At 42.7% G+C, this 212,500-nt stretch overlaps 16 protein-coding genes across 23 annotated transcripts in view; 10 read left to right on the forward strand and 6 right to left on the reverse strand.

The window, feature by feature from the left end:
* Positions 1-5,871, forward strand: part of LOC139913682 (gap junction alpha-8 protein-like) — a 15,578-nt gene extending 9,707 nt beyond the window's left edge. The window contains 5 exon segments of the mRNA XM_078285885.1: positions 3,429-3,515; positions 3,672-3,977; positions 4,733-4,856; positions 5,103-5,133; positions 5,355-5,871. Coding sequence (XP_078142011.1) covers positions 3,429-3,515; positions 3,672-3,977; positions 4,733-4,856; positions 5,103-5,133; positions 5,355-5,456 — 650 coding nt within the window. The 3' untranslated portion in view covers positions 5,457-5,871.
* Positions 5,872-6,912: 1,041 nt separating this feature from the next.
* Positions 6,913-18,518, reverse strand: LOC139918154 (nectin-3-like protein). The gene is made up of 9 exons (XM_078285886.1): positions 18,099-18,518; positions 17,365-17,695; positions 14,225-14,563; positions 13,803-14,108; positions 12,477-12,570; positions 11,869-12,023; positions 10,886-10,988; positions 10,681-10,796; positions 6,913-10,421 (listed from the first exon to the last, which is right to left on the reverse strand). Coding segments are annotated over exons 2-9 (1,170 nt in total). The 5' UTR covers positions 17,420-17,695; positions 18,099-18,518; the 3' UTR covers positions 6,913-10,419.
* A 14,722-nt stretch (positions 18,519-33,240) lies between these two features.
* LOC139918156 (follistatin-related protein 1) lies at positions 33,241-52,947 on the forward strand. Its single transcript, XM_071907440.2, has 11 exons — positions 33,241-33,355; positions 33,517-33,573; positions 44,868-44,969; positions 45,288-45,417; positions 46,125-46,157; positions 46,466-46,596; positions 48,085-48,203; positions 48,733-48,845; positions 49,851-49,961; positions 50,067-50,161; positions 51,698-52,947. The coding sequence occupies exons 1-11, from the start codon at positions 33,353-33,355 to the stop codon at positions 51,737-51,739; spliced, it is 936 nt and encodes a 311-aa protein (XP_071763541.1). The 5' UTR covers positions 33,241-33,352; the 3' UTR covers positions 51,740-52,947.
* Positions 52,948-53,869: 922 nt separating this feature from the next.
* Positions 53,870-63,138, forward strand: LOC139918158 (leucine-rich repeat-containing protein 58). The gene is made up of 4 exons (XM_071907442.1): positions 53,870-54,610; positions 59,867-59,995; positions 60,627-60,904; positions 61,262-63,138. The coding sequence occupies exons 1-4, from the start codon at positions 54,153-54,155 to the stop codon at positions 61,453-61,455; spliced, it is 1,059 nt and encodes a 352-aa protein (XP_071763543.1). The 5' UTR covers positions 53,870-54,152; the 3' UTR covers positions 61,456-63,138.
* A 4,722-nt stretch (positions 63,139-67,860) lies between these two features.
* On the forward strand, positions 67,861-82,205 carry gpr156 (G protein-coupled receptor 156). The gene is made up of 10 exons (XM_071907443.2): positions 67,861-68,038; positions 70,993-71,145; positions 74,451-74,578; positions 74,674-74,809; positions 74,965-75,075; positions 75,835-75,960; positions 76,331-76,426; positions 77,122-77,358; positions 78,422-78,580; positions 79,447-82,205. Exons 2-10 carry the CDS (start codon positions 71,029-71,031, stop codon positions 80,791-80,793), a joined length of 2,457 nt encoding a protein of 818 aa, XP_071763544.1. The 5' UTR covers positions 67,861-68,038; positions 70,993-71,028; the 3' UTR covers positions 80,794-82,205.
* On the forward strand, positions 72,405-74,066 carry LOC139918157 (E3 ubiquitin-protein ligase TRIM21-like). The gene has a single exon (XM_071907441.2). The coding sequence runs from the start codon at positions 72,405-72,407 to the stop codon at positions 74,064-74,066; it is 1,662 nt and encodes a 553-aa protein (XP_071763542.1).
* A 2,494-nt stretch (positions 82,206-84,699) lies between the features above and the next one.
* gsk3ba (glycogen synthase kinase 3 beta, genome duplicate a) lies at positions 84,700-114,097 on the forward strand. Of its 2 annotated transcripts, none has more exons than XM_071907435.2 (11): positions 84,700-84,917; positions 93,264-93,457; positions 99,334-99,417; positions 103,706-103,816; positions 105,293-105,423; positions 106,100-106,206; positions 106,392-106,489; positions 106,657-106,764; positions 108,394-108,580; positions 109,685-109,783; positions 110,394-114,097. In XM_071907435.2, the coding sequence occupies exons 1-11, from the start codon at positions 84,830-84,832 to the stop codon at positions 110,462-110,464; spliced, it is 1,278 nt and encodes a 425-aa protein (XP_071763536.1). In that variant the 5' UTR covers positions 84,700-84,829; the 3' UTR covers positions 110,465-114,097. The 2 variants fall into 2 exon arrangements, with proteins under 2 accessions (XP_071763536.1, XP_071763537.1); XM_071907436.2 differs by having other exon boundaries at positions 106,657-106,752.
* On the reverse strand, positions 113,882-127,353 carry nr1i2 (nuclear receptor subfamily 1, group I, member 2). Of its 4 annotated transcripts, none has more exons than XM_078285941.1 (10): positions 127,250-127,346; positions 121,082-121,149; positions 120,776-120,951; positions 119,405-119,535; positions 118,623-118,792; positions 118,239-118,540; positions 117,984-118,129; positions 115,399-115,515; positions 114,936-115,041; positions 113,882-114,836 (listed from the first exon to the last, which is right to left on the reverse strand). In XM_078285941.1, the coding sequence occupies exons 3-10, from the start codon at positions 120,943-120,945 to the stop codon at positions 114,692-114,694; spliced, it is 1,287 nt and encodes a 428-aa protein (XP_078142067.1). In that variant the 5' UTR covers positions 120,946-120,951; positions 121,082-121,149; positions 127,250-127,346; the 3' UTR covers positions 113,882-114,691. The 4 variants fall into 4 exon arrangements, with proteins under 4 accessions (XP_078142067.1, XP_078142068.1, XP_078142069.1 ...); XM_078285942.1 differs by lacking the exon at positions 121,082-121,149 and adding an exon at positions 123,260-123,339 and having other exon boundaries at positions 127,250-127,331; XM_078285943.1 differs by having other exon boundaries at positions 121,082-121,169; positions 127,250-127,325.
* A 584-nt stretch (positions 127,354-127,937) lies between these two features.
* On the reverse strand, positions 127,938-133,249 carry cfap91 (cilia and flagella associated protein 91). The gene is made up of 17 exons (XM_071905257.2): positions 133,116-133,249; positions 132,925-133,001; positions 132,216-132,373; positions 132,024-132,104; positions 131,721-131,777; positions 131,450-131,628; positions 131,076-131,253; positions 130,476-130,633; positions 130,157-130,339; positions 129,923-130,056; positions 129,722-129,835; positions 129,537-129,608; positions 129,245-129,391; positions 128,932-129,153; positions 128,672-128,820; positions 128,419-128,510; positions 127,938-128,256 (listed from the first exon to the last, which is right to left on the reverse strand). Exons 1-17 carry the CDS (start codon positions 133,201-133,203, stop codon positions 128,021-128,023), a joined length of 2,325 nt encoding a protein of 774 aa, XP_071761358.2. The 5' UTR covers positions 133,204-133,249; the 3' UTR covers positions 127,938-128,020.
* Positions 133,250-135,720: 2,471 nt separating this feature from the next.
* Positions 135,721-139,848, forward strand: LOC139916403 (cell surface glycoprotein CD200 receptor 1-A). Of its 2 annotated transcripts, XM_071905263.2 has the most exons (7): positions 135,721-136,094; positions 137,477-137,542; positions 138,358-138,663; positions 138,791-139,069; positions 139,298-139,400; positions 139,502-139,550; positions 139,653-139,848. In XM_071905263.2, exons 1-7 carry the CDS (start codon positions 136,022-136,024, stop codon positions 139,740-139,742), a joined length of 966 nt encoding a protein of 321 aa, XP_071761364.1. In that variant the 5' UTR covers positions 135,721-136,021; the 3' UTR covers positions 139,743-139,848. The 2 variants fall into 2 exon arrangements, with proteins under 2 accessions (XP_071761364.1, XP_078142402.1); XM_078286276.1 differs by lacking the exon at positions 137,477-137,542.
* Positions 139,849-141,285: 1,437 nt separating this feature from the next.
* On the reverse strand, positions 141,286-144,915 carry LOC139916404 (uncharacterized). The gene is made up of 4 exons (XM_071905264.2): positions 144,766-144,915; positions 143,886-143,905; positions 143,745-143,791; positions 141,286-143,304 (listed from the first exon to the last, which is right to left on the reverse strand). Exons 1-4 carry the CDS (start codon positions 144,792-144,794, stop codon positions 143,104-143,106), a joined length of 297 nt encoding a protein of 98 aa, XP_071761365.1. The 5' UTR covers positions 144,795-144,915; the 3' UTR covers positions 141,286-143,103.
* A 2,642-nt stretch (positions 144,916-147,557) lies between these two features.
* LOC139916399 (B- and T-lymphocyte attenuator-like) lies at positions 147,558-150,757 on the forward strand. The gene is made up of 6 exons (XM_071905258.2): positions 147,558-147,665; positions 148,295-148,639; positions 148,769-148,810; positions 148,897-149,031; positions 149,143-149,174; positions 149,307-150,757. The coding sequence occupies exons 1-6, from the start codon at positions 147,590-147,592 to the stop codon at positions 149,604-149,606; spliced, it is 930 nt and encodes a 309-aa protein (XP_071761359.2). The 5' UTR covers positions 147,558-147,589; the 3' UTR covers positions 149,607-150,757.
* Positions 150,758-152,838: 2,081 nt separating this feature from the next.
* Positions 152,839-163,988, reverse strand: LOC139916401 (OX-2 membrane glycoprotein). Of its 2 annotated transcripts, none has more exons than XM_071905259.2 (7): positions 163,876-163,988; positions 163,137-163,212; positions 162,709-163,029; positions 160,494-160,823; positions 157,464-157,748; positions 156,724-156,825; positions 152,839-154,242 (listed from the first exon to the last, which is right to left on the reverse strand). In XM_071905259.2, the coding sequence occupies exons 2-7, from the start codon at positions 163,210-163,212 to the stop codon at positions 154,226-154,228; spliced, it is 1,131 nt and encodes a 376-aa protein (XP_071761360.1). In that variant the 5' UTR covers positions 163,876-163,988; the 3' UTR covers positions 152,839-154,225. The 2 variants fall into 2 exon arrangements, with proteins under 2 accessions (XP_071761360.1, XP_071761361.1); XM_071905260.2 differs by having other exon boundaries at positions 152,839-154,258.
* Positions 163,989-165,290: 1,302 nt separating this feature from the next.
* LOC139916393 (Golgi pH regulator) lies at positions 165,291-171,360 on the forward strand. Of its 2 annotated transcripts, XM_071905249.2 has the most exons (14): positions 165,291-165,515; positions 166,110-166,169; positions 166,402-166,505; positions 166,605-166,711; positions 166,837-166,938; positions 167,096-167,216; positions 167,384-167,464; positions 167,548-167,657; positions 167,787-167,875; positions 169,258-169,350; positions 169,572-169,667; positions 170,003-170,092; positions 170,273-170,338; positions 170,457-171,360. In XM_071905249.2, exons 1-14 carry the CDS (start codon positions 165,474-165,476, stop codon positions 170,661-170,663), a joined length of 1,368 nt encoding a protein of 455 aa, XP_071761350.1. In that variant the 5' UTR covers positions 165,291-165,473; the 3' UTR covers positions 170,664-171,360. The 2 variants fall into 2 exon arrangements, with proteins under 2 accessions (XP_071761350.1, XP_071761351.1); XM_071905250.2 differs by lacking the exons at positions 165,291-165,515; positions 166,110-166,169; positions 166,402-166,505 and having other exon boundaries at positions 166,638-166,711; positions 166,810-166,938.
* Positions 171,361-171,562: 202 nt separating this feature from the next.
* Positions 171,563-182,034, reverse strand: pdzk1 (PDZ domain containing 1). The gene is made up of 8 exons (XM_071905261.2): positions 181,959-182,034; positions 174,518-174,727; positions 174,170-174,383; positions 173,606-173,938; positions 172,904-173,100; positions 172,595-172,819; positions 172,164-172,490; positions 171,563-172,002 (listed from the first exon to the last, which is right to left on the reverse strand). Exons 2-8 carry the CDS (start codon positions 174,722-174,724, stop codon positions 171,949-171,951), a joined length of 1,557 nt encoding a protein of 518 aa, XP_071761362.1. The 5' UTR covers positions 174,725-174,727; positions 181,959-182,034; the 3' UTR covers positions 171,563-171,948.
* A 475-nt stretch (positions 182,035-182,509) lies between these two features.
* cckbrb (cholecystokinin B receptor b) lies at positions 182,510-198,180 on the forward strand. Its single transcript, XM_071905253.2, has 5 exons — positions 182,510-182,672; positions 191,897-192,148; positions 193,728-193,989; positions 194,721-194,848; positions 196,451-198,180. Exons 1-5 carry the CDS (start codon positions 182,510-182,512, stop codon positions 196,987-196,989), a joined length of 1,344 nt encoding a protein of 447 aa, XP_071761354.2. The 3' UTR covers positions 196,990-198,180.
* Positions 198,181-212,500: the final 14,320 nt, after the last annotated feature.

Consider the following 212,500-nt stretch of genomic DNA (forward strand, 5'->3'; position numbering starts at 1 on the left):
CTAATTAATTGTTCTGCATAAAAACACCCCACACTGAAACAATGCTCATTTACTAATGTGCACATACACATTTCTCTTTTCTGTAGTGCTTTGGAACCAGGCCTTTAGGATCCTATTACAGTCCATCAGGATTGAGAATCCAATAAAATTCAAGCAGGAGGGTTCACAATCCGTTTGATTGTATGAATACCCATAATAACAACATGAATCCTCTTATAGGACTCTCACAATCCAACCAGATGATTCAACTGTATCCAAAAAGTTTGGTTCCAAAATATGATAGGGACCCCGTCATATTCTAGAACATATGATTTATTATTGGATTCCTAAAGGACATTTTAATTAGGGTTATGATTGCATCACAAATTCATATTGAACATGAGGAATATTTGAATATATACTGTGTACCTTCCACCACTAAGGGGCAGTATTGTTAAAGACATTTTGAATCTTGGGTCCAGCCTTTCTTTCTTTGTTTTGAGAAATGTTTCTGGTTGGACGGGACTTGGTCAACCCAGAAAATGGTCAGATCACAGGGGCAAAAAAAGCTCCAAGCCATCGTCTATTAGAGTGAGTGAATTAATTTGATATTAGTGTACAGTTTATAATTTGGGGAAATATGGCATCAATCCTTAAGATTTAAAAAGAGTTATCCCTATTCAAAAATCTCTGATCAGCTATTATTTATCCTCCTGTCTGTGGAGCAAGAAGGAGCAACAACAGCCTCACTGTATTCGAGCATATTCGACTTCTTGGACTGAGTCCTTGTGCTGCCGCTACTTTTAGCACAAGGCTGCTGTTCAGACTGCTGATGGGAAAGACCTTGATGCTGCACCAAGGCCACCAGAGGCTTCAGTCTTGGTCTCAAGCCAGGAATCTTTTAACAAGTAGAAATTAAATGCAAACAGCATGGACACCATTCTGCTCACAAGTTGTTGTGCCACACTGTTAGTTATAATAGTGGCTTAAAAATGTATTCACCCAGGAAAGGGTTAGGTTTATATACTGCGGATGTATGCTCTTTTTCAGTAACTTCATACTTATGCTCATTCAGTTCCAGACATTCATACTTTTTATGACCTTCAATAATATACTTCCAGGTCAGGTGGCCACGGATAGAACCATAGCATGGAGTCAATAATGAATAAAACCACGAGACTTGGAATCTATAACGAATAAACCAGAATAATGAATCTATAATGAGTAAACAACAATAATGAGTCTATAATGAATGAACCAGTTACACACAGATGATTAGACTGGAATAGCAATTGAATAATAAATCAAAATGGAGTAACAATCATTTATTCAGAGCACACAAGGACTAATGGGAATAAACACACAAGGGTTCAACATATGTTTATCACAGTTATCACAGAGTTATTGTTGCTATAGATAATAAACAGGGATCAGGAGATGTTGCTAAACATGAAGAAACTATTCTTCACACTATCCTGAGAATAAAACCCTAAGTGGACTATTACACCATGTAACGTGACACGTGTGTGTTGTGATCTAAGGCCTACAGCTCTCCCTTACACTCAGTAGATCCTATGAGTAGAATGGTACAATATCAAGAACACATCACTAATAAAATATTGTTTGTAGAGACCACAATAGCAAGTTAGGGCAGCGTGGGGTCTGCACTATTGCTACAGACTGTCAGTGACAAACAACAAGGTAAAAGCTCACAACATGCGCCTCAACCTCAAGAGAAATGTCACAAAGCGCACCACCCGAGCCAAGCCACCCACCTAGCTCAGCTCAAAATCAACTTCCTGTATACCAGACCATTTCTGGTTTCTGCATGGGCTAAGGCGGATGGCTTGGGCAGGTTGAAATGTTACATCTAACACTTCATTCTCATGCGTTTCAACTACAGTATCATACATATAGATGCACTATAGCGGTAAGCTTTTTCATTGTTTTGTATTTTTTAGATATATTTTTATTAATGTTCTCCATGCTGTACCCTCAGTCAAGTTGGACTAGAATGTTGGAATTTTTCATCTAACACTTCATTCACATGCGTGTCAACTACAGTAGTAGTAGTAGTTATTGTTAGGATTTTACATATTTTTTACATATTTTAAAATTTTCTCCATGCTGTTGCCCCAGTAACGTTGGACTGCATCATTGGCTGCGTGTTCAGGAACTTACCTATCTGAAGCAGATAGACAGTGCGGTAAGTGGCTATATTTATTACATCAATAATTGGGTCAAATGGTATGGAAAAAGGTTAGTGCCTGCAGAGATTGTATTTGAATTGCATAAATCTGATTTTTTTCATACTCATAGTGAACTGTTGAATTCAAATAATGGATTTGTTGAATAAATAAATTCCAAAATTGAATATGTAAGGAACAATTTGAAACTGAATGCAGCAAATTGAATGTGATTATTACATTTTTAGACATCATTTCGAATTCAGTTTTCTTAATTCAGATTCAGCTTTCTTGATACAAAAATCTGGGCACAAAGGACTTTTCTTTCCTAAATGTTGACTGGAAGGCAGCTGCTGCTCCTATAACACTCTTCACTTAGCCAACCACAAGCCCTGTGGCACTGTGCTGTATTCATCTCAACAGCCAATGATCGAGCCTTATTCTCTCCACTTGGTGAAAGAGTTGAAAATTGTCTCCTACCTGCTACTACTATGCATAGAAGGCACACCAGTTTGCTACATTACAGACAGCTGTATTGTTTAACAGCTATAGCTGTTTTCAGCGTTGTCATATTTGGATATTTAGCACTGGTAGTATAGAATACTGCTGAAGTACTGTATGTTGCATGCATAATTACTACAGCGAGGGATACAACCCAGATTTTTTTAGAAAGGAATTATATAAATGATCACTTTTTTCAAACATTTGTCTGCCCAGCATTCTAGTTAGCCTGTAGCCCCTACCTAGCCAACAGCTAGCAGCTGTTAGCAGGGGCCAGATGTTCACATGCTTTTAGACAACTGTTTTTTTTAGCTTGATAAATCACGTTATGATGTTCACTAACCTATAACAAATGACAAGTTTTGGAGAGGTGGCTGCCTTCCAGTCAACGGTCCCATGTGTCCATGTGTGTCTCAGGAGGCTGAATCTGAATTAAGAAATCTGAATTTGAATTGGGAAAACTGACTGAGGCGAACTGTGCCTTATAAATTACATTTTTATATTCATTTATTCAACAATACCAAAACATTTAACAATATGTTAAATGCTCAAATGTTCAGATGGTTCAACATGAGCATCACAAATTTAAATTTAAACAATTCAAATACAGTATATCTCTGCTGGCACTAATCTCTTTCCATACAAATGCCAATCACACATTCCAAAAACTGTGTATTGCCTGAATTTAACACACTATATCAACTCGCATAAACATGATGTTCCAAACAAAACTCAACTGTCTTTGTTTCAATAATGCTGAAGGTGGAATGGAGGACTTTTCTAGAGATTCGGTCATGAACAGGACATTGTCTCTGATATGGTGCATAAGCTGGATTTTCTCACCAACAGGTAAAATACATTTATGAATTTTAATATGCTCTTATTTTTCTCACCACCTGTAAGAGCTAGCAGGGAGCATATACAGTCTGATGAAGCTTAACATAATATTGACAGGGTTTAGGGGACATTAAATCTATCACATGAGATTTCCGTTTTCCCTCTCAGATGGAAACACCATCTCACAGCAAGCTGGCAGCACAGTGATCCTGCCATGCAGAAACCAATCTCTGAGTAAGTTCCTTCAGCTGACATGGAAGAAGGATGGGGGTCAACTGTTCACCTACAGTTCAGAGAGACGCATACACAGCTTTCCTGAAGCCGCCAGCCTCAAATTAAACATGTCTCGCACAGACAGCGAACTCTATGCATTGATCATCAGAGCAGCACAAGTGTCTCATGCAGGCAACTATACCTGTGAGACTGCCACCACTGATGGAGACTGGGAGCAGAAATGGGAGCTTCTCATTACAGGTGTGCTAATCTTTACATTAGCTGACACTTTAATAACCCCCATGATAAATTGGGTCATTGCAGCAGCAGCAGATAAGGAAAAAAAAGGGAAGGCTATACATAAGAATAGAGCAAATGCGGGATGGTTAAAGATAACACAACTGACAGTTACCTCTCACTAGTGCACACACATGAATGAAAAAATCCTACTCTGCCTGTTACTACCTGCACAGTGCAAACAATGTTCAGTGCACACCTGGTGAACCCGCACAGTGTAGACAATATTTAATCACCTGCTGCAAACACTCCTCGGTCCCCTAGAAACAACAAGAACTGCAGCTATGCCTTTAGGGTTAAAACAACACTGCACTGGCACATGTACAGGTAATGTCTAAAGATGTTTGAAACGCTGCACTAAGACCCCACAGTGGCTGACTGCTTCACACCTCATGTTGCACTCTACTGTAACGAGTATAGTCTCAAGGGAGCTTCAAGATTACTGTACTTCATGCCACATCAGAATGTTAAGGCTGGCTTGAGAGAGCACAGGACCTGAGAGCTGCATGCCTGCATCACAGGATGGCTGTGGTCTCTTTCTGCTTCCTTGTTGAAACAATGACCTCCCAAACCACAGCTGCATGATGTTCATTTAGATTTACATTTACAGTTTACAAAGACAAGTCAGTATTTACATGGTGTATTTTGAGCTTCCATCTATACCGCATATTACTGCTTTAGTGAGTTAGTTGGTTGATTTATACACATTCTTCTTACAGATGGAGCAGCAACTGAAACAAGTGGGACACTGATGATTGTGATAGGAGCTGTTGCTGTATTTGTGATCTGTTTGATCTTTGTGGTTTCCTGGATCAGTCTAAGAGCCTGCAAAGTACCGGTGGGGTAGGTCTGGTTTGCCTCTGGTCATTCATTAACTCAGGAGGACTTCCTACCTCAGTTTAGTTTCTTGAATTATTGTGTGCAATTGTTGGCATTATACAAAAAACACTATATCCTTCCATGCTAATAAAGACAGGTGACAAGGATATATACAGTATAAGGATATAAATAAGATAGATGGAATGATCATCTAAATTTCAGGATTGTGCAAATGTAACCATGCCCCAACATCAATCTCTCTTTTTACAGAAGTGGCATTCCACCTCCCACTACAGAAATGGTAAATATTGTAATTATTACAATTAATGACATTTTAGAAAGTATAAACAATGTATAGAATTATAAGGAATGGAGTTCATTTTAGCAAACTTAAGTAAAACAATTCCCAATTACTTGTCAATAGACAGATTGATTTGTTAAGACAATTTGCTCTCCACAGAGACTGAAATCAAATTATGTAAACTGAGACATTCATTCTTGTTCTATCCATCCTTTTTCAAGGTGCAGGAAGAAGATGTTTATGAAAACTGCCTGGTAACTGTTGCTACTAGTCAACTAGAGTCCCGTAGTCAGTGTTTTCATCGCAATGATATGGCTCACTGATATGAAGCTGGAAAACATATAAAAGGGAGGGAGATTGCAGAGAGGATGGGAGTGTTGGGTGGTTAGAAGTGATGTAACTCACCACAGCATTCATAACATTGTAAATAAACACCCAAAACACCAATCTTATCTGGGATACCAATGCTCTCATTTAGTTTTGTTTACTCCATATCTTTTATCCTACATACTACATACAAAGGTGTTTGATGAAGTTTACAAGCTCTTCTTAACTCAGTAATGCATTTCATTTGTGTTCTCACAGAGGCAAATCGGGTTCATCCTGTGTCTTATAGTGTGAAACTCAACAGTTGCAAAGGGAATCCCAAAACATTGGCTGTTTGTTGCTAGGATGCTGCATGTCACGGGTCCATGGAACAAAGAGTAGACATAAAACTCACTGATGGCAATGAAAGTGAATAGTGGTAGAGGCTCAAGATTATGGCAGTGTGGTGAGAAAACCTTACCCTTGCTATACATTTAGTTTGTAACACCATCTGAATGAAGAATTTACCACCAGGTGGAGCTACTGGAGTAGAGCACATTGTGGGTTACTATTATCGTCTTCCTAAGACCTTTGTTTACAACACAGTTATGTTTTGGTTATGTTGGTTGAGGACAGAATCCCTGTGTTTCTGAAATATTTACTTTTGGGTATTTTGGGTAGCCATTTCTTTTCCAAAATATATATATTGCGTCTGGGAATGAACCCCTTCAATTATGAAATGTCAAAAACTACATACAGAATATGTTGCTAAGCCTCTGATGAGCAACTCAGGTCAGTTAGTGAAGTGAAGTGAAACGACATGAAGTGTAGTGAAGTGAAGTGAAGTGAAACGACATGAAGTGAAGTGAAATGAAGTGAATACAGATAACCATTAACAAAGCTGAAGGACATCACAACGACACCACAAAGCAACAGAGAAGTTTGGAAGAACACCAGCTGAAGTTCATGACTTGTACATGTTTTCAGTTCAACTCAAATTTGTTGCAAATTTTTGCAAATAATGGTAATTAGTCTTAATTAAAAGACTGCTCCTAAACAAGTACTTCAAACTCTCTCTTCTTCAGTGGAACTAGTCTTGTTCTGTCAAATATGTGGGATTTAATTCCTTTAAAAAAAGAAAAAGAACAACCCTCCCATTCTCTAACCACTAAGATTCCCATGACATTGGGACTTTCCCATCACAGCTGCTGCTTTCTTTCCACTTGTTGTATGTAGTCACAACAAAAACGTTGTTTAAGAACCGTCTGTGAGGGTGATAAAGCGTGATGCTGATTCTGATTCTGCTTATGAATGGTTAAATCTTAGGGTTACTGGATACATTTGGTGAGTCAGGCAAATGTACTTCCCTGGAATCTGTTGCTCTTTCACTGTAATCCCAGCAGGCTCAACATGGAGCATCTGCTTTATCAAGCTTTATCTTCAGTTGTCAACAGGGGGAAGAACAGGCAGGGGTGGCCACTGAGAACAATGCTTTACTTATTAACAAAATCAAGCATACAAAAAAACGCTGAAAACAGTTAAAAATGAGAAGGCACATGAGTAACATGAATAAGCAAATGCAAGCCAAACTTCAAACTACTAGTCTACTGCGCTATTCACAAACATGCTCTCTTCTCTAATCCTAACCAACAGCTGGAAAAGAGTCAAAATAACATGAAATAATAATTGTAGAATAATGTAACAGTAAAGCAGGCATAAAAACATCGTACCCTATTACTGAAATGCTATGACTCCCTGCAACCTCTCTGCACACTACAAAAACACACAGTTAAAATTAACTTAAACACACAGTATGTAATTTCTGCCGCTAGGGGTCTCTCAGTCAAAACAATAACAAAAGACGTAGTTTGATGACGTCGTGAAGTAGTGTGGGATTATGGGATTTTTTTTACGGGGACAGCTTCGGCGACAGAACGCGCAGCAAACGGGAATTAATAATCGTGATCCATCACGAGTGAGCAATAAAAACAATAGAATGAAAAAAACAACAGAGTGGCTAGCTAGCTAGTTCTGACTTCCTTCCTCTGTCTCTGACGTATCATCTGGTGTTTCCCGTGTTTCCCCGGAAGTTAGGGGGACATCATTTGTATTTAGTTTGATGAAGATTCATCAAACTATCTTGAATATATCACATTGTCAATTTATCAAACTATTTGCAGCTGCACATTTCCATCTACTGTGCGCTCAGTTTTCAAGATGTCATTATAATTTTTGGGCTGTTTACTAATTAAAGTATGGCGATTTCAAAAATCATGTTTTTTTTCTGTGGAATGTATGTTTCTGTGGAATGTAAGTTTTTCCCACAGGAGGACAACACTGTGGGACACAGTCAGTTTTTGCTATAAACAGAGGGGGGCGACGTCAGAATCGGGGGTAGATACCAGTGTACGAAAGATTTATCTCACTTCAGCCGACATGTCCTGACTTTTTGCATTTGTAGCGCCCACTAGTGGTACAGCTCAAAATGCTTTTGTGGGTATGTTCAGCAACACTTCTCAACATGTGTTTCAAATTTTGGCTTGATTAGATGAATGGTTAATGAGTTATGGCCAATTTAGTGTTATGGCGTGTTTCGTTAAAAGTTTATTGGTCGATAAAAGCCAAACCATTTGACCTATCATTAACCTTTATACAACTTTGAAAGAGGACGGTCCGAAGATTCTCCACACCAAGTTTCATGTGAATTGGATGAATGGCCTAGGAGGAGTTGCGAAAAAAGTGTTTCTTAAATAATTCAAAATGGCGGACAATGCAATATGGTGGACATTGAAAGTGATATATATGGGTTGGACTCGGCCCATTCCAAAGAATCTAGGGACACAAGAATTTTCAGTCTACGACACACGGTTCAGAAGTTATTGGCCAAAACGTAAAGTTGCTTGTTATAGCGCCACCATCTGGCCAATGTGCATGGGCTGCCTTGCCTGAGTAGTGGTGGGCCGTAGGAGCCCACCTGCCAAATATGGCTGCTGTAGGACTTACGGTTTCTGAGCTGCAGATACTTTTAGCAGAGAAAAAGAAAGAAAGAAAGAAGCAGAATAATTACAGCAAATACAATAGCGTTCCAGCACTATGTGCTTGGACCCCTAATTAAATAACTCAAAATACAACATGTTGATAACACTGGTAAACATAAAGCGTGTTCAGCAGGGTTCTACCAGCAATATTATTACAAACGTTTGTAACGACATAAGGCACATGCACTTCAGTAGAACAGAAGTACTTCATCTGAACAAAACACATTTTTAACCTTTGACCAACTGCTTAACATTCACACACAATGCAAGTAGACCAGGTTACAACACAATGTTCAAATTTTCTATGAACCATGACCCATGTAAATTAGCAGGCAAACCTCATGCCAGTTAATTAAAAAACATTACTAGTCAACTCAACCAATTTTATTTTAGTGCATATTTTGTGGGGTCCTTTGGGGCCTCTGTAAAGGGTAGTACCACTGGCAGTTATAACCGTTACTGGTTACAGCTGCAAAACCCACATGTCAAACTGATAAATGCATCCTGGTTTAACTGGTTTGCCTTTCAGTGCCAAGTTTTATTTAATAGAGGCCCAAAAGAAGGAAGGAAACACAAAAGCAGTATGAAGCCTGGAAAGCTGATATGGGAGTGGCAGACCCATTTTAAAAGGAGCATCTTCCAACATGCAGAGATACAGCAAAATGACCCAGTTAACCTAAACAGGTGCGGATAGAACACCTGCTGCTCTGCATGTCAAGTCAAGTTTCAAATCAAGTGAAGCTCATTTATATAGCAAATCATGTTTCAAAAGGACTTTACAGCAACAATCATCAAAATGAGGCAATACAGTGTTGTTGTTGTTGTTACTATTATTAGCATCTAGCCTAGCCTACTTGGCAGCACCAACCTTAGAGCCTCAGTGAATACAAGGAAAACTCCCAAGAAAAACCTTGTAAGGAAAAAAAAAAATGGAAGAAACCTTGGGTGGGCCAATTCAAAGGGAGATCCCCCACCGGGACGGCTGAGCGTGCAATAGGTCCCAGGACAAAACAATAAAATGGACAGTAACATGGACAATGGCAATGAGGTAAGAAATTAAATAAGACGAAGAGAAACGTGATGAGGCAAAGAGATGGGACTTCGGGCAGCTAGGGCAGCGCCTGTGTTCACTGCCAGGTGAAGTCACTGTGTGCGACAGGTGAAAGACAGGAAAGACAGACAGACAGCCACACACACATGCAGCTGTACTGAGCATGACCCACACACTCTGAGCACACATGCAGAGTGTAATGATCCATATTAATGCTGTCTAGGGCTAACGATTATTATCTAATGATTATTTTCATTATCGATAAATCTATCTATTATTTTTTTGAATAATCGATTAATCATTTTGTCTATAAAATGTCAAAAATAATGACAAATGGCCTTCACAAGTTACCAGAGCCCAAAGTGATTCTTAAAATGGCTTACTTAGTCTGACCAGCAGAAAAACTCAAGTATTCATCTTATAATGATATGAAACAGAGAAAAGTAGCAAATCTTAGCATTTGTGAAGCTGTAACCAGCAAATGTTTGGTATTTTAACTTGATTAAACGACTAAAACGATTAATCAATTATCAAAATTATAATAGATTCATCTTCGGTCGATCAACTAATCGTTTCAGCAGGAGAATGTATCGGTTCTGAACTGGACAGGGCTAGGGGTTGTTCGTATGACAGTAAGAATAGAAATGTTTTCAGTGTGGATTTGAACATTTCGAAACAATTTGCTTCCTTAATCGCAAGCGGAAGTTGGTTCCAAAGACAGGCAGCTTGGTAGGAACGCTCTGGTGCCTGCTGATTTCTTCCTGTTTCTGGGGACAAGCATCTGTCCACCGACCAACTGAGGCAGGACTGAGCAGATATGAGGGTCAAGCCAGGAATGTCTGCGCTACACAACTGCTGTGCATACCGTCGCCTCCATGGTCATCCAGAGGTCTCTAAGGGAGACAAATGTTTCATTAATACAGCAATTCATTTTATATGAAAGTGTCTGTAAAGATTTCCACGGTATCTGCAGGTTTCATAAAACCAAAACTGAAGACATTTTTAATGCTACCTGGAACTGAATTTAGGCTCAATCTAAAAACCAAAATAAAGGCACTGTCAAAAACAAACATAAAACATATAACACATATTAACTTTTGGGGAAAATAAAACACACAACAAAGCGACCAAACAAATAAGAAAATAGTTTACATGTTTGTCCTTCTTCTTCTCCTTCTTCTTCTTCTCCTCCTTCTCCTTCTTCTATTCTCCGATCTGATTGCGATGATAGGGGATGGCGTTGCTCCGCTGGTTTCCCTTCTTCTCTCCTGCTTTATGAACCACCAATTAATGTAAAAAAAACAAAGACTTAAATTTATAGATATTTCAAATAGAAATGTAAAATACTAATAGATACCTTGGCAAATATTTGTATTTATGCCAGAACCACATGGCAATACCAGCACCAACACCAATCAGGATTAAAATGATAAATAAGGTCCAACAGACGGTGCAGGCTCCTATAGGGAGACAGGACAGAGATAAGAAGAGTAGAAAAACAGGATTTAGAATGACTTGGTGGGATATATCTTATTACACACCCTGAGGTCATATCACCTTTTAGTTTGCAGGAAACTCAAAAGACTGAAGACGTCACCGCACACATAAGGCAGAGGCTGAGGCAAATTCTTAAGACCAACTCCTACTCATTGCTCAGAGGGAGAGACACTTGATAGCTAACCGCTAACTTTTAGCTCCTACTCTTGAGCACTCTCAGTAAATTTGGTCACAGTCACACTTTTAAGGAGAGGCGTAACTCTGAGACTGAGAGACTAATATTGCTCATCCGTAACAGATAGACTCTCAACCCCATGCTCCCATTTCCTTGGCTGTTTTCTTCACTTAACATTGTTCATTTGATGTGTCTAAATGTGTATGTTTACTGTGTGTTCTACATTTTCTCTATATTTTGTCTATTGTGAGTATGAATTTTATGCCTTGCTGCGCCCAAATTTCCCATTTAGGACAAATAAAGTCTGGAACTTGAAGACATAAGATTTCAATGTCCAATGCTGGGTCGTCTCTATCTTAAGTCTTTTCCTGGAATCAAGAAACATAAAATATACCGATAACTGACTGACTACTAGCACTGTATTTAATTGTATGTCGATGTGTTTCCCAGAGACAGCCTTCATAGAGATAGCATGTAATTTGAAATGTAATCTACCATTACCAGGAAGCAAGCTTTCACAGTCACAGATACATCTCAGATGCAACTGCCATTTTGAAACCATGAGATAATCACAAGATAGAGAGAGAGAGAGAGAGAGAGAGAGAGAGAGAGAGAGAGAGAGAGAGAGAGAGAGAGAGAGAGAGAGAGAGAGAGAAGACATATCTCGCCTGAAGTCAGGTGCACATAGATGTAACCAAATGTTCTTCCGTATGGGTTGGATGCCTCACAGCGGTAGAGGCCACTCAGGTCAGCGGTGAGGCTGATGAGCTGTAGTTTTCCACCCTCTGCTCTGACAGCAGACTGAGGCACCGGCTGACTGACTCTGAAACAGGAAAACAACAAGGCTCAGCATGAGTTGATCGATGTTCATAGGGCACAGAAATGCTGTCATTCTGTAATGTGTTCATTTAGGCATTGTTGTGTCTGTGGTTAGATATATAAATATGGACAAAGATATAAAGATGTGAAGCTCATTGAAGGTCTACCTAGTGTCGCTCCACACAGAAACACATCAACGGAGCAGTGGATGTATGGAGAATGGATGTATGGAGAATGGATGAGAATGAATTGTGCTGTGAAACACCCTGGTTGTTTCTCAACTCAGCTTTGCCTGTGTGCATACATTTTCATCACACAATCTGCTATAACTGGAACAGATAACAAGGCCTGTGAGAACAGCTAACCACACAAAGCCACAAGATGAATATTCGTCATAAAAAATGAATGTGTTTCTATGTTAAGAGCATTTACATTGAAACCGGTTCATTCAAACTACCTGCTCCAGGTGTAGCTCGCATTAGGATTGCCATCAGAAACGCATTCAAGCACATCTTTGGATACTTCACTAATATTCACTGACATGGGTGAGACTGCAAGGAAGAAGAAGAGATGGACAGCCATGTTATTGCAGTAACTGAGCAATATAAATGACATCAGAATGATAATAGAGTGACACCCAAGCTCTGAACTCGAGATCCCAGCATCCATAATGATAACGCTACCGCATAATGATAACTGAATACGAGGAGCCCAGAGAACAGGTTCATACTTGGTTCTACTGTAGATGATACGATGCTTTTGTTTGAGTTTGCAAATGCTGTTTGTCTTCTGACCAGTTTGTGTAGTTTGATAGATGACTCTGCACTGGGCAGTAGTTTCTTTCTAGTTTCCATGAGGGCATTGTAGGGCATGGTTACATGTCAGACAGGAATGTTTCCTCAAACAAAACACAAAGAGGAGACTACAGACAGAGGTGATATACACGTTTTTTCACTGTGGGACTTGCAGACAGTGAACTGATTGGCTCAGCATTATACCAGACAATGGCCTATAGTGTTAAGGTTGGTTGAGACAGTTGTGCTGTGTTCAGCTGGTAATGTGGTCTGTTATGAGAACTGACTCATAACAGACTCACAACAGTTTATCCTGTAGTGCACAAGAACATGATACAAAAAAAAAAAAAACTTAATTTAATTTAACGGTTTCATTTGAGGGTTTCCTTCTAAAACATTTGTCACAACCTGGCTCGTAAGGCCATGACAAGAGTGGGAGACACACCGTTTTCAAAGGTTTAAACAAAGTAATTTATTTTAACAAACTGAAATCAACTAAGCTCATACAAAAACATATGGAGTGTGGAAGTCAGTGGAGTCAGTAGTGTAGGGTGTGCATGAGTGCAAGTAGTGTGTGAGTGTTGAAAGGTGCATTTAAACAAAATAAAAGAAAGAACTAAAGAGGAAACCAAAACGGCCACAGCCAAACGGGAGCCTGCAAGGGGAAAAAAGAGAGAGAGTGAGAGAGACCAACAAATATATATACACTGGAGACACCGGGCCCAGGTGTTCCCAGTTGATGCTGACGATCCCCTGCCCCTCCCACCAGGTATCTGAAACACAAATATTCAAGACAGATGGCAGGAAAGGGCAGGGGTCGTCACACAGTAAATATCCATTTTGGAAAAATATTGCCATCTAAAATTGATTGATCATACCAACAATCATTTTATACGAGCATGCAGCATTTTTTTTTTCAAATGATAAAATGATGATTTCAAATGAACAAGAATGATAAACCTGACGTACAGCAGTAAGAGTGTACCCACAATAAACCTCTATGGTGAAAGGCAGGGTTTCCTCTGTTGTCAGGGCGACATGGGTGACCACACACTGGACCAAGTGATGGTTGACCTCTCTGGTTGGTACTCCAACCAGACTGCTGACTGTGGTGGTGGTGCCGTTGGCATGTTGGGTGGAGTTGGTCACCGTCCTCACCGATTCTGCTAGAGACCCGGTGTGCCAGCTCACCTGTGCAGGAGGCTTGGCACCAGCAGCCACGCAGCTTGCAAAGGTGACCTCCTTGACCCCCAAAACAGGACGATCTTCAACCTCCAGGCTTGTGTCTGGAGGAACTAAGAGAGATACAGTACACAAACAAACTAGTCAACAGGTAGAAAAGTAAAAACAACAGACTATTCTCTCTCAATCACAACCCAGAACATTCATTTAATACAAAGCTTCATTATACCATGCACTGTCAGATTTATCCCCGTCTTGTGGGCTCCGCTGGGGAACAAAGTGAAGATGCAGGTATAGATGCCTTCATCCAACAATCTGACATGGGATAACTGGAGAGATCCATTGTTGTCTTTTATGCTCCCAATAAAACTGAATCGATCAGATCCATTCACATGACGTGGGCCATCCTTAGGTGAAATGATGAAGAAGTTGTGGTTCACAGGATTTTCTCTAGTCTTCTTCTGCCAGGAAATCTGAGAGAGGTCCTCCACTGTCTCAGTCAGTCTGCAGGGCAAGGAAACGCTCTGTCCCTGCACCGCAGTCCTGTCTCCTCCAATCACCTTGATAGCTGCAAGGTGCATAAGATCTCAGGATATCAGGCAATCAGAAACATCCTATCATATCAGTTGCAGAAGACACACAAACTTGCACACACACACATTTTCAGGGAACACAGTGAGCTCCATAAGTATTTAGAATGGAGTTGTGGCTCCATTTTCAAGCCTTATTTTTGGGAATCAAGGTGCACGTGCAGGCAAGTTCACGGCACTAGCACACTTGGGCATAACCAGCAGATTTTTGGTTGATTGATTTCGTGTCCAGAGGCTACTGCAGCAGTGGCGTCTCTCGTTGGTATATTAGGGGGAATAAATTATCAGTAGGTGTAAGGCATGGCGTCTATCATGGTCAATCAAATCAACTCCTGTCATTCACTTTTAAAGCAGTGTGCTCCCTGTCATGGCGCACTGACAGTTTTGCAATGGATGACGCAAGTCCAGCCCGGCTGCGCCAAAAAAGGAGGAACCTGATGTGAAGGACATCATGTCCTTGTTCGGGAGTCAAAAGGCACGAATATACAGCCCCCCAAACTATACCGCCAAGGGCAGATGATGTCCTATTTATGGAGAATTCACATCTCTGGAGATACTGAAATCCCTGTCGCCATGTTTTCCGTGTGTAATGATGTAAATCGACAGTTTCATGCTAGAAGTTAATGATTCACAGAATAGCCACATATGCAGGTGTTTAAGACATGAACTGAGAAGGCGGAGGGGTAAGCAGAATTTACATACCAAAATTGCACTGCTCCACCCGATTTGTACTAACATTCCCCTCTAATGCGCTCCCGCAACCATTTAATCTGACGGTATTTTCAGCTACATTGTGTCAATTCTCTAAGATCTACAGCCCTGAACACAGGTAAACATGGCAAGCCGCTTTAACATAAAATGGTTGTGCTTGACTATCCATAATTATAGATATTTACAAATGCAATTTGACTAGTCATAATTATAATGTGACCAGTCAGAATCTGTAATTACAATTTGACTAGTAAGAGTGATAATTATCAGGCTTCGCAGTGGATATTGGTCTTGCAAACTAAGCCATAAACTAGTACAAGATTAAATTATTTCCAGTCTGAAAAGAAATACTTAACCTCTTTTCAACAGCAAACAAAATTGTTTATTGGTTGTTGTTATGCTCATGTTCTGTGCATGTTTCTCTTCAATAATTACTCCACTTTTTGGAATGAAGGGTGCGCTTATTTTGCTGTATGGATTGTCTGACATGAAAATGACACATCTTTCCGATATCTACAATTGCATTTTGACTTGTCAGAATGATAATTCAAGATATCTCCAAAATAAGATTTATCTAGTCAAAATTCCTTTCAAGATATCCATAACTTGTTTGTAGATATCTTTAAAGGACTTTTGACTAGTAAGAATTCTAATTTGAGATATCTCCACTTTAGTTTCGACTAGTCATAACTCCAGTTCAAGATATCTACAATTGTATTTTGACAAGCCATGTCTTAGTTTCAGATATCAAAAAAGATAATTTACATATCTTTAATTATGAGGAATTATAGATATATTTATTTGAAATTATGACTAGTCAGAACTACAGTGAAGATATCTTGAATTTTACATACAACTAGGCATAATTTCAATGGGAATTCACATTTCAGATAGTCAAAACTGAATTGTATAGATATCTTTAATTGGATTAAAGATAATGGGATTTTGCATGAATTAAGGGGTGAACTCATGTAAATGAATGAAAATGTAAGGTTATTTTAAGGGATCACTGGTTCGTAGAGGGTCGCTGCCTCACCACCCCTGGAACTGACTGCAACCCCACTACTGTTAATGTTAAATCCATCCTATTTATTATTACCCAGAGTTGTTTGCACAGTCTTGTACAACTCATAATATCTGCATAATACCTGAGTATTTGTACCCTGTACCACTAAAGCCACATCAATTATGTTCATGCTCCACAATGATCCATCAAACTCACTACAATCATATCATGATTTGTTGTGCCAGTGCACTGCTGGACTCTCAGCATTCCTCTCTACAGCTGCAGTCATGCATGGCCACATATTCCCTGAATGCATCAAATATATTTTGAAGATACATTTACATCCGCCAACGGAGTTTGACATGGGTTATGTTTTCACCCCATTCCATCTGTTTGTCTGTTTGTTTGTTTCTTAGCAAAAGTCTCTCAAAAAGTTATCATTGGATCTGCATGAAACTTTGTGGAAAGATTGGCCATGACTCGAGTCAAGGACTGATACCAACTGGCCAAAGGGGGCGTGATGGTGCGCGTGGAGAGAGTTTACAGTTTAGACATAAACATGCAGCCTTTATAGTTAAAAATGCCACACATTATGCTACAATTATGGTATTATTTTTATGACATAAAATATTAATCTGTGCATTCACTTATTAGGTGTGACAATTAAATACAAATAGACTAAAGGGCAGAAGGTTAGTGGATTCGATCAGTGGCAGAGAACAGAGTGAAAGAGATACAGTACACTGAGAACAGGCAACGCAAAAGTAGACCTTGAACACACATGCACACCGCACTATTGTCTTGAGCCAAGTGGTGTATTGTTATGTAGCCTATTGTTAAGAATATGATAAATTACTAGGCTACCATTAGCCTAGGCCTATATATTAAAGGAAAAATGAGTTATGTTGTTAGACTGTGATGCTCAGAGATACTGTCTGTCCCTGCATGCTGGAAAGTCCCTGAAAGGATCAAAACGACAAAAATAAATTGTGTAAATGTTTTTACTTCCACGGGATCAGCTTGCTTAAAAATAGCAGGAACAAAGTAAAGGCCAATGCATACCGTCAATATCTGTGGACACCATCACAGCAATCAGCAGCCACATGCAAGGCGACATTGTATTGTGCAGCGCTCAGTTCAGAGAAGTGAATTAATGAAGAACGGTCCCACAGATTCCGTAGGCCTACTGTTGAAAAGCAGTAGCCAAGCTGCCACGACCGAACTCCGTATAATCGCTGACGGCAGTCTGCTCCGGTTCGGTCCTCAAAGTGGATCTTTGACGCCCACGCCATCACCCGGACATCCAGTCCGCCTTCCTCTGACTTCTTTCCCTCAGTAAAGCCTGCCGAGCACAGCCTGATCTCCTGAACTTCCGTGAAATAAGCACGGACTCCTAAAATACAAATACATTTTTTTTTCACACCAAAGCCTCATTCTATAACAGCATCCCCATTACTTCTGCCTTTCTATATCTGGCAGACTAGAGGCTGGCAGCTGCACTGCTGCCATCCACCGTTCATTTTAGGCCAGGCATCACACATTATTCTTGGGTCTATCCTCGATCAGATGAAGACCAGAGAAAATGTTACCTAACTTTTTCAGGGCACTTTTGGCCACAAAATGTAATTTTCTTAATCAGCCATAAGTGTTAGTCTACCGACCCGAAGGAGGTGTTCCCAGCTCGGTCAGCTCCTTTAGAAAAACAACAGTCCTCTACCTGTTCCTCTGTCTGCACACAGCTCCGTCTGGATGTTTCCCTATCAGGACCAGGCTACTTCAAGCCGCAGAGTCCTTACCGTGCCAATTTCACAGCATATTGCGTCTCTCCTGCTGTCCAGCTTTTTCTTTTCCTTCCTGATGCTTGAGTTTCAGCTCGCCTCGAAAATAGGCGAGAGCAACGGAATGCAGTCGGAGGAAAGTCCTGCATACGTTGCTGCTGACGAGACAGGCTGTAGGCTACGTGCAATTGACATCCCTCTTAACAAGACACGGTTGTTGATTAATGAGGCACGAGCAAAGTGTGTTTCACGGAATATAATGCAGCAATATTCCCAACTTCATGAGCATGGAATTCGGCTGTACAGATTTACTGTTGCAACTTGCAACTTGCAGATAATGTCAAGCTATGATTGCTTTGTAATTGCTTAACTCACGGGAATATTCTTCTCTTACATGTATTACACCTAGGGATGGGAATTGATAAGATTTTATTGATACCAATGCCATTATCGATCCTGCTTATCGGTCCGGTTCTTTATCGATTCCCATATTGATTCCCGATCAATTTTCTGTGTGGAAAAAAAAGTAGGCCTACACAGGTTTTCAGCGTCAACGCAGCTGTTTTATTATCTCTTGAGTCTGAACACAGTGTAGAATGTCTGCCTGATAAAAAAAAATAAAAAAGCGCTCCAGGCAGCTTTAATTTTACAGACGTTACAAGTAGCACTGTTGTCATATTTCTTCGTGAAATGAAGCCACGCTTTGGACCGTTTCTTCCTCTCTGCCATGACTCCTTCTTGTTGCAAGTTTCCAGCAGCGTAGACGCAGAGTTTGACATCATGACGCATGAGTTTTTGAAATGCGCATGCGCAACTGTCAGAAAAACATGCTGGCATCGATAAAAGGAATTGATAACGTCGGAGGCATACGATTCCGATGGATCAGACAATTTGGAACCGTTCTCAACTGGAACCGGTTCTCGATTCCCATCCCTAATTACACCTATGTAGAAATAGGAAATTCCCCAATACAATTTAGTAGAAATGTAGCATAGTTCTATATCATAGTTAGGATGTGTTGTTTTATTTTATTTTTTTTAATTTATTTAACATGCATTTCGATGTAGAAGATTGCATTTAGTGTGAAAAGCAGACATGTAATTGGATGGGATATTAAAATAGGGCTGAATATAGTAGGCTATGTATGGTTGGTTTACAAGATTATTCACAGTTTGGTCCCTTCCCCTCTGAAGGACTTTATGAAGCTCCACTCAGATAACATCAGTAAACTACAAGGTCCTCAGTTATGAGTGACTGTTCTCCACCAAAGGTCTACATCATATGTTCATCAGCTTTCTCCATGAAGGCAACTAAAAAATGAAACTCCCTGCCTTCTCATATCAAAACTGCCTGAGATCTACACACTTTCTCAGTGATGCTAAAAATATGGTTAAAACAAAGTCATGCACACATTAGCCTATGTGTTACCATTTCATATGAATTTTAAACTTAACATAAATTGACTTAAACTTAAAAAAAAAAAAAAAAAAGATCATTCTAACACATCACTGCTATACAAGTAATCCCATTGGCTACATAATGTGGCCTCCAATACTATCTGCCAGAGGTTTCAAATTATGCATGGATTAACCACCTCTCTTACAAAAACATCCTCTAGTGAAATTGTGGCACCTCGCAAGATAAGTGCTTTTTCCCCACCTGGCCAAATTTCACCAAGCCTCTATCACCATCTGCTGGGCAATTAACAGATGTACAGTTTATTATCTCCATGCACAGAAATATTTGATTCATTCTCAATTTAAACTAAAAACTCAACAAAATGGCCTTTACATTTTTTTTAACTTAAATAAAATTCACACACACACACACACACGCACGCACATTTACACACCCATGTTAACTTCTGGCTTCTAATACATTTTTTCAAGATCTTCATATCCCATCTCAGCACTCATTTGAACTACATTCTTGTTGCCTCAGATGTGTCCATAGATTGAATTGACTCTGTACTGAATCCTCAAGTTGTGGTTTCTCCTGCCGTCTGTGCAGCCATCATGTTGAGCCAGAACCTCGTAGGGATAGAAGGTGAAAGACAAATTTAATATTTTGTCCATAGAAAGAAAGAAGATGAGAGAAGAGGAGGGATTCCTGAAATGTCTTAGGAGGAGCAGACGTGAAAACATAAGAAGGGCCGTGTTCTACTGACCTCTCCTCCTGACTCCCTGTGAACAGGAGCCTGGTCTTGACTCAGGGTCCTGGTCCTGGTTCTGACTGGATCCTGGTTTGAGGTCCTGAGTTTTCTGCAGATACAGAATCATGACCAATCATCACACACCATTCCATCTGAGTAAGCATAATAAAAAAAAGTAGTTCCAAATAGGTTCAGGGATATTTTTTATAAGATTTTGGATATGCAGGGGCAGTGGAGGGTAAACCCACCTACTCAGGTTCCCCACCTTTTTATTTGTAGAATACAGTTTACCCACCTTTTTATTTGTAGAATACAGTTTACCCACCTTTTTAGGCCGTCATGAGTCCACGATGTAAATTCACAGAATACATCATAGCAAGCGGTATCAAACTGGTGTAAGTTATGTGAGGATAGGGTGTTTAAGGACAAAGCAGAATTTTATGCTTTTGAAAATAAGGTTGATTTTGTGCTGGGCCAGCAGGTGGCAGCAGATACAGCTGGTGATCACACCAAGAGGTCTAGAGTTTGTCCAACATGTTGAACAAACTTTAGACTAATCTTCTCTGAATGGAAGATAGTCACTCCCTATCTCTTCCATTGTTTCTTCAGAAATGGGTGTTTACGAGCGCCCCTACTACCAGTAAACACAAACAAGCTCTAAAATGACTGGGCGAGATAGGGCTACATGGCTAAAATCATACTTTATGTGACTCTACAGCATGTGACCTTTTAATTTTTGAGGTTCTGGAATGAGCTGAGTGCAAATATTCCCAAATTCCATTATTCACATCACATGACCACTTGCGCTGATTGATGTCAGGTGAATGAGTTTCACACTGACGTCACTCATGGGATAAGAACATAAAGTGCATTTTTTTCAAAAATTATAGTTTGGTATTAAGCAATGGTTTGTGATATTGTGAAATTATTGTGCTGGTGGTAGTCTGACAACTATAAATGTAAGTGGACAATATTTATTTCACTAACATGGCTCATATGTAATAAATTATTAACACTGTTGGTGCATTTACAACAACTTTTTTGATGTTGAGAATTCACCCTTACAAAAAAGTCACATGTGAAAACCCACTTGTGAATTCAAAGCACATATGCTTTCTGGACACACAATTTTTGTCATGTTGTATTCTGATTCTATTATGTATTATGATGTAAAAATGGTGTTTTTTTCCACATGTGAACTTTTTTTTTCACATGTTCACCTGCCATTAGATACAGTATGTCAATTTGTTTCCCAAGTGAAAACTAAATATCACATGCAACAATTTGCAGGTGAAAATGTCAATGGGAAATCTCACGTTCACATATGAAAAAAAACCAAAAAGCACATGTGCTTTGAATTCACAGTTTTTTTTTACATGTGACTTTTTTGTAAGGGCACATACTGTAAGGCTGTATGGGGCCTGTTAGCTTGTTAGCCTACTTGTATTGATTTAGCATAGACGTTAGCGACTACCTCACTAGCGTTTGTTATAGTAGTTCACTATAGCTGCTAGGGTTGTAAACAAATATGTCAGAATAAATATAGACCTATTGTTAACTGTACATCTTTAATGCCCTACAACAATAATGGTGTACATCTTTCACCCAGGGACTGATGAGGAGCAGCATTACACAAAACAGTAAGCATTATTTAACCAGGAATTGATAGCAATGACATGCCAAATGTGTTAGGTGTTGAAGTCCGGTTTTTACTAGTTAAATGATGCCAAAATAATGAAGACTTTAAATAGTATAAGAAATATTTTATAAAATTTAAAAACATTGTCATTCATCACAGAGTGTTGTTGCTTGATGACAGATTAGAATGCAATAAATTTGTTCACATTCAAAGTCTAAATAATCCAATGTCATAAGGGAAACGTGAGTGGATTTTTGGATGTTTTTTTTTCATTTCCCCTTTAGGTTGACTTTTGTTGATCTCTCCAAATAAGTAATACTAAAGGGTTAACAAGTACACTGCCCATTTGGGGACACACATTTTTCTTTATTTTTTTTAGAATAATAGTAAAGACATCAAAACTATGAAATAACAGTTGCAGTGGCCAAAAACAAATCAAAACTATCTTATATTTTAGATTCTTTAAAGTAGCCACCCTTTGCCTTGATGGAAAGGCAAAGGCTTTGGAAAGAAATTCATACATAGGCATCAACTTCACTATTTTCCAGCATTGAAGCATAAGCCTTTAGATCAAAATGGCTTTATGATAATGAAAAACATAGTAGCCTATACATTCAATGAGATGTCCCCAAACCTTTGATGGCAGTGTATATCCCGCTCACTGTTTCAAATGAGCTAACAGGAGCTATAATACCAATAAGTAGGAATATCAGGAATGATCATGAGCAGAATATCAAGCAGTCATAAAAAACTATACTCACCTACAGAGCCAGACAGCTGAACAAGTGATGCCACTTAGAACCAATCCAATTACCAGAGGAAATATGTATAGAAAAGACCTTGACTGACTGGTTTCTGCACAAAATCAGATGTGGATTAAAGTTTGAGCTTTGACTTTTACTCGGTAAACAGTTGTCCTAAAGTTATTGGTGTTGAAATGATTACTCCTGATATGTGCTCTACTTGCCTTTGGGTTTCTCAGACACAGTTAAATTCCACTCAGTAGTCCTTTCACCTCTCCCATCAGTGACAGTACAACAGTAGACCCCTGCATCATCTTGTTGAGCGTTAGAAATATTCAACTCTGTAGGACTGATTGGGTCAGTGTTCATTCTGTGAGAGGTGAAACTGCTCTGAGTCTTATTATTTGACAAACTATGAACAAAGATTGAAAAGCTGTCTTTAACCCAGTTGATTTGTGTTGCATTCACCTCAGATATGTTGCAGCTGAGAATAACAAAATCTCCCATGGACACCACTTTATTTCTGTAGTTGATTGCTGGACGAAACTCTAATATGGAAGAAAATAATCAATGTGAATGAAAAAAACATCTGTATTTAAAGCCGCACAAATGCGTGAATCACAAACACTAATACACACACAAATCTTCACTGTACCTGCAAAGTGGCTGAGCATTAGGATGACCATAAAGAGCAGTTGCCTGGCGAGTAGAGCTGACTTGACTAGGCTGAACATGGCTGTCAGAGAGAGAGAGAGAGACAGAGTGGCGCCTTACTGTCACTGTCTTTAACACATTTATGGAAGATTAAGAAAGAGGGGGAAGTGGTCACATCACAGTGGGTTAGTTACCATGGCTCAGATCAAAGCTAAGATGTGCCACACTTCATGCTCACTTCTCTGCATTCTCGAGCATTGTCCTAAAACTTCAAATAGTCTTTTCTTGACTGGTTAGATTCATGATTTTATCAGATTTTCTATGAGGGCAAAAGATTTTGTCAGAATTGTAGTACTGACATTTCTGCTCAAGATTGGCTCTTGAATGAATGAATTTTTGTAGGTGGGGAAATTGATCACATTCATTATGCCATGGAATTAATATTCAAAACACAGAATGCAAACACTAATCAAACATCAAACATACCGTTTAATTAATATACAATACATTTATTACATATATTAATGCAGAAAAAGCATATATGCAAAGTTCAATGCTGAACCCTTTGTCTTCCAAAGTTATACTGTATGCCATACAGCAAAAGTTCTCTTAACAAACATTTCCATTCTCTTTGATCTACAGTTACCCTGTAGATCAAGTCAGGGCATGACATATTAGACTTTCTGTATAAGAATGGAAACCTTTCGACCTGTAGGTGGTCTCTCATTTCCTTTATCTCTATCACCTACACAAAGAGGCTGCAAAAGCATCTGACAAAAGGTGTGAGAACAGGAAACTCACACTGTTGAAGAATGTACAGGTAAACAGGCAACAGATAGATTACGAACAGCATAGTTCAAATTGTTACATTAATCATGGGGTTTGTACTGCCACTAGATGGATCACAAATATGAGTATGTATAGGCTAAAATAGACTTCAAGTGTCGGTTAATCACAATATCTGCCATCATGCTGTGCTATAGGAGGCACAGAGAAAAAGACAGAACTGAGAGACAGCGGTGAAGGAGAGAGACAGGCTTATACAACAGGCTTTTTAACATGGCTCATATGTCATAGATTATTATTAAAACACTGATGGTGCATTTACAAGAACTTTTTTGATGTTGAGAATACATAAGGCTGTATGGGGCCTGTTAGCTTGTTAGCCTACTTAGCATAGACGTTAGCGACTACCTCACTAGCATTTTTTTTATTTTTTATGATTTGTATTTTATTGAGTTTTCTAATTTTATAACATACATACAGAGAGACAAATAGTGAGGAATATAATAAAAAAAGAAAAAACAAATTTATACATACATACACATACATATATACACACATATATATACACATATACATACATACATACATATACATACACATATACATACACATACATATACACATACACATACACATACATACAAATACATATACATACATACACATACATACACACACACGCACACACACACACACACACATTAAAGCAACATAATAATGATATTGATAATAATAAAAAATAAAAAAATAACTAAAACTAAAATAAACAACATTCTCTCTCGTTCACATCCAGCATCAATACAGTAATGTAGCATTTTTCATGTCATGAAGTTCACATGGAAAAAGTATTCTCACACCTTGTGGCTCAGAATTTGCATATACGATGCCGTTCACATATTTTTAACTATAAATATACTTAAGATGCCCCATTTTAATATATATTGTTCTGTCCTGTCCCTTAATCAATAAGACACCTGTTCATATGCAGCTACTCTAGCAAGTTCTGTGAACCAGTCGTTAAAGGAAGGACCTCTTTGTGATTTCCACCCTCTCAGTATTATCTGTCTCCCAACCATGATACTAGTCTGAATCCATTCTGAGGCACCGGATGGGGCCATTTCCTTCGAATCTCAGAGTATATACTGTACATCCATGGGCAAAAATCAAAATGAACATTTGTAATCTCCTGAACCCTATCATGGATCTGGTTCTCAAGCCAGATAGCATTTGTTATAGTTGTTCACTGTAGCTGCTAGGGTTGAAGTTGTAAACAAATATGTCAACAACAATAATGGTGTACATTTTTCATCCAGGGACCGATGAGGAGCAGCATTATGCAAAACTGGAAAAATTATTTAACCAGGAATTCATAGCAATGACATACCACATGTGTTAAGCGTTGATCATTACAATTTAGGCTAGTCAAATGTAGCCAAAATAATGAAGACTTTAAATATTATAATAAATATTTTATAGAATTTTAAAACATTGTCCATTAACCATAGAACCAGAATGGACCAGCCACCACCAGGCACACCTAGTCTTTATATTGGTGGTTGATTCCTTCATGATGATCACCAACTGGAGGTCATAGTTTACCCATATGGTCATATATTTTACATGTATAAAAGATAATAACTTCTCTATAACATTAAAGGGAAAACAGCCCTTAAAAAGAATTCATGTGTGTTAATCAAATTATGCTGTACAGTGTAATTTGTAATACAAAGTTTCTGAAAATTAGAGACATCTGTGATGTCATCCCAGGACATTTTCAGTAGTTCTGAATTGGTACATTGACAGTGAATGTGGGCAGATATAATATCTGAGTGAGCTTTTACACTCAAATCAGCCCCAGTTCCCAGTAGTGCTAACTGTTCTGCACCTGAAAAAGTTCAGCTCCAGAGAACGTTGTTGCTTGATGACAGATTAGAGTGAAAGAAATTTGTTCACGTTCCTAATCTAAACTAAATCATCCAATGTCCCAAGATCATCATGAGTGGATTCTGTTTTAGAATCATTTGTTTTCCTTTAGTTAGGTTGCTCTTTGTTGATATCTCCAAATAATTAATGCTAAAGGGTTAACCTAAGTATATCTCACTCACAGGCACCAAGAAGTAGGACCAGGAATCAACATGAGAATAGTTACTAAAAACTATACTCACCTACAGAGCCAGGAAGCTGAATAAGTGATGCCACTTAGAAGCAATCCAATTACCAGAGGAAGTATGTATAGAAAAGACCTTGACTGACCGGATTCTGCACAAAATCAGATGTGAATTAAGTTAAGTATCTTGCAGTTTGTGCTTTGAACTTTAGTCTTGAAATTCTTGACACTTAAGTAAACAGTTAACCTAAAGTCATTGGTGTGGAAATGATTACTCCTGATATGTGCTCTACTTGCCTTTGGGTTTCTCAGACACAGTTAAATTCCACTCAGTAGTCCTTTCACCTCTCCCATCAGTGACAGTACAACAGTAGACCCCTGCATCATCTTGTTGAGCGTTAGAAATATTCAACTCTGTAGGACTGATTGGTCAATGTTCATTCGGTGAGAGGTGAAACTGCTCTGAACAAAGATTGAAAAGCTGTCTTTAACCCAGTCGATTTGTGTGTAGGTTTTTGTACTGAAGAGTCAAAGTGAAAGCATGTATTCAGTGGGTTGTAATGCCCTTGTATTTCATTGCCAGGAAGCCTTTCATCTTTAATGTATCACCCAAAGGAAGTTAAGTTAAAGGCATCAGTGGTCTAGTTGTGCTTACTCTAAATGCTTTCTCTTGAAATTACCTGGTTTGAAATTGAAAGATTTTATGAACTGATCATAGGTTTGTATGCTAAACCTATTCTATCAAAGTATCTGATAAGTGCACCTGTTTGCGGTGGATTACAAAAGTAGGATATCTACTTTAATATAAAGTGTAGTAAAAGTGCAGGGTTCCCTTCCTTTATTACCATCTCTGTATTCAAGTCATAGCAAATAACACCTTGAAAAAAGTAGAACAATTTGGGGAAATTTAAAGAGATACTCCTCTGCTCTTTGTCTCAAACAGATTTTTTTTTTTGCTTGTGGTGTGCTTTTTTTCCATTATCATTTACTAGAATCACTTTATCTTTTCACAAATTGTGAATTACATTCACAATGTTGATGCATTGATATGTGCTTCTATTATTTATGTACTGTAAGTGTATCAGGACAAATTGATCATAATCCTGTCATTAACAAAATACCCTGGCTTCATTATAAGCAGAAACTATTAAAACCATTGGGACCAAAAAACCATAAACCATGGGGACTTGATGGGGACTTGATGGGGACTGCCTGAAGCGGTCTATACAAGATAGATTTGACATTTCTGTAAGTTGTTGGAAATTTAATTGCCTTAGCGCCAATTAATTATTATCAAAGCAATTTTTGAACCACTGTAGTGAATCCAAATATTGAACAATATTTAACTAATTAAAATATGTTATTAAAAACACTTTGGGGGAACAATAATGCTGATGTGCATTTTTAATAGACTGTTGCTTTAAAGTCCTTACTATTCGCCCTTTAGTGGCTCAAAGGTAAGAAAGTCATATATGGAGAGGTGGGTGCTGTAGTTGAAGAATAAAACACAAGATGTATCAAATGTGAAATTCTGTGATCTTTGGCCTATCCTGAATAAGGTCATGAATAAGGCAATGGTCGAAGGCGTGACAATGTAAGTGTGAGATCGTGGCTTCACATCCGGCCCAGGACCATTGTCGTATGTCATCCCCTCTCTCTCTTCAAGTCTTTCCTGTCTCTCTCTACTATTACTCATTCAAGCAAAAGTTCTCAAACATCTTCATCAACATCAACATGTTCAGTTACCCTGCAGATCAAATCAGGGACCTATCAGACTTCTTGTATAACAATAGAAACCTTTCTACCTGTAGGTTGATGAATATTTGAATAAAAAACAAAGAAAGAAATATGAGCATAAATTGTAGTATATGCAACTTAGTTGACAAGCATGCATGCACAAACAAAGGATGGCACATCTATGTGCGCGTGTGCATGCACACACACACATACACACACACACACACACATATACATCCAGCCATCTACACACATGTACACACTAAGCAGCACCATACTAGTTCTTGCCAATCTGATTGGACTCTCATTTCCTTTATCTCTATCACATGGGCTGCAAAAGCATCTGACAAAAAGGTGTGAGAACAGGAAACTCACACTGTTTGTTAAAGAAGTTAGAGGCAAATGGGCAACAGATAAATTATGAATACGGTTCAAATTGTTTCATTTATCACTGGATGGATCACAAATTGGGGTATGTCTCTATACTCAGAAAAGAAAACATACGTATAGCCTAAAATAGACTTCAAGTGTTGATCGGTTAATCACAATATCTGCCATCATGCTGTGCTATAGGAGGTACAGAGAAAAAGACAGCACTGAGAGACAGCGGTGAAGGAGAGAGACAGGCTTATACAACAGGCTTTTTAACATGGCTATCTGTTCAAGACATGCTATGCAGGCCATGCACTTTCCCTTCAACTTAAAATATTCCAGTCTTTTCAAGAGTTGATCAAGGGCAGAGGGAGACAGAGGTGGAGTCAGTAAAAGAGTCAAAGCTGAGGTCAGAGCAGTGAATGGTGAGGTGGATAATTGTGCTCTGCACCAGCAGGGGCTGCTGTAATAGCCTTTTTTTTTTTAAATTCCTGACTCCTGACAACAGAAAAGCAGTAGGTCAGCACATCGTCTCTGTTGGGTGAAAACCTCGTAACTCCAATTTGGGGGATTTTCATGTTTTAACTTCAGTTTAAGGATCACATGGTCCTCTATAGGACGAGAAAATTCTACAACCCTTGGGCCTTTTACAAAAAAAAGAAACTTTTTCAAAGCTATTTCATAAACTCACAAAGGCATGGCCATCAAGCTAAATGCAAGGCTGATTTTCTTACTATGTGAAAAGTTGACATTTTGTAGATATGAGGTTTCCACCCGACAGCAGCGAAATGCGAAGGGTGTGTGTGTGTGTGTGTGTGTGTGTGTGTGTGTGTGTGTGATTGCATTTTGGCAGATGGAGTTATAATGACATTAGCATTGCTAAAGATGCATTGAGTTCTGTCAAGCAGGCAATAAAGTCAATTAATGGAACTTGGGACACTCTTCCCTCTGGTTCCACAAAGGCCATGTAGGTGTCCAGCTGCCAAGTTACATGCCTCTCTGCCCATATTGTAGGTACCCCCCCTCTGTCTCTCTCTCTCTCTCTCATAATGCAGGGCTGATGGAGCAGAATTTGATTATGGGCTGAAGATCTATTTAGAGGATACAGGTTGACAAAGCCTCTGCAGAGGGCTGGGACTGCCAAGAGTTCAAAGAAAAAAAGGAAAAAAAAAAGCAACTTCAATTGGCTTGATGGTTGGGAGAAACACCTTCTAAGTGTGTTTGATGCGCGTGAGTGTCTGTATCTGGTGTGTGTGTGCACGCACTTGTGCATGCACTTGTGTGCCGCCCGGCGTGTGTGAATCATCAGTGCTTTGTAGATGTCATATGTCTGATGTATAACTCTAAGCAATACACGCCCTTGTTCATGGTCATACCCCCTCCCACTCTCCCTGCCCTGTTATGTGTGTGTGTGTGTGTGTGTGTGTGTGTGTGTCTCTGTGTATGTGTGTATGTGTGTATGTGTGTGTGTGTGTGTGTTTGTGTATGTGCTCAACTGTGTGTGTGTGCTAATGTTGTGATACTGGAGGGTTTTTTTGTCCGAATGCCAGGTTAATGAATGAGTGTCTTCAGTAATGGCAGCCAGCAGGCGGCCTTGGCCGTATTCACCAGAGACTGAGTGAGGAGAGGCCCAGCTAACAAGCAAGGGAAGAGAACGCTGCTTTTCACCCAACCTGAAATGTTCATTTCTACCAAACAATGTCTGAATCTCCTCAGTATCAACCCATGCCCATCAAGGAAACAAAACTCTCTCCGCCCCCTATCTTAATGCTGTCAGGATTGGCTGCCCTTTCAGGCATAGATTAGTTGTTTGGATTAGAATAGATATGCAAATGTGGATGGATTCGCTTGCATTCATTATCTTCCCCTTCCTGCTCTATTATTTTTGCAGCTGGGAAATTAGGCGGGCACAACAAAATGCGAAAATTAGTGTGAAACAGGGTCCTTAAGCGTCATCATATTATCAGCTCCTGCAAGGCCCCCCTAAAAAACACAAACACACACATTCACGCCCGACCACACACATTCACACACACACATGCGTGCACGCTCATGCCCACTCACGCATACTGTACACACATCCACGAGTTATCAAGCACACATCTCTTGTCAGGTTCCTAGGAGGCCCTGAGGTGCAGACACACACACAGGCTGCCTCAGCCTCCTCAGTCTGTTTACCTCTGAATCAGACTCTCACGCTTCTTATGCAGGCCTAAGAGAAAGAGATGAAACAGAACCTTGATGAAAGAAAACAACAGGAACAAAAAAGGAACAAATTGAGTGTGTGGGCTGTGTGGGTGTGTTTCTGCGTCTGTGCGTCTGTGTGTGTTTCTGCGAGATCGTGGCTAGTCGTTGACCCTTTCAGGCATTGATGGATGCTTGTGAATATCTGAGATGCCTGTTGGAGAGCCTCTGGCAGAACACAGAAAGACATCAGAGGAGCTAATACCACCGCTCCCCATCCTGAATACTGCACGATTTGTTCCTACTTACACAGCGCTCGAATTCTAATCAATAGTAGCAGGAACCTATATACATGTTTTGACACTGATAGCTTGGGAGAACGAATGTGTATTCTTATTGGACATAGCAGCAGTGGCTGATACACACCGAGCTCTTGAAGAGATTATGCACTTTGTCTGATAAAGTATTCATCTTCCCCCGGCTGCGTGCAGAACATGGTGAAAACAAATCTGCTGTAAATGTGTGTCTGTCTTTTTGAGTTGTTTATAGAATGGGTTTTTAATTTTTCATGCATGCTGTGTGTGTGCATGTGTGCGCGTGTGTGTACAGGCAAAGAAGAAGAAGAAGAAAGCTAAACAGGTGGCCAGAATTTGCTCTGTTTCAGCTGTTAATGGCAGTTAAGAAGAAGGATGAGGAGGAGGGGAAGCTATGAAATCTTACATCCCATGTCAATCAAGCAGCTCCTGGAAATGTCCTGATTGCATCTTTATTGTTTGTGTCCCATTTCTTGTATGATGTGGACATAAATTAATTATTAAAATGTGTGTTCACGAACTGGAGCAGTGAAGAAGGGGTTGCTGAGGGGTTTTGATCTGTGGAACAGGGATGTCTACTGTTTGCGTTTGCCACTACTTTAATAATTAACCTTCCTCTTAAAAAGGCGTATTGTGGTGAAAATTCCCCTGCTGCCTACAAGAACTGAGATTTAACCCGGAAAGTGGAGCGACAATAATGCAGTAATTTCACCAACTTTCTAAATCAAGTAATTTTCAGCAGCATTGTTGACTTGTTTCACGGTTGAAGGTTTCATTGTTGTTTGTTCTCCCATGGGACGCAAAAATAAAATCTGTGCTATTAAGTGCTTCCTTGTCCCCCCCCCCCCCCTCCCCCCCCATTCGCACAGCTTCCTGCATGCCAGCGAACGCAGTGAGGCAAACAAAGGTCATTGAATGAGTAGGAGAACGTGGAAAAATGGGGGAGGAAAAAAATCTAGAAAATAATAGAAAGCAAGTATGACAAATGTTGATATGCACGAGGCCATTTGAAAACACAATATGGAAAAATGGGGGAAAAAACAGAATATAGCAAATTATAGAAAGCAAATAAGAGAATTGCTAATGTGCATGAGGCCATTAACCAAGTAAAACAAACCAAAGCAGCTATAAAAAGCAAATACTTGATTGACGATACTTGTTATCGTGTGCATTTGGGTTTTCTTTGTACTTCAGTGGAGCAATGCAGGCAGAATGAGAATCACTCTTAGCGTGCGCACACACACACACACACACACACATATACACAAAGAGCCTTGAGGGACAGAGTAGTCACAGCATCTATTTAAACAGGTAGATTCCCTCAGAGGGGATAAAATCATATATAATTGATGACTTACAGTGGGAGAAATTCATTCATCCTCTCATTTCTATTCAAAATGCAGTGTGCAGTGGTGTTCAGTGTCTGAGGGAGGCAGTGAAGATTGCCCTTCCTAGTCACTATTTAATTACTCTCAGCTGAAGCGCACACACCAGTGGGAATTGGTTATCCTGGAATACTTAAAGCATAGGAACTTAACATAAACATAAATCTTTCAGCAGGGGATGGGGTCTCTATAAGGCTATGGAAGAAGACTGCATGAAAGGCACATACTGTATGAAACTTCAATGGTCTCGTATACCACAAGAATTGGCTCTTCAAGGTGTAAAAAACACAGAAAAAATAGAAGAATAAGAAATAAGAATAAGAACTTTGCTGGAAGCCACAAGTCTAATCACCATAACCCTTTTGTTTTCACATTAACATAACATTTTCAGGCCTGTTGTGTGAAAAAACTACATTAGGGTTAATATTAGTCAATTTATCATGGCTGCTGTCAAATCTTAAACTGTATTAGAATTTTTAAGGTCTACTTTTATCCACTTTTCACTTACTGATCCTTATGCAACAGAACTATAGTATCCAATACATTTTAGAAGGAAATGTCACAGCATGAATATTACATGAATATGATAGAAGCACCACAGAAGATAGAATATATAGGCTACTATAATATATAAAGTGGGCCTACTATAAGATGACTATAAACTTCACCACTGAGAACCACAGACACACTCCAAGTCCCTTTAGGAATACTGTGGGAATATTACAATTGATTTTTTTTTTTAATTAGGGGAAAGATAAATCCTTAAGCAGCCCACAGTTATGTGATAGGTGCTAAATGACAGTGCGGGCAGAGTGGATGATGTGGTAGCAGTGGACCAGTTTTACAGCTGGAAGCAAACTGTGACATTGGTGTATTGACTGTATGGGTGGTGGCGAGGGTCGGAGGGGGGGTGGGGGTCTTCGGGCACGCCGGGTACCCCCCACCTCCCCGGTTCCTCCTACTCCGGTTGTGAATTTTCTGTCGGTTAACGTCCTCCAAGGGGCTCCAGACATTTTCATTGGCCACGTCAGTAAGGGAGAGGAGGGGGGTGGGACGGGGTGGGGGGAGAAACTGACGAGCACGAATTCCTCAGCGCTCCTCAAATTTCCTGAAATCACGGACCTTCAGTTCGCCTTTGTACCGACAAACATCCAGCTCCCTCCTCCCAGCAGCGTACCGAGCGGAGCAGCTTTTCCAAAATGGTAACAGTCATTTGAATCTTTTCTCAGATAAAGTAAGATATTCCACACGTTTTCTTAGCCGTATACGGAATGCCTCAGTAAATGGGTGTAAATGTTGAACTTCTATTATCTTTTTCTTCCCCCAACCCTGACTTGTTCTCTTTTTTTTTTTCTATGTCCAGATGTTCCGAAGGGTCCCCGTGCTCCTTGTGCTGGCCGTCGCGCTCTGTAACGCGGAGGTAAGTTTGGTTCACGCGGCTTTCTTTTCTATTCCGCCTTTAAAATGATTGCTTAAAGCTTTTAAAACGTGTAATAAATGTTTATGCCCGTATAAAAACCTCCGTGACCGATTGGTAATCGCTCCGTACGAAACTGTCCGGGTGGAGGAATGCACGGCAGCTTTGTTTAAAAAGCTAGACTATAACACATCTGGAGAAGTCGGAGTCTGTCTAGTCCTAATGCTGTTCTGTGGTGAAAATGAACCATTTTCGGCTGGGTTTTCAAGGTTATGTTGAGCCAATATGGTCTTTATCTTCAAGGGGGAAAGCAATTATGACATTATCCCAGGCACCCTGCGCATTATGAGGCTTCATTATGGAGACAATTAGCCCCACAGTTCAATTAAACTGCCTCGGGGACCGTTTGTTTTAATGGGGCCATCATTCCCATTCCTTAATGTACAAAATCACTGTAAGGCACTTGATATGCATGCGTATGTGTTTTTTCTTTGAAATGGAACAAACATTCACAATGTGCATCCTGCTAGACCACACACACACACACACACATACACACACACACACACACAGAAACACACACCTCTTCTTCATAAAATAGTGGAGTTAACAGGAAAGGCTACAGTAAGCGGACACACAGGAGTGACAGACAGCTGTGAAAGCCAAAGACAGAGGAAGGAGGGGAATGTTTGTGTATAACGCACTGGGTAGAGATTAGCATAATTAGCATGCCGGGGGTTCGATTCCCTCCACATGACTGCACTCATGGTACTGTAAGATGCTTTGGAATAAAAGCCTCCACCAAATGGCAGCTGCTTTAATGGCGTACAAGGGCAGTGTTTGGGTGGTCAGTCTGAGTGTGTGTGTTTGTCTGTGTACAAGGGGGGAGGTGAATGCACTCAAGGGTTGTGAGAACACTCGCCTTATTGGTCTCACACACTGTGGTGCTAAGTAGTGTAACCACTGAGTAAACACAGGGCTAATGTGATGTTAGATTAGCTGGTTGATGGTGCAGGGGGATGATCGCCTCGTGACAAACACAGTCACCAGGAAAATAAAGTTTCAGGACTTGTACAATGATGACCAGGTGACAGAGTTATAAAGGGCTGTGTGTGCATTGTTGTCCACCCAAGGAATGGAAACACATGCACATGCACACAAACACACACACTCACACCAGGTGGTGGCTAAGGGCCTTACCTCACCGGAGGCAGCTGTTGAACACCTGGTTTTGTGTTGACTTCTCTGTTGACCTGCACAACAGTTCAAAGACTGAGGGAATAAACAGGGGATTGAGTCCCTAAATTTAGCGAACGTGCTTCAGACTAGCTTTAGTTAGGGCATCAATTTTTCAAACCCTTGCGTGAAATGTGAAAGACAAGATAAAACGACTGTCTGCCGCCCGCACTATCTTGATGGCTTCAGTCAGATGGCCATTAGTGTCTCTATCACCACAACATTACTCCCCCCTCCCTTCTCCCGACCTTCCAGTGCTGTCCCCACCTTTGCCTGCTGGAAAATGTCCCATTGTGTGCGTTTTTATTGGATCCGTGACCTCTCTCATCTGTGAGGTATGGCTTGGTGAAAACAGAGCACACAGCAGAGTCTGTTGAGTGTACCCATGAAGTCAATGGGGAGGCATTAGAAAGGCATCTATTCTCCAAAGGTAATTACCCTGATAATGTATGGCCTGTTGACTGGCCGTGGGAAGGGCCTGAACTGGCATACCAGTGTGCTGTTTAAAGGAGGTCAGCGAGTCGTAGCAGGAATGGATCTGATGAGCAGACGGGGTGTCTGTGACATTTGGGTTATGTTGAGGTGATAGGAGAATAATAAACTGACAAATATATGCATAAAATAGCTGGAGAGATTAATGAAAACGGTAGTCTGCCTGTTTGAAAGTGTCTGTCTGTGTGTGTGTGTGTGTGTGTGTGTGTGGGTGGGTGCGTGCGTGCGCGTGGCCACGTCGATGCTCTATGTTTTTTGTTTGTTTTCTGGCATGAGCGTAGGTTATTAAATTGTGGACACTGGCTCCTGATTTATTATGAAGGAGAATGCCTGCGTGCTTCCTGAGGCGAGAAATTGCAGTGTTTGGAGATAAGCGGCTCAGAGATAGTGCGCCGGGGCTGGGGTCGAGACTCAGGAAAAACACTCTCTGTGGTGGCTGGCGAGAGATATGCATCTGGTGAATAAGATGTTGATGTTTTACTTAAACGCGCTGTGAGCTTGATATGCAAAGGCGGTGGAGATGCGCGCATTGTGAAAGTCACAAGAGTTTGTGGCCTCAGGGGACACACACACACATACGCAGACGCACATAAACACAGAGAGCAATGTTTGTATATCCTTTTTTATGGCATGCAGCGTTATTGTGTTAGCCTGCATTATCCATGGTGGCGGGGTGGAATGACATAGTGGATAATTTAGTTTAGAAACACGGTTGGATCTGGCTCGGAAAAATATAGACATCAGGAGGAAATCAGAACCCAGCAGCTGAACAGGCAATCAGACAAGCTCTCCACTCCTGCATAGTTCAATTGACAGTCCGAGAGTCTGAGAGGATTAAAGAGTACAGTTCCCCTAGCAGGTTACATTCCCAGCAGGGGAGCTGCTTCCTTGGCTGAGTCCCTGGATCTGTAGTGGTGGGCTGACTAGTAGACACTGATAGAGCTGCTGCCTTTCAGGCACCACACTGTGTTGCCGTGTTGATGCCTGTTCTGTCTCATTCAAAGGTGGGCTAAAAATATCTGCCCAGGTGGAGAGAACATGAGCATGAGGGGACGCTGTGTCCTCTGTCTGTATCAGCCCGCTCTAATTACTGTAGCTCAACATCCAGTCATGGATCCTGCACAGGGATCGGGGGGGAAGGGAGAAGGAGAGGAGAGATAAAGTGATGTAAAACAGACGGGAGATTAAGCCAGAGTCATGCAATTAGAAGGAGGGAGATTGGGGTGAGGTAAGACTTGGCTGTGTGGTGTCATGGAGTGAGGGGAAAGAGAAAGAAAGAGAGGGGGCTGCACTGTGTTTTATGTCCCAGTAGTGTGTTCTCTTCACTCTTGGCTAGGCTTAAAAGGAGTCCTCATTTAGCTTACCAGCTGTACTGGTGTCTTATCATTACCGGCACTCTGCACTCAAAGGCACAACACACATATATACACAAATTAACACACACACACACACACGCACACACACATACGCACAAATGACAAACACAAGCATTTTAATCTACTTGTATCAAAGGGTTTGTGACTCAGAGTTAATGAATATGTAACATAGTCACACACACCAAAAGTAGGGGGTTCCAAAAAGCTTTTTGTAGGTGTCATTGCTCTGACTCTTTTCATCTCAGGAACTCCTTTGTGAAAAGAGGGCTTAGAGGTGGCGTCTGAAGGCAAAAGGTTAGAAAGGGTATAATTTCCCATTGTTTTCTTTTCTTCTTTTTCGACTCACAGCCAGAAGCAGTGAATGAGCATCATTAGTATACAGTAATAAAAATGTTTGTTTCATTTCCATGGATGTTCTGTTTTACTTTCGCAGTTCAAAGTGATCCAAATGTGTCACAGAGTCATCTCAGGAGCTACATTGTTATCGAAAAGCCCCATAGGAAAATGTTCTGTTCATCAACATATGGATACAAGTGATACTGCCACTGTCATGAGAAAATTATCTAGTGCAAAACATCCTGTGTGACCCAGTTGGTCCTAGGCCCACATCCAAAGTAGAACAATTATACAATTGATCATATGACAATGTCATCAGTAGTTACAGTGAGGTCTGTTTATGAACTTGATTATTGCATGCATTTGCACCTGGCTTATTTTTAATTGTTTATCTTGTGCATATTTGTTCTCGGTTGAACAAAAACTCTCACAAACAGGCTCTCTGTTACAAAAGATTCTGTAATGGGAGCAAAGAGGAAGCAAATGTGCCAAATTAGAGTCTAGGCTTGGTCTGTATCCCAAATGAAGTTCCATGGGTGTATCGTCACTGTGACGATACACCCATGGAACTTCATTTGGCTGAGCTGATAAACATTGTGGTCACCGGCATGCTCACAGACTGCAGACTCCAAGATGGCTGCACATACTACACATTCTGCAGACAGAGGAGGTCTGTAAACAGGCCGTTTCCTTCTCCGAACATGTTCCAGCCATTAGCCCCAATACTGGCCCCAAAGCAGGAGCGGAGACTAGGGCAGGGAATCTACTCGCTCCCCTGGCCTGGGCCCGGGCCGCCCTCCCTCCCTCTCTCCCCGGCACTGGAATAGTGCCCAGAACAGAGGAGGGGAGGGAGAAAGGGAGAAAACAGGGCAAAGTGGATAGAGAGGGAGAAGGATTAGAGGAAAATGAGGCGAGGTTATCGGGTCAAGAAGGAGAGAGGCGAACATCTAGAGCACAAAGAGCTGATGCTAAGTCGAAAGAGATGACAAAATCAATACTTTATGAATAGAGGAGGATAATGGATGGATGGCGAGAGAGCAATGTAAAGTAGAGGACACTCGAGGAGACGGATAGAACAGGCGGGACAGCTCCTCTATATGGGATTGATCTGGGTCAGGTGGTGGGGACAGGGGACGGTGCGACAACAGGGTCCACAGGGGAGAGGAGGACGGGGGTGGAGCCGTGTTTATAGGATTTTATTTTCTCTGGTGACGTTTTAACTGCTAGCAGATGTGGCTCTGCCCAGACCGTGACTTATTTCCTGCCTTTCTTAGTCTCTCTCTCTCTCTCTCTCCCTCTCCCTCTCTCTCTCTCTCTCTCTCTCTCTCTCACACACTATGTGTGTCTGTTTCTTATTCTCTCTCATTCTTTCTTTGTTTCTTTATTTCTTTGTTTCTTTCTTTCTGTCTTTCTGTCTTTCTCTCCTTATTCTCTCTGTCAGGGCAGGGTCTAATTTGCATTCTGGTTATTGAATTTCAGCCGTTGAACACGGGGCTTGTGGGTGTAGAATTAGAGTCGTCGGATCGGAGTGACATCATCCTATCCGCTGAAGCATTCCTTTCACACTGAATAAAAAACACAGAGAAAAATAACAGGCAGATCAATTTAGACTAGTCGTTACCCAGGCTCCTTTGTTTCTGCAGGCTTAATCTCCAACCTGCCCCCCCTGAGAGTGTTCCAGTTGTAGCCCGACCACCCGTAGAGTTTTTACAAAGAGCTCATATCTTTATAACGTGGACTCATATCAGCCTCACTTTGGCCTCATTATACCAAGGACACATTCCGCCAATTCTGCTATCATCTCAATGCAATATAAATGCATGGAATATTAACCAGGCACTTCAGCTCAAAGGAAACTCTGATAGAGCATGTCAGTAGAGTCTGTGATTTTGGGGTTTGTACATGTAAAAGTCATTTCCGAACTTCTCCACTGCCTGCTCAGCTGGGGCTTTAAGTCTAAGCTCAAGAGACTGAAAAGTACAGAAGAACTGAGACTAAACCTGATCTGATATGTATGAAGATACAGATTCTGAAAGGAAAAAAGATGCTAGAGGTTTGAGAATGGTGGCACTTGCATTATTAAGGGCTAATGTTACATTTTCCTTTAATGACTAGAAACAGGATCTGCCAATGATAGTCATTCTCTATGAAGTTAGTCCCCTGTGCTTTGGAATGAGCTATACGCTTGCACAAATTCCTCAAAGGAGGAAACTGGTTCACAGTTACTGTGCGTGGTTTAAGAGTGGTACTCATTCCTCTTTCTAGCTGTGCCCCACTTCTCTTCTTGCCCACTCTGGCCTGGTTAGGGCCGACGCTGTTGGGAAGAGAAGTGAGAGAGAGAGAGGGGTCATTATGGGCAAAAGGAGACAGACGCTTGTTTGGTTTGAGCCCTCCCTGTCCCCCTCTCTCCCTCCTGGCCTGAGTCCACGTCTCAGGGAGCTGAGTAGCGTTGGACAATCATAGCCAGGCCTAGAGCTGGAAAGACAACAGGGGGAAGAGCGGGAAACAGGAGAGACGGAGAGGGGGAGAGCAGCCGGGCACCTCTCTGACCTAGATACTGATGAGATTTTGGCTCAAGACAAACCCTGTCGGACCCCAGCTGAGGCACAACATAGCTAAGGAATGTTCCCCCCTACTTTCTCATTCTCCTCAGTCTGTCTCTCTCTCTCTCTTTCTCTCTCTCTCTCTCTCTCCTCACTGCTCTCCTCTCTTTTTCCCCCCCTTCCATTACTGAATCTCACTGTAATTGGAAACATGCTTGTAAGGCACAGGGTTGCATTTTCGAGGCATCGAGTGTGAAGTCGCCCTGCTGTGTGTTCATTTGTCTGTCCATCTGTCAGTCCGAGTGTCTCTCTGGTGAGGCACATAATGTAGAGGAGATGGCGTTATCCTTGGTAACAAACAAAGAATGTTAGTGATCCATTTTCAGTCATGTGATGTTTCATACACACAGCTGCCTCTCGAAAATCGAAGGATGTTCAGACGTACTGTGGACTGACACATGAGTTAATGCTTATTAGTGTATTCTGATTGTTAAGTATGCAGTAAGATATACCATTCTCTATTAAATATGAAATCTACAAATGTCTGGTGATTTTAAAATGTCATTGTAAATTACACTATGCTGTAGTCGCAGAGATATTAGAAGCTTCTCTAGATGGAGGCAGATTGATGCATACAAGCCACAGTTGGCAGCTTTAATGGCGATCTTTAATTGACTGCCTCATGTGCCAGTGCCTGTATTACCAGTGCTGGGCACAAATCATTACTCCCTATGAGTTCTGGAATAATATTTCTTTAATGAGTCACTACGTTTGGGGTAAACTAATGTTTGGGGGAACAGTTGCCAAATAAAATGGCTGAGTAATGTGTTGTAAAGTGGAGAGTTTTTATGTTTTAAAGGAACACACCTGTTTTTCAATTATTGTAATCAGTTACCTTTTATTTTTCTCAAAAAAGAAGCCATCACTTTTACAGTATTTTATTCCCCAGTAATATAAAGTATATTAATACCCCAAAGGTGACAAGCTTCAATGCAGATATGGCACAGGCAAATCTTTTTGGAAAACATGGAGATGCTAATCACATTGTGCGATCAGTGTTGGAGCTTATATCATCTTGCAAAGGTGAAACAACGTTATTTTTTTTTCTATTTCCATCCTCCTGGGACTTTCTCTTTCATTTAACTTAATCTTTTCATTATGGAAACACACAGAACTTTGAATTACCTCAGTGGAAAGAGGAAACATTTTCTCAGAAGTTTCATCTGCATTACTAAACTGATGGATGATCATATTTTGAGTTTTTGTGAGAGTAAATATAACTTGTAATGTAACCTCCTCCTCTCCACAAAAAGTCATATTGTTATATAACTCATCGCATTAATTAAAAGGTTATATACAGTATGTAATGTTTTCATGTAACTTCCCTTTCACTGAATATCACTGTAGGCATTGCCATGTCAGGTTGTTTGTTTACGATCACTAAATCAATGTTCTCTATTAGAGGTCGACCGATAGTGGATTTTTAAAGGCCGATATAATAACGATAGTTTGGAGCAGGAAAAAGCCGATAGCCGATTAATCGGTTGACCTCTATTCTCTATGCTAATGAGTGGTGTGATGCATTGTGGGAATGGACCCATGATGGTTGTTAAGTGACACCCTCAGCAGCATCGATTGGCCTGCTGAATCAATGGAGCATCACTGATATGCGGGCGCATACACAAACACACAGGCACAAAGCATGCACATATGCAGGTGGACAGGCTCTGTTACTCATACATACCCCATTTACTGCACAACACACCACCTAGTGTGCTGTGTGTGTGTGTGTGTGTGTGTGTGTGTGTGTGTGTGTGTGCGAGAGAGGCAGAGGCAGAAGGGCAGAGAGAGAGGGATAGAGATTCTAATGTGTTTTTATTTGTTGGTGGGTGACAGATATAGCCCTGCTGCTGTTACACTGACCGAGCCCTTATCAGCAGAGGAAAATGAAAGAGGCATTTTTGGGGGAAAACGGAAGCGAGAATGCACTGCCCTTTAACTCCAATCTGCTTCAGCATGGGGCCAATCAACCTCTGGCAGGAGAGAAATTGACTTCAACCCTCCTCCCTCCCCTCCTACCTCCACCATCTCCCTGTTCCTATTAGTTTGACTCTCTTCATAGCTTCCTCCTCATATTTTTCCTCTCCTCGCTCTCTCGTTTCCTCTTCTGGCTTCCTGGCAGCTCTGCAAGACTGGTCTCAGTTCACTGGGACATCTCCTGCAGCCATAAAAGGGCATGGCACAGGGAATAAAATGACAAGATAGAGAGAATTACAGCAGGGGAGAGATTAAAATATAGTGGACGTGAATTGAGAGGCACGGAGACTGAAAGATGAAAGTCATGTGCAGGAGTTGGGAGAAAACATCCTTAAATCTTTTAATCTTCTTAAAACCTTTCAATTTTAGCTTCCAGTCAAATGGAGAGGAAAGAGGGATAGGGAGAGAAAAGGAAGGGAGAGGGGGGAAAAGGGATATATGTAATATATATGTATGATATGTATGTAAGTGTAAAGCTCCCTTGAATGTTAATTAGCCAATCAATGAACAGTCACAAGCAAATCACTAATCTTATTCAGACAGACAGGCCTTGTGTGATGGGCTCGTTATGTTTCACCAATCACTTAACACAGACAGGTCTGGCTGCTGTGATTGGTTCAGATGGGAGAGATGGGAAATGAGTTCGCATTTGTTGACTACAATTCATTTTAGTAGGACACCTACTCCTTATTGTGTGTGCGTGCATGCGGGCGTGTGTGTGTGTGTGTGTGTGTGTGTGAGTGTGTGTGTGTGTGTGTGTGTGTGTGTGTGTGTGAGCATGTGTGTGTGTGTGCTAAGGGGCTACAACTGGCCTTGGTTTTTGAATCCAACGCCCATGTCCTGGGAGATTGCTCTCTACTGGCTGCCTGCATAACAGCTTGAAACACCCACCTCAAAATATATCGATGACCATGGCCCATATTCTATGTGACATATATTAAGTCAGTTTGTTCTACAAGTTATAATCTGAGTAGCTTATTTCATTTTCTTGAATTCTCCTTCTTTAATTCTCCTTTTATATGGCGATAAAAAAAAAAGTGCTATTAGGAAGATATCTGCAATCTTGACAATGACACTACCTCCGGGCTACATGCAGGATTGATTTATGACCATATAAGGCATGTGGGCAACTGCACAAACTATGGCTCCGAAATACAATCCCATTCCCCGGCTAGCAGAAAGTGAAAGGGTGACATCACAGTCACTTTGCCCATTACTTTCTACAGTCAATAGTGTGTGTGCACGTGTGTCTGTGTGTGTGTGTGTGTGTGTATGTGTGTGTGCGTGCACGCGTGTGTGTGTGTGTGTGTGTGTGTGTGTTTGTGAACATACATTCAGGCTGTTCTGAGCAACAAGTTCTGCTCTGATCTCATAATGGGCCTCAATTCCATTTGCTCCCTGTGATTGACAGCTCTGTGATCTAACCAGTACAGGAGCCTGTACTTGCTATCACCATAGCAACACCCCATTTGAATCAGGTGAAACAAGGACCGGTGCCTCTGAATCCATTAGCTAAATGTCAGGGATCCTCTCTTGGTTCTATTTGGAGAGAGAGAGAAAGAGAGAGCGAGAGAGAGAGAGAGATGTATATACTAGATTCAGCTAAGAAGCCCATCCATTATTCAAGTGCTTATTGGAGGTTTCTACAGGTTTCAACAGGCTATAGCTTTCTCGCCCGCTCCCTTTGGCCCATCTGTGTCTAACAGGCTGAATAGTCCATCCCACTCAAGGCCTCAGGGATTGCTTTGAAGCCACTCCATGACCTCAACTTTGGAGTGCGTGTGTGTGCGTGTGTGTATGTGTCTTTGAATCATGCATAGGAATAAACAGAAAGCCTAACCTCGTATTCGCTACAGAATCACCCTCCCTATCTCTCTCTCTCTCTCTCTCTCTCTCTCTCTCTCGCTCTCTACCAGTTAAGGGTTAAGGCTTCTACAGTGTAAATCTCTCATGTGACCCCCCGCCCCATGGCAAGTTATCCAGTCATTAGTGTCTTGAACCAGACAAGAACCCACCTTCATTTTAACCTACATTCCAATCCCTGACACACAAACACCCACACACACACACACACCAGCTTGGCAGCCAGCTCACTTGCACGCACATACAGTACGCCAACATTCTGTCTCGCACATACAGGAAACAGGGGCTTAGGGAGGAGGGGAGTCTAGCAAGAGAGGGAGGAGTAAAGATTTCACAGAGCATGGGAATAGGCCCAAAGGAAAACACAGCTCAGACTCCAGATGTGGAAACACCCTGTACACACACGCACACACACACACACACACACATATACACACACAGTCAGGGAAAGGAGGAGGTAATGAGGGTCATAAAGCAGCTCTTGCAGCTCCGCTTGGCAGTTTGTGATTGGTTGGTTTGCAGCTCATGTGAACTCAGTTTGGCAAGTCCACCGGCCTTGGTCTACAAGAGACTAACACAGCGAGAGACAAAGACACAAAGGGATGGAGGTGACAGCGAGAGAGAAAGAGAGAGGCAGGGACTGAATGTAAAGGAAAAGAAAGTTGTACCGAGAGAAAAGCGAGAGAGAGAGAGATATTGGAATTAAGCTGAGGATTGTTAAGCAGATGTTTTTGTTTTGTTCTCGTGAAGTCATCTCCTGCCCGCCTGTACAGTGCTCATTCTGTCTCCTTTCTTTGTTCCGCACACACACACACACACACACACACACACAGAAAGAATGTTTCAAACACAGACAGACTGTTGTCATTTAACATTCCAGATGTTTTATTCTGCCGTACTGTCTTGCTTTATCTAGGCTGAAGCCATTTCCCGAGGCTGGCTCCGCTGTTTCAATTCTCCTCAAAGTCTAGTACTATTAAAAACCTGTCACCTCTTGAGCGGAGTCTGACCATAGTTGGCATGGTAACTTGTGACAAACATAAGTGGTTCTCCAGAAACCTTGACAAACACTAAGAGACACTAAGAGATAAAATGGGCGATGGGGATCAGAGATAAAGACAGGAGAAAGGGAAGTGGGGTGTCAGGAGTAGAGAGCCTTTACTTTGGGTCTACTCAGGGAGAAAAATTACATTGTCAAGGCAGTGAAAGGGAAACTATCCCTCAGGGTCTGTGCTAGTGGGTTATGTGAAGGTATGACATTTATGTGGATCTCACACCACAATTGTGTTTGTGTGTATGTGTGTGTCTATTAGTATGTTGCAACACTCTCTAATGGGCCTGTTAAAAGTGCAACAGCGCCACCATGTGTGTGAAGCCCACAGTGCCAATGATGTGTGTTTCCTCTCTCTCTCAGGAGGTCCAGAGCAAGAGCAAAGTGTGCGCCAACGTGTTCTGTGGGGCAGGCAGAGAGTGTGCTGTCACCGAGAAGGGGGAGCCCAGCTGTCTGTGTATAGAGGTGAGTGGTGTGTATGTGGCTCTGCAGCTTCTTTGAGACCCTTCCACTCATCAAGGAATGGAAGAAAATAAAATACAATGACTTTTAAAATGTAAAATTGTAGTTTTCCACTATTTTCAGTTCTTTCCCCCTCTCTCTCTCTCTCTCTCTCTCTCTTTCCAGAGCTCACTACAAAAAATATTCATAAAATACTTATGCTAACTAGGCAAAGTTAAAAGAAGGGATTACAGAGTTTCTGAGATTATTCTTAGATTGTTATTATTATTTTTTCATAGATTTCTTATCTCTATTTCTCTCACTCTCTCGCTTTCTTTCCAGAGCTGTAAGCCCCACAAGAGATCAGTGTGTGGCAGCAATGGGAAAACCTACAGGAATCACTGTGAGCTCCATAGAGATGCCTGTCTGACTGGCTTGAAGATCCAGGTGGCCCATGACGGACACTGCCAGGGTGGGAGTCGCAGTACACAGCACCACATCACAAGACTGAAAACAAATGAATAAATAAATAAATAACCACCCTCACATTTACAATCCCAGAACACTAGACCTCACTTAGTCTGGTTAGGACCAGAATTGATTTAATTATCTAGAATCTGAGCTGGTCAGGAGCAGCTGAGTGTACTGATCGTAGATTATTAATATGACTGATCAATATTCTATATATATCTATATTCTTTGAGCTGATATGACACACCAAGGTCACAATGATATCGCCAGTCCTCTCTCTCTCTCTCCTCCTCCTCTTGCTTTCAGTTAACTGGGGTGACCCGGTTGAAAGCCAACCATATATGGCTATCCTTACATCACTGATCTCAGCCAATCTGCTATACAATTTCATTCCTGGCCTTGGCTTATCTATGAATGCATCTAATATTAGTGCATATTATCTCAAGTGAACTTTCACTGCTCGCAGTTGGTGATGTCTTGCTGACTGTATGCCTTGGCTGGCCTGAACATTGATCTGACTTGTGGAAAAAAAGGTAGTCAGGGACCATAGTTATGTCATTCTGTTATCCTCTGGTTCAGACCTTTGGCCAAGTACTCTGTGACAGCAATGTTGAGCTCAATTAATTTGAACACAAGTCAAAAGTGTTGAAGTGATTAACTCATTAATTCCTTGCCTCATAAATCCTTTCTCTTTTTTGTCACCTTTAGAGAAGAAAACAGAGCAGGCAGCTGCCAGCCCAGGTGAGTGTGTGTGTGTGTGTGTGTGTGTGTGTGTGTGTGTGTGTGCGCGCGTGCGTATGTATGTATGTATGCACAAGTGTTTAAATGCATGCATGCATGTGCATGCATGTGTGTGTGTGAGTGTGCATTAGCTGCAGTTTATGGTCTATTGGAAAGGACATAGTGAGCTTGGAAATACTGACGCATGCACAAGGACAGGGGTCAACCCTGAAACAGCTGGCAAGATAACTTCCAAATAGCAGATAGATTTTTATGCTTTGTGAATATTTAGTAATGTTGTTGACCTAAATGTACCGACTCCTCTGCAGTGGTGTGCTATGTTGCGGACCGCAACGAGCTGAGGAGTCGTGTGATCCAGTGGCTGCAGACTGAGGTGGTCCCAGACGGCTGGTTTGTCAAGGGATCCAACTTTTCTGACATCCTGCTCAGATACTTCAAGGTGGGCACTGAGAGAGAAGATCCATGAACCCTGATCTCTACTTCTGCTCTTGGCATTGCTCCTTCAACATTCTCCATCTTCTTCTACCAAATGTCCCAGTTTTCTACACCACATAGGTTGACAGCGTGCAGCACTAACAGAACCTCTGTGTGTGCACCTTGCACAGCCCCTCTGTCTCCTTCCACCCCCCAAATCCTCAAAGCTGCCTCTGACTGTGTCTGATTATTCATGTGACAGACTTTTCAGGCATGTCAGCTGACAGTTATAATTCAGTTTAATGAAGGCCCCTCTCCTGTAGAGAAGGCCCCCTGCCACTCTCCTGTTGGCTGACGGGTAATATCTTAAAGGAGAAGAGCAGATGGTTCTTCAAACAATTTGTTTGATCCACATTATTTATATGCGTGGTCCTCCCCATTCCAAATAATGTGTGTGTGTAAATTGTGAGAGTATTCATGTCATTGTCTTTTTATGGTATCTCATGAATCTCTTAGAGTACTTCTGTCTTCCACATTCACACCACACAGTCATATAATGGGGTCTTTGATCGGCAGAAAGCTCCTCCACCTCTGCTGTCGCACCGGTTCAGGCCGTTACTACGGCTCCCTTCAGGGAGAGGATTACAGAGCCTATAGGTTACCAAGCAACAGCTCTCTGCATCCAAACCCCCCAATCCCCTTTACTGGCAGGATTATAATGTCTCTCTTTATCATTGTACTGTTGATAGATACTGATTCACATTCACATCATTTACAGATGTATACTTAAAAAAGTGAAAACAATTCAGTGCCATTTAATTTTAATTCTGCTACACCACCATTTAAAATGTTAAAAAAATAACAATGGTTGCACACAGGGCCAAAAATTGAGGTGCCCATGCCAAACCGTGGTATTCAAATCTCTTTCTCATGCCTACTAAACATGATGATCGTCATAGTAACAGTTTTTCGCATTTTTGGTGGCATTGATTGCTTATTTACTGGCAGGCTGAACTGACCTGTCAATCAGCAACCCCATTGATTTCTCTCACAGAGACATGCATACAGTACACGCATGCGCACGCACACACACACACAAACCAATTAAAAAAAAAAAGTCTGAGCCCCTTGCGGTGTACATCTAGTTGTGATGCACAATGCTGAGTAAGCATTGACCATGACACACAGGGCTAAAGATAGAGGGAAACATGTAAAGTGGTAATCTAGGAGGGAGGGTATACCCTACACCCAGGGAATTCTCAGCTGTATTGATAAGATATCACAGAGAACGTGGTATGTGTGTGAAGGGGTTGGGATGGGAGGGTGGTCATCAGATATGTGCCAAACTGAGGTATGTTAGCAACTGACTGATGACCACTTGTGGTTACGTCATCAGACAGTCTCAAAGTTCATTATGGAAGATTAGTCTTACTGTTCATTGCCTACTGTTTTATCAGGCGAGGTGAGACGAGGCCTAACTGTGCCCCTCCCATGTCTGTCCTTGTTTCTGCAGAATTATGACAATGGTGACTCCCAGCTGGACTCCTCGGAGCTGCTCAAATTCATCCAGCACAATGACTCGGCTGTGGACATGCAGTCCTACGCAGACCAGGAGAGCAACAAGCTGCTGAGGTCAGTGTGTGTGTGTGTGTGTGTGTGCGCGCGTGTGTGTGTGTGCACGCCTCTGTGTTTGCTTTCTTGTTTTTCTCGTGTAACTGTTTCACTTCCCTTCAAACTATGCGAACATTTCCTTCTATGGCAACTTCGGTACACACAAGCCTACATGTAGCCCCACAGACTGTGTAAATATCCATATCCATGTGCTGTGCTGCTATTTTAAGTTCTGCACAGTCAGTCATTGAACCCTATCTGGGCCAGAGTAAACGGCCTCCTGTGGGAGCCTGTGCTGACATAAACACCTGTGCTGTATGGGATAAAACCCTCTAAATGGATTGCATTTCTAGAGTGGGCTTCTTTTTTTCCACAATGTTCCCTTGCTTTTATATAACACAGCCAATATTTTACCCCTGTGTGTGCGTGTGTGTGTGGGTGTGGGTGTGGGTGTCTGTGTGTGTGTGTGTGTGTGTGGGTGTCTGTGTGTGTGTGTGGGTGTCTGTGTGTGTGTGTGGGTGTCTGTGTGTGTGTGTGTGTGTGTTCCCAGGAGCCTGTGTGTTGATGCTCTCATTGAGCTCTCTGATGAGAATGCTGACTGGAAGCTGAGCTTTGATGAGTTCCTCAACTGCCTGAAGCCTGGCTTCAATCCACCAGAGAAGAGTAAGCTCAAGATACCTTACGCTCATGTTCAGTAACATAAACACATCACCAGGCCTAATATGCTATAAAGGGCCATTCTGCCAACAATTATGAACAGGAGAATATTTTCATCATACTTTGATTCATTACAGCCTCTTATGTCATCCACATTGATTTTGTCCCATTTGTCAAAACTGCCTCAAATTGTTACTTATTTCTGATCAGTTATACACACCAGACATCAGGCTGATTCTGTGCTGTTCACATGGGTCAGTTGATGTAGTTATATCTGGGGGAAAGTTCACAGGAGGAGCCATGGCTCTGTTACAAGGAAAACATTCCCTTAGAACACTGAACCCTGGTGCTTCACCAGACTCAAGGACACACACACACACACACACGTGCACACACACACACACACACACACACACACACACACACACACACACACACGCACACACACACAGCTGGCCCACTATATACAGGGTTTCTCATGGAAATCTTCATGGATCTTCAAATCATATTTTTCAAGCCTGGAAAAGTTAAGAGAATGTTACATAACCAAAAGTTTTGGAAAATATTTTTCTTTTCATCATCTTTTTTGCAATCACTCAAGTATTTAACATCAAGCTTGATTTGGCTGTTGGTAGATTTGGTCAGTTTTGATTAATAATCCAAATAACCAATTTCCTTATGTCCCATGTGATAGTTGTAGCTAGCCAAATCAAGCCCTGTGACATTAAAATCAGCAACGGAATAAATAATGTAGCATTTGAACATAAACGCTGACAGATCTTGGTCATGGAAATTCAACTGTATGTCATGAAATAGTCATGGCAAATCATAGAATAATATGTGGGAACCCTGCAAATATACAGTAAGTTAAAATGTCTCTTAGTTGTGCATTTGGCTGTTTCTGAAAAACATAATCTATGATCTTTTCTTGAATGGTCTTTCACGCTCTGTGTGTGTGTGTGTGTGTGTGTGTGTGTGTGTGTGTGTGTGTGTGTGTGTGTCTTTCTGCAGAGTGTGCCTTGGAGGATGAGACATATGAGGATGGGGCAGAGACCCAGGTGGAGTGCAACCGCTGTGTTTGTGCATGCGGCAACTGGGTGTGCACTGCTATGACCTGCACTGGTAAGGGAAATACTCAGGATGAACTTTATTCTGTTTTTGCTTTTAGTGAACTCAAACATCTCAAAACAAACTACACCTGTTCATGTTGTCTATCTATCTGTCCAGACAAGACAGCCGTTGTGGATGAGTCAGCAGATGCTGGGGCAGAGATGACTGAGGAGGAGTGGAACCGCCGTGTGGCTGAGCTCAATAAGCACCAGGTTAGTCTTGCTCAGAGTCAACGGTCATTGCAATCAGAAAACCCTTTAAACTTCACATGAATCTAGAACCACGGACAGACCTAATAGTTCTAGAACTGCCCCGGACAGAAAGAACAGTTCCAGAATATCTCCATGGTAACATAAATATTACCAAAACTTGTTTTTACATCACCTCGCAAAGTCAAAAAAATAAAAGTGTACATCACAGCTGCATTACTGTCCACTGCTCACAGGGTCCCACTTGGTTTGAAACTCCATGAAATATCACTCTGGCATACTCATCAGTTAGAAGCCATAATTGATTCTGTGAATTTAGAGGTGTCTGCTTTTAGTTTCCTCGTCCTCTTCAGGAAATAACTTTGATTACTTACAGCGAGTTCCTGGTCAAGGAGTATTTGAATCAAACTGCTCAGCCAGAACAATGTAGTTCAAAATGAAATTGGTTGCTGTAAACTTTTCTTTGACCTGTCTTGTATACCAAGCTAGCTCTGCTCAGTGAGCCAGAGTACTGGCAGCTTTATGGCCCCTGGCTTGAAAAGGGAAATGCTGAATCAAAAGATGTGAAATAAAGCAATGTTACCCCTAAATTAGGAACAACCAAACTACAAAATGGCCTATGGATGGTGTGAAGTAAAGGGCAGATGAAGGAAATGAGCCAAATGATCACAAATATTTTCCATTAAGATAATAGTTGTGCTTATGTGCTTAACAACCTCAGAACTTCTCCACACAGTCACTACAGTTCTAGAACCTCTTCAGACAGTAAATACAGTTCTAGAACCTCGCCAGAGGGACAATACAGTACTAGAGCACGACCAGACAGTCAATACAGTTCTAGAAACTCTTCAGACAAACAGGGCCATTCATGAACCTCACCAGACAGCCAATACAACAATCAATGCAGTTCTATAACCTCTCCAGACAGAGAATAAAGTCTTACAACCTCTCAAACAGGCCAACAGGACAGATGTAGAACCTCTTAAGGCAGACCAAGGCTGATGCAAGCAATTGTCTTAAGATGAAGTTGCCAGTTTGGAGGGAGTGAGAGAAAGTGCTTTGTCACAATCTCAATAAAGCATTTCGCTGATCTTGTGGAGCAAAGAGTGACTAAGTATTTTGTGGCGTGTCCTTGTGCGTGCATGTTTGCTTATGTGTGCATATACGTGCACGAGGCTCATGAGGTAGCACTGGGGCTCTGGCTTGAGGCCATGGCTGAGTCAGCGAGGTCATGTACTCTGCACTCCAGTAGGACAGCTTATAATGCCATTGTAAACAAAAACAAATGTAGCCCTGTGGGTACAGGTGCTGTGCCTTTTGATAAACTCTGAATTCAGCCGTGAAGACCTTGCTTTAAAATAGAATGCTGCTTCCAAACAGGAAAGCATTCAAATGATGTGCACTTTCAAGAATGTCAAATTCAGAAATAAATAGTCGCTTATACTGACATAGATTTGCATCTTAATTTATGTTGTATGCTGTACAATACACTATATCTCATATTTTCCTCTCAACCCTTTTTCATTCTTTTAAATACAGGAAACAGTTGAGAAGATGAAGACCAGCACAAAGGAGGCCTAAATAAGGAAGCAATGAAGGAGAGGACGCCATCACCCTTCCTCCATACTTGATTTACCTTGTGGCCCTGTGTCGTTACTAAATTGACTTATTCATGTTTCTCTCTTATGTTAATTATTATACCTTTTTTACATTGTTTATGTGTTTGTGTTGATGTTTGTTAGATTCAGGGGCTATCAAAGTATTATAGGATTCACTTGTGTTCAGTACTGTCATGTTGTTTGATTGTATTACTGGACCCCTACACTAGGAATGGGGCAATTTTTACTACAATCCTTATATTTTTACAGTTACTATGAGAAAAAAATGTCAAGTGGTCACTGTTTTGGAAAACGAAAGTCACTGTAGGAGAAGAGTAAAGAGAAAATCGTTGTTTCTCCACACCCTCATAGGTTTTACACTTAGCATGTTGGTTGAACAGGTGTTCAGTCCAGTGGGATAGGAGAGTAAAACTACTATTGATTTAGATTTGGTTGGCTTTCAGAACTGCCACAATAGGCTACTACTTGACCGATGCACTTCTCTCTCTCTAGTCTAGTTTTGTTAGGCTTTAGTTTATCACCAGCCCAAAATTAGTTTGTATCTTACAGCTAATGCAATCATTATTTTTGCTGCAAAAATGTTTGCTTTTATGTACAGAATGTTATTTGCTTGAGACGGAAATCACATTGCTCCCATGTTATACTCAGTCAGTCTCTCTGGTGCTTTTAATTTAAACATTTTTGTCACTTAGTCTGTGTCTTACAACTGTTTTTGAGCAAAAGTAATGCGACTCAAAACGTAGTGGTGCAGCCTGTCAGTGCTGAGTAATACCACTGCACCCAGGTGAGACCTGATCTGAATATAGGATGGAGAGAACTGAAACCAAAGCCTGTTGATGAGAATGTCTGAATGATGTACAAACCCCTCCAGGTAAAACATTACTCTGGACCCAGCAACAACACTATACCTGTGCTTTCAAAATCACTCTAACAGAAGGACTAGCCTCACTGTCAGCTGAAGTAGCTTAGATGCATCAATAGCTGGGTGCTTAAAAACTCAGTGTGTGTGTGAGTGTGTGTGTGTGTGCGCGCGCGCGTGCGTGTGTGTGTGTGTGCTATTCGTGTGTGATATTGAGAGTAGTTTGGTTTTGTCTATCGTGTTTATTTGTTAAAATCCTGTGTCTAAATTTGGAGAATTGACAATAAAAATGAGTGCCTTAGACCTGCAAACTATAGGTCTCTCTGCCTTTGCCTGCACGTACTATACCACATGTGATATAGCAAGAATGAGTGTGCTTTGCAGAAGTTTAGCAGTAAACTAGTGCTTTGTGACTCAATCCTTGTTAAATGTTTGTGTGAGTGTTGCATAACTAGGTTCAAGCTAAATCTTTTATATTCCACTGAAAGTGCAGAGACTGTAAGGAATATGTATGTATGCCAATAAACCCCATGATAAACTACAAAACAGTTTTGTAATTTTATGTGTGTGTGTGTGTGTGCGAGCGTGAGTGTGTTTGTGTGTGTTGGGGGGCCACATTTAATTCTAAGTGCTCTGACCTAATTTTAAATGAGACTGAAAAGAGACATCTTCCCGTTGGAGAAGAGTAAAAATGATGAAGCATAATATAAAACTGTTTTAATTTAAAACAATTTAAGGTAATTTGAGAGCCAACTGGATTTCCCCGCGACAAGATTTCACAAGTTCACCAGACATGGAGCAGGATAGAGTTGTGACAGTCAAATGGATGAATGTGAATCCAGTGGGAGTGATACAATTATCCCGAGCCTATTTCTCATTCTGCACGCATAAGTCAGAAGAGAGTCTTGCATAATGTAACAGCAGAGGGGTGTTGCATAATAGCAAAGGGAACTTAGCCACCCCGAGTCGATATGGTGGATCATCGGCCACCATTTCCCCGTTAATTAATCTCTTAAAACTTTATTACTGGAATTAAAGACTGCAACAAGACGCGGTGGCAAGGGAAAACGTCGATAAACGTGGTGCAAATCCCTTCATTAATACCCTGTTGCAATATGACGGAGCGTCATACTAACCAATGAACGGGTGGTAGTAGGGCGGGGCTTGTCTCTCTCCAGCCAATCCCTAAACGTGAATCGCAAATAACTCTGCAAAGAACGGCTGCATTGTTAAGTGTAACAGGCAGGCTCTGGCAAACTACATAGCACTCAGTATAGTTACAGTAGTTTGACCAAGTCCTAAATTACTGACCTAGATTTGTATTAGCGAGATGCGGTTAAATGTTGCGAGTGGATGTATAGAGACATTTTGGTTCTCCACGTTTAAAACAGACGACAAGTCCTGGAGCTACAGTGTATAACGTTAACTCGTGGTTTGCGGAGGCGTTTAGCCTACAGTAGGATTCCCACTAACTGACAACTTTGTTCTGAGTTTAAATTCACCCTAAAACTGCGAAATGGAGATTCACGAAGGTGCAGCAGGACCAGGCGAGGGTGTGCTTGATTTTTCTCGATTGAGTCTGAACAGTTTGAGCGTTGACAGTATCAGCGAGGAGAGAAAAAGGGACACCAAACAGCTCTACCTGAATTACAACCGACTGGCCTCCCTCCCCTCTACAGTCTGCCTTTTCTCCAACCTTGAGTTTTTGGACATCAGCAACAACGGACTGTCGGTCATCTGTGAAGACGTAACACGGCTGACCAAGTTGAAAACGCTGATAGCCAAGAACAACCGCCTGGACGAGTTTTCGCTGCCCAAGGAGTTCGGCTCTATGCAGCTGGAGGTGTTGAACTTTAGTGGGAACCGATTTGAGGAGATCCCACTTCAATGTGTGAAGCTGCATCGCCTGCAATCACTCTCACTCGGTGGAAACCGACTGAAAAGCATACCTGCAGAGATAGAAAACGTAACCAGGTAGGTTCTAGAGAGGGGGATACCACAAACACACCTCACAACCTTGTCACAACTTTGTTATAAATCGATATTGTTGCATAAAAGGCATAAATGGCAAGGCCAGGATCCAACACGGCCAGGGGTCAGTGTCATGCCAAGGCCCCCCAAATAGTTACACCGAGGCCATGGGTCCCTATTTGAGAAGATTTTGTGTCAGGTAAGGCGCTTTTATAGTTAGAAATGACATATTTATATATCTGTCTATACTGCAGTAACAACAGTGGCGAGAGGGAAATCTGTCATCCAGACAGTCATCATTTACATTCTCTCATTGTGTTGACTTCTACTCAGTGAAATAATAGGCCTAGTGAAATGTAAGCATTCCACATTTTGCTGGTAAAGTAGTACCAGTAACGTAAAACGTGGAATATTTTAATTTCATTATTATTATATTATCAATCAAGTATCAAGTCAATAGCACAATGACAGACTATATAATGTACTGTTACTTATCTCCCCATCAACAGTAATGCCTACTGTTGATGGGGAGATAAGTAACAGTACATGTCTGCTCTAGATAATATCCAACAACAATCTTTGAGGAACAATGTCCCTGGCCTGATGTAGGCCTACTGTATATGTAAGAGATTCCACATATTAAAAAGTTTGTAAACAAGTGCTTGGGGGTGGCAGCACCTGGAGCACCATCTGTTGTTTGTATTGAAAAGGCTAGAATTCCTTATAATCATGAATGTAGTGGAGGGTAAACCCACCTAAACTCACTTGCCCACCTTTTTATTTGGGTAATAAGAGTTTACTAACCTACGGTATTTGGGTTGGCAAAAATCTTAATGACATAAATTCACAGGATCCATAATAGTTAGTCACACTGATGGTAGCTCATTTGAAGGAAAAAGAGGCATAAGGTAATACAGAATTTCTGAAAATATGATTGAAATATAGGCTAATTGACTTTTCTGTATAGGGTTGTTTGCCTTATGATCACTGACTGGAGGTCATAGTTAACCTACCTTTTTATTTAACCTATATTACTGTTTGTAATGAGACAAGACGGAAGCTGGGCCTATCTGTGTGCAATGTCAGTAATTCCAGTCAGGAGTCCAGTACACAGCAATTTACACAGCAATATGAATCATAACTGTGTCCCGTAGCTGTTGTTCTGATTGCTATCCTGGATTGGTGTCAGGGAGGGGGGGCATTGCTGTACTAACTTAGTTACTCATGGCAGGAAATGAGTAGACAACATACTTGGTCTTTACTGCAGATACATCCCCACAACCATACACACACACACATAAGGCACTCACTTAAAAACAACTAAAGTTTGTGTGTTTAGCAGCAGCAGCAGCAGTCTGGTTTAAAACTAGTGGAGGCTGGTTACATGCAGTTTTCCTTACAGTGGGTGAAACTGGCAGGAAAAGGAGGCCAGCTTTAAAGAGTGAGTTTATTTCTCTCCTTATCATCAGTTCCTGGGTTTAACAGTAGCAAGTCACAGTGACCCACAAGTCAGACCAAAGATCAAACATCAGGGCCTCATACTGAAACAGGTTTTTCCTCTACACTCTCTCTCTCTCTCTCTCTCTCTCTCTCTCTCTCTCCCTCTCTCTCTCTCTCTCTCTCTCTCTCTCTCTCTCTCTCTCTCCTCTCTCCCTCTCTCCCTCTCTCTCATTAGTGGGGAACTGGGGCCCCTTTGGTCAGTAATTAATAACGTGAATAAGGAGCAGAGGATGCAAAGGGCTACTGGACTTGTAATTGCCTGTAGCCAGTCCCTATGATCTTGAGGGCATCTTGCTGTAGTTGACCTTTCAGATTGCTTACTTCTCTGCACTGTGAACTTTCTGTAATCTGTCCTCTGAACCAGCTCCAACCTCTCTCTCACTCTTACAGATACCCATAACCCATATTTCAACCCCTTCTCTCCTTCCCTTCCTCTGCCAGCATTGACTTCATTCCCTCCTTTGCTTGCCACACTCACATAAATACAATGCAGTAGTGAGTTATAGTGCAATATAATTGCATAATTGCACATGTGCAGGTTTATTGCCTGTGTGGGATTTATACAAGTAGCCTAGCTTTAGTCTTTCATAAAAATGTAATGTGCTTGAATACAGGGATGATACACAATGTTGCGACCATAAAGGGTTGACTCTTACTTGTCAGAAACCATGATTAACGTTAACCTTGAACACGGGAAACAATGAACTTTATGCTTGTTCAAGTAAGACTGTAGACTCCCTAGATCACTGGGTTCAACCATTGGGCCAATTTGTGGATGTGCACTAGCCCATGTACAGTATTTGTTACAGCATGCCAAAGTGGCATAGAGGCATGGAAATAATACAATGTAGCCTATTGCACAACATTTGTTGTGCAATGCTTCTAATGCTTACATATTTAAGAACTGTCCAAATAAGATTACTATAGGCTAATTAGTAGGGGTGCAATATGGTATCAGGTCACTGGTTAAAAGTTTGTCATGATTTGCCGTCACAGGGAGATTGTGGGCATTGTGATATGTTTTAGTAGCCAGCACTTCATGCATAATTTCCACATTTACATTCACTGCTTCCACCCAGCCTTTACTGTAACCTTCCTACTCATCCATCCCTCACAAACACATTCAATGGTGTCATTCATGCTAGTCATTTACTATGATTGGCGTTACCTTTTTTCCCACCGTTGGAAAGCACAAAGTACAACCACAACATGCATGACATTTGTTTAGCGTGCTACTTTTGTAAACATACAACTGCATTTGTTACAAAAAAGGCTCCATTTCTGTTATCTGTAGCTGTTTTGGATTTGCTAAGATAAGATGAAACTTTAATGATCCCTGTGGGAAATTTGGTCATTGTAGCAGCAAATAGTAACAGGATACAGAAAAATAGAAGATAAATAAGAATATAGCAAATGGGGGTTATATAAACATACACAACCAAAAATTTTAACACTAGAACATGTTAAGTAGAGATGTATGAATGAATGAAAAGTATGAAAAAAGTATGGATTACAGCATAGCATTAGCAGCAGAGGGTGTGCAAAACAGCATCAGTATGGCTTACTGAGATAACTTGCCACATACACTGCTCAAAGCACCATCATGTAAAATTTTAAATAAAATTGGTTCAACAGGGTATAAAACAACAAACCTGTTTAGCCATCTACAAATGAAGCACTGAACACATGCTGAAGGCTGAACACTGCATGATTCAACATCTCATTTGATTGCATCATCGAGTACAGCCAAAGGACTGACCTATGGTGCCTTTAGGTGCTGTTGGAAATTTGGTTATTACAAGTTTTGAACCCATAAACGACCCAACAGTGGTAAATATGGCTGGGAAAGAGAAAGAGTTTTCTATGAAACCCGAAATTCTGAGATGTGACATTTAGTCAGGGGAGAGCATGGAAACCATGTCAACCAGTATCCAAAATTAGCTTTTTGGCTCTCCTGCCAAGGTCAGGTAAACTAAAAAATATTAGCTGCCAAGAATAATTTTTAATGGCCAAAATAATAGTATACGTTTTTCATATAAGTATGTTTCCCTAACGATTTTCAATGCTATTTAATGTATAGAATCCAATATTCAATAGAGACAAGAGCAGGTTTAGAGGTTTAATTTAAAAGTTGCTCACTCGCTTATACAATGGATATTTTTTTGTCTTGATCTCCGTTTATTCTTCTTAGTGGCCTAACACCTGCTACATTTCATCACATGAGAATAACGCCAAGTTTCCGTTAATGTTAGGCTATTTAACCATCCAGGCAACGGAGAAAAAGGAGGGAAAGTTTGCAGAAGTTTTGACGTGACCACTTTGTGTAGAGCCAGCGTAACAGGCAGCCAATCAGGAACCTGTTTGATGTGGAGACATCGTTTTCTTTGATTTGATTTGCACACGGTCAGAAAGAGTGCATGTGGTTAGCTTGACGACTGGCAAAGACCAAAGATTGTATATAGAGACATTCAAGTGTTATCATCTCATAAAGTTGTGTGAGTCTTACTGATTTATCCGCTAAAGATATTTTTACCAGAATTTGGCTTTTGGTATGTGTTAATTTCAGACCCTGGTGTCAACAATGGTAAAAGTGAGATATTATATTATCATATGGTATTGTTTGACATTCTATGTAAATAATTTGTATTGTATGTTTTTATTTTCACTTTTGGTTACCTTGGCCCGATGTCACTGAAGAAAATAAGGCTCAGGTTTTGCTTACTTCTGAAGATGGTGAACTCTGTGTACTGTGGCTGATAAACACCTTAACCTGAACACACGTCAATGCGCTCTCTTTTCCTCTCTCTCTCTCTCTCTGGTGGCTGATTTGTGCCACTATGCTGGTTAAGGCATTGAGAGGACCCTGAATGGCTCCTTTCCCCCGACAGAGGGGGCTTGCTCAGGCACCAAGGACAGTATAATGGCCTCCTGTCTCCCAGTCGCTGTGTCATCAGTTCCACTAGGCAGACAGCCTGACAGCTTGCTTTCTTTGACCAGCCATCCATCGCTCTCTCTCTCTCTCTCTCTGCCTGTCTGTCTGTCTCCCTATCTCCTCTGTGTACTCTATATCTCTATTAACTCACCATTTTCCTTTATTTCCCCAGAGCTCAATACTGCACACAACATGCACATATCCATTTTGTTGTGTCTACTAATCTCAGTAGCTATAGAGTAGTCACACTGTCGTGTATAGTTTCGCATAATCTAGTCGAAATTCATATACTTGGAGATGTCCTGCTGATCTGTGAATATTTGGGACTTTTCGCAATATTTCTCCTCTCTCGGCTTTTGGAGCATTTGTGTAAGCATAGCCCTGCAGACACAGATAGACACACACACATGCACACAAAACATTTAAGCTAGAACCCATGCATTTTCAGCACCCCCATGTGGTATGTGTTCGGAGAGTGTTCCTCTGGTGTCTGCTTTCAGACGCTTTTAGTTCAGCTGCCCAGAGCAATTTCTTTTGTAACATCTTCACCCTTCAACGATAAACATAGCTGCCATGTCTTTGATGCTGTTCTTATAAATGGCTTGTATGTCCTTGTGATATACAGCAGCAATGTAAATACAATCTGCAGAGGCTGAGTAGTACCGATGTATTGAAAGGTGCACTCTATCCTCTGAAAACCATACATTAGCAAACTGTGGCTACGTTTTTGTCTGAAAGAACACAGGTTTTATACACTATTTTGTACTATTTTTCAGTACTTGCTGAGAATATAAAGGGATTCAAAATTAATTATTTTTCTCTACCAGTCTGGAGCTGCTGTATCTGGGTGGTAACCTCATCACAGCCATTCCTCCGGAGCTGGCCAACCTGCCCTACCTCAGCTACCTGGTCCTGTGTGACAACCGCATCCAAAGTGTTCCCCCACAGCTCACCAGGTAACCGCAGCACACACCAACAACATCTAGCTAGTCTTGCCTGTAGTATACAATGTTCTGAGAGATGAGACGAGAGCGGGAATGTTCAGATTACGCTGAAAATTATCATGCGGCCCCAGGGCTGCAACTACTACCACCTTTTATTTTCATTATGGATTAATCTATCAATGATTTTTTTGATTAATCATTTTGTCTATAAAATGCCAAAAATAATGACAAATGCCCATCACAGAGCCCAAAGTGATTCTTAAAATTGCTTAGTTAGTCAGACCAGCAACCAAAAAAACCCCCCAAAGTATTCATTTTATAATGATATGAAATGGAGAAAAGTAAGTAAATCTTAGCATTTGTGAAGCTGTAACCAACAAATATTTGGTATTTTTACTTGATAAATGATGAAAATGATTAATCGATTGTCAAAATTATAATCAGTACATTTTCTGTCGATCAGCTAATTGTTTCAGCTCTATGCGGCACCATTTCTCATTGTAAATTCACATGTACAACAAACAGACCACAATTACAAACACAGACATGATGTACATCATTGATCTACAAGGATCTGTTAATTGCGCTTCCCTGATGACATTTTTGCCAAATACAGTAGAGGAAAATGTGTCTCTCCCCCCAGGCTCCACTCGCTGCGGTCCCTAAGTCTCCACAACAACCTGCTGACCTACCTGCCCAGGGAGATCCTCAGCCTGGTGCACCTGCAGGAGCTCAGTCTCCGTGGCAACCCGCTGGTGGTGCGCTTCGTCAAGGAGATGACCTACGACCCCCCCTCGCTGCTGGAGCTGGCGGGCCGGACCATCAAGAGCCGAAATGTTCCTTACTTCCCCTGCGACCTGCCCTCACACCTGCTGCACTACCTGAATCTGGCCAGCAAGTGCCCCAACCCCAAGTGTGCTGGTAAGACACTTTTATTTTTACCAGTGTTTGAGGAAAATGGCTGGATGGATGAATGGATGGATTGTTAGAAGGATGGACAGGACCTTGATGCTGTTCAATTATGAAGGAATGTGATTTTTCTTTTTTGTACATATTACCATTCTCCCACTCTTCTCCCATGTGATAAGATATCGTATTTTCCTGTTTTCTCCCTGTTATTTCCTGCCTATTTGTTAGTAGTCCTGATTACATCCTCGTTTATGACAGCGGTGAATGATGTATCATGTATCACGTCATACAGAACAATACAAGTAATCACTGACCTCATGCCCAGCTGAACCTGACTTTGTTTCCCCTCTCCCTCTCGTCTTTCTGCAGGCGTGTACTTTGATTCGTGCGTGCGCCACATCAAGTTTGTGGACTTCTGTGGGAAGTACCGGCTGCCCCTCATGCACTACCTGTGCTCCCCAGAATGCACCTCTCCCTGCAGCTCCAACCCCCAGAGCGACGCGGAGTCGGAGGACGAGAGCAGCGTGCCCGCCGACCGCCTGCAGAGGGTGCTTCTGGGATAGGAGGCAGCGGAGGAGCCTTACGAACCTCAGGGCCGGCCCAGTCCTGCCGGTCTCTCGCTGTGTTCAGACTGCTGTGTTCAGACCTTTCTACAGAGACGAACTTGATGCTAGACTTTATAACACGCACACCCGCATGCATGCATAAACTCACATACACACACACACACATACAAGGACACACGTATACACTCTCTTTACACACACCCGCGTAAGCACTCACACATACACACACAATTTAAAGCACAGAATGTAGTCCTTTCTACTGTGGCCCTGAAAAATACATGAACATCATTTCATACATTTTGGCTGAGATGTTTCCGTTTCCTCTTTCACTACACCTCAGGCGGCATGACTGAAGGAAATCTCTAATTTCCCATTCAGACTCACAGACTTGTGTCGCTCTTGACGCCATCAGAGTGTCAGTCTCACGGTCGAGCATAGGAGGGCAGTAGTACTCTTGGTTGGACTGCGAGTGTGAGGGAGCGACAGAACCCTTTTCCTTTTCAGGGCAGTTCACTTTGCCTTTTACAAGACTTGATGTTTTATTAGCTGCAGCACATTATTCTGCTTTTCCTGAAAGTCAGGATATGAACAATGTGGGTTTTCTCCCAAGTGCCTGAAAACACAAAGTCTGTGCTGCTGTGTTCATCAGAAGGCTTGGTTTCCCTGAGGGTGGACACAGCAAGATTTCTTGTAAATTTCTCACCCTAAAAGAAAAAGCACCAAAGCTGCCATCCCAGATAAGTATTAAAAATCAGTGCGCTCTCAAAAGGATGTCAGGCGAATTGTTAGAACTATGACATGAGTTTTTCACTGCAGTCCTCTACATTGATCAATGAGTACACCGTAGTCATGCTAACTATGGCCCAGCTAAGACTTTTGTTCAGTTAGGCCGCCCTGCACATATTTAAAAGATCAAGGTGGAAATCCTTTATCAGTGTTTTTGTCAGCACTATTATTATTGCACCCCAATCTTGAAAAATTGGGCCATGATGACATACTTCTTTTAAATTAGTTCAAGAAATCTCTAAGAAATCTTGTAGTGTCAGTCCAGCCTTACTCATAGGAAGTGGATGTGGGGTGGAGCAGGGTAAACCTCGCCCTGTGCGCTGTACACCTCCGTTCACTGGGAAACAATAGCTAGCCAGGAAAACACAATGGCAGCCACTTATGTGTTTATGTGCAGGCCTGTTGGTTTTCTCTGGGCATAAACATATAGACACATGCAAATGGAGCTCATGGCCTGAGATGTGATCTTTTAGGCTTTTTCAGGATTTCATCGGTCGGCTTCACATTAGACCTTAATGTTTAGATAATGAAAGAGCGCTCCTTTATGTTACAATAACACTTATAGTACAGCAGCGTTTTGTATTTGCTAAGTGCCTTACTGATGGTGATTTCTAACACGAAGAAATAGAGTACGAAGAAATGTGATATGCGCACCCTGAAATGTGACAAGATTAACCATTATGAAATGAATGAGTCTTTTTTTTTTAAAAGTGATTTTTGCATTCATGAGCTTAACCGCAATGAGGTGAAAATGAAGCGACCTCTTGTAACAAAATGTACTGCTTTTATACAAATCCGATTTTCCATTGTCAAGCACACTACATAGTTAACACCGATACTAAAGCAATATGTTTATTGATGACGACTTGCTGAATAGATGGCACTCATACTGGAAATTATATGTTTATTGTATATTAATTCTATGTACTTTTAATTCTACTCATATCATGTAAGTAGACTGTACAGTATATAATAACAATAATAAAGATTGATTTTAATGTCTTATAAATGTGTACGTATTGTGACTAAACCCTTGGTGTGAGAATATCTATTTATTGTACAACAGCCTGAAGAATGTACAAACTTATTCATTATACTGTATTATCCTTCTGTGTGGAGTTTGGGTCACAGTTTCCCATCATATTGAAATTTTGATGCCACTTCTTAAAAAGATACATAAGATATCCATACATAAGATTTCAAAGAGATTTTGTAGCATTTTTACCCAAAAGAGATACACCACAAGTGTTGGGCAGTGTGTGTGTGTGTGTGTGTTTATTTACAGAAACCAATCCAACCATTTTGCTGGTTTGAATGTGTCCGGGTTTGATTTGCATATGAAGGTGACTTCATTCCGGAGGCTCAATGCAGAGAGACCTCTTCTTTAAAGCAGAACTAAAGGATGGCAGGGCGAGTGCATTCTGCCTCTCGCAATCTGCTAATCCCTTTACATCACCTGCCAAGGGCCACTAACTGCTTTTTTCTCTTCTCTCTTCCCTTTTCAAAGGTTCTCTCCCTATCTCAGCGTCTTATTCAGTTTCTCCTTTTTGCCTCCCTGTTTCTCTCAGCTTAGCAGGCTGGCAAGCGTGATGCTTTTGAGTTGCACGTTTTGTTTGTCGTCAATGGTCTGTTTGACCCGAGTCGCAGCTCAAAGCTGTGTTCCTGTTTGTTGCAGTGTGTCTTCACTCATTTTCACTCTCCTCCAAACACGTGTGCACACACTATACTTGTACCAACAGCAGGCATCCAGAGACGTCTCCGGTACATTACATAAACCATGTGTGTGTCGAATTATGTTACACCTGGATTTTGTGTGCACATATGGCAGGCTTTGTATGACAGAGCAGGAGGATGCTGTCAGCTGCAACCTGAGATGCAACACTTGACGCGAACATGGTGAATTGGAGCCGGCAGTGAGTTGTGACTGACAGACGAGGAGAGCAGTCTGTCACCAGTCAGGAGTCAAAACGCCATGCTGGACGTTACGCTCACAAGCCACAACTCATCTCTCAGCATTTAGAAAATAAAACAAATAACTGCTGAAGTTGGGCCTTGGAACCAAGGATCCATCTGCTGGAGCGGGTTTAGACTCAAGGTAAATGCTGTATCTCCAGAGTGATTGTTGTGTGAGCCCTCTACAACTGCCCATGCAAGTTAAAAGTGTAAGTGTGTGTGTGGTGTGTAACCCTAACCCTTCCTCAAATATATCTACTACATATGTCTCCATATATCTCCACTACATTTGAGGATTAATTCCATCTGAATGATTTTTTGTCTGCTGAATTTTATGGGCCACCATTCTCTGACCTCGGCAGTAATTGTGAACAATAAATATTGCAGGAGATCAGTGGATCAAAGAGCAGAGTGCTTTGACATAAGGCTTGTTTGATACTGCAAGCCTCTTATCGCCCTGAGTCAGAGGCATTTAGCCATACCGGCTCACCCTATAGCCCGTGTGTGTTAACATGCATAGCGGACCCCACACATGACAAGCTTCAAACTTACACTCACTCGCTCAACTCAGCCTTCACACACGACAGCCACACACTCCGGACCCTCTCACAACAATCAGACGTTGTCCTCAGAGTAAGACTGCTAATCTGCCCAGGAGTAACTCTGGGGAAGGAGGTGGGGAGGGGAGGGGGGGACAGGGAAAGGAAAAGAAGTGGTGGTACAGTAGTGGGACAATAATCAGCTACTGTTATGTAACTGTGTTCGATTGCTATGGTGAAGATCTTGGTGGGACCCAACTTTCTGAAACTTCTCTCCATCTTCTAATTTTCTCTCATTTCTCATTCCTATCTTTCTACTGTCATTCAGACTCTTCATCCTACATCATCCCCTTCCTCATTCAGCTCTTCAGTACGGATGAGTATTAGGGCCATTGTAGGTGATTTTTTTTTTTTTTACCGCAGCCGGGGGGAGGGGGGTAATATTCTGAGAAAAAAACTCCACAATTTCTGAGATTAAAGACAGAAATTTGCAAGAAAAAAGAATTTCTGAGTTTCTTTTCTCGCAGATTTCTGACTTTTTCTCCACAAATTTCTGAGTTTTTTCTCTGAGTATTACCCCCCTCCCCCTAGCTGTGGTAAAAAAAACAAAAAAAACACCTACAATGGCCCCAATACTCTTCCGTACTTAAAGTGGAAATTAATTTATGATTATAAACCAGTAGGCTGATGCTTTGCGACTACACTGATCGTAATCAGCGCCTTCCCAGACTCAGCCTTCAGCAGAAACACCATGACTGGAGCCCACTGGGGAGCCTTCATACACCATTGCTAATCCAGGTCCATAGCAACACTAGTGGAGGAGTTGCAGCGTTCCAGAGAGGGATTTAGGATTGTGTTAACGGGCAAACCTGGGCATGTCATAGGGGAGGGTCCAGGCTCCGGCAAGGACAAGGTGGAGCAAGAGGCCGGGGGTGGAAAGGGTTGATGATGCTTCACGTACAGAGCAATCCATTTCCACCCACAGAAACCCATAGATTAGGAAATGGTGAGACTCGCTGGCACCCTGGTCTGCTGTCGAATCACAGCTGCACCGGAAATTATGCTTCCATGTCAGGAAACGGTGCTTCTGCATTTCAGTAGTGGTTCAATAGAAAATGGTGAGTCAGTGACTTGGAAGCTTTGTCTGATAATTATTTTGGTGGACTTTTGCATCCAGGTGATACATGTTGATACAGTGAAAGCTCTGGAGTCCACTGCTATCATTACAGAGTTGGCCAAAGTTTCCAATGTTTTCGCCGCTCTTTGTTTGTACTAGAACAACTTGGTGAGTGTTAGTGACACCTGCATTAGCTCATTTTACCATCTTATTGGTCAGCGTTGATCCCTGGTAACCTCAGCAGAACGACACGTGTCCCGTTTCATTCTACCCACCCTCCTTTCCAGCTTCTCCTCTTTGACTCCAGCTCTTCAAGTGACCACCCTCTGTCCCGGGATGAAATATTCACGCTCCTGGTAATCTGAGCGCCGGTGCGTTCCACCTGCCGTTGGTGCAATCTAACTTGAACCTGATCTTGGGGGAAACATGATAGTGATCGCCACGCTTTGGGTGTAACAGAGCTGGCAACACTGTTTCAGCGCTTCAATGGGGTGCTAACATGGTGGCATTTGATCTGAGCTCACAAGTTAAAATGTTGAGTTTACAGGCTATTGTCCCATATTCTGCTTGGGTTCACTTGCTGCGCGTCACAGTTTTGCCTCTTTGATATGTTGATTAAGGTATTGCTTATCGCGTTTTAGTGTTTTTTATGACCTGAGGACATGGTTATGTTATAGTTAACAGAAGAAACAGTCCATACATTCTTCTCATCATGCTTCTAGTGAAAACCTAGATGCCCCTCTAGGTAGTTGATATTGACTTATGGGAACCCAATTGCAAACGTCACAGCTTCTCTCAGGACCTGACTTGATTTGTTTAACAGTGCCACCCTTTGTTGTTCAGAAATAACAGCAGGGCTTCTGCCAGCATGCAAACATTTCCAAACCATGCTGAGAAACCACATGAAAAACCACAGCGATGCAGAATAAAACTTCCAGTTAACTGAGTGTGGACACAGATTCCCCACCATCCCAAACACAAACACACTCTAGAACCAACATGAGGGTTTATATGTGTGTGTATGTGTGTGTAAGGGGGTGTCTGGGGGTCTGATGACCGGATGAATGAATATCCATATATTCTTCTGTTCTCTAATCATGTGTGCCTGTGTCTCGCTGCCTCTCTCTCCCCACATACAGCTGTCAGTAGCGGTGACACTCCCTCGTCAGGAATGACCCTGTGTGTAGGCTCACACTGTAAATCTCTGTGACGTCTTAATAACACCTTTATGCCTCCTGTGGCTGACGGAACAAACGCAAAGATATTTGTGCCTGCTCACTATACATAGGGAGTAGCTCTCTTTGTCTTTTTACATTATTTAGTTTTGCCTTCTCCGAACCTGCAGTTTTTTCTGATATCGGAAAACAAAAAAAACTGACGTGTGTTTCTCTTTCCACTAAAACAAGTGCTGTTATTCAGTGCTGTTTATTTGCACTGTGAGGGCAGACGCCCCTCATGTGCCACCCTGTCCCACACGCCACCCTGTCCCCTGGGGCCCCTGCTGTCCACACACACTGTCATAACCCAGCCAGATGACAAGCCCCTGCACCACACTGCTGCTGAGAAGGATTTGTGTCTGTATTTTGCCACAGGAGACAGTGCTGGCCCGATAGTGACTGCTCCCTTTCCTTCACTTAGTTCTTTGTTCATCCGAGAGAGAGAGAGAGAGAGAGAGAGAGAGAGAGAGAGAGAGAGAGAGAGAGAGAGAGAGAGAGAGAGAGAGGTGTTAATGTATTGCAGCATTATCCTCTATGGAACCACCACCTATTAGTGTGTACCCACGAATTTGCTAAAAAAAAAAAAAAGGCAAATGTCTACACACGCACACGCACACACCCACACACACACACACGCACGCACGCACGCACGCACACACACACACACACACACACACACACACACACACACCTCCCTTGAATGACACACACGCCTCCCTCCTCCTGTAGCTCCCTCCACGCTCACATGAAAACTCCGGCAGTCTGGTAAACTTTTCCTGAGTGACAGGATCTGCTCGGTCCGTGGGCAGACAGTTTCACGAACAGATCTACTCGATGGATTAACTGCAAGTGTGCAGCTATGGGACCCGTGTAGCTATGGCAGATAATAAAAAACTTCCTGAGATTTGCGCGATGGAGCCAGCAGCAGGACGAGGCGTTGGGACCCTCCATGCGCCTTGGAGACCGAGGTTTGCTCTTTTAGACTTTCTTTTTTTTTTTTTTTAATTCGCTTTTCTTCATCATACTGTTTGTAAGCGGTTTGATTTAGTGCGATCTTTTACCGCCAGATCGATGAGACTGATATCAATAAGTGAGACGCAGGCGGTGGTGCAGTTGTGAGCACATGTATTTGCGCATCTCTTTCACCAAATAGGATTGTCTATATTAACCGATGATAAACCCGCTGGTAATGGAGATTAAGACGAGTATCACGCATTTATATAGATCTCACACAGACGCAAGATTATATTGTGCATCTTAACATTAATAAGCCTAAAATATTACCAACATTTTCAGTTGTGATCTTCCCTCACGAAAAATCACTATATTTTTACATATACAGTGTGCCTGTGGTAGGCCTATTGAGTTTATAGTGACTTTATGGTATTTGTTTTATTTCCTATGATATCACTATAATATTCCTATAACATTCCCATGGGCATTTTATTGTATTCTAAAATTATAGGCTTACTAGTTCTTTTTCGTAAGGGGGTTTCATTTAGCCTATTTGATTTTTGTTATGGCACATGATTTAGCACTGATGCAGGTTTATGAGTTAAGATCAAATAGATCCTTTGAAGAAAATCAACGAAGGCAGGTGATAATTTAGAGCTAGTCAGCACCATGCGGTCAGAAATGATTTTGTGCTTTTTGGCTTGAAGCGGCATTGCTGTGCCAATAATTGCATTCTAACTCTTGATCAGCTTATAGAATAAACTGCTAAACGGATTACTGGCTGAGGAGGAATGTTTCAATATTGGGCATGAACCGGGTCTCACTTTGCATTTGCGTTGAGCAAACCGGCGTTACCGCTCTAATCTTGAAAGAGGGACAGCGAGATTGACAGGACAATGAATGGACTTAACTCCATTTTTTCATGAAAGAAGTATTGTAAAGGCCATGTAAGACTTGAGTCTGGCTCTCTAAGCCTTGAGGCCTGACAGTAATGGCTACTATAGAGCTACTCATAATGTTTAAATAAATTAAAGTAAAATGAGACTCAGTTAAAGAGAGGCCCAAGGGCAAACGAGCAAGTGAAAGCTAAACTGAGCAGGTTGCAGGCCCGCCTTAGATTTAAGTAAGACATTTGCCTTGTTCCAAGGCCACAGGTAGCTCAGGAATGACTTGCGGTTTAGCCTTCAGGACTTCAAAAGACAGAGACACTCCTCATGACTATTCTGAACTGTCAAAACATGTCCGTAAAACCAAGTCAGGCCCAGGAATGGGCCTTGTTCTTGATGCTTACACAGTGACCCCCATGGCTGGATGTTGACCGACCTTTGTTGACCTCTGCAGGGTGGCGGGCTTTTCTGCCAAGTTGTAACCTATGGAGACAGGATTTTGAAAAACTGCCGGAAATGCCTCCCTCCACCGGTTTTTCCTGTGGGAAGCAGCAGAACTGTGATCTAAACTTGGAAAGTGACGAAAGGACATGAAGCAGGAACTCCAGACATTTCCCAGATATTCTGCCCAGGGGGCCTCATTGTTCTGTTGACACCATTAGACTATACATTTTTTTGGAAATGGGTCACTGTGCGCTTTGCTACATAACCTACAACTATAAGGCCATTCAAATAACTTATGTGCTGAATGATTTATGGGGCTTAGAGAACATCTTCGTAGAGACAGGCTCTGTCTCATGTCAAGTGGATTATGCTTCCTTGCAATATCCAAATCCAATTTTATTTCTTGATTTGTTTTGACTGACCTAATTCCGACACAGTTGGATTCCCACACTGTTTTGCTGGAATCCCATCATCCACCCATCCCAAAGCCCTAAAGGTGTCTTAGTCACTCCACAGACAATGACGAGGCATGTGATACCCAGTAACACGCTACTCATGTAAACACACACCTGTCTGAAAACTGTACCGAAATGCACGGGCTACACTCATGTAGGCCTTACATGCTCTCAACATGTGACTGAGTCAGCAGAGAGTACACAGAGTGTGCGGACCCTCGGGTCTGTAGAAGTCACAGCTCAGACTGTCAGGTGATACCATGGTTTATAGCCAAAACTGTAACATGTCAGTGCAGTGCGGGCATCCTCATAAAAATGCCTCAGGTGTCTGCGGCAAGAGTGACAAGTATTGTTTAGTGATACTTTTATAAGTTTATGTCTTGAGTCTCGATGACGTACATAACACGGCTGGTTGCAGATCCTAAGGCCTTCAGTGGAATTACAAATGATAGCTTTAGTATTGCAACACTCTCTCTCTCTCTCTCTCTCTCTCTCTCTCTCTCTCTCTCTCTCTCTCTCTCTCTCCCTCTCTCTCTCTCTCTCCAGAGTGTGATCCTGTGTTGGGTGGTTCACCTCTGTGATGTCATGCTAGTGGAAATTGAGGATAAGCAGAAACACACAGGCTTCCTGTCACACAGGCACACAAGTCCTGGCTGCTCATTGTGTTTTGTGGTGAGGCTTACTTGACGCTATATATTAGATTGATCGGGGCAGTTTGTTAGGAAGTTATCATGTCATTTTAACCTTGGTGTCTATTGTGTATTTCTGGAATGTGTCATTTTTTTATTAGTCATGTAAAGTTTTTATGTTCTTTTCCTGTTTGTTCCACCCCCTGTCTGATAGCACTGCAGTGCAAAATCCCATCCGCGCTTCCATCACTCCTCCACACAGGGACATTTGTGAGAGCACCACACTGTGGTGGCTATCAGTCTTGCATGTAAAACTATTAAGTGAATGGTAGACCTGGAAATAGTAGCAGGACTTCAAATGAAACGGATTCCCCAAGTCTTCTGTTCCTTCTGTTTTGGAGTTCAGTCTCATTACTGAGAAGTATAAAGGTGCATTGATCAAACTGCGGATAAGGGATTTATGGGTTTGTCCTCTGAATGGATGAATGTGACTACTTCCACAAAGAGCAGTGTGTTTCATTTTCATATGCTTGTTCATTTATTTGTTCCTCAGGATGTGCGTGTGAAAGCAGGCAGACCGGGGCTGATCATGGAGTCTGAGCTGAACTGCAGCTCCCAGTGTGACTCCCAACTCTGCTTCATCCACTCAGGAGTCAACAAGCTGGAGGGCCTGGACATACTGCAGAGACTATGCACTCTCAGCACGGTAAACTGTCACACACACAAAGACACAGACACACACACACACACACACACACACACCTGCTCTTCATGATGAGCTTCAATTATAGCAGGTACCAAACATGATATGTTCACACTCCTACATACACACACATTGGCAAACACATTTTATGAAAAAAAAAATCTCTTACAGCGTGGCTGCCCAACACGAGGCTGGGGCCCCACCACAAAATATTTTTGGCCTTCCAAAAGGTTAGATGGTGAGATGATATTCTATATGGTCTAGACTATATGGTCTAGCTATTTAAATTAATATCTGTCTGATCTGTTATTTTGAAACTGCTTGTTACAAGGCGTATCAACAAGCACCTTGATGATACAAGACTGAATCACATTCACTTCTTACATATACAAATAAACAATAGCAGTGTTTGTCCACCTGTCTGCCGCCCTTGTGAAACTTTGGCCTACAGTGCCAAAAAGCTTGGCATATCTGTCTTATATCACCAAAAACAACAACGCAAAATACACCAAATAACAGCATAGAAACATGTGATTTACCACTTGAGGAGTCAATTGAACAGTAGAGATCGGGAAAGGTTATGGGGAAGGGCTAGTGAAGCTATGTATAGTACCAGCACAGTTCCCTTTAAGAACAGAGAGCAGAGAGCCAAGCAACATGAGGCAGGGGCAAGCAGTCTAATGTGACTTTGTAAATAGAAACTAAAGTAGTAGAGAATCCAATACTGTGTGAGGGAACACAAACACTGTTTCCCACAGAACTCTTCACTGTACTTACTGTATTTCTCCAAGCTACACCACGGATCAATCAAGGTGAGTTGAGTCTTTATTTCTGTCTTGTTGTTCAGTGTTTGTTTATGCATCCACACCTCTCAAAGTCCAGATATACTGTAGGGGAACGGAACAGTAGGGGAACACTGTGTTTCAAATTATGTGCTAATTATTATTATTTGCTTATTACATGCTAATGCATTATATGGCAAGACTATATTGTAATGTAATTTCACAGCCCCTCGTTATTATTCGTCTATTGAACTTGGTTAGCGGACATGAAAACGCCTCATCGTTTGCTAAAATGAAATATCCTTTGATGAAATGTAACACCATACATTTGTTGCTATTTGTGGAAGCAGACAGCTCACTAGGCACAACTGTTCCTAAGCCTAATGGTCTACTGGAAAGGAAAAAAATGCAGTTTAGGGACAGGAGCCAACTTAATCCATAAAATCCCATCTGCTTTTATTTCTGGATGTGTTCCCAGATATGGCTTCCGCTGGCAGTCTGCTGTCTGAGGAGCAGTTTCTTTGCCCCATCTGTCTGGATGTGTTCACCCAACCGGTCTCCACTCCTTGTGGGCACAACTTCTGCAGGGACTGCATACAAGGATACTGGCAGAGCGCTAAACTGTCGCAGTGCCCCGTGTGCAAGCAGAAGTTCTACAGGAGACCTGAGCTCAAAGTCAACACCTTCATATCAGAGGTGGCCGCTCAGTTTAAGAAGTCTGTGGAAATTAAAGATGAAAATGGAACAGCTTCTAGTACTGTGGACCAGCCCTCGGTGCAGTATGGAGAAGTTTCATGTGATGTGTGCAACGGGAAGAGGGTCAAGGCTCTGAAATCCTGTCTGGACTGTTTGGCCTCCTACTGTGAGACTCACCTGGAGCCCCACCAGGTCCTAGGCACCTTTAAGAAACACCGCCTGATCAACCCGTTGATGAACATGCAAGACAGAGTGTGTAAGAAGCACGAGAAGCTGCTGAACTTGTTCTGTAACACTGACCAGCTGTTTGTGTGTCAGATCTGCATTAAGAAGGACCACAAGGGCCACCGCACTGTTCCTATAGAGGAGGAGAGCCGAGAGAGGAGAGCTCAGATGGGGAGGATAGGGGCAGAGGTGCAACAGATGATCCAGGACCGCCTGCAGAAAGTCAGCGATACCAAACACGCGGTGCAGCTCAGCAGAGGGAACACAGAGAGAGAGATTGAGGACAGCTTGCAGGTCTTCACTAAGCTGCTTCACTCCATCCAGAGAGGCCAGGCTGAGGTGCTGGAGGTCATCGAGGGGAGGCAGAGGGATGCGGAGAGGAGGGCCGGGGGAGTCATCGCGGAGCTGGAGCAGGAGATCGACGAGCTGAGGAGGAGGAGCGCCGAGCTGGAGCGGCTCTCGCACACCGAGGACCACCTCTACCTCCTCCAGAGCTTCTCGTCTTTCTCCGCACCGCCGGCCGCCAAGGACTGGTCTGAGGCCGGCGTAGAGAGCGTTGTATACGTGGGCACAGTGAGGCGAGCAGCCAGGAGAGCGGCATCTCAGCTGGAGGAGACACTAAAGGCCGAGGTGAAGAGGCTGTGCGAGACAGAATTTCAGAGGGTCCAGCGGTGCGCCGTGGACGTGACTCTGGACCCCGACACCGCTCACCCCAAACTGGTGCTGTCTGACAACAAGAAGCAGGTCCATCACGGCGACGTAGCGCTGAGCCTCCCTGACAACCCAGAGAGGTTCTACCCCGGCATTAGCGTTTTGGGGAAGGAGGGTTTCTCCTCCGGCAGGTTCTACTACGAGGTCCAGGTGAAGGGGAAGACGGAGTGGGATATCGGAGTGGGACGGGAATCGGTCAGCAGGAAAGGAGGGAACATGCTGAACCCTGAAGGAGGCTACTGGACCCTGGGGCTGAGGAACAGCAAGGACTACTGGGCCCTCACCAGCCCTCCTACCCCCCTGCCGCTGGTAGAGAAGCCCCAGAGAGTCGGGGTGTATGTTGACCTGGAGTGGGGGCAGGTCTCATTTTACAACGTGGAGTCTGGCTCTCATATCTACTCCTTCACCGGATACTCATTCGATGAAAGACTCTTCCCCTACTTTAACCCCCGGCGAAATCACGGCGGGGTCAACTCAGCCCCTCTCATCATCGCCCCTGTCAACATCTGACATCTCGACTACTTCATGAATCCTTTCAGTTATTTTTTGTTTTTGTTCAGTGTTTTTCACATAACAATGAGCAAAATTCTTTCTTTCTGTGATGTTCGTTGCTGTGTTTGCCTCAATAAAGTTTTGCTTGCTTTGATGAAGCTTGTTTACTCTTCTTCCCCTCATAACTGCTTTTACTTCTATCATTCACAAAAGGCTATATAACAAGAAAAGAAATTCAAAATTCTTGCACAATTGAAAGAGAATCACTAGGACAGAAAAGAGTTTACAATAGATATTAATTACATCAAGCTATGTGGGTGTATACAAACTATCTCTATCATATTTTGTGATCATTAAAGCGTGTGTGTGTGTGTGTGTGTGTGTGTGTGTGTGTGTGTACAGATGGCAGTGGAGCTCCCAAGGCGGTCTCTCTCCCCAGTGCTGTGTGCGGTGGTCTGGACGCTGCTCTCCTGTGGCATCCTGCTGGCTTTCTGCTTCCTCCTCTTCACCCTGCGCTTCAAAAACAACAGGTGGAGTGCACAGAGAAACATATACATCTGACACACACATACACACACACTGACAAAAATAAACTGATTCTTTGTGTGTATATGTTCTATATCAGGATAGTGAAGATGTCCAGTCCCAACCTGAATGTGCTGACTCTGTTTGGAAGTGTCCTCACCTACAGCAGTGGCTTCCTCTTTGCTATTGATGAACGAACACACTCGCAAGGTGGAGCGTCTGGAGCTGTGCTACAGGTGAACACCCCCGCCTCCCTCCATCCGCCATCATGTTGTTTGTTAAATCACTGTTGTCTTAAGTCTAAGGATCCTGATGCACTGGTTTCACTTCACTGGTTGCTTAATAACCAGTTATGTCATTTTAAAGATAATTTTGCATTGGTGTCTCCCAGGCTCGGATGTGGACTCTGTGTATTGGCAGCACCCTGGTGTTTGGACCTATTCTGGGGAAGACATGGAGACTCTACAGAGTGTTTACTCAGCGGGTTCCCGACAAGAGAGTGGTAAGCATGCTGCTCTGGCCTCCTGGTGGCAGTGTGTGTTTCCAGCAGGCACACAAGATGCTTACTTTTGTCATCCAGTCACTTTCTTATCAGTGGGCAGGCTCACATTGTGGGTGGTATTCTGTAATAGTCTGGACGCAATCCAGCCACAATGCACGTATGAGCAAAGTGGAGAGATGAGTAAGGAGAGTGAGATAAAGTATTGGAGACTCAGATTTAAATAAATACAGCAACAGCAGATGCATAACAGAATTTTCAGGCCAAGAAGCGCAGATCTGTATATATTTCTGTTTATTATTTTTTCTATGACTGACTTCCATAGGTTCCTATCATTGTAATCAGTCATGTTCCAACAGAGGAAAATGTGCATACTGTATAGAAAGAAGCCTATTTCCTAAATTTCTATTTACTTACTGTATATACCACTGTCTTTTATGTACTACTTTTTGAAGAGACCTATTCCCTAAATGTATACTATAATTTTTCTTTTAAATCCTAGTTTTATAAATTTTTGTCTTATGTTTAATGTGACTATACTCAAGCAACCCACCAAGTCAAATTCATTGTATGTCCAAATTTAACTTGGCCAATAAACCTAATTCAGATTAGGATTCAGATTCTGATTCTGACAGAAATGCACTCTCATTATATCAGACCTTTATGATCAGATCTCAAAACCTGTATTGAAATGACAGGAGTGTGACTGCAGGTGGGTGAACATACTGCATGAATGAAATGTGTAAATGTGTTGTGTTTCAGATCATCAGGGACATCCAGCTGATGGGCATGGTGGCTCTGCTGATCCTGGTGGACATGCTGGTCCTCACTGCCTGGAACCTCACAGACCCCATCAGGTGTTCCCGGTCTGTTGGAGCTGTCGTCAAGGTAATCTGCTGGTGATTTTGTGGTGTTTTATATACGTATATATGATATTTTGTTGTAGCTTTTCTGAAAATTGCATAGTTGCATTGTTTATTTACAGAGCAAAGTGTGAGGATTGGCAAAAAAGGAGGACAGATTTGTAATTATGTGCTTATTGACAAATTATTTGATCAGAATATGTATTGCTGTGAAATTGTGATGATTTGGGAACGAGGATGTCCTGGTGACTGGTTAAAATTTCAAGGACTTGTGCTGTTAGGCAGGAACTCTGCATTAGTGTAGAACGAATTATAGACATGGGTCTGTGTTGGTGCTGTTTCCAAAGATGATCGGGTTTCTTCTCACTGATGATGTGTGGTTCCTACTGGTCTAGGTGGTGGAGAAAGAGATTTCCTATTCTTTGTCTCAGCTGGACTCCTGTTCCTCTGTTTACTCAGATCTGTGGGTTATCATTATCGCCATGCAGAAAGTAAGTAATCTACGCTTTGTTCAAATGTAAATATAAAATGGTAATTTGGAGTTCTTTGATTGTTGATATGACACGTTTCATATATTCCATGTTGTTTGGTGTGCTCAATGTGCTGTATATATAAAACATGAAATTATCTTTTTCCAGTGCAGACATTAATAAAGTCTGAGTGTCAAATTGAGTACTTAAAGAGACGTTCCACCCTAAAACAGAATTTACAAGGATTTGAGATGGTTAAGTCAATATTTGTGACGTCAACTGCTGTATCCCAAAGATACCAAACAAAACAACCTAACAACAGACTCAAATCTGAGATGTCAAGTGACTCACTGGAATTGCTCCACTGACAATGGATGAAGGTTTTCAGGTCATACAACAAAATGCATTTTTTATTTTATAGTAGTGCTTACAGTTCTGAACCAGAGAATGTGTCTATATTCACAGAAAATTGCCCTGGGCATTGGCACAGTTTGTCCATGAAATCAGTCTCTCATCCATTGTCAAAAGAGTATCTCCAGAAAGAGTCTCTTGTTGACCTAGGACTACAAATTAACATCTTGGCTAACCTGTTTCCATTTTCAGGGAAGACATAGAACTCTACATTTAATGAAAACGATGTTCATTTTTTTTTACAGTGTAGTTTTTGCTTTAAAGATTCCTTTTCATCTTGACTTTGTCCCTCCATCTCTCTCTAGGGTTGTCTTCTGCTTTATGGGACCTATCTGGCTGGGCTGACCAGCAACGTCAGCCACCCTCCAGTCAACCAGTCTCCCACCATCATAACAGCGGTCAGTTTGGTCACCCTGTCCTCGGCTGTGGCTGTCCCCGTGTCTGTCTTCCTGCAGGCCTGGCCCAACCTGGTGTACAGCACGGTGGCTGGAGCCATCTTCATCTGCACACTGGCCACCAACTGCCTGCTGTTTGTGCCTCAGGTGAGAGAGACAGCTTTGGCCTGTGTCAATATGAAAATTTCATAGTACCTTGACTAAAATTATCTTGATATACAGTATTATCTTGATAATTATTAATAACATGAAAACCTTAAAAACAGGACTGTAATATGCTACTATGCTATTACTATGGACCCTATTACTTTGCTATTACTATGCTATTACTTAAAAACTATCATATCAATCACAAGACATCACTTTTGGCTCTCTCTTTTGGGGAAAATAAAACATCAATGACAGACGAGCGCCACCGTTATCGCGGTGGTCATGGTAATAAAAATTAGGGGCGGTGTCATAACCGTTATGGGCTTTTACTGCGATATATAGTAATACCGGTTGTTGTCCCATCCCTACCGCTGACATCTCCTTGTGTCTAGTGATGACAGTGGAACACTTTTGTGTAACGTCCCAGAAAAAGTTTGGGAGGGGGATTTTATTTCTGAGGCAGAACTCTCACGCATCTCTCATTCTGAGTGTGAGACAGAGATGCTTCTGTTTAAACCACATGCCAACACATTGAATGGATAATATGTCTGGCCACCAGCATTCCAAAAACAGACATCCAGTCAGTCGGTCAGACAGACAGACAGAAACCATAGATAGACAGACGTATGACAGATACACAGACATATGATTTTCCCTTTTTGTTTTGACAAGCCTAGTAACCCATATGACTGATTGTGGTGCCCACACCTCGGTTCCATGTGCGTGTTAGTTTCCCATATCTAATAGTGGAGTGTGACTCATACATAAGTTGTTCATGAGTCAACACAATGTAGGCTGTGCCAACAGCTTTATGACTCTGTAAGTGGCTGGCAGTGGGCTTATGTTACGATAAAGGAATGCGTCTTCAGTGGAAAGGAAGGAAATGTTTTAACAATGAGCAATACGCTCAAACACACACCTGGTGATATAGTCCGAGGCCATGGTCCTGGAAACCTCCATTATTATAGATTATATTTACAGTATATCTGCAATGTAGTGTAACCTACTATACATTTTTTCACCTCCCCCAATCTACCCACACATACACACACACACACAGCTGACCCAGTGGCGGCAGTTTGAAGAGGAACACAACAATCCCAGTCAGATGGCCAAGTATTTCAGCAGTCCCAGTAAGAGCCAGCCCTCTGTCTACAGCCAGGATGAGGTCTACTACCTGCTGGGGGAGAACAGCTCCATGAAGAAGCTCATCAACGAGGTACTGCAGAGCTCTGTCACCACAGTGTCTGCCCTTCAACAGGAACATCTCAAAATAGAATTCATATGTGCTGCTCTTATGACCCTAGAATTTATGTATGTTGATCCTAGGATAGGTTTGTGCCAATCATCTAGGTCGCCCCTGTCTTTTAAATTATTCCTGTCAGTGTAGTGGGAGATATGAGGGTTTGTTTTCCTGCCATTCATTTAACTTCCACAGACTTGAAGATTGCCCAAGCTAAATGATCCATCACAGTAAACATGAAGCCTTAATTTGGTCTTGTCAAAGTTTCTGTTTAACGTTATGTCATTGTGCCCGACTTGAGTGTTCATATCAGTGTGCGCATTACGCTTACACTCTGCTTACTGTCAATCACCTGACACCCACAGGAAGAAATGGAAGTCTCCACTAGGAAATAGTCATTACTCAAATTATGTCGCCTTACAGACTTTATTGTCACATCCATGTCTTTTTATTTAGGGCGTCTTTGTTAGCCGGGACAGGATTTAATTTCAAGCTAGGTTTGACACCTTAAAGTTTGTATTTTAAAATGCAAGAAAACAAGTAAATAAAAAAAATAAAAAAACTAATTACATACAGCATGCATTGCAAATTGATTAGGGGAAATTTAAAGTAGACAGAAGTAAATGGGCTATAACTCTAAATGACAGCAGTATTTAATAATACATTGACATGAACAACTTTCTCCCAAAGCATGACTACACTTTCTAGCTTTGGGACAGATTTGTTCATGTCAGCTAAATTGAGGCTGAACCATCCAAAGTAAAGGGACTAACATTATGCAAATTTTGTTTTCCTGTGTATCCCCAAATGTTCAAGCTCGTGTTTGTCATTCAATTTTTCAGAAGAACGCCGTGATCGACAGTCTGCAGGAGCAGGTGAACAACGCCAAGGATAAACTGCTGCGCCTCATGTCTGCCAGCCAGTCCCACGAGGACCGGGAGACGGACTCCTCCTCCACCAACCTCAACTCCTCCTCCACTCAGACCACAGTGGTTCATTCCGAGTGCCCCTCCTCTCCCCTACCTCGGAGAGACACCCAGTCCCTCCTCTCGTCCTCCCGTCTCTCCCCCTCTCCCGCTGCTACTACTGATTCATCTACCGCTCCACCTCCCCCTGCTCCTCTCTCCACGACCCCCATCACTGCTTCCTCTCCTCTCCCGGCCGATGTGTGCGCGGGTGTGACTCAGAGTAGCGTCTTCCAGGCTGGCAGTGAGGCAGCGGAGGATCTCACACAGCCTGTGTCCCCACAATCCTGTGGCTTACCCAGGATAGGGACCAGGACAGCAGGGGAGACCATGCCCGTATCTCCACCCAGCTACGTCACTTCCCCGCGTTCCCTCGGAGGCTTGAGCCCTTCTCAGGCGGAAACTTCAGGCTGTCACGGTGACCCGACATCGCAGATGGGGTCGGTTGTCAGGCCGACGGGGTTCGTCAGCAGTGAGCAGCTGCAGGAGATTCTCCAGGAGTTGAGCGTGGATGCAGTCATGGAAATCGCCCTCCGCTCTCCTTCTCAACCAAACTTTACCGAAGCCTCCCCCATTTCCCCTCTCTCCCTGCCGCGCTCCCCTCATCCTCCTGTCGTCTTCCGCTACCCCAGCATCTCCCCTTACGCAATGAGGAAACGCCGGCCTCCCTTCCACTCCCCCCGAGGAGGTTTGTCCCCTCCCTGCTTCTACCCAGGTTCGGAGCCTCCTGGTTGGGGGAAGAGGCGGGGCAGACCCCAGAAACCTAGCAAACACCCCTCCAAAACAGCTCCGCACCCTGACGGGGTCACTGTGGACACCGCTGCCCTCCGCCTTGACAACAGTGACCTAGAGGAGGAGGAGGAGGAGGAGGAGGCGGAGGGGCGTGGAGCGATAAGAAGGTGCAGGAGGTGCGTTTCAAGGCCTCACAGATGTCCGGGACAAGGCCGCGCGGCTCCGGCAGACGTGGAAGCCGGCGGCGAGGACGGGCAGCTCCGGAGACACGTCAGAGACTCCTGTGGGTACTGGGACTCGGACTCGAGCAGCTCAACGGACTACTGCTACTACCACCGGCCCTTCTGCGACTCCTGTCTGCAGCGGGGCTCGCTCGTGTCCTCGGACAGCTCCTCGGACTCCTCGGACAGCGAGTACGGAGGCTACGCCGGCCTCTACCGCTCCCCGCACCCCGTGGTGTTCAAAGAAGACCTCAAACCCACCTTTGTATGAACGGAGGTTGTGCAATTCTAAAGGCCCAGGGGTCAAATCATTCATGAATTCACTTAGTTCTTCAGTAAGTGCACTTTACATTTGCGTCAGTTGAGTTCATGTTCTGAAAAACAGCGGAACACTGTACAGAATTGGCTTCCAGGCTAAGACAGGCACAAAATTCATTATGCATGATGCTAATATGCATCCATCATGGCAGTCTGGAGGGTAAATTGACTTTAACTTTCAATAGTAATGTGTTTCACATTCTATATGAAGAGAGTTTTTACTGTTCGCTAAAAGGGCTGATAGTCTTGAATCTTTTTCAGTGCACCATAAGCAAAATGGGATGGAGCAGGCCTTTTACTCATGACAGGATTGTGAAAACCAATCTAGCTCAAACGCACACAATGCTGTTTACTTTTTTTCCACATAAATATTACGGCATTACATGTTGTATATTTCTGCTGTCAGATGAAAATCTCACATGTCCAAAAAACGTATGTCTAGAATTATGAAAAGTAATACATTTTGCAATTCGCATCAAAGCATTTTTGAAATTACAGGATGTATTTTGAAGGGATTTTGTGGGTACAAAGGGTAATGAAACTTACTTTATTCTGAGATGATAAGGTACATTTTCAATTTAAGTAATAAAATGAGAAACCCAGAAAGCAAAGTTACAAGGTTTTCACACAACAGTAGAAATACGCACCATAACAGCTACTATGCACATATTTATTTGAATATTTATTTGTAAATGTTTTAGTGTATATTACTTAATTTTCTCCTTTTTATTATCATACATGGTCACACACATTCCTTAAAATCTTGCTATGCCAGTTTGTTCTATGATCTGTGGTTTGTAATTCGATTGAATTTAATTTGGTTGTTTTATAACTTACTGATCTCACCACCATAGCCTTTACAGAAATGCAAAACAGGACATTTTGTATTATGTAGTAATGAGTAAACAAGCGCTGGATTTATTGTTACATACTTACCACCTGCAGTGTAACTGGTTTGTGGAACATTATGCCTACACTGTCAGAGCATGTCTACATTTGGTGATGACAGGTCACTTTTAACGTCTCTGTACACTTGATTATATTCCCAGTATTATCATTATGCCTCAATAACAGTATTTATTGTGCTACTACTTTTTTGCTGTGTGAGTCGGGGGAGAGGGGGGTATTTTCAGTGTTTCTCCTTATTGTGTTATTCCTCAGATGTTGGACTGGTCATGACCTTCAGGCCCTCACCCATCCTCTTTCAAAACAGGAGGGATCACACATCAAGTTCATCCCATAGATGTTTCTGAAAGTATCTTGTTTGCACCACAGCATGGCCAGCTAAACAGAAACTATCTAACCCATGGGCTTGGTGTAAATACAAAACCTGACTTTGCCTTTCCGATAGCTTCTCAGAATAAGAATATGGACCATTCACCATGCTATGTGACCATATACAGTTAATCATGACTAAACCAAGATAGCTCATGAACACAAATTCAGGAGTTTTCATGATGTTTCATATTCCTGCAACACTGACACAAAATGGAACATCTCTCTCTCTCTCCCTATCTTTTCCCTATTTCTCTTCCATGTCTTGCCCTTCTCTCTCTCCATCTCACTATCTCCACTCCGCCTCTATCTCTCTATATCTGTTTTTTTTTTTTTTTTTGGCTAATGGCAAAATATGTGTTTGCCGGGGGAGGTGTTGCTATGAAGGGAAAACAGTGTCTTGCATTACTTCCGCTCTGCTGCCTGTTTTTGAGATGCTGCTGCTCTTTATTCTGCATCAGAGCCATTGAAGGGCAGCCTGGGAGAAACTCCTTTTGATATAGAGCATAACAGACAGAGTAAAAATAAACAACACAAAAGACGCACTACCAGCATCATTGTGTGGGAGAAAGACTTTCCTACCAAGCTGAGATGAGAGAACCAGCATTCTGTTTCATTTATCATCAGATTACAGAATTGTGTAATAAAAATCATAGCAGCCAACATCGATTGGCAACAGTGAATTCACCAAACATGACACAATATTCTTTATAAATGTGTTATTACACTTACAATGATGTTCACATTGGTGCAGGAGCTGTTGGTGCTCAGGCCCTTTGTCTGGCATTTAGGTTTTACAGCCATATAATAACATGGTTGTCCACTGCATCCTTGAATGTTTATTCCTTGTTCTCCATGTCCCCATCCTGGCAGGATAAGCGCCCGCGTCTCTCTAAATGAATAATGGATGGAGATTAGTGCTGAAAGACCTCACCTCTAAAGCCCAACCGTGAGGTGCAGTTAGGCTAGTGTGAAGAGCATAAAGGATAAGGATGCAAAGGGAAAGAGACCTGGGGAGAGCCCTAATAATGACAAGGCAGCTATGTTATCCAAAACACACCCCTCTCCCCCCCTCTCACAAGCACACACACACAAAATTACTAAACACAGACATGGGGCCATGCCATGTGGCTGACTGGCGGGATGAACTGCAGCCAGGCCTAGCTGCTTAACAAGGAAGAATCAGAAGTATAAAATATTTTACCTGGATCATTACTGTTGTAGCTTTTTAACTTTGAATGAACTCTGCTACCATTTCAAGCACAAACTCACACAGTACCCACTGTCCCACACACACTCTTCATTGCCAGCTTTATGTTCAACTTTCCCCTCTCTCTCTCGCTCTCTCTCTCTCTCTGTGTGTGTGTGTGCGTGTGTGTGTGAAATCTCAATATCTCATATTAAGTGTCGCTTTCCCTATGGCTTTGGCCTTGCATTAAAAGTATGAGAGAGAGAGAGAGAGAGAGAGGGAGAGAGAGAGAGACAGTGGACGGGTTACTGGAACTAACATAGCAACAGTGCTGCATGACCACCGGTGCTCTGTGACAGCTGCGTCCATTTGAACTGGCAGTATGACTCGGAGCTCTATTGGCCAACAAAGTCATCAATCCCGGGACTAATCCGCCCATTGCCCCTGTCGCTGCATGGAAAAAGCCTTTGAAGTACTGGGGGCGGTGCCAAGCAAATTATGCCATGTGTTCTGCAAGAACAGCGTCCTCATTGGTCAACAGGAACGGAGCCTACGCCCATCTCTGAAGGATACCCTCTCTGATTGGCTAAATCGGCCACCCCAGATTCACCCTTGCGCGTTCACAGTTTTCCTATTCTCCACCCCGGAGTAGTTCAGCGGCGTAAACCTCGTCGATGAGAACGTAGCGATCCTTTAACCGCTTACGCAAACAGCGTGGCAAACGTGCGTAGTGACAAAGACAGCGAGCCCGAAACCTATGGGGAAGGAATAAAAAAAGAAATTCAGTATCGTCGCACTCCGTACCTAAAGACCATCATTTTTGGAAGAGCTCACTGGCCCCGGGGCCCCGGTAGAGACACCGGATTTTGACGGCGGTGAGGGCGGATTTTGAGTCAGCGCAGAGCCGTTGAAATCGTTCGGCGTTTAAGAAGACTGGGGCAACTGGCAGATTTTCCGTTGGACCGTCGGCAGGCTAGGGTATAGCGAGGGAGCCGCCATGGCAGTCGGATCATTGAGCCTCCACATCGGGATATGAAGAGGAACTGCATGTGTCGTTAAGAATACCCTGCATTTATCTTTGATCCACACCGGATCAGTTGTGCTAATATCTGATCTCACCCTTGTGTTCATCTTTGTGACACTATCCGCATCCAGAAGGAAATCGCAAGCGGTTTTAATCGGGGGGGCCACAGGGAGAGGCCAGATTCATGACTATTTTAGTCGAAGACGTGTCTCCAAAGGCCTGTTGAAAGAAAACGAGGAATATAAGGAAGAAATTATGCTCTGATTGACTGTTGGTGGGAAAGAAAGGGTAGTTTATTAGGTGATACGAACTAGTGTGAAGGATCGTGGGAAAAGGAGTCGCTTTCTTTCTTTCTTTCCTTCTTTCTTTCTTTCTTCCCTGTGAATTATATTGTTATTCAATCACTGTCATCCTTTTGGATGAGAAGGTTTGGTAAATCGATCAGCCCTGCCATTTAGCAAGTCACAGTCTCTAAGTCGAGAGAATCAAGGGGATTGGATCATGTCGGGTCGGCCAAGGACCACATCCTTCGCGGAGAGCTGCAAACCAGTGCCGCAGCCTTCGGCTTTCGGCAGCATGAAAGTCAGCAGTAAGTACATCCCTGTAATTCTGGAGTAGCCTACCTTCTGCATGCACCAGGCCCAGTGGGCTACATATCCCCGCTAAATGAACATGTCCTCTCACTAACCACGTTGAAAGCCTGTCAGGCGAGCACAGCTCCAGATAGCAAAGGCTTGTCATATCTGTGTCACCGACTGAGATTGGCCGGCGCAGAGTGACAGACAGCACTGCTCTCTGTGAGGAGGGACCGCTGCGCTCTGACGCGCCGTCCCGGGGCTGGTCAGCCTGGCCAGGGTTAGCAGGCCGCGCCGGGCCGGGCCGGGCCGGGCTGGCACCGGCCCAACTCCACATGCTAGCCTTCCTCTACCGCACATCCGGTCCGATTACTGCTTTTTTCAATCTGTAGAGCATCACGGATACTGTAGCGACATTACCCTTTAGCATAGACTGTAGGCGTAATGGAATTAAAGCGACAGGGTCGGTCTATTACGCAACTGTCAAAGCGGAAGGTGCGCCCATGCTCTGAACATGGACCCTCCTGGAGAGAGGGGCGGCTCGCTGATCCTATTTTCTGTGGGCCGTCTCGAAATCAGACGTCGCGACGACTGGAGGGACAGTGTGTCACAATGTATCATGTTCAGAGAGCCACAGTGTGACCGTCCTGGAGGGTTGGCAGGAGGAGGCTGCAGCAGAGACGGGGCCATGCCATGCGGCTGACTGGCTGGCATGAACTGCAGCCAGGCCTACCTGCTTAACCAGAGGCTGTCAGTAGACACGCACACACACCACGTGAGCTAGAAGTTTAAATTTGTGACTGTAACCATTCCTATCCTAGCTTTTTACTCCTGCTTCATATTACCTCTGCTACCATTTCAAGGCACATCACAGACACGCACACACTTCTCTACTGCCAGCTTTATGTCCATTCTGCCTTTTGCAAACTGGCAGTTTATAGCCTTATTACTCTGGTGTGTGTAGGTGTGTGTAATAGATGTTAGATACCATTCCAGTCAAAGTGCCCCCTATGCCTTGGCTTCAGCTGGAATAGCTGAGACACCCAGCTGCACCTCTTTCTTATCTTTGCACGTGGCCACACAGTCACCAGCTTGGGTGTGTGCGAGGGTGAATGAGGCTGTAAAAGAATTGTGATGACCATAATGAATTTAGGAGTGTGATTCTGATGTGTGTTAGTGGGGCGAGGCCTGAAGCTCAGGCTCTCCTCTGGGCCTCAGCAACTACTCACTGGATTAGGACACACACACACACACACACACACACAGATACATACCCCCCCACCACCAAAACTTCTCTTGCCCCAGATATGTGTGTTGAAGCGTTTGTGTGTGCCTGTCAGTGTGGTTTATTCATGGTTATGGTACCGCTTAAAGGATAATACTCCTCAGTTTAAGAAATCTCATGCTAGTTTAGTGTTGTTGAGCATGAACAAGTCTGCCATATTTAAAAAAAAATTGGCAGACTGGAGAACTGTGAGTCTTAATTGTTGCGCAGACATAAGCTAGTGAATTGGCAGCGAATGTGAGGCTGACCGTGTGGACTTTTGTGAACTTCACATTGAATGAGCTTTACATCAGTGTGTCGCTTTGGTTTCCCAACCAGAAAATGTTTTATTCCTAGAGAGACTTGTCTAGGACCCTGGATACCCATTAGGCTACATCATCAGTCATAACCGGCTGAAGCTGAAGTGGTCTGACTAATTGGTCGCTAAATAATTAGGTTTCTTCAGTAGCTGTTGGTGTCCAGTCCCCCTGGAGGAAGCTGGAGTCCTTGGTTGCTCAAATGTCACCTGTGACATCAATGTGTGAACCATGTCACATGGTGAGCTCTCCACCCGTGGTTGTGTGGGGTACATTGGAGGAAATGGGAGGGTAAGAAGAAGGCAAGAAGTCGGTTAAACTCAAGAAACTGTAAATGCTTGAAGGTTAATCCCGGTTATTTTCAACCTGGACCTTATTTTCCTACATTATACCATCGTCATAATTGATTGTGTTCAGAATTTTGTCACTTACTTCACTGTTCAGCTTTACGGACCTCCAGGTCACAAGCGTTGCTCTCCAACACACACCCAGAGGGCCAATGCAGTCTCCAACAGTCGAACTCAAAAAGCGATTAAAACACAATAACACTCACATCTTCAAATAGCTGTGATTGAACAATTATCACAATTTTTTAGTTAGTTCTAATAGTCCATTTGATACTTTTTTCTGCTGTGTTCACATCATATCAGAAGAATGGGATTTCGTTGCTTCAGCTTGAAAGCGTTCTAACCTGTATATTACTCATTGAAACGGCGTCATCCAAAGTCATTTGTATGTATGAATGTAAAATTCATGATACTAGGTGGGAGATAGATAATGGATACTTGGAATTTGGATGTAGCAAGGTCCCATTGCAGTGTGGGTGTTATTGTGTTTATGTGTGTTTTAATCACTTTTTGGGTTCGACTGTTGGAGCTTGCTTTGGCCCTGTGGGTGTGTATTGGAGACCAGCGCTCCCGGCGGACTGGAGGTATGTAACTCTACAGTGAAGTAGTTTATTGATGAAATTTTGAACACAGTCAATCACAGCTGGTGGGGAAAAAGTAGTAAATCCTGGTTGAAAATAACCGTAATTATCCATTAATCTTTTATCCAAGGAGAAAGCTTTTGAATTGGCTTCATTGGCCAGTGTGACTGTTGACCATGCTGGCAGGCACACATCCTGTGGGCTTGTGACTGGATAGATGCCCAGATAAGAAGCCACCATACTTGCTGTCTTAAGTGACACCTGTAGTGTAAGGATTAGGCTACTTGTGTCAAAATAGTGATGTTCCCCTCTAAACAAGTGGCTACAGCAACCTACATGGAGTAAAACATCAGGGATTTCAGCAGGAGCTTATCGAAGGTTAGTTGGATATGTAAAGTCATGTTCTTTTTTTGTTGTTAGTTTTTTTTTCCCCCCAGCATCAGTTTTGTCACTCAGAGCTACACGATTTGGCCTTTTGTAATAGCAGCTGTGTCATGAATGTGCCTTGGATTGTGATAATGAAGCTATTCCTTTGCAGACACATAACACCGTGGCACACTTTTTGGTATCTACCTAGAAATCCATTTGACTAGCTTTCACATCTTCTGCTCCATGTCACCTACTATTACCCTGACCCCCACCGTCCCAACACACATGCATGCATGCACACACACACACAGGCGCACGCACACGTGTACCAGTGTGTGAATAACTTGGCCGATGATCTGAAGCAGCTGTAGCCAATGTGTATGATCCTAGAGTGAACGGTGCTGCCCCTCCTACACAGGCAGACAGACAGAAACACACACACACATACACACACACACACACACACACACACACACACATATTCACACACCCACATGGACACTCTTAGTTTTGTTTTTTGGGTGAGGCAGCTGGCCAAGAACAATGAGCGGCTTGTTTAGCATTTCAAAGCTCCCGCTCTCTCTCCCTCCCTCTCTCTCTCTCTCTCTCCCCCCCTCTTTCCCCCATTTCTCCCCATTTCTTTCTCTCCCTCTCTCACTTTTTGCCAGTGACGCTGGGAACAAAATGAACCAATTATACATACTCTTTGATTCCAAATGAAACAGAATGAGTTGCAGGGCTAGAGAGGAGCCAACAGAATCACCCACCAATAGAAAGAGAGCCAGGTTTAGAGAGAGAGAGGGAACTGAGAGGATGATCAATCTCGATGGCCGTCCATTGGGACTGGGATCACTGGCTCTAGTAGGAATAGTGACATGACTGGGCAGCCGTGGCTCTGCAGGCTGCACGCCACTCTCATTATGTCTAACATCTATGGACTCCCATTGTCTGGTCAACCAGCTACTGATACCGAGATGTCTGGATCCAAGTGCTGCTTGGCCAAACGTCTGTCTCTCTGTCGGCGGTGACATTCCTGTGACTGGATGTTCCAGTAATGTAGCACATTTATATCATCCGCCTCTCAACAGTGGTGGAACACTGTGTGTGTGTGTGTGTGTGTGTGTGTGTGTGTGTGTGCGTGTGCGTGTGTGTGCGTGTGTGTGTGCACGCATTCACACAGTGCGTGCACGTGTTTGCTTGTGGTAGAGTGCCTTTTGTTGTCAGTATCTTCAGTAATTCAGCAACTCTCTCCATACATTCCTCTCATAGTCCAGTCTGCCCTGCGGTCCACAACCACCTTGTACCGAAACCCATTTTATCTACATTCTGCCCATTGTCTGTTGTGAGAGCTATTGATTTCCCCCAGTGTAATAACACTGTCATAACTCAAGTAACAATGCAATATTGACTGTTTGAAATGATGAAAAGGGTTTGTAATGGCAGTGTAATCAGCCTCAGTGTTTGATTCTGTGTGTGTGAGATTACCATTCAACTGTGAAAGCCAAACACTTAATATACACTATTTGCATATGATTGTATGCATTTACTTGCAGAGGAAGGAACACAAGGATACTTTGGCAGATGCACTCTTCATTTAATTTACCTATGGTTGTACAAGGAGAATGGTATGAAAATGATCCCTCGTCTTGCAGTGGCTTGGTGTTTATGTGAATAATGTCAGCACTATAACTTGCAGGGTGTAGAGTCCCATAATGATGAAAAGTGAAGATTTATACCCCCTAGCAACTCCAGAGCTGGGCGGCTCATCATGTCTGGTGATACAAGTACAAACTCGTCAGTCAATTTCTTTATTTTGACTCTTTGTCACACAAAGTGGATTACACTGTTTGGATCTACATCACTAATACTAGGACGCTGTTTTCAGCTGAAGGAGAAAAAAAAATATTGTACCCAGAGGACAAATAAGTGGTTTCTTGTCCAAAACACTTCCTAATTCAAGTGTGACTTTAAAACCACCGTGATCATTTTAAAATATTCTTTTCATAGCTAATAAATCCACAGGGTATAGAGTTTCTGAGCTGCTACAAACTCTTATCCTCACGTTTGAGAGATCCTGTGCTGTGCTGTGGGCTATATACTTCAAGTCAGCGTGTTAACATAATTGGCTTGCACACCATATCAAACTCAATAGTACTGGTAGAATATTTTGGTCCAAGACATGGAACAATGGGAATATATGCCAAAATGTCAGTGTGTTGCTTTTAGTTTAACAACGTGTGTGTGAGGGAGGGAAAGAGGAATCAATGTTATGAAAGCATTCTCTATTATCTGGCATTTCCTTGTGTGTGTGTGTGTGTGTGTGTGTGTGTGTCAGTCAGAGGTCGATATCAAGGTCCGGGGTGGGGGTGGGGGTGGTCATCCTCATGGACATGGGAACACCATCAGCGCATTTGACTACCGTCATAAATCCGGGGCAGGGAATTCACACACTCTTTGTATTTGCACTTCGGTTACACGCATATCCTGTAGCTGCTCAATAGTAGTGTTGTTTGGGCCACATGATTCAGTATGCGCGGGCCACAGTCAGCTGTAGTGGCCTGAGCTAGCCCGGTGACCTGAATCAGCTGCTGCCGCCTCCAGCAAAAAGTTCCAACAGCTGTCTCTCCCATTTAATTTAGTAGCTGAATAATGCAGCATGCGTACAGGAAGTCATGGTCCTGTGATATGTCCCACTAGTTATGCTCCTGTGCAACGTTGTGACAAGTTGTGTGTCGCTGTCTGATTGATGATACAGTCGCCATGGCAATGCAACAAGCACATGTAAAAAGGAGGTTGTGCTAAGGTCAGGTTCAATAGTTTCATTGTGAGGCTCTGATTTCGATTTTTTTTGGGGGGATGCAAATCACTGATAATTCTAAATGGATATCTGTTTTTTAATGCTTAATTTTCTTATGGTTTACAGGGGGGATGCTGTCTTTTCATAGAAAGCTGCTTCCACCAACAAAATCCTGATTTTATGTTTGAGTAATTAAATAATATTCTGCACTAGTAGTTGGTTGTGAACATGACAGTAGAAAATGGAAGGTAATCTAACAGACTGCATGATGATTGACAGTTGATGCAAAGGGGTTTTCGTCTTCACCACATTTGTGTGAAAAATCACGTTTCACGTCGGCCTCCAATCAATCATTTAAAATGAAAATCGTCCCATTTCAATTGCAGTCCGATCATTTGGGCCTTCCCTCCCTGCATCTGTGTGAGATCAGATCCCACTGTGAGTAGTGTGTGTGTGTGTGTGCACGCACATGGACTTTTCTCACGGTTTGAGGAAGTGCAGAGGCGTCATAGAAACGATCCTGTTGGAATATGTGGGCAGAGTCCTATTTCTCTCTCTTGCCTGTGCACATTTCCTCTTGCTCTCTCTCTCTCTCTCTCTCTCTCTCTCTCTCTCTCTCTCTCTCTCTCTCTCTCTCTCTCTCTCTCTCTCTCTCTCTCTCTCTCGTGCTCTCTCTCTCTCTCATGCTCTCTCTTTCTTTTTGTCTTGGAAAGTCTATTTCTGTCACCATTGTAGAATCAGTCTCCCGCTCCTTTTTCTGGGCTCCATCCTGGAGACTGAAGGCCTGTTGGGTTCTGGGACCCTCTCCCCCTCCCTCGCTCTTTCATTCTTTGATCATAATCACATCTTCAGTAATTGGACCACTCACTGGTCACACAGTGGCAAGTGGAACCCTGCGCACACACACACACACACATCAAATGATTATCTGATGTGTGGGCTGGACCCTGGAGGGTAGTTTTTTTGCTTGTGTGTGAGAGTGCGTGTGTGTGCCTACGCAGGGTGGGCAAACACACGCAGTGACACAATTTGCGCCGAAATCAATAGCCTTGCTGGAAAATCAGCCCAGCCAGCCAGTGAGTATGAAAATGGACAACAAGGCCAGTGAAGCGCTCCGCCGCGTCTGTCCCGCTCAGTGAAAATGTTGCCTTTTTGGGATTAAGACGACTTAAGCCGAGTGATTAACCTGATTACTTTGTTCTTTTAAAACACACACAGACTAGTTACAGGCTGGTGCATAGTGTGCCAGGTCAGCATGAGATGATCAGCTCCTCCCCCGGATAGATGGGGGCACTACGGCCTGTCCTCCACATGGCAGTGGTCCATTACTACAGCACTGCACACAAAGTCTCTGTGTAGTAACACCGTGATCTGTGCAACCACGCTTATTGAGTAACACCCATCAACATTATTTTGGACCCACTGTGAGCTGACTGTGTTTTGCAACTGATAACTTAATGGCTGATTTAGAGTTTAACCTAGATATTTGGACCAATGCAGTTGCAGGTTATTTTGGCTAATATTTAACCCAGTTCTGCTGCAGCCAGTGTAATGAGGAATATAGTAGTTGGAAAGAGAAATGGGGGGTTAGAACTGATAAGGTGGGGAAGGTAGTCATGTCAGGGGAGCAGGTATTGTGGCAGGATGGATTTGTAGGGTGGGTGGTGTAAGGTGGGAGTTTTGGGGTTGGAGTTATGGAGGCAGCACACGCTTGTGGCACGCGTCACACTCAACCAGTCTGTTATCCTTTAACTAGCAGCTAACATGAACTTTAGCCTCTGAGACGGTACAATGCTTTCTAATTTGAGACATTAATTTGGATAAAAGCACCCATCCTTCCGTATATAAAAATGTCATGTAGTCGATACAAAATTGAAGTTTCAAACGTTAAGATAATTGTCACATTTTAGGGGTTGACAGTTGTCCTGTAGATGTAAAGGGACGGTGTTCTCTGGCCATAAATAATCTCCCCAAAAAATCAGCTAGAACCTTGTAGCTCTCCTAAGGAAACTATTTAAAAATCTCCTCAAAGTGCTTGACATTGGTGTTTGTCTGTCTATCAATCCCTGCCCCTGTGTTTTATGTTTAACATCCTGTCCCTTGATAGTGAGATTGGTCCAGACACTACAAAGAACATATCTCAAGGTTTCTTTTGTCAGCACATTTTTCCCTACGTTTTTTTAGCCTTTATTTATCCAGGGAAGATTTGCTGAGCATTTATGCTCTTTTCAGCACCGCTCTGCTTCCCTGGATTCAAACTAGCAACCCTTCGATCACACATTTGCTTCTCTAAATTTTCGGCTCAAATAAGAGATTCCAGATCCTGCTCCCTTTCATTCTAACATGAAAATGAATTGGGGCATAAAATGATTGCCCTTAACTACGTCCAACGCTACTAGTCTATTTATTTGTTGATGGGTTTTGAAGCAGCAATGAAAACAAAAATGCTAGCCATAGCCTCATTTGTGAAACGAGGATAACGCAACATCCGCACCATGGTTGTTAGCAAAATATTTTTATGCATGTTGCATGTCATCTTTCCCGCTCTCCTCCCTTTGTCTGTCTCTTCCTCTCTCAAAACTGCCCACACTCTTCCTGGATGTACAGTGCTAAATCTGAATGCATCAGTACATTGTGCTAAGGATTTGTCTCTCTCCCTCCCCCTCTCTCTCTCTCTCTCTGTAGGGGATAAGGACGGCAGCAAGGTAACGACGGTGGTTGCCACTCCAGGCCAAGGCCCCGACCGGCCACAGGAGGTCAGCTACACCGACACCAAGGTCATCGGCAACGGCTCCTTCGGCGTGGTCTACCAGGCCAAGCTGTGTGACTCTGGAGAGCTGGTGGCCATCAAGAAGGTCCTGCAGGACAAGAGGTTTAAGGTGAGGGACACACACACACTCACACACACACACAAGTTCTAAATGTTGACCTTGTACTTTTTGCATTTTGAGCAGAAATCGGGTTTAGAAGGTTATTTTCGTATCACATTTTCTCAAGCACTGGTGGCCCACTACTGCTAAATGAATCTAGGGGAATCACTGTAGTGTGTACACACACACACGCGCACACACACACACACACACACTATATCACCACGCTGACAGCAACTTGCACATGCACATAGTCGTATAGCCTACTCAACTTTCTCACCCATCCACAAAAGGCAAGAGAAAGGCAGTGTTTAAAGGATGATGCTTATGCACACAAACACACACTCACACTCTCTTTCTCTCAGTCATTCTTTAGAACAATGAAGCCAAGGAAGATTTGCGAGATGAATGAATGTGAGTAACTGTGAAAGAGACATGAATGGGATGATCTTTCACAAGAACAGTGAGATCAGAGAAACCGTGAAAAGAGAGAGAAAACACAAAGCAAAAACCTCGAAAGTGTTGTGCCTTTGACATGTCTCTGCTAACGTGTGTGTGTTCTTTCTTAGTGTGTGAAGTGTAGGAGGGGTGGGGGTGGGGGGTGGTCTTCCCTCCTAATCTGCCACACAAACAAACTTGAACCCATTAACGCTCAGTCATCTGTCAAGTTTAGTTCAGTTGTCACTATGGAAATGTCATATTTTCTCCCAAGCAGAGCTTTGTTGGAGTCCTGCTCCACTGCTTTGAATAGATTTGACTGATGGCTTGTTGTTCCTTGGCTGGGGAGACATTGTCTCCGCTCCCTTTGCTGTGATGACAGCTCTGTTGGTTGGGGGGCCCAGTGTCCCCAGTGCCAGCTCACAGCTCGCTCATAAAAGACCTGGGACTGCCAAGCCCGCAGGACAGCTGTTTAGATTCTCATTAGCTTTGGGATTGTCATCAGAGTTGAGTTAGGGTCATTGAAACGTCCCGTGGTCTTAGCCATTACATCGCATTTTTACATTTAAAGGCATGTGATGCTCATATTCACCGCGGCTTACATTGAGTGTGCAAGTAGGGGCTCTATGTCTCGCTCAAGGACACTTCAACAGGACACACTGACTGCTCTGAGGACTGAACCGGTGGTAGTCCCTCTACCCACTAACCAACATTCACCTTCAGTCTCAGAACCAGGTCAAATTAACCAGGACCGCCCAAGCTAACTGGAAGAGCAAAATGGTGACGAAGACCTTTGGCTGCCAAACTTGAACAGCAGCTGTTCAGATTCATATACATTGTGTGAGATAGTCATTGGGGTTTAGAGCTGCAACGATTAATCAATTAATCGATTAGTTGTCAACTATTAAATTAATCGCCAACTATTTTGATAATCGATTCATCGGTTTGAGTAATTTTTTAAGAAAAATAAGTCAAAATTCTCTGATTCCAGCTTCTTAAATGTGAATATTTTCTGGTTTCTTTACTCCTCTATGACAGTAAACTGAATATCTTTGGGTTGTGGACAAAACAAGACATTTGAGGACATCATCTTGGGCTTTGGGAAACACTGATCGACATTTTTCACCATTTTCTGACATTTTATAGACCAAACAATCGACAGATTAATCAACAATGAAAATAATCGTTAGTTGCAGCCCTATTGGGGTTCAAGTCAGATGCTTTTGCCTAGAGAAGTTTGGCCCTGGGACTGTCGTTCTGAGCTAACCGGTTTAGCTACTTGGCCAGCTCAACTTAGATTGGTTTAAGCTCTTGAGGCTCTATACAATTTGCTCAACAGCTGATTTTAAACATTATTAACTTAGTCAATTGTGACGGCAGAATCAAAAAGTTATTGCGCTTTGAGAAACAACAAAGTCCTTCTGTTTGGAGACAAAGTGGGTGAAAACCAGGTTGGATTTGAGCACCCGCAATTTCCCCCCTGCTTTTGCCTGGCCATCTGTTACACAATGCAGTCCAGACGTGACATTAACAAAACGTTTGTTAGTGGGACAGAGGGCTGATGTGTCCGTCTAGCCCCCCCCCCCCCCCCCCACACACACACACACACACACACACACATAACACCATTTGTGGCTCTGCGTGATGACAATGATGAACTCATATCCTGCTCTTTCTGCTAGCCTGTGGTTAGCCTGCGGTTAGCCTGTGGTTAGCGTGACATGCTAGCAGGTGAACTACCGTCTCTCAAGGTAACAGGCACAGCGGTGACATGGTGAAGCTGAACGCCACAAACATTCTTCTTCTGTTGGTCTCTCTCTCTCTCTCTCTCTCTCTCTCTCTCTCTCTCTCTCTCTCTCTCTCTCTCTCTCTCTCTCTCTCTGTTTCTCTCCTTCGTACTTGCTTGGTCTGTCTTTCCCTGTGAACGGCTTGTTACGAAAAATGAGGTGAATGAGTGCTAAGTCTCCTCACATGACTGCCAAGCACGCGCCGTCCAATGGTGTACACCCCCCCCACACACACACACACACGCACACACACACACACAAACACCTGCGTTCTATTTTCTCTTTACTCCTCCTCCTCCACCATAGCCTTTTCTCTGTTTTTCCTCTCCAATTTGGCACTCGTGGTGTCTGTGAAGTGAGCCTGGATCTTTTTGAGCCGAACCACACTACTTCAACATGTTTGAATGTCTCTTCCTCTCACACACACGCACACACACACCACACACACACACACACACACACACACACACACACACACACACACACACAACCGTCAGAATAATCATGTGAGTAGGCTCTGCATTATAGAGTGCAGCTGACTGCAGTATGCATGTGTGAGAGCATCTTTTGGTGGGCTTACAAGCTGCTCCTGGTGCATTATGGGATAGGTCCCCCTCCACTCCCATCTGAGGGATCACATATCAGCCCATTGGAAAATGGATGCTCACATCAGAACAGATACACACACAAACACACACACAAAGCGAGAGCATGTCTGGTGGTAGCGGTGCTCACACATCATTGTTAGGTTTTAGCCACTTTGTATTCAATATTATCCATAATCTATTATCTAAGCAGAACAATGAGACAGGCTCATTCTGTTATAGGGAGTACTGGTAAAGAACTCAATTGTAATTGCTTGTGTGTGTGTGTGCACTGATCTGCTTCCTCATGATGAATCCCCATCAGCTTTTTAACATGCTACTTCAGTTTCATCTTTGCCTCATTTCAAATAATGGAATTTCCTTGACTCATTAGGGAATTAGTTGGTGTGTTATGTATGTGTGTGTGTGTGTGTGTGTGTGTGTGTGGCGTGGTGTACTCTCACTCTATGCTCTACTTCCTTATGGAAACTGGATGTGGCCAGGTTTTGTACTACAGTATAGTACATCAGTGATATGAGGTGCTCAGGTTTAGCACCTCTAGCAGCCTTGAACAGATCTCTCTCTCTCTCTCTCTCTCTCTCTCTCTCTCTCTCTCTCTCTCTCTCTCTCTCTCTCTCTCTCGCTCTCTCGCTCTCTCGCTCTCTCTCTCGCTCTCTCGCTCTCTCTGCTCTCTCTGCTCTCTCTGCTCTCTCTCTCTCTCTCTCTCTCTCTCTCTCTCTCTCTCTCTCTCTCTCTCTCTCTCTCTGCTGACACACTGGAGGATGACAGGTCAGCAGGAATGACTGCAGTATAACTGGAGCTGGGCTTTACTGAACAGCCTGTCTGCTCCTCCTCCATATGGTACCATCTCTCTCACACATAGAGAAAAGCACTCGCGCACACACACACACTCGCGCACACACACTCTCATTAAGCCACTGCAAGGAAGACGAGGGCGTTGCCTGCGGTGCATGATGGTGCGATGGCTGGTCTGTCTGTGACCCACGCACATGCACGCGCGCACACACACACACACACACACCACAGTGCAAGATGATGTCACTTTATGGTGTGAGGGGGAAGGGGGGGAGGTGTGGGGGTGGACTGTGGGAACCATTTGTGTCTGCCTATAAGTGAATTAGCCTGGTGGGATTGTCCATAGCAGGCTGCTTGGCCTACATGCTGTGCTGCTGCTGCGATGATGAGGTCTTATTTAGTGGACAGACAGCTCAGTCTGCTCTGCTGAAAAATGAATGAAAGGGGATTAAATCCTTATGAAGTGGCAGAACACTGTGGAAGGACAGCAGCGTATCTCCCTCCGCCAGCCAGCGCGGCCCTGACCCACATAGCAGAGGGCATCTCATTACCCACCCAGTCAGTCAGTTAGTCAACTAGGAAATCAGACAGCCAGCTTTTCACCATTTAGTCAACTAGTCTGCCACTGACCCCGCACTCAGCCAGTCAGTCAGTCAGTCAGTTAATCATTCAGACGATTAGTAATGTAGTTTGTCAGTCAGCTAGTCAACTATTCAGCTACCCGCCCCAAAACTAAGTGATGCCCACCTGCTGCACCCTCTGGTCCAAATGAGCAGAATGGTCAACTCTGACAGCAAGTTATGATTTCTATTTTCCATTTGCAGGCTTTTTGATTTAGTCAGTCATTGGAAGAACTGTAGAGGCTTCAAATATTCGTTATTTCACAAGAATAAGGCACGTGTCACAAAAAATTGAACGCATAATGAATTTGTGCATTCAAGATATTTTTTCACATTCCATAAATCATCTCATCATCATTTAGCCAGCTAGTCATTCGCTAGTCATTCAGCTCGTCAGTCATTCTAGACTGTCTAGACTATTTGTCAGTGAGTCAGTAAGCCAGTTAGTCAGTCAGACAATTACCTATTTACCCAGTCATTTAGTCAATCAACTAGTTTGCTAATCGGTCTGTCAACTAGACAATTAGTCAGCTAGTTAGTCAGCTAGTCAGTGACTTTGCCAGTCAGCCAGATAGTGGATTAGACTTCATACAAGATGATCACAAGTTGAGTACTGTCATGTCATCATCCTGATCATCACAACCACTTGCACACTATAAACTAAAGTGCTGCGATTTCTCAGTGTGTGTGTTCTATGCAGGCATTGCACCCATACCAATAAATAGTACAAACCCCATATTCTCCTAGTCAAGCTGCACATGATGTTTATAACAAAGGCCAGATTATGTAATTACAATTCTGCCATAATCTTATTTTTCCTTTTGTCCTTGGATGCTGCTTTCACTTTTGTTCTCTGAATCCTGGCCATTTTCCATCCACTCTGTACAGTGGAGTATGGACCCTCCGACTGTTACACAAGCACTTTGGACCAAGTCAACACAAAGCGCTATGGTTCTTAAGAGGGGGAGGGAAGCAGAGGGAAGAGAATATGGACTATAATGGAGCCGTTAAAGCTTTATGTAATGCTTGAATTCCTGCCCGCCCCTGAGAACGTTCAAGCACACATACACAACCCTTCTCTGCATACACATGTATGCATATAGAATGCTATAGAGACAAATAACGCTCACACACTTATATGTAAGTGGAGCAGTACCAACGGTAAAATACCTGTACAGACACACACTTTGTGCACACACACGTTTAGCTCTCAAGGGTGTTATGTTGTGTGATATGTCCGTGTGTATGTATGTGTGTGTGTGTGTGTGTGTGTGTGCGTGTGTGTGTTTGTGAAATGAAAGTATGGTCTCACAATGTAGAGCAGAGGGATGTTCTAGTAGTTACTAGTTAGTGGTTTGTTATTAGGATTTTAGTGTAGATTTGCCTAACTGATGTTAGGTGTGGTGTGAAAACAACAGTGGGGACACGAAGATGTGATCAAAATAGAAATTCACTCATTTTCTAATGGCACTAACTTCTAGTCAGTTAAATAATAGTGAAATTAAGCTATTACTCGTTGTGGTGGGGACCCAGTGGAAAGCCCTCAAGGTCACCTGAAGGCCCCTAGACCCACTTTGGGAACCACGAGCCAAATGTCTAAAATGTAAATGTAACATGTCGTTCATGTCTTGTTTGTTCAGAACCGTGAGCTGCAGATCATGAGGAAGTTGGACCACTGCAACATCGTCCGCCTGCGCTACTTCTTCTACTCCAGCGGAGATAAGGTCAGTTGGTTGATGTCTGTCTGTTGTCTGTCTGTCTTAGGACAGGTGCTCGGACTTAGAACACTTGCTGTAGTTGAAAATAGTCAGGATAAGATCCCTAAAGTGTAGTGAAATAATCTTGTCTCTCAAATATTTGAGACTAGTAATTGTGGTTATTAATCATAATCGCAATATCTATCAAAGTAATTGAGATGAACATTTTAGCCATTATTGTGCAGCCCTAGTCTGTCTGTGTTGTGTTTCCCTTTTTGATGTTTTCTATAGTGTCTGTTGCATTGCCATGACTGCCTGTGCCTGTCGGCTGCGCCGCCTCCGATCGTCTGCCTGCCTACTTGCCTGTTTGTGTATGTCTCTGTCTGTCTGGCCTTACTACATACATTACTAAAGGGAAGTGCCGCTCTGTGGATGTGGCCTAGCCCAGTTAGGCCTTTTATATCTCTCTCCATATCTCTCTCCATCGACCACTGGAAGTCCCCCTGGAGACTACAAGGCTGGACTATGTCATTCAGCTAGCTGACAAACAGTCAGAGGGTCTATATGTCAAATATAGACACGCGGATGCAGGGGCGCACACACTGTCGCGACCATATCCATGACTCTGCAGTTAGGAATGCTTCCACCATGCACACCTACCAAGGCCAAGGAAAGCCGTGTGGGATCATAGGAGGGGAAATGGTGAAGGCCGGTAGGACAGGAGCAGGGCTGGGAGGCGGGGTGGGTGGGGGGTCTTTTAGCCTGTCCAGAGGGCGTCAGCTAATTATAGATGTGGCTGTCATGCCTCACCCCTCCCCTCCACACTCAACGCTCCACCCCCTCCCCCCCTCCCTGGGCCCCACCCACCCCTCGCCTCTCACCGCGTGCTGGCCGACCTCTTGGAATCACAGCTGATTCTCGGTATACTGACACACTGAGAGAGGTGACTTATCACAGGAACGACCCCGCACTTTCCACTTTTCCACTAGACTTTCGGAGCCAGAGGATTTGTAATTTGACCAACCCTCTCCTCCCTTTTTCTGTATCTCCTACACTCTCACCTTTACCCCATAAAATTCTTCCCCCCTGTCTCTCTCCTTCCCTTCCTCTCTGTGCCCCCCCCCCCCCCCCTTTCATGCCCCATATCCATTTCCTCTCCCCCCCCCCCCCCACCAAACCCCCCCCTGTCTCTGTCTCACCCTGGTCTAATTGTAGAGACTGGCATGGTGTGATTGGTATGGGGATTTACAACCCCTGGAGCCCAGAGTGACAGAACAGACAGGAGAGGGAAAGAGAGAAGCGGTGTGTGGAGAGAGAGAGATGGAGGGAGAGAAATAAGGGGAAGAGCTAGTGAAGCAGAAAAAGGTAATGCCGCCTGCATAGGAGGGCCAGCGTATGGATGGATAGTTACGGAGAGATAGATGGGTGGCTGTACAGATAGAAGGATGGATGAAAGTGTGACAGAAGGAGAGTGTGTGTGTGTGTGTGAGAGAGAGGGACAGACGGACAGACAGAGATTAGGTGAGGTCATGTCAGGTGTGAGTAGATGATGCGTGTGTCCTGATGTGAGGGTTCATGCTGAGTGCAGCTGGGAGCCGGGCTACTGTAGCTGTTAGCATGCGTACAGGTAGCCTTATGTAACCGCTGGCATCTGGAGCGCTCGACACACACGCCATGCTATTGCGTGTGTGTAATTTACTCTTTAACCGCTTGCACAATACTGCTCAAACAGAAGGCTACCGGCCCACACTCAGTGGGCAAATACCTGTTTGACCCTCACTTTTTCAAATATACAGTATATAGTTATTGTTTAGCTGACACAGAGATGCCACCTGCTGTCGTCACCCCTCGAAATCAACTCTGCATACACACAGACACCCACCTGCTTTCGCTAACTCGCTCACTCTCACTCACTCTCACATAAATACATGCATACAGTACATTCATAGACATATGTACACGTGTCCTAAAGTGTAACTAGTGCAGGCTGTGGTTGGACAGGGCAAGCCTCTGGGTGCGGGTAATGAGCTGGGTCTGGTGTGTCGTCGCTTGCGCTGCCAGAGGCTTCGCCAAGGGACTGAGAGAGAGAGAGAGAGAGAGAGAGAGAGAGACTGTGGCACAGGACAGTGCCAATGCCTTACATGTCTCTGACAGCATCCAGTGGTTGTGGCCCCTGCATGTATTTATAGACTTATTCCTAGATGTTTGTGTCGTTAAGATATTTCTTTGCATGCTCTCTCTGTCGTTCTTCCCTGCTTTCACAAATGCACACACACTGACTGGTGTGCAAATTCCCCAAATTATGTGGAGTTATGTATGTATTATGTAAAGTGCTGACTTATGTAATGTGCAGAGTGTGAGTGCCCCGAGGGGCAGAAAGTCAGCCAGGAACTACACACATGTATACTCACACTCACACTCTCACACACACACACACACACACACACTCTCACACTCACACTCCTATCAGTTACACCTGCACAAATACGAATGCACATAGTACATACACATTCCGTCAAGCCCCCTCTCACACACAGCTCAATATGGTGAGATGCAGGCATGGTCATTATTGTCGTTAGATAGTCGAGCCAGTCACTCAGGTGCAGGCGGTTTTCTCAGCCAATTAGGCGGCATATTATTCAGCCGGGAGTGAGTGAGGAACCAATCAGCTCCCTGCCTGGCTAACCATCTGGGAGCGAGCCAAGGAAGTGGCTTTGTAGTGAGGCAGGAAGTGAGTCATCGCTGTTGCTAGGCTAAATATAGCCTCGGTGGTGCTAGCAAGAGGCGGAGGAGGCTCTCTGTTCACATCCAAATGTTATCAATGAGACATGTGCTAAAGACGGGGGATTGGGGGGTCAGGTGACAGAAGGAGGGAGAGAGTGAGAGGGAGGGAGGGAGGGAGAGTGATGGCAATGACAGAGAGAGGTGTAAAATGTCCATGTGAGCTGTTAAGGGAAATGCTTCTTGGCGTACTGGTGTGTGCATGTGTGTGTATGCGCCTGTCTCCCCGTCCCTCTTTTTCAGTCAGTTGCTGTGTGCGTTTCTATTCGTCTGTGCATGAGAGGGCGAGACCAGTCAGTACAAAGCAGGGCATTGAGCTGACAGAAGTGTACCACGCAGTCTGTCTGGGAGCTCTTTACGAGCCCGGCTCGCTCACTGAGCTATACAGACCTGCAGGGAGCCAGCTCTGTCTACTGCCTGGACTGCATGCTGGGCAGGCTGCTTACTTTGCTAACAGATGGGGGAGAGGAGGCAAAAGGATATGGACGCTCATTCACCAAGTAGATAGGAGAGAGAGAGAGAGAGAGATGTGCATCGGAGAAAAGAGAAGAACAGCAGAGAAGAGGGTTGGGACGGGTCCCTAAGTCCCCTATGGCTTACCGGCCCATGTCTGATGGTTGGACACTTGTTAAGAGTGATTGAAAAGATTATATGTGGCATTGTGTAGCTTAATGGATGGAACATGGCACTAACACTGCTAGGGTTACGTGTTCATTTCCCACTGGGACTATAGTGCTGTAAAATATTTTGGAGAAAAGTGTCCACCAAGTGTGTTATACTACTAGTATGTTTCCATGAGCCTGGGACGCATCTAAATTAATTAATATCCTTGGTGAAAAGAAGTTCATAGAACCTTTACACTCCAGATAATCAAAGGAAGAGGAAGTCCTAGAATAATATAGGGCTGGGTGGGGAAGGGGAAGGGGTGGGTACGGCATTCTGTAAGGGTCAGCATGCCCCGGATCAGTACTTGCACAGCCCAGCCCTCCGTCACTGGCCCCGTCCGACCAGGAAATGAGGAAATGATATCATTGTCTGCGGCCTCTGTGTTGGAGTATGGGCCGGGATGATGCAGGACGGGTTTCCTGCCCCCGGGGGGGAATCCTATACAATGGATCCCAGTTAAGACGGTGAAGACAGACACCGGTGACATCAGCTCACAGACAGCTTGTGTCACCAGGGCAAGACGCATCACAGCTGAGGAGGGAATCTACAGAGACAAAGAGAGAGGAGGAAGGGATGGAAATAAGAGAGGATTGATGGATTAAGGCTCTAAAGAATAAACAAATTGACAGGATGTGTCATGGGTGGCTGGTATGTGCATGCATGTGTGCATTTTTGTGTCATGGATGTGATTTTGCAGGGTGTATTGGTTGGGAATTGCAGGGATTCTGTAGTCACACTTGTAAGGACAACAGTCTCCCTTGACACCATTATTCAAATTTTTTATTTTATGCTATCCTGACCACTTTATGTGTGTGTGCACGTGCATACAAGAATGTGTATAACCTCTGTTTTTCCTTCTGTCCAACAGAAAGATGAGGTGTATCTGAATTTGGTTCTGGACTATGTTCCTGAGACTGTCTACAGAGTGGCCAGACACTACAGCCGAGCCAAACAGACCCTGCCCATGGTCTTTGTCAAGGTAGGTGTGTGTGTGTGTGTGTGTGTGTGTGTGCACTCTCTTTTTAGTTTGTGTCTTTTTTCCACCCATGTTCTTTCAGAACCTTTTTTCAGAACATGCAGAACCGGTGCATCCCGCTTCATCAACAAGCTATCTCACTGACTTTTATAGACTGACCTGCAGGTGCGCTCACTGACTGCTGGAGCTCCTACAGGCCTCTATATCCTATCTGGTCGACTGCCTTTTTACAACCAGACAGTTTAAGTTCAGTTTATGTAAGAGCAAGAATGACAGCAACCAGACAGGAGCAGATGTGGGACTGGTCAGTGGTGAATATGATAATCTACGTCTAAGCTAAAGACTCACTGCTTACTTGGTAGACTGCTGGGAGTGTGCTTTTATGCACAGAATCGTTACCTCGAATCTTACTTCTCTGATCCACACTGTGTGGGCATGTGCTGCACACAGATCAGTTGTTACACTTCAAATAGTTGCCCGTACACTTCCTGGCTGTGCCAGATGTGTGAAATCAATGTGAGAATAATATGTGAAGGCAGAAAACTGTTTGCGCATTGCTTGTCTGTTCAATCCAAATGATTTTCCTATCTCACTGCAATAATTGCAACACCTACAATTAGTCAGTCCCACAGAGAGGGAGCAGCACTCATAGTTACCTTTAACCACACTCCCCACTATAAATACGCATGGAAATATGGGATGATAAGACTTGGCACACCCTGGCTCCCCGTTGCTGTTAAGACAAAGAATCCATTTTTTCTTCTGGCAAATAAATGGATGACCTTACTTATGCTTAGTTGCTTAGTTAAGTTTAACTGAATGAATGAATGAAATATAAAACGATAATGTCTCCTGCCCATTCAGTACATTCTCTGTTGGATAAAAAAATCAAAAAAGATGCCTAAATATGTAAATATAGAACAAGTGACACAATTTTATGCAGAAGCTCTTACAAGTGTGTGTATTCTAAAGAAATAGAAAGAAAGAAATAGCCTAATATTGTACGAAGAATTTAAGAATCACCTTTCCTATGTATACTCTGTGGCACTCTGCGAGAATGACCATGGGAAGAGTGCAACTTTACCAAGCTGGCCCTGGTGACGCCCTGTTTCGCCTCAAATTCATTTTATCAGCAAGCTGGGGGTGGACTCAGCAAGAGCATTACCAGCACTGCTAGATGGAACAAAATTTAAGCAATTACATTAGAACTAATTATAAATTATAACATGTTCCCCACAAAAAGTCTAATCTTAATGTTTAGAAAGTATCAGAGTAAGAACATTTTTCATTGTTACAACCTGCACTGGAACCAAAAGTAGGACCCTAAATAGGGACAGACGTCAAATCAAAACCAAAATGACTCCTAATTACCACTGCTACAAAAAAGATTACAGGGGAAACACTGCTGTGCACATGTCTGAAAACTGTATGTGCAATTGTAACGTTTGTGTGTGTGTGTGTGTGTATGTCAATGTGTAGTTGTACATGTACCAGCTGTTCAGGAGCCTGGCCTACATCCATTCGTTTGGTATCTGCCATCGGGACATCAAGCCCCAGAATCTGCTGCTGGATCCAGAGACCGCTGTGCTCAAACTCTGTGACTTTGGCAGGTGAGAGCAGCGCAGTAGCCAGTCACATCAGGCCCAGTTATCAGGTTTCAGGGCTTTCCCTGGTTTTTATAGGGGCTTTGGTCCGAACGCTGGGATCACGCACTTATTCCGTAATGCTCTATTGCTTAATTTATCTTGCTGCAGTCGGTAGAGTTCTACCCAAGGATCCTATGGATTAAACATATTGAGATTAATACCATCTCCATCAGGCAGGGTGAGGCAGGTTTCATTGCAGGTTTTACAGACTGCTATCCCTCTGGTTGGTAAAATACTTCCACACCACATTGAAATAACTTCTCTGGTCAGCCATCTGATATAAAAAATAATGATTATAATAAATCTGTATTCACTAGCTGTGGTCAGGGACAAACCATTGTGCACCCAGCAACAGGAATTATTGGAATTAATTCAGAATCTGTATACATATTTTATTTGAGGTGGTTAGACTTAGTTGGGCAGCCTAAGAGTTTAATGTGCAGGAATATTGAGTGAGCAGGTAGCAGCTCAGTGTGTTGCTCATTGGCACTTTGGTAGGATAAAGGGCAAAAACTCTACTGTTACACAAAAGTTTTTCCTTGTGTGTCCATATGTTCCCCCTTTTTGCTCAAAATGCAGCAGAGGGTGTGATGATGATGATGATGATGATGATGATGATTTGCTCTCATCTTGTGTGCAGTGCTAAGCAGCTGGTCCGTGGAGAGCCTAATGTGTCCTATATCTGCTCTCGCTACTATCGAGCCCCAGAGCTCATCTTCGGTGCCACCGACTACACTTCCAGCATAGGTAGGGTGACTCCGGCCGGTATAATCAACATTTACACTACGCTAAACCCCCAGCCAGTTTAAAAATCACCCTCAGCAGGTGAATGCTTAACCGTAGTGGATTGTCTTCATTGGTGTCAAAATGTGGTCCTTTGTTGCTTGTATTCTCACTTCCTTTTCTTTTCCGTGACCCGCCTTTCCCCTCAGATGTGTGGTCAGCCGGCTGCGTGCTGGCAGAGCTGTTGCTAGGACAACCAATCTTCCCTGGCGACAGTGGAGTGGATCAATTGGTTGAAATTATCAAGGTACTGACTGGGGCGGCCTATCGGCAGGGTCTGTTCCTCTGTCAAAAGTGTATAGTAATTAAAGAAACATAAACTTTCATGATGTCCTCTGAGTCACTCTGTCTCTATTTCCCATCCTCCCTTGATTCTGACTTTCCCCTGCTTTCTGTCCTGCCTCTGTGCTCCAGGTTCTTGGCACCCCGACTCGAGAGCAGATCCGAGAGATGAACCCCAACTACACTGAGTTCAAATTTCCCCAGATCAAGGCACATCCTTGGACTAAGGTGAGTCAACAGGTACAGGAACCCTTTTACTTCTTTAAGACCCACCCCTCCGGCATTTACCCGTGCTTGCATTGCATGCCTCCCTCCCTCCTGCCTGCCTGCCTGCCTGTATGTCTGTCTGTCTGTCTGTCTGTCTGTGTGTCTGTCTGTCTGTCTGTCCACATTCATCCAGCCTCATCACATCCACCCAGCAGTGCTGCGTTGGGCCTTAATAGCCCTGCACCTGCCTCTGAGATGCCCCTCAGCCCTTCAGACCCTATGAAGATAGACTGATGTGGGGAAGGGAAATGAACTCTCTCTTAGTAATGGCATTGGTTTTTCCCATTGCACATGAGGCGTTCTTGCCTTTCCATGTTGGATGGTAAATCAGCTGATCAGTGATTACCAACCCATGCAAAACAGTTAGTTTTCGTCCTTGTCAAAAGGCTTTTTGCCCTTGTGTGGGTAGTGTTGAGTGTGCATGGGTGACACCTACTATGTTACATTTACATTATGCTACATGTACATTTTTGACATTGAGCTGACACTAGAGTGATTGTCAATGAGTGAGCAGATAAGGGTCAATGTCTTGCTCAAGGACACTTTGACATGGCTGTTTGACACTGCTGAGGCTGTCTAACCTGTGTCATTTCAGCTACAGCACAGTCTCTCTGACCACTAGCTACCCTGCCGCCCCTACTAGACCCTCTGGATGCTAAAGTGAACCAAACTGACTTAACAGTCCATCCTGCTCAGTCAGTGCAAGAGGGTAGTATGTCCTTCCTCTGCCCTGCTTTATAGTCCTGCTGTCAGTCAGATTGACAGTTTAACCTAGCAACAACAGACAGACGATACTTCTCCATTTCATGCTCTCATCTTAGTGCATGTATTAAGTTATATGGAACTTCAAACAGGCGGTAAACGGTGGTTTCCCTGTTGTAGGCTTTAAATGGAACATTCTCTCTTCCTGAATGCCCCTCAGCAGTCCCGCCCACTGCTCTAGCATTGGATAGCGGCGTAATCCAATCAGCAGGCAGCAGGCCCTCGTGGTAGCCTCTCAGGCGCCCCGCTGTGGTCGTTCTGTGCAACGGCACTCAGTCAGAGCTCTTAATTCACTCATATGCCTTCGCCAGTGGTGACCAATCATGTGCCAAGAAGTACGCAGATTTTCCCTTCAGCCAATCACTACAGCAGCTGATTTCACTGATTAGTTCCTCTTCTGGTTGAAGGTGTGCTAATCAGTGAAATCAGCTGTTCTGGTGTTTGGCTGGAAGGAAAACCTGCAGACTTCTGGCCTTCCATGAGTACAGTAGGTTTCATTTGATACATTGAAGACCATTCCTTCATCTTCTATTCCTTTTGAGGACACAAGTTCATTTCATGTCTGTGTGAGTAATACTGGAATGTAGCGTGTCTTCTGTCTGGCTGCTCTAGGGTAGTGGTTCTCAATCCTGGTCCTCAGCACCCAGAGTCCTGCTGGTTTTCATTCTAGCATCTAATCAGGGACTGATTTACACCTGGGACACCGGGTGAACTAGCTGGTAGGATAGAAAACCAGCAGTACTCTGGGCCCTGAGGACCAGGGTTGAGAACCACTGCTCAATGGAATAGACTTTATAAGGTCACTGCTGACTTCTGACATTGGGTCCAACTGGTTTTTAGGTGTTCCGGCCGCGCACGCCCCCGGAGGCCATCGCCCTGTGCTCTCGCCTGCTGGAGTACACGCCCACGGCCCGCCTCACCCCGCTGGAGGCCTGTGCACACTCCTTCTTTGACGAGCTGCGCGACCCCAATGTCAAACTGCCCAACGGGAGAGAGAAGCCCTCCCTCTTCAACTTCACCACCCAGGGTATGAACGCATAAGTGTCACTCTCTTGCTTGTTAGCTGGTCTCTGACTTCATCTTCTTGTCTGTCTGTCTGTCTGTGTCTGTCTGTCTGTCTGTCTGTCTCTCTATCTGCTGAGCGGAAACAGAAACTATTAACATGTGCGGAGAAGTGTTGGATACTACATTGTTTGTCTATGGGAAGCCCTTAGCCTAAATTGATTCTAATGCAGCATTTTGATCCAATTCTACACAATTATGCAAGATTACGTTTTTTATTATTTGTATTTCAGTTTGCTGACCAGAGAAAGCATTCCAGTGTGGTGTGGGAGTGTTTTACTCTGCAGCCTCAGGGGTGGCAGTCGGTAAAACCTGTAATGAAATCTGCCTCACCCGGCCTTAACGAGCTGCTGACCTAACCCACCCAGACAGAATATCATATGTATGAGTACATGATGGTCTAAATGCTTTTTCACCTTGCCAAGAATAAAATTCTGGGAGAAACACTGAATCTTTGTAACTTTTTTGGCATGGAAATTGACAAAATTAAAGATATTGACTATCGGTACAAAATATCGGCTATCAGCAGCTTCAATCCAGAAATATTGGTATTGGCCTTGAAAAAACCTTTGTTTCAATATACTTTCAAAAATTGGAACATTTCAAGTCAAAAGTATTCCTATTTGTGAGTTTCACACTAATGACAGGTTCTGTTGTTTGCCAGTCTCGACTTTCTCTCTGACTGTGCTGTCATACAATCTGACACTAGCTTACCGACAGACAACCCTTCTCTCCTATTTATTCATTATTTTCTGTCAAATATTCTTTGTGTTTATCTCTTCTTCTGTATCACCTGTTGCTTTTGCCATTGCATTTTCCTCTGTATGTAGACAGAAATGGATCTTTATACTTGTATTCATTTATCTAGCCATGAATAGCTATTCTCTGTAGGAAAAAAACAATGTTTGTAATTTTTTAAGAGCTTATATTCTAGCAGTACATGTCACCTCCGGGAGGCTTCCGTTGTTAGCAGACATCTGTTGTAATGTCTGTCTCTTATCCAGGAGCTACAGGTAGCTTTGTAAAGCTGTGATCTGGCAATGTGCTGTAAGTTGTTCTTCTCTCTCAGAGCTGTCCAGTAATCCCTCCCTGGCCTCCATCCTCATCCCTGCCCACGCCCGCAGCCAGGCCGCCGCCTCCACCCCAACCAACGCCTCTGCCACCACAGGTCAGAGCCACACTGTCCACCAGGCACCAAGCAGCTCCAAACATGTTTGTTTGAAGCCCAGGCTGCGGCTTCTGTTGTTGATGAATTGAAAACCCGTTTGAAGTGTGGTACTCTTTTAGTAAAAGCTGAAATATTTTTCACTTCCAATAGTCAGCACTTTGACCACCAAAAAAATGTAGCAGTCCTTTTTGTTAAAAATACCAAAAAATACTTCTTTATTTGTCCAGGGAAAGTCGACTGAGCATGCTTGCTCTTTTCCAGCAATGCACTGTTACATAGTCGCACAGTTACACACATTCACACCTGGGAGCTGCCCAGCACAACCTGTCAGTTATACTGTTGCCACTGGGCAGCTACACTGGAGCAGTTGGGGGGTTAAGTGCCTTGCATAGGCTCATAGTAGCTGTTGAGGGGCGGGGGGAGCGTCTAGCACCGCCTCCCCTGAGCGAGTGTTGTAAAGAGTTTACCAATGGACACACAGCCTCCTGCTCTTTGCTCTCTCTGTCTTTGTCTGCCTCCACCCTCTCTCTATTGATTAACTTAAGGTGATTGTTTTGAGGACTGTTTGACAGCGAGTAACCATCTCTTGTCTACCTCCTCTTGTCTGCAGATGGTAGCAGCACAGAGCGAGGCCCCAGCACCACCACCGCCTCTGCCTCCGCCTCCAACTCCACCTCCTGAGCCCCCAGACTGCCTCCTTCGCCCCGGCCTCAGTCCCAGCCCACGGCCCCTCCATCGCCCCGGCCAGGGGGTGAGCTCCGCTCCGCTCTGCCCTGCTCTACTCTACCCCCTGACAGCAGCGGAGCGATGCTGACGCAGTCGGGGTTCAGCAGCTGGCAAACGGCCCCACACCACAACCACAAACCAAACATCCCCTATCTGCCTCTTTGTCCCCGACCGGCCCCCATCCAGCTGTTTGAATTCTACTCCATCCTCCGTCAAAGACGTCTCTCCGCGTCCTTTCAGCGGGGAGGCGGAGCACGGGGGCAGAGGGGGGGCTGTCGACTGTACTCATTATAAAAGTACACTGTACATGTATACACAATGCTAGCCTGCTAATGTTTGTAAGAGGACAATCTGTAGAAAAAGGGTCATGAAGTCCTAAGCTGTTCCCCTCGGCCCTCCCATATTTAACTAATACTATCTGGCCTTCTCTCTTGTCCTCCCCCACGTTGTTTCCTTTCTCTACGTCCTCATCCTTTGACCTTTGACCTCTGACCCCTGCGTCCCCTGGCCGGACCCTCCTGGTTCCTCCTGTAGTGCATGGCCTGAGTATGGTTAGGATCACCCAGGGTCTCCCCACCCCTCACCTCTCACTTTTCGCCTCCACATTGACCTCCAGTTCCGCAGACTAGGCATGAGGCTCACGCACGCGTATACACACACACACGCACACAAAGACACATGCACACACTCACATACACACATGCACATTCACACACACGGATGCATGATGATCCTGATGTATGTGGAAAGAAGCAGTCCACTTGCGGGGGAAGGTTTGGGCAGGTTTTAATTGTTTTGCCCGGGGTTGTTTTTAAATGGTTAGCGAGCTGTTTTACTCAACCTTGTTTTTAATTTTTGTTTTATATTCCTGGGCACATGTTTTGGATTGCCATGTGCGATGGATGTGACATGTATCTGGTTCTGTGTGCTTGTATAATATATATATATACATACAATACAAAACATACATGCATACATACATACACGGTTTATATATTACTTTTCCTTATGTATAAAAAGTATATATAGATATATGTATATTAACTTCAATGGTTCAGAAATCATTTATGGTGAGCTCATATCTGGCAGAGCAGTGGCAATATTTGCTGCTGCCTAAAGACAATAGAATTAGGCAAGGTGGTGTTTCTTTTTTTTTTCTTTTTTGTCTGTTTGCTGGAGTGTGGTTAGATTCCAGCAGTCACTTCCCTCTTCTCCTGCGTTGTCCATATTTGTTAAGGCTGTAGATGGATTTAGAGTGCCGCTCTATTCCCCATCGTGGTTTCGACTGCGGTGACTGTCTGTAACGGTGTTTCTGTGACAGTGCAGCGTCCAGGGATGCGTCTCCCCCCCCCCGTCTAGATCTCCCTCTCTCTCTCTCTCTCTCTCTCTGTGGAAAAAACCCAAGGTATTTCTTACACTTTTCTTCCCTCGACTCCTTGAGAAGTCTTTGCGGCTCGGGGAGAGCCGCTCGGGCGTAGCCGCCTCCCGTCACCGCTGACTGTCGACTGTATTGTGACCACTGACTTTAAGTGTTAGTCTAGCGTTCTTTCTCTCCACCTGCCGCACATAGAGCCACTCGGTACAGTCCGTCAAAGCGTCTTATTTACAGAGAATACTCACTACATTTAAAAAAAAAAAAAAAAAAAAAACGAAAAAAAAAAAAGGAAGAAAAACACAACAGCAGAATTTGTATATACAGTATAAATGCTCCTCACCAAAATCCTGACTTGTATGTTGTTTTTTTTTATGTTGTTTGATTATCTATTTTTTTTTTTTTTTTTTCCATATTGTGTTCAAGGTATGTATATATGCAGACCCATGTACTGTTTATGAGCAAAAACAAAGAGGGTTGGGGAAAGAAAAGAAAAAGATTTAAAAAAGAAAAAAAAAAAAAAGAATCAGGGCAAAACTGACATTGTTTATGGATATTGTAGATGATGATGATGAGCTTTATCCAGCCATATAGTTCAATCTTACCTGTACAGTACAGTAGATGACAGCTGTATTATTGTAACAAGAACTAGTCATGTATAGTGTAACTATAGTTTGGAGTGCCTTTGCTTTCATACACCTTCGCCTTGTTTCCCCCTCACCCAGCCCCTGCCATCACTCTCCCCTACATTGTGACTCTCCCTTTGGTGCTGTTGAATGTCCTACTATCCCGCAACACACACACACACACACACACACTCTTCCACTTGAATGATTTTCGGTCCCCTCCGCTCTCACCTCCTTCCCCTTTTCATTGCGAACTCAATGTTAATGTAACATACAGACATTGTTAATTGTAAGGATATTTTCCTTAATTGAAGATACAGTAGATAAGTGTTTATTTTGATAGATGTTTAAGGTTTTATCTTGGACGGACATACTCACATGCACGCACAGACACACATACCATCATCCTGGCGCAGAATCCAGGGCATGAAGTGGGGAGGGGGGGGTTGTGGATGGCAGTGGGGGTCAAAAAGTCCTAATATACAGTACAGTACGTTTCTGTATTACTCACGGTGTTGGTTCTGGTACCAAAGCCAAACTATGATGTAGATGTTGTGATGAGCCATCCTCAGAGGCAATAATGTATCCTGTCTCTGTCTCTCTCTCTCTCTCTGGATATTTTGTTGTTTCTCTGTCCTTTTGCTTGTTCTCTTCTTCTTCCCTGTCTGTGATCTGGGGGGTATTCAGTAGCACCTAAGGGGTCGAGTCATGTAGCCTTTTTCTTGTCCTGCTTGCTGTAATTTTTGCATTCATGAACGTGTTGCTTCCCCCCCACCAGGCCTGTAAACAAAGTTTGACCACTTCACCTTGCCCCTAACTCCAGTTTAATAAAAACACCACAAAGGTTACCAAAAAAAAAAAAAAAGACGAGCGACGACAGTGGACTAATATATATACTATTAGCCCACTATCACATCCGCACACTTGTTCCAGAAGAATATGCTAACTGGGTTTAAAGAAAAGAAAAATAATAAGAAAATACTACAAAAACATCCTGTATAACAGTACTACTACTTGAATGCCTCTGTTTGTGACTGAAATTTTTATTTCATTTGATTTTTTTTTTCTTTTTGTTTTTGTTCTGTGAAGGTATGCTAAATGTGCGCCTCTCTGTAAATATTCCCTCTGCGTGCTCTGAGGAATAGTTCCCTGGTACTGTAATTTGCATTAAATAAAGAGTAGGATAGCCTGGAAATAATCAAGCCCTTTGTCTTTGTTTACTTTGTACCATCCTTTTTCTTTTGGTGAGTGTGCAGCTTTCTGTTTACACGGCAAATGTATGGTGGAGATCCAATATGACCATGAAGTCACGTTATCTAGTGTGTCAGTATGACCACAGTGAGGCAGTGTCCGACTCCCAGCTTCAAACAGCCATCTGTTCAGTTCAGTTTTATTTAGATGTACAGCTTTCATTTTAAATAGACGTTTAAACACATTTACATGATCGTATCAAAGTGCAAAAGTAACTGCATAACCTGAGGTAGCAAAGGTCAAGGGCCATGATTGTCTGCACAGATGCATCTGTTCCCATTTCCTGAGAAAAGTATATTCTTCACTGCCTCTTATAACATTCCCATGTAATATACATTCTGTATCATACATTCAGGAAAAAAAACCACTTAATCAATCAATACTCATTCATGAAAACACAATATGTACTTACTGTTATAGAGCAAAACAGACATCAATAAGAGCAATTATGATTCACCTGTACTGTAACCACTAGCAACATCATGTCAGTGAAACTGATGCTGCCTTATTCATGGTTTCTTTGATTTGCCGTTACTGTACTAGAGGACAGATGATAATTTCTAGTATATTTCAAAGAAGGACCTGACTCACATAGTAATGTGTGAGGTGAACAAGCATTTTCACATAAAATAGCATCTTTTACATAAAGATTTTAGCTCATAGTGTAAGCTTGAGATTATTCCCTGACAGAATTTCCATCCTTAGTGTTTTGACACATCCACTTGTACAACATAATGCACAACAGAAATACTTAATACTTAGCTTTAAACCATTTTAAAATACATTCAGCATAGATTGCATCCTATAACCACAAAATGATATTTTGCTACATTTTTCCAATGTAAAAGCAGCTTAGGTTCTCAACCGCCACATAATGGAGGCGGTTGGAGAGCGCTTTAGCTGCCTGTGTAGATGCCTGTATCAGAGAGGCTGTCAGGGGCCCTTACTGACCACCTCCAGTATGAGAGGAGAGATGTCGTCAGGCTGGATGTCCTGGATCTGCAGAACCTGTTTGCTGTACTCCTCGGTCATTGTTCTCATCTCTGTAAGACAGGCCATCACTTTGGGGTACAGCAGGCTGGAGGCACAGGGGAAACAAAGTCAGTTCAATCCGAGCGGGGTGGGAAACGTCTCAAACTGGGAATGGGATGTCTGTGTTGCTGCTTATTTGACTCACTGTCTCTCCGGTCCCGCTCTCTTGCGGTCGATGCAGCTTTTCAGAAGGAGCGCCAGGTTCTCATGCAGTTCGTCAATCACACTGTGATGCTGCACGCCCGGACGATCTGATGAATCGCAACAAAACACTCGGTAGCACAGCAATTACCTCATTTATCCAGTCATGAAAGCAAACTATGCCATGCACAATGGTTGATATTTACATTTACTTAATGCTCTTAACCAGAGCAACTTAAAATGAGTGAGCAGGCAGGGGTTCAGTGTTTTGCTCAAGGACACATGGCCTTTGGTGGAATTGAGCCTGAGAACCTCTGAATAGTGGTCTCATTTGGAATAAAAATAGATTTTAAATTATCTTTGGCCTGCATATGAATGTACACTGTTTCACTATAAGTATTTCCAGGGTTAAAAAATGATCTCCATTTGCAAGGGATTTGGATGAACTGATGAAGAATTGCCATTACCTGGAGAGAAGAGAGAGATGGCTTGCATGAGAACGTACTCTTCCTCCTGTAGGCCCAGCTTCCGCAGTGTGTGGTGAAATCGCATTAGAGGATCCAGCAGGAGCTGTTGGAAACCAGCTACGAGACCCAGGAGCACAGAGGCCATGGGGGGGGGGGGGGGGGGGGGGGGGGGGGACATATAAGAAGACAAAAAGGGAAGATGCATGGCTACATGAATGAATGGATGCAGAGTTACAACAAAGGGGCAAGGCAGTGTGCAGTGGGCACAGATCATCGAACTGAATCATGATGCACCTTTAAAGGGATTGCGGAAATCTAATTATTGGCCCCAGACAGACAAATGAAGAGCGATGTGTTTATTTCTACTGTCCAGCTCCTGTCTCAAAAATATCAGGCTTACCCATGACTGGAGCACTGTCAGTGGCCTGGTGTTTTATTCAAACACAGGGCTGCTGCTCAGAACAAATCACAGCAAACAGTGTACGCTGTGATGGAATTATTGGTAATGCTTGCTGTGTGGTCATTTAGTGTAAGAAAGTGACAGAAAGGAAAAGTGGTTCACTGACAACAAATGGCCGCTCGGGCAGCACTCTGATACATCTCTGTCAGGTCGTTACCTGTAATAACTCAGTATTACAACAAGGCTGCAGTATGAGCAACACAAACCTGTCTGTCCACTGAGACAGCAGATAATTATACCCCAGATCAGTGCCAGTACTCCAAGAGTTACCTGTCTGCCACATGACCAGTCAGTATGTCAAGTGTCAAGGGATTAAACATCATGACCAGCAACCAATCAGCATAGAGGCCCCTCACTAGCCGATAGTCTAGTGATGCAACTTTGAGTATAACAGCTAAAATAGTACATTTTTGAACTGTAGATGGCTCTTTCAGTCTGTCTGGATTATGTTTGATCTTATCAGACTTTTTTAAATCCCACAGCCGTTTTGTCAGACAGTCCCTGGCAGTGACTGTCTGACAAAACATAACAGTGCCAAAGACAGCCTGCAAGCCAAACGCAGTAAGCACACAGTTCAAAGACACAGCGAAAGGAATTCCATCAGGATTTCACCTGATCTTAAAAAGCAGAGCAGATAACACCAGTTCAGCAACATTCACGGCATGTATTCCTCCAGGAGACACACTACACCTCTGACAATTTGAGTTTTCAGCAGTTCTCGTTTGGAAATTAAAGCTTTCTTACACGTCTCTCGCATTTCAAACGCAGATGTTCTGCGTGAGATTTGTGCAGAGAGCTGTAGTTGTCTAACTGCTCACAAGTACATGGTAGAACAGGCCTATCTATGAGTGAGTCAAGAGGATGAAACTTCAATTAATAATTCAGTACTTTGACTAAATTATGAAGACCACAACCTCATGCACTGACTCACAATTTACGTATGTATCTCTACACCCAACTCAGATGTGCTTGACATGTCCGAGGCTTTTTTTTTTTGTTATAGACTTTCAACCATGGCAAGATTCCTCACATACAGTAAATATCTCACCCCTCAAACACACACACACACACGCACACACACACCTTCCTAGCAGCATATACAGTACCTCAGTTCATTATCCCACATTCTTCCCCTCCCTACTAGTCCCAGTCCTCATTAAATGGGTAAGGGAATAAGTCAACGGGATCCCTGCCAAAAAGCTCAAGAGCCTAATGAGGGCCAGTTATGTCAATAGAACAACTGGAGAGCCATTTTAACCAGCTCATCAGCCTCAGTCCCCTGTTGCCATGGGGAAAAGACCCATGTCACACCAATGTCACAGGCAGCATCAGACCACAGTTGTGCCCACAACACTATCCTATCTTATTCTATCCTATCCTGGTCCAGTCCATTCTGTCCTATCCCTTGCCTTCTCAGTTTGATCATTCAGCGTGTTATTTATTTGTTTGTTATGGCTAATGTTGTATGTATTTTGTGTATTTTCCAAACTCATATTTGAGGAGTATGTCAATTATTGAATTTATTTTATATGATTCAACCTATCGCTAGGAGGCAAATGTGTCTCTCCCTCTTCCAAAGTAACATCATGAATTGAGATGGCCCTCATGCCTAAAAGAAGTGTGCAAGAATAAATGAAACATACTTAGTCAATAAATGGTGGCAGAACTGATTACACTAACAATGAATCAATAAACAGCGAAATGGGAAGTAAATAGGAGGCATAACTGCTGTTACACTGCAATGTAAGTATTATTTTACTTTGGCTCCCATGTACATTCATGCATCTTGCAGTGATGGGTCTGCCTCTTCTTTCCTTATAGATGTCATATTCTACGCCCTTCTCTTACACTTTCATCATATTTTACATCAAAACAAATTTCCCTCAGAGGCTGGTAGATAGTTGGTTGGCATTTAACACAGAATGTTATTACTACACTATTTCTGCATCTGTACAACTGTGAAAATGTTAAATTCCTCTAAACTCAACCCTCTAAGTCACAAATATGTATAGTAGGTATGTACACATCATGTACATGTACACAGATTTTCACAGTACACTGTCAGATTTACCTCTGTAACCCTAAAAATAATGCTTTGGTGGCTTGTTCATGGAAGTGTTCTCACCCCGCACAGCGTCATCTATGCAGTAGGTGAGATGTCCACACTCCCAGATGCTTGTTTTAGTGTTGAACACCATGTTGAAGCGGATCTGAACCATTTCAAATGTGGCTCCCTTCAACAGAGAGATTTGGTCCTCCATGCTCAAAGCCCTGTCAGAGACAGTTACAGTGACTATTTCCAGCCAATTAGACATTAGTCAGAAAGAAAAAGACACACACTCTCACATATGCAAAGACGCGTACAAGCACACACACGCACCCGAAGGACAGAATCCTTTTGGAGAAGCTGATGATGTTCTGGATCATGTACGTGGTGAGGTCAGTCACGTGAGGAAGAGCAGTGAAGACGCCGCTTTTCCTGCTCTCACTGCCCTCTTTGTTCTCCTCTATTTCTAAGGAACCACAGGGAAAAGAGGCGGAGGAGAGGGGGGAGCAGGAGCACGAGGATGTACTGGGGTCTGAGGCAGAATGGTTTCCACTAGCGGAGGTGTTTGGAAGGCAGCTGGGCTCGCTCTCAGACTGGCTGTATTCACTCACAGGAATGATGTTTCTGTCAATGGGCTGAAGGAGACAAAATCTCAGACGTGTTACAGTAAGCATTTAAAATGTTACTACCTGCATTCATTCACACACGTATGCCTACCCTAAAGCCACTGAAGAGGGAGAACGTGGGGTCAAACGTCTTGCGGTGGGCAGACAGCAGCTCCTGAATGGTTTCCTCTTGTTGGGGTGAAAGCTGTACTGATGAGTCAACCATCTTCCTTTGCCTGATGTGGATCCTCCTCTTCTCTACCGCCTCGTCAGACATGATCACTAAGGCAACACAAAAAAATACCTGGCTGTATGTCACCATAGAAATACTGATTTACAATCGACATCAAAAACTAAGTTGATTGTATAACTTATATGTTTTGTGATTGCTCCTGAAGTGCCGTTTTATGGTCCAAGATTGAAAAATGTATCAAGAGCCAACCTCTAATGCTGGGTTATGTTGAAATCCTCTAATTCTCAAACCTAAATTCTAAGATGTATAAAAAAAAATCTATTTTCATGCTACCTATCTCCTAATACATAGATTTCATAAGGCAAATGTCTAAAGCAAACAAAGCCTGAAATATTGGTCCCATTTCTAAATTTAGACTTTGTGTCATTTATTACTCTTTCAATTAACCCAGACAAGATCATGATGCATGTTGTCCTTCTATTACTTTAAATGTACCATTTGTAGTATTCCAAATTTCAATAAATATGACAACATTACATGTATCTAAATGTTCTCATATAAGTTGTTTACTGATATTTGTAAGGATTTATGTCATATATCAGTGTGCACATTTGATCACATGTAGCAATATTTAAAATGACAAATATGTTGAGCTTTCTCTTTTAGCAGAAGGACATATGTTGAATTTAAACCTTACTTACTTTCTTTGCACATGCCTATGTCCTGGCACTTGCGGAGTCGGCAGGCTTGGCACTGCCGCCGGTTGTTCTTGGTTATGTTGCAGTTATTCAGGAAAGCACAGCGGAGTTGCGTTGACCTCTTTATGGCACGTCTGAATTTATTTAAAAATCCACTTAGTAACAGCTAACAAACATTTATCTGATGTTAGAAATTAAAAGCATGAAAAATCAGTAAAGTCAAAATACCTGGAATTCAAAGCTGCCATTTAGACATTATGACAATAACTTATAATTAATCACGATGTTTCAGTAGATGAGTATTGCTGTGACAAGTTAGTTACTTCCAGTTTGCTCCTATTCAAAACGACAGTCAATGGCTTTGCATGGGAACAGTGAAATGTTGAGTCTATTCTAGCTGTCAGATGACACCGGCTTAAACACAGCAGTTGTGTTTTGAAACCAAGAGAAGCAGAGCAACCAAGCCCGAAGCTGGTGAAGAGCAGAGAGACGGGGGCAGGGGATGCAGAGAAAATCACGTGTGTTTATTTTCAAATGTGCATTAAAACACCCTTCAGGGACAAGCTTTTAAAATCTGAGCTCTGGAGGTTGCAAAGGTTGGTGAATACTCCTGCTGACTAATAATTAATCGGTCAATAGCCGAACCTGCTCGGTGGCCTTGTGGTCAGATTATCTGAATTGCCCTGCAGTTTAACATCCTCCGACTACTATAACTGCAGAGAGAAAACAGAGCATCATACAAGATAGTGTGCAGACATTTCAGAAGGACTTCTTGAATCTGTGTTGAAGGTGTGTGTTTCAAAGTGTTCAATTTGCTACAGCAAAAAATCTGTCACTGCACATTCAAGACCCAGGACTGGACTTATTGCGAAAGAAGTTTATTTAATAAAGATAAAGATCATGAGCAACGTGTTTTGCTGCAAGCAAAACACGTTGCTCATGATCTCTACTAAAGATCCTTTTTTTGCATTAAGTCCATAGTCCTAGGTCTTGAGTGTGCAGTTACTGTCACATAGATGTGTGTGTGATTTTTTTGCTCTGCTGATGCTCTTCTTACAGTTACCTTCACCTCTTGACATAAACACTATGCACAAGGCTTTTTCTACTTCTGTTCAATGTTTCAAACCTCCATGTCAATGTTGCAAGTGTGCTGGAAGTGTAGGAGAACTAAGCAGCTTTTTGTCCCCTCTTTTCTACTCTTTCTCCTCCTTTCTTATACATGCTATACGACACATTGGACACGGTTGCACAGCCTGTGGAAATCAAGGACAGAGCGTCGGTGGCTTGGTGACAGTGACTGAATGAGAATGTGAGTGGGAAATCACAGCAAGTGGGCAAGAGAGAGAGAGAGAGAAGGGAGAGAAACAGCCTCACCTGAAGAAGCCCTTGCAGCCTTCGCATGTCAGGGCATTGAAGTGGTAGCCGTTGGCCTGATCTCCACACACAGCACAGATCCTGGGTTCCTCATCTTCTTCCTCCTCTTCTTCCTCTTCCTCTGCCAGGGTTTCACTGAGGGTCTGCTCTCTGATGGCCTCCTTACTCATTCTCAGCTGAAGGATTAGATGACACTGGTGTCACTAGCCTGATACTTAATTACTGCTACAAAATAAGCGCTGGTCTACATGAATGGCCGAGCGTGTTTCAATCTTTATGTCATGTGTGTTAACATCACACACTTGCCTTTGTATACTTGCTCTCACGGCTTTGGACAGAATCGGCCAATCACAGTTGTGGCACCCCCCACCCCACTGTAGGGAAAAAAGCGTTGCTATGGCATGTCACTGGTGCCAAGTCAAAGGAGATGATCTTGTGATACACCCGCTTTTGGTTCATGACGTATGTCTTTTAACACGCTATAATAGTTTGATTTGCCCTTATCCAGCATTGCTTGGGTTTCCACATTTGCCCACCAATCTCCACAAGATCCATACTTAAAAAAAAAACCAAATCAAATTTATTTATATAGCACATTTCGTACATTAAAAATACAATGCAAAGCGCTTTACAGATAGAAAATACATAAAAGAAAATGATCAAATAAGAAAGAGGGCTGTCCACTCAACGGGAGACGGACTAGGGGAGACAAGGAGTGAAGGTTCTGGCAGGATTCAGAAGCCAACAGGGAAACCCATGTGGCAGACTCAACCACTCCACTGTCTAGCTGGATTAGCCTCTTTGAACATTCAGCACCACTCTCATGTCAACTACCTATTATACCTGTCTTCAATGTAAACCAATATCAATATACCGACATATCAGCCAGAATCCGTTACTTTGCCCTTCAAAGTTGACTTTGCGCTGCTTTCACAGGTTCATACGTGACACCAGATACTCTCACAGCCCGCGTCAGATTCCACATGACTCACTGTTAGGATCTCGACTCTAGACTATGAATCTGCATCTCTTGATTTCAAATATACAGTTCACTTAAAACCTATCTCCTTCAGTAACTCAACACACACATTTTTTTCTCTTTACCTCACTGGCTCTCTTTCTCTCTGAACACACGCACACACTCACACACAGACACACACAATATCACTCTCACACACACACAAACACACACCCTCCCACTGACTACCACACTCTTGCTTCCCCTATAATTAAATTTTCTGCAACAGAGATTTTAAAATGTATCTTGTTTCCCTTCCTTGTAGTTTCATGCATTTTATTGCTACTGCTGTTTCCCATCATGTTGTGTATTGAGGTTCTGTCATCCAACTCTGTTTGTCTTCATTATGTTGGTTTTTGTTGTTTTTTTGTTTGCTTGGAGCTGAGATACTCAGCTTTAGGGATTTTTATGAATTTGTCATGTTTCTCTTCTTTCTGTTTTTTTTTCTTCAATTTGCTGTTTCTTATCACAGTTTTTATCACTTTGCGTCTATGCTTTGTCATTGTGGAAATAAACTAAACAAAGGTAAAAACAGTAAAACTGTTTCTATTCAATGTGCACTTATACTTATACACGCACACACACACACATACTCATGTACCAAAGGATCCTACCATATAATCACATAGTGGAACAGGGAAATTACTGTGGTAACACTTGTAACAGTTTGATTTTCTCTTCCTTCATTCATGCTTGTTGATTCTGATTCTGCTCTTTCAAAAGAATTGAAGAGGATTTGTGTCTATCAGCAGGTGACTGAACAATTCCATTACCAGGATTAGTGGAGACTAAATGTCTATAAAGGTGTTATGAGTAGCATTTTAATATCAATGAATCATTACCACATTCATTTGGAGACATTAGTATAATTGCTGTAAACACATGAGACCCTCACAGAGAAGACTGGCAGCCTCTACACTGCATTTTCCATTGTGTGCCACCGGGTCGGATTTTGCAGGAAATCTGCTGGATTGCTTCGTGGCACAAAACAAGAAGAGGACGCTGTTCTTCCAGCACAAACAGAACTAAAGCATTCAGAGTTTTTCACAATGGCAGATGGTGGAAGGAGTGAGAGGCTGATGGAAAAATCAAGCAACAGGGTTTATGGGAAATGAGGTCTTCATTTTGAGAAACACCAGCACTAACAATACCACTGGTGTGATATAGAGGCTACCAACCATGATCGCATGTGTTTATGGTAATTAGGCCAAGGTAAGACAATCAATTTGACAATGATATATTGATGTTTAAAAATGCTGCAGGAGCTGAGGGTTTTATTTGGAAGAAAGACTAAATTAACACCTCCTTGCCTTCCAAGAAGTCCTGAAGCTTTGTCTGTTCTAATAGCATTCGTTTTCTATAGGCTATTGTGTCACACCTCCACTGCTCCACTAATTTTTCCATTGACCAATTCAGCGCTATCAAAACTCCACTCAATTTCACACATATTGTGATTACTCACATACCTTTACAACAGTCTGGGGCGCACAGAGCTCCTGGGCATGAAATACTCCATGTCTACATCAAGGGCGGATATTTCATTTCACTGTTGGGGGGGACAATAAACAGAAAAATTTCTCAAGAGCAATTCCTGAAGGGGACACCAAAGGTGCCGCCAAAAGTACTGTTGTATTAAATGTATATAGAGGTCCATTATGAAACATTTCCATAAGCACTTCATTCCTTTCTTATGAAGATTTTATCAAATTGCCTTTGATATTACTGGGGTCTTTCTACTTGGCGTTTCGGTGCACTGAAAAATGATCGGATGTCTGTTTTTCTTTTCTCTGCCATTTTAACTGACTGGCTGACAAATAGACACACACACACACACACACACACACACACACACACACACAGCATGCAGGTTATTTACAGTAGTAGGTGAGATGCAACACCCATTAACTGAACTAAAGCTAATATATGCCTAATTAGATTTAGTTTTCCCGAAAAAGCAGATCTCTAATGTTTTGCTGTCAATGTGTAAAAGTCCAGAACGCTATGAAGCCTGCCAGAAACTTACTTATATTTTAACATAATGTTTGTTGTAATTATGTCTTTTTTATTAAGTCTCACAAATGAACAAAATTATGAACAAAATAACATAGTGGCAGCCATTTTACATGCAGTAAGAAAAAAATAATATACTTAGAACCTAATTACATAGGGTAAGTTAATCTTAAATATTATATTATAGAAATATTACTGTTACCATCTACAAAAGATAAAGTATTTTGGTATGAAATCCCGCATTTTAATTTAACCAACTATCCTGTATCATAAATACATGTCTGGCATTTGTAACAAACCAAACCGCTTGAAAATCGGTCGAAAATTCAGCGAGTTATGATGATTTTAATTGTGGACAGACCTCCTGCCTCCATACACACACATGCATTAGGAGACGCGGCTCCGTACCAACACGCTGACGCACAAGATTCAACCGCGAGGTAACGGAACAAAATGTAGTCTGATTACAACTGTGAATGTGTTTTATTCTATTGAGTGGTAGAAGTAAAGAAAAATGTCTGACACATCCTTTGTTTTAAGTTAACCTTTGCAAAGTAGCTTCTTACTGGAGGTCAGAAACCACTGACACACTTCCAGAGATCCTCCACAGACACTCGTACCGAGGGCTAATGTGTGTGTGGGGGGGGGGGTTCGGGGAGTCAGGTAGGCAGTGGACCAAACCACTGTGAGACATATGAGGGGGGGACTCAATCTTTCGAAACTTAAAAACGCATTGTTTTGCGTCTATAATTAGCACAAGTGCTTTCAATGCATATTATTATATTATTTAAAATTATATAGTTATGTTTACAATGATATATTGAGGGGGACAACTCTCTGTTAGTCCCAGGAAGGGGGGGTCCGGACCTCCCTGTCCCCCCCGTGATTTCCGCCCCTGGTCTACATGTGAGAGCCTAAACTGAAAGATTCATTGCGCAATATTGCACTTCTGTATTTCTATGGAATATCCAAACATGAATATCGACAGCTACTCGTCAGAAACCCCTTTTTTCAGACAAACCATGCCAAGGAACCGCTTCAGAGAATGTGCTGCATAAACGCACTTAATAAACGCATTTAATATAATAAAGCAATGGCTACGCCTCCGTGTCCTCCTATTGTGTTTTAGAAATAAACACAAATACTGATTTGGTAGTGTTGGTTTTATTCCAAAGATGAAGTTTTGAAGTATGGTGTTGTTTTCTACATTAGGTTATTAGATTTACTGTGGATGCAGGCTTCAGCTGTAATGCTGATGGTCTGATGGGCTCACAGCTATAGTCAAGACAATAGCTGTGAGTGACCTCATCTCTCCATGGTCACCTTTTGTTTCAATTATGAATATTCATCATGGACTGATGAGTAGTCCTAAACATCCCTATGTTATTGTAATGTGCACCAACTGGCTGAATTACCATAAAGGAATCGCTTGATCTGTGTGGGTGGGTTTAAAATGAAAGAAATTATGTATTAATTACTATGGCTTTAGATAAAACCAAAAAGTGCACATTATAGCTTACAGTCCTAAAGAACACTCATATTAACACTAGTAGTTGGTGACCAACCAACATCTGTTACTGCCCCCTAATCAAAGCAGTCTAAAACCGGGCCAGCTCCACGGTGCTGAAAAGGCGCACGCGCTGTATGCGGACTCCTCAGTACCAAACATAAGGATCTCGTGCCCACGCCTTAATAAGTCATGGCCACGACATAATTATCTCGTTCCCACGCCTTATTAACTCGTGGCCACGCAATAATATTTTTTCCCCCAATGTCACCAGGGGGGCTCCGTAGTTCCCCATGTCACGCAGTGAAGCAGGAGTGCAATATTAGCACCACACGACCGCTCTTCATTTCATACTTAAAATGTACCTGGATTTGCATTTGCATATCATTTCGAGCAATCAATCTAACCCAAACTCAAAGACACAGAAATTAAGGATCTCCTGCAGAAGACTTAGTACTGCTGTCACCCACTCAAGAGGGTTTACAGCACTTATATTATTTATAGGCAATTAAAAGAAAGATTAAGATTGCCATTTCAATGAAGAACTGTGTAAAAAAAAAAAAAATCAAATTTGTTCTAGAACCAACAATTCTTCATGACAACAAAATCTGAGAACCACAAATAAATTTGAGATCTTTTTTTACGTGACAAATGTGACTTGACAAATGACTGCGCAGCGCAGTTAGGCTGTGCATCTGTACTCAAACAGGCTAGTAGCCTATCTCCCATGCAGTGTCTCACACAAACGACGGAAATAAAACTAGATTGAATTAATAATTTCGAGAACTTTTTCTCTTCTTCTATCAGAATTATCAGATCATTATCTCAGAAAGGCAAGACCTTTTCTCAGAATGACAATCGAATCTCAGAATAATGCGGTGATTGTTTCTGAATTATGAGAAAATATGTCATTAATTCGGACAAAGCGAGCTGAATTGGTTTTTTTCCAGGTAAAGCTACATAGAATCTGAAACCAAAACAAGCTCTGAGAATTTGAAAATGGATTAGGCTACTTGAGGACAACCAGTGGAAACTGGGTCATGCCATACAGTTTTTGATTGAGCTATAGTCACTCAGAGTTAGGCTGACTGTTTCTTCTTTTTTTCACATTTGATCTTGTTTCTACACAAACTAAACTTCTCTGAGTGTAGGAACTGAATACCATCCTACACAGTCTAGGCAATGAAAACACACACACACACACACACACACACACACACACACACACACACACACACACACAGCCTATATATTTTATATAGGCTTACTTGCAAATAGCTGCAGGTGTCAGCGCATTGGAAGCCAGTAGCCAGTGTCCAAATTATAGTTCGAATGAATGCCATCTAGGCTTTCAAATACTTAAGGCAATTCTGGCACATTTTGAAATGAAATATCTCTTACCATAGCCTATATGATCTTTGTCAGTATGGGAATAAATCCACTGCAGTCTGTGAGGTCTGTCTATCTATATGGTGTATATCATATCATCATATGTCAAAACGCATATTAACAGGATAATTAGTTCATTTAACGTGCATAGCCGTGTGCCAGGGTCAAAGTAAACCCGTAGAAAACTTTTTTGTTGGTACGTCAACACCACTTAAACTATAAAACCAGTTTATTAGGTTAGGAAACGCACGTCCTGCCTCTTCATGCCTTAGAGTAAAACCGCAGGAATCTGTAAGCAACTGGCCTGGGTAACTACTACATCTGTTAGAGAGATAAATTCACTCCAGTGCTTATGCATAACAAATGTGCGAATCAGTGAAATACACTCACTAAAGCCCCTCTGTCTGCCTCTGGTCAGCCTGCAGTTTTGTACCACACAGCGCCCAGACGCACAGAGCTGTCCTACTTTCCCTACCTATCATACTTATGTTTAAAAGTCAACTGTTAGTCAAATACTTATAGAAATATTTCACAAAAAAAATCAACTCACAGTCTAACGCATCGAGATGTCCATGTAACCGGAGTCCTCAGGGGTTCACAGCGCTCAAGCCCATTTGACCGAAGCAGTCCAGTTTCCTGACTTCCTGGTTCGGGACGCTGCTGCGACAGTTAGCAACAAGTAGCTTCTGCAGCCTGTTGACAAGCCGCTGCAGCACTTCACCCATTCCCCCAGTCTGTCTCCTAATAATGAAACCCACACCTCTCTTTCTCATGCTCAAGCTTTCCACAGGGTGAGGATGACCGCAGCATCAGTATTGAGTAAAAACACCTTTTCACTGATGAAATTCTAAAACTTTCCCATGACTTCTGCGTGACCCCGTTTCAAATTTCCATGACCACATTTTTAATGAGACTGAAAAGTAACCATCAACTACACGGACTGTAAGCTTTAAGTTTGTTTTTCACTTTAAAAGGATTACAGTATTATTTTAACTGTCAACAAAAGACAGTCAGCAAGCAACAATGTTCTCCTCCAACAGTTAAGTCTTCACTGCAACTTTTTTTTTTTAAACTTAAATAAGATTTCATGACTTCTCCAGAACATTTCTCCCTTTTATGATTTTTCAGAACTTCTCTAGTCTGGAAAATACTATTTTAAAAATTCCAAGACTTTTCCAGGTTTTCCACGAGTGTTGGGAACCCTGCATATAAAAAACTAAAACAACTAAAAAACACAGTGACAATGAAGGTTATTCTTTAATATGAATAAACAACAATTTCAAATATGAAACTACATCTCAGTGAACTTTGAAACACTTCGTTAGGCTTCTCTTTGCCCTAGTCCTGTTGAGTCTTGGTGCTCCTCTGTGGCGCGGTCTCTCCCCTGCTCCTGCTCCGCTGGGCCGAGCATCTCCTCTAGGAGTCGGCTGGAGGCTCTGTCAGAGGGAGAGGTCAGCTGCAGGGCACCCAGGGGACCCGGAGGGGCCCCGGAACTCTTTGCTGCCCCCTGAATGATATGCTGAGCCGCCTGCAAGTGCCTCCGCTGGCTCTGGTGTACTGGGAGAGAGGCAGTGGAGGAGGAGAAATCACAAGGAAAGCTAATCGAGCGAAGCATGGACACAGTGATTCATCCATGATTGGTTTCATACTAATGGTAACATACAAAAAAAATCTAAAATTCTCAAATGAATACAGTGGAAACAGAAAGCTCTCCCAAACCTCTTTGCCTGAGGCTGATCTTCTTGACCTCCGGGATGAGGAAACTGTACACCAACTCAGACACAATCTCTTCTGACTGAAGATTGTTCCGGCTACACACACACACACACACACGCACGCACACATTACTATACTTGTGTTTTAATTTCTGAATATAAAGCATAAGATAGATATTATATGGACAGATAGATAAACCATCACAGCACAACATGGATGGGATATGGAGAGAGTGTATAGCTGAGGTGTGCATTACCTTTCCTCCATGTCATATGCGATGTTGTTGACCTCGCTCGCCATCCTGCGGATCTCCTCCCTCGCCTGCTGGTCAGCTGTCTGCTCCACGGTGCCCAGGATGATGTCCTCCAAATACAAATCCACAGTGTCCTGGTGCACCTGCACCACCTACAGCAAAGTGTTAGGGACACACACACACATGCATTATTCTTATGTCCACCTCATAAATGCAAATTTCCGCGACAATCTCCTATATCTGACATTTGAACATGCACCCACTTGTCTGAAGATCTCGTCCTGCTCTCTGCGTCTGCGCTGCTCCACCTGTCTCCTCCCACTCTCCTCAGCCTCTCGTAGGCGACGCTCTCTCTCAGCCAGCAGCGTGAAGGCATGGATCCTGCGCTCTTCCTGCAGGCGAATCAGCTCCTTGGACAGGGTGTCCAACAGGTCCACCAGCTCTGCACCTACCATGCCGGCCTGATATGCCTCCTCTTGAGAACTCTGGGAGGGGAGGAGAGAACGGATAATGAGATTGTTTAGAGTTTGGTATAGCTTTATATGTGCGTATGTGTGTGTGTGTGTGCTGTTTCACCTTGTGTCTGTGCAGCTCTCTCTGGGTTTTCAGGGTCTGTGTGAGCTGTGCATCGTCTCTCAGTAGGTCCTGCTCCTCCCTCTGCAGGGCGTGGGTCGTCCTCAGCTCCTGGATGAGCCCCAGACGCTTCTCCTTGCCCTTAAACATCTGTCACAAAAACACACACAGAGACAGAGGTGGACAGAGATGTTGTCCTTACATCCTTAAACACAGGCAGAAGATTCTGTAGGTGCTTCAGCCACAAAAACAAACACATACACACATGCACGCAGGTACGCATAAACACACTGACCTCGTACTGAATGCTTCTTCCCCTCAGTAGTTTCTGCAAGTGGATGACTGCCAGCTCTCTCTCTTCATCCCCCTAATGAAGGGCATGCAAATTAACTAACAAATGGCATCTCTTATACATGTGTGATGAACAAGGCCAGTGTCGCTTACATGGCAGTATATGAAGTGCCAGACAGATTCACTGACCTCTGGTGGCTCATCCACCCTGGGGGTGAATGGCCGAGGAACAGGCTTCTCCTTCTTGACAAGGAAACGCAAGGGCTTCTTCTGCACCACCCGCTCCTTCTCTTCCCTCAAGGCCTATGGGAGAACAGGAGGTATGTACAGAGTTATCTATCACTGAGGTGGTATACCTAGCAGGTGAATATATGTTTCTATCTGTTTTACCTGGTATGTCTCCATCAGTTCCATCTCTCTGCGCTCAGAGGGCTTGACCAAGCCCTTGCTGACTTTGGGTTTGGGTGCTTTCACACACGGCTCAAAGACTGAGGCAGGGAGTCCTGCCTCCAGCTCTAGCAATCCTAAGATACACAGGGAGTCGAAATTGACCTCAACACATGAAAGGCCACCACAGTGATGCTGTTGTCAGTTTTATTTGTCCAAAAGCATTTAGAGTCAAACCTTCGTATGTGTCGAGATAGCGGCTTTTGACCACATAGTTGAGGGTGTTCCGGTCGGGGAAAACGCCCCTGCGGGTCAGAGGGGCGTATGTCTGAGACGAGTAGTCTGTATAGTCTTTGACAATGTCACGTCGCTCCAGCTTCCCCTCCACATTTCTGCTCTTGGCTGTCAGCTTCCTCAATGCTAAAGAGAGAGAACAACCATGGGAAATAAGAGATAGGGGAGAGGGAGAGAAATCAAGCCATAAATAATACACTTCTCGACCAAATGAGCAGAATGTCATGGTAGTGCAGATCTCCAGAGGTGGTGAATGTCTTACAGATGATATAATCATTGTGGATTTTGTGTAGCTTGGCCTCCTTGTCTCTTTGGTGCTTAGAATAGTTCTGGTCCAGTCTCTCCTTTGTGGTCTGCTTCTGCGCCTCATCTCTCTGCCTCAGCAGGTCCCTCAGCACAGCAAGACGGGCCTCCTGCAACCTGGCCACCAACCACAGTGACAGGGAGCACAGAGGGAGGGCAGGGGGTGGGTGGTGGGGACAGAAGGAACAGCAAGGGGGAGGATGCGGTAATTAAGATTAATTTATCGGCCAATTCACACAAGAAAGAGAATTTTGCATTATATTCACATGCAGTGCAGTGTAGTGCCTCTGGAACAGTTTGGGGATTTAATGCCTTGTTCTGGGGCACTTTTACAGTGTTGGCAGACACCAAAGATATAATACTAGCTGCCCATGAGATTACATCTTCTTTTTAGTGCCAACAACATTGCCTGTTCACCTGCCTGTTTTAACATTGTAAAACAAAACATACCCTTCATGTGCTTACCCTGTTAGAAAACACTCTATTTCACTCTCTTTTTTCCTTTTCCTATGAGGGATTGAAAAGGTTCATATAAAATAGTGACTGAGATGCCACTCACTTCTGGATTTCCCCTTCTCTGAAGGCCCACTCTTTGGTCTCCATCTCCTCCATCATACGTCTTCTCTTGTCCAGCTGGCTCAGGTCATCCAGAGGAGGCAGGGTGGCCTCCCAAGCCCGCTTGGCACGCGCCCGCTCTATCATCTCCACTTCTGCCAGGCCTGCAGGCAGACCACGACCTGGGGGGAAGGGTTAAATGTCAGGGGCAGACTAGAGAGGAGAAACACGGTTAGGCTAATTTAATATACATACAACATACAGTTAGGCTAATTAGTTGAGGGCAGGAACAGTTAGAGATCTATGGTTTTCTCATGGCAAGAGCAAAATTATATTAAAGTCTATAGCTGGTAAAAAGCTGAACTGTTGATCTTGTACCCCAAGTCAAAGTTGCCAGTGTCAGGAGCTCTGAGGGAGCCGTCCCGGGTCGCACCACATAGCCAGGGCTATAAGGGTCTGTCTGTACTTCACTGTCCCTGTAGTCTGTCTGGACCCCCACAGTGCGCTGGAAAGGGGTGAACTGTTGCCCAGCACTCTGTCCGGATACAGAGTTTTCTCTGAGAAGAGAAAAAGAGGTGTTTTCCTCTCTACCAGCATAAAGGCACAACAGAAATGGCAGAAAGTAACACGAGGGACCTGTTGGACTTACTTTGGCAAAGCAAAAATCACACCTGGAGGAACTTGCTGGGCAAAGGGAATCATAGGGCTGAAAGAAAGGAGATGGAAGACCAAGTCAGAGACTATGTCAATATGGCAGTAGGGCAATTATCATGTCTTATCTTATTTTAATTGTCATAAAATATTGCCACTCATTGAAATAACTCTCGGCAGATCATATTACTGAGTCAAAAGTAATTGCTGCATAATGAAGTTTATATGACTTTGAGTGTTATTATTAGAGGCTCCAGGCTTCCATCATCATCCATGGCTTCACAGCGGAGGCTAATCGAACCGTTTAAAGTACTTCCAGCGATCAGCTCCGGTCACATGGCACTCCTCCGTTCTGTGCCATGACTGAACCCCCGGAATAACTCTGCCAAAAGCATAAACAAGGACAATAACCAAAAATTGATAAATACGTAAAGGGACATAGATTTAAGATTGTAAGAGTGTGTGTGTGTGTGTGTGTGTGTGTGTGTGTTACCCAGCCAGCTGCTGCAGTGCCTCTTTGCGTTGTTCCATGTGGCCTCGCCAGCGGCGATCAATAAAGGCAGGCACTGGGTCTGTGGTGTCCAGTTGAACGGTGTAGCGTGGGTGGTGGGGCAGGTTACTGAACATGGACCCAAACTCCGGCACTTTCCTCTGAATAAGCCAAAAAGAGACTGTGTCAGTGAGCGCATATCAAAAAGCCAATCCATTTCTCTGTTTTCACGTGTTGTTAACTGGAACCACTGAGAAAGAATTGGCCATGGGTCACACGTCGGTCATAGATCACTACAGAGAAGGAATTGAGACCAGTGGAGTAGTGGTAAATAAAAAGGTGGGTAAATCAAACAACAAACAACCACCAATATAAACAAAAATCTATTCTGTTTTCGTGAAAGGATTCATTTGTGTTTCTTTCCCTTGTAAGACCTCATCTTCATATATCTTAGAGTACACAGTTGATAAAACTTAGTATGAAGCAGGGTATACATTTCTGTAAGAAGGATGCATGTCAGCCTAGGTTGCAGAGGGCAATTGGTCACATGCCTATGGTCACATGGCAGTCAGTGACGCCTACAGCTAGCATGATGAGGCTGGGGTAAATGAGGGTCATGACATATGACTTAACCTAGTTAGTTAGCTGACAAGAGATCTTTTAACGTTACACAACCGAAGATTTACTGTTGGATGAATACAGACAGACCTACCACTCTGTCCACAGACGCATAAGCCCTGAGGTTGGACCTGGCATGGTCCACTTCCCCTGACACTGTGAACACAGGATCTGCGAGGCACGACGTTAAAACAATTCAATGAACTTATCTGACAACGGAGATGTTTGAGCTAGCAAGATTTCAACATTAGCTTTAACTGTTAGCTTTCGTCAAAGTTTACTCACCATACAAGTAGTCGTAGACTCGGTGCGGTCTAAAACTTTTACTGCCCTCATTTTTCTTATTAACTGTGCGACTGGCAGTTAGGCTCATTTTCTAATTTCAGTTAAAACCGTACTTTTACAGCCGGTTTGTCTAGCAGATAGTGATTCAACTTAGATCGCATTCACCTCCATTGCTACCTACTGCAGTATTTACCAGCGTAACCATGGAGACGGTAAACTGACATTCCCCATAGACAAAAAAATCAGTTTCAAAATACTTCACAGCATGTTTGTATGTATGTATTGCAATACATAAAAATGGCCAAAATATTTGTACATGTAGGTGACATTTATTATTTATATTTACATATATTTTGGATATAGTTGCAGGGATATGTTGCCAACAGCGTATACGGATAAGGATAAAATGTATTGCCAGTGTCCAAAATCTATTAAAGCTACATGCAAACTACAGAAGCACATTCTGAAATGTATGTGTATCTTTGCAGTACATACAGGCAGACCAATCTAATACTACAATGGTCTAGACCTAGACAGGCAAAAAGTGCATTATGTATTATTTTCGCCAGGGGGCAGAATATTCCCCGGTCGGATTTTTTCACTGAAAGGAAATTTGACCAATTTTGTGCAAGAAGTGGGTGATCAGCCACAGTAGGCTATAGTGCTGACCTCATCTGATAAGTGCTGGTAAACCACTATTTATTTATTTTTAAACTAAATATTTTTATGGAGATTAATCAGTAGTCACCTCTTGTACTTACTAAGGGACCCAACCCTTAACTGTAAGGCGTAAAAGCATTTTTACACAAAGTGCAGGTGAAAAGCATGAGAACACTTCTTCACTGATAGCAAATACATTTTCAAAAGACATTACCCTCTATTTGACTTCATAATACAGCTCACATTTTTCTTTACTTTTCAGAGACATTTTTATGCATGTGTGTGGACGTTTAGGAAGTGACGAAGCCCTGATGTGGCCCCAATATTGCAGCTGTAACATCAAGCCGTTTTTGGGTATAGACTAGACTAGATGGTGACATCAACAGGAAGCTCATGGCAGCCAGGCCCAGGCTTATCAAGGGGAAACAGTGCACGCACACACACGCACACACACACACACATGCACACGCACACACGCACGCATACCAACTAAAGTGTCAATGTGTACTGTGACAAAGAGACTGAAATAAGATGAATCTTGTCAATCGATCATGAATCTTTTTCTCTCTTACATGAGAATCTTCAAGTCCATAAGCTGTTTCATCCACTATTGTTTCTATTTTTGTTTTTTTTTTGGTCAGAGGAACACCACCAGCCAGAGCAACATAACTTCACAGCTGGACGGTTTTGCAATCCTGTGGAAAAGCTAGTTCCTTTGTGCTGAGTGTGCCAGCTCACACTCAGCAGATCTTCTCCTGCTCATGTTAGATAAACACAGTCTAATATTAGACCACAGAAAAAGGAGAAGATAAAAAAAAAGTTGCATTATTTGTAGCAGTATATGGACAAATGGTTGGCATACAGAGTGACTATGCCTTATGCCTGGTTATAGCTTAGTGCAGATACTTCCCCACAGTGGTTTCATTGCCCTTTATAAAATCTTGACACAATCGACTGTAGGAGATTAGCATGTGGAGGTGCAAATAAATCACGGTGTTCTAGCTGTGTGTTGATTTTCAAGTGGTTGTTTTTTGTTTTTATTTCACTGAAAAGATTTTAAATAGATTTCAGTGACAAGAGTTTAAATAGATTTCACAGATTGGCTCTTCAGAAAGATACCGTCCCAACACCTCCTCCTACTGTCCTCCTCCTATCCTCCCACTACCTAGAATACAGTGAGGTTTTTGCTGTTAATCTGCAATACATGATCTTATATGGGACAGCTAATATCAAGAAGTCTTACTGCGCGACCTACTCATGGACCGCAAACTTAGTCACAGCTTGCAGATGAAAACCACACAAGCTAGATGCCTACAGAATGTGCTACTGCCTCTTATCCTCCTCAGAGCTGCAATCAGACAAGGAGCCAGTGATAACGTCTGCCCCCACATCAACACTTCATAAACAGCCGATGTAAGCATCTCTGCATTGTGTGACCGTTAGACAGGGAGTTTGTTTTTCACCTGCATCTACAAATGTGAGACCACAGCCAACAACTCGCACCATATTACACTGACTCAGCATGAAAAGTTGTTTCCAAATCTACGAGGGTATGGCTGATTAGGCAGGGGGTCACGTGGAGTGAGGCTCAAAGATTTTCTGAATGATCTCCTGTGATAATGTAAAACAAAGACATAAACGTATGCGTGATAATCAACACTGGAATGGTGCAATTAGATGATGGAATACAGTGTAACCTCACTTGCACAGTGGGAGATGGGCACTTGCTGTAAAATGTTTTGTAGTTTTGGGTGTTCATGCCTCACTGAGACGGTGATCATGTGACAGGCAAGAAAGGAAACTGGTGTCTGAGTGATCATACGTCATCCTGTGTGGGAGAAAAAGGCAGATGAGGGGTGGAAAGCAGTTTGGGGAGAGAGGAAGAGAGAGAAGAGGGACAGGGGAGGGCAGGGGAGGGAGGGATTTGTTAGTCAGACGTCGTTTATATTACTGTAACATGATGGGTGTTGAGGATTTTCAGCTTGAACGCACAGGGATGAGAACCTGCTTTACTTAATGAGAGCTAGAAGGCACATAAAGTAAGGAAGGCAGATGAGACTGCAGTTGACTTGATACGGAATGATAGCGCAGGGAGTTTATGTCACTGTTGACTGTATGCAGGCCTGAAGATTTGGAGCTGGATGCTCTTAGTTGTATTTGGCTTAGATTTGAAATAATGTCTTTCTGACGGGGGAGAGCGGCGCTGTGAGTGGCAGCTTTTCAGAAGAACCACGGGACAACTGGAGATGAGGGAGATGATGTGGGTTTTTGGAGTGATTATTCTCCTCATGGTGTCTGAAGCGTGGAGCCTGGACTCAGGTTTGAGCATTACCACATTTTTCTCCAATATATCTTTACTATGAACTACTTTTTTGCAGGTTTCCGATGCATATATAATATCTACTAAGTGTACAAACCTCCACAACAAATGACCTAGTAAAAAGTTGTCTTTATTGATAGTGAGAGAATGTTTTATATGAGGGGTTTTTTTATCACAAAATGAATGCGCCTAGTCGTCTGGAAATTTAAAACTCATTGAGTACCTTACACTTTTAAAAAGCATGTGTCATTTTTTATATGTTCATGTGGCTTCTTTGCGACAACATATACAGCATATGTTCATGAAAATACATTTTAACATAAGATACATTAACATATTGTGTTTAAAACTGACACAAATGCGTGCTGTCCCAAAGAAGCCACGCAGATGGGTTAAAAAAAGACACATCCTTTTTAAGAATGGATTTGTACAAAGTTAGTCATGCAGGTAATTACAGTTTAACTTGTGATGTGTTCATGGTAATTGGACATTTTGGCAGTATTGTACATCAAAGCAGCACACAGCATTGAGATTTCCATGAACAATTCTTGTGGTCAGACAGAGTGGGGAGAGTCAGCGGAAAGGATTCTATTATGACAGATTAAGGCATGGTTACGCATGGAGGTGGGGTACTGCAGAAGCTGGCAGGCATGAAAAATATACCTCAATAGATGTATGAAGAGGTTGGCCCATGTTTTCAGTATGAACAAACACGCTGCCCCTTTTTTTCTGCAGTGGAAATAGTGATTTCAGATCAGGATGACACTATGATACAGCTTTTCTCCATTGTGGGGTTGCTGTAAGGTGGAGGAGACGTTTCTGTCAGAGTTGTGTGTGTGGAGGCCCTGTGGTTTTACTAAGCCACCACAGGGTTTGTTGCTTACACCTGTCAGAGGTAAACAGTCTCAGACCCCCAAACACGCGGCAGATAAACATCAGCTACCGAACCCTTCCATGACATCACTCTCTTGACAATAAGAGCTGTTTTCAGAGTGGAAATGGTGGCACTGAATGAACAGTATTTACAGTGTAGGAGAGGGGAGATTTTCAAAAATGTTATTACAGTAATTTATGTATTTTACTGTCAGTGATTTCTTCACTACAGCTTCATTTTTTGTTTTACAAAGAGTATTAGAGAAAAGAAACCTTACTGCAATTTGTATAATATCAAGTTATAAAGTCAGACCTGTTATAATCATGTTGCTTCTGGTCCTGATTGTAACTAACAGATAGACTGCTTTCAATGTCACACCATCTTGATTGTTGCTCTGCTTGCTGAACACACTGGAAGTAATCACTAATTGCTGTGGATGCTACTGACTGAATAATGAAATGATGATTTTACTAACTTTCTCCTAACATGCACCTCCATCTCTCTCAGGAACTAATCAAAACACCTCTGTGAATTCTAACACTACTCCTGCCCCCACCGAAATTAAAGATGATGGTAAAATTATTTTTTCCTCTTTTTTCCCTCCAGTTAATTTACAATATTAGGATAATGTTATATAGAAACAGGAATAAAGAATAGATTTGGTGAATGATTTAAACCAAATAAAATGGATAAGCTGCCATGGAGGTTGAACACAGCAGCAATATGTAAAAATATTTTTTGATTTCATACATTCATTAAGAGGTTTATTCAGCTTTAAAATTGAGAACTTAATGAAATGATCTTGAACAGTTAGGTCTGAACTAGAAAGAACACAACATTTCTATAACATTCATACAGTCTCATTCCCACTGGTTTTAGTCATTGAGATGATTATACCTGATTTTTAGTGTATTTTAAATCTGAATATGAAGAGTTTATTTCTAAAACACTACTGCATGTGTGTCCATTTAGGAAAAATAATTACATTATATACAGTATGTCATTCATTCAATCTCTGTAAATGTAAACGTGTTAGCATTTTGTCAATTAAGTCTCATGTTGCTTACTGTCTTTTTAAAAGACAGCAAACATTTTTATTTTCTAATTTTGTGCTACCACTCAATATTTAAGCGTAAGTTTCACTTTTTTTCAAATGGTGGATATCTCATTTTGGAATGAAACTCTTCATATGTTTGAATAAATAATTTTTATTCTTTTAAAAATATATTTTAAAAGGTTTCCCTATGGGGACAAAGCTTCATGATGTCTTTCTATATCAGATATATTGTCGTTAATAAACATAAAGTAATTCCTTCATCCTGTGCGTGTAGTGCTCCAGTTTTAATTGTACATCATTCTAAACATCTATTCTTGTCTTTTTTATTCAGTTTTCAGAGATGAAAATGTCAGCCTGGGGAGTGATGTTAAACTGACATGTGTCAATAAGACATGGAGTGAGATGATATACACTCTCTGGAAAATAAAATTGAAAAGTAAAGACTGTAACATAGGCTCTAGCAATTCTGGCAAAAATCACAACCTATGCAACAATGACATGGCTCTCCACAACACGTCCAGCGGTGAATCATACCTGCTCATCCCAAAAGTCTCAAGCAGCGAAGAGGGGGTCTACAACTGTGAGTCGGTCTACACAGGAGGACGATACTCTGTCACCTTCAATGTTTCTGTCACAGGTACGACCTCATTTTCCCTCACTGGGCTAGATGACTAGCTAGAACCAAGTTTAGGGTCTTTTTTGAATACAGTACGCTGAACTAGTCTGTGAGTCTCATTCCTCCTGTCCTGTCATCCCCGGTCCAGTTCATCCTGAGATATCTTCCTGGCTGGAGTGGAACGGCAACAGGAGAGTGGCTGTGTGCTTAGCCGCAAGGGGGAAACCTGCTGCCTCCGTTGAATGGAGGAACGTGGGAAACTCCTCATCTGTGCCTACAGAGAAAATCCGAAGAGACCCGGATGGATCCTACACAGTGGAAAGCCGGCTGGATCTCCCAGAGGGCTTGGATCCAGGCAACCTGACCTGTGCTGTTCGCTACGCTTATTGGAGAAAAGAGAGGACAATGATTCCAGGACTGAAACCAGGTAGGCCTCCTGGACTGTAATGATGTACACAAGTTTTCTTATGTAGGATGGATAGAGTGCAAAGATTTACGCACTGGTTTTAGCAGAGAAGGAAGCATTTATTTTGCTTTATTTAAAATAATCACTGACTTTTGTTATATCAGTTATCAAATTGTGAATGGATACAAGAGTCTTAAAATACTGATGCTCAACAGATTCCTGGTTAACCCTTTATGTGTTCTCTATCAGCTGCTCCAGTTCCCTGGGTGCCACTTCTAATTTCTGTGATAATCATTATTGTGATTTTGCCGGGACTTTTATACTTTGCACGAAAGAAACTAATCATAATCAGGTAAGAATATTCATTTGATAGAATGACTAATGGAAAAGACTGCTTGTGAGCCTTTTCTGTTGCGTGTCATTGAGCTAATTTGTGTATCCGCTGCTTGCCAGGAATTGCAGGCGGTCCGACACCCTACCATCCGAGTCCAAGTCTCCACCGGTAGGTAACCTTGCTATCACATGCTCTGCGAATAGCTCGGCAGTTTTGTTTGTTTTAGTGCGCATTAGTAAGTCGTTCAAGATGTTTCTCTGGTTTTCTCAGGCAGAGGATGTGGAGGAAGTTGAGCCGTACGCCAGCTATATTCAGCGTGTCAACTCCATCTATAACTCGTCTGCAGATCTGTTCATATGAAAATCCTGTTCATATCACCCACACACACACACACACACACATACACACCCCGACACACGCATACATACACACACACATGCATCCTCACATGCATACACATTCACACATGCATGCACATGCCTCTTTATGAGAAACTGAAGGCTGTGAAAGTGAGAAACGGTGAGATAGTAAAGACAGAAAGAAGAGGGTGGAAGACAAGATGAAAGACTTCCGATAAGAGAGGGAAGCCTCTCAGTCTAATTCTGTCCTGACTGCTCTTGACTGATGGAACAGGGGATCTACCTAATGTCACAGACTGGCTCACCTGTGCACCACACATGCAGTGTTCATCCTCCAGAGATGATGATGCCACGTGTGTGTCTCATGGACAGTGGTAATAATAACTACAAACACAGTGAACTGCCTGAAAGAGCCTGAAAGAACCTTTTTTCAGCCGGATGCAGCATGCCTTGCAAGACTACAGAAATTATCGACTTTTGGTTTTGCTGATGAAATACATGGGTCGCACCCACGCATGGTTGCACATATTCATATTTACATGAACTTCAAGAAGATACTCACCTTTTAATGGATTCTTCTTTTGTCATCTGCAGTCAGCACAGTAAGAGGTGCCAAGTAGAGCACAAGTGCAATTCAGTGGCAACGTTGCCTCACAACGCCTGGACAGTATTATATTATGTATTCACATTATGTAAAATTGTGTATTTACATGTATTAAAAATATGATTTCATTTGCAGAAAATCACATCTGATCTCATTTGTAAAGTTATACAAACTTGGGATCAACGAGTGCCAAGACCAGAACAGAATTTCTTGATGTGATGACAGATCATCTGATGAGAAAATACATTGCAGTAGTCATTTTGAATGTTGTAAGTTTGGTCAAATTATGTTACTGTTGTAGGATTTTTGATCCTATAGCTGGCTGTTCCTCATCACCCTCACTGTGGCACTGTACAGCAGTCCCTAGAACTTGTTGCTCATTGTATAGGAAATAGAAACTTAGAAGAGTGTTCTGCCATCTACTGGTAGAGACTGGAACAAATATCATGGCTCCTTTTATAACATTTTCACAGTAAAACTATCTGAAGAATGCTAAAACAGTGGCTAAAATGAATCTAGCTTTGACCTTTAGACCTTCAGTGTTTAATACTATGAATATTCAATAATCCTGGTTTATAATGGATGCCAGGTTTCATGAGAGGTGAACCTGCGACTTACACTGGATAATGCACACCATGGATCCAGACATTACATTTGTATTCTATTATGAAATCATTGGCTGCAGCAATTCTAATCTTTCTAAGGGAACATGCTCACCGCCAAATTGATTATCTTACAATTGCTCTGTATTGATAAAAGGGGAAGCTGCTTTATGTGGACCTGCAGCTCTTGTTCTGCCCACAGAATGTGACATGACTGTACTGTCTTGTAGTCCTCATTCAGTTGTCTGTCTTCATTACTACACAAAGATTACATCAACATGATTCTTCCTGTAGCTTTGACCTTTAGTAACTGTGACTATTAAGTTGCTAAGCTCTTACAAGTTCAACTGCTTTGAGAAATGAACACCTCTAATATGACAGAATAATGAACAATATTGGCACTCAGTAAACATTTAATCAATAAAAACATGATCGAACAAAGGAAACATCAGTCACACTATAATGTTGAATACCTCTCCCTCTCCAAATGCACACGTATAAATAATCCTGTATAGTTTCATATACAGAAAATATATATATTTGGAAATATATTACAAACTATGAAAAATTATAAATTCTCAAGCCTAAAATATCTATTTGCATAGTGCTATTCCCAGTGGGTTTGACTGGTTTGCAGGAGTTCTCAGGAAAGTTTAAATTTGTGAAATGAGCACGAACTCTGATAATGCCTTCTGGACACAAATTATGTGAACATTACCACCTTCCTCCATCATGAATTGTGTGTCAATAGCACAAATTGGACGCGCCATTTTCAGCTGTTCATCACAAGAAAAGATTAGCTAAAGGTTACGTGTAGGAAAGTGAACAACTAGCTTTGGTTATTGTTAGAGTTAAGGTTTAAGGTTATGGTTAGGGTGAAAGTCTGGGTTAGGTTGAAGCAACTGAAACTTTGGTTAAGGTGAAACTGTGGTTAAGGTTATGGTAAGATTTTGGACATGATTAAAGGATAAGGCTGGTGTTTTTTAATGCATTTCTTACCGTCAACAAATCCTACGAAAATAACAAAATCAGCAATGAATTTATTTTGCCAACAAGTCTCGGCCATGTAGCCGGTGCCCAATGCAGCCATGTCCCAGCAGCCATAGAACTCCATTGTATTAAAAAAACGATTAAAATCACGTCACAGAGCCATGCTGCTGCTCTGGGCAACATATTTCATCATCACGATGCACCGGGCCGGCCGACTTTTTCCTCAAACAACTTAATAAACCGACTGTAAACACGTTTGCGATCTCAGGAAAGTAGTTCCGTAGCACCGAAAATAGTCCCCGTCAAAATGAAGAATCTGTTCCCATTTGAATTTGATTTGGTAATAATACAATAGTCTGATTTTCATGGTAACAGTCAGATATTTTTAAAATATAAACTATGTCTTTGTGAGCTGTGTTTAAAGGTTTTTAGCTTACAATTCGAGCCAATGAGTTGCGGTTTGAAGGCTAAAAAGGGAACGTGGGAAGTCTGAAAGTAATGGGAGTAGAGCAAACGCATTGTTGATTTTGTTATTTTCATAGGATTTGTTGACAGTAAGAAATGTATTTAAAAACACCAGCCTTATCCTTTAAATTAAAACCTTTAACCTTAACCCTAAAAATAAAACCTCACTCACAGAAGAAAACGTCTTAGTATGAGTTTGGAATTGAACGTAATTCTTTTGTGGTGGGAAAATGTGTTAATCTCACTTTTCGTACACAGAGCACGTATTCACATTTTAAGACATCGTGCTCATTTCACAAAATTTCGAGAGACAAGGCACGTCTAGACTAAAACTAAGCTGATTCTTCTGAGGTTGGGTTTCTTCTGTAAAGAGGTCAGGTACGTTGAGAGTCTATCTTCAAGAGGAAAGAACCACCCCAGCTGTGTTCAGGCGTGGGATTGCCTCAAAAGTGGAGGGAAACTGCTTGAGAGGCTTGATGTTTCCACAACCAACAACAGCTTCATTTTTCACCGTTACTACATTCAAGATCAAGATTAAATTGGCAGTTCACTGTAAAACTTGCACAAGTCCCTGCATGACACAAGCATGTATTAGATACTTTCTCCTCTCTGTGATATTATTTACAAGTCCCCTTAATAAGTGCTATATGCATCATGCGATAGCCCCAGTTGGCTTCTCCTCTCCTCCTGTTGTCGTTGGTTCACCCCATGAGGACATAATCGTCCGCACAGTCCTCTTTAGATGAGGTCTCAGATTCAGGCTCAGGTTGAAGTTTAGATGGGACAGTAACTATGGCATAGTCACAATCATCGTCAGCAGTGGCTCTGACTCCTCCTGAGGTCTTGGCGTTGCTGTGGTCGATGGAAGCGTATGTCACGTCCTCACTAGGCAACGGCTGCTCCTGTCATGAGATGGGAATCACCCAGAGTGAGCTGGTCAGCCCTCTGTTCTTAACGTAGGTAACATATAGTGTAACATGTCATTCTTATTTTTAGTACAGTCAGCCACGGCAACACCCCAACACACACATGCATACACACACATACACACACCATTTTACTTTCTGCAGTTTGATGTGGGCAGTGCCTATACATCAATGCAGAATCTCCCCATGATGATATGAATAGCCCCACAGTTTATTTGACTACAGACCTCAGACCAATGTTCACTGCACATGCAAATATAGTATCATAAAACCACACTCACACACACAGACACACTCACACACACACACACACAGACATGCACCCATGACGACTGAGAGATGTTGCTGATACTATGAAGACAGAGGAGTGTTCAACAGCGGACATGTTGCAATAACAGTGACCTGGGCAGTTTTACCTTAATTTCCATGTTTGTGTTGCTTTTATCATCTTGCGCCTCATCCCCTGCAGTAGAAAATACATAAATGTAAATCTTTTTAGGCAAGTGATGAAATACTGTTTCATAATTGTGTTAATACTAAAACAAATGTAGCATTACCTTGCGTTTTTTTCTTTTTCCTGACAAAAAAAAAAATACAATGATGAGATCACCACAATAACAACGCAGTTATCCAGGTAAATATAATATTGAACTGTGTTTTCCTAGCGCCCATTACATCCCATTAGTATGTGAGACTTTTTAAAAGACTGATTTGTAGATGTTAATTTATTCTAAACATAATGGATTTGATGGAGTGTGAGTGAAGATAGTTGTGTGTCTTCCACCTAATTAATTAATAGCTGCAGCAGCTTTTGAGAGGTGTAAGTTTGACCCCACAGCAGCGTTTCCTTGACAGCTCAACAGATGACATGTGCTGCTACAGGAAGCGCTTTACATACGCATTCAACCCATAGCTCTCTATGTCTGGCGAACAGCACAAGCCATGGGCAGGCCAACCTCTGAGATCATATTACAGCAAAGACGACATACTGCAATGTGCAGCAGTAGCAAATGTGACAAGTTGCAAACTGAAATGCTCTGCCTCTGACTTATTGTCATTGATGGTGACACTGGCTGAAACAGCCTGGTCTTATCCAATAACCACCATTTCCTTACTCTGAAAGAAAATTGCAGAAGCAGCCAAAAAGCAACATTATTTCATCTAAACAAGTGCTTCACAACCTTTTCTCATTGTTTTCCCAGCTTCAGCTCTGTGTCTCTTGCGCTCCCTGTCCTGTTCTATCCACATTTTCACCATAAACAAACAAACAAAACCACACTTGTTTTCAAGAAGTCTTCTGTATAAGCAGCAGTTTCAGGATAGCATTAGTGTGCAGTTATTACATGCTGGAAAATGGGTGTGCAGCTTGTGAGTGTGCATGACTGGGCACATCCTCGTAAGTGTGTGTGTGCGTGCTATGTGCTGCTGATCACTTACCCTGATCTCCGTGAAGTGCAGTTTCCCATTATGTGCCAGCTGGCTCCAGATGCCCACGCTGCGGTCGTATGTGTCAGGCGGTGCCAGGTGCCACCAGGCAGCAGAGCCAGCGCTTGGTTGGCGTTGGACCTCAGAGGCACAGCTTAAGAACAACTTCAGAGAGACAGCAGAGAGATAGAGAGATAGAGAGAGAGAGAGAGAGAGGGAGAGAGAGAGAGAGAGAGAGAGAGAGAGAGAGAGAGACACACACACACAACGGCCTGCTTGTGTGATATTTTGATTTCCTGTGCAGTGTGGTTTCTAACAGCCCTCTAGTGCTAGTGCACATAGGTACACATGTGCACACACACACACACACACACACACACACACACACACACACACACAGTATTTGTTCATGTTGCTGTATTAAGCTGATTTGCATGATGATTGTGCAAATGTGACGTGGATGAGGAAGTTATTACATGTCATTTTTTCATATTTAGAGGAAAGTCCAATAAACTTTACTCACTACATCTTTGTCAAGAGTAATAATAAACCTTTATAGAGTTTATGATCATTCAAACATACTAATAGGCACATACAGTGAGGTTACAAAGGTTGCAAGGTCTCAGACTCAGACAGGATTTCAAAACTCTTAATGATCACTGGGAATTAAAAGGCTTTTTGTTGAATTACATGTTTCACAGCTGTTTGTAAAAGGACACATACAGTACAGACATATGGACACAACATATTCACAAATACATGCACAGCATCTATCTATCTATCTATCTATCTATCTATCTAGATAGATAGATAGATAGATAGATAGTGTAACTTCAGTTGCTAATAGTTGATGAAATGAGATGATGATCTTGTTTGGACCATACAACTGGATTATGGAACTATGCGTTTAATATCATCAGCCTTGAAGGACAATGCAATAACTCCTGTTATGATGAAAAAAGCCTTTTGAACGGCTGCTTTATCGTTCCTAAATTGGCAGTAGAATCACCCTGCTGCCCCTGCAGCAACTGTGTGCTGAGAAGTTGGGGCCCTATTGTGAAACACAACCACACGCATGCGCATGGACACACACACACACACACACATGCACACACACACACACACACACACACACACACACACACACACACTGATACAGATAACACTCATGCAGATACCCCCCCCCCCAAAAAAAAAGGAATAAAAAAATACATTAATGCATCTAAATATGACAAAATAGTATATTGTGTGACACAAAAAAGTGACATAAAACCTACAAAAATTACAAAAGACAATAGACAAAACTGACAGAGTAGACCAGCAGGAGGAAGTACAAACCAGGAAACTAGATTTGCTCTACTTTATACACTGGAGGGTGCTGTTGGAACAGTCTGGGGTGAACCATACACCAGTGAGCAAGAACACGCCTTCAGTTTAATCCTCATCATGGAAATGTGGTTAGCAGGTAGGCTAACAGATTTCACCATCATGATGTAGGCGTCATACACTCTAATTTCCCCCAAATTCTGACTCCTTAGCCAATTAACTTGATAACTATCCCCTAATATTTAATAAATGTGTTTTAATATGATAGCTGTCATTGTAATCTGAGCTCATTTATGGCATTGCTGTGATGAACAATGTTTAGACTATTGAATATTATAATTTAATTAAATCAGTTTCTAGCCTCTGTGAACCATGTAAATAAACCAAGACCCATCCACCAAAATTGATCTAAGGCACAGGGAACGCACATGCTGAATAATATTTTCTTAACTTGTAGCAAAAGAAGGTGAAGAGGAAGAAGAACAAGAAATTATACTTGTAGAATGTGTCTTATTTGCAGGGGCTAGTCAAATGCAGAGTTGGAGAAAAAAAGCACCAAGAGATGGGGCAGTTGAGTTGTGGACAGAGGAGGAGTTCCACAGGCTTATTGGTGCCATGACCAGAGCAGAGGGCTCGGCCACCCACAGCTTGGAGCAGAGCTGTGGAGATATGGAGTAGTAGCTATTGCCTGAAGGTGAGGCTGCAGAAAAATACATACAGAGTGGGAAATGAGCTTATTTTTTTTAGTATTTTTATTTTAGTATTTTAATTAGACAGTGGTAAAGTAGCAAGGGGGATTCAGGAGGGGAAGCTCTGGCATGATCCAGTCCTGAGCCAGTAGGGGAACACGTGGGTCCAGAGGCAGGGACTCAGACAAACACAAACTGGAGTTTTAAGTATAAGGCAACATCTGCACTATGATTGTTAGGAAAATATATATATATTTTTAAAATTCAGTAACGCATTAAGACATGTAATAACTACAAAGTCATATGCCATTTCTACTGACATTATTTAAACAATTTTAAGGGTTAGAGAAAGTGATTGTCAGTGATTGATAGGACCCAGAAATCTCATTCAGTTTTTGCCATAGCTGAAAAATGAATAGTACAATCCAAAAGGCTTAAAATGAAAACACTTTAGAGGACAACAGCTTGGCTACTTTCTTTGGAAGAGAGTCGGCAACAGCCCAGTGAAAAATGCAAAGGCTTAGTAATATTATGAAGCCTAGTGCTACTTAGTAATCATACTTTAGTTGCCATGGGCTACTAAATTATCTATAATTATCTTCACCCAAGTATAAAATTAGAAAGACAATTACTCAATATGCAGTGTAATTTGTAGTCTGTGCGCATGTGAAACCATTTCATTTCATAGGCGGTGTTGTTGTTTTTTTATGTAGGAGGACAGGAAGTAGTGAGGGAACTTCACAAGTGGAGCGAGTCACATACAGTAGTTACAGCAAAATGCTGTGTGAGGTTTTAGGTGATACACATGTCACTCTGCCCTGATGGATAGAACATCATCTGACTTTCACCTGCTACTTTGCTTCCTGGCTCTTCTCTGCATCCATGGGAAAGGTCAAGGTGAGGCTTAACTGGTCACTCTTCTGTCATGTGATATAACTTTCATGAGAGCAAGTTATTACTTAGAAATTGTTTAACAACTTGTCTCACATTATTAGAATACTAGTACATTATATTCTACTTTATTTAACACATTGTGAATGGATTTAATTAATTGATTGGGCAGAAGATAAGTTAAAATATCTCATGGTGAATATGTACATGAGGCACAGTACATGTACAGTACATGCTGTAGGTTACCTGTTCAGAATGATTTACCACCGTGAATCTACATTCCAAAATAAGATATGCAACATTTAAATATGTAACAAAATTATTCCTGGCATTAAATGAAAACTCATAGATAGATATATATGTGAATTAAGCTGACTTAAGAAGATATATGTAAGTTAAGAATGAAATAGGGACATTTTTTGTAGATGTATTTGTCAGTGTTTACTATAGGAAATATTGAGAAATGATTTCCATTTTTTTGTTTTTTTTGTTTTACAACCCCTTGGATAATGAACAGATTCTACAGATATTGTGCAATGAAAGATGTAAAGGTGTTTCATGATCCAATAATTCAATGTTGAGGATGATTGTCATTTCATTGAGAGTTTTGATTGAGATGTGAGTTTTTATTCCAGCTGTTACAGGCCTGAGCCCTTCATGTGAAGTTGAAGTGACAGTCCAGAGAGGCACAATATGGAAATCTGTCCCACAACAGCACCTGACAATCAACTGCACTGTGAAACACTGCGGGGAGTCGCTGTATGTCACCTGGTGTAAACTTCTGGACACAAACATATGTGAACAGATTAATAATAAAGAGAGTGTTGAAGTAAGACAAACTGACAAGTATGTCAAAGATGAACTGATCTCATTTTTGGATTTCAAACGGATCTCCATTTCTGATGATGGCCTGTACAGATGTCAATTAACAGAATTCAAATATGCAGTGGTTAGCCATTCAATCAGCGTCTCGGTTTCAGGTAAGTAGTTTAGATATTGCATTTGACATTGCTGATGATTACAACTTTTTCCTCAATGCCACAAATAACTTGTTCAATCTCAGAAATGTAATTGCATATAAATTCTATATTTGCCTTCTATCTTTCTAGACAGACATAAACCAGGGGTTGAAAACTTTAACAGTAATGCAAGTAAGAACATTTTCTTGTCAGATTATATAGAATCATTTTTGTGGACACAATCTCACAACAGTGATCTGGTTGTTCATCTTTTGTAGATGACTCATCAAACATCACTAGTGAAGAGGCTGCAAGTCTGCACTGGGTTCCCTACCTCACCATCAGTATTAGTGTCGTGGTTCTGGTCTTCATAGTGACAGGGATCAGCCTCCTGAGCTTTTACAACTGTAAAGGTAAGTTGTGGAATCATCATATCCAGTCACAAGTTGGGTTACTGTAACAGACTTTCTAGATCTTATTACCTAAGCACTGAAGCATTTTGTTTGTGTTTTGTGTCTTTACAGGTTTAATGACCAACAGCCAAACAAAGGGGCAGGTAAAGAGTCAGAGTTTCAAACCCACTGGGCCTTAAGCTCTTAAGAGTCATTAGTTCTTAATCATAAAACACAGAAAAGCAGATGCATTTCATTGATCTGTTTGTTCTTGTTCCTGTGTTTTGATGTCGTAGGAAATGTCCACTCTTATGCTACCGGACATCCCAAAAGACAGCACTCCTTCCGCTGCTGTCCTGCATGCCCACTACTCCAATCTGTATGACAACTACCTCCACAGTAACGCAGGGACATCGCGTTCCCCGATGACCCATGGAGCTCAGCCTGTGGCAAACTCAGTAGGAGGGGGTCAAGAGTCAAGCTGCCTAGTGTACGCTACCCTGAACCACCTGCCCTCTGGGACGTCCGGCAGAACCCAACGAACCACGACTCAACAAGATGAGCACTCAGACTACGCCGCCATCAGATTCTCCTGAACTGTTTTTCGTTTTCTGTTCCATGAAGGCTGGACTTTTTGATTTCTCTTACATATATTTATTGCATCCTGTAATACATACACACGTGCAGATGAACACATGCATGGGCTGTCATGTTGGTGTCATGGAAAGGGGGAAAAAGTTAACCACACTTCAGAGGCGCCTCAGAACGGGTGAACAGAGGAGGTTGTGGTAAGGTAGAGGTAGGTGAGCTGTAGTGTGTCATCTTAAGTGAACCCTGCATGTCATCACAAAAGTTTTTTTTGGAGCGTGGTAAGTTTGCAAGTTTTTTCTGGCTTAGCACAGGTTACATGTTACTTTTTGTCAGAATCTTTTATTGTGGTTTGATTACTAAAAATCTTATTACAGTGTATGTACCCCACTTTTATCGTTTTTATTCACCTCTTTTCAGTAGATGGACTTTTTTCTCATCTCGTTGTTTACAAGACTTGAATAACTTTGTTGACCAAAACGTTGTTGGTGTGTATAAAAGAGAGTCGGTGGGTGGGTGAATTTGACAGCCACAGACTCGCTGTATATGCACTGTGCTCATAGCATGACTGCTGTGGTGTAGGGGGCTTTCCATATCTTGTGGAAAGATGTTCAGCTCTGCAGTGTAAAACCTGACTTTCCATATGTACATTTTGTAATCTCCACTTAGGACTGTGGAAATATGCTGTACTTTAAATGGAAAATCACTGTGGTGTCTGTTATATGTAGTGAAGTACTGTGCTTCTTACTGTTGAGATGATTATTTGAATATTTTAATGAAGGAATAATTTGGCCCCCTCACCTTCTCCAGTTTTCCATGACACAGTGCAGTCACTTCTAAACTGAGAGATGATGACACTATGAGCAGACAGAATGTGAAACGAGAGTGGTTGTGGATTTGAAAGAGGCGATTCTAATTTTACCAGTAAAGTTTATGATTGTAGAGTTAAAACTGTGCTTGGTTTATGTACCAGATGCAGACCCCAACGCTTAGCGCTGCCACTGGAAACTTATGGCTGGTCGAACTCATGTGAATGCTCACAACAGATTGTATAGGAGAAAGTCAACTTTTTATTATTTTAGAAGATAATGATAATGCGTAGCAGTAAACCACAGACATAATAAACTACATCTTGTCATTACTGTTAAGGAATCAGCTTGTACTAAATAAAATTATCAGTGAATATAGACTTCAAGGTTCAGATATTCTTAATGTGGCAGACATGTTTTATGTGTCACCATAGTAGTATAATATGCATAACACACTAGCTTTGCCATATCAACATTAATTCAACACTTATTGACACATATGGCACAGACCCACAGTTGCGTGAAAATTCATTATCCAGGCTGAACACTTATCACTTACCACAAATCTTATTTATATAAATAAAACCTGAACAAGGGCATTCCAAAATTAGGGCTTGTCTAGGACTGCTCTCATGGGAGAGGAAACAAAAAACAATACAAACTGAAAACCTGTTTTTTCCCTGTGATATTCATTTTCAATCTGAAAGCACAACAGAATCGGGACAGGACATTTGGGCATCCAAAATCAAAACAGTTGGGGCAATTGCCCCCATTATCCACTCCCCAAGACCACAAATCACCCATCATTGCTCATCATTTTGAACACAAAAGAGGTGTATAATATTTGCTTTATTGTGGAAAAAGCAGATCTATGTCCAGCGACAAAAACACTTATAATTTTAGTTTCTTTGGACGATGCACAATGGAACACAAAGTGCCCACTGAGTTGTAAATTCTGATTCATTCTAATGCATTTAGAGACGCTCACAAGAGTTTCTTTCATTCAAAAATGGCATTTAGTAATGGAAAACATCAAGCAATGCTCCTGAATAATATGATTTGGATTATATGATAATTTCGTACAATATATTAACTGGAATGCATAATCAAGAGAAGAAGGTCAATAGTCATAATGTAGTCTAAGTTCCGCACATAGATCACCTATAGATTGCTGTGCACATGTAAGGCCATGTGAAATGAATCAATGAACTTCATATCTCTCTGAATGGAATTTTTTCTTCGTCTCAACAAGGCTGTCTGTTAGTTACAGCCCACACAGTTTCTGTGCTTATAGCCCAACGCTTGCTCGCTCTCTCTCTCTCTCTCTCTCTCTCTCACACACACACACACACACACACACACACACACACACACACTTGTGGCTGTGTGTTTTCTCTGGTAGACAAAGCCCCAGTTCAGATGACAGAGAGATGGAGAGCGTGGAGGCTAGTGCAAAGGCAGTGTTTGAGACATGCCTGATTACATCTAGCTGACGTCATTCAGAGAATGTGTGGCCGAACTGGGCAAGGTGCGCTGGGAGCATGTGCTCTTGGTCCAAAATCTACCCTAAAACTACAGATGTCTGGATCATTAATACACAGAAGTTTGGATCAATTGGGATTTGTGATGAGGAGAGCCATGATATTCAAATATAAGAATCCGAGAGGGAATAAAAAAACATTTATGTGAGAGAAGAGAGAAGGGTTTATGTGAGAGACTGAATGTGTAACAGTTACTCTTTTAAGGACCAAATAGTGTCAAGTGAAGTCAAGTGAAGTCAAGTGAAAGACATTAAACATAACTTAGTTTAGTTTGATTCAGTTTTTACACATAAGTCTAAAGGAGGCCACTTTTTAGCAGTTTTAGCAATGGTGATGAGATACTCTCCAAGCAAACAATCCACTTTTCTTTATTTTTTTACCATAATCTGATATTTGTATTCATACCAAGTGCTGAGTTAAATACACAGACATGCACTGTATGAAGGGAATGTGGCACAGAGCGAACAGAACTAATAAATACTGTATGTGAACCCAGAGCTTATGAATACATCAACTCGACACTGGCATGTGCAGAGGGCTGTGGTGTGTGTGTGTGTGTGAGAGAGAAAAAGAGAGAGAGAGAGAGAGAGAGAGAGAGAGAGAGAGAGAGAAAGTGTGTGCACATATGTGTGTGTTTGCTCTGCAAGGTCCACCGTAACCCTGCTGGCTAGAGATGAAAAGGCCTCAAAACAATGAGCATCTGGCAGCCAGGTCTGGCAAAACAGACAGGAATTCCATCTTTTTCTAAATCCAACTTAAGAAATACAAAGTTGAGCAAAAACTCCTGATGAGTTGTAAGGTTGAAAACCATACGTTCAAATGAAAGACAAATATTTAGAAACAAAATTTAATACGATTTTTTTTACATTTATTACATCAATTTTACACAGTTGGTCATAATGTTTTTTTTTTTTTTACTGGACTATAGTTTCTTCATACAGTTGTGGGCGTCAACTACATTTTCATATGAAGAAAATTTCCTAAAAAACACATTTCAAAATGTTTCTAATCTAAGTCCTGTGCACATGATCAGTGTTGTGAGCATATACCAAAACTATCTACAGACCTAAGATCAGCTACATGGTGAGGAAATGTGATGTGGTGTGTTTGATGAAACACTAAGAAATGCTGAGGACCTTGCAGTCTGATAACCCACAATGGCATTCTTCTGTTGAAAAAGCAAATAACTGTGACCGTTTCAAATCATATGCTTTGATATGCAAGATTATTTCAGCGTAAAGCTTGAGTATTTAAATGCCTGTGCACACACAAACATATCAATAGGTGCCAAAGCCACATTACATTACATTTTAGGCATTTAGGAGCCACTGTGATCCATAACGACTTACAATGAGTGAGCAGGACAAGTGGCTGCTGAACACAGTGGCTGTTATGGGGATTTAACCTGCAGCGCTCCAGTAACAGGACAAGCTCTCAAACCACTAAGCCACCCTGCCTCAACTACCCAGCAGCAGCACACACACACTTCTTCACACACACACACACACACACACACACACACACACACGGCTCAGTCTGAGTCTACAATGTAGGCAAGCAACCAGACATGCATTCCTTCCAGGGGCACCAATAAGGTTTCAGCGTAGCATCTTCAGGGAACTGATTCAAGCCATCTGACCATGGAATTTGACACACACACACACACACACACACACACGCACACGCACACACACAACACATATTACACAAACAAGTAAGTAAGTCTATAGCCCTTTTAGTTGTCAGTTGATCTACTGAAGGTTACCCTGACCCGCACCCAGCTTTCACTCATATACAGTCGTGAGGAAGGCCCTCTAGTCAGGTACAAGAAGAAGTAAACTGGTAAAGGCGAGTTCATAGTAAGCCTCTACTAATTAGCTGTTCAGCTGTGCTGTTATTTAGGGACCAGATAAAGGAAGGAGACAACCAGAGGAAACAATGTAATACCCATAAAATGCAACACACTGTAAAAGCAAAAACCTTGTACTTTTAACTTGCCATACAGTGACTCTACTGTTTGCTGTGGAATGTGTGACCATTAAGTCCGTTAATTTCACAGCCAGAGAAAACAAAGCCTGACAATTAGATAAAAGTCATCGATGCGGAGGCAGAATAGCAGAGTTGAATGTCGTTGAACAGTTGGTGTCATAAATAGGATTGTATCGGATTTTCCTCTTGAGGTGTGTCAGAGCATGCCATCTTCCCTCTGTCCTGTGATGATGCAGTGAAACATCGAGAATCGGTGTGATTGGCTCCGAGAAGCACTGCGTCTTCTGTTCAGGCTCTTGTCTCATCTGAAAGATTAATCAGCTGAAAAGAAATGCAGGGAGACACAAGAGATGCAATGACACAGAGGGAAAGAAAGAGTGAGAGAGTACAATATTAAATCATAAAAAACTTCAATCTTCTCTGACATTTTACATTTTACATCAAAGGTCAACAAAATGTCAAGCGACATAGTTGACTGGGCGCAGCCAGGACAGCAGGCCACAACTGGCAATAACACCTATCAAGGCATTTCAATTCAGATCCCCCTCCAAACCTAAAACTGCTCAATTTTGGAAACCGATGCTTGGAAAGACACACACATACAGACACACTGTGCATAGCTAGAATTCTACTGGCACTGTGAGATACACATTTTTCCCTTATGTCTCATTCTAGGATCAGAAAAAAATGTGTAAGAAAACAGTTGGCTCGCCTGTACAATGCACATTAAGTCAATAAGTCTGTTCACCATCGTTCTAGATTTAAATCCAACACTGTTATAAAGAAATAAAAAGGGAGAAGAGAGAAAAATCTTTATAAACCATAACATTGTACTTTGACTTGTGCTATTATAAAGGTCCATGGTTGATTTCTTTCATGCACAGGCTGAAACATTGGATGTGCAAGTAAAGTGCAGGTAGAGTGCAGGTAGTGAAAACCCTCCAAAATGAAGGTGAAACGGCTGTCATGTCCTCATGTCTGGGACCACATGGGCATGACAGAGTGGCATTCATATCAACAAAAATGTCCAAATGAACAGCTGCAATGTGTCACATCCCCATCACAGCCTTATAAAATTTTGTGAATTGAGCACGGAAAGCAGATTACATGTTGTGGACATAAATTATGTTAAGATTCTGTTCCTCCACCACGAATTGGATTATGTGACAACAGCATGAATCAAACACGCCATTTTCACCTGTTCATCATGTGAAAAGGTTAGCTAACATCGGATGTAGGCAGGTCTTATTGCAGTGTGAGTGTTATTGTGTTGAATGGGCGTTTTACTCACGTTTGGGTTTTGACTGTTTGAGTTTCCCTTGGCCTTAGATTATATTGGAGAGCAGCGCTCACTGCAAACTGAGAGGTACGTGGCTCTACAGTGAAGTCACTGATGAAATTTTGATCAGAATCAATTGACATAATGGCAAAAACTAGGAAAATAAAGCCCAGGTTAAAAATTACCAGAATTATCCTAGGTAGGTTAAGTTTTTTGTCATGATTAAACAAGAAAAACTTTCATTATTCACAGTAGAAAACTTTTTGGATTGCCTTTACTTTCCACCGCATTATTTCAATGCTAAACTACTGCCTGTTTCCAGTCGTGTCTCCTTCACATAATCCTTTTGTGGTCGGAAAACGTATTTCTCTCATTTTTTGTGCACAGAGCATGTATTTGCATTGTACAGATGCTCATATTTCATGAAATTTCGGGAGACCAGGCTCACACTATATTATATATAGATTTATATTCCTGTCAAGCAATGCAGGCATTCTACAGGACAGCTGTCATTGTACAGTCACAGTGGGTAACAATCTTACTCTGAACCATGTTAAGGGTTGGCTGTGTGCTGGGTGGGAACGCAACAGTACATAAATTCCCCTCACTGCTTCACTTCCATTCTCACTAGCACTAATATATCAGTCATATCAATAATATATTCAGTCCTGACAGGGACAGGACACACCTTCTGTCCTCTGAGAGTTTTGAGCTTTGTTCATTACCAATTTACCCATTACCAATACCATTACCATTACCATGCGCACACACACACACACACACACACACACACACACACACACACACACACACACACACACACACAGGCACACACATGCACAAATGCACACATAAACTCTTGAAGAACATCCCCACTGGCCACTGTTTCTTTCGTTATCATTGTTTCTTAGACATTCAGACTGGCATTTTCCTCCTTAAACACAATGGGGAGCCAATGGGAAACCCTAAAATAGTTGTTTTTCCATTTTCTTGACCTTCAGATGATTTCCTATCTCCAAGAGAATAGAGTGGAGCAGATGGAAACTTTCCCAAATAAACAAGGAGACCAAAGTCAACTTAAAACAAGGTGCAGCACTAAGCACAAGACACACAATGGACCATACACACTTCACATCAATCACACATGAAATATCACCCATGAAAAGATTCTTGTTGTTTTTAAAATTCCCATTCCCAGCTGCAGTAAACCAGCTCTGTGACAGTTGCTAAGATCCCCAAAATAGCCGGAGGGGTCAGTGAGGCCACACATTTTTCATAATTTCGAGGTTGAGGAGAATGTTCTCCCTGCTGTCTTCTGGACCTCAGATAGTTTAGAAATGGCCCACAGGATGAAGACATATCCAATCAGGCGTACAGGAGTATGAGAAATTACTTGCCATGTGATTTTATCTTACATTACTTTATAGAAATATGGAGAATGGCATGCATAAAACTGATGAATTAGTCATGACATACTGTACATAGACAGATACACACACACACTCACCGTCTTTGCGCAAGAAACACTTCCAAAGGCAGAAGCAGAGGCACATGACGAGCAGAGCTGCTACTGTGGTGACTGAGATCAGGATGGTGAGAGCTGTGCCAACTGTGAGAGACACAGAGAGAGAACTGATCAGCAATTTTATCATCTGCGATATCTGGGTAAACATGTCATTTTTATGTTAAGCTATGCAATTCCTTCACTGGTCTGAACACTGCGTCTCTTGTGGGCCGTGACTGATTAGGTTTGAGAAGATTTGATTTGTGGTGTTATGACCAAATGTATGACTTGTCTCTGTGTGCACTTCTGACCTCATGAAAACAAGGTAAACTCAGGTTATCAGCCACAAATTAACCATGACCATGGCCCACATGCCAAAGTATGAACCCGTCTACCTGTTGCCCATCATTAGCAACATTTAAACTGATATGTGATATTATGTGATATATATGTGTATTCAGGAGAGCAAAAATTAATTTGGTATTGATTGTACAGGGGCAAGACAGAGGCTCAGATGAGGTGCAAGTGTGAGAACCACTGTAATCCTGGCCATCCTTTAGCGAACAAGCTCCAACAATCTTTGCTCTCTGTTTCTCTATTCTTGCCGGTTGTCAGGCTGTTTTTTCCAAAAACATCTCAAGAAATGACAATATGGGCTTTGAGCCTGGAACAATAAAAGATGTACTGCAAAACTTTGAGGAAGCGATCCATATTGGAGCGAAGGTGCACCGACACCAACTCACTTTTAGTGTTCATGGATACAGCTATTGGTGACTCAAGCCCTTTATGGTGGACCAAGCATTTGATGGACACGTCCTTCAGCAGCCCTGATTGGACGGTAAGCGTGCTGATGACCAGAGTGGTGCCGTCGCCCTGGGGGAGCTGCGTCGTTACCGGCGGGCCCATAGTTCGGTTATCCCTCTCCACGTTCCAGACGATCTCTGCCGGGGGGCGCGACACCGAGGTGCAGTTGGCTTCGATCACGCCGGGAGACGTGGTCTTGTAGCTCACCTGAGGTTTGGGCAGCACTGGGAAATTAACAGACAAACTGGAACTAGTTTCACAGCACGTACACACAAACAAACACACAAATATATGCACACATTTGTTCTAGATTTGACCGGTAAAACAAAAATATGACTTGTGCAGTATAAAGGTATTCATTCATTTTTCCTTTGTTTCATTGCAATGAATGTGAAATGCACAGGCCTCAAATGTTATCAGTGCCTGATGAGAAGCATATTTTGTGTTTCTGTGATGTACAATGCCTCAGATACCAGATAATACTAGGAAATCTGACTATTTTTTCAGTAGTATCAAAGTATAGACACATATAACATAATATTCTGTTTAGTTTTATGTGTGTACATCATATAAATGTTGGGGAGTTGGGGATTTGGGTAGATTGCCAATGTGATACCTGAAGCAAATGTGTAAGCTTTTGGATCAGCCAAGGTATGTGAATTCTTGCACACTTGAGATCCATAAGCAAACCCCTTGCTGTTTTCAATTCTCTGTTCTTGGGGCTGAGGAAGGAATGCGACTTAGAATTGAGAACATTTTTGTTGGCAAGAACAGATTTAGCCACAGATATTTGGCCCTTGTAGTTGCAGTGTCTTCTCAGAGTTCTAGGCAGTGAAACTCACTCACCACCAATCTGGTTTAGATCAGCTGCAGAGGTGGGACACACCGCAACAGGAATGAATTCAAATAACAATCCATAATGCCCTGCGATCTCGCCTGAAGCTCGCGTGAACTTTGACAGAATTTTGACTCTTCTTATGGAATTATTTTCAAGCACATTTTTAGGAGATTATGGAAATATACTGCAAGAGCCTCTCGTCGTTTTTTTTTCATGTAGTGACACCATTTCAGAAAAAAAAATGTTTAAAAAAAGAAATAAGATGTGGTGATGTGGTGGCACATGAAAGAGAATGTGGAGGAATCTCTTATTAATACATATGTATTATTTCTAATGGTAAATTCTAATTCTATCAAAGGACAAAAAACAACAAGAACAAAAAACAGGACCATCACTGTTACAGAACAAACACTACTACTACTGACTCATTTCCATCCTTTAGTGAAGTAAAATCTTTTGTACTACTCAAAAAAGAAAAAAGAAAAAAAGAAAAATCTGGTCACAAATCAAACTCACCTTGCCAGTTCATGACAAGCAGAATGTGTGTGTGTTTGTGTGTGTGCGCGTGCGTCAGTGCTTCAGGTATGTCCATGTGTCGTCATGGCATTAGCCGTTTCTTGCCTGTGAATAATGTGTGTGGGAGTGGGAGCGGGCGGAGGGGATGAGGACAGTGTGGGATGAGGATGGAAGATCGTTGGCAGCAATGAACAGAAAGAAAAATAAACATTATCCATAACGCAAATTCTGTGCTTCACTACTGGAAACGCCTACTGTACGGTTCGATTTCAAACAAAAGCTCGGCTGTTTGTTCAGATAATTGTGAGAGAAAGGGAGAGGGAGAGAAAACAAGAGAAAGCGAATGAGCGCAAAGCGAGAGACAAAGCATAGAGAGCGAGAGCAGGACAGAGGGAATCACTGTGTGTTGCAAACAGTGACACAGTCATGCAGTCAGGCCTCACTCTGTCTCTCTCAGCCCTCCATGCCCAGCTCCCTCCCTGCCTCCATCATTCCACCTCTTTCTCTCTCCTCTTTCCAACGGTCCATTCTTCAGATGCACACACTAGTCTGTGTTTATGAGTTAAATAAAATAGGACACACCAATAACAACAGCTCAACCTAGCTGTAAAAGGACTAGCTTACATCAGCAACAAAGGCAAAAGATCAACATTCCTGTCCAAATCCCAAAGCTGGCTGTCTTTTCCAGCCGCACTAAATCTAAGAGACTCCAGGTTTAGTCTCCTTGTAGCCACATCAAACCCTCACTCCTCCACTTCTTCCCACGCAGCACAAACAGGTGTTCTCCAATCCCTCCACACATAGGACAGATACATATGTGCTCACAGGGGACCACTACAGCACTGCAAAAACATGCAGCTGAATAAGTCATTTAGTCTTAAAATCGTATTTTTCATAAAAAAGTGCAAAATTCTGCCAATGGGGTGACAAAGTTCCATTTGCATCCAATTCAGTTTCAATTGTTTCAGTAATTTTCTAGAAACAAGGCACTATAACTTGAAACAAGGCAGAATAATACAGATCACACCATTAGTATGAAGAAAATTCTTGATTTGCAGTGCAAATAAATGAATTTATCTGATACCACTGGCAGATTTTTTCACTTTAAATTACTTATTAAGATGGATATTTTTATACTATGGGGTGAACCCTATAAATAGATAGGTTGATTCTATTGTACACTATGTTTTGCTGTCTGCCTGTCCTCAGCACAATGTGTTTTACATTATTACTGTAATCCAGTACCAGCGCACTGCCAAGTGTGCCAGCCAAGAAGTTTTCATCATTGAACATTGTCACAGCTGTCTGTGACATCTGTAAGAGGACTAAAAACCCACATCTGCTGAAACTAGCCTTGTGGTTGTATTCCTACAGTGCATCAGTCAAGACGATGCCAAGGTAAACCAAAATGTCTCTGGTCAAATGAAAAAACAATATCCGACCGTTGCAACTCAACAAGCGTAGCCCGACACATATGCATATTTTACATAACTTGCTCCACAAAGATGGTGTTTAAGTTTCCCAGACCTGTTTCATTTGTGTGTGGGCCATGCTACTACAAATATGCAATATAAATCACCACCAGTGATGGTATGTTTGTGAGAAAGATGATTACCATAGATGTAGAGGCAAACAGTGGAGCTCTTAGGCCCATCAGGGTGTGTGTTGTACAGGCAGGTGTAGCAGCCCTCGTCCTGGATAGCGACAGGCTGGATGGAGAGCTGGCTGTGGGACAGGGAGGCGCTGAGCCACACCCTTCCCTGGTAGGGCGGCTCAATCATGGGGTCGCTCCGCTTTGCGTAGGAGGCCACCTCGCTGGATTCCCCCCGGTCAGAAGCGTGCCTCCACACCACCTGCTGCACCTTTTCGGGCAAACCGTAGGAGCAGGACAGCGAGGCCTTCTTGCCGCTCACCGCCGTCTTGTTGCCGTCAGCGGTGATGTGCGCTGGGAGTCAAAAGAGGCCAAGAAAGAGAAAGAGAGACGGGGGGAGGGGGAGAGGTGAGACAAAGAGCAGGGAGGCAGAGGGTGAAAAAAAGAGCAATGCTAATATTCAGAAATATGAGACACCCAAACAGAAACCAGTTACTGGGATCTGCAACAGCTGTTTCTGGTTAGCAGAATAAGCGCTCCCTCTCCCGCTGCTACACAACTCTATATTAACATCACAGGCTCATCAACTTCTGTTCACAGGGGAACACAGCCAGGACACGGGGAGTTAGGGCATCTGTCCACACATACTTCATCCTTAAATCCCAACAGTTCACTGATATACTGTTGGTGGGGAGGAGTAACTTTCCCTGGAGTCTGTGAGAGGGATATGGTTTTGATTAATTTTAGTGGATTCCAAATGGGTGGGGAGCAACGGACAAGCTTCCAAAATCACTGAAACACCAAGAAGGGCAGAAAATAGAATAGAAATTGAATCCAGAAACAAAAACGTCAGGAATCTTATGAATTTCTTCTTCCTTGTTCTCTGCTATCCCCTGTAATTCTTCACTTAGCTAGGGATATAAAACAGTCCCTCTATCAGATGTCTCAAAACTCCAACACAAAAAGTGGATCATTGTGAATAACATCGATAGTGCAGCCAAAGGTTACTTTGTAAATGTAGTTTTACCTCCGAAATGTGCAGAATCTGAGGTAAAATCTCTCCCTTCCCTGTGCTGACCGGGTCACCGCTCAACCCGGCCTCATCTCCGGGCTTCTCCCTCCTGACTCCCCCGCGGTCGACTGACCTTCCTGCCCCAGTCACAACAGCAGTCACTCCCTGTCTGCTGTTGTAGGCTGAAAACTCGTCCCTCATCTCACCCTCTCCCCACTGAATCATACCCCCCTCTCCCATATCTTCATTATCTGCTCGCTCTAACTTGCTCCCATGAAAAAAAAAGCCTATACCAATCTTCTAAACTCTTGTTATTATTCTTTATCCAGCTCTCTCACAGGCAGGAATTTCACTAGGGAACTTACTGTTTGGCTTTGACCGTCACAATCCATGCTATTGGTCACTTATAACACTGGTGATCTAAGAATTGAAGCTTATTCTACTGATACACTCATTGTAAGTCACTCTGGATAAAAATGTCAGCTAAATTCCTAAAATGTAAATGGAATTTTCTTTTCTAACGTTTACAGTTGACTGTAATTTTAATATACCAAATATCTAATTTACAGATTGTAATAATATTATAGCAATCATCTACTGTACATCACACTACTGTACACTACTGTACTATACATTATTTCAAGTTATGCAAAATGCTGTTTTGCACAACTTGAAATAGCCTAAGTATAGTTTTTTTTTTTTTTTAAGTATAGTTTTTGGTTTTTGTCCTGTTTAACACATGTTTGAGGACCAAATCTATCTTTCAAAAGCAACACATCCTTATTTTTTCAAAAGAATCTGCAATCACAAGTATCAACAATCTTATGTTTGTTCAGTACCAATAATGTATTGTATTAGAAAATTGTAATCCTATTAGCAACGGATGATTTGTTCACATTGAACAAGGATGGTGATAGGTAGGAAAACTTCATTTCCAGTACATTTCCACTGAAACCTGTAGTTAACATGAGGAATGCTCCCTCCCATCCTCCCTTAGATCACTCCCTGTCCATTACATGTAACCTGTTAGTCAACAAGCCTAACTACAGTAAATATCCATACATCACAACATATGAATGTAAACTACTCCACCACAGTTGATTCTCAGATTACTGCATAGCTCTTGCCTTAGCAGCAACATACTGTAGTTGCTGCTGTTCTCCTATTTGCAGAAACAGCATCCACACTCACAGAGCCAAAACACATATCACTGATGGCCGTACTCACAGGTAACAGTGAGGCATGTCTGCCCCTGCTGTGAACCAGACGGGTGCATGTCGAAGATGCAGGTGTAGCAGCCCTCGTCGCGGAAGCCCACCCTGCGGATGGAGATAGCCGAGGTGTCCTTCGGAGAGGAGGCCAGCTCCACGTGCTGCTGCCCGCTCACGCTGTCCCTCTGTCCGGGCTGGTAGGTCAGCAGCGTCTGGTTCTGGACGTCCAGCCAGCGCACCTGCCTCAGGGACTCGCCTCTCTCTCTCGAAACGGTGCAGGTCAGAGTGAAGGGCTGCTCCACTGGAGCTTCCAGCCGCTCTGGTGCTGTTACCCGACCTGGGACATCCAGCCACATGCAAAGCACAGACCAATTTGGTGTGTTTCTTATGTGATATCTGTTATCAGTTTGCATTGTTCATATCTTATCAGCATGGCATACTCACCCTGCAGTCGCACCACCATCAGTAGCAATAAACACAGCTGCAGGCCTTGTCTAAAGGAGACCTCCATCATCATCATCTGCATTCATTCAACAGAGAGAAGCAAGAGTCACACTGAGAGGTCGAGAACTTTCAGAGGCTTCAAATCAGAAGTCAGCCGAATGAACATGATCTCTAACTCCCTCAATCATTCAATCAGCTGGTGATCAGGCTAACCTCATCTCCTCCCTCTCCTAGGGCAATTCAATTCCTGTGGCCACTGGATGTTAGGATACCCCCCTCCCCCTCTCCTTTCACTCACACACACACACACACACACACGCACACACGCACACGCACACGCACACGCACACACACAAGCGGTTGGTTTAAAATTACGTTTAAGTAACTCCCTACAAAGCGCTATAACATCCAGGACATTAACATTTGCGGATCACAAACATTTTTAAAAGTTGACAGCACTAAAATTCTTTAAGTAGGCTGTAATCTTTAGATGGAAATTCTTCTACCACAACTTAGACTAAACCTAGAGATGTACAGTAGCCTACGTGTGTCTAAAATAACAACAAATTGTATAACAACTTGTTGCCTACGCCATACCAATAACAAAAGAGAAAAAAAAATACATAAGTTTAAATAACAATAGTTTAAATTAGATTATCTCCACTTAACTAGGAAATCTTCACGGATTTATCTTTCATTTCATTTTCTATTCCCTATGTCATACAAATCATATACTCACCTTTATTTGTGTCCTAATGCATAAAATCAAATGAAAGAAGCAGTAGATAGGTGCAGTGAATTAAAGGCCAACTAGTCGGGAATATTCTATCTCAGCATCATCAGGATCCAGTAATTGTCACTTGCAGGCTAACATCACTCCTGTGCGAGTGAGAATCAATTCTCACTTATCCGTGCGTGTTGAAACGGGTCCGTTTCATCCGCGCAGTACCAAAGCTGTGAAGGCAGCAGCCTGCAGCTTCAAACTTCAGTCTGTAACAGCGCTCAGTGCACAGAGGCACCGCCGAGCCTTGTGTTCACATCGCCCTCTAGCGTTACTAACTGCGTACTGCCTGGTGGGACAGGCAGGGGAGTTCAGTACGATGAACTGTTTGTATTGTTTTTTTGGGGAGGACGATTTCTTCCATGTGCAGTTTAGGGTCTTCAGCATTTATTGAAGCAATATCTTGCCTGACGAAGCCACACGTGAGTGACCTTTTAAAAACAAACAAACACACAAACAATTGCACAAACAGATAATTATAAGATGTTTTTATGTTTCAATACTTCTGTCAAGCTAAGTTCCAAGGGATGACACATCACACACCTCTGACAGTCCCACAATTAGGCTACAATGAGTCATTTCCATCTTTATTAAGATCACTTATTCATTGATTGAAGTATGTTTCAATGAGTGGGAGTGCCAAAGCTATTGACCTGCTTAGAGTTATGGGGCACACAGAAAAAATATTTGAAAACATATAGGCTAATTTTGACAAGTGTGTCACTTAAGAGTTGCAAGGTATTTTTATAGCCTACTTCATGTATGGATTAAGGAGATTAACAAACACAACTACAACACAAATTAGAGGGGATTTGGCTGGAATAGGGCCACATGATTATACTGGACTATGATTAGATTTTGTGATTAATATTTGTATTGGAAATTTTCAAGAGTCACAAAAAAATACTACAAACAAAAAACATTACAAGACATACAATAAACATAAAATGCAAAGGACTAGGATTAGATTTGACTACAGAATAGAATAAAATAGAATAGAATAGAATAGAATTTCCTTTATTTTGAACGAGGAAAAAGTAGAATAGTCCAGGTTTGTTTATTCATTATAGGTCGATGTCATCTGGTGTAATCTGCAATAAACTGTCATTTCAACTGTCATTTACTATGCTTTGTCGCCCTCTGTACGTTAATAAGGTAATTGCAATAACCTAGGCAGTAGCGTCAGTTATCATCACAGCGTGTAGAAATTAATGATTAAGAATGAATAATGAAATATAAAAATGTTTAGAAAAGTATTAACAGCATTAACCATTGAATCATCCAAATAAAATACTGTTCATTCAGGATTTTTGCAAGACGTCACGCTTTTGCGACGGAAGTGTGTGTGTCGGACTCATCTTGATGACGTCACTACATACGCTGCCGTTGTAACTTGACAGCTCAACAACAAACGTTTCTAAAATGAACTCATTAACAACACAACAGACGCTGTTAAATTTAGGCTGACCATTTCGTCGTATCAGCATGAACTGAAATTACACTTGACGCTACACTTGTGCAGTGAGTTTTCGAGAGATTACAGACAAAACAACACCATGTCATTCCTTGTGGACTCAGTCATCATGTTCACCTCACAGGTAACGTTTGCAATTAGTAGTGAATTAGTCGATGGTTTTAGCTAACTTCTTTTGAACAGGGAAGTCCAGGGAATGCTGTACAAACTAACCACAGCTAGCCATGTGGCTATTTAACTAACGTTAGCTCACTTCAGCGTGTCTGCAGGTCCTGGAAAAGTCTTTAAATGTTTTATATTATCTAAACTAAAGGCCTGAAAACGTATCTAATACAGTTAGCATTAAAGTCTTAATTCAGGCTGTTTCTTGGCGTTTCGCTCTGTTTTTCTGAATTTACCACATTGTCGCTGAATAAGGTCTACAGTTTTCATTTTCACGTTTATTTCGATTGTGAATTTGGTCTTAGCTATATTTCACTCTAACTGCCATTAAAAAGAACTTGAAGTGTTAACGTTACATTGATGAACCTTGCAGACAGGAAAGCAATGTGGTTTTGTGGTGAGCGTCCTACCTAACGAGTAACGTTGAAGAGTGTGACCATACAACTCAAATTTCTTCTTCTTCTTCTTCTTCTTCTTCTTCTTCTTCTTCTTCTTCTTCTTTTTCCTCCTCTTCTTCTTCTCCAACCTTGCATAATTCCCATTAAATCCAACGCAGGTGCTGTTCTTTGGATTTGGATGGTTATTCTTTATGCGGCAGCTGTTCAAAGACTATGAGGTATAGTGTCATCTCAAAGCATTTATTTCCAGAAGTACACAAGTGTAATATGAACTTTGGGATAACTCTGCACTACTGACCCATTCATAATAATGATTCCAACGATAAAAACCTGAGTACACATTTACCTAGTGATTATCGCTAGTGCTGTTGATGGACCTACATCATTCACTGGCTGTCCTCTGTACTAATTTAGTTGTGACTGATAACCCGTGGCCGTGTTTGTTGACAGGTGCGCCAGTACGTCGTCCAGGTAGTTTTCTCTGTCACCTTTGCTTTCTCATGTACCATGTTTGAGCTGATCATCTTTGAGATTCTGGGTGCCTTAAGCAGTAGGTAAGTAAATTTTTTCCTGTGGGTTATAACTGTGTTTTATTGCTACAAGGACAAAGGATTGTAACCCTCACATCTTAAACCCCCATGCCTCTCCCACAGTTCCAGGTATTTCCACTGGAAGCTGAACCTGTATGTGATACTGCTGGTTCTAATCTTTGTGGTGCCTTTCTACATTGGCTACTTTGTTGTCAGCAACATACGCCTGTGTGAGTACAGCAGATTTTGACTGTTACAATAAAATACTGCAACTTACAATGAGCAATGTTGTGTTGTACAGATCTAAGTTTCATCCATGGTCTCACAGAACACTGTTTGCTGTGTTTCTGTGTAGTGCAGAGACAGAAGCTGCTTTTTGCCTGTGTGGTGTGGTTTACCTTCATGTATTTCTTCTGGAAGTTGGGAGACCCGTTCCCCATCCTCAGTCCAAAACACGGTGAGTGCGCATCCCTCCTATCCCACATTTTACCTGTTGGCAGTGGACACATTTAGGGCAGGACAGCCTGTCTCTCTGCCATGTAGATCTGAAACACTAGGCATTTGTTTATGGTTGTCGTTAAGTGTACGTCTTGCTTCTCATTACTGTTCTCTAGGCATCCTGTCCATTGAGCAGCTAATCAGTCGTGTTGGGGTTATAGGGGTCACACTCATGGCTCTACTGTCTGGGTTTGGTGCTGTCAACTGTCCCTACACCTACATGTCCTACTTCCTCAGGTAAGCTCAGTTGTGGGATTTCTCTGACATTACCTACAGTACTTGTATCAGTCAGCTTGTTAATCTATGTGCCTTTATGCACCAGTAATTAGTATTCTTAATTCTGTCCCTCTCTGCATACTGCACAAACACAAACCTTTATCCTCGCTGCTTTATTATATCTACAGAAACGTGACAGACAGTGACATCCTTGCTCTGGAGAGGAGGCTGCTCCAAACTATGGACATGATTGTCAGCAAGAAGAAACGGTGAGAAAATAAGGTTCTTTTGGAATAAAATTATGTAATAAATTGTTGTGCCACTACCTATGTTATATGTTTTTTTTGTGTAGAATTGCCATGACACGGAGGCAGATGTACCAGCGGGGGGAAGACCAGAACAAACAGACAGGATTCTGGGGCATGATCAAGAGTGTCACCTCTTCACCGACGGGCAGCGAGAGTATCCTTCACACAGACATTGAGGGTGATGGAAAATGGTTATGAATTTTAGTTCTTACCAGATGAGTGTGTGTACAAATGTGTGAGTTTATGTGTAGTGGATGTCAGGTCCTTGACTCCTTCCCTCCAGACCTCTCTCTGATCCAGCAGGAGGTTGATGCTCTGGAGGAGCTGAGTCGACAGCTCTTCCTAGAGACTGTAGACCTGCAGGCCACCAAGGTAACGCATGCACACGCATATTAAAACCAATGAATCGAAAAACTTGGTGAGAAACATTACATTCATGAATAATACATGAAATTAAATACATGATTGCGGTAAAACCCTTAGGGAGCTCAGCTACCAGGTCAGCTCAAATAAACAAGGCCCAAACTTCTATGTGTCTATGTGTAATCTTGAATTTAGTTAGCTAGGATTTCTGTGATGCAGTTTCTTTACCCATGACCACCCATCCCACCCTAATAATCACTCAACAAGAGGCATGTCGCAAAACTAATTCTCAAAAAATTAATCTGTTATAATGTTGTTATATCATGCTATCTTTGTGCAAATTAGGCAATTTGCAGCAGTGTCATCTATTAACCTGGGTACCATTGTGGCCGCTTGTGCCTTCGGTTGTTTTGTCGTCCATCTGTTTATTTGAGGGGGAAAAAAAACCATTCCATGCCGCACCTAGCTAGGAGTCGCCCTCGGCAGCTGCCTGTATCTCCTATGCCAGTGATTTTCAGTCCTACCCTGCGTTTCATTAGTCGTTTTAACCCGCCCTCGTTGACTTCCCTTGCGCCCGCCGCCGCCCTAAGTGCTGTTCCATTACTCAAGTGAACTTTCTGAGATCGACCCTTCGAGGGCCGAGGAAGAGAGTCAACGATCTAGACTTCAGGAGCGTGGCTTGCCCAGAATGCATTGTGATTGTTCGTGGTTTCCTGTGCATGACCCACCATGGCAGAGCAAGTGATATACAAGTATAACTAAACGCGCCCTCTGCTCTGCATGTGGCAGCTCGCATGACGTACGGTGCTACGTATTACGAAGTGCCGAGGGGAAGTGAAGGAGGGCTTGTTAAATGGCAAATGAAAGAGGGCTTCAGAGTACTGCTGGTTCTCTATCCTACCAGGTAGTTGATTGCAGTTAATTGCGTTCACCTGGCATCCCAGGTGTGCATCAGTCTCTGATTAGATGGTTAGAATGAAAACCAGCAGGGCTGCGGGTCCTGAGGACTGGCACTGAAAACCACTCACCTGTGCCACTGACTGCCATTACACACACACACACACACACACACACACACACACACACACACACACACACACACACACACAAAGATGCACATTTATCTATTCATAGTATTCTGTTACATCACCACAAGCCATCTTGGTAGGGAAATAACAGGTGATTGTAATAAATTAACAGGTGATTACAATCAAATGACAAACACAGCCAATGAGCTGTGCGTATTGTAAAGTACCATATTGGTAGGAAATGCATGTGACATCATGGGAATACTATGAATTCAGTACATCCATTAATACCTTGATGACCCTTTGTGCCTGTATATGGTGAATGATGTGCTATTTATTTGCCCTAACCCTCGGTGTCTTTAGGAGCGGATTGAGTACTCCAAGACATTCCAGGGGAAATACTTTAACTTCCTTGGTTACTTCTTTTCCATCTACTGTGTTTGGAAAATCTTCATGGTGAGAGCTGCTTTCAGAGTTGCATTCTGGCATTGTTCCTGTCTCACATACGCACACATACACATACACATACAGTATGTTGTGGTTGCTGTGGTCCTTATCTAGTTACACTTTTAACATCAGCATATTTTGTCTTTTACTGTGTAAAATGTAGCTGTACTTTAACGAAACTTTTGATTTTCATCTGTTATTAAAATTCCTACTCTTTTTGTCCATCCTAGGCCACTATAAACATTGTGTTTGACCGCGTTGGAAAGACTGATCCAGTGACGAGGGGCATTGAGATAACAGTTAACTACTTGGGCATCCAGTTTGATGTAAGATCTTTGTCACTCACACACCCACACACGCAGAATCACCTGTCATACAGCATGCATGTCTCCTGTGAAGTTAATTATTGCCAGCCCATTAAAGCCTCTGCCTGCTCTTCCTGCAGTGAACCTGTTCCTGATCACTGTTTAATCTTTTTCCACGTAGGCAATGATTTGATAGAGCTCTCATAACTTGCACTCAAAGAGCATGCCATTAAGTTAGGATTTAAATGAATAAATGATGAATGCAATTTGGAAGTTGTCATCCCCTTCCCCCACTCTAATTTCCTTGTCCATTACTTTGCTCTCTTCCTCCTTTGCTCTCTTTCTCGCCGCCTCAGGTGAAGTTTTGGTCCCAACACATCTCCTTCATCTTGGTAGGAATAATTATCGTTACCTCCATACGCGGCCTTCTCATCACTCTCACTAAGGTAAAACACCCACAGTTCTCACAGCAAGTCACTCTACATGATGCATGTCATGCCAACAGGATCCTAAGTCAATAAATCTGTGAGATCCCTTGCCAGATGTAATGGATATCTTTTTTTTTTTCTGTTTGTACCTGTCTTAACCCATCATTTGTTCTGCTTCCTCTGCCTTCATTTTTCTAGTTCTTCTATGCTATATCAAGCAGCAAGTCCTCCAATGTTATTGTGCTTGTCCTCGCTCAGATCATGGTGAGTTTGCTCGCTTTATGGTTGTTTTATAACAAAGAGCATAAAGCACATAGGACTGATAAGTTAGAAGTCTCTGTCTCTCTCTCTCTCTCTCTCTCTCTCTCTCTCTCCCTATCAGGGGATGTACTTTGTATCATCGGTATTGCTGATGCGTATGAGCATGCCGCTGGAGTATCGCTCCATTGTGACTGAGGTGCTGGGAGAGCTGCAGTTTAACTTCTACCACCGCTGGTTCGACGTCATCTTCCTGGTCAGCGCCCTGTCCAGCATCCTCTTCCTCTACCTCGCTCACAAGCAGGCACCAGAGAAACACATGACCCTCTGATCCCCCACACCACCTACTGCTTAGACTTGACCCCCCGACCCCTAGGGGGGGCTTTTAACCTGGAATTCAGGGAAGTCCAGAATTCACTCTCTTTTTTTATATAACAAATAATTATATGGTTTGTCTGTGCTTTGCCTATACTTCCTGAATCAGGAATGGCTGATTGTTGGACGCAAGTGATGGGGAACTATTGGAGCACATCAGGGAACAACTTTGGAAAGTGGACTTTGTATGAGGTTTGAATGAGAGTATTGACAGAACAAATGTTACTATTGGATATTGGGCTGTAATTTTACCTTGCAAAATGCAAACACTTGAAATTCTTTCACTCTTGAATTTTCATCCATTTGGCCAAAATCATCTTTCCTTTAGTCAGTCTGAACACAACAGCTTTACTGTTCACAGCACATCCCTGCTTCACTCCAATGAGGAGGAAGTAGCCAATCCATACGAAGAAATTATAAAGATGAAGATGTGACTCATGATCTCTATCCTGGAGTGGTCTTTATTTTCAACACCTACGCAGTACCATTGTTTGTTATTATACACCAGTAACCATAACAATTCGGCAGTTGGTACATTTGTGTCTGTTGCAGCAGCTGGAGTTAGTGTTGAATGTTTGTGCACATCTACTGTTCTACAGCAGTGCTTTTACACCAGAGGGAAGGCTTTGGAATAAATAATTTGTGGCCATTGACATTACTGTGTTTGTGTTGTCTTTTGCTCTCATTAGGGAGATACATAATTCAATTGTGGACAAAAAGGGATGCAAACATAATTTAGATAGCATGTGGTTGTTTATTTCTCTTCATGGAATTTGTTTTATTCTACATTCATTTTAGAAGTGGGAACAACAAAGTTGATTTTTTTTAGAACATTAAAGCATAACAGCAGTCTTTTATTATAGCAAATATCCATGAAAGAGCACAGTGTTTGTTCACTGGCAATAATATTACTAGCGTTGGCGTAACTTCTGTAGGCTATTGTTTTTAATCTTGGGAACATTATTAGTCTTGGGTATAGGGAATCAGTGACATTGCTCTGATCATCGCACAGGCACATCAATAAATAGATCTATTGCTGGTGCCAAAGAAATACAGTATAAGGATACCCAAATGTTTTTGTTCTCAGCTCTTTCATACAGGTGATATAATTATGTTGGTATGATTGAAAGGCAGATGTTGGACAGAGTGAATTTGTATAAGTCTTTTCTCTCTTTGTATTCTTCCTCCTTGTCTCTTCCTCAATATTAATTGGATGTGTGAGGCCCAAAAAGCAAATTGTTTCAGAGTCTCTCATCAATACTTTCGTGAGATGAAGATGACGACACAGACGGGGTCTAAAAGAGAGATCGTGAAAACACAAAAAGCATTTATTTTTACAGTCATTCAAGATCATTTTTTATAATATTTTTGCTTTTATATGAGATAGTAGACTAGAAAAATGGGAGATGACACACAGGATCTAGAATTTTTTTTTTTTTTTATAATCTTCACTCACCCTCTCTCTTCTTGGTGCAGGAGGGGTTTCTGGCCGGGCCTTCTCCAGTCTCTCCTCCTCCTCCTTGCTGGCCTCTAGAGTGGCTGGTGTGTGGACCTGCACAGAGGACGTTTGCCCGAGGAGCAGGGGTGTGATGGCCACTCCTTTGGCTTTGAGCTGGTCATAGACGCTCTTTGTGGCCACCAGTAGCTCCAGAGAGCTGCCGCTGCTGCGGATCATTGCCACCGCCTCGTCATGGGTGCTCTTCTCCACATTCACACCATTCACCTCCACCACAATATCGTCATCCTCCAGACCTGCCCTTTCTGCTGCCCCACGCATCACCACCTGATACAGGGAGAGCAGGAGAGCAAGATCTCTAAACTGTTGCGAACGATTTGATTGTGAACGGTAATGATTGAAAACACGTTGTTGTCCTGGGTAAGTCTTACCTCTTTGATGTACTGACCACACACACCCTGGATGCCATTGAGGTGGAAGCCATAGCCAGCTGAGGTCTTCTCCATCTTACACAGTTTAGGCTTGAGCTCCTCTTTCCTCCCCTTAACAGGTGTGGACGGTCGGACAGGAGCAGGTAAATGGACGGCCTCTGTGTAGCTGGGTGGAGCGGTCGAACCCTTCGTCTCTTCCCAGAAGAGCATAGGAGACGCTCCACCCTGCAAAGGACAGAACAAGATGTTATCTAGAAAGTCTGCAGTGTCTGTTGAAACCACAGATATACTCTCGCACTTCAGGCTCACCATCGTGTACATCTTGTCAGTATCTTTGTCCACCACCAGGAGGCAGCATTTGTAGCCGCTCTGTCTGACCCTGTCCACCACCTGCTCATGGGTGCAGTCGTCCACCTCTTGCCCATCCACAGCCACCAGCCTGTCCATGTCCTTCAGACCTGCCCTCTCTGCTGGACTCCCTCTGTCTATGCCCTTGATGAAGTGGCCTGTATGGTGGCAGTTAGTACACTGTCAAGACACAGGCTCCTCTCTGCAGTTTGTTGTTCATTAATATAATAATTAGTAATAGTTAGGGATGGGATGATATATCGAAATTCAATATATCGCAATACAAAAATGTGACGATATGCATCGTGGGGCAGAAAAATGAATCACAGTATTAGCTGCATTTTATTCTGCTCTAGTAATCACAAATGAGATGGCTTTCCCATCACAATTTCACAAGCTCTCCATCCAAATTATATTATTTGCACTTTGTAATGACATTTTTAAATTGTTTGCATTCTAGCAAGCCAATGCCCTTGGTAGAAAGATTTGTGTCTTAGAAATAAACATAATTCTGCACAGTCAGACTGAACTTTTCTACATTACGTTGTATCATGGTTGTATCGAATCATGAACCCTATATCGCATATCGAATCGGATCCTGAGATAAGCATATCGTCCCATCCCTAGTAATAGTACATGTGTAATATCAGCATATGAGCATGCCTTTCTGGTTGGGCTCCACCCTGAGGAAGAAGCCGTAGCCATCGGATCCTTTGGTCATGTCGGCGATGCGCGGCTTGTGCGGCAGGTGCTTGACTGTGGCTAGCCCCGCTCCTAACTTGATGTGCTTGTTCTGGTGGTACCTGTTTGTTTCCTCATCAACCAATAGGAACATGATGCTACTGCCCGCCGCCTTGATCTTCTCCACCACTTGGTCGTGCGTGGCGCCCTCGGTGTTCTCCCCGTTGACCTCCAGCAGACGGTCGTTGGCTTTGACCCCTGCTTTCTCAGCCATGCCTCCTGGGGTCACCTCCGTCATGAACAAGCCCTGCTCACCTAGACGAGGAAGTTATAGAACACATGAACAATCACAGCGGAAACGAAAGAGAACAAACCTACTGTCAACTTCTCTCTTTTATCAGCCAGTCCCACCACAAAGAGTCACCTAACTGAGATGATAACTTTGTTTTCTTTGTATGATGGAATTTGTCTTATTTGTCTGAGGGGTTTCCTTTTTTGATCAGTTGACCCAGATTGTGATTCCGTAGCCGTGTCTCCTCAGCTCACCTCTGGCCGAGCGCAGAGAAAATCCATAGCCTGAGCTGGACTTGACCAGGTAGCAGAGTTTGGGTTTCAGTGTCTGTCTGGCCACTCCGTTGGCAGCTGGTCTGCCCTGAGGATCAGACAGATCCACTCTCTCTGCGTTGGCCTTCTTGTAGGAGGCTGCATCCATAATGTGGAAAGTGACTGACGCTCCACTGTCTCTTACCAGGTCCACCACCTGCCACAGGGGCACACATAGAAAGAGAGTTTGAAAAAAGATGCTTATGACTGCCACTGGATAATACTGTCAATTCAGGAGTTGTTATTAATCTGATTTGAGATTACACTGCTGTAATTCCACTCCCTACTTACCTCTGAATGGGTCAATCCATCAACAAAGGTTCCATTGACCCGTAGGATGCGGTCTCCATCCTTCATGCCAGCCAGCTCAGCAGGACCTCCCATTTCCAGGCAGCGGATCAGGTGGCCTTCCTCTCCATGCTCCACCCTCAGGAAGAAGCCGAACGTCTGACCCTGCCTCTTGGTTAGAGCGATCACCCTCTGCTTATACGCAGCCATGTCCTAACAGAGGAGAGGGGTATGTTTAATCTACACAGTCACAAATTATATCTTCTTTTTAAGGTGTGGTGAATCCTTAGGTATTTTTTCCGTTGTAAATATGATTTGCTGATATGATATGCCCAAATTACAGAAACATATAGTAAATACACTGATAGATATGGTGATAAGTTCTGGACACTTAGAAGTCTTATTAGGCTATAAAACTGTGATATACAAAGATAAACACGAGGTAGAGATAAGTGTTACGCTTTCCATTGGTTAATGTGATGCTTCAGTGAAGGAGTGGCTGCAGATATTGGATTTAGTAAGACTTTATGGGTGGACCTCGAAATCCTTTCCCTTTCCCCCTCTTTCTCTCACTGTTCCCCCTAGCACACACACATTCATTTAGAGGCAGATAACACTGAACCCAAGGAACTGGAAGTGCTGATAGCTTCGGAAAAGAAGTTAATCCTCCATGCCAACACTCTAGTGACAGTTAATGTTTAACGGCAGTCCGCAGACACAGCTGAATGTGGCAAGGACTCTCTTTTAACAAGAATGTCTGAACTTTGAATCCATAGTAAAGAATGTCTTAATATAATCCTCTTATTAGACGACTATCACAAGGACATAAAGGATGTGCGCACTGGTGTGTGGACAGGTGTGCCTGTGTGTGTGCGTGCCTCATAAGAGTGAGTGGATGAATATATATGTTGAATTAGTGTTGAATTGTGTCTTAATCTGGAGTCGTGATCTCCAAAACACGACAAATCTCCATCAGAAGTTGACAATGAAATAAGAGCAACAGTAGAAGCAAATGTAATCTATAAATCTATAAATACTTAACTATTTAAATATTTTATCGATAAATAAAGTAACCTGCAAAACTAAAAAACGAAACTTTAGTCAGTGATGTACAAGAGCGCAGTAGATACTACATATTATTTTACCAAACACTGAATGTTCTACAAAGCAAGCAGAAATCTAATGTAATAAATCATGACATAGAATTACAATTCACTTGGATGACAATAAACACCTCATGAATCATTTAAGAACTACAGTGTAAAAATATATTCCATCCATACAAAAATAAAGATATAATAAAGATATACAGTAAAGAGATTTGTTTCAAAATGAAATATCTCACAGATTAAATTGTTGACATACTTGAAGAATTTACTGTATATAATTTAAATTATTAGCAATCTTAAGAAATTTGCTAATTGAATGCTGTCATTTTTTAGGATTAAATTATCTCTGTTTTTAAAATATGTGGTCATGAATTTCAGGTAACAACTTATATCTTAATACAGATATACAGTAGTGTTTTGAAATTGAACCCTTCATTTAGATAGTCACTCACCAGCTCCTCTCTGCTCACTCTCCCAGTCCAAAGGAGGAGCTCACCTGTCAATGCTTAGCTGTTATCTCCTGTATCTTCAACCTGTCCTCCTCCTCCTCCTCCTCCCCTCTCTCTCTCTCTCTCTCTCTCCATCTCATTTCTTCCCTCCCTCCCTCCCTCCCTCTCTGCAGGGACTTTGACAGGCCAAAGGTGGGCCTAAAGGCTGAGTTATTTAACAGTGTCTCGTGTCTCAGGAGAACACAGTGCTGCCCACTCTGTCCTTTGAAAGCGAGATGTAATGATGAAGCAATCATCTGTTCTGGGGGCCAAAGGTGCAGGACAAGGCAACCGCCAATGCCAGGAATCATTCATCTACATCAACGTCACTGCCACATGAAGGGAAAAGCCACCCTAAAATGGAATTTGCGTAAATCTCAGTGCTATGATCTCGGACATTTCAGTTTTGATTTGTGGAACGAAAATAGAGTTAAATCTGCTCCCAAAATGTATAGATTTGTTAATGCCTAGACAGGTTGCGTTTCGAGTGCAGTGCTCTTCATCAGACTACATGAACTGCCTGATGAAGAGCACTGCGCTCGAAATGTCACCTGTCTACGTGTTTATACATTTATACACCTTGGGAGCATCTTTTTGTTCCATGTGTTCTGTTCAGCACCTTGTTTAAGATATATATATATATATAAGCACACCATCTGGTTCACGTGTCAGCACCTCAATTGGATAAAGCTTATTGATATAAAATCTCAAGCAAACATTACATGAGTAATATGAGTGTGAGAATTTAGTCTCCAATTCATTATCAAGGGAGCAGCTGCAGGATTTGTCCCTTGATAACTTAACAGGTCAAAGCCTTGGTTCTTTGATTTCTGGAGGTTTAAGATCATAGGAACAACATCCTTCTTGAGCGAATTCTGTTTTAGGGTGGATTTCTACTTTCAGAACGACATCCACAGGGTTCATGCAGAGCAGAGGCTGGTGACTGTAGCTCCCTAAGACTTCCATGGTTTATGGCTGCTGTGTTCCCTATCTGTGGGAGAGTCCTTTGGTTAGATAAGGTTTATCTTCATGCTGTAGTCCTGAGAATGGGCAGAGTTGACCAGAACTAAACCAAAGCCAAACAAACAAAAACTCCAAAAGGTAATGGTTGATTCATTATTGTGCTGAGCTGAGCTCACAGGTGTTGTTTGTAGACAAGACCAATTCCTAGCACAGTCCTTCTGAATTATTCTAGTCTAACAGGATTCGGATATTATCTTCCCTTTCTGATGGTGCCTGTAGACACACAGAGGCCTGCAACATAATACACATATCAGTCGTGGTGACTGAGATTCTCTCATATTGTAAAGTAATTCATTTAAAAGGTGATAATAACTGTCACTTTTCGGTCCACTCAGTCAGCAGTTCTTCTCTCCTCTCCTTTTCAACACAATAATCATTTTGAGAGTAAGTAGGCGGTATCAAAACAGCGGAGGATATCACTCCTGGGGACGGAGGAGTCGGAAACACAATGCCACCGTAAACTCTTTTGTGTTAGGGGCCTCTGCTCTGCTAACTGCTCAGAACCTAATCTGCAAGATAACAATCTGTTGGAGTGAGACTGATGCCAAACACGCTGCTGCCATCTATCTGTTATTATAAAGATGATTATCGGACATTCTGCATCAATGGGTCCTGGGTTGGACCTATACTACAGTGATTTCAAATTAGAGAGCGCTGCCACATGCTGCATCCACACTAAAGGATGATGACGTGATTCAAGCAAATCATTATGTCTGTGAGGTGCAGTTTGTTTAGTTTAGATTAACAAATAACTTATCTTATTCTTCTTAATCTTATTTGTGTGTGTGTGTGTGTGTGAGCATGAATGTGTGTATCCAGGCGTACGTCTGTACAGTGTATGTGTGTGTGTGGTGGACATACATTTATGTGTGCATTCACACAACACTTAGGAGAAAGACCTGAGAGTCTGGAAGGGTGATGATTGAAAAATTGGCAAGACTTGGTGTGGCAGTCTTGCCCCCGTTGCTGACACACGCGCACACACACACACACACACACACACACACACACACACACAGAGCTCCAGTAGACGCAGGTTTGTGTCCCCAGGGCAGACACTCATGACTGCTGATGGTTTGGTGTACTGAGCACACACACACACACACACACACCTCCAGCCCTCCAGCCACATACTCACTATAGGCCTTGAGCCTGTTTGAACAATTGATCCCGGGGGTCCAGGAGCCACAGCCAGAGGGGAGATGGAGTGCGTGGAAGGAGACAGAAATCCTCTTCAGCTCGACTTAACACTGATGCATTTCACTATCCATTACCCTCAGTCATCACCTTTCCATGTGTTTGCCGGAGAGAAGGCTGTAGTTCAGTGACGCTGACTACCTGAGTGACCTACCTGAGTGACACCCCCCATGCTAAAAACAGCACATTTGGCTGTTTTATTTTGGACATCATCTCTGTGGTGTTTAATGGCGGCAACCTACACACAGCTACCAGAGGATACAGACATGAGCTGTAAGTGCCAGATCAGAAGTGATTATATCCAACCTGTCTTCATCAGCGCTGGAGCAACAGTAATCAACACGTCATGCCAGGTTGTGATTACTCCACTCAGCAGGGAGCACTAGTCTCTCTCTTTATCTTGATTGGCATCCTCACATGGCTTGTTTAGCTGGGGTAATTGGCCCTGCACATCGCCTGCCTTAGCCAGCTGTAATTAGACTAGGAGAAAGATTAGAGGTGGCCCTGTAGAAATAATGGACATTTTTCTCTCAGAAGGGGAGTCGTTTGAGCGTTCAGAGGCCAAGCAGACGGTCCCCACTCTCCACAGCAATAACACGCCTCAGCAAGCAGTGACATTTCCACCTCACGACTGTGCAGGTGGCGTGGAAGAGACAGGTTCCCTCAATGGCTGTATAGGAAAAGGCAAAGAACGAGCATGCGGCAGGCTCTTCGATAATACTTTAACATCATATAACCTGCTTATATCCCAGGTAGAGGATAGGATGATGATGGTGAGGAGAACATTTTTAAGATGGCCACTAGGTAGAGGGTGGCAAGCTTTTATATGTTGGTGTGTCTATAAGGACATTTTTGGGGGCCAATGTACATTGAATTCCATTCATTTTGGATACTCATTCAGTTTCATTCACTTTCACATCAGTAGACGGCTGTTGCCATTGTTGTTGGTCACCTGTCATATGTTGTGCCATTGGTTGTAGTAACTGTTGAATGGAGGGGGAGAATTTTTAATTGTTTCTTCACTTATAAAGAGAGACATGACCCTGGCTAGCTGCTATTAGGAGACAATCAGTGGCTACCCAGTAAAACTTTTTGCTTTTGCGGCAAGCATTTCGTCAGATAGTGTGACAACCACTGAGCCCTGACTATGATGGTAAGCTAACCTAACTGGTCAGTAGGAACTACTTTTTATGTGCTGATTCATTTGCATTTTATTGTAGTCTATTGCTTTTGTTGTAGCCTACAACAAAAGCATGTAGGCATGTTGTTGATTGATCTTTCTTGGTTGATCAGGCGCAAGAGTTCATTATGTGAACAAGGCAACAGTAAACATGTCGTCCTTGTCTGGACCAATCAGTAACAAATGTGTCACTTTGTGTTCAGCTGTAATTGTAGTTCCCCTTTGGTCCAATCAATGTCATTTTGAATGCTGGAGTGCAGCGGTGAGATGCATAATTTACCCAAGTTTCAGAAAAATCCAAGAAGTAAACAAATGCTGTAGCACCCACCTTAGGCCAATCACTGCTAATTTAAATATTCCAGAAAGGAGCAGTGAGACACATCATTCCCTTTAGTTACGTGAAAATCTGATCAGCCGTCCAAGATATTGTGTACAGAGAATTAAACAAACACTGTTGTGCTCCCCTCAGGCCAATCAATGTAATTTTGAAAATGCTGGAAGGGGGCAATGACACCTTAGCTAGACAATAATCTCGAAACATGTAGCTTTTCCAGTTTAAACTGTGACTTATTACAAAAAAGAGAGCAAATGGTGCGTTTTGCATGCCATTTCCTTAAATAGTACACACACACACACACACACACACACACACACACCAGTCTTGTTGGCTCAGCTTCTTACTTTTACACTTGCTTTTCAGACAAAGTGGAGCAGAGCTGACAGTGGGCCCATGTAGGCCTGCCGCCTGCCTACAGTTGAGGGTAAGTTCAATATGAAAATAGGAATCTGAATGAAAGAAGATTATCTCCTATATTTTTCTCTCTTTCTCTCTCTCTCTCATCTGCTTTCTGTCCGTGTCTTTTCACACTAGTGTCATCTACATGTCAGAGTTGACGAGTGCATATGTCCCCTGTCATGAGATCTTTGCAGGCTGCAGAAGGGGACAAATATACTTGGAGTGATATGACACTTGGTACATGTGTGTGTGTGTGTGTGTGTGTGTGTGTGTGTTAATGCTTAATGTTTTATTTTTTGAGGGTCGGGTTGGGGTGGGGGACATGTAATGCATGCACTTAAAAACCTCTGAGACTAAAATCAATTATAAGCCTAAGCAGGTTGGGTCTTCTTGATTTTTGTCGTTAGTGTGATGATGTCACGCAGCACATAAGGGGACATGGGGGAGAAATAGTATGGGGAGAAAAAAAATGGAGGAGAAAAAAAAAAAAAAAATGTGTGGGCAAAAAACGAGGATTGTAAAAAATTTTTTGCAGTTTTTTCCCTGCAACACAACACGACCCCGCCTACCCTACAACGGGCTACAGGGCGTTGATAGACAGATGTGAAAGTCTCTCCATCTCCTTCTCCTCTTTTTTCCATTGACCAAGTGAGCGCCATTAAAACAACATGTAAACTAATTTCACACATATGATTACTCACATACCTTTAGAACAACAGTGTGATGAAGCGCACAGAGATCCTGCACCTGAAACGTGGGACGCGCTACCCCAAAACCTGCCTCATCAACAGGGAGCTCTGCATCCCCATGTTACTCCTTCACCCACCCACCAGGGAGAGGAAATCCACTCAGACACCACCTGAGGGCGGCACCGCAGTGTATGTCAATAACCACAGGCGTTATTCACAACTTTACCAGGAGTCGACACTGACGCGCTCCCCACCGCACCCAGGGGCGTCAGTTCACTAAACCCGAAGGCATCTCATTTGCCACCAAAACTTCCAAACGTCCTTCCAGGCTAGACTAAATCTCTGGAGACAAGTGGAGTTGGAGTAGCCTATTACTGATGACTGACATATTTCGCCAATGTGGTAAATTATTAGACGTAGTTCACCAAATTATTTTGTACCATCTTGCTTCCCAGATGTGATTTTTGGCTTTCAAATAGATGTATGGTAATTGCTGGATCTTACTCTCCATTGTAATGATAATAAACTACAAGATCAAATTTGGACTCAGATAGGCTATGGTATGGCAAACAGTGTTGGGATTGTTACTCAAAAACGTAATGCTTTACCCCTTAATAACACAAGTAACTTGTCGCGTTGTCTTGGCGGTTGCATCCACTCTTACCTTCACAAATCAGGATTACCTCTGTGAATGATCAATGAAACCATATAGTGTTGATTTCCAATGTTTTGTCATCCTTTGTCGATAGGATCAAAATAGTTCGATCCTGTCGAAGCGCTTTCCACCCAGAGGAAGTAAATGTTTCTGCCATTACTCATATAAACCAGTTTAATGTGCCACGTACTGAAAAAGGAAAGGACTAATTATGATGAAACGAATGTGGTGGGAATAATTAAATTCAAAACTAATATTTAGAGAGGGTGATAACAAACGCAACGACCTATTTTGGTAACGGGAATACTGGAAATGCTGCAAATTACTAACTATTAGGAAAAGTAATAACATGACTGTAGTTACTCACCCAACATTGATGGTAAGTGCCAATATACCTTACCAGACCCAGCGCTCAAATGACGACCCACCGCTCTACTCCTCCATCCCCCTCCAACACACACACACACACACACACACACACACACACACACACACACACACACACACACACCACACACCACCTCCACCACCCACTCCGGTAGGCTATTACCCTCTCCACTTTCCTCTGCGCTCACTCCATGCAGTACCCAGGCAGAGGCGCAGAAGCGCGGCGCGGTCCTCTTCCCTCCTGGTGCGCACGAATCCTATAATAACGCGTGTGATGCCGCACTGACCATTAAGACAACACATATATCTGCCGCGTAAAACAGACCAAAAGGCAGAGAAAAATCTAGTGTTGCTTTTTTTTATTTTTATTTTTATTTTTTGGAAAGTTGCGAATAGGCTGTGACATGCCTCGTCCTCATACAGTAGACCAACTGTGAAGGACTATGGATGCAGTCTCCAGTTATTTTACCCCTTCAGAGGCACAAATTCATAGAATGTCTGTTTTGAACTTTTTGTAAGATTTTAAACAAAATGGATTTCTATGCGCTGAACGAGACGTCTGCGCCCTCGGAGTGCGTCGGAGCGCAGAGTGATGCGCTACAGAACGGAACCGGTAACGGGAGCTTGGAGCCCGCAAACAGCACCTGCGGTAACGCGTCCACTCTCCTCATACCACAGCGCGTGAAGCAGAAAGGTGAGCGGACATAGAGACAACTCAGTATTTACTATATGGGACAGCGATGTGGTGGTAAAGCTGGATAAACCTCCAGTCGGTGAGGCAAACAAAACTCAATTATGACTCAATTATATTTCAGAAAAGCAAATACAGCTTTCCTTAAAAGACAATGTGCTCTTATGACTATACTATTAGGCCTAAGATGTTTACTCTGAATTTAGGTCATTAAGATTAAGATTCAAATGTCAGGCTAAAATGTGGGCAAACTCTATTCTGCAAATAAAAAGGTGGGTAAACTGAGTTTAAGTGGGTTTACCCTCCACTGCTTCCTTGCTTCTGAAAGTCAGAATTTGTTCAACTTCTATTCATAATTAAAAATACAGTATCTTTTTTAAAAGGTTAAAATGAATCATTAAAACATTGCAATTATTTTTGCAATCATTGAGTTTGATGGATAATTTTATATGAAATATTGTTAACATACTGGTGAAATGGACCCTGTAAATAAATTATACATTATTTCACTCTCTGTTCACGATTGGGTATTTTCCTATAGCCTATTTCAACAGGGAAAAGCAGATAGGGTTAGAGACAGAGAGATCACAGAGAATCACAGAAAGTGTCACAGTCAGGAATCAAACCCCGACCACACGGGGGTTTTATCCATGGGTTGGACAGTTGGCTTCCTAGTGGTCTGTGCCACACGATTGTGTCGTGCCCTACCTCTCAGATATTCAATTTACTGTATTTTTTACAAGCTGCTTCTGAACAAGATGCCCTGCTGATTGAAGTGGCTCAGCGTATCACTCGTGCTCCTCCCTCCCAGTCCTGAGGCCAGCTGCTACTTTATCAATCAACACTTTCTATTTTGGTCCACCTTCATGCCTTAATGGTTGTTTGCCACTGTTTCCATGTGTTTATGGTGTGTGTCTGTGTGTGTGTGCGCACATGTGTGAAAGAGAGAGCAGAGAGATTACGTTCATTATGTATGTGACTGAGATAACTCAATATCAGATCCTCTGCAGTGATGAGACAAACGTGTACTCTCGACTGCACACACACACACACACATACACACACACATATTCTGAATGATTTAATTCTCATTTCAATCATTGCCACTTTTACCTGCCACCTCTCTTATCTGCTGATGATTATCCATAAAATCCATTAATCCATAAAATTCCAACATTTCATGGAATTTTGGTTGCTTAATCCATTTTTATGCTGCACTATTGAGTAAGTTATTGTTTCACCCACGCCCCATCTCTCTCACAGATCCTCTCACTGTGTCTTCTGTCTGGTTAGGCTTTTCACTGCCTTGTTACTCTCTATATTTAGCATGCCCATGGTATCTTCTTCTAACTGGACCGCACACACACACACCCTGCAAGAGAGCAATGAGGATATCTAACTCTGTGCAGCTGCTGTCACCATCATCACTCAGCCAGTCAGTCACTCAATCAATCAGTTGATTACTCTCCTGCCATATTCACTCTCCACTAATCATCCTTTCCCTCCGTCTCCTTCTCTCTCTGTTTTAGTCCAGTCAGCTTGTGTTTACGGAGCTGAGAGTCGACTTGTGTCACATTCAGAGCGGATTCCCACTCGCATCCACAGCAGCACTCACAGGCGACCGACTATATATTTCTAGAATCTATAAAAATGTCCACATCTTACCTAGTGTGTTGTTGCGTGCGATTGTGCTCTCATATTGATTGTGTAATTTAGGGGTAATTCAGTTTTTTTTATTCCCCATTCAACAGTAGGAGGTAATTACGTTGGGAGATGATGAACTGCGACTAAAGCGGGGGTATCAGTCGCTGGCAGGACCAAACCACTGCACCTCCTCTCCTCCCCCTCCCTCTCCCTCTTCACCAGGCGGCTCATTCCTGCCAAAAGACATTTAGACCAGAAAAACCCTCTACTTTCTATTTCTCTCACTCCCACCGCCTCTTTCCGCACCCCACCTCTCCTGTTTGTGTACATCAACCCCCCCGTCTCCATCATTCACACCCTCTCATCACACTCTGCTGCGTGAAAGCCGAGGTGTTTAATACATGCCTGCGCTGCGCCGAGCGGCCACGATTGTCTTTTGTATTCTGAGTTTCCCGACTGAGAGCACCGGGGGCTCGGTGGTTTCTGCTATGTGTTGTAGTCTGTCGGTCAACAGACAGAGGTCTTCTCTCGCTGGCTCCATCAACTGCTGTGCAGAGCACTTTGGCTTAGTGGAGTCTGATATGACATTTGCTGTGCTGGATTAGCCACTAGCTCTGACATTTACCAATATCTCACTCAGACAGGAACAGAGCTGCATGGCTTTTCCTTGATAGATGCAGTGACACCAGGGCCAACTGGGATGGACACTGACACAGATTGTGTGTGTGTGTGTGTGTGTGTGTGTGTGTGTGTGTGTGTAAAAGAGAGAGAGAGAGCAATTCATAGTCAATAGATTTTCTGATTTATTTCAGGAGTAAAACAGATGAAACCTAAAATATTCATGGATTGTCACCGAACCTCATTATTAATTCAACTAGTGTTTCACTGCAATTCTAATAATGGCTTCAACCCTTGTAGTTAAAATTCACCCAATTTATTTTACTTTTCAAGTGCATATAATTCTTACCAATGAATCTGTTCAGAGGGCATTCACATTCAACACTTAACCAGCTGGTAAAATTATAATAACGATGTGCTGGACTTTTAACAAGAATTAAATTCTACAAGAGGTGGAAACGTTTTAATGGAGTTTGCACAATTGAATTTGAACTGTGCTGTATAAAGTGTGTGGGCTGCGTCTCTCTCCGTCGTTCTCTGAGCTCCACGTGAGTGGTTCTAATAAAGCAGACATCCTGTAGGTATGTGCACACCTCTGAGTGCTAGCATGTTTACTCTAATGCTAACTAGTGATGTCTAACCAAAGCCACACCGCCGTGGTCTCTCCTTCCCCCGACTTCCACTTGGACTGGCTTTACTAAAATGTTCACAACCCAAATTAGTTTGTCTCTTCTAGAACTCTCTTGCAAGAACAACTTTGAAGATGATAAAGCACATCACAGTCAAAGCACAGCGTAGCATTGTAAAAAACTAGAGAAACCGCAGGCCTAGCTGTTTGAGTGTCTCTGTTACCGACAGTACTGCTTTATCAAATCAAACATCAATCAAACATTCCTGTAAACCTAGGCCGCGTGCCAACACTATTAATTTCAGGAAGTAAACAGTCTCGTTGAACATCGTATGCTTTTGTATCACAATGAATGGGTCGGCTGAATCTGTGGAATAGAAGACTACAGAAATACTATACTGTATCAAAATAATCATCAGAAAACTTCATCTTTGCCATGTATTGGCTATGGGATACCGGTCCAGCATTGGTAAGGAAGGTGATTAAGGAGATTGCCTCTGTTCTCCACATGGCTGGCAGGAGCAGCTATTGTAAATGCAGGCCTGAAGGAACTGGTAAATGTGCTCAGGGAGTTATCGCTGTTCCCTGCACAGCCAGCAAGCGCACAGGAAAGCTAATTGGCTTCGATTAGGCTGAAGCTGGTGCAACATATTTCATTAGGCAGGGAAAGAATTAGAGAGAGAGAGAGAGGGAAAGACAGACGGACGGAAAGAGAGAGAGGAGAGGGAGGGAGAGGGTAAACGTGTGTGCTCACAATTAAACAGTTCTTAGGTGCTGCCATTTCCCAGCACATTCTAATGAGGAAACCCTGATGTTCTGTCAGCTGAACAGAACACACTGTGTGAGAGCGCACAGCTTTTTATTTGTATGTGAGTGCGCAAGACAGATGGAGAGACAACATGTGTCATTAGATGGGGAGAGAATGTGTGTGTGTGTGTGTGTGTGTGAGAGAGAGAGAGAGAGAGAGATTGATGATTGATTGACTTACTGACTGACTGACCAAGCTGAGCTGGAACCCATCACTAGTCCTACTGATGATAGAAACTCCATTTCAGAGTGGTTGGACTCTGGAGGCAGGTGCACTAAATCAGCTCAGCGAAGTGTCCTCTTTCCACCATGAACTTTAATATCACAGCCACACACCTGCCCATATGGATTTGAAGAAACCAAATCCTCCTTTTGAAGTTCCTCTTAAACTTCATGTGAGCTTTTGAGTGGTGGTATGGATACAGATTGTAACAGTTCAACCTGAACTTAGCGCTGCCCTGCCAAACAGATCGATGCAGCTGAGATTAAACGGCCCGGCCGGCTGGGCACAATCCACAAAGTTACATCCCAGGTGGATTATGTCCATGCGAGTCAGGGGAGGACAGAGTCAGTGACAGCTTCAGTATTTGTGTGAACAAGAGTGACACAGACCGAGGGAAAGATGGATATTATATTTTGTCTATTATAAAGCCATTTTTGATGTTAAGAATCAATGATGTGTGGCCCTAATGATCCTTAAAGGATAACCTTTAGATGACTGATGAGCTGGAAGACATGAATTAAGGATATTGTAATTACCCCTGATTCTTTTAGAATAAAACATTTAGATGGCCTGTGGGTGAAGAACAACTCTCCTTCCCTACTGTGGCGCAAAATGAATAGCTGTTCTGCTCACGCATTTTCAAGTGATAGAAAATGTCACCAGAAATGAGTCATACAGCTTGAAAATGTCTCCAACTGGATTGAGAATTAATTTCACTCATTTCACTTATCTCAACCCAGCGCCTGGGTTGTGGCTGTGGCTGGCCCGCCGCTTTGCTGCTGTTGTTGTTTAAAGCTTTCCACTTTTAATTGAGAGTGGAAGGAGAGGAAATGGAGACAGAAGAACCAGCAAGGCAAGGCAAACCGCAGAAAACGCCTGAGATGGAAAAGGGGAGACATCAGGGGAGCCTATATCTACGTATGGCAGCACAAGAATATGCTGAAACTTCAGAGGAAAGGAAGTGCACTGGAAGAGATAAAGAGAGTGCGGCTGTGGTTTTGAGGAGAGTAGACCAGGGTTCCCATATTCACTTGAACATCAAATTCAAGGACTTCAATGACTTCCAAGATCTTGTGTGTTGAGATTCAGGACCTCAAAAGTGGCATAATGGGGTAAGACATGACATTAGTAAAAATTGGACATTGTAGATGAAGTCCTGGTTTAATCAACATTGTTTTTCCCAGGATGGGAAGTGTTGATGATAGAATGGAGAGATATTTTAATTAAAATCTATAATCTTTTAAGGATTATGAAGGCCCATGATAGACCTTCTCTTTAATTTGCCAGTCCCTTTGAGGATATCTTTGATGGTATATGTGCAGGGGATTAAGGCCTGTGGGTGTTTGGTTGCTCGTGCACATCTACAACTGTGTGAATGAAGTTTGTCTGTGTGTGCGATACATTTGCGCCGTGTTGATCTCACACACTTGGGAGTCTCTAATCCGCAGGGCACAGACGCAGTAGGCAACCTGTTTAGAGCATTGTGTCTCTGCAGGGGGGCGAGGTGAAGTTAAGGGAGAGGGCAGAGAGCAAAGGCTTTCCCAGGATATGGTCCAATGAAGCCCCTAACGGCTTAGGGCTCAGGCTTTGGGCTGCAGGTCCTGCATTTCAAGAGGCTGTCACAAGTTTATTCTGTGCTCTCCCTCGATTCCTTTTCTGTACCGTTAAAGACAAGATAGGTTAAAGGAGCAATTTAAATTCAGAGGCTGTATTTTACCCTGCGGTCTCACCAGGTGTTCACACCACATCCACCTTGAGAAACTTGCCACTGGAAGGTCTATGTATGTCTGTTATTGACAGAGGCAAGCTAGATTGGTTGTTTCTTGGCAAGGAAAAGTTGAAAACCACTCAATTTGAGAAATCATTCAAATCAAATTTATTTTTATTGCCTATGGCAGACCATTCAGTATTTGTGAATATGAATGCTCCTTTCATTCATAATGTTGAAGATGAGTGATTGGACAGGAATCACCCATTCAATCATGAGAGGCTAAGAGACTAATATCGTCAAGTCATACTGATGCAGTGCCAGGAGCCGCTTCACTGACTGTGAATAAGACACTCACTTGGACATATTGTACAGGTTGGATCTGAACTCTTGCATCCAAGTAATTTTTATGCTGTGGCAGGTATTCCAAACCAGAAAAGACACCCTGATCTCCAGAAAACCTTCCTGGATTCACCACAGTCACTTTTTCTATCTTTTCCACTTCATTCATTGTTGAGCTGTACACTGGTGTGACATTACAGATTAATGATGATGATGACATTCATTAGTCCTAGCAGGAAATTTAACTTGTACATCATCAACAACAGCATGACGATAAAGGCAATACATCACAACACAATAGTGAACAGCAACATATAAGACATCACATAAATATTCACAGGGAAGATTTGTTCAGCAGCTGTATGGTTTTTGGTATGAAGGTCCTGTTTGCTCTTGTTGTTCTGTATAATGGGGGTCTGAGTTCATAGTTAGCGACCAGTGCAGACTCTTCTCACTAATTTCTGGGAGACAGCAGTGAATGCTCACCGATAAAGACTTTGCTCGGACATAGGAATAACATATTTCAAAGCTAAGGTTCAGATAGATAACAGGAGGGAATGGTGTTCAAGTTAACTTTCAATTACTATGCAAAAACTTTGAAAATGTTTTTGCTTTCAATTCATGGCCTACTATTAGACCGACAGTCTAAACTAGCAATCTCTCATGCAGAAAAACAAATTGTTTGAAGAAATCACTGATGCTTTATATTATACACACACACACGCACGCACAGGCCCGGATTAACACAGTGTGGTGCCCTAGGGTGACTTCACTTGAAGTGCCCCCCTCCGTCCACTTGACACGCAAAAAAGTGAAATTTACTATGGCAATAAAGATCATAGATTTACATTAACTTAAACAGTACAGGCTCAACACACATACTGCAGACAAATGTAAGACAATGTACTAACCAACAAATTACTCTACACCATAGATTGACTTGACCCTACAAATGTCATTTTAGGCTTTACACACAGAGCTATACTGTATCAAATTTGAAATGGTGGAAAATTTGTTTCCACCATAAATTTTCAAAGGCCTGAATGAAGACTAAATGCCAAACCATTACAGAGCATGACTAAAAAAATCAAAATACAAAAAATAGAAAAAAATCATTAAACAGACATCTAATGCAACTTAAGCACCACAGACAAGGCCCCACATACCACCAAATAAAGTAAGCTCAATGACTGTAGCAAGCAGTCACTTCAGGTGAGGTGATGTGACAGTGGGAACTGCAGAAGGTGAGAGGAGCAGCACATTGAGACAATGGGATGGACCTGGACTTTTGTCCAGACCAGCCCACCACAATCGGCCGGACAGCAACCATCCTTGCTGGTGATTTCCCAACACAACCTGTCAGCTCCGTGGCTCTGACTGAACTGTGCCAGTTAGGCTATTTGATGTGAGTTTGTTTAATGTGGCACGGCTTCCCGGTTGGGTGGGGTTCGCGTTTTTAAGCACTGTGATTGGCTCAAAGGTCCAAACACCGCCCAGCTGGCAAAGTTGGTGTAAAAACTAACCAAACCAGTTGTTTAAGCCACCAAATTTTGACTGCTCAATCTGTATTTATTTTTTCTGAACCGGAACGCGCGTTCCGTCGTCAGATTCACTCTCGGATTGCCGTTCCAGTGCGTTCTGGCCCCATGACACCCTCTCACTCTGTTTATAGAGTAGATAGAGCGGCCCACCTGGAATTGTCCCGGTAGTCCCGATGGCCAGTCCATCCCTGAATGTATTGCAACATCACAAACCGCGCATCCAGTTCAAAGAGAAAACCTTTCCACAAGCATCAACTCGACCAGTTCGTTCTTCACTCTTTTAAGTTGTGAAAAAGATCTCTCACCCTTACAGTTAGTAACATGCAGGTTAAGAAAAGCCTGACTGCGGCAAACACACTTGGGAAAGTAGTTTTCAGCCTACCTTTTCTTAGCAGCTCCTCCGTGAAGGGGTTTTCTCTTACCGCACAAAATGCTTCAACTGGACAAATTCAAATGTGATGGGGAGGCGGGGGGGCACCTACACACCAACCACGATTCTTTCTCTTTATGCATATTCTTTTTTATTATCAAATGTTAATTTTGGCCGCGTATGCATTCCCTCCAGAGAGTAGGCCTAATATATAAAGAAAATATGACAAAGCTTATGAAGGTATAATTGTGGTTTGAATGTGTGGTGCCCCCCCGACAAGGCAAATTGGCTGGTGCCCCCGGGCACTCGCCCGATGCGATATATGGATAATCCGGCCCAGCGCACGCACACACACGCACACACACGCTCACGCACGGACACACACGGACACAAACACACAGAGGGAAGGTCTACAAGAGATTGTGTAGTTATACTTGGCACCACCATGCAGCTCCAGGCTGTTAGGATCAATACAGACACAGTGATAGTATTGATCATTATGTAGAACAGTGCTGATGAATTTGAGCTGTTAACAGATCTTCTCCCTAAATCACCCTCTTCCAGGCTTCCTCCAAGAGGCTTATAATGGGCCATACCATGGGCCTTATGAATACAGAATCATCACAGACACATCCAGCAGGCATCACTTTAGCACAATAACACACAGATTGTGATTGTATATTTACAGTGTAAATAAATGGGAAGCCAACAGTACCAACTGGTCCATGTAAGCTGCATGCAAAGTGTCATCTTTTTGCTAAACATCCCTTTGAGGACAAACATCTCAATAAAATCACTTAGGCGGTCCACTATAGTTTTCTAGTTTAGTTATTGCCATAGTTCCTAAGTGTTACAGGGTCCATTTGATAGTTTGTCCCAAACGATGTGTTCATATGTTGTTCATGGTCCCATGCTATCTCAGACACCGCTGGTCAGATGCATCTCACCACTGTGTTTCAGCATTTTCAAACACTAATTGGCCCAAGGGGTGCGCAACTATTACAGGTCAAAACAAGGAGACAACATGTTTACTGTTGCCTTGTTCTTTACAACAGCAAGAAGTTATGAGGTAAAATTGAATGGAAAGTGACAAAAAAACAAAATAAATTTTCCCATGCGGGTGGGCATGGCCAGGAACACGTACTATCATAAAGCAGAGGGTAAGGCATGAGGGAAAGGCTTCTGGTAATGGCCACTGTCATGTCCTTCCCTCTCCCCCAGTATGTGAAGTATAGTTCTTCTTATCTCCCTATTAATGTCTCTCCTTTTGTCTGCCATCCCTTCTCTATCACCCCCTACACCCCTGTTTCCCCCCCTGTCTCTCCCCCTGCCCTGTCCCGTACCAGATGAGGACCACACACTACGGATCCTGCTCTACTCGCTCATCTTCTTTCTGAGTGTGTTTGGCAACCTGCTGATCATCGTGGTGCTGACAGTCAACAAGCGCATGCGCACCGTCACCAACACCTTCCTGCTGTCGCTCGCCGTCAGCGACCTAATGATGGCCATCTTCTGCATGCCCTTCACCCTCATCCCCAGCATCCTCAAGGACTTCATCTTCGGAGCCGCCATGTGCAAGATAGTGTCCTACCTCATGGGTGAGAGAGGGGAAGGGTGGTGAGGGAAAGGTGAATGGAGGGGAGAGGTGGAGGGTTGGAGAGGTGAGTGGAAGGGAAGGATGAAGGTCAGAGAGGGGGATTGGAGTGCAGGAGAGGTGACATATTGGAGTTGAAAGATAGGATGGGAGGAGAGAGTGGAGAGGTGAGTGGAAGGGAAGGATGAAGGGTGAGAAAGGAAGATCAGAAGGCAGGAAAAGATGAAAAAAAAAACTGGAGGTGAAGTATAGGGGTTAGAAGAAGGGTGAAGGGATGAAGGGTTTCTTCTTTTATGCTCGTCATCATCCTCTACATCCAGTATTATACTTGGATTTCAGTTACCTACTATCCTTTAAAAAGTACCAAAATTTGTGCTGATTTTGTGTCATCAATTATTTCTAAGAGCAAGTGTCACTTTTTTCAAATGATGAAAATCTCCCATTTGAGCAAAACTCTTCATAAAAGGAATGGAAGAAATAGAATTAAAGAAAGAAAAAAACTAGAGTTAAAAAAAACCCCACAGATCCCTGGATTTTCAAGTAACTCATGGTCTCATGAAAGATTTTCAAGCTCCCCTGCACTTGAAAATGAAATCCTGCACTCATTGATGAAACGATGGCATGGAATAAAATTGAAAACGTAGAGTGCATGAAAATGGAGAAGTAAATAGGTAAGGGAATCGCTGGAGTCAGAGACGGGGAGAATAACAACGGAGCGGCTAATATGAAATGGATGTTGAGAGACAGAGAAATGAAAAGATTATAACGAGAACAGGAAAATTGTGCAGGGACTCCAGCCAGAATGAAGACAGAGAGAGATGGCACCTGTTGAAAGAAAAGAGAAAAGGTGGATTAAAACTGAAGTACAGGTTCCACCGGTCTGTGCAGGAGGGAGAGCCATCATTAGGATGCACAGTGGAAAAGTGGGCAGGCCCATGGGGAGGGAGACTGTTGGCTGATTGTTCTTGGCTTCAGCTGGCCGTGCTCTCCAGCTGCTCCCTTAGGTCCAGACAGTGTATCGCATCACTGGGCCCTGGCTCTCTCTCCCGCTCCCTTACAAACAGACACACACACACACACACTCGCCACGCCAATACCCATCCACTATCTCTGCCTCTTACCGCCTCTCTCTTTCTTTCCCTATCTCTCTCACACACACACAGCCCCGTGTTTGTATTATATTCTAGCAGAGGATGTGGATTAGACAGGTAAAGAGTAATTTCCCCTGTCTTGCCCCTGTCAGGAGGGAGACGGGAGATCACATCAGTGGCCCGGGCCAACATGATTTCCTCCACCACAAGACCCTGATAAGCATCTCCTCCTCCCCTCCATGCATCACATTCATGCCTAACGGAGGCAGAGTGTGTAGGCACGTCTTCAGAGAGCGACACATTTTGTTCTCTGTTTTGTTTGCCGATATTAAGTTGCAGATATACATTTGCATGTTATTATTTTTTTTGTTAGGTAGCTCTTGCATTCAGGAGCTCATAACTTTTGATTTTCCACATAATAGATATCTGATAACAGACAGCACCACCTATGTTTACAAATTTTTTAATCATCTCTGTTTTCTTCTCATACAGGCATATCAGTGAGCATCTCCACGTTTAGCCTGGTTGCCATAGCGATTGAGCGCTACAGCGCCATCTGTAACCCTCTGAAGTCACGGGTGTGGCAGACCCGGTCCCATGCCTATCGGGTGATTGCCGCTACATGGGTTTTGGCCTTTGTCATCATGATCCCGTATCCAATAGTCAGCCACTTAAACTCTTACCAGCGGCCTGACAACACCACCGCACACCAGTGCCGCCACAGGTGGCCCCGCGCAAAGGCGGAGCAGACCTGGTGAGTGTTTTATTGGTCTGTTTGACAACCCAAAGCATTCCTAAACACAGTTTTACTACTGTGCTCGACATGACAGATAATGCGGTTAAAACGTTGATACTTAGATCCGCTGAAAGGATGAGGTGCTTGGTGAGCTTCTTTATGGAAGGACAACAAGCAGTTCACTAGTGTCATGAATTTAATTTGCCAGGGTAACCCAGCGCACTACAGAACATAAAAATGCAACTTCACAGAAAACAAGTTTGTAGTCAGATGAACTCTCCTATCAAAGCGAATCATCAGTAAATCTTTTTTTTACTGTCCTGCACTTGGCTTCTGGACGTGATAATGTTTGGAATCTAATAAACTTTAGATGAACTGCTTCTGTGTGTGAGAGATAGTCTGTGTACCTTACAACGAGGTATGCTGCACGCTCTTTTACTTCCATGTTTGGACCTGGAGCCTTTTTGAGCAGCTCTCAGCTCCTGTCCGCTGGGCGTTTCATGGAAACATCAGACAACAACATCAGCAGATGAACAGACTGAGATGTTTCAGTGTGTTTTTGTCTTGTTTTGGAATTAGGATGGTACAGGCTTTGGGCTAATTTCTGTTGCTTGTTGCTTGTATGATGCTTGTGCTTGTATTAATCTGTGCGTGTGTGTCTTTACGTGTGCATGTGTTAACGTGTACAGCCGTGTGTATGGGTATGTTGGGATATTTAACAAGGTGCCTCTCTTATGCATCTCTCCAAGGTACATTCTGCTGCTGTTGGTGCTGTTTGTGATTCCGGGGGTGGTGATGATTGTGGCCTACGGACTCATCTCCAGGGAACTTTACAGAGGCATCCAGTTTGAGATGGGCCTGAAGAAAGATTCAACTGGTGAGGACATGCACACTGATTGTGAAAAACATGAGGAAAATATTAGACTCTATCCTTCTAGTAGACCGGCCAGGTCAATCCAGGCGAGAGCCATGATCCCTTATTGATTTCATCTAATGATTTCAGTCAAAGAAGGGAAGAGATGCAGATGACGAGGAGCAGGCAGGGTAAAGAAGATTTTTTAAGCTTGAGACAAATGAGACGGATTTGGCAAAAGGGGGAACAATTCAATATTAGCAAGGTGGTCCGTCAGTATAGGCTAACATGCAGATACACACAAATAATCAGTAGTATTAATAATAATTAAGTAATAAGTGATTTAGATACTGTATAGAAGTGACTGTACATAAGTGTCAAATCAAGCTCTTAATTCATTTTCCCCTAATGTATTTTAATGTGTTTTGATTGCGATGCAATTGTTTGTTGCATTGAGTCACATTGTGTCTCTCAGTCTATGTCAGCGCACCACTATCTGGGACCAACCAGCCGGGCTCTAATGTCGGAATTTACATCCAGCTGACAGTTTTTATGAACTTCAACTGAATGATGATTTTCATTATAATCACATAGATTTCATTAGCGCTACAATCATTGTAATGTGTGCAGGTTAAGTGTATCATAACCTTTTGTGGGCATGTGAGAGTGTGTCTGGGATGATATAGCAGCATGGAGTGTGTTTGCTGATGTTCCATTAGAGGATGGAATTGGCTGGCAGCTGCGGGCCTGGACATCACCATCTGTTTGGTCTCAGAGAGAAAGAGAGGGGGGTTGTCAGGTGATCCAAAAAAGAGCGAGAGAGGGAAAAAAGCAGGGGGTAAAAAAAAATGGAACCAGACAAAAATGGAACGATAAGGAAATAAATGAGTGTTTTTAAAACACCCTGCTTTGAAATGTGTTATATTTTGTAATCCAGGAGGATTGGCCAGCAAATTGAGGATATCCTCTCTGCAAATGCCACTTTCTGTTTATTTGTGCTTGCTTAAGGTCTATTACTTTATTCAGTCTCCTCTCATTTGTGGAGAAGCTTTTCCTTAAAAACACAGCTGACTTTGGAGATGCAAAGCAACACGATTAAATGTGATTAATATATAGCAATTTTCCCTGAGGGATGATTACTGTGATTCAGCAATAACGGACTGTTTAGCTGAGTCACTGCTCTGCCCATTAAGGTGAGCAGCTGCCTTTTAAGAGCTACGATTCACTCAAAATCATTTCCTGTGAGACCTTAACTGGTTGCAATTTTCAGAAACGGAAGAGAACAAACCAGGGGCAAGAGGAAAATACAGTACATTCACAGCTGGGACCCTGTGTGTGTGTGTGTGTGTGTGTGTGTGTGTATGAGAGAGCATTTGTGTGGTGTGCGTTGATGTTTGTGTGTGCTCACGTATATGTGTATGTGTGTTGCATGCGTGTGTGTGCGTCATCACAGAGCTGTGTTTTCTCTGATTTGTTTACCTCATGATTTTAGAAACCGAGCAACTGACCTCAACGTGTTTACGTCCCCATGTCAGATAAATGTGTTATTACAGAAATGCTCCTCCACAGTCCTCCTTGCTTCAGAGGTGAACTCTCTCCTGCCTCCCTCTGCTTTTCCATGTACAGGAGTGAAGAACGGCCTGACCTCCACTGTGTCTAGTGGCAGCGATGATGGAGACGGTTGCTACGTTCACGTGGGCCAGCGGCCCCACTCGATGGAGATGTCCACCCTGGCCACCTCAGGCGGGGCGCCCAAGGCAGAGCGGCCACGCAGCAACACGTCCGAGGCCAAGCTGGAGGCCAAGAAGCGAGTGATCCGCATGCTGGTGGTGATCGTCGTCCTCTTCTTCCTCTGCTGGATGCCGCTCTACTGCGCCAACACCTGGCGGGCCTTCGATGACATCTCCGCCAAGCACGCCCTCTCAGGAGCGCCCATCTCTTTCATCCATTTGTTGTGCTACACCTCCGCCTGCGTCAACCCCATCATTTACTGCTTCATGAACACGCGTTTCCGCAAAGCGCTGCTCACCACTTTCTCTTGCTGCGCTGCGCCTTGCCGCCGCCGCCGTCGTGGGCTACGGGACAACGAGGAGGATGTTATGGCAACAGGAGCATCCATGTCCAAGTTCAGTTACACTACAGTCAGCACCATGGGAACCTGCTGAGAGAGATGGATGCAGGCACGACCCAGAGGAGACGGTTACTAAGGCAACGCAGCACCACACATCTTTTGTCTTTAGGCCAATCTGTACATGTAGGAACAGTAATGCACAGTGGAAAAACAGGCCACATGATGCAACATTAAAGGGAGACTCCTCCTACGATATTGGGCAAAATTATGTTGGGGCATTTAATGAAAACCCAGTCCTGCTGGGTGAACACTTCCAAAGCTATATTAAAAAGCAAGAAAAAAGAAAAAAGAAACACTGGGTATACATTTATCTCTTGTCACAGTGGACCAAGGCAAATTGCTTGCTTATGTTTACTGTGGGGAAGTGATGTCTGGGAGGGCTGTGTGTGTGTGTGTGTGTGTGTGTGTGTGTGTGTGAGGATGTGCGTGGGAGTAGTGGCGGTTGTTGGATAGGTGTGTGTGTGTGTGTGTGTGTGTGTGTGGGGGGGCATCCTTGATAACTTACAAGTCATTATGTAGCTATAGGAATAGGAAGACCATTTGCTACGTAATTTCTCAATTTTATTTTATATTTTGCTGTCACAGTTGCTAATGTTTATCTGTGTTGATGATGGTAATGGACTTGCCTTGTGGACTAAGTGCCTGCTTATAAATGCTATGTTCTATTTGTCTACTGTGGACTGCCTCATTCATCATAGACACTATAGTCATAGGCAACATTACGACATACATTTTTAACTGGAGGGGTTTGGAAGTGGAGTTGAAAGACCAAGTTCAAAACAACATCTTCTTCTAAACAAACTCATAGCCTTGCCCGAAAACTGGGAGTTTCCTCCAGATGGGAACTGATGAAGGGAGTGATGTATTAGCTCTGCACTGCTCCAGTGTTCATGGAAAACAACTCAATGGTATAAACAGCTTAGATGGAGTTGGTGACGCCTTGTGTTATTGATATGTGCTGTAAGCTGGCCTACATTGTGTGTTTTTAGAGCATCATTTTTCTGTGTATGCTGCAATGTTCGTTGTCTTGTGGCCTTGCTTTTGTACACAGTACCAAATGTTAAAGGGATAACTTGACATTTTGAATTTTAGTGTGTTTCTTTGTCACACTAAGGGAAAAAATGTACTTTACTGATGAGATACTGTACTCAAGACCACCTTAGTTGAGTCCAAGTCAAGACCAAGACCAGAGTGAGTTGAGTCTTTTTCAAGAACACAGCATTTAATTGGCGAAATAAGCCAACTAAATAATCAGTGTTGTAATCCAATCATACCATCCTTTTCATACCATAGAAACCTTTCTTTAAAACCGATCTTCAGACAAAAACTGGTCTCTAGTGCAACAGTTCTCATGTTTCAAGTCTAATGTGAATTTCTTTTTGTCCACAATGTGAAAAGTATGTGAACAGTGCTTGGTGAAGAAAAACAAAATACTATTCAAAATACCGAGGTATCCCTTTGACTTCACCTTTGTTATCATCATAGGCTAGTGCCATTGCAGGTCCGTGCTTTGTGTTCCTCCTATGGTGAGTTTAGACCAAATCAAGGACTTGCCATTTGTATATGGAATTTGTGGTATTGTATCTTATCCATAGAGGTGACTATGTTAAAATTCAAGGCAGATTTTTTTGTGTGTATAGAACAGTAAGCCCACTGCAGCCTTATGTTCCAATAGGAGCAACAGGGGGATCAAGTAATGTGAATGAGTTCAGTGACTGACACAGAACTTTTTGTTTTCTGTGAGTTACTGAGCTCACCTTTCCAGGCTACAGAATATCCCTAGCCAGGTTTTGTAGAAATCTGTCAGGCCCTATCCGCCGTGCCTGACTCTCTGGCTCCTCTACTCGCCTGGCACTAATTGTGTTATGACCTGAACCCTGCCAGGCAGGACGGATGAGCATATTTCACTGAGTGCACCGCAGCACAATGCTGTCAGTGTCACAATAAGAGATGTATGGCCTGCTTCTGTGAGCACTTTTTGATGAACATAGATCTGCCTGCAGCTTTTGAGAAGTCTAAAAAGCTTCTAAGGATTTATTGTGTCCACCATAATTTATTTTTTATTGTGTTTCAATAGGAAATCATATTGATGCCTTACTGCAGGAGATTGACATGAGACAGAGAATTTGATCAGCTGAAACCTCCCTCTGTTGGCTCCATGCCTGGATGTGTTGAGGAAGTCATAAGATTAGCAACTGACAATCTGTTAAATTGGCGAGACTAGGACATTTTCCTTTGCTAATCAATAGTATCTCCTGCTCCCATTCCTGCCATGCACTGAGGGAACCCTGCCTTCAGACATGTTCACTGTAGTGAGGAGGGCAGAGTGACAGCGAGAGCCTTCCCCCGGCTTTCCTCTCATCCCACCGTGCTGACTGAGCCCCTGCCATCCTCACAGCACCAGAGGCACACGTTCATCTGCCTGCCGACATGCGCTGTCTCATTATTCTAGCCGCGCACCGCCGGCTACCGCAGGGGCACCGGGCCTTTGTATGTATGGCTTTGATCTCAAATATGCATATAAAAAAAGAGTGATCACGATACAGTGCGTTTCTAAAGACAATTTTCTAGTCTTAAGACCTAATCTCAAGATCCCAGGGGTAGAATTTGTCTGCAGAATAACCTGGAAAAACAGACGTCTGCTGCCATTAATAGAGTTCTCGCTACCTGTGTAAATATATACACACACACACACACGTACACACGCACACACATGTACACACACATCAGAGTAAACAACAGGCAGGAGATATTTATGCGTCTGCTGGTAGCTTTTCCCAGCCTGTGGAATGCAGTAATGCAATCGTCTGTTCGTGTGTTATTGTTTATGGGTGAGGCTTGGAGAGCTCTTTTCTAGAGAGCTGTAAGAGGCTGATTTCCCAACGGTGTCACAGAGGCTGTTTGATGTTATGACTTGCCCCCCCAATCCTCATCCTGCCACCACACACACACACACACACACACACACACACACACACACACACATACAGAGTACACAATCCAGTTTAAACCAGCTATTATTTATCTTGCTGACAACCAATTACAAGCAATTGCCAATAAATCGTGCTCTCCCCACTTCACATGGTTCAATATTAATTCATGATGACCATGCGCACCAAAGCTCGGTATAATAATGGTAATGGCAACAGAATTGGTAAGGGCTGGATCTCCAATGAGCATGGCGCATTTAACATTCCACTGATGCACAGAAAAATGTGGGACTAAAGGTTACTGTTAATGCAGCATTTGGTCCCATATTTGAATAGGAGGGGAAAAAAATAGTTCTGAGCATAGAAAAGGTCATTTTGTAATGAGAAAGGAATCACATTTGTCACGACAGAATGGCTTTGAAGGCATTCCATCACTCAAGACTGTCGGTGGTCAAATCTTAAGGTTTATAATGGAGGAAAAGTCAGATTTACATTTATGTGTGAAATACATTATATTCATGGACCATGGGTTTAAGTGCAGATGCTTAGGCACATAACAGTAAAATACACGTTGAAAGGCACATACACACAGGACCTTACATTTAGCACACAGACTGTTTAAAGCACAATAAGACAGACACTTATCACACAAACGACACCCTGCAGAAGAGCTCGCAATTGTGATGGATAATGGGTAATAACGGTGTGTGTGTTGAAGGAGTTGCTGAAAAAGAGCATGCATGCTCCTCAGATATTCTTTGGATAGGTAAGGCAAATATACTGGACATACACTTTCAGCATGTTGATCATGCTGCAGATAGGCGCAAGTGAAGGAACAAATACACTAGTGTAAATGCCTGGCGATACTAGTGCTGCTATGGAGTGTAAATGCAACATATGAAGCTGTGTGTGCAAAATGATCAAGCTGTGTTTGGGGGGAGAGTCCTGGTGGTGATGGTAGGGTCATTGTCCAGCGGTGTTCCAGTCCTGAGCCGGGGTGTGTGGAAGATCAGTCAAGGACGGCAGGCTCAGTATGGAGGACAGCTCATGGCAAAATGCTGCAGAGAAAGCTTCTTGGACAGGTGGTTACCAGGGTGGGCAGCGTGTTCAATGAGAGAAAAGCTGATATTTGTAGAGCAAATTTGCCAGACTGGGCAGTGCAGCCAGGGAAATGTGTAAATGAGAAATGTGCTCAGCAGTGGTGAGGAGGGCAAAAAACTTTTAAATTGGTTGAACTATCTGAATGGCAAATAAAACCCCCAGGCGAACTAAGGCGAGCAAAGACAAATAGGTCAGATTTCCGGTTGAATTCTAATTTTGATTTTGATCGTTAGCATTCCTTTCAGCTGGCCATTAAGGAGCAGGGAATTGATAATCAAGCCTGTTTTAAAGGAGGAGATCCATCACTGACAGAGTAAGCCACATTGCTGTTCTATCAATTAATAAGCCATTTACTTGTAAAAAGGAGAGCTCATTTCTCTCACAACAAAGGTTTCCTTTCCCCTGACGATTCAGACTCGGAAAAACAAAGAGTGTAACCTTTTTTTGCTGGCTTTCGCAAACATCTTTGTTGTTGACTCAGATGCAGATGCTACAAACAGAAGGACAATCCAGGCACTCCAAATATAGAAATTTAATCACGAGGAAGAAAAAATTCTTAAAAAGCCTTTATTGTAGTGGCTAAATCATTAAAAAAGCCAACATGTTTCGACCACTGTAGTTCTTCTTCAGGGCTTTAAACAAGACAGTGCACATGCTTGGCAAATTGATGTGGGAGCGATGTTTCAATTTAGTCTTCTGGGATGTAATATAATGAAGGCGTATTAGTCATTTCAGCTATCATATGAATATGATCCATGGAGTGCAGAAATAATTTTGTGGAACATTACAATGAGGATTGAAGGCAGTGCTGTCTGAAGGTTAAGCAGCCTCTTCCTGGGTACTGTCTCATTAGTGTTCGTGTTTACTGTCTCTCGAGTGGATTTGGGATTAGTAGAGCCATCTTGCTGTAAATGCCATTCAGAATACACAGGGACATGAGGGAATACTAGCCTTCTCTGGCAAACACACAAATATAGGCAGCATCCAGCCCATACTTGTCACATCATGCTCCTTAATAGACAAAACGTCAGACCAACAATCTTAAGTCTTAGAAAATATTCTCCTGTATTGTTGCTTGGTGGTGTTCTGTAAAGGAGAGTTTTTATCTCATGTTTCAGCGATATATAGTAGAGTGCTACGTTTCAAAGAGGTCGAGTAGAGTGTTTAGGCCGTAGGCTGGATAAGAGATGAACAGGGATGAGGGGTTAGAGAAGGAGAGGAGGGCACATTTAGATCTACTCGAATGGTCACAGTCGCCAGGCCACCATTGCCTTAAGTGTGTTTTGTGTGTATCTGTATGTCTATGTGTGCGTGTGTGTGTGTGTGTCACTCATGCGTGTACATGCCTGTGTGTGTATACATGACTCACGTCTGTTTGAGGCAAACAGAGAGCTGGAGAAGAAAGCATATGGCGACGTTGTTCCCCTAACTAAGGGAAAGAGGACGGTCAGTAGCAACCACTGCTGAATATTCTGGGGTTGCTCGAACGTGTGAATTGTTTATAGACAAATGTGAATGAAACAGAGCTTCGTGCGAGTGTTGTCCTTTCTGAAACAGTCCTGAGACCTTTGAAAAAACGTCTGTGAAAAGTATGTGATGTGGTTTTTGTGGTTACTGTCTATGATGCTATCTTGACAAGTGTGTTTGTGCTGCTGCAACGCTGTAAGGCCCTAGGTGTTTACTTGTGGTTTGGAGTGTGTAGTTTTCCGTTCTGGCTTATGCTCTCGATGGGGGAGGTTCAACAGGTCTACCTCCCATGTGACAGTGCAGATTTATTGCTATTATGATTGTTGTTACAGCCACTATCCATTGTTTCTGACATGGCAGACAGGGGAGATGTGCTATCTCTCTGCATGAGGGTCATCCGGTTAGCAATTGGTCATTGTATATTTCTCATACTGTACTTGTGTGAACGTATTTGTGTGTGTGTGTGTGTGTGTGTGTGTGTGTGTGTGCATGACAGAGAGAGAGAGAGAGAGAGAGAGAGAGAGAGAGAGAGAGAGAGATCCAGATTTTGTGCTGCTAGACTGGTTGGTGTGAAAATTGGTGTTCCTCGTGTGACAGATGCACATGGTTCTTTCTCTGTCTCTGTCTCACTGTGTGTGTGTCTTTGTCTCTCTCTTACACACACACACGCATTCACGCACACACGCACACACACACACACACACACACACACACACACACACACAGTTTCAAATATGTATGTAAAACTGGCTACACCCAGCTGGGAGCGCTTTGCTTTTGCTTTTTTGTGTAATGTTATTTAATCTAAATAAAGTCTCTTTGTCAACTATATCCAGTCTCCTCACTATCCAGGCCCATGTAGAACTTAAGTAACTTTGCGCTTCTGTTGTAATTCAAATTGTAATTATTTTTTTCCCCCCCTATTCAGGCACAGTCAAAATGTTTCCGGTAAACAGGCAAAAAACAACAACAAATGCATGCAGTCAGGCATAATCTGAGTCAGTCTGTAGTGAAGTGTCTGGCTGACACTTCACCTCATCCAAGCACTTTTAGCCAAGTACAAGGCAATGCTGAAACTTGAGAAGGGAGAGTGCACAGGCATCGTCTCCCTAGCGTCCTGCTTACTTGGTAGTTCTGCTCAGAGTGGTCTTACTGGAACCTAAAGGCAAACTAATGTTGGCTTGTACTTACATGTAGACTCTTGACACAGCAACTTGGGCATAAATAAACTTAGATTCTACTTCACTAGAAAATACAAAGAAGCATGCAATGAGACAAGATTGCATCATTTCACCAAACACAACAGTGAGCGTGTCCTTTAAAACACAAATCCTTTCCAAACAGCATTGTGGCAGTTATAGATTTATATCTCTTGACTGTATTTTCAGTGTGATAGATGACAGCATGGCTGAGGAGGTACTCACTGACAATTGGATGTGATTTAGATGGTAAAGTTCTGTCTAGTGGATGACAGTATTGATTAACAGAGTACTTGCTATCAATACTGTGGCAGTGGCCAGGATTAGCACTGCTCCACTAATCCATGAATGTAGGAGGATTCAACTCAGAAATCAATTTGCCGTTACAAGGATTTCATCATTCCTACATGTGAATAGTGATACTGATCCTCACAGTCCCAAGTGAACAGAATCACAGCCTTGCAGCGCACTACTGTCTCTTTAAGGAAGACACAATATGTGTCTTGCTTAAAAAAGGAAGCACTTGAAGTACAGTGGCATCTTTGTACAGCAGGTTTTTCTGGTTACTAAGCAGCAGAAACCTCCGCCACCTCCGCTAAAAGAAAAACAAATTGATCAGTTGGATCATTAACCATTAACATATCAAACTGATGGAACGTTATTGTGTGATTCTAAGCCGGTGATCCCTGGCACCTGGAGGGAGCCATTATACCAGCAGGAAACAACAACAGCCATTACCTCCTGCTGAACATCCTATAATCACCACCTCAAAGCAGTCAAAGCATGTAAGGTAAGGGAGGGTAGATTAGCTCAACACTCTTCTTTAAAAGGGGTCAGGGCAGACAGAGAAATGTCCCTGTGTAATGACAGAGAAAACATAACCTCTGACCGAAATCACAGTTTCTCTTGCTCTGTCATGCAGTCTGGGCTATATCTGATAACAACTGACAACACAGGCACGCACGGGCACTCAGACACACAAACACATGCACACGCAGATACATTAATACACATTCTCTTACTCCTACTTACAAGTATAATAGAAGTCAAGCTCATGTGGGATTAGTCTGAGACAGAGTGAGGTGGGCCAATAGAAGAGATGGGAGGGGAAGCAAATCAACATTTTTATGATCTACATAATGCATAGGAATATCCCTTCCAACCTGCACCCGTCTGCCAAGAATAATACCTTCGGTGGAGTCCCTCTCAGCTCATTGTGCTTGCAGATTGCTTCTGAGAGAGATGCATTTATCAGTGCTGCATTGCTTTGTCGTGTCACTGGATATCAGAGGACTTACGCCTGGCCTGCTGTACCACCATTACACCCAAATGAAACGTCAAGACTAAGCAATGATCTGCCATTGCCTGACGCAGAGTTGTTTTATATCAGCCTGAGTCATGTTTCACACGGAAATGGTCCCTCCTGGGTGTTTGCGTTTGCTAGGGAGTGATAATGCATGTACTGCTGAGACTTTTTGGCCCCTAATGTGGATCTGTAATGTACGTGTGACTGTGGGTGATGGGATCACTCCTCAGTCCTGGAGACAGACAAATACAGTGTATGTATTGTCGATATGGATGCTGATGCTTTCCACATATAGTGGTCTACTCATGCAAGCACAGAATCACACACTTGTATGAACTCACATACAAACCAAAATGTCCCTATTGCCCAATAAGCTCATGCATTATGCCTAGTATCAGTATTCATTTGACCAAAAAAGTTCAGGACAGCAATGTTAATGTAACCCCTTTCTGAATGAGTTTTTGTTGGGTTAATTTTGTTGAGTATACTTAAACCTTTGAGCTATTAGTAAAGTTTTTTTTTAAATTTTTGAAATTAAGTATTTCTCTGACTTAGCAAAGCTCCCTCCCTAAAGAAAACAATGTGCTCATGTCAACACTATTGACATGCTATTTACTACATACCATTGACTGTTTTACTGGTTAACTGATTTTATTGACACAGTAGGCCAGCACTTGACTTCTCTGATAACATAGTGTGGTATCTCAGAGTGTAGGAGAGCGCTCACTTGCAATCCAACCATGGAAGCTCCAATAATAATTCAGAGATAATTCAGTATGTTATCAGAGAGCTGCGGTTCCCATGATGGGATTTACAGCCTGTGCAGCATGGAGCCTGCAGTGCATCCCCTTCAAGAAAGGGCAAGTGGATATAACTACCAAGTAGACCTTGATGGTGGAAAACAAATTACCCTTATCCAACATGTCCGTAGATGCCGCCTTCACACTCTGGATAGGTGTAAGCTGCTAAGCACACACTCGCCTTGACACATTAGCTGTGTGGGGTAGCTAATTAACAAGGTTAAGCTTGCAGTTAAGCTATCACCACTATCTCAAGTCTAGCCTAGCCTGCTTTAACACACTGACGTAGCTAATTGAAAAAAAAAAGATAGAGTGAGTTACTCAGCACTGAATACAACAGTAAAATTCAAGTCCTTGATGGCTCAGCTGTAAACAGTTAAACAGGAGACAGATGTGGTTGTGCTGAGGAGAGCAAGTTGCGGTCTTCACAGAAGAAAGTGAGTTACCTGTGATCCACAGTGGTGTATGTATATGCTCCCATGTGACAGCTGTGGCTGGTCTCTCTGTGACAAATGTGGTGTAATTGAAGCTTCTGTGGTTGGACTGCTACAGAGCACTATAGGCTGAGATACTGAACACAGTTAGAAAGAGAGCTCAGATACCTTTCCAACAGTTAACAGATTCCCATTGCGGCATTAGCCAAAAGTGTTCCTTTGCACATAATACAGCAATGCTCTCAATAACTCTGAAAATCCTAGCCTCCAGGTCTTGTAGTTGTTCCCTTTTCAACTAAAATAGCCCACTAAGCCCTTGTATGCTGGGCTCGTATGGTGATGCACACAAACTGCATAGCATAGTTCATGTCAGCAAATGAAACTCAGTTGAACAGTCAAGTTAGCTGACAAGCTAACCGTCAAATGCAGCTGCATTACTCAAGTCACAAGCACAACTTGGTGTCCCCAGTCATCAGCCCCTCCCCCTTTTCACACCCACCAATTTCACTGGTTGAGATAACTGTCAATCAAAATAGGCACTACAGGGAAAAAAATAACAGGCCTAGATAGAACAGGTGAATACCAGAAAATCAGCACATCATGACATCAAATCTGCTCAGATCTTATTAGCTTGGATCCTACACTCATATACTGACATGCCGCTTCAACAGTCTTATCAGCTGAAAAAATGACGAGCAAATCATTAAAACCTTACTGCTCCCATAAGGGTTCTTGTCAGCAGCTTCATTCAGGGTGTTTCTTAGTAGACATAAGCTAATTACTGCCAATTCTGTTTATCTTCATCAGGCTGTAAGCCACATCGAAATGGTGAAGGTTAGGAACAAAGACAATCCCCATTATATGATGAACTCTCACAAGTGACCCTCTACACTGATTTTGAAAGCTGGGAAGGAGCACTACAGAACCAGGACAAGAGTGTGTATTCTTAGCAAATGCCAGCACTCCTGTGTACAAACCAGCATGACAGTGACACAAACCAAGCAGCGGAAGAAAAGGCTGCGGCCTCTCATTTTTTCCTGCTGGGAAGTGACATTTTAGCTCAAGAATCACTTGGAATCATTGGAGAATGTTTTGACAAATTGTTGGGACTTTGTACCTTTGGGCTCATCTGATGGCTGCTTTCTTGGCTGAAGTTTTACACTTACACCATATTCTTTTAGCATATCATGTTTTCTTTTTTTTTTTTTTAGCATTAATTACCACTGGTTCTAAAATGTTATTTGTCACACTTGTAATTACATGTCTTTCATGTAACTCCAGCAATGTTGAGAAACATGTTAATAATTATTGCTTTTATTAATTACTTTAAAGGGGCATTAAATAATCTATGATGATGATGTTTTTTTTTAATTCCTTGGTCAGTAAGTACAGGCCACAAAATGAGTTTTGAACACCAAAAATCTCAGCACCATAATCGTTGAGTTATTGGTATTGATCAACAACCCATTCAAACCCACACAGATTATATATTATGGTCATTTTGTGCTATGGGACAGCAGAAATCATATCAAATGCACCTTTGACTTTGCAAGGTGATTATGCAGCAAAATACTGCCAGTGAAAAATTAAAACAGGAAACAATAACTTGGCAGAATCATTTTCTGAAGGTAAATACTTCCTTCATCTTCAGCAAGGGACAATTCCTGTTTGTGGTTCAAGGGTAGACTATTTCCTGGTCTTATTTATACCTGTCTTCTTATTAAACTTTCATTTCTCAATCACGAGAACATTATAACTGGTGACATTGAGTCAAGTGTGCTGTCAGCACAGATGAGAAGGAAAGACCAGTATGTTCCACTTTTTTCCAACAGACTGGGATTTACACAGGTTTAATTCCCACACATGAATGTGTTTGTGAGCTTGTGGCAGCTGATCAAATGCAGGGCGGGGGAATAGCATAATTACACGTGATAGCGTAAAAGTAATGTGATTACCCCAAAAATTTGTCCAACTCATTATCTTGTTTGAATCTACAGTAATCAAATTACACCTTTTGAAAAAGTACGTAATGACTTGTTGAGTTACTAAAATTAAATAAATTAAAATTGGACCCGATTGTGACATCATAGCAGTGGCGTAATTGTGTCTAAAACATTGAGGGAGACCAACTGAAGTTTGGGGGCTGGGGGCCCTCCCCCAGAAAATTTTACTCATTTTAAATGCATTTCCTGCAATTCTACAGACTTTGGCATCACTGTTGCGCTTTCTTAAATACAGTAAAAGACTAAATCACCTTCACCAAAAAAGGAAAATGCTAAGTGACAAACTAACAGATATATGTAGGCCTAAGTTTTGAACACAGTTAAAACAGTTTTTAATACCATCCTTTTCTCTATTAGTTATATATTTTTTCTTTTACAGTGTAATGTGTCTACTTGGAAAAAAGGGTAACTACATAAATCTTAACAATGGAGTAAAGATCAACACAACCAACTATCCTACATGAAACTTGACTGCACACATATTACATTCTCTTGTTTAAAGACCACAAGCATTGCATTACTTTCATCCCGGTGCAGCTGGACCGGCTGGAGGCTTGGTGGCATGTTTATGCTTCAAGGCTGTTAGACAACTTTTAGGCCTATATCACACACACACACACACACACACACACACACACACACCTAAGAAGCATGTGACATCCAATTGCAGATACATTTTGACTTATTTTACATACATTAGTCTTGAAAAGTTTGACTTGTAAATGCATGCATCTACAAGCCTACTCCAAATCGAAATAAAGTTCTACATAATAGGCTAAATATGATTTCAAATAATCCAAACTCATTTTTGGCATTCAATCAGCAGCTTGGCCCGCTGTTTCTCCTCCACCAATCAGAACACGGCTTCACTTCGGCATTCTAACCGATTATGACATCATTGGATGGAGCTGGACTCTGCTCTACCAATCAGAGCCTGTCTCAGCTGCCACACTGGCAGCACACTTACCACACTGTGTGGTAAGGTATGAACTCCCCTGGGCGCTGGTAAAGCTGATGCTTGGACCAAAGAGGCTCTCTTTGGGAACCGGTTAGCGATGACGGTTCGTTGAAGAGCTGGTGGTTGGTACGAACAGATGCGTTTCGCCTCCCGCTGATGCAAGCCAGCCAGTCCAAAACGCGGTCTGGCAGTTGCGGTTGAGATGCGGTTTGCCTCCTGCTGAAGCAAACCCGCCACCCAGTCCAAACTATCAAAATTAACTAGAAAAAAAATTAAAACTTTAAAAAGAGAGATGCGAGAGACACCACCAATCTCGTTCATCCCCTGCGACCTACCTGAAAAGTAGCTTCACCTATCCTATCTTATAGGGTTGTAGGCCCTTGTAGTCCACAGTAAGAGCTTTATCAGGGGTTCCAGGGAATGTGCTGGGTGCCGCCGCTGCCGCTGCTGCAGCAGTACCGTTAAGCCAGGTGGTATTAGTCAGTAGTGGCAAGCAACAACACTGCTGCTGCTGCTGCTGCTGCTACTACAGCTGCTGCAGCAGTATAGGCCTACTAATGGTAGTTCCAGTAGTTCTCATTACAGATATCTTAAATATTTTAAAGTAGCATTTTGGCTAGTCATAATGTAATGAGAGATATTGTAAATTAACATTTAAGATATCTCTCATTACATTATGACCAACCGAAATGCTAATTTAAGATATCTTTTATGACATTATGACTAGTCAAAATGCTAGACATATCAAACACAAGGCAGAGTCCAGTTTGGGATGAGGTTGGGATATGATTGGCATGCTTGGTGACTGATGACATATGTGGTTTCGATAGTGAATGTCCCGGTCACAAACAAACTGAATGAATGATGACGTGGCGTATGCAGTTGGCCGAGCGGCAGGATACTGTGCGTTGGCCGTATAGGATTTAACAAAAATACAAGAGTACATAGCAGTGGCGAAACTACCATATGTGCAAGTAATGTAGCTGCATTGAGGCCCGCAACAGTTCAGGGCCCCTCTTTGCCACTATCGTATCATAAGATCTCAAGCACTGAGTCTACAGTATACACACAGCCACCAAACTTTAGTTGTAAGCCATAAGTATTTATAGTACTCAATGAGCCAAGTCATCTGCTCCATGGTGTCACATACTTGATGTCATTCATTCACCAAATAAATAACAATACAATAACATAAAACAGTTTTACATATAGTTTATTGACTCCTCTATGTTACATTTCTAAATTAAGTTTAAATAAGGATTAATGGGCGATTTGATGTTCAAAAATGTGCAAAATGTGCCCCCGCCCCGCGGAATTCTGGGTTGTGGTGATTATGGACACATGCGTACTACTGCGTTAGAAGAGTTGGAAGTTAGAAGAGTTGGAAGTTAGAAGAGTTGGAAGTTAGAAGAGTTAAGACAGCAAGTAAGTGAGATGGAGTACAAACACAAAAGCGGGTTTCAGAAGTGAAAACTGAAAGAAGCAGCCGAGAAAGAAAAAGCAAAGCTTCCAGTTTCTTTAAAAAGAAAGATGAGATAGCAAGCAGCACTAGTTGTTCCACTGAGCAAGAGCCGACGACACCTGCTAGCACCAGCGCGCCATCCAGCACTACTGGAGATGGTGAGAACGAAGTGCAAGAGAACGTGCCGGAGTGTCACCGATTATGTTTTCATCTGTGTCAAGGTGTGCTGTCACCGATTATGTTTTCATCTGTGTCAAGGTGTGCTGTCACCGATTATGTTTTCATCTATTATGGTGCTCCGACACCAGATTTTATCAAGTATAGCACGGCGGTCTGTTTTCCTAGTAATCATTTCATTTAGGCGTCAACTGTGCAGTGCATTTCGCTGTTGCTGGTCATTTTAAAGCTGCGTGCTTTCACTTCTTTCATTCGCTACTGACATTACGTTATGTTACCGTAACATAACGTAATCTTATATATAACAAATCTTATACGAGAACCTGATCACAATAAATTCTGGTGAGGTGGTAACGGAACAATCCGTACCGAAGGGAGAGGGGAGGAGGAGGGGCAGGAGGAAGGCAGGCCGCAGACTGAATAGCAAGCGGAACATTATGATGCATTGTGATGGGCAGGGCCCGCTTTGACCATCTTGCATTGGGGCCCGGCGCTGACTCGTTACGCTACTGGTACGGAGAATATCACCGGTAGATCCTGGACCTTCGTTTGGATGGTGAGCGATTCAAGGCTTATTTAAAGCTTTCAGGCTATTTGACATGCGGTGCACTTGTGGCGTTCCAAAAAGTTGAGATACTTTTATCTCAGGACGCCATGGTCGCGCCTGAAAAAAAAGACGCCTCGTAACGTGTGCGCACCGCGACTGCGCCGCTCTCGCTTTTCAGTTGAAGTTGAAGATATCTGATGGATTCTGTTACTGGTTACAATTTTCATAATTTAATTTCATAAATTAAATTTCGTAATCAGTAATTTGTAAGGGAATACATTTGGAAAATAACTTCCCTAAATCTTGGAAAGTGCTATGCAATAAAATGTTCTATGCATGAATGGTGTATTTCACAGACACGAGTTAAAAAAACAGCTCAGCCAAAGTATCTTTACTATAATTTGTCAATCTAAATTACTTCCTTTTCTCTTGTTGTCAACCTAATCTCTAATCTAAAAAAACATTAGCAAGGAAATGCAACACCCATTTATCAGATTGGTTACAGTTGTTGGAGATGTTCTTAACATACTCTCCGTGAATAAAACACCTTCAGTGTCATGCAGTACTCAGTCTACACACAATGGTGCTTTCAACACCTAGAGTGTGTCAGGAGGTGGTGGCTATAAGAACCAAGCAGGCAGAGAGCCATGGAGACAGGCAGATAGACACAGACATACAAACAGCAAGACAAGTATGCATGATGATGGACCAAGAGACTGGCAGGCTCACAGAGAGGCAAGCAGAGAGACAGACAGATAGAAGGAACATAATGACTCAAATCAATTTTACGGTGAGGCCTCCAGTTTACGCAGGTGAGGACAACACGACCCCCAGCACTCGTCTTGAAAGAAAGGAAGACACAAAGCATTTATGTGGAGGCTTTCTTTCAGCAGACTTGCTTTTGAATGGAACATCTCAACAGTCGATTTCCAGTAACTTAGCAACTAAATAGGGGATAAAATGGGGAACTGACATCTTTTGTTTTTGTCGCTGTGCTGGGATGCAAGCTGGTTATCAGAGGTGGCAAAATGATTCCTGCAGCCTGTTTAGCTCTGGGTTGAAAGAATGTTTGCACACTTGAGTAATTTGTGCCATTCATTGCAAACTGAATATATAGTATAAAACCAATTACTGTTCATTTGACAAATCAATCTCATCTAG

The sequence above is a fragment of the Centroberyx gerrardi genome, chromosome 10 (genome assembly GCF_048128805.1).
Source record: "Centroberyx gerrardi isolate f3 chromosome 10, fCenGer3.hap1.cur.20231027, whole genome shotgun sequence".
Taxonomy (NCBI): Eukaryota; Metazoa; Chordata; class Actinopteri; order Beryciformes; family Berycidae; genus Centroberyx; species Centroberyx gerrardi.

What these genes read in the sequence shown, in the direction of transcription:
- cckbrb (XM_071905253.2), top strand. Translation starts at nt 182,510, where the DNA reads ATGGATTTCTATGCGCTGAACGAGACGTCTGCGCCCTCGGAGTGCGTC. An exon ending in GATAGTGTCCTACCTCATGG is followed by an intron (nt 192,149 to 193,727) that starts GTGAGAGAGGGG and finishes CTTCTCATACAG; the next exon opens with GCATATCAGTGAGCATCTCC. An exon ending in GCAAAGGCGGAGCAGACCTG is followed by an intron (nt 193,990 to 194,720) that starts GTGAGTGTTTTA and finishes CATCTCTCCAAG; the next exon opens with GTACATTCTGCTGCTGTTGG.
- LOC139916399 (XM_071905258.2), top strand. Translation starts at nt 147,590, where the DNA reads ATGGATAGAACATCATCTGACTTTCACCTGCTACTTTGCTTCCTGGCT. An exon ending in CATCCATGGGAAAGGTCAAG is followed by an intron (nt 147,666 to 148,294) that starts GTGAGGCTTAAC and finishes TTTTTATTCCAG; the next exon opens with CTGTTACAGGCCTGAGCCCT. An exon ending in AATCAGCGTCTCGGTTTCAG is followed by an intron (nt 148,640 to 148,768) that starts GTAAGTAGTTTA and finishes CTATCTTTCTAG; the next exon opens with ACAGACATAAACCAGGGGTT.
- pdzk1 (XM_071905261.2), bottom strand. Translation starts at nt 174,724, where the DNA reads ATGGCTGCGTATAAGCAGAGGGTGATCGCTCTAACCAAGAGGCAGGGT. An exon ending in TTCTCTGCGCTCGGCCAGAG is followed by an intron (nt 173,939 to 174,169) that starts GTGAGCTGAGGA and finishes TTCCTCGTCTAG; the next exon opens with GTGAGCAGGGCTTGTTCATG. An exon ending in GGTGGAGCCCAACCAGAAAG is followed by an intron (nt 173,101 to 173,605) that starts GCATGCTCATAT and finishes GCCACCATACAG; the next exon opens with GCCACTTCATCAAGGGCATA.
- LOC139916404 (XM_071905264.2), bottom strand. Translation starts at nt 144,794, where the DNA reads ATGGGAAACTGCACTTCACGGAGATCAGG. An exon ending in GAAAAAGAAAAAAACGCAAG is followed by an intron (nt 143,792 to 143,885) that starts GTAATGCTACAT and finishes TTTCTACTGCAG; the next exon opens with GGGATGAGGCGCAAGATGAT. An exon ending in ACACAAACATGGAAATTAAG is followed by an intron (nt 143,305 to 143,744) that starts GTAAAACTGCCC and finishes ATCTCATGACAG; the next exon opens with GAGCAGCCGTTGCCTAGTGA.
- LOC139916393 (XM_071905249.2), top strand. Translation starts at nt 165,474, where the DNA reads ATGTCATTCCTTGTGGACTCAGTCATCATGTTCACCTCACAG. An exon ending in TGTCAGCAACATACGCCTGT is followed by an intron (nt 166,712 to 166,836) that starts GTGAGTACAGCA and finishes GTTTCTGTGTAG; the next exon opens with TGCAGAGACAGAAGCTGCTT. An exon ending in ACTTGGGCATCCAGTTTGAT is followed by an intron (nt 169,668 to 170,002) that starts GTAAGATCTTTG and finishes TCGCCGCCTCAG; the next exon opens with GTGAAGTTTTGGTCCCAACA.
- gpr156 (XM_071907443.2), top strand. Translation starts at nt 71,029, where the DNA reads ATGGAGTCTGAGCTGAACTGCAGCTCCCAGTGTGACTCCCAACTCTGC. An exon ending in CGTCTGGAGCTGTGCTACAG is followed by an intron (nt 74,810 to 74,964) that starts GTGAACACCCCC and finishes GGTGTCTCCCAG; the next exon opens with GCTCGGATGTGGACTCTGTG. An exon ending in CTGTTGGAGCTGTCGTCAAG is followed by an intron (nt 75,961 to 76,330) that starts GTAATCTGCTGG and finishes CTACTGGTCTAG; the next exon opens with GTGGTGGAGAAAGAGATTTC.
- LOC139916401 (XM_071905259.2), bottom strand. Translation starts at nt 163,212, where the DNA reads ATGATGATGATGGAGGTCTCCTTTAGACAAGGCCTGCAGCTGTGTTTA. An exon ending in TGTTTGCCTCTACATCTATG is followed by an intron (nt 157,749 to 160,493) that starts GTAATCATCTTT and finishes TTAATTTCCCAG; the next exon opens with TGCTGCCCAAACCTCAGGTG. An exon ending in TGTATCCATGAACACTAAAA is followed by an intron (nt 156,826 to 157,463) that starts GTGAGTTGGTGT and finishes TGTCTCTCACAG; the next exon opens with TTGGCACAGCTCTCACCATC.
- gsk3ba (XM_071907435.2), top strand. Translation starts at nt 84,830, where the DNA reads ATGTCGGGTCGGCCAAGGACCACATCCTTCGCGGAGAGCTGCAAACCA. An exon ending in CGGCAGCATGAAAGTCAGCA is followed by an intron (nt 84,918 to 93,263) that starts GTAAGTACATCC and finishes CTCTCTCTGTAG; the next exon opens with GGGATAAGGACGGCAGCAAG. An exon ending in TGCAGGACAAGAGGTTTAAG is followed by an intron (nt 93,458 to 99,333) that starts GTGAGGGACACA and finishes TTGTTTGTTCAG; the next exon opens with AACCGTGAGCTGCAGATCAT.
- LOC139916403 (XM_071905263.2), top strand. Translation starts at nt 136,022, where the DNA reads ATGAGGGAGATGATGTGGGTTTTTGGAGTGATTATTCTCCTCATGGTG. An exon ending in CTTCAATGTTTCTGTCACAG is followed by an intron (nt 138,664 to 138,790) that starts GTACGACCTCAT and finishes TCCCCGGTCCAG; the next exon opens with TTCATCCTGAGATATCTTCC. An exon ending in AAGAAACTAATCATAATCAG is followed by an intron (nt 139,401 to 139,501) that starts GTAAGAATATTC and finishes GCTGCTTGCCAG; the next exon opens with GAATTGCAGGCGGTCCGACA.
- cfap91 (XM_071905257.2), bottom strand. Translation starts at nt 133,203, where the DNA reads ATGAGCCTAACTGCCAGTCGCACAGTTAATAAGAAAAATGAGGGCAGT. An exon ending in AGAGAAGGGGAAATCCAGAA is followed by an intron (nt 130,634 to 131,075) that starts GTGAGTGGCATC and finishes GTTGGTGGCCAG; the next exon opens with GTTGCAGGAGGCCCGTCTTG. An exon ending in GAGAGCTGCACAGACACAAG is followed by an intron (nt 129,154 to 129,244) that starts GTGAAACAGCAC and finishes CTCCCCTCCCAG; the next exon opens with AGTTCTCAAGAGGAGGCATA.
- LOC139918157 (XM_071907441.2), top strand. Translation starts at nt 72,405, where the DNA reads ATGGCTTCCGCTGGCAGTCTGCTGTCTGAGGAGCAGTTTCTTTGCCCC.
- LOC139918156 (XM_071907440.2), top strand. An exon ending in TCGCGCTCTGTAACGCGGAG is followed by an intron (nt 33,574 to 44,867) that starts GTAAGTTTGGTT and finishes TCTCTCTCTCAG; the next exon opens with GAGGTCCAGAGCAAGAGCAA. An exon ending in CTTCAATCCACCAGAGAAGA is followed by an intron (nt 48,846 to 49,850) that starts GTAAGCTCAAGA and finishes GTCTTTCTGCAG; the next exon opens with AGTGTGCCTTGGAGGATGAG.
- LOC139918158 (XM_071907442.1), top strand. Translation starts at nt 54,153, where the DNA reads ATGGAGATTCACGAAGGTGCAGCAGGACCAGGCGAGGGTGTGCTTGAT. An exon ending in GAGATAGAAAACGTAACCAG is followed by an intron (nt 54,611 to 59,866) that starts GTAGGTTCTAGA and finishes TTTCTCTACCAG; the next exon opens with TCTGGAGCTGCTGTATCTGG. An exon ending in CCCCAACCCCAAGTGTGCTG is followed by an intron (nt 60,905 to 61,261) that starts GTAAGACACTTT and finishes GTCTTTCTGCAG; the next exon opens with GCGTGTACTTTGATTCGTGC.
- LOC139918154 (XM_078285886.1), bottom strand. Translation starts at nt 17,419, where the DNA reads ATGTCGCCTTGCATGTGGCTGCTGATTGCTGTGATGGTGTCCACAGAT. An exon ending in GGTGTCCACAGATATTGACG is followed by an intron (nt 14,564 to 17,364) that starts GTATGCATTGGC and finishes TGCACCTTGCAG; the next exon opens with CTATCAAGGTGATTGGAGGA. An exon ending in CTATGTGCACCTGACTTCAG is followed by an intron (nt 10,989 to 11,868) that starts GCGAGATATGTC and finishes GTCTCCCTATAG; the next exon opens with GAGCCTGCACCGTCTGTTGG.
- nr1i2 (XM_078285944.1), bottom strand. Translation starts at nt 120,945, where the DNA reads ATGAGTAAGGAGGCCATCAGAGAGCAGACCCTCAGTGAAACCCTGGCA. An exon ending in CATAGGCATGTGCAAAGAAA is followed by an intron (nt 118,793 to 119,404) that starts GTAAGTAAGGTT and finishes GTGTTGCCTTAG; the next exon opens with TGATCATGTCTGACGAGGCG. An exon ending in AAAAGGATTCTGTCCTTCGG is followed by an intron (nt 118,130 to 118,238) that starts GTGCGTGTGTGT and finishes TGTCTCTGACAG; the next exon opens with GGCTTTGAGCATGGAGGACC.